Source organism: Sturnira hondurensis, unplaced genomic scaffold (assembly GCF_014824575.4).
Source record: "Sturnira hondurensis isolate 20B ecotype Veracruz unplaced genomic scaffold, ASM1482457v3 Scaffold0004257, whole genome shotgun sequence".
In the NCBI taxonomy this organism is placed as follows: Eukaryota; Metazoa; Chordata; class Mammalia; order Chiroptera; family Phyllostomidae; genus Sturnira; species Sturnira hondurensis.
In genome coordinates this window covers 5,361,304-5,571,324 of record NW_028076888.1, presented here as the reverse complement: position 1 = coordinate 5,571,324, position 210,021 = coordinate 5,361,304, and the positions used below count along the sequence as shown (strand labels likewise).

The 210,021-nt window shown below is 50.0% G+C and overlaps 5 protein-coding genes and 1 non-coding gene across 7 annotated transcripts; 5 read left to right on the top strand and 1 right to left on the bottom strand.

Annotated features, from left to right (window-relative positions):
* The first annotated feature begins 13,363 nt into the window (after positions 1–13,363).
* On the top strand, positions 13,364–29,190 carry PGD (phosphogluconate dehydrogenase). Its single transcript, XM_037045274.1, has 13 exons — positions 13,364–13,479; positions 14,126–14,201; positions 14,979–15,158; positions 18,098–18,163; positions 19,030–19,148; positions 20,736–20,805; positions 22,929–23,063; positions 24,690–24,879; positions 26,898–27,028; positions 27,268–27,401; positions 28,266–28,365; positions 28,489–28,611; positions 28,695–29,190. The coding sequence occupies exons 1-13, from the start codon at positions 13,472–13,474 to the stop codon at positions 28,812–28,814; spliced, it is 1,452 nt and encodes a 483-aa protein (XP_036901169.1). The 5' UTR covers positions 13,364–13,471; the 3' UTR covers positions 28,815–29,190.
* A 9,508-nt stretch (positions 29,191–38,698) lies between these two features.
* Positions 38,699–49,020, top strand: CENPS (centromere protein S). Its single transcript, XM_037045275.1, has 5 exons — positions 38,699–38,825; positions 41,510–41,633; positions 42,194–42,227; positions 46,804–46,870; positions 48,707–49,020. The coding sequence occupies exons 1-5, from the start codon at positions 38,781–38,783 to the stop codon at positions 48,842–48,844; spliced, it is 408 nt and encodes a 135-aa protein (XP_036901170.1). The 5' UTR covers positions 38,699–38,780; the 3' UTR covers positions 48,845–49,020.
* A 4,143-nt stretch (positions 49,021–53,163) lies between these two features.
* CORT (cortistatin) lies at positions 53,164–54,916 on the top strand. The gene is made up of 2 exons (XM_037045276.1): positions 53,164–53,665; positions 54,631–54,916. Exons 1-2 carry the CDS (start codon positions 53,516–53,518, stop codon positions 54,847–54,849), a joined length of 369 nt encoding a protein of 122 aa, XP_036901171.1. The 5' UTR covers positions 53,164–53,515; the 3' UTR covers positions 54,850–54,916.
* Positions 54,917–60,337: 5,421 nt separating this feature from the next.
* Positions 60,338–70,044, bottom strand: DFFA (DNA fragmentation factor subunit alpha). Its single transcript, XM_037045257.1, has 6 exons — positions 69,812–70,044; positions 68,077–68,238; positions 66,732–66,874; positions 62,771–62,960; positions 62,421–62,572; positions 60,338–61,649 (listed from the first exon to the last, which is right to left on the bottom strand). The coding sequence occupies exons 1-6, from the start codon at positions 69,945–69,947 to the stop codon at positions 61,437–61,439; spliced, it is 996 nt and encodes a 331-aa protein (XP_036901152.1). The 5' UTR covers positions 69,948–70,044; the 3' UTR covers positions 60,338–61,436.
* Positions 70,045–71,423: 1,379 nt separating this feature from the next.
* On the top strand, positions 71,424–204,735 carry PEX14 (peroxisomal biogenesis factor 14). Of its 2 annotated transcripts, none has more exons than XM_037045255.1 (10): positions 71,424–71,507; positions 89,754–89,801; positions 124,085–124,169; positions 180,217–180,345; positions 194,568–194,653; positions 197,375–197,477; positions 198,586–198,683; positions 201,913–202,004; positions 203,613–204,062; positions 204,101–204,735. In XM_037045255.1, exons 1-9 carry the CDS (start codon positions 71,472–71,474, stop codon positions 204,049–204,051), a joined length of 1,116 nt encoding a protein of 371 aa, XP_036901150.1. In that variant the 5' UTR covers positions 71,424–71,471; the 3' UTR covers positions 204,052–204,062; positions 204,101–204,735. The 2 variants fall into 2 exon arrangements, with proteins under 2 accessions (XP_036901150.1, XP_036901151.1); XM_037045256.1 differs by lacking the exon at positions 71,424–71,507 and adding an exon at positions 84,789–85,036.
* LOC118986397 (small nucleolar RNA U13) lies at positions 155,724–155,827 on the top strand. Its single transcript, XR_005066366.1, has one exon. It is a non-coding gene; the product is annotated as a small nucleolar RNA U13 (small nucleolar RNA).
* Positions 204,736–210,021: the final 5,286 nt, after the last annotated feature.

Sequence of the window (210,021 nt, the reverse complement as noted above, 5' to 3'; positions counted from 1 at the left end):
AGTCAGAGCGGTTTCAGGGTTGATTTGCCCTTTGCAGACAGGTTCATCCTCCTTTGAAGCTCTGACAGGTGGTTTAGGACAGGAATGATTTACGAGGCTTTAGCTGAAGCCACAGTAGCAGGGAAGTTTAGGAAGGAACTTAACGTTTTAAGAAAACCACCTTTTTGAAGGCTTTTAAATTTGCTTCCTAAAATACTTCTTTCAACAAGCAAAAAAGAAAAAAAGGCAAGTAAGAAAACTCTTATACAAATTAAGGAGAAATGAGTGCTAGTTAAAAGTAATCATCTGTTCCCCTCCCTCCCCATCCTCCTGTCTCCTGCCAAAGCAAAATACGGCCTCACAGCCTGCACCAGACCAGTGCTCACACCCCCCTCCTCCTGCGCCTGCCTGGGGGTCAGCCAGCTCTCAGGCCGGGCTCTGCGGGCCGGCCAGCCCCTGCACATAGCCAGGAGTTCGGGAAGGCTGCGCTGCGGCTGGGCGGGCACCTAAATTGCAGTACATTATTAAAACAAGATGATGGCAAGGGAAAACGATTTTTCCCAACCAGGAAACCACTCTGATTTTATCAATATATATATATTTTTTTTCTCCTTCAGCTCTGTAGAACTTAGAGAGTACTCGTATTTTTGATGGATTATTTTCAGCTCTTTTAAGATGAAGGAGATAAATTATTGTGAAAGGTCTTTTGGTATCTAAAAAGAAAATGACTTCACCTGGCACATATTTCAAAGCAAAGACTTTGTTTCCTGCTGCTTGTTCTCTAATTTACAGGGATATTTAATTTTGTAAGGTATTTGTATATTTATACAGCTGTAATTAATTGCACATTGGACCGGAAAAGAAAGGGTGGCCTGGCGTGCAGCACCGGTCCGTCCTCAGCACCCCTCGTGCCGTGTGTTCCACTCGGGGTCTGCGGGACGGTATCAGGCCTTGTTTGTCTGTCGACTTGGGTCCTTCATTTTCCCCGTTGGGTTCCCGTTTTAAAATGTGACTGTTAACCTGCTCCTCAAAAAGAATTCAAATTCTGCTGTTGCTCTCAGAAGGCATGCCGAGTGTGTTTGCAGTAGGACTCTGACTCGTGTGCTCCTCGTGTGGCTGTCCGCCGCAGCCAGCGATGATTCAGCCAAGCGTGTGGCCAGAGCATTACTGTAAGAGGTAGGAATGCATTGATACGTGTTTCCTTAGAATTGAAACATCAGCCGGGAGATTATCTGCTTTGGCTGTTCAAAAGGCCATTTATGGAATTTGTATCTGAGCCCCATAAAATCTTAGGAAAGCCTTAATCATCTGACAAAAGAAATTAGAGTTGATACAAATTTCGTGTTAAAAACTCACAGCCGAACGGCTGTGCTCAGATGGGAAGTCTGAGCTGAGGTCAGTCTCTTGCCAAACCCTGGCTGTCCTGTGTTGTTTTCGTGTCTTCGAGGTACTTGTTTTCAAGCTGCACGTTCTGGCGCCAGTTCACCTGAGGACTCATCAGCCTTCTCACCCCGGAGGCGGGGTCCTAGATTCTGTGGCTCTCACGTACTTGTTGTTGAGATTGCGGGTCTCGTGTCACCACCCTGTGCACCACAGCAAAACCCACGGACGTCAGTGGCCTTTTCGAACCAAGACTCTGCAAACTGATCTCTCCCCGGTGAAGGAGTTGAGCACATTAGCAACAATGTACATTATTAATTTCAGGTTTTCATTTCCATGTTTTATTATGTAAATATTATCTGATGTTTGGAGCTTGGGTATACAGAATGTAAATATAGTTCTCGTATTTGTACTAATTCCGGTTCTTTTCCTGTATAGCCTTAGATGTGCAATGCAGACATTATCTAACTGTGTATGGTAACCTTGCATCACGGAACTATTAGTGAACGAGGTCAAATAATAAAGGTACGACCAGTGCATCAGAAGGCTCTCGATGTGTATTCATTCTCCACCTTTTGAATGGTAATTGCACAGAGATTTTTCTTGACTCGCGGAGATGGTGTTACGACCTGCATGTCCCTTTCTGACCATTCAGGACACCAGTTGCTGTGTAACGAGGAAAGCTGATGAGGCGCTGGTTCTTTGAAAGTACCTTCCTCCCAAGTGTGTCAGTGGATATTTTAAGTAAAAGATTTGTTTCTGTACCCCCCCGACATCTCTCTTTATACACCTACCAATGAGTCTGTAGTGGTGGGTGGTGTGGGGGGTGGGGGGGAGTTGAAAATTACACCGTATCAGCTTAAGTTAACAAGTTCCCGTTGTAAGCAGAGTGTGCGCAGTGACCAGTGTCTGGGTGTTTGGTGTGGAATGAAGGAATGGGTGAGCCACGCAAATTTCCTGGCAAAGAGGTCTCCAAGCAGAGGGTTCAAGCCCTTCAGGCAACAGCGTTCGCTGGAGGTTTCAAAAATAGCAAGGAGCCTGGCTTAGATGGAGCACTGGAGTTGTGACCTCAGAAAAGGGCCAGGGCTCAGCTAATTCTCATTTCATTAGAGAGGAGTGGGAAGCCAGTGACGGGTTTTGAGAAGACGAGTCACGTGATCTTAAGTCACGTATTGCTAACCGCGGGTATAGGTCTGTGAAATGCATCTTTAGCAGTGTCAGCGCTGTGCGAACATCACAGGTGTCCTTCCACAAACCCGGATGGTGTAGCCTACGGCACACCTAGGCTGCGGGGCCCACTCCTGCTGCATATGCGGTTTGTCAGTGACCTGAACATTGTTAGGTGGTGTATGGCCGTGTGTATTTGCTTTTGTTTTTTATTGACTTTAGACTGAGCAAGGAGAGGAGAGAGAGAAAAAGAACATAGGTTTGTTTGTCCACTTATTTATGGTTGATCTTCTATGTGCCCTGACCGGAGATCAAACCCACATCCTTGGTGTGTCGGGACAACACTGTGACCCCCTGAGCTGCCCGACCAGGACACCCGCATGTGTGTTTTAAACAACCATTCTGACTGTAGAGTGGAAACTAGCGGGGGTGGGGGGGGCAAGTGGGAAGCAGGGAGACAAACTAGAACGTTGTTACCCTGAATCCCAGGGAAGAAGATGGCAGCCTGGCCTGAGTGGAAGCAGCAGAGGTGGTCGGATTCGGGAGGCGGGGTTACATCAAAGCTAACAGTGGGCTGAAGAACCACATGGGGCATCGGAGAGGAGGAAGGAGAAAGGTGACTCGCAGGACATGTGCCTGAGCAGAAGGGACAGCACAGCAGCGCTCTGCAGTGAAGAGGGAAGGGGAACCCTTCCAGACTAGTCCTGGGTTAGGACCAGCTTTTGGTCGTGTTCACTTCGAGATACCAACATGCCCACCGCAGTGTGGGGTCGGCGAGGCAGTTGGATAAACTAGTTGAATTCAGAGGGGGAGGTTGGGGCTGGAGGCGCACTTTTGGGATTTGTCGGCGTGGAGGTGGCAGGTGAGTAGACCCGGCAGGTGAGTGTAGCCGGAGAGAACCAGGGCCTGTGTCTAGCAGCACTGCAGCCAGTAGAGGTCGGGAAGGGGGCGGTCCTCCAGGATGAGTGGCCTGTGAAGAGGCAGTGAGACTGGGCAGCCCAGCCGGGGACGTGCGTCCAGTGCAGCTGGGAGGTCACAGTGAGTGCTGAGCAGTGGCCACGGCCGGGAGAACCGGGAGGTGCAGGAAGTGAGGGAGCCAGTGACCACCCTCACTTTCTCCCAAAGGCAGAGCCAACTGAGGAAAGAAAAGGCAAGAGGGCAGATCAAAACACCACCTGTATCTGTTGCTGAAGATGCGCTCGGCGAACGGGGCTGGTGTCGGCGACAAATGGACTTCCCGACACGGGACCTCACAACCAGAGGGTTAGGAGCAGCGCTCCCTGGACTCGCGTGTGCAGCAGACTCACGGGGGTTGCAGTGGAACATAGGTTCCGGCCGGGGAGGCCTGGGGTCGGGCCGAGAGTCTGCGTCTCTCATACGCTCCCTGGAGTGACGTCGCTGCTGCTGCTGCTGCTCCTGCTGTGGGGCCCTCGCCGAGCAGCAAAAGTACCGAGGAGCAGCCGAGTGCCACGTGGCCCCGAGGCAGCCAAGGTCCTCGGATAGGAGGGAGGTCGGGGAGGTGGCAGCTGTCCCTGCCCAGGGCCTCCTTCCACACTCACGGGACCACCCTTTCTCTCCTGGGGGATCTGTGGGGGGCTGACAAGTCAGGAATGTTCCAGTACGGGAGCTCGCTTTACGCGGGAGACGTCAGCCGTGCTGCTGCCCCAGCAGGGGCTTTGGTGAGCAGACGGATTTCGTGAGTGGTGCTAGAGAAATCCTACCAGGGCAGGTTCCAGGGAAAACAGGAGAGGAAGGCAAAAGAATAGGTACAGATAATTCTTCCAGGGGTTTTTGCTGTAAAGGGGAGAAGTGGAGGGGACATGGGGTCAAGGAGAGGTTTTTGTTGAAGAAGGAGCTGGCCCAGCGTGTGTGGATGCCGGTGGAGTGAATGAACTGCAGGGGAAGCGGAATCGGGGAAGGGAGTGATCCCCTTGAGTAGGCCAGTGGGGTGGAGCCGACACACCAGTGGTCCTCGGCCCTCCGGGAGCAGCTACGGTTCACCCAGAACACCAGGAGGCAGCGCCACGAGTGGGCAGACAGCCCCCACACCCACCCCGTGACGGGAATGCAGGCAAGGCATCTTCTGGGCACCATCTTCTCCAGGACTCCGACCCCCTGGTCTTGGAAGTTGGTCAGCTGTAGGGGTTCCATCAGGCCATGTCGTCCTGAACTCCTCTGGGCTTTCTGTTTGAACTACATTAGTTTTGATGAAGCTGGTTGTCAACCCCTATAACTAGACCCCATCCAGGGTCACAAAGGTTTGGTCCCTCACTTCGGGTCACTCTCTGTGAGTCGCCATGTCTCTCAAAGTTGACACTATGGAACGTCAGGAGGTCCCGGGGAACAGTGCGTGTTCCCTGCACTCCTTTTCTGTCTGATTTTCTCCAACATTCCACGTCTGGTTGGGTGAAGGGATTGTCCCACTTTCCCTTAGGCAGTCCTTGTCTCTGCACAGTCGTAAACTTTTAGTGTTTCTGAGCACCTGGCACACTTACCTGGCTTTAGAATATTTGCTCTCTGGGTTTTCACAAAATCGCTCTTTCTACCTAGCACGTGAACAAGTTGCTTGAGAACTTCCACCAAGATGGAGGCATAGGTGGAAAAACTGCCTTCTCCCACAACCAAGTTTGAATACAACAAAGGTTTGGAGAATAAAGACACAGCCACAAAACAGAAAATTGAATTATACGGAAGTCCAACAACCACTAACCATTCAATGGGGACGGTAAGAGGGGCGGAGCCAGCAGCGGAGCAGGGTCGGGCAGGACAGATCCCTGCCCCCCACCCCCCCGACCTAGGTGTGCAAGTGGCCGGGACCCAGTCAGGGTGCGGGGCAGACTGACCACGGTCGCACATTCGCGCACAGTGAGATGGACCACGTAGGCCCCAGGGGGCGAGGGCTGACGGCGGTGGCACACTCGCCTGCAGTGGGACGAAATGCGACAGTGGCAGCTGCTGCACCTGTGGCTGCGGCAGGAGACAGCAGATGGGACGCCATTGCCCCTCTTTGACCCCGCCCCCACATACAGCGTCACAACCCAGCCACTGAGTTGCCCTGCTCTGGTAAATGCCTAGGGCTCCGATCCTGCTACAGAACAGGCACGAACAGCCCAAAAGATGGCGCAAGAAGAACTCAAAGTCCCAGAGCCGATAACTCTAAGCAACCGACAAATTGCCAGCCTCTCAGAAGCACAATTCAGGACACTGTTTATCAGGATGCTCACAGAACTGGTTGATTATAGTCACAAATTAGAGGAACATATGAAGGCTAAACTAATTGAAATGAAGGGAGATGTCCAGGAATCCAATAGCGATGGAAAGGAAACTGGGACTCAAATCAATGGAATGGACCAGAAGGAAGAACCAAACATCCAACCAGAAAGGAATGAAGAAATGAGAATTCAAAAAAATGAGGAGAGGCTTAGGAACCTCCAGGACATCTTTAAACGTTCCAACATCCGGATTATAGGGGTACCAGAAGGGGGAAAGAAACAGCCACGAGTGAAAAACTTATTTGAACAAATAATAAAGGAGAGCTGCCCCAGTCTGGCAAAGGAAATAGACTTCCAGGAAATCCAGGAAGCTCAGAGAGTCCCAAAGAAGTTGGACCCGAGAAGGAACACACCAAGGCACATCATCATTACATTAGCCAAGACTAAAATGAAGGAGAGAATCCTAGAAGCAGCAAGAGATAAGGGGACAGTCACCTACAAAGGAGTACCCATCAGACTGTCAGCAGATTTCTCAAAAGAGACCTTACAGGCAAGAAGGGGCTGGAAAGAAGTATTCCAAGTCATGAAATCCAAAGACCTACAGCCAAGATTGTTTTATCCAGCAAAACTTTCATTTAGAATGGAAGGACAGATAAAGTGCTTCTCAGATAAGGTCAAGTTCAAGGAGTTCATCATCACCAAGCCCTTATTATATGAAATGCTAAAGGGACTTATATAAGAAAAAGAAGATGAAAAATATGAACAGTGAAAGGACAGCAAACTCACAGTTATTAATAACCACACCTAAAACAAAAGCAAACCTAGAGGACAGCTAGATCAGGAGTGGAACCATAGAAATGAAGAACACATGGAGGGTTAGCAAGAGGGGAGTGGGAGGAGGAGAAGGGGGGAGAAGGCACAGAAAATAGCATAGATGGTAGGTAGAAAATAGGGGGGAGGGCGAGAATACTGGGGGAAATATAGAATCTAAAGAACTTGAGACACATGGTTATAAACTAAGGGGGGAGAATGGTGGGGGAGGGAGTGTGTGGGTGGAGGGGAATGAAGGGGGGTAAAAGAACAATTGTAATGATGTAATCAATAAAATATATTTTTTAAAAAAAGCAAGTCGCTTGAGTTCAGCTGCAGGATTTATACACCAAAGTGAGTGGCTGAGTTGGGATTTTCAATTCTGCCCCAACTAGCATGTTACACACCCTCTTATGTAAGTCAAAGGACTCTGGGACGTTTGCACAGAAGGGCTGTTTTTGTAGCATTCCTACCCGTGCTTTGAGCTGGGACTGGGGAGTTAAGGCCAAAGGTTGTTAAGATAAACAGTAATGGGAGTTGACTTTCTTAAGTATTAGAGGCCAAGCATTTGAGGATTTTCTAAAAACTAAAGGTCAGCATGAAGCTCTAACTCAAGTAAGCCATGGCTTTGCTGTGTCCATCTCTGGGGGGGCGGTGGCACGGGGAGATTACTGACCTTTGTCCCAGACCTGCTCTCTCGAACCCAGGTTGCTGTAGTTTTCCAACAATCCTGGGACCTGGGAGGCAGTATTTTTTGCTGGTTGTTAGCACTTTAACAAAGAAATAAGAAGGCTGGTAGCATGTAACACTAGTAATAGAAGAAAAAGAAAACTGGCCGTTGATTAGATATTTACGTGCTTTCCTTAAAAGGAGCCTACTTCGCCATAACTTGAGTGCGTCCAGATGTTTAGTCACCTTGACTCAGCATAACTTCTCCCTTGACAAATCTCAGACTAGAGCAATCAATTTGTTCCTGCAACAAATCTGATAGCTGCTTCCTTGTAACCCAACCCACAGAAAGAGGAAGTAGTTGCAACAAAGCTGAAGAGTGTGGGAGGCCCTAAGCTCTCCTGAAGGGAGCTACTGTGTAAAGTTGGGTTTGTAAAAATGGCTTACAAGTGCCTTCCAAAACTAGTCTTTGAAAGTTAATTTCGGTTTAGATTGGCACTTAAAGTCAGCTGAACACGTGTAATGCACTCCTACCCCCAACTTCACTGGGAAGGTACCTCTGTGCATCTGTGTGACAATGGAGGGCTCCTGGGGGCAGGAGGGCGTGCAGGGCTAGCCCTCGTGGACCCGGGGGTAAGTTCACTTCCGCCACTCACTGGCCGAGGAAGTCAGCCTCAGCCTCCGTGCCCTGAGTTTCCTTTGTCTTATTAGGTAACATTAACAGTGACATCTTAGAGCTGTCACTATTTGAAGTGACAATTTGGAGTTTATATGCATTAGCTTGTGTTGACATGGGGAAGGAGGCGGCAGGACCGACAGGAGGTGGAATCCTTGCACCCGAGGGGCCTGCAGACTCAGCGCCTAGAGAACGGCAGGGGCTCGGGGCTGCTCCCTCTGCGTGTCTCTTCTGAAGCTTCTCCCTGCATTTTCTGCTTCTGGATTTCTGCTGCGAGGCTGTGCGGATCGGCCTGTGGAAGAGGAGTGCCAGGGGAGGCAGTGTGAGGCTCGGGCTCTGATTCAAGGCCCCACTATCAGTGCCTTCAGCAGGAGTTCCCAGCCCCCGACCACTCCCTGGGGACTTGAGGAAAGCCTTTGTCACAGATAGAGGGACTGGGCCATGGAGGGTGTACTGGCTACAGCAATATGAATCGATAAGAAAGCATTAAATTGCCCTGGCTGGTGTAGCTCAGTGGATTGAACACGAGCCTGAGAACCACACAATCGCAGTTCAATTCCCAGTTGAGGCACATGCCTGGGTTGCAGGCCAGTTCCCAGCAGGGGACTCCCGAGAGGCAACCATACATTGATATTTCTCTCCCTCTCTCTTTTCCCTTCCCCTCTGAAGATAAATAAATAAAACCTTTAAAAAAAGGTTGATTTTTTTAAAAAGCATAAAATTGGTAAAGATGACTAAAAACATTTTAAGGCTCTTTGAAATGAACCAAAAACAAATTCAAAGCCATTTATTCTTGGGAAAAAGTGACTAGAGCTTTAGGTAAGAGCAGTGAAAAAGCAGCCTTCTTGCTGGGACTGCTCCCTCTCCTCCCCATCCCACCGTCTCTCTGTTGGTAAGGAAAAGGTGTTCGACCAGCCCGGGACTTGGCCCCAAAGGGTGCAAACTTGACCATGTTTGTTTGGGGGAGCTGGGAGGGGAGGAGATCTGTACCTCTTCTGTCAGCTGAGACGAGCAACGTGGGTAAGAAGCGAATGGGGGAAAGTCGTGGCTCTCGAGCCTGAGGTCTCCATTAGGGAAGCGGCAGACTAGCCGGAAATTTGATGGGGAGGCTCTGGAAGTAAGTGCCACACAAGGACCAGAGGAACTCTCAACACATCCCTGGTGGACTGGGAAACTACCTGTGCAGCAGAGGTTCCAGAAAGCCCAGCCAGAAGTGAAAATCCAGGAAACTCAGGGAAATGGGTGAGCTGGGAGTGCAGTTCCCAACACGCACACAGACATGCCCGAGGGGTCTGCAACCCAGTGTCCACCCAAGTCACTGGCTGGCAGCTAAATTAAGGAGACGCAGGGCAACTCTCAGGCAGCCAAGCTAAAGACAAACATTAAAAAAATCTGAACAGCCCTGGCTGGTGTAGCTCAGTGGATTGAGCCCAGGCCTGCAAATCAAAGGATCACAGTTCGATTCCCAGTCAGGGCCCATGCCTGGGTTGCAGGCCAGTTCCCAGCAGAGGATGCACAGAGGCAACCATACATTGATATTTCTCTCCCTTTCTCCTTCCCTTCTCCTCTAAAGATAAGTAAATAAAATCTTTAAAAAAAAATCTGAACAGAGTACCAAGAGGTGAAATGGGAGTTCTAGAGGACAAGAAAGGGGGGCCAGAAAAAATGATTTGAGGAATTAATGGCTAGAAATTTATAAATGTGCTGGAGGACATTAATGTAGAGTTCTAACTCTGTGAACCCCAGAGTTACCCCAGGGTAATGACCAAGAGATACCTACACACATCATAAACTGCTGGAAACTACAGGGAAAGTTTTCGAAAGAGCAAGAGAGAAACAATACACCGTGTACCAGAGGACGGTGTGACTAGCAGCCGACGGCTCATCAGAAACGGTGAAAGCTATAGCCACTGAAACAAGCTACTCAAGGCACTGAAAGCAAAAAACTGTTAACCAAGAATTTTTTAAGCCTGCAAAACCGTACTTCAAAAATAAGTGCAAAATAGCCCTGGCTGGTGTTACTCAGTGGATTGAGTGCCCGCCTGCGAACCAAACAACCGCAGTTCGATTCCCAGTCAGGGCACATGCCTGGGTTGCAGGCCAGTTCCCAGCAGCGGATGCGCGAGAGGCAACCATACATTGATGTTTCTCTCCCTCTTTCCTTCCTTTCCCCTCTAAAGATAAATAAAACCTTTAAAAGAATAAGTGCAAAATAAAGACATTCTCAGATTTAAAACAAAAATATAACCATTGAGAGAAAGAGCTAGCAGACCTGCCCTATGAGAAATAGTACAAGTCACCCTGGTTGACCCCCAGGAACCCAAGCGCACATTGAAGTGCATGTTCCCAGGCATTGTGTTAGCATGTGCTCTCGGGGGAGGATTTCTAATAGGATGTGCTGGTGCCCACGACTTAGGGTGCCCAGAAGGGTACAGAAGAGAAGGTGGTGGCCATGGGGAAGAGGTTAAGACACCTGGGATGACACGTGTTTGGACTGGGAAGATATTGCAGAATTCATGGCTATGTCATTGTCAAGTGGGAATGCTGCCTAGAGCAAACAACCCAGTTAATTAACAGACCATTTTCTCACCCATCTTCGCCGGAACTAGGGGAAGCACCCCAGCTCTGCAGGAAGCTGCGGGCGGGTGCATCCACCTTTCTGGCCGCTGGCAAGGAAGCCTAGGAGCGGTTGTTTGCTTCAGTCCTGTTTCCCTCTAAGTCGGCGGCTCTTCCTTCTGAGTCCTCCCCACTAAAGGGACAGACGCTAGTATACGGGTGCTGCACACCAGACACAAGTATTCATTGGACCCCAGAGCTACTGTGTGAGGTGCCGTCATTCCTGTGTGACACCTGAGGGCACTCCGAGATTCAGTAACTTGGCCCACATTGCACAGCTGGCAAGGAATAAAACGGGAGCCAGCTAAGGGCAGCACGGCACCAAAACCCATTCCTTGCCGGCTCCACCAAGCAGCTTCCACGAGGGACATTCCAGACCATTTGTGAAGCCGTTCGATCTGACTGCGAATACCTGCCGTCCTGTCACTGAGGCGGTGTCTGAATCCGTGTTTTATTGAGGGGACTTTGGAGCGCGTGCCGCCTGTCTCCAGAGGGGTGGTTCTGGTGTCTCGAGTGATTCAGCACGTCTCAGCTCTACGCTGGGTCGGCCGCACTCAAACCGGTCCACTTCAGACCTTCACGGGCTTCAAAGTCACTGACGACCCAAAGAGCTTTGTGTGATTGTCTCTGTCTACATTTACCACTTAAAAAATTAAAACAGACACTCAAATGACAGTTGCCCAAAAGGAAAGGAAAATTCAGTGGGATAAGTGGTATTTTTGACAATTTTGCAAATCTAATGTCTGGCTTAAGGCAGCATCAGTAGGTTGGGCTCTCATACCTGTCCCCGCATGTAATCTCTCTGACGTCACATCACAGAGCCTGTGGAAAACACTAAGTTATGAGGAAATGAGAGTGAAAATGCAAAGACGAATGAAACCTGTGGAAACAGTTTTGTCCCCACTTCTCTTTGAAAGGGTCTCAGGGATCTCCAGGGGCCCCAGACCACCCTTGGAGAATTGTTTTGAAAGATGGTCCATAGCCCACCCACAACCAGAATCACCTGGGAGTTTTCATGAAGTGTACATTTCCCTGCCAACCCACGCCCGTGGTCTCGGAACTCGCATTTAAGTAGCTTCCTTACACACCAGAGTCTCGGGGCACTCGGTTGGGGGAGCTCTAAGGTTCCCATCAGCCATCCGAGCTGCATGACTTTATTATCCTAACGCCTGTCGCCTGTTGTGGCAGAGCTGGGATTAAGACCTAGGTCCCAGTGCAGGGCTTTTGCCTGACAGTGACACGGAAGCTGCTTCACTCCCTGCGGTTTGTCGGGCTTACCTGTTTGCCATCTTCGTACTCACACCTTTCACCATTCAGGGAAGCACCAAGGGCAGCCAGACAACCTTGCCTATAGCTTTAAAAATACATTCTGGGCTTGCTTACCTCTCTCTATTTCTGCAACCAGCAAAAGCAAGAAACGAAGAGAAGGACCGAAAAGACAGGCATCTTTCTTTCCTGCAGGAGGAACCTCTGTTCTAACCTCGGCGCCACCTGGGTGTGTGTGCCGTGAGTCAACCACAGTCCAGGATCCCCTTTCCTGGATATGGGCAAGTATACAAAGGAAAGAAGTGTAGACCTGGCCGGTACAAAATAGGCAATTATGGAAACAATGCAAGGAGAAAAAAGTTTATATAAAGAATTTATAGTGAAGAAAGTCTGACAGGAAGATATTTACATACAAGAAAAAAGTAGATTGTGATATCATTTAAAATGTCAGAGTAACATTCCATTATTGCATTAAAAATACTATTATTATGATTTAACACCTAACTTCCAATAGGACAAAACCACCGTAGTGAGACATTTGCTACCATCGAAGTATCTGTTAAAACCTGTATTACAAGGTAACCTGTGCATCGGGTGTGATGGAAATAGCACCAGTTGCACAGGTTACCTGAATCAGACACAACGGGGCCCCTAACTTCGCACGAACTGGCTTTGTGACTATTGTAATTAAACATCTGATGAACACTTTATGTGCAAGCAATTGTTAGGTGACATGAAGCAACAACAACAAATCCTAAAAAGTCCTGGTGGAGCTAAGCCTCCTCCCCAAGCATCTGTTGTAGGATGCGGCAGGGTTCAGTGCTGATATCAAGATGCCTGGGCACTGGGGAGAGTTTGAGAAGGCATGCGGGACGTGGCATTTATAATGCCCTGGCTTCACCATCTCCTGGCCTCTAGTTCCAGAGCTGATGGGGAACGGGTTCAATGACACGCCCTCGGAGCCCGGCTCATCACACCCCTACAAGTACATATCCCACCGCTGTCTCTGCGCCAGTTTCTGCACCGGCGATAAGGGGCTATGTTTCCCACACAGGATCGTGTGAGGGCCAGCATTTCCTGGCACCCACTACACTTGCCCAAGTACCGAAAGAGTAAACCTGGGCCCCTGCTCGGAGTTGACAGATACGACGCATAAGCCCCACGAGCACGGCAGCGATGGAAGGAGTAATGGACACTCGGACAACAGGCGTCCAAGCGCCTGGAACACTGGAAAGTGTGGCCCACTCTGACCCACCATCCCGCAGGGCCCTGCAAAGCAGAGCCCGGCCCTGGGTGTCCTCTGCCTTGGGCGGCTCCACTCAGCCCCCTCCATCTTTCCCGGGACGCCCTACCCCGACCCGCGACCGGCCCCTCCGTGGGTACGGACGCCCCTAACCCTCTTTGCATTCCGGGCGCACCCTGGGCGATGTCATCGATGTGCTCGGCGCTCTCCTGAGTCGGCTCCGGGGGGATGGGCGGGTCCGTTGCCTCAGGTGGTGTAACAGGCGCCAGGGAGAGCCAATGGCTTGTCGGAATAGCTCCACCCCTTCTCTCCGATTGGCCGGTTCCGGAAAGCCGCGGCTGTGGTCTCGGCAGGCGAGCTACATTGGAACTCTGCCTTGGTCGTCGGTGCTGTGCGTTCCGTGCTCTCCGCCTCTCCACTCCTGCCGGGTCCGCCGCTGCCCCTGCCACCGCCATGGCCCAGTGAGTGACCGCCCGCGGGAACTTTCCGAGAGTCGGCTCGAAGGGTCGAGACGTCCTGGACGTCGCCTCGGCTCCGGGGGTCGCCTGAGTCCGGCCTCGTGGTGCCCAGAGCCCCGGATCTCCGGGGTTTCAGCCCCCTCCGGCTCGGGCCCCAGAACACCCCGGATGCCGAGCCAGCCCCGCAGCCTCGCTTTTCCCTCGGACACAGCCCTCTGCCTCCCGCGGCTGCGCGAGAGGATGCCCATTGCTAGAAAGGGCGGGGGTGGGGGACAGGCTTGGCTGAGGGAACCAGGGCACGATCTGGGGGGAGGGCGGGCTGGACGGTCGGTAGCTCTGCCGGCTGGGGCTTCTTCCCTCTGTGGGAGACGGGGACCCCTGGGACAGTCCTTGCCAGATAGACTAGAGCTTCCGTGAATACTCTCCTGCGTGCGAGTTTAGTTCATCCCAAGAGAATCGGAGGTCCCCGAAGTGGCAGAGTGGGGGGCGGCCTGTCTGCAGTTTTACGGAAGGCTGTAGAATGTGGAAAAGGGAGTAGTGGGGCGAGAAGTTAAGACAAGTTATTACTCAGCCAAAGCCGGAAAACTCTGCTTCCCCGAGGTGGAATGGATTAAGTGGAACTTACACATTCCTTTTCCTGGTCTTTCAGAGCTGATATTGCACTGATTGGACTGGCTGTCATGGGCCAGAACTTAATTTTGAACATGAATGACCACGGCTTTGTGGTAAGTCACAAGGGACACGCTCTTCTCTTGCGGGTTCTTGGTGTGCAATAGCCTGAGTGCTGGTGACCGATCCCGAAGGGCCTGGAGCATATTTCTCTTTCTGTATGCCCTGCCTGTTGCCGCTTGTGACAACTTTGCAAAAGAAGCAGCAGCACCACTTTACACGTGGGTGTGGGAGGGCCAGTCCCGCAGTTCTCCGAGGAAGGAGAGTCCCGCTAAATGTCGGTCAGTTCTGTAAGGTTTGCAGTCGGAATAAGCCTATCCCTTCTAGAGGAGGAATCTTACTGGGTGTGCAGAGCTCTGAGTTTCTCGCCTCAGGAGATCTGGGGAGAAGGGAAAGTTTAGGTGTGAATATGAGACTGCCTCGGTTAGATACCCGGATTATCAGTGACAAAATTTGTCAGTCTGGAACCAGCTGATTCCAGATTTGCCTGCCACCCAGCAAGTGACAGACGCTAGGCTGATGCCCCATAGAGTAATTGACCTTCACTTACACAGACAGGGCGGGGCAAAAGTAGGTTTGTGAAGGGAAGGAGTGAAACAGGGTTTATGCTTGTGTCATTGTATTATTTTCCGTATGAACGACTGTGAACCTACTCCTGCCCCATCCTGTCTTCCATTCTCTGCCGTTTCGTCCCCTGAAAGTAACTTTGCAGTATCCGTCAGGGCAAGGCCAAGGCAGAGGCCAACCTCCCGAAACCCTCGGGCTGAGTAGAAATTTCACTGTCACTTGGTCCATGGTCTGAGGGTCTTGTGTGTCCTTTTTTGCCCTTTTAGGTCTGTGCTTTCAACAGGACAGTCTCCAAAGTTGATGATTTCTTGGCCAATGAGGCCAAAGGAACCAAAGTGGTCGGTGCTCACTCGCTGGAGGAGATGGTCTCCAAGCTGAAGAAGCCTCGGCGGATCATCCTGCTTGTGAAGGCCGGTCAAGCCGTCGATGACTTCATTGAAAAATTGGTGAGGCCAGCTCTGCTCCCGGCTGCCACCTGTGTGCCAGCTTGTCCCATTCTTTCCTTTAGCCATTTCATTTCTTTTTAAGACATTTCCCCCCCTTCAGTTTCTGGATATGAACTGCTCCATTCCAACAAAATAATTGCTTAAATGGCTCAGTGTTGGTTAGCTTGATTGGCACTAATTAAGTAACAACACATCCTCAGGTGGTAATAATTACATATATATAAAATTCTAAGGACATCAAGAAACATTTCCTTTTTTAAAAATTTTTAGAGAGAGAAAGAAAAACATCAATTTGTTTATTTGTACATACATTTGGTTGATTCTTGTATGGGCCCTGACCAGGGAGTGAACCTGCAACCTTGGTGTATTGGGACAATGCTCTAACCAACTGAGCTGTTTGGCCCAGGACTCAAGAGACATTTCACTAAGAATTCATGAACAAGCCTGGCTGGCGTAGCTCAGTGGATTGAGCACGGGCCTGTGAACCACACGATCGTGGTTTGATTCCCAGTCAGGGCACACGCCTGGGTTGCAGGCCAGTTCCCAGCAGGGGACTCACAAGAAGCAACCATACATTGATATTTCTCTCCTTCCTTCTTTCCCTTCCCCTCTAAAGATAAATAAATAAAATCTTAAAAAAAAAAGAATTCATTAACAGGAGTAGACACAACACAGTCATGGGCCACTGAGTGACCGGGCTGCGTCCTGAGAAATGCACTGTTAGGCAGCTTCATCACTGTGGGAATGCCACGGTGCACTTACGCGGACCTGGGTAGTTCGGTCTGACCTGTCACTCCGAGGCCGCCAGTCTGTACAGCACGTACCTCTGCAAAACAACGTGAGACCAAATTAAGCGCAGGAGAAAATGATACAATTGTGAGATGTGTGAGGTGTGAGGCTGCTGCTACAACACAGCGCGTTTTCACAGCAAGCATTTAATAAGTAGAGTGAACACACTAAAATAACAATAAAAAGTATAGTCTAGTGAATGCACAGACCAGTAACCTAGTCATTTGTCATTCAGGCATTATATACTGTGCACGATTGTATATGTTATACTTTTATACGACTGGCCGTGCAAATTTGTTTACACCAGCATCGGCACAAATGCGGGAGTACAAGTTGTGCTAAGATGGCTGTGACATTAAAAGGTGACAGGGATTTTTCACCTCCATTATTTTCTTTAAAAAATGTTTTACTTGTAATTTTAGAGAGGAAAGGAGAAGGAGAGAAATATTGACTCATTGTTCCCCCCATTTATACTCTCATCGGTTGATCCCTGCATGTGCCCTGACTAGGGATCGAACCTGCAGCCTTGGTGCATCGGGGCGATGCTCTGACCGACCAAACTAGGTGGCCAGGCCTCCATTATGATGTTGTGGGACTATTGTAGTACATGTGGTCCCTCATTATGCGATGCCTTAGTGGTCCATATCGTGGACATTCAGAAGAACTTCGTTCTGATTGTGTGTTGTGAATATTTAGTGCTGTCCACTAATCAACCTCTGTGTCCAAATTCTGAAACAGATTTTATTTTTCTCAGTGTTCCTATAAAGCAACAGTTCTCAAATCATTAGAAAACGTAGTACAAGTGACGAGATCCCCTTCAGCAATCCTAGGAACCACACCCTGGGTACTTACCTTTGCATCACACAATTTGTTGGCTTTAGGAAGTGTATCTTTTTTGGAGGAAGACAAATAGGAATCTGGGCTGTGGTGGCCGTGCTAGGGCAGGTGGGTGGGTACCTAGTGCTGAGTCCCCCAGAAGCCTGAGAGGCAGGCCTCACCTGTTGTCTGGTCCCTGGTCATCAGCCGTGGTGTTGTGGGCTTCACGGAGGTGCTGCGCCTGGCTCTTTAACCCGTGGTGGTCTGGCGCCTCACTGAGGCTTTCCTCCCCTGCAACCCCATTCCCAGGGCCAGGGGATAGTGGCCCATGCCCGTGGGTGGTCTTCACCACCTCTCTCTTGCATGTGGATTGTCCGTTCTTGTCCCAACTTGTTCCCACCAAAGCCCTGCTGGCCTCTTTCCCTGGGGTGGCTGTGGCAGAGGCACTACTGTTGGGGACAGCAGCGGCTCCTGGTCGAAGCACTGCCACCACTGTAAGCTGTTTCTGGGGTGCCTGTAAGGCCCTTCCTTCAGCATACCCCTGGGAAGAGAGCGCCCCACGTTAACTGGGAGGATTTTCCTCTCCCACGGTGAACAGGGACAACCTCCTTGCCAATGCCCTGCAGCCTCGAGTGCTTTTCCCTGGGGGGCGGGGGGAGCACATGGATGGAGGGGGAACTAGTGGAGATTCTTTTTTTAGATAGTGAAAGACCATTCTGCAGTAAGAGCCCTGGGAGAACCAAGGCACTGGCCACCTGGAAGGAATGTCTTGCGGGAAGTGCGGCGATAATAAACGGGCAGGGGCCGACCTTCCTTCCCTGGGAGAGCAGTGTTAACACTGTGTCGTTGCTGCAGGGGGAGGAATTTGTAGCCACTGTGTTACCACGTTTAAGAAAAGATGGTCTAGAAAGGGCAGCTTTGTGATAAGGACACAGTGAGCTCTTGTGTAGCAAGCTGCCGAGCTGCCCTTGATTAGCTATAGACGGGATGGACTGGAACATGCTAGATTGTTCTTCAGCAGAGCACGATGTTCCATGACATTAGCTGAGCCGTGAAGGGGGAGGCTGATAGCGAATCGGAACGCCAGGCTGGCAGGCGTGATCTAGGAAGGCGGACCTGTTGAGGCCCGGTGGGCGCAGGGTGCAGGCGGGTGGTGACGTGGGGTTGCAGAACTGTCCGAGTGGGTTCCGTTTGCTGTGGAATCTTAGGGTACTTCCAGAGAAATGCCTTAGCTGGGATGAGTTCTGACTGGGTTTGCTAGTCCGGTCTGGTGTGTTTTACCATTTTTCTCTTGCACATCCTTGAGCCACCTTAATGCTGGCGTCTGGTTACAGGTGCCATTGCTAGACACCGGTGACATCATCATTGACGGAGGAAATTCAGAATACAGGGATACCACGGTGAGTACCTTTCAGTCCAGTTCTCCCAGGCCCTGAGAACGTTCTAGCAAAGGGTCAGCATTGCGCCTGTGGCAGAAGAGTGGCCTAGCCTTCCATGGGGCCTGGTGCGGCCGTGCCCAGCCTTGGTTTCACACGTGACGGAGGAGCTTCTCCCCCGCCACTCACAGAACCCACGTGACTGCGGCGTAGCCACAGCAGGCTGAGCGTTGACGTGAGCCTCCTTCCCTCGCCCTCTCCCATCGAGGCGTGGCCGGGCAGCGTGCGGTGCGGTTGAGGCCAGTGTCAGCACACACGGCTGGGAGGGTCCCAGCAGGACCCCCAGGGCAGAGCACGGCACGTCGCCCTTGCCCTTAACCAACTCTTCGCCAAGTCTTAGCGAACAGAGTCTCTTCCAGGAAGATGAGAGTGTGTGTTTGGCCATATTACTGCCTTTGGGGACGGGGTAGCTCTCTTAAACTTCGTGGATTTTTCTTTTTCTTTTTTTTTAAAGATTTTATGTATTTATTTGTAGAGAAAGGGAAAGGAAGGGAGAAAGAGTGCGAGAAACATCAATGTTGTGTGGGAGAAACATTGATCAGTTGCCTCGCGTGCGTCTTGACTGGGGACCAGGCGTGTGACTGGGAATCGAACTGGCGACCTTTCACTTTGTGGGCGGACACCCAGCCATCTGAGCCACACCGGTCAGGGCGGGTATTTCTTTTACCTCCCAAACTGAGGGGGTCCCACTTGTTCAATGAGCGGCTGTTTTTGGATCCTCAGGTCACTCCCCGTCAGATAGTGGATCTCCACGCCTGTCACACCCCCTGTCATTCACTGGGGGCAACTTACTTTACGGAAGCGTAACGGGTTATTTTTCCCCCATTTAGAGACGATGTCGAGACCTGAAGGCCAAGGGAATCTTGTTTGTGGGGAGCGGCGTCAGTGGTGGAGAGGAAGGGGCCCGGTACGGCCCGTCCCTTATGCCCGGAGGGAACAAAGCCGCCTGGTGAGTGACGCAGATCAGCACAGGGGGGCTGACCTTTGACAGGGGGTGAGCCCTGGGCCCTTCTGCTGCTTGAAGGCCAGAGGTGGCTGCTGTGGTGGCTGCGCGTTGGAGGCAGGGGGTGCTGGAGACGCCTCGTCCGTCCGTATGTCCTGTTGCCGTGGCCTACACATGCTCATATCCCTCCTGTGCCTTTTCTCCCCGTTACTCCTGCCGAGACTGCTCCTGGGCGTTCTTACCAGGCCTAGAGGGGCGGAGGCCCAGAGGAGGCAGTTCCGAGGGTGTCCTGTGACCTGCCTGGCGTTAGGAGCGCGGTCTGCCTCTCTAACTGATGCGTGGTCCTGAACTAACTTGACTCAGTCATGGTGAGGGATGGAAAAACCGGGAGGGACCTCTGAGGCCTCTTTCGTCCCAAGGAATGAGGTGGAGGTTTTTTATTTGACTTGGGAAAAAACCGGTTTCCCGCTGTTCCCTGTGCGGTGGAGGAGAGGAAGGGTCGGCCGTAGGAGGGGAGGCGACCTGGGGGAGGAAGGGAAGGGCACGTGAGGCGTGGGGTGGGGCGGACAGCAGCGGGGTTCGGAGTCCAGGTGGAAGGGTGTGAGGAACCGACCCTGCAGGACTTGGCCTGGGGGTGCCCACCGCTGGGCCTGCAGGAAAAGAGAGAGCCAGACAGGGGCACGGGGCAGGAGCAGCTACCTTTCCACGGGAGACGTGGAAAGGTAGTATTCTTTTCTAGGTGAGTGTCATTTCCAAGCACCCTAGAATTATGTCAGGCTTTGAAGGAAGGAGCAATCTAATGATCGAAAAGGTGGAGGCCTTACTGGGGATCGCTGTTCTTGCCCTCTCTGATGAACTCGTCTGGGGGTTTGCTTCCGGGTGATGAATCTAGAAGCAGAGGCCTTCCCGCTTCTCAAAAGCTGGAAGGTGCTCATCTGGGGGTGCCTGCCCAGTGGGCAGTCAGAAGTGCGGACAGTGCACGTGAAAATATTTGACCGGCAGGGCGCTCCAGTTGCTAGTTACGCACTTTCTCTTGTGGCCTGGTGGATGTGGAAGTGGCACTTTGACCTGAAATGCTGGGCAGCAGATGAATGGGGTTCTGAGGTGTGGGGCTGTCGTAGCTCCCTCACCCTGGGCGCCAGCTTTAAAACCCTGGCAGGTTTTTGTGTCCTCACCAAAAACTGGGTGGAAGGCTGTGTGGGTCACAGTGAGGAGGGCAGGGAGGCAAGCGTATTGGGGGTGGTTACGTCCCTCCTGGGGGTGCTGTGGAAGGCGCTGTGGCAGCTGCCCTTGGCCACACCGTGTGGTTCCCTCTGCAGAACCGCACGGGGCCTGGTGACACACTGCCTGACTGATGAAAGGGGGTCTCGCAGAGCCGGCCCCCGCTTTTTGTCTGTCTTCTCAAATCGGACAGTGTGCAGCCTCCTCCTGGTTTCCCTTGAGGTTTGGGCGCTTTGTTACGTTTTCGTGGGCACGACCACCGCCCATGAGAAAGGGAGAAGATTGGCGCGGGGGCGGAGGCGTCCCGGAGCCACGCCTTCCGGTCCCGGCCCCCGCTCCTTGGCCACTAACCTGTGTGCTTTCCCTCCGCAGGCCCCACATCAAGACGATCTTCCAGGGCGTCGCCGCCAAAGTGGGGACCGGAGAGCCCTGCTGTGACTGGGCAAGTGCTGGGCTCCCCTTCCAGCCAGGCACGACATGGCGTGGCTGTGACCAAGTCAGGGCCACCTGGGTCCCAGCGGGTGGCCCTGTGGCATAAAGCTGCAGAATCTTTAAGTCGATAGCACAGCTGGGGCCTGAAACGTGTGCCTGTTACAGCCCGTGTCCGTGTATCTGAATGGGATATTCGCAGCCTCGGGGCTGGTTCTCAAAGCGGCCTTCTGCAAATCCCCTGCAAGACGGCTTCCTTAAAGGGGAATGGGGGCGGGGAGGGGGAATGGGGGAAGTAAGATTTTTTAGCCATATTTCTTCATGACTAAGGAAAGAATGTCAAAATCAAAAGCAGGGTTTACTCGCCTTGGCAGCATTCTGTGCTTGAACAGAGGAGGCTGCGGCCTTTGGCTCTGAACTTGCCACATGTACTTGTTCTTCCTGTGCTTTGTGTTGCTGCTAAAATAAGTTGTGTCCCTGTTGTAGCCCCACTGGGCTCAGGAGCCCCAGGTTGTGGTCCTGGCGCTCTGTGAACTAACCAGGGGGTGGGAAGCGAGTCACCTGCCCCACATGGACCCCCGTTTTCTCACCTGTAAACACGGGTGGGAGTGGACAGGTCCCCGATCTCTTTAACTCCCAGGCCCCAGGGGGCCTCCTGTCATTGTGGGTCGGCCCCGTGTGTGCCACCTTTGTCCTCTTACTTGTGATGGAAGGCAGAGATGGAACAAGGACTGAGGCGGCCGGGGAGCGAGGGAAGCCCTCCCTCTGGGCCTCGAGGGGCCTGGCGCCTTTGGCTGTAGCAGCGAATCAAGTCCTTGCCCCTAACCAGTGGCCACTGAACCGAATCATGTCCACTTGTGGGTGGAGGGGGCCAGGGCTGTGACTCGGAGCGTCGGTGCGTTTTCTCTGTGGCGTGGAGGGTTGGGAAGGGAGCTCTCATTCCCCGACAATAGAGAACTTACAGTAACTGCTTGTTAGGTACACACAGGACGAGATCGGGAAGAAAGAAACAGTTCTTGCCCTCACGTGTACCTTGATCAATTCAGGTTTCCACAGCCTTATGGCTTAGTGTCAGGGCCTTGAAAACTGGTGTCCACCCAGAAAGCAGGGCCTCCAGTTCCTTTTTTTATTTTTATCTTTTAGTTCATTTTTGAAGTTAGAGGAAGGATGAAGTGAAGTAAGATGTTATTAGCCAAGTTACTCCATGGCCACAAAGTGTCAAAACCAGAGGGGGATAGATGAGCAGTGGGGACAAAGGAAGTGTCTGAAGTTAACGTCCCTGGTGGCGATGCCGACAGCGACTGCCAGGACACGGGCCCAAACGGCCAGTCCGCCGGGCGGGTGTCCCCGTCGTGGAGGGGGGGGGCGCATCAGAAGTTTGACCCCTGTCACTCCCCTTGTTCTGGTTCCTCGCCCACTCAACAGTTTTCAGATAATGGGGCTTCCCACGTAGCTTGTCTGCGGGGACGGAATGTGTTGACCGGACTGACCCACTGAGACCCATGGTTAAGCGTCTCCTCAGATGTTCGTAAACTGCACTGCGGTTTTATACATCTTCACAGCTCTGTCACAGAGTCATTATCTTGACGACTCTGAGACCCCAGCAGGAACACAGTTCTGCATTTTTACGAGGTGGTGAACCAGACCTGCGGTCGACGGGCCTTTTTATATCTCAGTAGCCTTTAGAATCAACTATAATACATGTATATCTGTTTTAAAAGTACAAGTGGTTTAATTAGCCAACCTGTTGTCACCTCCAACGGCTAGAAGAGTGGGAACTTCGCCCTAGCAGGGAGTGGGGGCTGGAAGTAGGGAGTTGCTTTTAATAACAATGAGAAAAACCAGAAATGTAGGCTAAAGAACTATAGGTACTTGCAGTGAATTTGGGGATTTTGAAATCTCTTCAGAGGAATGAATTTGGAGTCAGTTTAAAATAACACTAGATTGGAAAAAGATAATAACACTGGATTGAAGCTTGCATTGCATTTTTATATATATATTGAGTCTTGCTTTTAAAATTCTGCAAGTATTTGCCTCACACTTGTTCTGTTTGGGGCCAGAGTCTCGCCGAAGAGCTTGGCGTGGGCTTTCCTGGCCTCTGCTCTGACGGCCTCTGGGTGCTTGTGTCTCCGACAGGTAGGGGAGGAGGGCGCAGGACACTTCGTGAAGATGGTGCACAACGGGATCGAGTACGGGGACATGCAGCTGATCTGCGAGGCCTACCACCTGATGAAGGACGTCCTGGGCATGGGCCACGGCGAGATGGCGCAGGTGGGTGCGGGCCCCGGCTCCCACAGTGATGGGGAAGCCTTCCTCATTCCTTCTCCTTTGGTCGCTCTGGTGGCCCAGCTGGACTCAGCCTGAGGTGAGGGAAGCAGGCCATCTGTTACGAGACTGTCAAGTACGAGCTAGTCACTAAGCCAGCAGTTCCCGCCACTGCGTGACCCTGCCTGTGTGCGGAGCGTCCTTCCTGGGCGTGTCTCGTTGGACCCCACCATGGCCCCGTGTGAGGGGTGGAGCTTCTCTGATCAGACTGGGGCACCTTGACAGCCTTTCCCCCAACATGTTGTGACGAAAATGTTCGCACACAGCGGAGGTGAGAGTCTGCACCCCTACGCAGACTCCGTGGATTCTGCCGCTGACATTGGACAGACTGCGCTTGCTGTGTCTCGCTCTGTCCCCTCCTCTCTCGGTTTAATCTCTGTTCAGTGTGTTTCGGAGAAAGCCGCAGGCCTCAGTGGTCTTTTCTCTAAAGACTTCAGCATCGATTAGGTGAACACTTAGTTTCATTGAAACCACAGGGAGGTAGCCGCCTTTGTTCGCCAGCGAAATCTTTTCCTCTGAGTTCCACTGATCAGCGTCTCGCTGTCTTCCTTTTCAGAGACGCAGTTTCCTCATTTCTACGTTGGTGTCATCCCCACTCACTTTGTTTCACTGGCGTGCCCTTACTGTTCTTTCTGGGACAATTTGACTTAGTTTTCTTATTTATTTATTTATTATTTAAGAATGTGTTTTAAAGAGAGAAACATGAATTTGTTATTCCACTTCTTTTTTTTTAAAGATTTTATTTATTTGTCTTTAGAGAGGAAGGGAAGGAGAGAAGGAGAGAAACATCAATGTATGGTTGCCTCTCGGGAGTCCCCTGCTGGGAACTGGCCTGCAACCCAGGCATGTGCCCTGACTGGGAATCGAACTGCGATCGTGTGGTTCGCAGGCCCGTGCTCAATCCACTGAGCTACACCAGCCAGGCCGTTATTCCACTTCTTTATGCGTTCCTATGCCCTGACCAGGGATCAAACCTGCAACCTTGGTGAATCGGGACAGCGCTCTAACCAACTGAGCTACCCGGCCAGGGCTAACCTAGTTTTGGTAGAAACAGTGCTCTTTTGGTGTACACGTTTATTTGGTTTCCGTACTATTTGGTGTATTCATTCAGTCTATGTGGGGGAGCGCTTTAATACATGCTGAGCACTGTTCTGAGTGCTGGAGAGATAATAGTTAAAAAACAAAAACGAAGTCCCTGCCCTCCTGGAGGCGGGGAGACCGTTGGTTCAGCACAGAACATGAAACGAGTTAGCGCTGTCATAAAGGAAAGGGCCCTGGCGGAAGAGGTCCATCTGGATCAGGCAGTCAAGGAAGGCGCCTGAGGAGGTGACAGGCACAGGCACCCACGAGAGGGGAGGGGAGAGCAGTGGGGTCAGAAGGGCGGCACAGCCGGGTCAGAAAGCGCAGGTGAGCCTTGGCCAGCAGCAGCCTCAGCAGGTGGGAGCCGGCTCATCGGCCACCCTGGTCAGAGAGGCGGCCTGTTGGCCTGGGGTGCGGAGCAGACCGAGCGTCGGCCGGCGCTGGCAGAGGAAAAGCCCTGCCTGACCCTTGTCTCTCGTGTCCTGCACGCAGGCATTTGAGGACTGGAATAAGACGGAGCTAGACTCGTTCCTGATTGAGATCACGGCCAATATCCTCAAGTTCCAGGACAGTGACGGCACTCCCCTGCTGCCCAAGATCAGGGACAGCGCGGGGCAGAAGGGCACGGGAAAATGGACCGCCATCTCGGCCTTGGAGTACGGCGTGCCCGTCACCCTCATCGGTAACGTGCGGCGACTTTCCGCGGGGCCTGCGCTGCTCCTTGGATAACTTGCTGTCCTGGGGAGGAGTGGTGCGGACGGCCCCGAGACCGGGCCTGTCCTGAGAGAGCGTTCTGCCCCAGGGGGCCTCCCGCGTGTGGCCTGTGAAGCCACTGTGTTCTCCTCTCTTCTTTGTGACCCTCTTCCCAGGCGTGGGGGCCTTGTGGCAACTTCAGACCTTCCTGTCTTACCCAGTTGGATCTTTGGGATAGTTTTAGTGGTTTAGCGGTAGGTTAGTGATTGAATCCTAGTCAGTGCCCTAAATCTTTTTAATGGGCAAAGGAACTAGTTTTTCATACAAGAGTTCACAAGATATCATCAGTTTATATACTTGGCATTTATTATTTTGGGCTGGGGTTTTCCTCCCCAAGATTTAAAAACTAAAATGTTACCTGTACATCTCAAGCCCCTTAATCTTCTTTTCCTAAGTTGCTTCCCTTCTTCTTTTAGGAGAAAACTCGAAGTGAGTGTGTGTCCTTGTTGTCCCTGCTTTTATCTCATATTCCCAGCAAAGCTCAGACTCAGAAAGACGCACTGAGAACGAAACAATGAAACATATAAATGACAACTAACGAGAGGGCTAACAAAGCCGCCGGTAAATTCTTTAAAGTAGCACGGCTACACTCCTGGCAGGTGGAGAGGGAGAGAGAGAGTGAAGAAAGGCGCCCAGTGTGTTTGATGAACCTCCGCTCCCGGCTGAATGGCTTCCCTGTGACAGAGAAGAATATCTTGTTCTCCCAGAGACGGTTGCCTTGCCTTCCCGAGCTGGGCTCCTGCCTCCTCTGATTTCCTGGTGGACCCGGTGGCCCGGGAGGTGGGAAGGCCCGGACGCAGTTTGGGAGGTTGCTTGGTCCCACTCTGTAGAAGGGGGTTGGCCGCTTAGCTAACTTGAGTGACACCATGGTGGGGACCAAGGAGATAGTAGCTCGGAGCAGTTCATTCATTGCTGACTCAAGTATGAGAATGTTAGTCTCAAAGAGGATTCTGCCCTTGTTAGCGACTGGGTCCTTTCCACCAGTTGAAGGCAGGCTCGGGCTGCTCCCTGGGTGGTTGCCCATTGTCTGCAGAACTAAGGGGAAGCCAGCCCTCCAGCCAACCTGGTTTCGCCACAGCCGCCTCCTTGCACCACTTCTACAAAGCCTCTGCCCACGAACGCTCAGTCATGGTGCGCGCGCCGCAGGAGCCACAGCAGAGGCACCAGTGCCGTCACCATCCCGATCGCAGTGCGAGTCGTCCCGTGGCAGGCAGCCTTCTCTGAGGGCTGGTGCAGGAGGACCCCGAGTCTCTGACACCGAAGTGCTAGTGTGAAGTGTTTCTCATTCCAGTGAAGTCACACTGTGAAACTGGGGTAGTGACCATGGACACACGGAACACTGAACGGGAGGCATGCCTCATCTCACCGCACCCCAGATGGGGCGCGTTTTACACATGGGGGGCAAGCCTTCCACGTGCAAAGAGGGGATGGCTCGCCTCGTCTTGGGGGTCTGGGACTGCACGCACCCCTGCAGCTGTGGCCTGGGCAGGGGTTGGGAGGCGGGGGGCTGCCTCCCCGTAGTCACTGCACATGGACAGGTGCTGCAGAGGAAAATAAACTGCATCTTCGGGGAGCGTTTAAAAATTAAAGTCCTTGCAACTGAAATAGAAATTTTACTCATGGGCCAACACTGAGTAACTCTGGATAATAGTGGTTTTACGAACTTTCTTTGTGTTTTTCCCTGAAAACTCTCCTTTGGGTTTCATGTTGATATTCGTGGTGGGAACCCTGTATTTCTGTTGGAGAATTGACTTGGAGGTTTAGTTCTCGAGTTAACTGTGTAGAGCTGTTATAAAACAACTTTCTGATCCGGGTGAAATTTTGTGGCCTGAGGCTGAGACTTGCAGGTCTCGGAACAGCTGGAGGTCTTGCTGCGTGTCCTCTGTGTCTCCTGCACTACTGTGCAAACTTGGGTCCTGTGTTGTCTCCCCGCCCGCCCTGGTGCAGGAGAAGCGGTCTTCGCCCGATGCCTGTCGTCTCTGAAGGATGAGAGGATTCAAGCCAGCAAAAAGCTCGGGGGGCCTCGGAAGACCCAGTTTAAAGGCGATAAGAAGTCGTTCCTGGAGGACATCCGCAAGGTGGGGCGCCGTCCCTGGCCGTCGCTGTCGTTTGGGGTGGGGCTGGGGCTGTTTCAGGAGAACAGACTGAGGCCACAGGGTGGAGGTCAAATCAAGGGCAGCTTCCTTGGTCTCGTGCACAGCCTTTCCCGCCCCCTTGTCCTCGCAGGGTCTGTGCTGCTGGGGTGGGGGGTGGTGCTTGTAGGCACAGGGTCGCTTTGCTGATCGCAGTGCTAACCTGTCTGCGCACCATCCTTCAGGCCCTGTATGCATCCAAGATCATCTCTTACGCCCAAGGCTTTATGCTCCTGCGACAGGCAGCCACTGAATTTGGCTGGACCCTCAACTACGGTGGCATTGCCTTGATGTGGAGAGGGGGCTGCATCATCAGAAGGTCCGTGACGGGGGCGGGGCCTGCCGGGCTGGAGAGTGGGGGTCTGAGGGCACTGCGGATGGTGTCCCTGTCCCTGTAGGTGGTGCCCCTCGTCCTCTCGCGGGTGCATGGCCACAAGACCCATGTTGATGGTCACGTCCCATTGGCCAGAAAGTCCGTTTAGTTTTTTCAGTAAAATAAGACATTTTTCATTTTCACCAATAACTTTATTGATCTGGCTATTTTGAGTATGTCGGCTATTGCGCACCGTTCGCTTGTACGGGGTGGAGGCCAGGCTGCTGCTAAATGTCTCCCAGCGCATCGGACAGCCCCACAGCAGGCCACTGTGGCCACGGTGATCAGTCACAGCACCTTCTCCATCACTGCACGAATCTCTTCTTGTGTTTCGGTTGCGTTTTTACCTTTGTTGAAATAATAGAGCTTAATGCGCCAAAAGTGTTACATATTTTCTTCCATCTTGAGTTTTAAAGTGGCTGCACAAAAATTTGCCCGTTTTGGTAGGTTTTTTTAAGTGCATAGCTGATAAAACAGCTGTCACAACACAATCTAACAAAATCATTTCTAATGGAGTTAAAGACTACCAAGCACGACTAGAGCCATCATACAGAAAAACTAAACGAACTGTTGCCCAGTGCAGTAGACTGTCCACACCACGCTTTCCAAAGCGCTTCTGTGAGCGTGCTCGTGCCCGCTGGCCTGCCTCCCGGACTTGGGCTCCCCACAGCTAGCTCTCAGGGCTGAGAGGTGTAACTCTGTTCCTCTCCGGGGCGTGTATCAGCTTCCGACTTCCTTCCCCTGCTTTCCACCCGGCAGCCAGCCTGCTGTAGTTGGGGTTCATTGACTTCTTCCCTCGGATTATTTCAGCGTATTCCTAGGAAAGATCAAAGATGCCTTTGACCGCAACCCAGGACTTCAGAACCTGCTGCTGGACGACTTCTTCAAGTCAGCTGTCGAAGACTGCCAGGTGGGTGGCCCAGACCTGGGTGCGGGACTCTCTCTGGGCTTCGACCGGGGCATCTGATGGGAGCAAGCCTGCGGCCCTCGGTGGAGACACTTACCTGGGCTGTGGGCTCGTGCTTCCACGCAGGACTCCTGGCGGCGGGCAGTCAGCACGGGCGTCCAGGCGGGCATCCCCATGCCCTGCTTCACCACGGCTCTCGCCTTCTACGACGGCTACAGGCACGACATGCTGCCAGCCAACCTGATCCAGGTGAGCTTCGGGAGGCGGCGGCAACCCGAGGGCGGCCGTGCGCCTGCCCGTCACCCTGACCAACCCCACTTCTCCTTTTCTAGGCTCAGCGGGATTACTTTGGGGCTCACACCTACGAACTCTTAGCCAAACCGGGCAAGTTCATCCACACTAACTGGACCGGCCACGGGGGCAGCGTGTCGTCGTCTTCCTACAATGCCTAGGCGGGCCGGGCCGCCCACCCACTCGTGCAGTTCCACACCTGGGGCATTCTGTCCACCACGCAGCACCGCTCACATGGCCCTTCGCCCTACTTTCTGCGCAGATCTTTCAAAATAGTCGTAAGAGACTCCTGAAAAGTCACCCCAAGCTCACCTGGGGGGCGGTTCTGTGAGAACCGCCAAGCCCCCTGCCCTTGCCGCCGGGACCAATGGGGCATCGCCAGGTGCTCCCTGAAGCAGCCACTGCCCGCGCATCCCTGTGGATCAGGGAGGCCCCGAGCTTGCCTTGATAGAGATGACGGAGGAGGGATTGGACCCTTTTTTTCATGCAGCTGAGTCCCCTTTTTCTCTACGTAATAAAAGCTACCTTGTACTCCAGCCCTTCTCAGACCCTCGAGTCCTCTCGCCTCCCCCACTCTGAGCCGAGGCCCCTGGCACGGGCCATTTCAATCAAGTTTGCTTCCTTCCAGCCAGTGTCTTTTCCTCTGTGTTAAAAAAAAAAAGATTCCAGAGTAAGGCAAGAACCAGCGAAGTTGGGATAATGATTAACTCTGCAGAAAGGGCGGCAGGCGGCAGGGAGTGACCAGACAGGGGACAGGGACGTGTTGGTAATTTCTTTCCTTTGGGTAGAAGGTATATGAATGCTCCTGGTGTCGTCTTTTTTTTTTTTTTTTTAGGATTTTATTTATTTATCTTTAGAGAGAAGGGAAGGGAGGGAGAAAGAGAGAGAAGCATCAGGGTGTGGTTGCCTCTTGCTTTCCCCCAACTGGGGACCTGGCCCGTAACCCAGGCATGTGCCCTGATTGGGAATCGAACTGGCGACCTTTTAGTTCTCAGTCCAGTGCTCAGCCCACTGAGTCACACCAATCGGGGCTATGGTGTCATTCTTTATGCCATTTTTTTAAGAGGGCTGTTTTATAAGAAACTGAGGAAATTACACATAAATTGTCTCGCCCGTGCCTGGCTCTTTCTGTGTGCTTCTCAACCAGGCCCATGGATCTGGTGCGGGATTTTTAGCAACCTGGGCCTGCTCCCGGAGTCGGGCCTTTTCCTTTCATGTTACTTAGAAGGCAGGCTGCACATGGACCTCTTGTGTGGCCTGGGTGCTCACGGTGGGGTTTTCTCTCGAGCAGCTTAATGCTGGGGGGCTTCCCTGCAGGGCTTCAGGAAGTCCTACAGGAGGCCTGAGAATACAGCCAACAGTGTCCGTGTTTCGAAGGCCAGTGTCTCTAGTCTGACCTCTGACCTCTCAGAAGAAGGCAGGGGCCGGGTCAGCCAGCCAGGGAGACAGTCATTCTCAGTAAGTGATCAGCTTTTTAAGCTCTTAACTTGGGTGAGAATACTTCGATCTGCCCCAGCTGCCTCCTACCACCCACACACCCACCTGCGGGGGGTGTAAGAGGCACTGAGTCATGGCTCATGACTCAGGATTCTTTGTCAGAATTGTGAGCTCCGAAGCACTTTCCAGAAGTTTTTCTCAAAGGTTAATCTGCCAGTTTATTCTGATCCAGTAGGTCTGGGGCTGTCCACACTCCCTGCACTTCCAACAGGCTCACAGCTGGCTCCAGGCTGCTGGCCGTGCTACCTCGGTGAGGGGAGGAGCCCGGGATGGTTATTCTAGTGTGGAGACAGCCAAGTTCGGATCCCAGCCCTCCTGTCCCCTGGCGCTGTCCCCTTGGGCCGGCAACTCCAGAGTTTCCGTTTCTGTCGGCAACACCGGGTTAGTCACGGCTTCCTCGGGTCACAGCGACGACACGTGAAGCTTTATGAAGTGCTCTGCGTGGTATCTGACACAGGACAGAGCATAATGAGCAGAAGCTAAGCCCTGGCCTGGCAGCTCAGTTGTGCAGAGCATCATTTTGATGTGCCAAGGTCGTGGGTTCTGCCCCCGGTCAGGGCACACACGAGAATCAACCAATGCATCAATGAGTGGAATGACAAACTGATGTTTCTCTTCCTGTCTCAAGTGGAAGCTATTTTTATTGTTAATGTGAGCCTGACTAGGTCCTTGGCAGGGCCCCCTTTTTTCCTACACGTGCCTGCGTGCTTTTGAACTTCACCTGCAGGACTTAACTCGGAAAACCCATCAAGAGGAAGCTCCTTGTTAGCTCTGTAACGGCGGTTAAACTAGTGCCTGGCGCACGGTGAGTCCCATTTAGGGTTTGCCGTGTCTCGCTACCTTCTGCCGACGGTGAGGCAGTCGAACGGCTCTGGAAGTGGATGGAGGTGGACGGAGAGGCCTCCTGCCCCTGCCCAGGCGGCCTTGCCCAGCCCGACTGCCCAGGGACAACCTGGGGCTCTTCCAGCAAAGGCTCCCTCAGCAGGAATCGTAGGCCTCGAGACTTCGGCCCCTTCTCTCTGCTCTTGCGGGACACAAAAGGGTTAGTTAGAAGACGTGCATCGGACCAGAGACCAGGCAGGATTTCTCAGCAGAGAGACTTTGGGCGGGGACTTGCAGGAGCCGGTAGGTGTTCTTCGAGGCAGGCGGGGAGTCCATCGTTTTAAGAGAAGTAGGGAGACTTGTGAATCTGTGCACACCACCCACGGCCGCCGTCTAGGTCGGTGGTGCGCCCCGCGCAGCCAGATGTGCAGCAGGCTGTGCTGTCCAGGTTTGTGGGCGTGCCTTCGGCGTTTGCACAACTGAATCGCCCTATGGCGCGTTCCTCAGAATGTGTCCCCGTCACTAAGTGGCACGTAGTTGCGTTCTATGTTCAGTGTATATGTACATACATGTGTTAGTACACACATGTTCACTGCCTGGTAATCTTATTTGCCGTTCCATTTCCTACAGTACAGCATATAACCAAACTCAGTGGTATGATCTAACCACCGTTTTATTCTCCCGATTTGTGGGTTAGGAATTTGGAATGGGGGGAGGGGGAGAGACAGCTCGTCTCCGTTTCCCAATGTCTGGGGCCTGGGCGAGGAAGACTTGAAAGCTGGGGGGCGACCCCGTGGCTTGCATCACTTGGGGGTGACTGCCGTCTTAATTCAGCCGGTGGGTCATGCTGGCTGTCGGCTGGGACCTCAGCTAGTACTATCGGCGGGAGGAGGTACAACCGGCCACACCATGTGGCACTGGGCTACCTCAGCGCACGGTGGCCTCAGGCTCAGCAAACTTCTTACGGGGTGGCTCAGGGCTCGGGAGGGGTGTTCCAGCCAACAACGCGGGCACAATGTCTCCTTCGACAGCCCAGCTGTGGGCTTCACTCTGCTCTGCTTCCGCTGCATTGTATCAGGGGAGGGTCGTAGCCCCCAAGTTTAAGGGGAGGAGGCTCGGACTCTGCCTCTGACGGTGGAAGGGGAAGGCTCTGGGTAGAAGAGTGAGCGGGTCAGGAGATACTGGTTTTGGTCTGTTTGTTTTTTGTTTTCGTTTTAAAGATGACCCGCCACATGTGCTTCCCTCAAAAAGGACAATTTGTCGCATGGGGAAGTTGGGGACCCTGGATCGGACCTGTTGAGGGGTTTGCCCGAGCGTCTCCAACAGTATAAACAGCATGTATAAGAATACAGTAGTCCTCAGCGTGTAGGCCAGACACGGTTTTCTTTTTAGATTTTATGTGTTTATTTATTTTTTTAATATATTTTATTGATTATACCATTACAGTTGTTCTATTCCCCCCCTTCATTCCCCTCCACCCCCACACTCCCTCCCCCACCATTCTCCCCCCCTTAGTTTATAACCATGTGTCTCAAGTTCTTTAGATTCTATATTTCCCCCACTATTCTCACCCTCCCCCCTATCTATTTTCTACCTACCATCTATGCTATTTTCTGCGCCTTCTCCCCCCTTCTCCTCCTCCCACCCCCCTGTTTCTAACCCTCCATGTGTTCTTCATTTCTATGGTTCCACTCCTGATCTAGCTGTCCTCTTGGTTTGCTTTTGTTTTAGGTGTGGTTGTTAATAACTGTGTGTTTGCTGTCCTTTCACTGTTCATATTTTTCATCTTCTTTTTCTTATATAAGTCCCTTTAGCATTTCATATAATAAGGGCTTGGTGATGATGAACTCCTTGAACTTGACCTTATCTGAGAAGCACTTTATCTGTCCTTCCATTCTAAATGAAAGTTTTGCTGGATAAAGCAATCTTGGCTGTAGGTCTTTGGATTTCATGACTTGGAATACTTCTTTCCAGCCCCTTCTTGCCTGTAAGGTCTCTTTTGAGAAATCCGCTGACAGTCTGATGGGTACTCCTTTGTAGGTGACTGTCCCCTTATCCCTTGATGCTTCTAGGATTCTCTCCTTCATTTTGGTCTTGGCTAATGTAATTATGATGTGCCTTGGTGTGTTCCTTCTTGGGTCCAACTTCTTTGGCACTCTCTGAGCTTCCTGGATTTCCTGGAAGTCTATTTCCTTTGCCAGACTGGGGAAGTTCTCCTTTATTATTTGTTCAAATACGTTTTCCACTCGTGGCTGTTTCTTTCCCCCTTCTGGTACCCCTATAATCCGGATGTTGGAACGTTTAAAGATGTCCTGGAGGTTCCTAAGCCTCTCCTCATTTTTTTGAATTCTCATTTCTTCATTCCTTTCTGGTTGGATGTTTGGTTCTTCCTTCTGGTCCATTCCATTGATTTGAGTCCCAGTTTCCTTTCCATCGCTATTGGATTCCTGGACATCTCCCTTCATTTCAATTAGTTTAGCCTTCATATGTTCCTCTAATTTGTGACTATAATCCACCAGTTCTGTGAGCATCCTGATAAACAGTGTCTTGAATTGTGCTTCTGAGAGGCTGGCAATTTGTCGGTTGCTTAGAGTTATCGGCTCTGGGACTTTGAGTTCTTCTTGCACCATCTTTTGGGCTGTTTGTGCCTGTTCCGTAGCAGGATCGGAGCCCTAAGGTGTTCACCAGAGCAGGGCAACTCAGTGGCTGGGTTGTGACGCTGTATGTGGGGGTGGGGTCAAAGAGGAGCAATGGCGTCCCGTCTGCCACCTGCTGCCGCGGCCCTCACCGGTGCCGCAGCTGCTGCCGTCATCGGGCCCATGCGTTTCGTCCCACTGCAGGCGAGTGTGCCACCGCTGTCAGCCCTCCACCACTGGGTTTGCCCCCTGGGGCCTGCGTGGTCCGTCTCACTGTGCGCGAATGTGCAACCACGGTCAGTCTACCCCGCACCTCAACTGGTTCCGGGCTGCCCGCGCGCCTAGGTCAGGGGAGCTGTCCTGCCTGACCCTGCTCACTGCTGGCTCCACCCCTCTTACCGTCCCGTTGAACGGTTAGATGTAGTCGGACTTCTGTATAATTCAATTTTCTGTCCTTTGGCTGTGTCTTTGTTTCTCCAAACCTTTGTTGTATTCAAACTTGGTTGTGGGAGAAGGCACAGTGTTTCCACCTATGCCTCCATCTTGGTGGAAGTCTCCATGTGTTTATTTTTAGCGAGAGGACGGGAGGGAGAAAGAGAGGGAGAGAAACATTGGTTGGATGCCTCTCCTGTGTGCCCCAACCAGGAACCGAGCCAGCAACCCAGGCATGTGCCCCAACCTGGAATCAAACCGGCGACCTTCCCTCTGCAGGGTGATGTCCAACCAATGGAGCCACACTGGTCAGGGGTGCCAGACGCTGTGCTAAGTTAACTCCTTTAATGCAACACCCTCTTAAGGAGGGACCGTCACTCTCCTGAGTTTACAGATGACGCGTACGGCTGTTCAGTAACTTGTCAGAGCTCCTTTTTGAAGAACTGGAATTTGAACCCTGGCGGTCTGGTGCCGGAGTCCATGCACTTCATGGTTAGACCATCTTACTGTGCAATGTGTACAGTTCATCAACTCGCCATCTTTATTGTGCACCTACTATGTGTCAAGCACTGGGTCAGATACCATTCATCCAGCGGTGAGAGAAGGCAGAAGCCCTCCTGCCCCCGGGAGCTTATAAAACGCATGTAACAGCTGAAGGAGACCGATTTCTGAATCGGCATTTTTACAGTGCAGTTTTAGGGGAAATAAATGATGACCACTATCGAACTAACTGTTGATGGTGCCTCACTGAATACGGTCGAAGAGGGTTCAGGAAACCTGTGAATGTCCTCATCTTATTTACAGCGAGAGCCAAGACTCAGAGGCGAGGCTGCGCAGGATCAAATCTGTGCTCTTCCACTTGGAGCAGTTTCACCGCGGGCAAAGCTCTTTCACCTCTGCGATCCTGCTTCGTCATCTATAAATGGGGCGATGGTACCTTCTTCTGAGAGCAGTCGAGATATAAAATGGGGCCCTAGAACAAAGTGAGAGCAAGTCATCACCAGCCAGGACCACCTTCTTTCACCGTGTGGTTCAGTGCTGACCTCTAGTGGTCACTGTGTATACCTCGCCCTTTAGGAAAAATATTTCCAATCAAATACACTCCTTTTCTGTAATGCAATACCTCAGCCCTGGGCCTTTTTCTTCAGACTCTAAAGTACCTGGATATTTCACAAGCCTCACTAGAATAATGTTCTGTTGCCCTGGGAAGAAACTACTTTAAAATGAGATAGTATGGCCTGGCTGGTGTAGCTCAGTGGATTGAGCTAGGGCCTGCGAACCAGAGGATCGCGGTTCGATTCCCAGTCAGGGCACATGCCTGGGTTGCAGGCCAGTTCCCGGCAGGGGACACATGATAGATACATTGTGTGTCCTCGGCAGAGGCAACCATACATTGATATTTCTCTCCCCCTCTCCTTCCCTTCCCCTCTAAAGATAAATAAATAAAATATTTAAAAAATGAGATAGTATGCAAGGCACGGAGCATAGAAACAGCCTGGGAAATAATTGCTACTATTTCTTGAGCACTTATGTGAGCAATTTAAACCTCACATTTATTAACTCTCACTGGAGAATATGTTTATTGATTTGAGATAGAGAGAAACATTGATCAGTTGCCTCATGCATACTCCCTGACTGGGGATTGAACCCTCAGCCTTGACATGCACTCTGACTGGGGATCGAACCCACAACTTTTTTTGGTGTATGGGACAACACTCCAATCAACTCAGCCACCTGGCCAGGGCTAAACCTCGCATTTAAACCTCACAGGTACCCTGTGAGGCTGGTACTGTGATCCCCACTGTATGAATGAGGGGACTGAGGCTTCGAGAGGTTCTGTGACTTGCTCAGGGTCACAAGGCTAGTGAGAGAGGCTGGGCTCGGAGGCCGAGGTCTGGCCCTAGGGCTGGAACTCCTCACCCTCTCACCACCCCACTCCACCGCTCCCAGTCCACCTTCTCCACCTGCCCCCCTGCCCCAAGTTAACCATCAGACAGCTGCCTGGGTTAGGGGGCAGGGCAACTACAGGAGGGCAGAGTGGCCCTGCCAAGGCAGGGGCAGCAGAGTAGGGCAATTCCACCAGAGGTCTGTCCTGCGTGGCACCGAGGACCATCCCAGGAGACCATCCCAGGGATTCACCCACTGCAGGCAGTGGGGACCGGAGGCGCCCGTCTCTCAGATGCAGTGGAAATTGGCTGGAAGACTGATTTCTCCAACAAGAGGTCCTCTGTCCCAGACCACTGCACGCTTTGGGGGTTTGGGGGGCTTAAGAGGATGAGGAGGATGAGGAGTAGCTTATGTGCTTATTTTTAATTCTAAAAGAAATTCGTGCTTGTGTAAAAATGCAGACTACAGAAATTTATAAGGTGAAAAATTTATGAGCCCTTATCTGCTTTTGCTGTGACCCAGTGCTCAGAAATCAACTGTCATGTATTCTTCCAGCGGTTTTTCTGGTCCTTTCAAACATCCCACACTGCCACAGGAGACACACATGGTTTTTAAATTTTTTAAAAGATTTTATTTATTTACTTTTAGAGGGGAAGGGGAGGAGGAGAGGGAGAGAAACATCAATATATGAGAGATACACCCACCGACCTGCCTCTGACGCACCCCCAACGGGGATTTGGCTCCCAGCCCAGGCATGTGCCCTGACTGGGAATCAAACCAGCAATCTTTTGGTTCATAGGCTGGTGCTCAGTCCTCTGAGCCACACCAGCCAGGGCCAAATGCTTTTTTTCCCCTTAAACAAAAGATCGTTTGGTTCATCCTGGTTTGCAGGTTGCTTTCTCTTACTCAGTGTCAAGGAGAACATCATTCTATGAACTGGGAATTTAAATACATTAGAGGTTTGTGTTTCCCCAAACCCTCATTTTGAAGAATAAAATCCTTATGTGGATAATCAACCCTGATACCTTTATGTAGTCAACCTCTGCCTCCTCAGCTGCCGCCGCTTGGGCTTCAGTCCAGAGTTGGGCGGCTGTCGGCTGAGGCATCAGAAGGAAACCCTGTATGATTCCTCACTCTTTCTCGTCTCGCCCCGACTTTCTCCATGGACTGAGTAAGAGAGAGGTTGGCTGTATATTCTTCCAATTAAGCACAAATAAACATAAATACTGACCCCTGGCCTGGTAGCTCAGTTGGTTGGAGTGTCATCCTACACACCAAAAGGCTGTGAGTTCGATCCCCAGTTGGGGTGAACATGAAATCATCTATACAGGAGGCAACAAATAGATGTTTCTCTCTCGTTTCCCCCCCACCTCTAAAAACCAATAAACAGCCCTGGCTGACGTAGCTCAGTGGAATGAGCGCTGGCTGTGAACCCAGGGGCTGCAGGTTCGATTCCCAGTCGGGGCGCATGCCTGGGTTGCAGGCCAGGTCCCCACGCTATGAGAGGCAACCACACATTGATGTTTCTCTCTAGCTCTTTCTCACTCCCTTCCCATCCCTAAAAATAAATAAATAAATGAAATCTTAAAAAAAAACCCAATAAACATATCTTTGGGTAAGGATTTAAACAAACAAACAGATGTGATGAAAAGCCAAAACTCATCACTTACGCTACCACGTTGCACGTTTTTCTTCTATGTGCTGGACCTTATGGACATCTGTCATATCTACATGGTGTGGCCAGCACCTCTTCCCAGTTCTGAGTTCCCTGACTCCACTGTGGTCATTTGAAACAGGCAGCAATGGGAATATTTACACCACGGAAATGGGCAAGCACTCCAAACCAGGGTTTGATTTGTTGTTGACTGTCTAGTTAAGTGATGGGGCAAATGTTAATTATGCAGATTAGCCTGGAATGTGTGCCTCTTCAGGCACCTTTATATTGCAGGTGCAAACACAGGCCCGAGGGCTGAATCCGGCCCTCCATCTTGCTTTATCTGGCTGGGCACCTTGTTTCTACCTGGTGGCAGCGCTGAGCTCTTGCTTACCTCTACATTCGGCCCTTTGAAGGCAACCACGAGGCTGATGGGGCCTCCGGTGAAGATGAGTTTGGCACCTCTGCCTTACATTGTGAATACCTCAAAACATCGAGGAAAGATGGTTTCCATACTTGAACACTGTTGTGTGGTTCAGCAAAGAAGTCCCTTGCAGATGCCATTGGGATAGGAGTGAAACTCCAAAAAGTGACACCGGGAAGGTGGGAAATAACCAAAGAAAGTTTGGAAGCAGTGAAAATCCAAGGTTGGCTTTCAGGAAAAGGAAAATCAGTCAACGTTTGTATCAAAACTGTACTACTTTGTCAATGGCAACGAGGTGAGCCGAGAGACGTATTCACCGAATGGGACAGTGACCAAGCATTTATTCATGGTCTGATTTTTTGACACTATTGCTGGTGGCAGATGTTGCAAGCACATGTAAGTTAGATCTGTAGAGCTATATGAAAGGTACACTAAGAAATGGTGCAGGACACTGCTGTCCCTACACACACACACGCATTATTTCCCAGCGCTGGGGAACCGCTGTGCCAGGCACTGAGCTGGGTCTTGGGTCTACAGGGAGCTTGGCCTGAGGGGTCCAGCTACCCGGCCCAGTGAGGCACAGGAGGGGCCGGAGTCCACGAACCGCGAAGGCCCTTTCCAGAGTGGCCGCCAGGAGGCGCGCTCGAGGCAGCGTGTAGCTTCGCCCTTTGTCCCTCCGCGCGGCCCGTCCTCTGGCGCCGCGGCGGGAAAATCTGACTGCGTCCTCCGGTCCGCTTCTGTACGCGCTCGCGCGTCCGCCTTGGTCTTCCCCGTGATGGAGGAGGAGGCCGAAGAGCAGCAGCGATTCTCTTATCAACAGGTACAGGAGACTCGCATCCCGGCTGGGCTGGGGACGGACGGCGTCGAGTTTTCGGACAGGAAAGGACCCGGGGGCCCTGTGCGTTCTTGCCTCGGGGTCCGCCTCCCTTGGCTAGGGGTGCGCCCCGGCCGGCTCGAGCTCCTGCGCACGCGCCGACTGAAATGCCGCGCGAGGGGCGGGGCGCGTAAGGGGCAGTTTCCACGGTAACGCGCTTGGGCGGTGGCTTTCCAGCAAAAGGCGGTGCGTCCCGCGTCTGCCGGCTGGGCTGGTTCTGTAGCTTTGCGACGGGCTCAGTCTCCTTTCTCTGCCAGGGTCATAGGGAGGATGGGACGTGAACATTACAGGAAAACCAGGCAAAGCACTTAGCGCGGTTCCCGGTGCGCGGCAGGAGCCCTAAGGTGGTGTTAGCTTGGCCACCGTAAGGGTGCCGTCTCCATCCTGCAGATATGCCTCGGAGCTGGGTGCACACCGCGCTGTGCGGTTCCGGCCCGGAGTCCCCTCTGCGGTTGTACGTTCGCCTCTCAGCCCCGCAACGTGAGGGTGGCGTTGACTTTTCTAAACTCAGTTTTCTTACAAGGAAAGTCGGAGTGGTAACAACGACCGTCGGGGTAGTTGCGCGTCTTCAGCCCTTCCTTTAATCAGCCTGGGCATGAGTGCGGCGTGGCCAGTGCGCAGTCAAGAGGTGGAAAGCAAGAACCCGGTGGCACCCTCAAAGAGGATTAACTGAAGGGACACGTGAATGACCTCGGTACCTGGGAGTTTCCTCTCCAGGAAGTGTCACGTTTCGGAAGCTGTTTACCCATCCCTTTTATTTTGAGAAGCCTTCAGAAAAAGTTGTGGGACTACTGTCCTCAACACCCATACACCCCTCACCTCCACTCACCAGTTGTTAACTTCTTGCAGTTTTTGCTCCTTTGCTCCTCCCCCCTCCGAATTACTTAGTATTTCATTGCAAATATCTTGACACTTCACCTTTACATTTTAATACTTTGGTATGCGTCTCCCAATCTCTGACATAATCTCAATTATGACACTCAGGGAGTTCAATATTGATGGAATTCTATTATTAGCTGTTGCTCAGTCCCAAATCACATTTCCCCGGTTGTCCCAAAGATGTTCCTGTTAGTGGTCTCCCTTCATCCAGGGGCAGTCGAGGACCATGCGTTGTGGTAGGAGTCCTGTCTCTGGTCCTCCCTGGAGCCATCCTGCAGCTCTGTGTCTTTCATGACGCTGGTGGATGGAAGAGTCTGCTCATGGCAGGGGTGCAGCGGGAGACAGACTCCTGGAGGTCAGGGCCTGGCCTCATTTCTGTGTTCTCTGCCCTGGCACTGAGCCTGGCCATCCGCAAACAGTGAATTCTTACTGATTGAATGAGTAAGCCTGCAAAAATGGGCTGAGAGCATTTTTTTAAATTGCCAATTAAATTTATGTAGGCTTCAAGTGTACACTTCTATGACACATCATCTGTCTATTGCTTTGTGTGCCCACCACCCAAAGTCAGGTCTGTCACCATGTATTTGACCCCCTTTACCAGCTTCTGGGGCAGAGAAATGTGAACCTCTTCCTCAGGGGCGAGCAGGCTGAGGGTCATTCACTGAGGTGGCCGTTCTTGGCACTAGGTGGACAGCCCCGAGCAAAGCCGGTGAGGTCCTGCCCTTGAGCTCCCGTGTCCGTGGCACCGAAGAAGGCTTCCAGCCCAGTCCAGGAGGCTCAGAAGGAGGGGGGCAGAGAAAACGGGCGGGAGAGCTTTCCCTTTCTCTCACTCCTGACCGCACTCCCACACATACCTAAAAAAGATGACCTTGGAGGTTTTCATCCCCCCAGGGTGATTGATGGTCCTTTTGTCTCCTCCGACAAAGCGTACCTAGTCTAAGGAAGGCGGGTGCCTCCTCGCCCGTCGCTTACTCCAGGGTCCTGGGCCTTTGTTCCTGCAGTTCCTCCTCATCTCGCCCCGACTGTGAACAGTGCGGGCTTGGGTTCAGCTGTCACCATGCCCCGCTCGGCTCTCTCTAGCACAGAGTCGGAACACACGAGTGTGTTGACATGAGAGGAAAACCTTAGCTTAGCTGCTTTGGCCTCTCTACTCCTCTGTGTGGTGAAGAGAGAGGTTTTCCAGGATCTTACCGGCTTACCAAGGAGCTGGGAGGGTCCTGCCGAGGCCGGCTTGCAAACCAGCACTCAAAGGAAGGCCAGAAGGGCCCTCGGAGCCTTCCCAGCGTCCTGGCCACCCAGCTGCTGTCTTGTGCAGGGGCTGCAGGGGGACGAGGTCTTTTTGCATCTACTTGATGAACCGCCGCCCAGGCAAACACCCCGCCCGGCATCTCACCGTGCTCCCCACACACCCAGCACGCGCCTTTCCTCGGGAACCTGGCGCGAGTTTGGGGACTGAGTCCGGTCACAGATACTTTGCAGGTGCCATTGGATTCTGTCCCCGCTGACCTGCCCCATAATTCTGTGCCCTCACTCCACCTAAATCCCAGCCAGTAACCAGGAAGTGGAGTTTCTACAGGTCCCACTCCAGAGGGCGTCGTTAATTTGTCAGTACACTGGGAGGGTCACCGAGCTGTCATGGGAAGGGCTGCAGGAGTTAGGCCGAGCAGCGCCTCCCCTTGGTCTTCGTTCTTTAAGACGTGAAAAGCTCTTGTTTGCATCCCTGCTCCGAGGTATTTTGGTTTTTGCTGCAGAGGCTGAAGGCCGCCGTGCACTACACTGTGGGCTCTCTCTGCGCAGAGGCCGCCTCGGACTCGGGGGTGCAGCTCAGCAAGCAGACCGTCGCGGCCATCGCCGAGGTGACCTTCCGGCAGTGCGGTAGGAGGCCCAAAGTGGTGGTGGTGGGGGGGTCCCCTCCCGAGGGAGCACTGGCACCTCACTGTTCACCAGACAGTCTTTTTCTTGGCTGTCGGGTTTGGAGAGTTTATGGAGAACAGTTTCTATTACACACTAACACTGGGGCACTAGCACCTTGATTTTATTGTTTTAAACTGCTTGGAACATTAGGCATTAAACTTTTTATTTCCTTTATAATGTTTTTATATCGCCCGTAGTTTATTTGACAGTGGAACCCGAGGCAGAGTGTTTGCTTGGCTTCACAGGAAATTAATGTCCTCCCCAGCCCTAGCTTGTCATGTAATGTAAAGTTCTGGAGTAGTTTCTAGAGTGAAAGGTGTTGCCCCCAATTACCAGGAAGCCCAGAGTGAAGGGTCGGGGGCCAGAGGAGAGGCAGTTGTGATGCTTTAAAGGGCCGCAGTCGCCTGACCCAGACGGGGCTGCGGGGAGGGCCTGCGCTGGCTGTGGGGTGGGGGCTTCGGGTCCCCTCCGATGTAAGGCTGTGACGAGGGAGCTGAAGCTCGTCTCTTTCTCTCTTCCAGAAAGTTTTGCCAGAGACCTTGAGATGTTTGCAAGGTGGGTGAAGAGCTCCATTGCGTGCTGCTGCGTTTGTTCACATCCTGTTGACTGACGCTCTCCGTCTGCTTGGGCGTTTCAGGAGAGCCTCAGCCTCAGCTGTTCGGGTTTTTTTTTTTTTTAAATCTTGTGGAGGCTCATCTCTAATCATGATTCCACAAGAATATAACATCTGCTGTAATCACGTCCATTCAGACTTGATTTGGCATTTTTTGAAGTTTTCCCAGTATTTTTTGTTAAGAGAACTGAAATCCTTCAGCTCCAGGTTAAAAAGGCCCTAGTGACGTCTCTAGGACTCTGAATGTGCGGGGCATGCGTGCTTTTCAGACCGATTCTGTGGGGTGGAGCCGAGTGGTGGGGGGGTGGTCTGGGCCCCTCGGGGGAGTGGGGTGCTGCAGGCGGCGATTGCCGGCAGGTGGCTGGTAGAGGCAGCACGGTCCTTGTCTGCATTTGTCACGCTTGTTCCCAGTGACACATTCACTCCATGCAAAGTGGGTGACTTGCTTTTTCAGCTGGTAGAGCTTTAGCTTTTACAGGTGATTTACACTCATCTCTTCAATTAGTGCCTCAGGTAATTGAAAACAATCGCTAGGAATTGCTTTTATGAAGCAATTTGAATGACTAAAGCGGGAAAGGGCTGGCGCTTTCTAGTTTGCTGCTACTTCCAACTTGGTGCCAGCCTCTCCCCACCGCACTCTTCCCCTGGCCCCCAGGAGCTGAGGGGGCGGGGGCTGAGTGAGTTAGGGCAGCGGGGGCTCCGAGGCCAGGTGCTAAATCTTCTTCCTGCTGTGAGCACGAGCCCCCCAAAACCATGCAGTGGCTTCGATGTGGCCAGAGGGTATTAGGTGGTATCGTGGGTTACCGATGGCTCACGTGGCTTATTCTCTGTTGGTTCAGCGGCTGCCCCTCACCCGTGGCCTCTTAGTCCCCACCCCTCGTCTCCTGTGAGATGCCTTGGTCGGTTTACTTGCCATTTATTTTCTTTTTTTCTTTATTGAAAATACAACTCTTTCATTACAAAGGGAGGCACGCAAGTGTGACTGCGTGGACAAATGATGACTTGGCTTGAACGTGAAGCTCTGTCGGGGCAGACCAGGGGCCCCCACCTGAGCAGGGCTGCCGCTGGAGGGTGGGCTCTGTCGTGGGGCCATCCTGTGCGTGGCGTAGGCGGTTGTCAGCATCTCTGGCCTCTGCCTGCTGGTAGTATGCCCCAGTTGTGACGTGTGTTTTTGCCATTTCTGTGTTAGCTATGGGAAAAGACTGAACATTTTTCTGGTTCGCAGGCCCGTGCTCAATCCACTGAGCTACACCAGCCAGGGCAAGAGAGTGAACATTTTTAAAGGCTTCTGCAAAATATTAGAAATAATGAAATTAGAACTATTTAGCATTGTGGTCATCAAGCTTCCAGTTCCCCTGCGTTTTTATAACATTTCCTGGGCACGGGTGGCAGAGTGGTGTGTGTGTCACTGAGGCTGGAAGTCCCCAAGGCAGGGCGGCGGCTTCTAAAGAAAGGGTCTGGGTAAAGGCTGTCACCTGCTGTCCCGGGAGGGTGGGGTGGGGAGGGGGTGCAACTGCGGCCTCCTTCCGAGGACCCCGAGGGAACGCAAGAGCAGGTTTTCTTTGAAGACCCATCCTTCGTCTTAGTTTTACATTGGTTTTCATGATATTCCAGTTCTCATGTTTTAAAAATTTGGTTTTAAAGTTTATCACTGAATAAAACCAACATTCCCAGAGAGTCAACTCCATTTATCCTGTGGCTCTGGGCTTCCCCTGCCATCCAGTCTCTACTTCTAGAACCATAGTCGCCGGGGGTGGGGGTGGGGTGGGGTGGGGGTGGGGAGGGGTGGGGTCCCAGATGCACGACGGTTGGGCTTCTCACAGTAATCACAGTTTTAGAAGTATTAAGTAGTCTTTGTGAGCGGCCTGTAACATTGTTCCTATGAGAAAATGCATTTCTTTTTTTATAAGATTTTATTTATTTATTTTTAGACAGAGGGGAAGGGAGGGAGAAGGAGGGGGAAAGAAATATCAGTGTGTGGTTGTCTCTCACATGGCCCGCACCAGGGAACTGGCCCACAACCCAGGCGTGTGCCCTGACTGGGAATCGAACCAGCAACCCTTTGGTTCATAGCCTATACTCAATCCATTTAGCTACACCAGCCAGGCCAAGAAAATACATTTAATTCTGAATTCTGAAAATACATTCAATTCACTTACAAGCTTTGGAGAAATCATCTCCGTTTAAGTTATGGGTTTCTTTTATTTAGCTTTGAAATCTCTTGTCACCTAGTATTGCTAATGTGGTAAAGATGGAGTGTTTTGAAGAAAATAGATATTCTACACTAAGTAAATTCTAGGAACATTTTGGGAATAACCTTTAAAACCAGTGTTGCTAAAAGCATTATGTAAAAAAGTCATTTTGGCCCTGGCTGGTGTGGCTCAGTGACTTGAGTGCCGGCCCGCAAACCAAAGGGTCACTGGTTCGATTCCCAGTCAGGGCATGTTCCTGGGTTGCAGGTCAGGTCCCCAGTGAGCAGGCACGAGAGGCAACCACACATTGATGTTTCTCTCCCTCTCTTCCCCCACCCTTCCCTCTCTCTAAAAATAAATTTTAAAAAAAGGTCGCTTTGTCGAGTTCCCTGAAGTGACGTTCTGGAGTCAGAGGTTTGCTTCAGGAGAGTCTGCAACAGGCAGCTGATTGGCAGTCATCTCCTGAAACGGGTGTCATCCCATGACAGGCAGATACTGTCGTCACCATAAGGTGGCAGGTGGTATTTGGACATTTAGCAGGATGTGAAGGAATAATTCAGCCAAATTGTGGAGTATAATTTTTGTGTGACTTTGTCTTTAATTCCGCCAGTATTCAGTGTTGACCTACTATGTGCTGGCTGCTGGCCACTTTGCTAGTTACTAAGGATACAAAGATTCCTACCTATTTCTACATACAAAGTTCCTACTTATTTTTGGAGGAAGTTAGAAATGGCAAGAAAAGGTGTAGTTAGAATAATAAATTATTGAATAGAGCTTATTATCTCAGATTACCTTTTAAAGCAAAGATGAAGGGATTGGAATGAAATTTGAGTCCAACTTGTGAGCAAGAAGCAGACTGCAGCGTAAAGGGTGTTCTCTGCTCCCATGAGGCCGGGGTCGGGGACTGCGTTGCCTCCATGCCGGGCGGCAGCGCGTCGGGGGCATCTGCGCAAGTGCGTCCTGCAGTCCGGCCCTCAGAGAGGAGCCTGGGGTCTNTCTACATACAAAGTTCCTACTTATTTTTGGAGGAAGTTAGAAATGGCAAGAAAAGGTGTAGTTAGAATAATAAATTATTGAATAGAGCTTATTATCTCAGATTACCTTTTAAAGCAAAGATGAAGGGATTGGAATGAAATTTGAGTCCAACTTGTGAGCAAGAAGCAGACTGCAGCGTAAAGGGTGTTCTCTGCTCCCACGAGGCCGGGGTCGGGGACTGCGTTGCCTCCATGCCGGGCGGCAGCGCGTCGGGGGCATCTGCGCAAGTGCGTCCTGCAGTCCGGCCCTCAGACAGGAGCCTGGGGTCTTGGTCTAAGTGAAGCCATGCCTCCCGGAAATTCTCCCTCTCTCTCTTTTTTAATCCTTACCCAGGGATATTTTTTCATTGCTTTTTAGAGAGACAGGAAAGGAGAGAGAGAGAAGCATCCGTGGGCTGCCCTCTCTCACGCATCCTGAATAGGGATGGAGTCTGCAGCCTGGGTATGTGCCCCGACCAGGAATTGAACCCACGGCCTCTTGGTCCACAGGACGATGCTCCAACCGACTAAGCTGTACCAGCCAGGCCTAATGTCTCTTTTAAAGCTTTATTTATTGCCCTGGCCAGTGTGGCACAGTGGATAGAGCACTGACCTGTGAACCAAAAGGTTGCTGGTTTGATTCCCAGTCAGGGCACGCACCTGGGCTGTGGGCAGGGTCCCCAGTTGGGGTGTGCAACAGGCAACCGATTGCTGTTTCTCCTGCACATCAATGTTTCTGTCCCTCTCTTTTTTCCCTCCTTCCCCTTTCTCTGAAAATAAATAAAATCTAAAAAAAATTATTTGAAAGAGAGAGAGAGAGAAACATCGATTTATTATTCACTCATGTTTGCATGCTGGTTGGTTCTTGCATGTGCCCTGACCGGGGATCGAGCCCACAGCATGGCGTATTGGGACAATGCTCTGACTGACCGAGCACCTGGCCGGCTTCAGTGTTTCTTTTACACGTTGTGTTTCTTTTACACGCCGTTTCCTCTTTTCCCTGAGGCTGTGCAGTCACCTTGCTGTTTCTGTTGTGTTTGCTGTGACCCAGCAAGGCCCTGGGGGAGGCTCAGTGCCTCGGTCGCCTTTCCCTGCTTGTGTCCTTCGGGCACCCTTGGCCCTCGGAGGAGGCAGACAGATGGGCTGGTCACTTTGTTCATTTCTGTGTCGCTGTTGCTTAACGACTGTGGTCTGAAAAGATGGGCTGCTTAGAGGTTGTTGCTAGGCTGACGTCTGACCATGAACTTTTGTGTTTCATCAAAACTTTAAATACTCCCAAACATTTTGGTGAATTGTTTCTGCCCTTTCTACAGACATGCAAAAAGAAGCACAATTAACACGGAAGATGTGAAGCTCTTAGCCAGGAGGAGTAATTCACTGGTGAGAGATGAGTTTCTTTCCTCACTCCCCTTTCCCATCAGAATCCATTATTCCCAATTAATCACTTTTAGCATGAAGCGATTCCCCCAGGGCACCTTGCATTAAAAAACGAGAGATGGTCGAACCATGCAGACCTGCCTGTAATTTATAGTCTTTCTTTCATTAAGATGGATCTTGCCAAGCCAATTTGAAATTTTCTAATCAGCACTCTCTGGATTTCATAGTCTGCCTTTTCATAACGTCTCCAAACTTGGGCCCCATGTTTCATTTGCAGGGTGATGTCAGAGACGGTCACAGGCAGGGGTGTGGGGGTAGTTCCCTGTGGCGCCCGGTCTCCCTGGGCAGGCGTGAGGAGTGTTTGCATAGCTCAGATGGGCAGACAGTTTTCTGTCTTGTCAGTGAAATCCGGAAGTCATCCTGACCAGGCCCTCATTTCGCAGGTGATGCCGTGACCTTCCCAGCCTAGTGGCTGGGCCGGCGGCAGATCAGGGACTCCCGTGAGGCCCAGCCATGGAAACACTTTGTGTTCCTCCCCATAATGTGAGCTGCACCTGGGGGAGGGGGGTATCTCTTTTTTCTCTGCTCCACCTGCTGTGCGTAGAATAGGGCCTGGCACACAGTAGGTTCTGAATGAGAAGTTGTTGAATCGATTCCTATAGCAGCTGACGGTTCACAGGGGCCTTCATGTGACTTAGTATGTGTTATCTAAGCCTCGTAGCCACGGTGAAGGTTTGTGACGACGTGACTTGTCAGCCCATTTTACAGGCCAGACCCCTGGAGTTGGTAACTTCCCAGAGTTAAACATGAAGCTCTCTGGTTGACCCCTGAACCTTAACCTTTTAACCCTGAATTAGTGCTGTTTCTACTAAGCCCTTTTTGGCCTTTGCTCTTCTAGCATCCTTTCCTCAAAGTTTAAGTCGAGGTTACGATGAGAGGTGAGTAACAGAGTAAGGTGCCAGCAGCGCTGTGTCTTGGTGGACAAGAGATTTTTCTCTTCGTAAACTCTGTGTCATCCTGTTGCTTGGTCAGCTGCAGTGTGCGGTTTCTGTCTGTGGCAAAGGAACAGACAATGCCAGTCCTCTTAGAGTATGAATTGCAATGTTGTCTGCTGATGCATATTTGTTTACTTCACTTTTTATTTTGGACTCAATTTTTTTCATCTGACAGAAGCTTGTATTAATGAAGACACACAGCGAAATCTGCACATTTGGTTAAATTCTCCCTTAAGGCAGGGACTTTGTCTTGTTTACCTTGTATCCCTAATATGTGGTACATAGTAGTTGCTCAGCAATTTCAGTTGGATAAATTTAGGCAGATATTAACCATATCTGTGCTTTGTAAAGTGTATCTGTGGTTGGCACGCCCTCTGCATGCCCCAGGTGTTAACTCACTGGTTCCGCTGGGAACTCCCTCCTGCTTGGTGTCGTCTGTCAGCAGCAGGGGGCTGACGTGCGCAGATGATACTGCTCTGAGCAAGAATCCGAAGCTGTACTTGACTGTGAGGAATGTGACCCAGGCTTGTCTGCCCAAATTTTTGGGGTGGGAGTGGTTGGGAGAGGGTGCAGTTTTTGACCCCTAGACTTATAAAATGGCTTTACAACCAGATAAAAGTATAATTAAAAATTCTTTTCTGTGCCCTGGCTGGTGTGGGTCAGTGGATTGAGTGCTGGCCTGCGAACCAAAGGGTCGCTGGTTCTATTCCCAGTCAGGGCTCATGCCTGGGTTGTAGGCCAGGTCCCCAGTAGGGAGTGCGGGAAAGGCAACCACACATTGATGTTTCTCTCTTTCCCTTTCTCCCTCTCTTCCCCTGTCTCTAAAAATAAATTTTTTTTGTAGCTAAAATACATCACAGAGAAAAATGAAGAGATTGCTCAGTTTAACACAGAACGAAAGACGAAGAAAAAGAAGTTAGAGACTGAAAACAAAAATTCGGTGGAGCCCGAAGAGGCTGAAGGAGTGGAAAGTGAGAATTAAACTCTGTCACCATTTGGGAAACGCAGCCCTCGGCAGGTAGAGCCACCAAAACGCGTGTTGCCATCGAGGGAATTTTGAAGGAATAGTGGAGATTAGAAAAAAAAGGTGAGGCTTTTTGTGCTGTCTTGTTCTCCAAGTGATCGACCGCAAAAGCCAGTGCAAAGGGGAACTGGGGACTCTGAAGCAAAATACTCCTGCCCCGTGTATTTACCGAGACTCGTAAGAGAGGGTTGTGTTGGCGTGTACGTTGGAAGTTGTATCTATTGCAATTAATAAAGCTGTGTTAGCAGTAAATGTGGTTGATGTGTTTTCAAACAAAAATCTGGGTTAGTTCTTTATTCTTTTATGTAAGTTTCCAGGCTGACAGTCCCTGAAAGATGATGAAGCTGTATTCATTTAGTTCTTTTGATCACCTTTGTTTTAAACTCGTGTCACTTGGGGTCCCAGGTGAAATGGCCGATGCTGGGAAATGGTGCTTTTGGCTGTGTAAAGGAGATTTTCTCCAGAAACACAGTTTGCGGGACTTTTCCTCAGGCTGTTTTGGGGGTCCCCCCAGGAGCTCCAGTCCTGCTGTCATCTTCTTGGGGTTTCTTAGAGGGCCAGGCCCGGCTGCTTCCCTGCTGGGGCCTCAGGGGCACAGAAGGGCCTGGCACTCACAGAGCCTGTTCTGCGTGCCAGGTCTGCCCCAGCGCCACCCACAGGGCCTCCCTGGATCTGCACGGCTCGTTTGGGGGTGAATGGCTGTCCCCACCGTCCTGATGAGCAAGCGGAAGCTCGAAGAGGGTAACCACCTGCCCAGGATCTGCCGACCAGTGGAGACTGTACACATTCGGGGTCCTGACTCGCGAGGGGGCAAGAGAGAAGAGGGTGTGCATTTTGGGTAGAATTTTTACCATTGGTGCCCAAATGTGGTTATCACACCTCAGTGTCCTCAGTGTCTCTTCCTCAGGAAGAGGTGCTGAGCTGTGGTCCTAGTAAAGCCTTTTTCGTCGGGAGGGCAGTGTCTTTAATTTTTTTTCATTGAGATTTTTTTAAAAAGTAGTTCATTTTTTATTGCATTTCCCCATTACCATTTATCCCCCACATACCCTCTTCCACCTCCACTATCACCCCATTAAGCTTTCAGTTGTAGCTTCTGCGGTACCTGATCACGTGATCTTGTGTTAGTTGTGACGTGGGTCACGTCAGTGAAGGAAAAGGGAGTGGTGAAGCCTCCACTCCTGCAGTGCCTTCCAGCCAGGGAGTTGTGCGTTGGTTTCTTTTTTTAAGTTTTATTATTTTAATTAAACGTATGGGGGTGATATCAGTTAATGGACCGTACGGCTTCAAGTGTGCATTCCTGTGGTTCTAGAGCTGGGTGTTGCCCCGTGTGCTCACCCCTGCATTCAGGCCACCCTCCGTCTCCGTGTTCGGCCCCCGCCATGCTCCCACCCTGTGTGTTACTTTTGTTTGCAGATAAGCTCTCCTTAAACTCCGAGTCGAGGGGAGCTCAGCCACTGGAGACTGGGCTTTGCAGAGGTTGACGTGACCAGGCTGCATTCTGGCTGTGCCGTGTCATAGCCGTATGGCTACGCGGAACGCCGTCTGGGGCCAGGCGTTCTTCTCAGTGGTGCGGGGTGAAGATGCCTTGCAGCGAGGTTACTCGGGACAGGAACCACCATAATGCATCTTACTCTTAGGGGTTTCTGTGGCCCTGAGACTTGGTGCGCGCGTGGCTCAAAGTGGGGAACCTGTGTGTGCCACGGGTGTTCCGTCTGCTTGGAGGGGTGTAGAGGGCCCCGCCCTGCTGGCGTAAGGGCTCTGACGTGAGGTTCCCAGGCCACGGGAGAAAGTTGGCTTGGTGTTCATGTAGTCTTTTGGTTTAATCAGCATGCTTATGTATGGCCTGTGTCTATTTCAGGTGCGTGACCTTACGGTTTTCCGGGGGTGTGACATGGGGTGGTTGGACGTTGTCAGAACGGCTGGCTTCACGCCCTGTGTTCTCGTGAGCTGTGCCTTCCCTGCCACATGCCCAGTCAGGGGCCATTTACTCTGGGCATCCACACCTGTGTCAATCAGCCTTTACACATTTGTCTTTGGTGACAGTGGCAGAAAGGAGCGCTGGAGGGCCCTTTTTCATGGGCTCGCTTCCTCCGAGATCTGGAAGCTCATCTCAGCTTTACCTAGACCTGCTGTCCGTATAACCAGACGATCAACTGTACAGAAGCAGAGGTCTTTGAAATAAATGTGGTAATGGAGGTGGGGGCAGTTTACGTTCTCAGTATTTGTCGTCTTCTGTGCAAACCAGTTCTCGAAGATCTTGAAATGAAGGCCTTGTGTTATTGTTTGTTACTGAGATCACGAGCCCGGCAAGCCTAGCGTCCCTCTCTGCCCATAGCTGCCACCGGGGTGTGCCAGGGAGGGTCTGCCCTGCGGAACACAGCCCACCCTGTGGGCTGTGGGGAGGGGTCATGGGACACCGTGCCCTGCGCTGAGCGGTAGAGTCTGGGAGGAGCCCCAGAGCCCGGGTGGCTGGCTTCCACCAGCTGGGAGCCCTGCCCGGCGTTCCCTGATGTGGTCCCCGGCCCTGCCGAGCTCCGCGGGACAGGCAGCCCCTCTGTTTCTGGACCCGAAAGATCGCAGGTTTCTTCTCTCCTCGGGGAAGAGTCTCTACCTTTTAACGTCTGTCGGGGTCCTGTTCTGCCCTTTGGAAAGAACGGTCTGTTTTTCAAAATAATCCCAAACTGGATTCCTTTTCCTCAAAGTTCCCATTGCACCTCTTTGCAGAGACACACACTCTCGCACTGAACATTAGACGGCGGGCTGTGAACCGTGGCCCCTCGGTGCCTGGGCAGCGCCCACCATGGTAGGCGCCCTGTGCAGGCTCGCACCCTGGACTCCACGGCGCGCCCGGGGCAGAAGCAGGAGCCCCCGCGGAGGTCGCTGGGTTCTCACCGGGATTTCCGTAGGGAGGAGACCTTTCCCCGGTGTGGGGTGCACAGTGAGCACGCCTCTCCACGACGGTTTCGACGTGAGTGCCTCCTGTGCGCTCCACTTGCACTAGGGGCTGTACATTACCCTGACTGGTCCTGGCAATTCTGTGAGGTAGGCAGTAGGCCCTGTTCTCTTGTCCTCATTTTGTAGGTGAGGAAACCAAGGCCATGGAGAGGTTAATTAAGTGGCAAAGCCAGGACCTTAGTCTAGAGCACTCTCCCTGAAAAACGGAGCTGTGGGCCGGAGCCCGAGGGCAGCTGGTCAGGAAAAGACAGGAAGCCCGCCCCGGGGGACGCTCCTTGGAGCGCAGGGCTCTGAGAAGCGCCGTCCTTCCTGTGTTCACTGTGTTCACTTCTGGAAAAAGCTGTCGGTTCCTCGGTTGCTTTACTTCCACCTGGAGCCTTGCTGTGGATATCGGTCATCTTCAGTGGGTTTGTGGTGGATGTTTCAGATTTAGGGGCGGTCTCAGTTGGGGACACAAGGGCTGCGTGTTTGTGTCTGTGCTGAGAGCAGGACCGGTGAGGAACAGCCAGGAGGGGGCACAGAGGGCGTCCCAGACTGCGCTTCTCTGCAGGGGCACCGTCCGAGGAAGAATCAGCCTGCGAGCATGTCAGTGCAGGTCCTTCAGGAGGACACACAAAACAAATTTGTTTTTACTCCTTGGGACGCACTCTTAATTTCTCTTTTATTAAAAAAAAGTGCTAGTGTACCCCTGCCTGGGGTGGCGCAATGGGTCGGACCATCGTCCTGTACAGGAGCAGGTTGCAGGTGTGATCCCTGGTCAAGGGCGCATGCCTGGGTTGCAGGTTCAAGCCCCAGTCGGGGTGCATACTGGAGGCAGCCGATCACTATTTCTCACATCGAGGTTTCTCCCTTTCCCTTCCTGTATCTCCAAAAGCAATGAAAGAAATGTCCTTGGGTGAGGATTAAAAATGAAGTGCTAGTTTATGATCCACCAGTGAGTGGTCAGTAGCACTTTGAAAAACACTGGACGTGAGTCTGGCTACCCAGGGTCAGCATCACCTGGGCGCCTGTTAAAATTGCAGGACTGTGGCTCCTCCTTGCACCAGATTGGCATCTTTGTCTGGATTTCAGTAAGGCAATTTGGGTTCATGGCTCAGTTTGAGACTGCCTGGGCCGGGGGACAGTGTCTGACCTGCTGGGCTGGGGAGCGGTCACTCGGGTCATCCTTGCCTGCGATCTGGTGAAACTGGGGGCCGCTTTAAGCGGCTGCCTGAGCCCTCATTGCGACCCTTTTCTTCTCCCTACAGCACATTCAGTCACGCTCTTCCATGAGCAAAGTTTCAGATGGTAAGCTCCGTACCCAAGGCTAAATTTAAACCACGTTAAATCACTCCGGCTTGTTCTCACGGCTTCCTGCTTGCTATAGGCATGATTGCGAGGAAGCGGAACTTCTTCAGAAGCAAGTGCACATGAATTGCAAAGGCAGAGCAAATCACAGGCAAAGACCTGTGGCTTTAATGAAGAGTTAAGCCCCATCCAAAAGCGCCTTTGTGGGCACTGATTGCTGCAGCGTATGCGTCATCACTTGAGTGTGGGGGAAAGGGGGGTGCGGGCCTCACACAGGTATGTATACAAAAAACCAGCTGCAGGTTGAGCTGAAAGTACCCCCCATCCCCAGTCTTCAAAGAAGGGACCCACATCCACAAAACCCTGATTTCGGGGCTGTCACGGAAGATGAGCCGCGGCAGAGCTGGAGAGGGGTGCCTGTCAGCCCGCAGAATGCCGCCCCTCTGCCTGCTGCTGCTGCTGCTGCCGCCCCTCTCAGGGGCCACCTCTGCCCTTCCCCTGGGGGACGGCCTCACAGGCCACGACAGCCGCAGCGGGGTGAGTAGTCCCTATCTCGGTCACACGCTAGCCCCCTTTCTGGCCGTCTTGCTGCCTGGCCTACCTGGCCACGCCTGTGGACTCCCAGCACCCACAAGGCCGAGTGTGCAGCACTGCCCCCGGGCCTGGGACGTGCACACAGACCACCGAGTCTCGCTTACCTTCCGTCAGAAGGCTCCGAGACTCCGCAGAGCGTCCTTGTGCACGTTAAGTGGTCGTACCAGTCTGTTACAGAGTGATGGTGGAGCTCACTGCAGGGTTAGCCACGCGCGGGCGCGCACACACACGCACATGTCTAGAATCTTAATTTATGTACCCAGCGCCTGTTCTCACCGGCTCAGATGAATTGACACCATTGCATTTTTCATTGTGAGAACTCGTAACTTCATGAGGTAATTGATTCTTCTTCCCATTTTGAAAGAGTTCCAAGAAGAGTACATAAAGTTGACCATTAAACATGGATTTTTCTCTGAAATTACCAGATGAGTTTCAGACAAGTCATTTGTCATCAGATTACTCCTAGAAGCTTTCTGCGGAGTTTGGAAGACCAGGGGATTGTGTCCCAGTCTGATCTGTCTGGAGGGGTGATTTGTGGATAGCCAGGGGTGAGGGCAGAGACCGGAAGGCCGTGCTCTGCCAGCCTGACCCACCTCAGGGCTTCTGGGTGGCCAGCCAGTCACCCCTCGGGGAGAACCGCAGGTCCCCAGACCTCTTTGAATGGAGGGCCTCAGCGCCGATGTGGGCCAGCTGAGCAGTCTTTTTCTTTTCTGATTGAAAAGCCTCAATTTCCCCTTTTCTCTGATTAGCGCAGTGCAGTTAAAGTGTTCTCTTAACTTTCTCATCCTTTGAACAGGTACATGATTTATTATTCTGGAGCATTTTTTTTTTTAAGGAAGGAATTACTTATCTTTCAATGCGGGCTGAGCCAGATGGTTGATTGGTCTTTGTCCTCTCCTTTTCAAAAGCTTCGGCAGGAAGCCGCAGAAATAAAGAAAAACAGCCTGCGGACTTTCCTTGCTCGGTGGTACGAGTGGACCTCCCAGGCCAGGGCGGCACCCCACGTGGGCGGGGAAGCCAGGGAGGCCTCCAAACGGCAGGACGGCCCGCGCCCCCCGCAGCCCCCTCGCCCGGACAAAGTGCCCTGCAGGAATTTCTTCTGGAAGACCTTCTCCTCCTGCAAGTGAAGCCACCCCACCCGTGTCACTCCTGCGAGGGAGTGTGACAATGGACCCAAATAAAACGTGTTGAGCAGCCGTGACCTTCCTTCTTTGTGCAGTTGTCTCCTCGTTTCTGTGTGATTTGAGAAGTGTTTGTAATTTCAGCCCCATGCTGAGTGTCCTGAATGACCCGGAACCCAGAGTGGGTGTTTCTGAAAGACCCTCGTGGGTTCGGCTGCACTGCGCCCAGTGCGGCCACGGGCTTCCCTCCACCTTCGCCATGTGCCCGGCAGTTGCCCGTCCTGCTCTTCCTTTTTCGACTCAGAGTAGCTGAAGACTACGTATTTCAAAGTCAGAATAACATCTTATTTCAGTTTTATTCATATAAACTAATTGAAAATATTTCCCTCATTTTAAAAGCACATTTTTAATACTGCTCAAAGAGCAAAGTGGTATATTCTTTTTTAAAAAATTTTATGTATTTTTAGAGAGAGGGGAAGGGAGGGAAAAGGAGAGGGAGAGAAATATCAATGTGTGGTTGCCTCTCATGTGGCCCCCACTGGGGATCTGGCCCGCAACCCAGGCATGTGCCCTGACTGGGAATTGAACCTGTGACCCTTTGGTTTGCAGCCCACACTCAACACTGAGGTACACCAGCCAGGGCAAAATGGTATATTCATGATTTAGCAAAGACTTTCATTTGAAAACAAAGCCATCCTATTAAACAGACATCGTGGTGACGTGTTTATAAAAGCTACATTCGAACCAGCCATTACACACAAGCTACTTTTAATTAGTGTATCAGTAATTCGTTAGAATTCTTTCCGTGGAGGAGTGCTGCACGTTTCTTTCAAACCAAAAGCCAAGCAGTGTGGCTGTCGGGCTGGGGGCCCACTCGCTTCAGGGTCCAGGGCAAGGACCTGCGGAGTCACGGGATCCGGGCCGGAGACAGGTGTCCAGAGACAGGTGCACACGGACAGGTATGGATTATGTGCATGATTGTTGTGTTTCCACAGTCCTCAGGGACTGTCACCGAAGTGACAGTGAATGACGGTCACGGGAGGGGTTTCTGTTTCTGTGATGTCCTGCAGAGCAGCTGCTGGGCCCTGTGTGGGCAGGGCTTCCCTCCTCCCAGAGGAGGCTAGGGGCAACGGAGTTGCTCCGTTCCAAAACCCTCATCAGACCTTTACTTCCCCCCACGGCACTGGAGCCCTTGGTCACACACTATTACAACTCGTGAACCACAGATTCCGGAGCAAACTTCCAGGGTGATGTTTTCAGATGCTGAACTTCAAAGCCTAGCTTCTTACCTGGACTCAGGCGCAGGCTGGGCGGGGGACACTGTGACGTCCTCTCTGACGCCAGGGGGACTGACTCACGGAGTCTGACGGCGGGCCACTCCATCCTGTTTCTGCAGAGCGAGCTCGTCTTCCTGATCACTAGCTGAGTAAGAGTGTAATGTGAGCCTGCAGAGCGTCTGCCTTTCCAAACACGGCGGCTCCCGGAGACCAGGAGCTGGGTCGGCGCACTGGGGGAGGTTGCCTGAAAGACCAGCTGACCTGCAGAACTCGGTCTCCCGGGGTTTTTCAGTTTCAGTGCAGGCCACGTACACACAGCCCTTCAGACTGGGACCTTAACCTTGAACTCAGGAATATCGGGAGGGTACTGAGGCTCAACTGAGGATACCGCCAGGTGACCCATCAAGTCTCAGCCTGCCGCAGTTCAGGGGGATTAGCGAACTGAGAGCTGGCTTCAACTGCATGTTAGATGAATACGCTCGTGATTAATAAATTAGTGTACAATGGGTCATTAGGGGAATTTCCCGCCATCAGGTTTTTGGTAGACTGTTTTCAGTCCACCTTTCCGTAGTTCAGTCTAGTCAAATGTGTCAATCTGGGACATCAGCCTCGGGACAGCTTCTGATTCGTTCTCTTTCACGTATTCCCAGCATTTATCACCAGAACAGATCCTTAACTGCTGAGGAAGAATCGTGACATAAGCTTGTGATAGACATCCCTTCCCACCGCTCACCTTTCAGGGCTGACAGCAAACTGACCGGGGCTTTCGGAAACTCAGGCCAGGAGGCTCGTGGGAGGTACTTGCTTACCCCACTTGGTGTGAAAACACCCGCAGAAGGGGTAGCCCACATCTTGTTAGTAGCTGCTGCCTCGGTGGTGACATGGATTCCAATGGGAACGCACGAGAAGAGGAAATGTCATTCTGGTGGTAAAAGCAAGGGGATTTTCTGTTTCTAGATTAGAAAGCAAGAGGCAAAGGGTAGCTGAGCAACCCACTATTTCGTTTCGCATAATCCTCATGTGAACACTCATTTACCCTTTCCTTTATAATTAAGTAGTTAAGTGGTCAAAAATACATGTGTTTGCCTTATTAAAATAATTATAGACTGAATAAAGCTCGAGTTGCTTGGTGATAGTTCTTGTAACACAGTGTTGGAGAACACTGAAGAGATTCCAGTGTCTGCACTAGCCCGTCGGTTTGCTTCCTTGGAATTGCGTGAGAGGCACCTGAGTTAGTTCAGGCGAATACCCAACATCGGGGTTCTGCAGTCGGAATGCTGAATGCCCCTCCTGAGGGGTGAGTCTAGTCCCCTCACGGGAGGCCTTCAAATAGAATGGGGGGACCCCCCCCCCGGTCGGCAGCGTGTTCAGACTAGATCATTTCAAGGTCCTTAAAAACCTCAAGTAATAAAAGGCACAACCAAGATAACTTAAGGCAAAACCCTACAAATAAAGTGTTGAAAAACCCTGAAAGCAAAAAATAAATAAATAGAAAAGGAGAATTAGGAAATTAAACAGCTAAATGCCACTCTGTTAGCAAAGTCACCTTAATAATTCTTGTATTAATGCAGGGCATTTTTCCGGGCAATTATTTTATCCCTTTCTCTCTGGAAAATGAAAAATCCATCAGTTTTTTCCTTTTGCTTTTACCCAGAAATTAAAGGTTGGTAAGTGGTAATTAGCACAGCTCCTGTCAAAGCCAATTGCCTAATGGGGACTGACATTTGACTTGTGGTGAAAGAATGGGACGTGGCTGACGTCGAGTTCATTAGTCCCAGCTGCTTTCTTTGACATTCCTTCTGCCGTAAAACGCTCCTGTTTTCAGACAGTTGCTGCGCTTCCACTCGTCTGTGTTAGGAGGACCGGAGGCACGGGTGGAGGGGGCACGGGTCACCAGGGGCAGGGCCATGTGTTTGCACCGGCTCTCACCACACCTTGGGGCTAGAGCTTGCACACGAGGGTCTTGCCCTAGACACCCACACACAGGCAGGCACCTCCTGAAGACATGTCCCTGCCTCTGCTCCCACCCCCGTCTCCTGTCCCCCTGGAAGTGAAAGGGAACCTTGTAGTCTACTAGGCTAGGCACGGTGTGCCTTCTCACACATCATTTAACCCTTCCCATCTTGGGGCCTCATGCTAACTTTACATTTTTGAAAACTAAGGTCTCAAAAGGCTGGAATCCACCTGGGTTTGTCTTACTGCAAAGCCACGGTACTTTTCCCATGACCCTATCCGGGCAGCCAAGATGCTTGGTGAGTTTGTTCCAAGTTCAGAATACCAACCACCAGGCCAGGCAAAGCTCCACTGTGTATTTGACAAAAACAATTCAAGAAAAGGTTTTTAGTTCAGTAGAGCAAAGCTGGAGATGCTGCTGGAACTGGTGAGTAGAAATTCTGTTCTGTAGCTTCCTTTGCTGTTGTGCTGACTGTACGGTATTCTCACAGCTTGCCTGCTTCTCGTGCCCCACCAGCACGCTGAATACAATTAGAGATCCTTGGAGCCCTGGCTGGTGTGGCTCAGTGGACTGAGTACAGGCCTGTGAACCAAAGGGTTGCTGGTTCGATTCCCAGTCAGGGCACATGCTTGGGTGGTAGGCCAGGTCCCTAGTAGGGGACACAGGAGAGGCAACCACACACTGATGTTTCTCTCCCTCTTTCTCCATCCCTTCCTCTCTCTTTAAATAAGTAAAATCGTTTTTTAAAAAAGAATTCTATGGGCAATTATGTTGTAGACAATGAGGCCTTTTCTGGCAGGAGTGGGCTCCAACTTATTACATCGGTGTAACAGAATCAGTGTTCAGGCTGTAGAAATGAAGAGTGTGTGGACCTAAAAGAAAATACAAATGGTAGGAGTGCTGGGATCAGAACCAGACTTGTCTTTGGATCCCAGCCCCGGCTGTGACATGGGGCAAGTCACCAAACTTCGCGGAGCGCTTCACTCAAGTATAAAGTGAGAGGCGAAAGGCTGCACACGCCCTGCCCAGCTCTCTCAGCTTTGGGAGGCCCAGATGTGACAGGTGCCAGCGCGGGGCAGACTGCAAACCAGTGCAGAAATCGTCTGCTGGCGTTACTGCCCCGCCGGGCACTTTGGAAACGTGAGAAGCAGCTTTCGGCTGTCTCGGCACCTGAAGGTTGCGGCCGGCGTTGAGTGAGTGAAGGAGGCGGATGCGTGTCTTCCAGCGACTCATAGGCCAATTCCTCACTGTGAAGGACTGTCCTATGTCCCACCTGACTTTTTAAGATTTTATTTATTATTAGAGAGGGGAAGGGAGGGAGAAAGAAAGGGAGAGAAACATGGATGTGAGAGAAACATTGATCAGTTGCCTCTCCTGTGCACCCCCTTCCAGAGACCAAACCTGCAAGCCAGGCATGTGCCCCAACCGGAAAGTTTCAGCCACCTTTGGCTTTTCAGAACAATGCCTGACCGAGTCATGCTGGTCAGGGTGTGGCTTTGGAACGTCCCGATGAGTGATGAGTATTCGTATAGATAAAAACCTGTTCCAAGTTAGCCCAGCCTGAAACTGACTTCCGTTTGACACAGAGGTATTTTTTCCAGTTTTTAAAAAAGATTTTATTTATTTATCTTTGAAGGGGAAGGGAAGGAGAGAAGGAAACATCAATGTATGGTTGCCTCTCGTGAGTCCCCTGCTGGGAACTGGCCTGCAACCCAGGCATGTGCCCTGACTGGGAATCGAACCTTGATCGTGTAGTTCACAGGCCTGCGCTCAATCTACTGAGCTACCCAAGCCAGGGCTCCAGTTTTGTTTTTTTTTAAAGATTTTATTTATCTTAGAGGAGAAGGGAAGGAGAGAAGGAGAGAAATATCAATGTATGGTTGCCTCCTGTGCGTCCCCTGCTGGGAACAGGGAACTGGCCCGAAACCCAGGCATGTGCCCTGACTGGGAATCGAACCTTGATCGTGTAGTTCGCAGGCCCGTGCTCAATCCACTGAGCTACCCCAGCCAGGGCTCTATTTTTTCCAGTTTTAATGTTCCCTGGATTTTTCAAGAATGCAGCTACCTTGTAAAAAAAAGTTATTTTGTTCAGAATGTCAGTGTTAGGGAAACCCCAGTACAAAGGGCAGTGTGGCTTGTGGAATCTGAGTGACAGTCACCACGCACCTGTGCCCGCCGCCTGTCACTCACGGTAGTTCCACATCCTGGTCCGAGCCTCCCACAGCTCCCTGTGCCGTCAGCACAGTCATACACAGAGACGCACTGAGGACACGTGCCATTTTATTGGAAGCCATTTTCCTGGTGTTTCTTCTGAAAAAACACCGCATTCAGGATGTTCTGTCAGTGCTTCGCAGAGCACGTGTTGCAGGTAAGTCATCAGCCCTGGCTCTCACTTCAGGATAATTAAGGAGGCAGATCCTCGGCTGGAGGGCGCTAGTGAACGGGTGATGAGTACAGCGGAGCCCCCCTGGAGGATCCCAGGAGGGGGAAAGGGTTCCTTCTGCTCCGTTTGGCTTCTGTGCCCGTCCTGGCCTCAGGACTTAGCTTTCTTTCTTTATTTGATAACTAGCCCATGTATCTCTTAATAGCATTCTATTTTCCCCTAAGCATGCTTAAAAAAATAAATCCCTGATACCCCATGACCTTTTCCCTGCAAGGAGACTGCGTTGTGGATTACGAAGCCTGAACCAGACGTCTGCGCAGAAACAGGAGATGCATGAACCAGAAGTCGCTGCTTTGCACCCTGAGACTTAGAGTCGCAACCCGTGGAAATTGATTTACTGGCCTTTTATGCCCCTTGCTGATAAAACATATTAGAAAGTGGAAAGGGTTTCAGATCTGATTTCATAATACTGAGTTAGTACTAGAAATGGCCAGACTCTCCGTATGTCCCTATGGTCTGCCAACTTAGCATGTGCCTTCAGACGGACGAAAAGGTCCATGACCTTGAGAAACAAGTGTGTGTGAGGCCGTACACAATACTGTTACGTCACCTTCTCTGCCATAATGTGTCTGAGTTCGCATTTCCATCCTCAGAGCACAGCGGTGAGTCCGATATACGACAGCTTCTTTCTCTGCCCTTCACGTTCGCTTTAAAATGGAACGTGAGAACACGTAATGACTAGAGGAGGTGGGATACTGCCGGCGCAGCCGCATGGTCCACAGGGGCAGGGGGGCAGATGCTGAGATCTGGAACAGCTTTTCTGGAGGCAGCACGGAGCCCGTCTTCCAGCCAGTTCCAGGAGAACGCACTCAAAGTCAGGGGGTGGAGCAGTTACACGGGTGGCTGAAACGGCCGAAGGGATTTAAGGACGACAAGAACCAAGGCCACAGGGTTCTCTTTGGCATATTTGCAGCTCCAGCTACGTGGGGTCCAGTCTGGCCCGTTTGGGAGCCTGCAGTTCTCCGGGCGGCGAATTCCTCCCGGCTGAAACACTCCTCAGAGACTGCAAACTCTGGATCTGCTGGAGGCGCAGGCTCAGCTCCTCGTGACAGGCCTGTTGGACAGCTTCCGTCTTCTTTGTGTCCCAGTTCAAAGCTACGGCCAGTGCTTTGGGGTCTTCCTTGGTAACCAACTGCGGCAAGAATAAGAACCACTGAGAACCACGGCCTCTGCCCGCCTTGCCTGCTGCTCCCACGGTTTCTTTAGAGCCATGAGGTTAGGTGACACTGTTCTGTCCCCGCCGAAATGCCAGGTCGCCTTCACGTTCAACTGCCACGGGCCTTTGGGCCTTACCAAAACAGGAAAGCCTCCTCGGAAGGAAGTGTATTTGGAGTAACTACACGTCCTTCACTTACAGGAAACGTAGCCAAGTGAGGTCCGTACAGTTTCCTTCCCTTCCAGCTACACTGGGGAGGCGGCTGGGACAGGGCCAGGGGCAGGGAAGGAGGGGGAGCACCTGCTGCGACGGCTTTTCTTCGCCAAGCTCCCAGCCCCCGGTGTGAGAGCCGGCAGGGGCGGGCCCCTCCAGACACCTGCCCTGTGCCAGTGTGCGTGCCTCGACTGCCTACGACTCTCCCTCAGCCACTGCCAGAACCCAAGCCATGTCACAGGCTGGAGCCCTGCTGCTCCTCCCTGTCCAGGTCGGTCATCGCACCGCTGCCCACTGCCATCAGAAAGTCACGTTTGGTGATCTGCGGGGGCACCTCCACTTTGTTCCGGCCACTCTGACTTAGAGCACATGAGATGTTTGCAAAGGCTTAGGCGCATAATAATAATAGGCAGACAGGCAGCTAATATTTGGGGTCTGCAGCAGCGAAAGAAATCCCACGCAAGCCTCCCCAGGGCTCTCCTACACCTCGGGGAAGCTGTGCTCTGTGCTCCAGGGCCCCTGGCTCTCGCCCACCTCCAGATCCTGACTAGACAGACTCAGCTCTGGGGCAGGCTTCTCCTTTAGTGCAGTAAGGGTCTGGCTCGAGAGGGCAGTTTCCGAGGAGCTCGCTCTGCTCACACCCGCGTCAACGGCGTCCCTCTCGTCACTGAGGCCAGTTTCGGGCTCTGCAAAGCAGACGTGACATGGACATCAGCCACACCAACCAGCCAGAGCAATCAGGAGGCCAAGACAGAAACCTGGCGTTTCAAGGCGCCAGGCAACTGTGGCCTCACTGTTGTTGACCACATTACCAAGCTCGTTCCTCATGGTTTGTTACCACGTCACTGACTGCTCGGCGGCAGTGCCCAGCCAACGAACCCTACCTTGCTGCTTTGACAGGATGCTGCCCTCCTTCTCCAAAGCTTGGAGGTAGAGTTCCAAGAGCTGCCTCGACTGGCGGGCTTCCTCCCTCTGGTCAAGCACCTGCTGCAGGGTGTTCTGCAGCCCCTGGACTGTGACGCGGCTTTGGCCAAGTTCCCCAGCCAGGTCTGAGCAGGGCACGTCGATGAGCACCTGCCAAACAGCACGGACTCTAAGAAACCGAAAGTGCTTCCCGAGCACGGTGCCCTCTCTCTCCAACTTATCAGTTTCCGAGGCACATTTAATCTATTTTCCTACATTACTTAATATGGCTGCCTAAGAATCATGAGAGAGAGGCACACAGTTTTTTCAGTTTTGCTCTGGTGAAAAAACTGGGAAAATGATGCCCTAGTGCCTCATTAAAAACTAAACAAAATACTGATATTAAAAAACCCAGTTGTGCCCGGGCTGGTGTAGCTGAGTAGATTGAGTGCTGGCCTGCGAACCAAAGGGTTGACGGTTCAGTTCTCAGTTGGGGCACATGCCTGGGTTGTGGGTTGGGCCCCCAGTTAGGGGCACGTGCAAGACAACCACGCATTGATGTAGCTATCCCTCTTCTTCCCTCTCTCTAAAAATAAACAAAATCTTTAAAAAAACCCAGTTGTAAGGAATATAAAGGAAGTGTATGATTATTTGTAAAATGAATTGATATAAGGTGGTTTCAAGCAAAAAATTTTCTAATAATTTTAACTTCAAACATTTTTATTATACAGGTTCCTAGCTTTAAAAGACTCTTTATTTGGGGAGGTTTTTGTTGTTGTTTCTGAAGACTTTATTTATTTATTTCTCGAGAGAGAGGGAAGGAGAGAAACATCAATGTGTGGTTGCCTCTCACATGTGCCCCTAACTGGGGACCCAGACCGCAACTCACCACGTGTCTTGGCTGGGAATCAAACCGGCAACCCCTTGGTTCACAGGCGAGCGCTGAATCCACTGAGCCATACCAGCCAGGACTAAAAAAGATTCTTTTAAAAATAAAAACTATACTAAGATTTCTTTTTAAAAAAGATTTTGGCCCTGGCTGGTGTAGTTCAGTGGACTGAGCACGGGCCTATGAAGCCAAGGGTTGCTGGTTCGATTCCCAGTCAGGGCACATGCCTGGGTTGCAGACCAGGTCCCAAGTAGGGTAAACATGAGAGGCGACCACACACTGATGTTTCTGTCCCACTCTTTCTCCTTCCCTCCCCCTCTCTCTAAAAATAAATAAATAAAATATTTAAAAAATAAATATTTTATGTGTTTATTTATTTATAGAGAGGGGAAGGGAAGGAAATAGAGAAATGATTGGTTGCCTCTTGTATGCGCCCCACCGAATTGTCGACCCTTCGCTTTGCGGGATGATGACAAGCTGCTGAGTCACAACGGTCAGGACTAACGTACACCAAGCTGTTAAATAACATGTTCAGTCTGAAATAAGAGAGAACTCACTTACTATACCCTGAATCTGCTATACGAATCATTTTGAAGGTGGTTCATTCTTTCGGCACATACTAAATTAAAAATAGTCTTCATAAAGATCTGATTGTTGAAACTCTGAAGTCACTAAAGTCTCTTGACTGATTTTTGTCATCTGTAAAATGGGGCAATACTGGCACCTACGTCATAAAGCGTGTTCCTCCCAAGTGTCTTCCCTTCCCTCCCACCTGTTCTCACTGCCCACAGTCCCGCTATGGTGGCGCCTTTTCTCCATCCCCTGGGCCAGCTCCCTAAGTCCCCGTCACACGCCCTCAGCATCCCTGCAGAGCCCAGTGTCAGGGCGAGGCGACTGCTCACTCGCGTCCCGACGTCCCTGTTTTGTAGGGCCCACAGTGCTCCTTACTCTGAGGGGTACCGGAGTACTCAAGTCTGTTGGGCTGGGGGGACTTCACAACCCCTTTCCCTTTCTTAAAAACAAAACAAAACAAAAAAAAACAAGCTTGCTCCTGCCTTCCCCCTGCCTGCAGCACTCTGGCCCCAGCCTTTCCCAGGCAGGCTCCACCTTGTCCTGTGGCTCTCAATCTACTGGTCACCTCTTGGAAACCTGGTGGCATTTATCAACTCGACCTCTACTTACTTATCCTGTGCGCAAACACGTGCCCACAGTGGGCGCTGTCTGGAATAGCAAGACTGGGGCTGGCCCAGCCTCCCCAAACAGGGAAGCCTTGATAAATGAAGCGTGGACACAGCACGCACAGAATAACACTGGGCAGAAGTAAGAAAGGCCCGGCGCGTCTTTCATGCACTGGTCCGGACACTCTCCGATACTTCTTTAAACACGGAGTGGGTGTGCTTCCATGTGTGTGACACAGGGGACGGGGGACGTGTATGTACCGTGCACAGGATAGCTCTGAACAGAAGGGAGCCTGAGGGCTGGGGGCCAGACCTCCCGGCACAGCCTTCCCCGCCCCGATCTCGCTGCGGTGGAATTCCCACCCCCACACTCCCCCCACGTGCAGTGTGCGGTTCGGTGGGTTGGGCACATTCACAGACCCGCCGCACAGTCATTCTAGAACATTTCCTGTCGCTGCAGGACTGTGTGCTCCGGCCTTTCCACTCCAAAGGCAGTTGGGAAATGGGTGGCCTTTCGGGTCTGGCTTCTTCCCCTACGCTTTTCAAAGCTCGCCCACACTGCAGTGCGCATCAATGCGTCACTCCTTTTACAGCTGAGCATTGCATTAGATGGCTATGGCACATTTTATTTATTCACCAGTCGACGGGCATCTGGGCTATTTTTACTTTTTGGCTACAGGGTATTCTTCTATACCTCTTGGATTTTCAAACATGTGGCTGTATCTGTATTATTTATTCACAATCAGTATGTAAGTTTACAAAATAAGCTAAAGGTCACCTCCTCGGAGGGGGCCTTCCTCTCTTTGTTGTTGAAACGGGACTTCCCTGAGCTCCCGGATCTGAAGCGGCCCCGTCACTGTCGGCACGCCGCCCTGCGCCGCATGCTTCTTGGTTTTACTGCCTCCCCTCATCAGAATCCGAGTTCTGCTACAGCAGGGATGGGCCACCTCGTTCACCACTGGACCCCCGGTGAGCGGAGGCACGCCAGACACAGAGCAGGGCTCCACAGATAGTTTTTTGAATTAACACATTATTTTATTCCAACTTCACTAGGGGTAACACTGGCAGAGGCGCAAAGTTACTGGCTCAGAGTCATAGCGGCGGATCTGAAATTTGGCTGAGCTACGCCTACTCCACACTCTCCGGTAAGAACGTCCTCCACTCCAGAGTGGGCCTATGTAGGTCTAGGTGGGTCCTGGGAATCTGTGTTTTTAAAAAGGTTTTTATTCATTTATCTTTAGAGGAAAATGAAGGAGAGAGGGAGAGAAATATTAGTGCATGGTTGCCTCTTGTGCGTCCCCCACTCGGAACTGGCCTGCAACCCAGGCGTGTGCCCTGACTCAGAATCGAATTGCGATCCCTTAGTTTCCAGGCCGGAGCTCAATCCACTGAGCTACATCAGCCAGGACTGAATCTGTATTTTTAAAAAGATTTTATTTACTTTTTTTTTCCTAGAGAGAGAAAGAGAAGGAGAGACGCATCAATGCTCGAGAGATACGTCTATGGGTTGCCTCTCACATGTGCCCTGCCCCTGCAGCTGGGGACCTGCCCCGAGACCCAGGTATGTGCTCTGACTGGGAATCGAACCACGACCTCTTGCTTTACTGGCCAGTGTTCAATCCACTGAGCCATACCAGCCAGGGCTAGGCATCTGCATTTTGTAAAAGCTCCACAGGTGATTCTGATCCAAGCTGAGGGTTGAAAAAATTCCTACTCCAGGTGAGGGAATTAGAAAATGAAGAATCTTGGTTATCATCTAAGAAATATCTGAAAATTAATAAATAATAAAAATGTCACGGCAAGATGTATGGAGACTCAGACGACGTTGGGGCAGCAGAGGCCAGACGCATGGCCGTGGGCCGGGCGGAGGCTTACCTGGAGGTCCGCCTCTGAGAGGAGGACGATGCTGGACAGGTCCTCTTTCAGCTGCCTGGCCACGTTCTTCCACCTCAGCCCTGCTCCGCTGTCTGTTTCATCTACATCCATGGACTCCTGGGAAACCCACGCGGTGCCTCCGTCTGGTAAGTGGGGGGAGGCCAGTCAGTCGCATGCACAGAAGCGCGGTTTCCTCTCCCCCCTCACGCCCACGCCCCCCAGGGAGTCTGAACGTCCTTCTGATGGGCCGTGGGGGGAATCTCAACAGAGAAACTCCTTTTCTCAAGGGTTTACGTGAAAGCCAGTCCACAAGTAGGACCTTAATTTCCCCTCTTCTTCCATCTTCACCTTATTTCTGCGGGTAACTATTCTTTATTCTTTTAGGGAAAGGAGCTATCTAACCCCCTGGGTGGTCACACATAGCTGGGCTCCTCCCAGACTTCCCTCTAGGTTAGTTCTCGTCCCCGGGCGTGTGCTGATTTTGTACACAAAATGGGATTCTCGGGAGCTCGCCTGTGCTTGAGGGTTGGTCTCATACTGGACCAGAGGAGCGGTAGCCACGGCTGTGCGTGGGGCCGAGGGAAAGGGGGTGGCAGAGCCATTGCTGGAGGCTCATTCCCCCGTTGGGTGGCACGAGGACTTCCCTTAGACACTTCCTTAGTGTTGTGATCCTGGCCCATCAATACTGGTTCCCTTTCTATCTCCAGGGACGATGGTGACACACAACATTTCTTGGGCCCTTACTGAGTGACAGGTAAGATCCAAATGCTTTCTATCAGTGGTTCTCAACTGATAATGAGTCAGCCTGCCAGGGGACATGTGACAATGTCCGGAGGCACGTCTGGCTGTCTCGGTTGGGGTGAGGAGAGGTACTGATGTCTAGAAGGCCAAGGCCGCAGGTGCTGCTAAACTTCCCGCACAGGACAGCCCGCAACAAAATTCTCTGGCCCAAAAATGTCAGGAGCGTTGTCGAGAAACCCTGGTCTGATGGGCACTTTGTCCAGTGTCCTCACAGCACCCCTGGGAGACAGGTACCATGATTATTCTCTCAAGACAGTGCTGAGAAGTCAGGTCATCTGGCCAAGGTCGCATGGCCAGCAAATGGCAGAGCCAGGGTGGAGCAGGCAGCCCGCCCCTTCCTGGCTGCATTTTAGTTGCTGACGGTCTGTGAGTCACACTTGAGAACCAGACCTTCGTCTCACCCCAAGACTCAGCGCATACCTGGCCTACCGAAGGCGCTCAGTAAACCTGTGTCACGTAAGTGCTCAGCCAGCCAGATAAACAGTAGCTGTCATGATGGCTGTCGGGTTGCACAGGCCCCTTCGCACGCGGCCGCCCTCCTTACCTGAGTTGCTGTATGCCCACTTTTCGTTACCGGCCAACGCCACGAACTTCGTATTAGAAGGCAGACACAGGAAGTAATCGTCATCGTCCACTATGGTGCCGTCCTCTGCCAGGACCAGGGTAATTGGTGCCAGGGACTTATCGATGGCCAGGATGTCATAGGCTAAGAGAAGTAAAATATTTGGCAATGGACAAGTATCCATACAGAAACTACATCTACCCTTTCACTCTTAGTTTGTATGCCCCGAGCCTAGCAGCATTCCTGTAGGTAAGAACTACAATAACAGCCACAACTTTTAGTAGCACTGATACAACACTGTCGCATGTCCGGTCCCATTCTCCGTGCTCTTCCTATGGAGTGTTAATCTCATAACAGCCCTATACGGTAGGTACTATTGTCATTCCCATTTCACAGATATCACACCCAAGGCTCAGAGAAGTTAAGTAACTTTCCCAAGATGACACAGTAAGCTATAGAACTGGGATTTACAGACTCATCCCAGAGTCTGGCTTGTAAACAAGTAGTCTTTCTTTCACTCATTTACTCAATGGTTATCTTCAGTTCTTGTGTCAGATGCAAAAAAAAAAAAAAAGAGAAGGAAAAAAGGTAATGCTTTTTATTCTTTGTAGTATCTTTCTTTATAGGCTTTACGAACCTGGGAAAGTACAAAGAAGCAGAAGCTTGTATCAATAGCTTTTCATCTCGTCACGGGGCAAGAGACCTTGCCCAGGGCAGGTCAGTACCATCCCATTTAGTGATGGCAAAGCCTATAAATATCCTCAGGCAGTGTCATCTGCCACCCAAATCTGTAGAGTACACCAGGCAGAACACTGAAGGGAACTAAAACTACCCCGATGCCAAGAAAAAAATACATAACTGCTTATGTGGCAAATGCCATGTCACTAAAGCATTTATATTATTTCGGCTGCTCCTGGGTCTCTGAAAGACGTCTGTCCCCTGGGGCTTGATGACTCTGAGGGGAAGCACTGAACATGGGCACACACTGTGACTACATGTCTGGGGACCACTCACTTGTTTAGCAGGTAGAACTTTGGTTAGACAACTTACTGCTATGGACCAATAACACTTGTAAATTACTTGTATGTATCACCTCCTCTGACAATTCCAACAATCCTGGGAAGCAGGGCTGTAAATAGCTTTATACCCACCTCCTCTGCCAATGAGAAAACTGAGGGTAGAGAGACAGTTAAGTGCAAGGTCAAGCAGCTATACAGTAACAATATGGGGCTGGGACTCATAACTTCTGTCACCTCCGTCGCTCACAACACCGATTCCTGTCTGGACCCCCAGCATGCTCCGTAGCAGCTCCCTCTTCACTGAGCAGGTAGATCACTGTCAGAGCTGACGAGGGAAACCCGCCCCACCCAGCCTGGGCTCAGCTCCAGGCGCCAGTCCGACACCACGGTGGACTGATCCCAAATCTCCAGTCAAGGTACCCAAGTCGAGTCTTAATTTTCACAGTGCTTCCCGTCTACCTTTCTACCACGACGAGTCTTACACGAGCTAAGTTAAAGCGCTTGTAAACGCTTTGAAAACTCTAAACAGCTATGCCCACGTTGAGTCATTTCTCACCCAAGGCTACAGGAGCTTCAAGAATCCCAAATCGCCTCTCCTCGCCGCCCCCTTGCCCGTCCGAAATCCTTGCCCGGTCCCGGATCCCCTCAGCCCGCGACCCGGCCCCCCAAGCCCTCGCCCGGGTCCCGTGCCAACCAACCCTTGCTCTTCAGATCCTCGAGGCAGGAGGCCGCCACGCCGTGCTGTTCCCGGCTGTGGTTGCGGCGCAGCAGACACGGCTTTAGAGTCTGATTCGTTCCGGGTTCCGGAGCCCCGGCGTCCCAGGCCCTCTCCATCCTCTTCAGAGGGCCACCTGATTGACCCTGGGAAGTCGAGGAAGAGAGCTGCCAGCGTCCTCCGCAGCCCGACCCGGGACCTGCCGGGAGGCGGAGTTCTCTCCGTAGCAAATCGCGCGTGGGACCAAGGCACGCCGGGAAATGTAGTTCTAATGGGTACTAATCACGTGCGTCCCTCGGGCCATGCTGGGAGCTGTAGTTTCTGGATGCAAAGCCCACCTGGTTACGCCACGCAATTCTACCTAGGAGTTGTAGGGATTTATTTAGTTTGTAGGGATTCATGGACACACGTGTGTACTCCGTTGAATTTTTAGAGAATGCCTATCAGCCTATATAAATGCTGTTTTTCATTGTCCTGTGTTAATTTGCTTTTGTTTCTAATCTGAAAAGATCTGCCAGATATCCCGTCTTTCGGGCTGATCTGAAGGAAGTCAATTTAAAAAATTGATGAGTGTAGTTTTCGATCTTGCTGAAAAAACGTAACAGAGAAGGATACGATACTCGCACATATCCCTGCTTCCCCGGGCGAGCTGGGTTGGACTCAACAGAATGCTCAAACAAACAGATTAAGGGCTGTGGTCTAAAAGAAATCAGAGAGGAAAGTGGAAATGCGAACCTCATCACTGAGCTTATCCAGATGCTGCTTAACAATATATTCGTTCTCGTTCTAATACTGCCATTATGGAAAAGTCTGTCCTCCCCCACGAAAACCTAATATTTAAGGTTAAAATAATAATACTAAAGTATTTCCTCGCTTAAAAGAGGTCCTTTTGTGTAAACAAGAAATAATTGTCAGCCCACCTTCATCCAGGGTCAGTCTCATATTTTGTGAAAAGAAACGAGCTCTCGTAAGAAAAAGGTAGCCGCTACACCTTTGGAGCACCCCACAACCGATCAAAACGCAACCACGACATGAACTGGGGTTCCAGTGTGTGCCACCCTTCCGCGTAAAGTTCACGTTTACACTCTCCTCGCCCAGAAGCACCTCCCCGCGCATTCTGTGTTCTAACTGACTTGCACACTCTTATCAGACTCGCCTCCAACGGGCTTGTGTGTGTCTTTGGCCTGAACTTGGGAGCAGGGGTTGTCTTGGATCTTTTCACTTCTGGCGCCTACCAAAGTGCCTGGAAAATGGTAGGCACTCAACAAGCGGTACTGAACTGAACCATTAATTAATTAATTTTTATTCATTCATTCATTCATTCATTCAATCAACACGTAGCGAGTCCCGTACAAATGCCCAATGCAGTATGGGCATGTGGGCATGGGCAGAGATTTAATTCAATAATAATAATAATGTACATATAACAATACAAAAAGGACAGACCTCGGATCTTTTTGGAGAGCAGAGACCTAATGTAAACTGTGCGAGGGGACTGGGGACATGGGAGTTCCTCCCACCTCCCCGATGCCCCCCATCGACAGGCTCGGTTCCGGCTACTTTAGTCTGGGCGGGAGGGCGCGAGCCGGGGCGTTCGGGAGAAGCCTCGCCCCGCGGAGATAGATTAGTCAGGCCTCAGAAAGATGGCGTCCTCGGAGCAGGCAGAGCAGCCGAGCCAGGTGAGGGGAGTGGAACTGCTCTGCCCGGGTGGCGGAGACCCCGGCTGGAGGGGGCGCTCGGGGTGCGACTGGAAGTCGGATGGGGACCCTGCCCCTCCGAAACCGAGGCCCGGACCTCTTGCCCCTTCCCGTGCCCCGCCCCTCTCCAGGTCCGCGCCGCCCGGCCCCTCCCCGGTGACCCCTCTTTGACCACATTCCCAAGCCCGGGCTCGGGGCGCCCGCAGGTCCCACGACCCGCCATCCGGACCCTGGGCTCTCACTTGAGCTTGGCCGGGTCGGTGGCGGGACCCTTGAGAAGCCCCCAGCCTTGCGCTGCGAGGGCTTCTGCTTGAGGCGAGGAGAGAGGCTCGGTGCTTCTGGGCTGTTCTTCCGGGGAGGTGCCTGACTCCATCAGGCTTCCCCTGACCCCGCCGCCGGCCTCTTTGTCGTTTGTCACCTTCGCGCTTCCTTTGCCCAGTTGGAGGGTCGTCCCCTCTAGTGCGTCGGTAGGAAGGGGACTCACTGTAAACAACAGATGCCACCAGGCTTTCGGCCGAGGAGCCGTCCTTGCTTCCCAGAGTTGGGCTTTCTCGGGCGATTTGTCCGCTGTAGCGTTTCAGCCACAGGTTCTGCCAAACCTCACTCCGTGAAGGGGACCTTGAGGACCAGAGCTCGCGCCTGTCGGCTGCCGTCGGGGAGCGGTGGATGGGGAGGCCTCTGCGGGGGCTGGGGCGGGATGGGGGTAAGCGGATACGTTTACTGAGTATGTGCCGTCATGTCAGGGCGAATTACGTTTATTGTCTCGTTTAATGCTCACTGGAACCTTTAGGAAGCCCAGGCGATCAGTAAGCCCCATTTTGCAGAAGTGGAGCCTAAGGGCCTGCAACCTGCCCGTAATCGTGTGCCTGATTGAGCCTGGATTTAAAGCGAGGCGTGTGCGACTCCACTGGTCAGCCACACGCCTCGTTTAGTTGGAATCAGAGGAAGGAGAAAATGGTTCAGCCTGGACCTCATCACTCATCTCGCTTCCTCCTTGAAACACCTGTGGACTTTTCCGCCGCCGGCGGGCATTTCACTTCCTTCCCAAGCCGAAGAACACCACTCAGAGGTTCCTACCGTTTCTCTTTTCGTGATGAGTTTATTAGAGGGAGGGCACTTAAAGAGGAGTTGCGTGTTTCCCAGAGCAGCTTCCGTTAGCAGAGTGGACGATTGGGAAGGATGATGTCTGGATTGTGAAGCATGGGAAATAGTGAGGGCTGGTTCTGGCCGCCTCACTATCAGGGATTCTGGGGTGTGAGGCGTGTCCGGAGGGAAGACCCCCTCTTTTTTCGCCTTGCCCCATGCAGGTTGCTGAGATGCTGAGGCTTCTCTGCACTGCTCTGTGTTGGGAGGGCCCACAGGACGGATTAAAGGTTGCCTTCAGTCCCTGATTCTTCTAGAACATCTCTTTGCCAGTGCTGTGAACATTACTATAAACCTTGCCCCTTGGAGCCATTGTGGGGTCCACGAATTTCTTTGGTTCTGGAAATTGCCCTCTCTGTATGTGTGGAAAAGATCCAAGTTCCTTTAAGAAGCTTGGCCAGTACTTAACTTGGTTTTCAGCTCTGCTTCTCCTTTGCCCTCCTTTCCAAGCCTGGGAGGAATGGGATTGCATCAGAATACGCCAGCAGCCAGGAGAAGAACTTGAACTCTTCATGCCAAATTCTCTCACTTTCTAACAATAACCTGCAAAAGCACACTTTTGAGTCCTCACCTGAGGATATGTTTTCACCGATTTTTTAAAGAGAGAGGAAGGGAGGTGGGAAGAGAGGGAGAGAAGGGAACATCAGTGGGTTGTCTCCTGTACACACCCCGACTGACTGGGGCTGGAAGGCGCAACCTAGGTATGTGCCCTGACCGGGAATCAAACCTGCAACCTTTTGGTGTAGGGACAACTGCTCTAACCGGTCGAGCCGCCAGCCAGGACCAAAAGCCCACTTTTTCAATGAACCAGCTCCTTTTACCAGTTCCTTGCTGTTTGATATTTAAGTCCTGATCCACCTGGTTCCCCATTTCTCTAGTCAGAGTGGAGTAGAACTGGAAGGACTGTTTGGAGAACCCCCCAAACCTGGTTTGTATGTGAGTGGAGCTGCATCCCCCTGTGGGGCTGAGCCAGTGTCTTGTCAGAGTTCGTTGGCTGGCCACGTGGCACCAGTACCTTGTTTCGAAAGGTTAAGGGTGAATAGCCAACCCTTTCTCCCTTTAACAGGTGATGCAGACTGGTGGTTAAGAGTACGGGCTCTGACATCATCTCCCCTGGCTTGGACCCCAGCCCCTCTACTGCCAGCTGAGTGATCTAGGGTAACTTAACTCCTCTGGCCTTAGGTCCTCTATGTGCAAAACAGGAATGAAACTAGTGCCCATCTCGTGGGGTTGCCCTTGAGGATGAAACGAGTTAACTTCTCTTAGAACAGTGCCCGCCATAGTGTCTCTTACCTATTATTACTCCATTCAGTAAACTCTGTGTTTTCATTCACAGGGGATCTCAGCCTTCCTTCAAGCCCTATTACAATGTCTTTTGGGGTATGATTTCTCATGTTGTCCACTGAAGTTCTTTTGTTTGTTCTAAAGTCATTTCCTTTAAATTTAAAGGAACACCCTGAATGCTGGTGTTCCTCTTACCTATTGTTCGTGACGGTCAGATTTCAGCGACAGAGCTGTGTTTTCACAGTGGTAAGTCGTTTTAGTCTGTGTTCAAGGGAGTCCGCTGGAATCGCCCTCGTTGCTTCGTGTACTTGCTCTCTTTCCCCCACATTACTGGCTGATCTCTAATCAGAGTCCCATCCGGGCTGTACCTGTTGTGGCCCACAGGAAGAGGAAATGTTAGCCCTAGTTCCACGCTTCCCCACCCGATAGTTTGTCTCCAGTGGAGAGTAGAGGCATAGACCAACCTGATTGTCTGATGCTTGTGGAATATTGAGTATTATTACAGAACATAGATTTCACGTCTGCCGAGGCTTACTGGACGTAGTAAATTTTGGATTGAGGAAACACGGAAGCAGAGAAAGGAGATGTGCCCAGGGACTATGTACGGAGCAGAATAGTGGGCCTCATGCTTGACAGACTTCAGTTTGAACCCCAGCACTCTCTACTGGGCTTGTCCCTGCAGCTCTTTGAGCATCAGTTTTCTCCTCTATAAAATGGGAGTGATAATTGTTATCCTGAAGGCTCACTCTGAGGGTCAGCTGGAATCACGGTGTGAAGAGTATGTCGTGCAAACTAAGTGCTCAGTAAGAGTTAGTTTTCTTCTCCATGTCTCCCAGTGAAGTTTTGGAAGGCCAAGGATTCTTTTAAAAATTAAAGAAAATACTGATTTTTAGAGAGAGGAAGGGAGAGATAAAAAAAAGAAAACATGGAGATGTTCACCCATTTTTGCATTCACTGGTTGACTCCTGTCTGTGCCCCCGGGGGGATTGAACCTGCCACCTTTCCATATTGGGATGACGCTTCCACCCAGGGCTGGAAGGCTAAGAACTCTTGAACGGCAGCAGTGCAAATGAGCTTTTCCTCTCAACCTTTTATTTTGAAAGTTTTCCAGCTTATAGAAAAGTTGAAAGAATAATACAGAGAGTTCCTGTAGAACTCCCATAAAAGCTTCACCAAGATACAGTTTATATTTTGCTAAATTTGTTTTATCTCAGTCTCCTTATGTCTTTCTTAAAGAATTTGATAGTAAGTTTCAGACATCACAATATTTCATCCTGTAATACTTCACCTTGTTTTTCGTAAGAGTAAGGTTATTCTCTTACATAACCACAATATCATCATCACCTAAGAAATTTAGTGTTGCTCTGGCCAGTGTGGCTTAGTTGGTTGGGTATTGTTCCACAAAATGAAAGGTTGTGGGTTCAATCCCTAGTCAGGTCACGTCTGAGGTTGTGAATTCGGTTCTCAGTTGGGGCACATGGGAGAGGCCAGTCAGTGTTTCTCTCTCCTTCCCTTCTGTCTCTTAAAAGAACTAATTAGCATGCCCTGGCTGGTGTGGTTCAGTGGATTGAATGCCGGCCTGCAAACCAAAGGGTCACTGGTTCGATTCCCAGTCAGGGCACATGCCTGGGTTGTGGGCCAGGTCAGAGGCAACCACACAGTGATGTTTCCCTCTCTCCCTTCCTCTCTGTCTAAAAAAACATATAAACAAAATCTTAAACATGTCCTCGGGTGAGCATAAATAATAATAGCAATAATAATAATAATAATAAAGAAGTTTGGTATTGATAAAATATTAATACAGTCCACATTCAAATTTTCCCAGTTAAAAAAAAAAAACAAGATCCAGTCAAGAAACAGATTGTATTGATTTATCGCTTTAGTCTGCTTTAGTGTAGTAGAATCATTCACTAGACTTTCAAGTTACAAAGAACTTTCACTGAAGTTTAACACATACCCAGAAAACACATCAGTACCCAGATCGGTAAGTCAGACGTTACCGGGACCCCAGAAGAGGCCCTAGCATGCTTCCCATCACTGTCCAGCCCCCAGGCTTGCCCCATGTTGACTTAAAATCCATAGATTAATTTGGCCCGTTTTTGAGCTTTATATAAACAGAATCATAAAATGTATCTGGCTTCTTTCACTCATCTTTGTATTTATGAGATTGTCCATGGTGTGAACAGCAACGGTTCATTATCGCTGCTGCCTGTCGTTACCCTGTGTGAACGTAGTTGGCCATTCATTTGTCGTTACCCGTCCGCCCTCGGTGGGCGTTTAGCGCTTTCACCTTTTGGGGTTATTACAATCAGCGCTGCTGTGAAAACACTTTGCCCTTTTGTGAACTTAAATATGTGCATTTCTGGTGAGCTTGCCTGCCTCGTTTTGTTTTTTATTGATTGATTCGTTGATTTTCAGAGAGAGAGGAAGAAAGAAGGAAGGAGGGGGAGAGAGAAATGGGGGGCGGAGAGAGAGAGAAACATTGATGTGCTGTTCCACTTATTTATGCGTTCATTGGTTGATGCTTGCATGTGCCCTGACGGGGGATCAAACCTGCAACCTCCGCACATCAGGACGACGCTCCAACCAACGGAGCTGCCTGGCCTGGGTTGCTTTTTTGCTTTTCACGATGTTGACATGTAGGAGAGTCCAGACTACTTGTTCTGCAGCGCCCCACTGTTTGGGTTTGTCTGGTCTCGTTTAGATCTGGGTGGAACATTCTTCGTGAGAGTGTTGTAAAGGTGTCCTTGTGTCCTTCTAGGCGAACCACATCAGGGCCTGTGACCTGAGCGTGTCCCGTTGTTGAGGATAATGGGATTGCTTGGTGAAGGTGATATCTATCAGATTTCTCCACTGTGAAGATCACTTTTTCTAAACTAGTTGCTTGCTTTTTGCAGCTTTGCAAATATTTGTAATGTCCTAGATTTAATATCTCACTGAGGCACAAAGGTCTTGTGGCCATAAGTTTTACTGTGGGGTTACAGTAGGTGGGCTGTGGTCAGTTTAATGACTGTTGACCACTGTATTGTGTGCCCTGTGTAGCCGCCACCACAATTAAACCAGAACAGTTCCAGGATTCCTGAATGCTCCCTGAATGCTTCCTGGCCTTTGGCCTTGGGAGATCGGCCAAAGAGAAAGACTGTCGCACCTTCTCTCACTGTAGATTGTAATGTCTTCCCTAGAACTCCATAAGAGTGAGTTTGTGATGTATGTGCTCTTTCCTGGCTCACTTTGGCTCAGAGTGACGTTTGTGAGATTTATGTCACTGTGTGCTGGTAATTCATTGCGTCTTATTAGTGAGTTCTATTCCATTGTGCAGATAGATCAACATTTGTTGATTTATTCACCAGTTGGTGGGTATTTGGAGTATATTAATTATCCATTGCTGCATAACAGTGTTAGCACAAACTTAGCAGCTGAAAACAACCTGCATTTATTGTCTCAGTTCCCCCCGGGTCAGGGTCAGGACGCAGGGTAGCTGACTGCATCTCCTGGCAGCAGCCGGGGTGTGCGCTGGGGCAGTGACCTGAGCCTGGCGGGGCGGGGGGGGGGGGGCAGTGATCTGTTTCCAGCCCCTGTGCCACGGACAGCGTTCAGCTCCGAACGGCCTGCGGACTGGGGGCTCGGGGGGCTCAGTTTGCAGCTCTTCTCAGCACAGCTGCTTGCTGCCTCGCACCCAGCGAGGGAGAGGGTCTCTTAGCAAGTTGGACATCACAGTCTTAGGTGTTGTAACCATGTGTGTGTAATGACGTGCGCCCTGTCACCTTTGCCAGAAGAAGTAGTCAGTGCCACCCACACTTAAAGGGACAAAACCAGGGCACGAGTACCAGGAGGTGGGGGTCATCAGAGTCATGTGAGATTGCTCCCACATGGTGTTTCTAGTTTGGGACTACTGTACATGGTCGCGTATGAGTGTGATGACATAAGTTTTAATGTTTCTTTAAAAAATTCTTTTTGAGCGAAGGGAAGGGAGAGAGACAGTGAGGGAGGGAAACATCTGTCGGTTGCCGCTCACACGTGTCCCCACTGGGACTGAACCTGCAACCCAGGCATGTGATCTGACTGGGAACTGAGCTACGACCTTTCAGTTTATGGGATAACACTCGACCAACTGAGCTACCCAGCCAAGGCTTGTTTTTTATTTTCGTATTTTTTTTAAAGATTTTATTTATTTATCTTTTAGAGGGGAAGGAGAGAGGGGGAGAAATATCAATGTATGGTTGCCTCTCATGCATCCCCTACTGGGAACTGGCCTGCAACCCAGGCATGTGCCCTGACTGGGAATCGAACCGGCAACCTTTTGGTCTACAGGCTGGCACTCAATCCACTGAGCCACCTCAGCCAGGGCTCATTTTTCTCAGTAAATACCTATGAGTGTAATTGCTGGGTCCTGTAGTTGTATGTCTAGCTTTATAACAAATTGCCTCAGTGCGAAGTTGTGCTAGTTTTTGGTCCCACCTGCAGCGTGTGAGAGTTCCAGTTGCCCTGTGCTCACAATGATGCCTGGCGTCATCTGTCTCCTTAATGGTAGCCGTTCTGGTGAGTGTGGAGTGGTTGGTGGCCTACTGTGGTTTGAGGTTGCATTTCTGTGGTGACTGCAATGGGGAGCATCTTTCCCTACGTGTTATTGGTAAAGGCTGAGGTCCATTTTTTCAACATGTAGATATCAATTCCATCATCGCTTGTGGGACAGATTACCTTTTCTGCGTTGAATTATCTTGCCACCTTTGTCAAATATTTCAGTGGATTAAGTACATAAATCAATATTTGGACTCCATTTTGTTCTATTTGTCTGTACACGTGTCTGTCCTAATGCAAATTAAATCATCTTGAAATGAGATAAAGTCTTCTTACTATATCCATTTTCCAAATTGTTTTAGCTTTAGTCTATTACATCTGTATATAAATCTTAAAATCAGTTTATCAATTCCTGCAAAAAAGCTTTGTGGAATTTTTATTGGGATTCTGTGGAATCTATAGATCAATATGTGGGAGAATTGACATCTTAACAATATTGGATCTTCTAATTCATTATCATGGTAAATGTCTCCATTTAGGCCTTCTTTCAATTTCCTACTAGTGTTTTTTAGTTTCAAGTGTGTAGGTCATGTACACATCCTGTTATATTTCTGTATAAATATTTCATATTTGTGTAGGTTATTGTATTTGTGGATTTTACCTCTTAAGTCTCGTTTTTAATTGTTCAGTACTAGTATATAAAAATACAATTGAATTCTGTATGTTGGCTTTATTTCTGCAGTCTTGTTGAACTCATCATTCTAATAGCTTTTTTGTAGATTCCTTATGATTTCTCTGTAGATAATAGTGTTATCTGCAGATGAAGACAGCTTTACTTCTTGCTTTCAGATTTATATGTCCTTTATTTTTCTTGCAATTTTGTGTAGTCCGGGACTTCTAGTACAACGTTGAAAGGAATGATGAGAGTAGACGGTCCTGCCTTGTTGCTCATCTTGGGGTAAATTCATACTCTTTCACATTTAAATATGATGTTAGCCTTTTTGTAGGTGCCCTCTGTCAAGTGGAGGAAATTCAACTTTTATTTATTTATTTCTGTAAATTTCTCTTTATTTTTTATCCTTACCTGAGAGCATGCGTACTGTTTCTGCAGAGAGGGGAGGGGCGGGGTGGAGAGGGAGAGAAAAAATTGATGGGAGGGAGAAACACTGATGGTTGAGCCCCCAGCCTGTGCATATGCCCTGACTGAGAATCGAACTTGTGATCTCTTGGTCTGTGGGACGATGCTTTACCAACTGAGCCGCACCCGCCAGGGCTCAACTCCTATTTTTAATTTGCTGAGTGTTGTCAGGTTTTCTTTTTGCTTTTTGTTGAGTTGATCTTACTGTTTTCCTCCTCTATTCTGTTAATCTGGTGATTTATGTTGATTGATTTTTCAAATGTTAAACCAATCTTGTGTTTATTGGAAAAGTTCCACTTGGTCATAATGTATTATCCTTTTTATATATTGCTGGATTTGGTTTGTCGATATTTTGTTAAGGATTTTTATATTTATGTTTATGAGGGATATTGATTTATAGTCTTTATTTTAAATTATTTAATTATGTATTTTTTAAAAAGACTTTATTTATTTACTTTTACAGAGAGGGGAAAGGAGGGAGAAAGAGAGTGGGAGAAACATCAATGTGTGGTTGCCTCTCATGTGTCTCCTACTGGGGACCTGGTCTGCAACCCAGGTATGTGCCTTGACTGGGAATCGAACCGGCAATCCTTTGGTTTGTAGGCTGGTGCTCAATTCACTGAACCACACCAGCCAGGGCTAATTATATGTTTTAAAGTAGATACAAGGCTATTAAATTTCTGTTTTCTAATACCAGTTTGATATATTGTGTCTCACAGAATTTGTTCATATTATTTTAGTTGTCAAGTTTGTTTTAAAGGTTTAGTAATAGCCATTTACTAATCTTTTAAATCTGTAGAACTATAGTGATTTCCACTTTTTTAAAAAAAATTTATTTATTTATCTTTTAGAGAGGAAAGGAAGGAGAGGAGAGAAATATCAATGTATGGTTGCCTCTCATGGGTCTCCTGCTGGGAACTGGCTTGCAACCCAGGCATGTGCCCTGACTGGGAATCGAACCGTGATCCTCTAGTTTGCAGGCCCACACTCAATCCACTGAGCTACACCAGGCAGGGCTCCCCTCTTTTGTTTCTAATGTCAGAAATTAGTGTCTTTAAAAAACCACCTCTTGCCCTGGCTGATGTAGCTCAGTGGATTGAGCGCGGGCCTGCGAACCACACGATCGCAGTTCGATTCCCAGTCAGGGCACATGACTGGGTTGCAGGCCAGTTCCCGGCAGGGGACTCATGAGAGGCAACCATACATTGATATTTCTCTCCTTCTCTTCTCTTCTTCCTCTCAAAAGATAAATAAATAAAATCTTTAAAAAAACCCACCTCTTATTTGATTTTTCTCTATTTGTAATTTTTATATTATTTATTTCTTTCCTTCTATTTACTTTGGATTTCTTTTGCTCTTATTTTTCTATCCTGGTCTCTAAAATTAGCACTGAGCCCTGGCTGGTGTGGCTCACTGGATTGAGTGCTGGCCTGAGAACCAAAGGGGTCACGGGTTCAATTCCCAGTCAGTGCACATGCCTGGGTTGCAGGCCAGGTCCCCAATCTCTGTTACATGGATGCTTATCTCCTACTCTTTCTCCCTCCTTTCCCCTTTCTAAAAATAAATACGTAAAATCTTTAAAAATAAATAAATTTGAAAAAAAAAAGTTAGTACAGAAAACAGTAAAGTTTCCTCTAAGTACTGCTTTAGTTGCAATCTGCCATTTAGATATGGTTTTCATTTTCATTTAGTTCAGAATATTTTCTCAGTTCCCCAGTATTTTCTTCTTTGGCCCATAGCTTGTTCAGAAGTCTGTTGTTTAATTACCAAATATTTGGGAGTTTTCCAGGTTTTTTTGTTGTTACTGATTTCTAGTTCAATTCCGTTGTGGTCAGAGATCATACTCTGACTTTTTTTCAATTTTTTCCATTTGGAATTTGTTCTGTGGTCTGTCTCGGTGAGTTTTCCTTATGAACTTGAACATAAAGTATATTCTGCTGTCGTCAGAGTGCTCTGGAAATGTCAGGCTATGTTGGGAGATGGTGTTACCTAACCCTTCCGGATACTTCCTGACTTTTTCACTAAGGAGAGAGGGTCATTAATGTCTCCGACTGTGATTGTGGATTTGTCTATTTATCTTTTTAATTCTTTCTGGTTGACTCCATGTATTTTGAAACTCTGTTACCGTGTGCATACTTCTAAGGGTTATTCTGTCTTCCTGATTGCCTCCTTTGGTTTTGCGATGTCCCTGTTTAGTGTCGGCACTGTCTGTTACTTTGAAGTAGGCTGAGATTAATACTGCCACTCCCGCTGTCTTGCCATTCGTGTTTGCATGGGATGACATTTCCCGTGCTTTGGCTTTTTACCTGTGTGTCTTTTTCTTTAAAGTAGGTTTTTCCCAGACAGCATGCAGCTAGGTCTTGCTCCCCCTCCCCCATCCAATCTGGTAATCTCTGTCTTCTAATTAGAGTGTTTCATTTATGGATGGAGTTAAGTCCGCCATCTTGCAGGGTTTTTTTTTAAGATTTTATTTATATATTTATCTTTAGAGGGGAAGGAAAAGAGAGAAGCATAGAAATATCAATGTATGGTTACCTCTCGTGTGTCCCCTGCTGGGAACTGGCCTGCAACCCAGGCATGTGCCCTGACTGGGAATCGAACCGCGGTTGTTTGGTTTGCAGGCCTGTGCTCAATCCACTGAGCTATCAGCCAGGGCATCTTGCAGTTTTTTAAATTTGATTTGTTCCCTATTTTTGACTTTTGGATGGAATGTTTTTAGGATTTTATTTTATCTCTGCTGTTGGTTTAGCTGTACCTCTACTTTTTTGGTTGTTTTTTGTTTATTAGTGACAGTAATTGCTGTACGGTTTATAATATGTTATTTTGAGTTACCACAGACTATTTTCAAATGACACTCTACCAATAACATGTAAGAACCCAATAACAGTACGCTTCTAGTCCCCCTTCCCCCCACTACACTATTAGCGTTACTGATTTTACTTCCACACACGTCATAAACCTAACAGTACATTGTAAAATTATCTTTTTAAGATAAAAATATATATCTAAAGTATTTTTCATATTTACCAGCATGTTCATAATCTGTGACATCGTTCTTTTGTGTAGACCAATTTTCCATCTGGTATTTTCCGTTCTCCTTCTGCTTTAAGAATTTGTTTTCACATTTTTTGTGGTATAAGTGTACTGTTGACAAATTCTTCCACTTTTTTTTCTTTCTTTTAAAAACATTTATTTATTGTAGAGAGGGCAAGGGAGGGAGAGAGGGAGAGGAACATCAATGTACGTGAGAGACATTGATCAGTTTCTTCTTGCACACCCCGCACTGGGGACCCGGCCTGCAACTCACGCATGTGCCCTGACAGGGACTCGAACTGGTGACCTTTTGTTTCACAGGCTGGTGCCCAACCCACTGAGTCACACCAGTCAGACCTTTTTTTCTTTCTGAAAACATATTAATTTGTATTTATCTTTGAAAGACATTGTCACTGGATATAGAATTCTAAGTTGACATTTTTTTTCCTGTGGGCATTTTAATGATACTATTCCATTGTATTTTTTGGCTTGCATAGTTTCTGATCAGAAGTGTGAAGTAACTTTTAATCTTGATATCTGTAGGTAGTGCTTTTCTTTTTTTCCCTGGCTGTCATAATATTTGTTTCCTGTTTTTCATGGGTTTTTAGCTGTTTGATTATGATGTGCTTTAGCTTTTGTTTGCCCTGCTGGGAGTTTGTCGAACTTCTTGGATCTGTGAATTTGTCATTTTCATCAAACTTGGAAAATGTTCAGTTATTATTATTATTTCTTCCAAAAAATTCTTTTTAGTCTTTTTTTCCTCCACTCTTCTTCACTTTGGTCTGTTGTTGCTGCCACAGCTTCAGATGCACTTAACGTTTTCTAATGCGGTATCTAGTCTGTTGTCCTTCATCAGTGAGATTTTTATTTCAGGTATTATGTTTTTTATCTCTAGAAGTTCCAATTTTTTTTGGTTTGAAAACTTTTTATTTACCTATTAAAAATCGAGCACTCCAATTTATTAAAATAACTTGATCAAAAAGAAAACAGCGCTCTGGTTAAACTGCATTTTCCAGCCTGTGCCCCCCCCCCGGGGACCAGCCTGGCTTCTACTCCAGGTTTCACTGCTGGCCCTCCCAGCTTCTTCCCTCACCAGCAGGGGTGTTCTCTTCCCTCCTGGCCAGCCAGGCCGGACGGCAGAGGGGAGAGGCAGGGGCGGCCTCCACTGTCAGCTCTCCGATGTGAGAAGGGGCAGCACAGTCGTTTAAACTCATCCAGCCTCCCTGCCTCCCTTTGGAAGCCTCCCTTCCAAAGTTGAACAGCCAAATGGAGCAAAGTGAGAAGGCAAGGCTCCTGGCAGGTACAGTGCGTGTTGGCGTGCGCCCGCTTGCTTCTCCAGGATGGGCATTTCTTTGGAAGGCAGTGGATTTTTCTCTGTGTTTCTGTCTTCTTCCGTCTGTCTCACCGAATTTCTGAGGCCCGGCCACGGCAGGTTTGTCGGATGTGGGTGCAGAGGAAGCGGACGCTGTGTGCCTCAGCGAGGAGTCACTGCGCCGGGGCTGCTGCCAAGTGTGTTCTTTCTTCCTGTACCGTACGTGTTTTTCCTTACTGTGACCACGTTTGCTTGTGAGTTCTTTTTGTTTTAAACAAGTGTTTATTTTATTTTATTTTTACCTTCACCCAAGGATATGTTTAGTACTTTTTAGAGAGGAAGGGGTTGGGGGGTAGAGACAGACAGACAGACAGACACATGTCCACCAGTTGCCTCCCGCAGCCCAGGCCGGTGCCCTGATGGGGGGGTCACACCCACAGCCGGCTGAAGCATGGGCCGGCGGCTCTAACCCACACTGTTGACTTCTGGTTCATTTCCATTCTTTCACGTCCTGTTCAAGCTCTAGCCTGTTTTCTCAACTCAGTGAGGCTGCTGTGCTCTGCTGGGACTACCCCCCACCCCCCACCTGAAATGCGCCCCCTGGTAGATGCCAGGTCACCTTAGGGTTCACGTTATTTGTTTACGTCCTGCCAGGAATCACAGTCCTGTGCTGCCCGCTGCCGGGGTCTGCAGACAGTGGTGCCAATCACTTTATTGGGTCCTCTGGTTGCAGCAGGAGGGGAGATCTGGTCCCTGTCACTCCACCACGGAGCAGCAGTCTAGTCTTTGGTGGGTTTGGAGTGGAGCAGTGACACTGTGAATGCTCTCGCCGCATCTCATCCTGAATGGCGGGGACTGGCGTTGTTCCTGTTTTGCCCATGGATGAGAAGCTGAGGCTCCGAGGGGTGGGACAGCGTAGCCATGTCACTTGGTTGTTAATGCCGGAGTCCACGCACTTGCCGCTCTGCCAGTGCTTCTTAAAAAAGTACTTGCTGAATTGAATCATATTCTTCCCAGCAAAGGACATAGGCCAGTCCGGCTTAGGACATTCCTGCAGTTACGCAGTCACTTGGCTGATGCTGTGTGAGTACACCTAGGCCTCGGACCTGGATGTGCTGCTGGTTGCTCCAACCTGAGCTATGTGGACCTGGCGGGCCCTTGCTGTGCAGCAGGGCAGCACGTGGGCACACCTTCTGGCTGGAGACAGAGAGCATTTTTGTTTCTCACACTGAAAGCATTTCTCTCTCTGCCACTGTCTTTTTGTCTGTCCATCCCTTTTTAAAAGCAGGCTCTTTCTTTTGCCCTTTTCCCCTTCCTGCTCTCTGCAGTCTGGCCCCCGAGGACCCCGACTGCGGTTCCCTAGAGCCTGTTTCTTAGCCTGCCCAGTAGATCTCAGCAATAGGCCTCAGCTGGAGTTTTTAAGCCTTAGTATTGTTATTGCTGTTTTTGACATCATAGACCACTCTGTCAAGATTTCCAGGGCCAGGCTGGAATTTCATTTGCAGGGCTTTGTCTCAAGCCAGAAAATAGACGACCACTCAGAGGGGGTCGATGTAGGGGCAGCTGCGTGAGAAGTGCTGGGCTTCGTAAAAGCTGGGCTGGTGAGACTGATGGGCCTGAGTGAGTTGGGGACTCGGCGCTGACAAACAGGTGGCTGCCCAGACCTGGGCCTCCTTTGCAGTGGCACACAGAGGAACTGCGTGGGGCAGGCGGGGTCTGAACTCCCCAACAGCATCAGGAGGCAGGAGGGTCAGGGCTCCCTGATGGGGCCTGTGGGTGGTTTGGGTGGGCAGTTCTTCCTTGGTTTGCCGGATATTTAGCCTCCCAGGCCCCTCTCCTCTAAATGGGGACTCCCTGGTCATTGTGACAACCAGAAACACCGCCACACGTTTCAAATGCCCCTCAGGGGCAATTCTGCCCGGGGCTGAGCACCATCAGGCCACAGCATTGCGTGGAGAGGAGGCTGGGTCTGTTAGGTTGGAGGTGGAATGCCCCAGGGACAGACAAGACTCGGTCGGTTGTTGTCCTCTGCTTGCTTCACTTGGGATTGTGTGTACAGAGTGGTTTCTTTGTGTTTTTAAGACTTTATTTATTTTTAGAGAAGAGAAAGGGGAAGAGGATGAAAGAGGGAGAGAAACATCGGTGTGTGAGAGGAATGTTAGTTGGTTGCTTCTCACACCCCCCAACCAGGGACCTGTCCCACAACCCGGGTGTGTGCCCTGACCGGGAATCAAACTGGCAACGTTTCAGTTTGCAGGCCAGTGCTCAAGCCACTGAGCCACACCAGTCAGGGCTCCTTTGTTGTTTCTTTTTTTAATATTAAAAAAAATAGGCACATGTTTATTAAGCACCAGTGATATTGTACTTGCTAAAGATCAGCCTTCAGTAAAGTGAAGTGCCTGCCTTCAAGGAGCTTAAAATCTCGTGGGGAGAGATAGATAATAAGCTAGTTATTCGGTGAAGAATTTCAGATGGTATTACCAAGGAAATCAGTATAGTGGGTAGTGAGGATGAAGGTTATTTTGGTCATCAAGAAAAATTCCTACAGGACAATGAGTCAGGAAATGGGGGATGGACCATTTTAGATTGCAGACATTTCAACACATGGGAGAGAATGATCTAGAATATAATCAGTATTGGGCAAGCCCCAGCTGGCGAGTCCTCTGTGCATTCACTGAGCAGGGCCGACTGACCTCAGGCAGCACTGTGAGTTTGCTCCTCTCTTAGTGGCCTTGAGATGGAGTTCAAAGGTCTGGCCTTGGTGTGCTGTTCCCCTGAAGGCTCAGGGAAGCCAGACTGAGGAATTTGGAGAGTGTTGCTGTTTGAAGTTCCTTGGTGGGGACATGTACACATATATATGTGTGTGCTTCTTACACCTTCTGACTGTCCTTGGAAGAATATATAAGGAGCTGGCATTGGTGGGGGGGATTGCCCGAGGATGTGCTGATTGATTTTAAAGAGAGGTCAAGGGAGCGAGAGAGAGGGAAACATTGATCGGTTGCCTCCTGTGTGTGCCCTGACCTGGGACTGAACCCGAAACCTATAGGCATGTGCCCTGAGAATGGAACCCACTACCTTTCGGTTTATGGGATGACATTCCAACCAACTGAGCCACACCAGCCAGGGCTAAAGAAATTTTAATATTTAAGTTTATTTTATATTGTTTTTAATAATTAAATTTTTAAAAATAAGCAGAATACACCTACATGGCTCACAATTTAAAAAGTTGCAAAAATGTATATGATGGAAGAGACTCACTTGGTACTGCATACTATTTGAAATTTTTCCTCTGGCAAATATTAGCAATTCAAGAGATAAATTAATTTAAGGTAGGTTCTTTGGTGATCTCTCAGACAGAAAGTTTTGGGTTAAGTCAGAATGAGGCTGAATATTAAAGCCGTTTGCATTAGATTGTTTCATGTGGTCAAAAACATACATTATTATTTGTGGGGCACTATTAAGGTTGTTGCTTAATGAAATATGGTCTAAACAAAACTTGATTATTTTTATTAATTAGAAAGGTTCAGATCTTGCCTTGATTTCCTCCTTAGCAACCATTTCATGAATTTGTTACCAGAATTAAGTGAAGGAAGAGCTGAGTAAATGTTAGCACTTAGTATTTACCACGCGGAGTGAAGGAAGCCTCAGAAAGATGGTCAGCTTTAGTGTGTGGTCCCTTCAGTTGAGCTGGACCGTTGCTGTCCCCTTCACTGCCCCCCCACCCCGGTCCTTCTCCAGGTGTCCCTGGAAGGCCTCGTGTGGGCCTGCTGCTGTCCTTGCCCGGGGGTGCAGTGAAGAGCAAGCACGGTTCTCAAGTTTATAGTCTGGTGAGGTGCCCTGGTGGTCACACCTGTGAAACTGCAGTTCTCAGCCCTCGAAGGAGAGGTCTAGGCTGTCAGTGTAAGTAGGGAGCCCGTCATGGAGGAAGTGACCGAGTTGAGATCTGAAGGACGAGTTAGATTGTGAGAGGGAAAGGAAGGAACAGCATGTGCAAAGGCCCAGTTGATAGGAGGCCAAGGCCAGCGTGTCTGCTGCGGGCAGAGCTGGGGAGTGCAGCCCACGCAGGTGCAGGTGCAGGGCCGTGCAGGCCCGGCCGAGGAGTTTTTCCGTGAGAGAGTTGTTCATTTGAAACGGTAGTCCTGCAGTGCGGAGAATGAGCCGGGAGAGCCAGCCTGGGCGTGGGCGACCTGAGGAGGAAGCTCCTGCAGAGTGGCCCAGGCAGGAGATTTGGAAGCATGGACCGTGCTGTTGGCACTGGCCATGGAGAGAAGTGGGTGGGCTGATTGCGTGGGTATTGAGGAGGGAACGCTGGTGGGACTTGATAGTGTCAGCTCTGGCGATGAGGCAGAAGGGACTGTCAGGCATGGCCTGTGAGCTCTCGTTCAAACATTTCGGTGGGAAGTGGTCCCGTTCCCTCAGTGGGAGAGGATTGTGAATCTGCGTGGACTGAAGTCCCAGAAGGGCAGGCAGGTGGCTGGACGTGAAACTCGGGAGGTCTGGGCTGGAGATCTGGGTGCAGGAGCTTCTGGGGGCCTGTGCCTGGGGAGGGAGGGCGAGCAGGCACATGTTCCCCGAGACTTGCCAGCGAGTTCCGTGCTGGCCGCCCTGTTCCAGGACAGGAAGGGGCTCTTGAGACGGGACTTTGGATGAGGAGATGGAGTCCGTATTCTAGAAGAGTCCTTGCCACTGTGCTGTGTGCCAGCTGTGTGGTGACAATTGGGCATAAGGAAACCTTGGGGACCCTCTGTGTTCTGGACTCTTCCCTTCCCTGCTTTCTGTTCATTTTCCTAGGAGGCCTGGCCATCTGAACTGGCTGGAAGGAGTGTGGAGGAGGGGCTGGCTCCCAAGGCCCACATGTGAGCTGCACTTGTCTGGATATTATCTGTAGATAATTGGAAATTGGCTTGAACATCAGTAACAGTAAACTAGACATAACTCTCAAACTGCTTGTCTTATCCTTTTGGAGATTTGTAAATTTCCTCCACGCCTTTCTGTCACTGTCTGTCTTTGTCTGTCTCTCCCTTTCTCTGAATTTTGGGAAGGGCAGCCAGGCCTTGAAAGCAGATGTGGGGGTGAAGGAGGGATCCAGATGAGAAGGAAGCAGACCAGGTTAGAGCCAGGTGAGGCTCCCAATGTGGCCTGCCTGCCGGTGGGTCTGTTTGTCTGTCTGCCTGTCACTAGCTTGTTTTTCAAAAAAGGATTTAAGCTGGGCTTTCTTTTCCCTGCGGGTCAGTGTCCCCAGGGACCAGTGTAGGAGCCAGGGTAGACAGTTCTTGCTTCTTGGCTGGGGGTAGTTCGTTGCCGGGAGAAAATCCTGAGTGTGAGCAAGTGGGGCCCTCTTGTGGCTGGATCTGGTTCTCCGCTTTAGTGCTGCCTTTCCTGGGCAACACTGGGAGGTGGCAAAAAGGAGGTTTTGCTCTTGCTTCAAGCCTTTCCTCTGGACGTTGCTATTTCCATGGATTTTGTGACGGCCCTCAGCCCCTGCTTGCTGCTCAGCGGCTGGTGTTGGGCGCTGTGAAGCCCAGCCCAGCCTTCCTGAGGGGCTGACAGTGAATTGAACCCAGGCGTCTCTTTGTGTTTACCTGCAGCTTCAGACTCTCCGGGCTTCTTACAGGTAGCCGCCCCCCNGGCTTCTTACAGGTGCCCCCCCCCCCCCCCGCCCCCCCTGCAGTGAGGAAAAAAATGGCGAGAAACATGCAAATGAGCTTTGTGTGTGTTGCTCCAGAGTAGGATGTCTTCGGTTGTTGATGTCCATCGGGTGGCACTGTGATCTTATTTTTGTTTCTGTTTTTCTTCGCAGCCCAGCTCTCCTCCGGGAAGTGAGAATGTGATGCCCCGAGAGCCACTGGTAAGCTCCTAGGTTACATGTGGATCACTTTCTAATTCAAATGCAGTGTAAGTTCCAGGAAACCCACAGTTTTACATCAGTCATGTCCCTTTGAAAGTAGGGGTTGTGTGGAGGCTAACCACATCAGTGACCTCTGCCTTCCAACTTTCTGGCTTCAAGGACCAGAGTGGACCAGTGAGGTCTCTTTGGGAAAGCCCGGGCTCTCCTGGAACTGAACGCCCCACCGTGGGTGGTGATGTACCACTTGGTTTATTGTTGATTAGTATTAATCAGTGAGGTGCCCGAAACCTTCGGGGGCTGAGTTGGGGTGAGATTGCTTGGTCTCACCAAGTTGCTGCTCGGTGGTCTGGAATGGCCATCCTCCTCCCCAAAGGGTGAGAGCACCTCAGGTGGCCTTTGAGGGACAGGTAAGGGAGGGGGCCCTGTTTCACCTGGTCTGTGATTTGGTTTGTGATGGTTGTTTCCAACAGTACCTGTACACTGTTGGTGGGGAGAGGCCTCCTGAGTGCCGCCAGGAGTTTTGCTGACAAAGTGCTCTTGCTCTGGGCGTCTGAGCCGGAGGGCCTGCCTGCCCCATTTGTATCCTATTTTGCATTTCTGGGCCTATGGTCAGTCCTGTTCGCTGGGTAGAGGGACCTGTTCTGTACAAACCAGACGCATTTTGTGGAGGAGGCAGCTTTCAGAGATTTTTCTCTCTTTGAATATTGACAGCAAGCTCAGGATGTGCCACCGAGCTCTTGTTTCCAAGGAGCCTCCCTTGGGCCTGTTTTCTCCCCTCTCTCTCTGGCAGCAGTAGTGGGAGGGGGTGATGTGAGGCCGGGAGCTGGTGTGAACAAGTCTGAAGTCTCGCCTGTTCCAAGGCTCTCGGGGCGGAAGGGGAGGTGGGTGTGTCTGAGCTGCAGTGAGATCAGGGCGTCGGGAGCCCTGCCAGAACTGTCTCAGGAGAGTGCTGCCGTGTCCATGTCACCTGTTGGCACACATGGCTCACTCCCCCACCCCCTGCAGTGGCTTTGGGTCACTCTTGGTTTTGCCTGAGTTCTCCCTGGAGGTGGCGGCGGCATGAAAGCTGGAGGAGACTGCGCTCTGCCAGTCTCACAGACAGGCAGCTCGGGTGTTCCCCATGGGCTGGCCCCAGTGCCCCTTGGGCTGAGGCCGTGGTTGGTTTTGGACTGATGTCCAAACTGAACATGACAGTCCTCTCCAGTCCTTTACGTCCTTGGTCTCCTTTAAATTTTGATCTCCTGATTCAACTGTTGGTCACCAGAAGAGTGGCTGGTCCATTTTGGGGGCATGACTGGACGAACTCCGGAAGTTCTTTCTAGCAGAGCCTCCTCCATGGGCAGCCTTGCCGATGTCTGGTGTTTGGAGCCCTGCAGCCTGTTAGCTCAGCTGCTGTTTCTCTGCGCTGCTCTCTTCCTGCTGCATTTGCTTGTCGGCGGCTGCATTTTTATTTCTTTCTTTTCTGGGAGGCCCTGAGCGGTCTTCAAGCCCTAGTAGCCTGCGATTGTCCAGAGTTCAGACTCATTCTCTCCAGGCCAACTCTACAATTACCTTATATTTAATTAATATTTTTTCCCTCTTTACGTACTTGCTGCATAATTGCTCAGAGGAAAGAAAACACATAGCAGCAATTTATATATATATAAAAAAACAATAATTAAAAAAATCCTGAAATAAACTCCCATCTCATTTGGGCTGATCCTATGAGTTGGGTAATTAGGGCCCTATTAAAAGGTAGACCCCTTTTTTTATTAATTTTTTTATATTAAACTCCCACAGTCTCTCAGTCATGCCCTTATTGCTTTTGGCCAGCCATTCGCAGCAGCCTGATTAAATGAGGGCACCAGCTGAGCTGTATGGTCTTGTGTGAGCTGCTTCTGCCCCTTGGGAATGGTGGTGGGAGGGTGCCAGGCAGAGGAGCCGCCAAGGGGCTAGCAGGGGCTCGTGGGGCAGGTTGTGGGTGCAGGACAAGCCTCTCTGAACTGGCAGCAGGCCTGTGGGAGTCACCGGGTGCTGGAGAAGCAGTGGGTGGTAGGCCCCTCTCCCCACACCCGCAGGAGCCTTGCGGCACTCAGCCCTCGTCACCCTTTCAGAGGGTCTCTCCTGCAGAGTGTGTTGGCTGTTTCCTGATGGGACAGACGATTGAAGAATAAAACTGTAAGCCTTCTTCTCAAGTAATTGATGTATTTTATTTGGGGGAGAAAGGCATTTGTATACCTGAAACAATTAGCAAACAGCACAAGGCTGTATATAATTTTAGCAAACAGTACAAAATCGTATTGCTTGGCTTGGAGCCTGACGCAACCTTTGGTATTCAGAGAAGGAAGAGTGGGGTGAGCAGTATTTAGGGGTGGAGCTCGGAGCCAGGCCTTGAGGAATGGGATATTTCAACGCCGAGGGAACACCCTGCTAGGCTGTTTCTGTTTTTGTGTTTAGCTGAGTGCAAAATTCCTTAATGGGAGCTGCCCGTTCCCTACAGTAAAGGGCTAAGCATGGGATGCTAGAGGCAAAGGCGCTTACTCTCCGTGCCCAGAACTGGACGATCACTTTGGAATGCTTTCTCCCTGTTAAACAACGAATTGCGGCAGAAGAGCCTCTGTGGACGTTGGCAGGAGGCGGGTGTGCTCGGCCTCCTGGGTCCCCATGTGGCTTTACTTGACTGGGAAGGAGGGCCCCATTTTCCTTCCTGTCCTCTCCGGGCCACAAAAACAGCCTCGTGATTTTGTGTGGAGAAGAATGGTCTTGTCGTTTCTAAGTGATGTTGGCATCCATATCCATCCATCCCCTTGTCTTGATTCTACCCAGGTGGTGACGCTGCTGGGTGTTCTCTGCCCCTTCGGTCCGCCTGTCCCTCCCAGAAACCAACCCAGCAGCTCTGACCGTAGTAGTGGGGTCATTGCTCTATAGTGTCGTAATGTTCTCTGGCTGGAGAGCGCTGAACAGACCAGTCGTGATAAATTCTGTAAACTCCCAGTTGAAATTCTGATGGTTAATGATGGAACTCTTTAAAGTTAAAATGGCTGATTGTTTTTCTTCTTTCGACTTTCTTCACTGAACTCTTCCTCCTTGGGCAAAGAGTTTTGACAGCCCCCAGAGTACTGACCTCCAGCCTCTCCCAGACCTGTTCAAGTCCTTCTGTAAATTTCCTGTAGCTCTGGCTGGTGTGGCTCAGTGGACTGAGCACCAGCCTGGGAACCTAAAGGTTGCCAGTTCAATTCCTGATCAGGACACATGCCTAGGTTGTGGACCAGGTCCCCACTTGGGGCCATGTGAGGGGTAACCACACAATGATGTTTCTCTCCTTCTCTTTCTCCCTTCCTTCCCCTCTCTCTAAGAGTCAGTGAATAAAATCTTTTAAAAAAGTTCCCTGTAGACCTGAGTTTTCTTGGCACCTGTGTGGACACACGCTCAGGCTCATGCAGAGGCTTTGGGTTGGGTTTACGCGGCAGGATCAAGTCCCGCCTAGCCTATAGGTCTTTCAGGATGGGTGGACGTCGTCTGCATGAAGTGACTCAGTTCCGGTCTTGCTTGGATACAGGAGAGTCCTTTTAGTCATATGATTTTAGGTTATTTGAAGTAAGCCATAAATAAGTTTCGTTTGCGTATCTGCTTGCCCCTCAGCCCTCCGTGGCACATAGCCCTCACAGGGCGCGGCTGCGCCTGGGTGTCGGCTTCTGCCCTTCGACACCAAGTGCTTTCTGATGGGTGGGTCTTCTGCTATTTGTCTTCCTCTAACTGGGAGGTACGCGGGTTTCCGTTAGTTTGGGTTTGGTTTTTGTTTCTAGCCTTTACCTGCATCCATCCACCAAAAGAAGGCCAAAGTGTGTGAATGGGTCTTTATAAATGATGAAGGTATTTTCTTCTTTATCACCTTCCCTAGGAATAATATTTTTTTGGTACACCCAGTTCCTAAAAATAAGGGTGCCCTATACTTGCAGGCCCAGGCTGTGTGTGGGCAGTTCCGCCCTCTAAGTTCAGAAGTGTCCCGGGTCCTCAGGCTGCTCCGTGCCCAGGGTTCTGCGGCTCACGTTTGATCAATCTCAGGCCTTCCCGGGGAGCTCGCTCACCTTACACCTGGACACCCACGGGCTTTCCGTTCGCTTTTTAATCCAAACGACCTGGTAGTTGAAGGGCCATTAATATCCTGATGAAATCAGGGAGCTAGTCTGTGAGCTTCTCGTGAGGAATGGCTATGGCTGGTTGCCTGTCTTCTCAAGACCTCTCGCACGTTCCTGGCAGGAACCTCCCTGTGTTTGCATCTTTTGTGGTTGGACTCCTTCAGTGAACTTGCTGGCGGCTCACCGCGGCTAGGTGGTCCCCCGTTTCTCCCGCCAGGACGTTTTTGAAGGATGACATTCACACGCTCGCTGCGTTTCTGTGTACACTCGTGCATTATGGATGTGTGTATATATGCCTATGTAGACCATGTAACACATTTATTTTATAAAAGTCAAAGCACTGGTGGGGAAATAAAGTTGATTTTAATATTGTATTCATGAAGTGTTTTACAGGCACAGGGGCAAGGAAGCTAGCCCTTTAGAGATTTCAGGAATTGTCATTTTTTCCCAGGAAAACAACTATGGTCAATGTGAAGTATTAAGCATGATTATTTTGTAGTGGCTGATTTCTGTGGGCTGCAGCAGAGTTAGGTTTGCTCACAGGAGCTGTAGTTCCCACCTGTTTTCCACTCAGGGATGTCTCTCTGGGTGCAGGGTGACAGGGGACGACATTATGGAGATAACCCTAACTCTGCTCTAGCTACTCATTTTTTTTAAAGATTTTATTTATTTATCTTTAGAGGGGAAGGGAAGGAGAGAGGGAGAGAAACATCAATGTATGGTTGCCTTTCCTATGTCCCCTGCTGGGAGTTGGCCTGCAGGGAACTGGCCTGCAACCCAGGCATGTGCCCTGACTGGGAATCGAACCTCCATCCTCTGATTCGCAGGCCCGAGCTCAATCCACTGAGCTACACCAGCCAGGGCTAGCTACTCATTTTTAAAAAGTGAATTCTGTGTGGGCTTTGGTACTTACACTGTTACCAGCAATGCATGCTGGGGGCGCCCCAGCCACAGCGAGAAACTGGGAACCCGGGTACAGTGTGAGCAGCCAGAGGGTGGGGCTCCTGGTATAGCTCCTGGCCAGTGACCCCTCAGGGGCCAGTGATGCTGCTGTGCGCCCTGGGCCGGGCCGGGCCGGGGTGGGGCCGGGGCGGGGCCGGGGTGCCTTTCAGATGGAAAATGTTCACTTTCTCCCTTCTCCACCCCCCTTATCAACAGTGCCAAACCTCTAGGGAAGCAAAGGTTGCCTTTTTAGCACTGACACCCCTTGTTGGGGGGGTGGGGGGGTGCCTGAGATTGCACCTGGCTCTGCCTGGGGGAGGAGGGCTGCTGGGAACTAAACGCTGAGAAGGATGAACTCGAGAAAACCTCCTCTGTCTCTGGGTGGCTTCCCTGTAATCTCCAGGCCACTTACAGATTTTGAAACGACTGCCTCTTCCTACTTGTCCTTCCTATTATGGACTGGGAGGGTTTATTGAATAGACTAGGCGGTGCCTTTCAAGTTCTTTCCCCTTTCAGGTAAATGAAGAGGTTGTTTTTTCAGTTTTCAGGTATCCTTTTACAAATAATTATTAGATGAATTGAAACTCTTAGGAGTAATAATTAGAGAAGTGGAATTTGAAGTAGTTACTCAGCTTTGTTTATGCCTTGGGTCCTGGCTTTCCTGGGAACGCTTGCTGTTTGCAGTGGTCCCTGTAATCAGAGGCCCATCTGTTGGATGACCACACAGCGCCCTCATTTGGGAGAGGTGGGCCCCGAGGAACTGAGCGCTCCAGGGCCTTTCTTCAGAGCCACTGGGTTCTGGGGAGGGGGTCTTTAATCTTGTCACCAGCATGCTCTTTCGGAAGAAGTGGATTTGTCGCCTCTCTTTGCTCCTGGTGATCTGGGCCTAGAGCTCCTCCTGGAGCCCCGCCCCACCACTGCCTAAGAGGGGCTGGATGAAGCTCTTCCTCGGGTGGAGGGGCATTCTGAAAGGCCCTTCTTCTGTTTAAAATCAATTATTAATCTCATTGGAAATAAGTTTCACTTAAAAGTGTCTTTTTATAGATTTTATTTATTTTACTTTTTAGAGAGAGAGGGTGGGAGGGAGAAAGAGAGGGAGAGACACATCAGTGTTTGAGAGAGAAACATTGATCGGTTGCCTCTCACTCTCCCCCAACTGGGGGCCTGGCCTGCAACTCAGGCATGTGCCCTTACTGGGAATCAAACCAATGACCTTCTGGTTTGCAGGCCAGTTCTCAATCCACTGAGCCACACCAGCTAGGGCTTGCGTCTTTTTAATTGTGACCTAAAGAACAGGTGCTCCCTGTGGCAAACTCAGTAAATCCCGATGAGCGCCCAGTTGGAGGACCACTGAATGTCATGTACTTTGGACGACCACATGCTCTGGGATTTGCAGGGTAATTTCACTTTAAAACATTTAAGCCCATTGTCAAACCACGTAGGCCAATTTGGGCTTGAAAATACAGTTTTGTAGTCAATCCCACGCCTGTGCCACAAGAAGCCTCAGGATGATGAAGGATGCCTTTGCCGCCCACCCTCCCGCCTTTCCTCCTGTCTTTTATGGTTTGTAGTTATAGCCCAGATTTATGCTTGCTGCTCCACAGATCTCTCTGCCACCGTTAGCGTGTCCGCACAGTCTAGAGCTGGGCTGGCAGCTGGTGACCCTTGAGGTGAACCTGCCTGGACACTCCCCACACTCACAGCCCCGTGGACTGGGGGTCTGGGGGTGTCACCCTTGTCAAGAAGAAGACACGTGGTCACCTTGGTGATCTTGCCCTAGCAGTGACCCTGGTGGCACAGCTCCCCTGTGGGTGCTGCTTACTGAGTCTGTGGGGTGACGCTCTGGGTCAGTTGTCACCCCTTTCACCCAGCAGTGTCCACCAAGGGGCCTTTTCCTCTCTCTGTGTCCCCTGTGACCCAGACAGGTCACAGCAAGAGGGTCTTTATTAGGACAGGGCCGCTTTTTCAGCCGGGTGGGGAGGAGCTGCTAGTAGAGTCAGGCACCTTAGTTGGTCATTGGTATGAATGGGCTTGTTTTTCCACAGTTCACCAAAAATGGATTTTGATGGAGAGGGAGAAAATTAATGTTTGTTAAACATCTTTTCCCCCTTCCTTTTGCATATCCTTTTGTCTTTTTTATACTTTTGAGAGTCATTTCAAATCTCTTATTCAATGAAGTGGTGACATCAATAAAACATACTTTTAATTTTTTAAAAAAGATTTTATTTTTTTTTTAGAGAGAGGGAAGGGAGGGAGAACAAGAGGGAGAGAAGCATCAGTGTGTGGTTGCCTTTTTGGTGCCCCCTACTGGGGACCTGGCCCACAACCCAGGCACGTGCCCTGACTGGGAATTGAACCAGCCAGTTTTTGGGTCACAGGCCAGTACTCAGTCCACGGAGCCACACCAGCCAGGGCTCAGTGGATACATATTTTTAAGAAAGCATTAAGAGCTTGTGTTAGATACACTTCTCAAAGCAACCGACTAGCTGTTGTGGCACCAGGAACCTGCTTGCTCAGGCCAGGGGAGCCCTGCGTGGGCCGCTCTCTGGCCAGTCATGCCTGGTCTGCGGACCAGGAGGTGGTTAGCTCTTCCCGAACCTGTGTGTGCTGATTGTGCTTGTTAACAGTTTAGGCAGTTGTACCGAATGTGCTGTAAACAGGTAGAACAGAAATGAATGTGAGCAGAGGGATCTGCAAAGACTGGGCTTGGTGAACATAAACGTGAGCCCCTGAAAGGTTGCTGTTTTCTGAGGTGTGAGCAAGATGGCAGTTAAGCTGGGGACCATCATAAAAATCTAGAAGTGTTTGGTCTTTTGATTTGCTTTACTAATTTGTTTCAGATCTTGCTTCGCTGTGGAAATGGTGCAGGGTGTGTCATGGGTGGGGTTCGTTCAAGAGAGACATCTGGGAACTTCGTCTGTGGGCCCACACTCAAAGAAAAGGTCTTGGCTGTACATCAAAAGATTAGCAAATGACTGTTCGTTTAAAGGTTTTAAGTTAATGTAAAATGTTTATGGTATGCAGAGGAGGCTCCATCTTTAATGATTGCCCATTCTAACTGATTTTTCCATTAAGTGGCCAGTTTCGAGCTCTGATCGCAAAGGCCAGGAGGGCCTGTGCTGTGCGACGCCCCGGCCTGGTACCGCTCTCTGTATTTTTGTCATCTGGTTTTGTTTGAGCAAGGTGATGGGAACCCCTCTTCCTCTCAGTTTACAGTGATAAGCAGGCCCGGGCCGGCAGGTTCCTAGGCTGAGGAGGGGCCTGCACTGCCCGGCTCTTCCCGGGACCTCGCGGTGTGCCGGGGAGGAGCTTCAGCCTCGGTGCTGCCTGGTGATCCGGGCTTCCTCTGAAGCTGCTGCCTGCGTGGAGTCCTTTGTACGCGTCTTAGCTGTTGAAAAGACACCTCTTAATTTTTCACAGGTGATGTGGGCCTCCTCATTCTTGGAGGAGGCGTCTGCACCCCTGTACCTCACTAATGACAGGTTACGGTATGGAGGTGAGATAATAGGATCTTTTCATCTTCTGTCTGTAGAGCAAGGTGTGATGTCCCTGGTCGCTTCTAGGGGGCAGCAGCCACTCGTGTTTCGTCTCCTGCTGGCCCGGGGAGTGTTCCACAGCTGAGCTGCTGAGCCGTTTGCTTTTGACTTTCGTTCCTGAAGGGGTGCAGGTCTTCAGGGAGTCCCCTGGGGCCCCATAAAAACCTTCCAGCTGTGGTTTCTGGGCCCCTTGGCTGGACCCTTCATCTGCGTCGCCGTCTGCACCCACAGACCCCCACCGTCCGAGTGGAGGCGGCAGAGTCACTTGCTTTGGAATTAAGAGAATAGAGATGTCTTCCAGGGAGGAAAATCTTTATGTCAGGTCTTGTTGCCATCGATAACCACGGTAACAGAGTTCAGATGTTTTGAGACTTTCCCCTGTGGGTGCGTGTCTTTATCCTGTTGGGAGCACCACTAGCACATGGTTGGTTACCCGTTTTTCCTGTCTGCACTCCCCTCTACCCCACCCCCAGCCCACTCCCAGCCCCAGCCAGGCTTACGGAGCTTTATCTTCGGTTCTCAGTGACTCATTTCATAAGCACATAAGGGGGGGGACTTCAGATTTGTCATTTTTTAGACTTTGGGCTCACAGCTGACACGTGGCCAACTTGTGCCTTGTCGAAGTGGGTGGCCAGGTCCCAGTCCCCTGGAAGCACTGACATTGCTCTGGTCCTGACTCAGGTCTTCTCTCTAGTGGCTGGAGCAAGTGATGAAAAGTAGGGTTGGTTGCCGTTCACCCTGAGAAGCAAATTGGCTGCAACATGTCAGCCCTGTGAGGTTTGTTTGGGATTAGCTAAGAATTCTCAGGCCTGACGCCACTGGGGGGGAACTGGCGACTGATGGGCCCTCTGGGCCTCGCATTCTCTCGAGCGCTTATCTGAGGACCCCAGAGCACTGGGGCAGGGTCGCAGTTTCCCTCTGGCTCCAAGAGTGGCTTTTCTCAAGGTCAAAGGCGTGTCTCTCAGCCCCACCTCTCCATGCTCCCCTCTGTTGTCTTGTTGAGTAATGGCAGCTAATAGATTTGCCAATGAACAGAAGAAGTAACTGGAAATAGTGGCAGATCATTTGACAGTGAAGTGGTTTATAACTTCTGTTTATCAGATGATTACTATCATTATTATTCTTTCTGTTGGAGTTTTGAAGAATTCAGCCTGGTCTCCAGAGCCCCATTTATAAGACATTTTATTTCTTCCTTTGTGATGCCTTAGAAATACCTTTATTTCAGAGAAGTTCAGGTCTGCCTTCCTCCCCGCCCCCCACCCCCCAGCTCCGTCTCCCCTTCCTTCCTGCTCCTCTCCTGGCACCCCAGCGGTTCCGTCAGGTGGGGCATCCTCTACTGCCTGGGCTGCAGGACTCGTACAGCGGGAGGGATGCTGTGGCGTTCGTTTTTGCAGTTCCTGGATTTGGTTTAATGTACAATTGATTTTTTAAATGTATTTAATCATTTTTTTCTTACCTCATAAGGATTAACCTGCACAAACCTCATTTTATCCTAAGTGTGGCTTTGGGAGGAAGGGAGAATAAAATTGAGTTTCTCTAGCTTATTTTATTCTTTCACTTTTTATTTTCCGAATGGCTTTTCCTGCCGAAGCAGCTCTGTAAAATACAATGTATTTTAGTGGCCATTACTTACTCATTACCAACTGGTCTCTCCTGCTTCCCTTTGTCTGTAAACTAAGTACAGGGGCCTGAGGATAATTGGTAGCTCTCACAGACTTGCCAGCTATAGATCAACAGGGAAGCAGCCCGCGGATGGTTTGTGGTTGGCACTGGCTGCCCACCTGGCAAGTGCGAGTTACTCGGTGTCTGTCACCAGCTTGGGTCCTTTCCTATTTTGTGCCTTGGTGTCGCTAATTGAGCCCCACTGATTCACAAACCCCAACCTTATTTTATCTTTAGTGTGGTTCTCACGGCCCCAGCGCCCGTCCCTCCCTAGTTCTGCCTCTGCACGGCGTCCATTGAGCATTGGCGTGCGGAGGTCCTGTTTTGGTTTTTCCTGCGGGTGGCAGGCTCCAGGCACAAGGTCGTCTTGCACCCAGGGGTTTTCTGTGCAGTTTTGTCTGCTGCGGCCAAGTGAAGGCAAGTCTCTGTGGGTGTCAGTTTTGCCTCTTTTTGAGCATTTATCTGATTTGTGTTCCAGCTTATCTCCTTTGCCCTGGCTTGGGGGGTGGGGGGAGGTGGGGTGGAAAGTCGCACCCCTCTGTTGGGCTGCCAGACTCTTGTGTAAGGCTGTTAGGTGCTGAAGGAGCAAAGCGGTTCCTATGTTGTGTGGTCATATTTCCAAGCAGAGTACAGTTTTTGTTTGTTTGTTTCCTAGGTATTTGGCACCTGGGCACTTGGTTAAAGCCTCTGTGGAATGGGCACGCGTCCTTATTGCTCAGCTCCTGGCAGGAAGTGGGCCCTCAGTACATATTTGTAGACCGTGTGTGTGTGTCTGTCTGTCTGTCCGTGTCCTCACTCATGTAGACGGTGGTGATGAGCCAAGGGGCTGGAGCGCACAGTTGTTGCCCAGCTGCCCCCTGGGAACTCAGGCTGCCACGTCCCCACTGCCGTGCCCCTTCTCTGGGTGTGTAGTGTATCTCCGGCATGGAGGCCACACAAAGCGGACACATTATGAAAGGGAACATCAGAGGAAACATTACAGCGGAGACCTTTATAGCCTTTCCGTTATTATGGTTTCAATCTTGACAGTCTTTGTGTGCACTGACACAGGGACCAGCAAGACCGTGCTCATTCCCAGCTTCTGTCCCCTCTCCACATCCTGTTGCGCAGCTGTGCCCGGCGATGGTAAGCGTGAGGTAGCAGAGCGGCTGCGCACTTTGTCTAGAAACAGCCCCTTTTGACTCAGAAGTTGGAAACTAGATGACTCACCGTTCTATTTGTTTTATTGCAACTGTCATTTCATAAAGTGCCCTGAGAGCTTTGAACTGTAAATGCCAAAGTGGGGTTTTCGTCTTTCTTTTCTATTTTACCTTTTCTTTCATGTTTCTCTTTGCTCCTTCCCTTTTGTAATTATTTTCGCTTTTATTAGTCTTTCTCTTTCCCTTCCTGCCTGTGCCTCCACACCCCACTTTGGGTGGCTGTCATAACGTCTGTAGTCAAAGCAGTCCCTGCGGACACCATGGTACGTTCTTCCCAGCGGCACCGCTGTCTGACCGAGCGTGCGCGCCCCAGCGTGGTGTGTGGGTGGGAGCGGCATGCTCCACAGCATTTAGGGAGTGTCCATGGCTTCAGCTCTGGCAGGAAGTGCATGTGGGGTCATCAGTGTCTCGCCCCTTGTGCTGCTGCGTTTTGTGAAGTCGTGAGTATGTCTCAGCGCCCCCTCCCACATCCGTCTACTTCCTTGAGTGGCTACCCTGGTCACAGTGGGATCAAGATCACTAGGGTTGTGGGGTGGCCCCGAGGATGCCCGCGAATATGTATCCCTCATCAGAACGTCGTTTGCCAGGAGAGGGCCTGGGTCCTGTTTTCTTTTTCTCTGCTAAGATGTTTTTTCACGGGACTTCCGGAAGTAAAGGGTGCCTGCTCAGTCTTCTACCTCAGGTGGGGTGCCGGGATCCAACATTTCTAGGACCTGAGCTCCCAAAGTTTCAGGATCATTTTTCCTGCCATTTCTGACACTGTGGCACTTGCCTGAGTCACCTGATTGATGACATGAGCATCACTGGGTGTTAAACACCTGGCCGGGGAAGCAGGGACCCTCTGTGGGCTCACCCACAGGACGGCAGACAGATTGTGGAATCGTAATGAAGGGGGCGCGTCCCTGATGCTCATCTGCTGTGGAGCATAACAGTCCCAGCATGCACCTCGGGAGTGCCGGTGGGAAGCTGGCACGGTGTTGGGGTTGTATTCCACATTCGTCAAGTTCGTAATCCCACGGAACTAATTTTAGAAGTAGCTAGTTATAACGAAAAAGAATAGTGACTTTAAACGCATAGCAGCTTCTTTTACACAAATGCTCCTTGTTTCCCTTTTCTCCTTTTTTAAGGCCTTTGGGTATTTGTTGGGGTCCAGAGTGAGCCATCCTCTGGGTTCTCTTATAATACAACTTCTTTCCTGTGTGTGTCCAAGGAAGGAGAGTATTTCCATGTTGTGGGGAGGGAGAAACATGGTGTCATCGCGGAGTTTAATAGAGTCGCAGCTTGAGTTTTAAAATGGGCTCCGTCTGCGAACCAGAGGATCATGGTTCGATTCCCAGTCAGGGCACATGCCTGGGTTGCAGGCTGGTTCCTTGCAGGCCAACTACCAGCAGGGGACGCACGAAAGGCAACCATACATTGATGTTTCTCTCCCTCTCTCCTTCCCCTCTAAATATAAATAAATAAATAAAATATTTAAATAAAATAAAATAAAATAAAATAAAATAAAATAAAATGGGCTCCGTGTATCGGCTGGGTAGCATTCAACACGGAATGCCACGTTTTCACCCACCTGGCCAGACGTTTGATTCAGACACGGCCGCCATCCCTGCTGCTGGAAAACAGAGAACCACAGGCAGTTAACTCAGTACTCTTCCCTCTGGGGCTGGGCGGGGGTCGGAGGGTGCACATCAAGAGACTGTCACTCCCCACCCACAGGAGACAGATGTTCCCTGTGTGCTGGCAGTCTGAACAAGATTCTAGAGTCTTGGGCCATTCTAATGAAACCTCAGTGAGGGTGCCCTCTGGCCTGCTTGTCTCCTGGACGTTCAATCCTTGGGACCCAGAGCAGCCTGCCAGGTGTCCCCCGCAGTCTTCCTGCACAGGACCTGTTTGAGCATAAGACTGGCTAGTGCCTGCGGCCTGCTCACTCCCTGGCCTCTCTGCTGAGCTATCCAGCAGGGGTGCCAATTCTTCCATTTAGCTGACTATTATATAGCCCTTAAAAGGGAAGGGTTTATTTTAGCTGGCTGCTATATTGATTGCTATAGGGACGTTTCTATTTTCACTGGCTGCTGTATTGACTGGGAAAGGGAAAGGGGCCGTATTGCCGGGAGCTGTCATACTGACTGTTACAGAAAAGATCTGTATTTAAGCAGTACCAGTGCCCTGGGATCTCCCAGGCAGGATATTAATGCTAATTCATCCGCTCGCCCCCTGCTGTGAGTGTTATTTGTTTAAATCTGTAGATTCCCACAGCGCGTTTATATTCTCACTAGAGTGAGCTCTGCTCCCTGTAATTATTTAACGTTATATGCTGATATAAATTGTAACAGTTAAAGAATGGTAATGAGTAGCCGAAAAAGAAAATAGAGAAGAAAGAAACAGAAAAAAAATTTTTTAAAAAGGGAGAAAATAGGTAAAAGCACATAAAAAGTACACATACTGTGTTCATAAACGTGTGCATATGTGTGCATATGTGACATGAGAAATGGTAGAGTCTGGTTCTGAAACGGCAGTGAACATCTTCCTCTCACCCACTCCACGTGGATCTGTGCAGTGTTGCCTGGTCCGTGTAGCGTGCATCTGCAAGTGCACACGTGCCCACGTCACCTTCCAGAAAGACCGTACTGCGTGTGCTCTGCGGAGTAGTCTGCACATGTGTGTGCGGTTCTATACAGTGTGTGTGTGTGTATGTTCCATGTAGCGACAGGAAATTTATCCACTAGCGACTCAGCTTCTTGATGAGTAGTTGATGCCTGATTTTTCTTCGAGCTTCCGTGTTCCCACACGGAAGCCTGGGCCTGAGACCCATCTCCGGGGAACGCCAGGGGCCATCCTCAGTTGGGATTGAACCAATAGGCCATTGGGTGTCACTGTCGCTCTGTTGGCTATAGTTGAAGGAGGGCTTTTCTGCTGGGAGACTGGATTTCAAAGGAAAGTTTTTCTGCTTAAGTTGGAAGTGCAGTTGTTTAGAGATGTTTGTCTGCATTTTGAGATCCCCTTTTAAAAATGGTTGTGTTGTTTGCTCTTTGCTATCCTGAGCCTGTCATTTTAATTGTTCTGGGAAATTGTGTCCTTATTTTGAGCTCTACTTCGGAATCACCTGGAGCACAGCAGATGAGCACCATGAGCAGAAAGCTCCACCCTCAGCAGCATTCTGGAAACACACTTAACAGAGACAGAGGGTTTGGGCACGAACTTTAAAGAGGAAGAGGAGAATCTCCTTGCACAGCCTAAACCTGGTGAGCGCCTGCAGCCTCTCTGCAGCCCCTCTGCAGCCCGCCCTGCCTCGCGGAGGTGGGCTGAGGGCTGAGGGCTGAGCCAGGCGCCGCCCTTCTCGGAGGTGCGGGCCTGCTCCTCCAGCTGGCTGCTCAGGCAGCGTGGAGCCGTGCCAGGCTTCACCACAATTCATACTGTGTCAGTTTAATAAATGCACTACTTAAATTATGAAATTACAAAAGAAAAAAGAGAATGCACTTATTCAGACTCTTAATACATTAAAAATAAGGCATTAAAACTCTGAGTTTTTTTTCTTCTTCCAGAATCAATACTGAACAGGAAGGGTTGTAGACATTAACAGTCATGGACATTCAAACTCTTATACATAAATTATCTTAGAAAAATGCACATAAGACTTGAATAATGTAAATACATTAATGCATTTAATAATTTAAACATTAAAGCGCAAGCAGGAATTTGAGGCAGAGGCTTTTCTGAGGTGAGGGTTGGCCCTAGAAGGCGTGTGCCCTAGGATCGGTGGTGGGTGGCTTCCCCTCGAGGTGCCCTGGAAAGAGGGAGCCTGGCTGGTGGCAGCTCCTGCACCAAGCATCCCTGGACATTCTGGGTCACAGCTGCCTCCCAGCCCGTTTTCATACATCCTGACCTTCGTCCTCAATTCCATGTTCTCTCCAGGCCTATGCTTCTAATTATTTGTTTGTTAGAGAATTAAATGCTTCCACTTCAAAGGACAGTGAACTTTGGGAATGTCTTGGTTGGAAAACCAAACCAAATTAAGAAATCCTTCACCCGACTCTGGCTGTCATGGACTGCAGGCCACGGCAGTGGTGGGTCCTTGTATCAGTCTATTGGGCTCTCAGCCTGGACCTCTGTGGCTCTGTGGCCAGTGGGTCCAGGTGCAGTGTGCTGATGGACTTGGAGACGGAGGTGGCGGGAGAGCAGAATGATGGGCTGTGTTAGCCTCTGAGTGCTGTGCGTAGAGATGGCAGGTCACAGGCCAGGAAATGGCCTGCTGGGGAGTTAGACTCACTGGTCATGGATCGCGCCTTGCTTTTGTCTGAGCGTTTAGCCATTGGATAGACTGATGTTACTGTTTTTCCCCTTTCTTTCAAAATCATATTTACAACAGCAGAAATTCACTGGAATGTTAAAGCCCCCCTTTCTGGCAGAATAGGAATGACCGTTCAATTTTTTCCTTCGCCCAAGGACATTTTTTTTCATTGCTTTTTTAGAGAGAGAGGAGGGAAGAGAGAAACAACAATGGGTTGCCTCCTGTACGCACTCACACTGTGGATCACAGACACCTGGACCGGGGATTGTGTGCACCCGGCCTGGGGATCGGACCTGCAACCTAGGCATGTGCCTTGACTGGGAATTGAACCTGCAGCCCTTTGGTTACAGGATGGCGCTCCACCAACTGGGCCACACTGCCAGGGCTGAGTTCCATTTTTGACATCGCCCTGTTAAGTGCCCTGGGCAGAACTATGAAGCCAGGACAGTGGGCCTCAAGTTTTCATTCATTAACCCCAGTGCTTTTCTCTGGTGCTTCTGCAGCCTCATTTTATAGCCTGAATGACAGCGCGGAGCTGGGGAAATCACAGAGAGTTTGGTCCTGGGGACAGAGTCTGGGAACTTGTTCTGTCTATGTGGAGGACTCGTATTTGTTTGGTCAGCAATGCGAATGTCGCGCCATTGGATTTGCTGTGGGGCTGAGGATTGGGTTTGCTGTGAGAAAGGATTGTCAGTTGCTAGTGACTGAACAAAACCCATTCTCATCGTTGCCAGATCCGTTGGAGTCTTTTACTGGATCTCAGATTGCCTACCTGGAACTGTATGTGGGGTCGTTTCGACTTGGCCCAGGCCTTGTCTGTTCTGGCATCTGCGGCTTTGTTCGCAACCATTCCCAGCCTTTGCTGCCACCACAGGCAGCCTGCTTTCCAGCAAACATGGTCACGAGCCAGCCCAGAGCCACCTGTAGGAGAGAGTGGCTATAGGCCGTCCTGGCGTGTGCAGTAGCTACAGACAGTGCTAGGCTGTGCTGCCCAGAGTGGCCAAAAGGAAAACTGCTCTTTAAAAACTGGTGATCAGGTATTGGTTTAGGGAGAGGTCATATCAAGAACGGGCATGGACTGCCTGGGAGTAGACCCCAGGGTTAGTTGATCATCTGTGGGGCATGCTTGCGTTTTTTAGCAGACCTGTGAACAAGGTCAAGATGCAGGGCCTTTCCTACCAGTTTTGTTTCAGCACTGGGATGAGTGTTAGTCCCAAGTCCGCTGTGCTCATTTCTTCTCCAGAGTTTTCCAAGGCCCAGCCCGTGTCTCTCCTGTCCTTGCTCCCTGCTTCATCCCCGCGGTGGGGGGACAGTGAAACTGGGGAGCCCTGGAACCGGGGAGAACCGGATTCTCTTTGGGTTTTGCTGGTCATACCCAGGACAGCTTCCTTCTCTTCCCATCGATTCTGAGAAATGTCTTATGGCCTGACTGGGTAACAGGCTTGTTCCCGACGGGGACGTGAGTGGAGGCGGGGCGTGGGGTGCTGGGGCAGCCGCACTGTCCAGTGGAGGGCGGAGTGAGCAGAGAGCACCAATCAGGGGTCAGTTCACCCCTGTGGTCTCTCCCTGTGCAGATTCCCTTTGAAGACAGAGGAGTCAGGTTCATTAATTAAAGGGGCCTGGCTCAAGCACCCTGTAATTATAGGTGCTAGAAATCTGAATTTTAAGAGGTCTGTGCAGCTGCATTTTGAAAAATGTAGGGAGGCACCAAGAAGTACAGGCTGTGGGCAAGAATGTGGCTGAACCGGATTTGGGAGGTTTAGGTTTTGGCAGAATTCCTCTTCAAATTCATATTTATTCATTCTGTTTTTCTTTTTTTCGTGGGGAAGCTGAAGCTTTGAATTAATTTGTTCTGTTGTTGTTGAAGGTCACACCCCGTGGCGGGGAGACCGGTTCGGAGGGCGGAAAGGAGCAGCTGTAAAGCAGATGCTTAGTTTTGGGGAAAGCCAGGGGTAGCTGTGGGCCCTCAGGATGCAGTTTTGAAAAAAATTAAACAACTTATTTCTTGAAACAGGAAGCAGAAAGTAAATTTGAATGTCACGTAGGAAGATTAGTCCTGGGCGTGCGCGGATCTTGCTCCTCACCTCTCTTCCCCAGCAGTGTCTGCTCCCCCACGAATCACTATTTGGTGTAAACCCAGAGTGCAAACAGCCTTCCAGGCTTTCATGAGAAGTCCTGACCTGTCCCTTTTCTCTCTCATTTCTTCAATTATTTGTATATTGACCTTTCACTTTGGGTGACTCCTCTCTCTCCTTTTTAAAAATTTCCCGTTCAATTTATAAGATTTCTTTTTACTCCTTGTCAAAAATGTTAACTCAGTCTGTGACTCTCTGCATCTCTGTTATTAATCAACCTCAGTTGATTTGGGGTGTGGGTGGGGAAGTTAAGATGAGTAGGGGCCTTTCCTTGCATCCCCCAAGAAGGAAAGAGGAGGTTAGTGGTGAGTGGGGTCACCGAGGCTGGTGTGACCGAACACAGGGCCGAACATGGCCGAGTGCGAAGCAGAGGCCGCCGCCGTGAGCCTCCTCTCTCCTCGTTGGCTTTGTCTTGTCAGGGCATCACAAGCTTTATCCCATTGCGCAGCCTGGACCCCCTGCCCTTCCCTTGGGGACTGCAAGGGGCTGAGAAACAATGGTATGTAAACAGAAATATGTCTGTATTTTAGGATAGCTCTCCGTGCTCTTTCCTTACATTCTTCCGTTATGCATGTGTATTGGGAACTTACCATAAGCTGGAGGAAGACTGTCACTGCGTGCATTTACAATATGCAGATTGCAGTTCCAATTAGATTGAAACCTCTATTTAGCAGAGTGGTTTTGTGAAATAAATAACTTTTGAAGAAGGCCTACTGTATGTAATAAATATACACTTTCCCTTCGGCTGCCGGCCCGGAGTGTCCTGCCTTCCAGACACTTGCCCCGAAGTGCTGATTCAGAAGCAGGCGGCACCTCTGGGCTCTTCACAGAAGCAGCGCTTTTCCTTCGCTCTCCTGGCGCAGGGGCTTCATCCTTGATTTACAGGGCTCGTCTTGTTAGCGCCGTGGAGGGGAGGCGCTGTGAAGGTTACAATGTCCGTCCTGTCCTCTCAGAGAGCGTGAGGCTGTGTCTGTGTTTCCCCCTGTGTGCTGCTCGTCTTGGTGGGGTCCAGGCACCCCCCCATCTGAATGAGTCAGTCAGACGCTCAAATCTCTTTTCCACCCTCTGCCCTAGTGTCCTCCAAAAGGGCGGACGGCTTGAGAGCCTGGCTCGGGGTACCCCCTTTCTTGTAGCCCCCCTTCTCAGCCCAGCCGTGGCAAGCGTGACAAACCGACAGATAATGAACAGGTCCTCCTGGGGGGGGGTCCAGAGTCCCAAGTCCCCGATGCTGGAGGCCACTCTTGCTTATGCCTTCCGCAGCTCTGCACGGGGGGTGGAGGTGTTCTAAGTGGTCCTAGCAGAAGGCAGAGTGCTTTGGGGAAAGGGAGCGGAATGCTCTTTGGAGGAGAGTGCTTAAAAGGGAGAGGGGGGCCATAAGGTGCCCCGGTTGAAAGCGCCTGGTGGAAAATACCTGGGCTTCCAGGGTTGCGGTCCTGAACACCCCGCCTGTCTCTGCGATCGGTGATCTGAGTTATAACAGGATGCCTGATTACCAAGAACATTTTGAAGGCCACTTAGTCTCAGTTCGGGCTGTGCATTAGGCTAATCCTCTGCTGTACCAGAGGACTGGGATTGCGCAATTGGAAGTACAGGGTCTGTTCTGGTCCAGCCTTGGCATTAAACATTTCTGTACCGGTGCCGCCCTGTGTGGCTTCTGCTCAGCTTCCCACCTTTTCTTTCCCCAGTGGAAAGAGAAGCTCATTGTGAGAGCGTTCTCCTCTACTGACCAGTGACTTTTAAAAACTACTTTTGTACTTCTCTCATGTGGTCACTTTTCTCATCTTCATGATTTGAAATATTAACGTGCAGACAAATATAGCAACACGCAGGGGCTACACGTAGGCTCAGGTCCTTGGGCCTGGCATGTTGGAGCAAAAATACCTAATTGCATCAAAACCACTCTAAGTTCATGTATGTGGAGCCCATCAAGCTGAAAGCATCCAGACAGCATCTGCTGTTATCAAATCACTCGTGAATCCAGCTAATTAAAATAGAGCTTCATTTTTCTGAACCATTGTTTGGCAGGAATTCGAAACGGGCCTAACCCAATTTCTGCGTGTTTATGAGTCTTTATTACATCAGAGGTACTTTTCTGTAAATGTACAGGGCAGCGCTAAATGAATTGATCCACGCAGTAGCACTGGAGACGCACTGCGGACTTGCTAATGATTCCTCTTCCAGCTTTCTGGTTTCCAGACACATTCTTGAAAGCTTTATGTTCTCTTTTTCCATTCTCTACTCTTTGTCCTGCTCTTTTTTTCCTTTTACCTTTGCCCTTTTATCTTTGGAAACAGGATGCACTTTTTATTTGTTTCCTCCCTCGATGAAGACTTCTTTCCCCTTTTTTTTTGTTTTTCTTTTTTCCTCTCTTGCTGTTTCTATTTTTGCTCTTCTTCTGAGGATAGGATTTGCCTTTCCCTTTCTTTATTGCTGTTTTCTATTCCCTTCTGTCCCCATATTTCTCTCTCTCCTGATCTCTCCTCCCTTTTACATTTTCTTCAGTGCTTTTCCTCTGACCTCCTCCTTCCTCTCTCTTTTCCCCATCCTCCCACTTTGCTATAATATGTTCTTACACCTGTGTCTCCTCGTGTAAATGCAGGACTAGGGCAGCCGGTGGGTGCCCGGGCGGTGCAGGGATCTGGCTGTTGGGAGGTGACATCAGCCTGCTTGCTCCTCTGAATTTGCTTGCGTGCTTTATTTTAGATGTTTAAGAGATTTTTCAAACCACATCTACTCCACTTTATAGCCTAATAACCCTACTTTGAAGATCAAAAGTGTTACATAAATGCTAACTAATTACTCCTTGTAGCAGTTTGGCGAGTCTCTGGGCAGTAGTCGTTCCATTTCACAGATGAGGGAGCAGCAACAGGGCAGGGGAGCAACTTGCTCTAGAAGCCGCTGGAGAAGTGGGCGGCTGAGTGAGACTAAGAACAGGTCATCTTTGGCTTAGAATCTTTGACCACCACCTCCTGGCAGTTCACTCTCCTCCCTGCAGGAATCGTGCATCTTTAAGATGATGTTCATGTACTTCTCTTCATGTACTTTTAGCTTTCTGGACTGCCATTTGTAGTCTTGAGATATTAAATGAATTTCTAGGTAATTCCTGGGAAAGAAGGATGCCAAACCACTTATGGGCTGGTGAACCCCTGTCCATTACAGTCTCAGAGCAGAGCGCTCACTCTGACTCCAGCAGCTTCCAGTAAGTGGGCCCACGTCACACGCGCTGGCCCCGGTGGTCACAGCACTGTAGGAAGTGCTGCCATGTTTGATTGAATTGAGCCATTCTGCAGTGACGTGTGTATGAAGTCGTCTCTTGCATTACTGTGGCCTTTATTACTGCTAATGCATCCTGACATTACAGGTGTAGCCTTGGCTCTCCCAGAAAGGGCAGGGCTGCTCTTACCAGGCTTAAGAGCAGGATTCATGGAACTGGTCTACAGTGAAGCTGGTGTGCACATTTAGTTAATAAGCAGAGTAAGGGAAATGCTTTTATGGAAAAGACAGCCCAGTGACCGAAGCCTGCAGCAGTTCCTCACCCAGCACTGTTTCAGAAAGTGGATCAGTTAGTCCTGTTGTTTTGCAGAGAACCGGGGCTGTGGGTAGAAGGTTCAGGAGAGCAGATTTCAGCTCAGTTTAAAGAAGGACTCCTGAAGGTGAACTGATAGTCTCTTCAGAGAATGTTTCTCTGTTCATTATCAGAGTTCAGCTGGAGGCTCATGGATCCTTTGTCAAGGTTGTTGAAGGGTGGGGGGGCCTAGATCATCTGGGGACCCGAGGGCCCACGATCTCTTTGGCTTCTTTCCTTGTCTTAGATTGTAACGCAAAAGCAGCATCTTCGCTTGTTCTTGACTTTGTTAAGGGCCAGGTATACTGTGCCGCCCCAGTGAGTGCTTAGTAACTATTCATTATTTAATTGCTGGCTTCCTGCTTCTTAATCTAACTTGGATAAAAACTATTCTTGTTTGGTTTAGGAAAACCACCATCTCTGGCCCCTTGTCGAAGGAATCATTCTGGATAGCCACATTTTCAAGATGGCCATTGAGATTCATATGAAAAGAAGGCAAAATACTTTAAAACTGTTGGCTGGGAATTGCGTGGAAATGGTTTATATACTTTCTTGCCTCATTAGGCAGACTATCTGGAACATAGTTTGGTCCTGATGACTCAGTACTGCCCTGTTACATCTAAATGTTTGTGTTGTGTTGTAAGCGTAGCTCTGTTTTCAAAACCTGTTCTCTCCTCCTCCCACACTCCAGACCACTCCACCTATGCTAAATGGCCCCACATGAGTGAGGTTTTTGAGGTTTTTGTTTGCTTTTCATAGACGCTTCTTTTGACATTTGTTGCTTGGCTCATTTTTTCCCTCTGTGGTGTTGGTTCTGCGAGGGCCTCTTTAGAAGCTGGTGTGCTTCTCCTTTCTCATTCGCAGTTTCTGATCTTCTCCTGTTGGGACACCAGCTACTAAACTTACATTCACAATAAACAGGAAGTAGTGTGAGTAAAGCGTTGCTGTGTGTGTAAAGTGTGGAATTCGTAATATCCTTTCCAGCAGCAGTGATTTCTTCTCCCGCTCTCCCTCCTCCTCTGTGTTGGTTTTCTCCTTTTTTAATTGGATGAGATGGGAGAGCTCCGGGACGGTTGGGTCTTGTTCTTGACCCAGCCCATACCCCTGGCCCAGGAATCCCAGGCTGCCTCGTGGAGTTAACTTAGAAATTATAAAATGACATGGCTGGATGGAGCATCCAGGAGATCATCTGTTTAAGCTCTTATTTTGCAGAAGGGAACTGAGGCCTAGCAGGGATCTGAGAGGCTGGGGTTCAGAACCCGTTAGTGGCAGGGTGGGACTTGGTGTGTGGGTTTCCTGAGACCCAGCCGCTGTCTTTCTGCCTGTCCACTCTGCTGAGTTCCTTTCCCTGCCAGCTTTGAGCAAAACCTGTGTGAATGAGGAAATAAAGGGTTTGTTTAGGTAGAGTCATGGAGAAAACTCTGCTGGCTATGAGCAGGTTCGGAACTAAAGCAAGGTAAACCAAGAAGCCTGTTTGTTGCAGTGTTCGGCTCTGTCTGCACTTAAGGACGGTATCGCTATTGTAGGAGAAGCTTTAATCCTTTCATTCAAATTGACAAGAAATGCTGTTTCCTTTTAGTTAAAAAAAAAAAAAAAAGTCCAAGAGTGCATTTGATTTGAGGAACCAAAAGTCTAGAAAATGTATCCGGGAGTCTTCGTCAATTTGGGGCATAATGAAATATAAAAAATACTCAATAAAAGCTCCTTTATTACTTTAACTGTTTAAATGTGGAGTTTTTAGCCATCAGGTTAATGTTTTGGTATCATTTTTTTATTTGATTGTGAGCACTTTTCCAGGTAGCTCTGCCACTCGGACGCTAATCAGATTCCCCCAGATGAATGGTGCGAGCTGCAGCCTGACGTCACCGCAGTTTTGCTTCGACATTATTTTATTTGGTTTTCCTGTAAAAGTTAATAACTCTGTGTCCATGTGTTTAAACAGGCAAGAAGAGGGGGAGAAAGGACAAGGAGCGGAAAACGATGAGTGATGTCTCAGGAGGCTTTTGCCAAATTGAGGAAACGTGGGGGTTTTTGTAATTTCCAAGTAGCTCACCCTATGAGGCGGGTGTGGAGAATCAAGGTTGCAGAGCAAATGGTAAAAAAGTGAACTTCTCTGTGTCCCAGACAGAGCTGGAAGGAATTAGTTGAGAGGAAGGAATTGGTTTAAGAGGAGGAGGAGGCAGGTGCTCATAGAACTGATTTGCTTAATGGTGAGAATTTTTAAAATTTTGCGTTAACTCTTAAGTAAATGACATGCTCACGCTCGATTACCATGAGTGGTAAGAACAGCAGATGTGGGGTGTGTGAAGACCCTCTCTTTTAACTTCTGGTTTGAAGTAGTGGACCTGTCCTGAGAGCCTCGTGGCCAAGATGGCTCTGGTGCCTCTAGGCGTTTGTTGAATCATTTATTTTTAAAAGTGTGTTAGCTGTGGTTGTGAATAGGGATGCTTATGATGTTTAGTGAAAGGTTCCCGAATGGTTTAAAGCCATGATGGTTACCATTTGATTCTTCCTGCATGCAGTGGATTTCCTTGCTGAGCTAAAAAATGTCTAACATGGGGTTTACTAGAGAAGGCAGCTGGAGCAATAGCTCTTGATTCAGTCTCTCTTCCGAATTTACACTTTGGTGTTGGAGGTACAGATCTGACCGTGGGTGTGAGGGTCAGTCCCACAGTCGTCAGAGAGTGACGGCTCTCGCATTGCCTGTGTCAGGCAGAGCCCCATCCGCCACAGCCCTGTGTGGGTAAGTTACTTCTGAAGTCACGTGCAGCGGGGCGGCCTGTGCTAGGTAATGCTTTCTCAGAACGTAGAACCTGGCACCGACCTGTTTCATGGGCTGTGGGGTGCACCTGATGCCTGGAAGCCCATTTATTGCCAGAGGTAGTTCCCTGACTCGACAGCCTTGGGAGATGAGCTCTTGTGTCCGCTCCTGGGGATGTGTGTGCTCGGCGAGGAGAGTGACTTTCCTGCCAGAGGGGCTGATTTCATCCAAGCGTTTGAATAGAAGCGGTTTGCAATCCCTGTCATCTTACTGTAAATTCGAAAATTTTTGAGCCTGCCAGCTTGCTGTACTATGAATCATACTTTTGCAACTCATTCTGCTAGTTTTTTGTCTTAGGCTAGGGAAGGATCTAAAATAGTAGCAGGAACTAGGACTTGGGGGTCTTCTGTTCGTAGCAGATCTTAATTGTTTACTTTCCTTTGCTTTCCAGTGAATCTAAAAGTGATTTCTAAGCTACCCACATTTGCCATTTTATTTTTAAAGTTTTTGTATGCAGCCCTGGCTGGCCTAGCTCGGTGGATTGAGCGCGGGCTTCGAACCAAAGGGTCACCAGTTCTGTTCCCAGTCAGAGCACATACCTGGGTTGCGGACTAGGTCCCCAGTGGGGGCCACGTGAGAGGCAACCATACACTGATGTTTCTCTCCCTCTCTTTCTTCCTTCCTTCCCCTCTCTAAAAATAAAAAAGTCTTTAAAAAATTTGTATGTACAATATTTTACAAATGTACATTTGTATGTACAATATTTTAAATAATGTAAATTTGTATGTATAATATTGTAAATAATGTACGGTTAAGCAATATCCAGCCTAGAGGTCAAAGCAGTGTCAGGTTAACGGCATAGGAGTCCAGGTGGGGCTGGCTGAAAATCCCTCTTTTTAATGGGGAGGGAGGAATACAAATTAAACTAGTACATTAAGTAGGGGGGACTCCATGAGAGAGGGAAGATCAAGTATAGAAGCAAAAAGTAAGCAGAACGTGACCCTATGGAAAGAGCTGGGCCTTGCTTCCTCATTTGTCTTTGGCACAGTACAAAGGAAAGGCTCAAGGTATCCTTATTTCTATTTTAAAAAGTGTGTCTCTTCTTTTACACCACTACCCGTCGTCATCTGTTTGCTCGGTCCGGTGCACAGGTAGAGTGGCGTCGGAATGGCTGACCTGCACTCCCGTGGGAGATGGCTTTGCTGACTCGGCACGGGGCTCACGTGGCGTTGCTTTCGTCATCAGTCTTGCGGTCCCTACTCATTTCCTAAGCTACTTAGGGAAAGCCCCCCTAGTTNGGAAAGGCTCAAGGTATCCTTATTTCTATTTTAAAAAGTGTGTCTCTTCTTTTACACCACTACCCGTCGTCATCTGTTTGCTCGGTCCGGTGCACAGGTAGAGTGGCGTCGGAATGGCTGACCTGCACTCCCGTGGGAGATGGCTTTGCTGACTCGGCACGGGGCTCACGTGGCGTTGCTTTCGTCATCAGTCTTGCGGTCCCTAGTTCACGGAGGTTGTGTCATACGGCTGTAACACAGATTCTTTAAAGGAAAGTAATTTTATGCCCCCTTTATCCATCCTGCCCCCGCCTCTGGCAGCTACCGTTCTGTTCCCTGTGTCTACGAGCTTGGTTTTCGTTTCCGTTGTTTGTTCATTTCATAGTCAACGTGTGAGAAATCCTACAGTATTTGTCTTTATCCAATTTATTTCACTTAGACGGCCCTTGAGAGCCGTCCATGTTGTAGCAAATAGGAAGATTTCATTCTTTTTTGTGGCTGAGTATGATTCCATCGTATACATGCCACAGTTTCTTTATCGGTCCATCCATCGAAGAACACGTAGGTGGTTTTCATATCTTGGCTATTGTAAATAATGGCACTTGTGTCTTTTTAAATTCTTTTATTGCTGTCTTTTGGATTTATACTATTCCCAGTCCATGACTACTACTTATTTTTTGTAATAAAATCTATTTTAATCTGTTTTTTAGTCCTCCATTTTTTTTGGTAGGTTGTTTAGTAGGAGCACCATTTATTGACTGCTCCAAGGTTTTAGTTCTGTGCTGTATGTGGGGTGATGGCAGCCGGAATTTCCTGGCCCAGAATTTATCTTCCCTGGACCCTGGGGCCCATCTCATCGCCCTAAGAGCAGAAGGTGCCGCGCTGCTGTGAAGGGCCCCTGACCTGTCTGGTGGTCATCTGGTCAGTGTCTAGCCCCTAGTGACGATCTCATGCTTGGAGGTTCACTATCTGTGACGTAGCCTTTCTTCATCCCCTCCCTGTCACCTCTCCTCTGTTGTCACCCCCCACCCCCAATAGTGCATGCTGGAGTTGACAGCCCAGTCTTCAAAAGAAAGGGGAACTGAAGCAGCGTTTCATCTGCTGAGCATCTGAAGGATCTGGAGGGTAACAGAAGTAACCTTCAGAAACCTCCTGTGGTGGAGAGAAAGGGACTCGAAAGTAGGGGCCTCGATATCGCTTGGACAGTCCTGGGGACTGTGTGCTACATAATTTGAGCCACCGTCACCGAGTGAGCTCACAGTTCTCTCAGGGAGCCTCTTGGACACTGAGTCATCACATTCCGTGGGAGTGATTCACCCTAACAGCTTGACACCTTCGTTAATTTTACACTACCAAGCCTGGGTGCTCTCTGCTGCTTCTTTAACAGTGCAGGGGAATTGGAGGGACAGAGAGAATATGAAACCAGGGGCAACTGGAAGAAGTCAAGGAGCTGTTGAAAGACATTGTGTTAAGAAATTAAACTCCTCGCCTTTCCTTGGTATCTCCTGGGGCTGAGCACCCAGCTCTTGCCACATGGCGCTGGCACATAAATGCTTTGTTCCTGCTCCTGGCACACTGGCTGAACCGCCGACGCAGCCAGCTTGTTTACCTTCTCTGCTGAGGTCACTGCCACTGTGATCCGTGTATAATGGCATTTTCCTCCTCTTTTCAGAATGGAGGCTTTTACAGTTTCTTATCTAAACAGGACTTCAAACAATTTGCTGCCAGTTGGATTTCAAAGCCAGGGAGAGGCAAATGTCATCCCTTTTTTCTCCCCTCTTTGGGTTACTGCTTTGTTGGTTGCATCAAGAATTAGAGGGGCTGCTATCCAAATTCAGGTGGGGGTGCGTGGGGACAGGGCATTGAAATTTGCTTTACTCTCTCTGTGAAGGGGAAAATGCTTTTCCTTCTCAACCTTTCCTAAAAAGGAGCTTTGATCTTCTCAACCCAGAAGCAAGGGTTTTCATTTCCTCTGCGGGGCCGGTGTGAGCCCTGCAGCTCCTCCTGGGGCGTGGTGCCTGCCAGCCCCCAGCAGAGTGCTGCCTTCCGGGCTCTGCCGCGCAGCCGCACCGCCAGCTCCCTTGGGGCGCGGGATGGCACCCAGCGTCTTCTCCAGAGTCACCCTTACATCCCTAACATCACGTCACTTGATGTTAGTACATGCTGGTTTAAATGCTTTTTATTCCCACGTACACTTCTGGAAAAGCTGGTTTAATAAAATAACCAAACAATGAAATTCTGTGTGACAAGCAGTTCATGCAATATTTTTAACTGGGGCCAAGAAAAATTTAAATGCTGAGACATTTGACTTGGAAAGGCAGTTTTTATACATGCGATGTTGCCATTTTCATAAATGCTTTTACGACACATACCGATGTGTTTTAAGAGAGACTGGGGTCAATAATGTGTGCTTTGGGATTCCCTAAATACAGATTTACACAATAGACCTTAAAAATACTGCGTTCTGTTATGTCAACTCCTGTGCACTTCTACCAAAGATATATTATTTCTTTAATTCAAAAAACAAAAGGACGGAGGAAAGTAAAACAAAGGAAATTAGGGCCCACAGCTTAATTAGGATAGGGTTGCGACCCAGACCAACAATGGGAAGGACACAATGACAAAAACCAGGAAATTCCAAGTTGAAAGAGAGGCTCTTTAACTCCCTGAGTGCTGGGGCTCTGGCTGGCAGGCCCCTGGTCCGGCGCGGGAGGCTGCCTCAAGTACAACTCACCGCCTTTATTTTCGAACTTCCTAGCTTTTGTTGACTTCCACCCCCTCCTTCGATGCAAATAAAACATATCTTCCTGTGTGTGAATTGTAGATAACCAGTCTAAAAGTACCTCTTGATTTTGTGACCCTCAGAGGAGGAGAAAGAGAAAAAAAAATTCTGTCACTGTCATCTGTTCATTTTTAATGAGCCATTTTAAAAATTGAAAATAAAAGAGGAAAATGAATAGGTGTTGAACCAGCCCGTGATATGTAAATGCCAACTAGTAATTACCTAAAACCTCAATTTTTATTCTGTTTCATCTTGCAAAACATTTCATTTTCCCTGAGTGAAAACACTTCATTTGGGTTGTGCGACTTAGCGGAGCGGCCACCCCGGTTGCGCGGCCGACGCCTCCGGCTAGGGGGCGCTTTGGCTCCGCGCGTCCGCCTCAAGGTTATTCCCCTCTTGCCATTCCAGTGGTTTTGCTCTGAGCGGTCGGTGCCGCCCCTCCCCCACTCCCACTCATCTGGTTTCGGGGAGCCTCGTTCCTCCTTGTCCTTGCGGAGGATTGTATTGAATTTTGGCTGACCGAGGCTGCTTCTGCATATTAACTTTCCCCTCTCACCTGCCTGCTAGACCCGCGGCTTCCCCGAGTCGCATTTCACACCCTGAGAGCAGCCGTCTGCCAGTCTCCCTTCTTCCCTCTGGTGTGGCTGCCTAACACCGTGGTCTCTATTTTCTGTTTATTGCCTCTTCTTTTTCTTCTTTCTTTTCATTTTGGTGGGTCGGGGCAGCTGTCCTCAACTGAAGCTCACACCCACTTGCTCCACTGCCACACTTACAGTGATAATTCCCGCATTTCCTTTGCACTCCCGTACATTTTCTTTCACTTGGGTTTGGGGTCTGACACCTTTTGGATGTGTTTGGGGAGCATCTTGGGATGCGGCCTTGGGTGGCCCTGCTTCCAGGGTGGCTACTCTCCTCTCCTCAGCCCAACTAGCAGGAGAGCCTGGGGTCCTGAGTCGCAGATCAGGGAGGACTGATACAGAAAACCAGAGTTATGTTGTCCTAGGTACCCTGGCGCGGAGAGCGCATTGCTGGAATCTCAGGGAACACGGCCTCTTTAGTGAGATCTATGGCTTCATAATTAGCCCGCTGCCTTTTCGTCGTGAGTGCTGGCATCAGCGTTCTGCGGCGTGTTTCTCTGATTAACAGCTGCTTTGCAACTATTTCCTTGTGCCACCGATGACCATATTTGTCAAGGAACTCCTGACAGAGTACTGATTTCTTACTAAAGTGCAGCTTTTCTCTTTGAAGAGCTTCTCATTCTCCGCAATGCCCAGCTTGTAAAAAGTCAGTCCTTGTTAAAACTCACGTGGCCTTGGTTTACGGCTTGTTAGCAGGGTTCTTGAGCACCTCTCTCTCTCCGAGTGTGAGTGGAGGAGTTTCTCACGGGCGAGTTAACATCCTGAGTGGTGCAGGCGTGGCGGGGCCGTGGTGGGTGGGGTTTCACCTGCACACCGGTCCTTTTCTTTTGCCCTCTAGTTGTGATCTCTCTGGGTCAGAAGGGACTGGCTTTGGTTTTTCGTGTCATTAATTTTTGAATACTTTTAATATTTTAAAATGGTTAATGAATGCTCACATTTTGGGAGATAGATGTGTATGTAGCATGCAGGCGTGCTGGAGTTGGTGACATTCCAAGTAAGTGTCACTGGAGACAATGCATCAGGTTTACATGTCAGGTGCAAAGTGTGAAGGCTCCCTCAAACCCCAGGTTCGTTATTAGGCGAGCTCTGTTCTCCCGTCCCCCTGGTGCGGGAAATAAAGTGTGCACTCTGGAGATGACAGCGAGCAGGTCTTTGTAGGGGAGCGGAGAACACACAGGAAGCTGCTCTTCTGTGAGGACTGGCAGGAACCTGGATTCGTCTCACTGGGGATTACTTATCCCACACAGTGCATTTAACAGCACATAGTTCATCGTAGCTAGCCCCTGAGTACACTGTATGCCATTGATTTATACAGTTACAAATCCTGGTTTCGCAAACACAAATCTCTCTCAGTTGGCCGATCATCTTGGAGGCAAAGGTGCTTTCAACCCCAAGTCCCTTGTTTTCCCCCAGGTTGCTGACAGTCACTCCAATGGAGACACTGCAGAGGCAAGAATCTACTCCTCTTTGTACTTCATCTCCCCTCTAGCTTTAAGTGATAAACAGTGAAAATCACCCGATTTCTATAAATCATGGAGTTGATGGTAGCAGGGTTGTCTCACTTTGCTTTTTGGGAGAGGGAGGCAGAAGATAGGGTCACAGCCATGGGGCAGCGAGAAACTTTGCTTCTGTTTTCCTCGGAGTTTGTCCTGCCTGTTTTTTGCAGTGGCTCCTGCTAACTGGAGGTGCGCTCACTGCGAGAAGGGGAGCCAGCGCCTTGGTGTCGTGGTCGCAGCAGCAAGTGGCTGCAACTGCTCACCAGGTGCTCTGGGCCACGGTTTTCCCTGGCTCGCTGCACCCCCGCAACCTGTGTGGTGACGTTCTGGTCTCCGTTTTACATCGTTGACATTGAGGCGGAAGAGTTGGCCTGAATTCGTGTGATTTTGTTAGGCGCAAATATAACTCATGAAGGGTCACATTCATCTCCTAATTGGAAAATCAGATGATGATACAAGGCGGGCTACACGCACCCCGTCGTTTCCTCCAGCAAAAGCGTGCTGTGCGTGCTGGCCTCTGCAGGGGACAAAGCCAGCGGGACTGCTTCACGAAGTTCATGAAAAGTGGCCAGCAACAGGGCGATGCGAGTTGCAGACCAACTGCGCTGTCAGTGCGTCTCCTGGGCTAAAGTCTTTGTCTGCCCTAAAATCTTTGAGGGTAGAGGTTTTGGGGAAATCTGTGTATATGTGTAGGGCTGATAAAAGTCTAGATTGGACAGGCCCTTGTCCCCGTACTGCGGCTCCAGTTCCTTGGGTGGAGGGAGGAGAGTAGAAAGTAGCCGAAGAAATTAGTGGCAGGAGGAGAGAGGTTTTCATATGTTCACACTTACATGTAGCTGCTTAGCTGGGTCTCTTTCTTATTCAACACATTATGTTGAGGCTCTTAGTTGGATGCTTTATATTTTTGCATCTGGTGTAGTGATATCGATGCTGTTAAATATGTGATTTGCCTGTCGCCTGCATTTTCAGACAAAGATCAAGAGGAACATAAACAAGCCCCAAATATACTTTATGTAGGTGTTTGGCAATATTATTTTATATGGCTTGAAATTAGTGAATGGAAACTTTAAAAGAAATTGTTCATATTTTTGCAAGTTTGAAGTGTGCCGGGACTTTGTCAAATTCCCGTTAAAATAAATACATCAATTTCATCTCCCTTCCAAATTCATTTATCTTGCTTTTTTAAAAGGTGTTTTCTACTTTACCTGATGTTTAAATTGGATTCGCTCGTTTATGCTGTTCTTTGCTATATCCCCTACGTTTTTCTTAAATGAATTACTAATGACAGAGCACTCCATCATCCCCTCTCTACAGCCACTTTAAGGAAAGCATGGTGATCTAAACCTTTTAACCTATTAAAGATGATTTTTCCCAATTGAATCAGACCCACCACAGGTGTAATAACTAATCATTTAAACTACACCTGCTATTATGTATTTTTAAGCCATTATGCGTGTTGGATAGATGATAATTCATGTTTATTGCATTGTCCGATGGATCCGTTTTGCCTACACTAGGCTGATTAATGTATTTAAAGAAATAAGAGATGCAATTTTTAAAAAAAAATTGATGGAATGCGCCAAGCACTGCATTGAGTGCACCATTAAACCCATCAGAACTTTGCTCTCTGACCAGAAATGCATATACCAAGGACTATATTAAAAAAGCGAGGTGAAACCCATGCGTTTCAGTGGTGGGGTCCTGTTTTCTTTCTCTGTCATGGGAAATCTGGGAAGGATGAGGGAAAGGTGTGTGCTTGTGGGTAAATGAGCCAAGCTGTGCTCTCAGCATCTCCTGCCCGGGCAGTGCTCGGCCCAGTTTCTGCCGACACCGGCATCCCTGCCCCAGTGCGTGGAGACTGCCACGTGATGCGGACGTTCCAGTTGTCTTGTGTGTCGAGGTGTGTTTTTTTTCTCAGGTGAAGAACAATTATCCTCAAGCCCTCTGAGCTGTGCACATTGGCATTGACCCCGTGGGCCGGTGACCATGTGACTAACTGTCCATCCTCTGCACAGGGCACGGGCCTCTCTCCCTTTTGTTTCCTCCTTCCTCCTCGGCCGCCCACCCCGCACTTCTCCCCTCGTCTGGTCTTCTGCCTCCCCTCCAGCTTCTCTGCCTCCTCCTCTTGTCCACTTGCCGCCTTCTTCTTCTCCCCTTCTTTCTCTCCTTCTCCCCTTTCCTTTGGCTTTTTTTCCTGTTGTTTCCTTCCCCTCTCCTATCTCTTTATTAAAATGTACTCATTTGGGGGATGTTTGCCTGATTTTTTTTGATTTTGGTGCAACCTGAGGTGATGAGGTTGAGGGCCCAGGCTGGGGGTGGGTACTTAGTTTTGGGGTTCCAGGCTCTCGAGCACCCGTCTTTTCTAGCCCAGAACTGGTGGGTGGCCACTGCAGTTCACAGTGATAGGTGATACGTCTGCAGCTTCTAGCCGGTCTCAGGGAGCACCAGCTTTCCTGTCACCCACGGGCCCAAATCTTAAAAACCGGGATTCCTGAGGTTGTCCCGAGGGAGACTGTGTTAGGCACACTTCCCACAGAAGGACCGAGAGGAAAACACGTAAGGCATTGCCCTGGCTTTTTGTTTTCCTTTTCGATTTATCTTCACAGCTTTTGTTATCAGAGAAGTTGATCTCAAGAAGTGAATTCTTCCTCATTATATTAAATTCATATAAAAGACTAAGAAAATATTTTAAATTTCTATTTCACTTGTAGTCACAGTGTTTTCTGTCTGAATCTCTGTGTAACTGCTGCCCTTAGTTTGAAGGGTCTTAGAGAACTTCCTTATATTTAGCTCCTTAGAAAATTTTTTCTTCCACCAGCTTATGAGGGAACTGCAGGGCCTGTTGACTTTTCTCATAACATGAGACTATATTACTCTTTTGGTCATGATGAGCTGAGTGGTGGCAGGCATTTAAAACGGCCCCTTTTCTACCTGGGGCAGGTTCCCATTGTGCTAGTGTCTGGGGTGGAGAGCAGACAGGCAGCGTGCAAACACGCTCAGCGTGTGCTGAGTGATGAGAAGGGGACACCTTCAACACTTCTCCTTTCGTCCTCTCCCTGGCTTATTCATAGATGCAAAGGGTTCCTTAACTGTCATGCCAGGGCAGATGGATAACCTGTCAGCCTGTCGGCTTTTAGCCACAAGACCCCAAACTTTGTCCTTTGAAGGCTCTTCAGAAACGAGTGCCGCTGTGCGAGAGGGACCATCTTGAACGGCGGCCCCGCAGTGGGTGCTCTGCTGGGCCAGCCTCTGCAGGGGCGGCATGGTCTCTTCCCTTCGGGTGCGTGCAGTGTGCTTGGGGAGGCAGCTGGAACGTTAGGAGGCAGTGTAATTATGTCTTCAGTTACACGGGACACACTACAGGCATTGAGGAAGTTGAGAGAACAGGAGATCAGTGATGGCTTGCTTGTTTAGGGAGGGCTTCGAGGAGTTAGAACAGGCTGTAAAAGGGTGGTGCTGGGGGATGCGTGTGCATGAAATGTTTAGACAGGTAGAGGCAAGATAGGGAGGCGGCCTTCTAGAAAAAGGGCATAGCATGGACACATGTGTTGTGCCATGGAAGAGCGTGGCCAGGAGAGGGCTGCCTCCCCGGGCGTGTGGAGGGTCGGCTTGAACAGGGAGGGCAGGGGAAGATTGCTGCAGGCCTCAAAAGCTGGGCTGGGGGATTCGGTTCGACAGAATCAGACACGGAGACTGGCAAAGGGAGGGAACCGAGACACAGTCTTCTGTTCAGGTAGATGGTAAGTGTGAGAAACAACTGGTAGTAAATGTGACGACAGTGGTGTGTTATTTCTGTGGACATGGGATAAACTTACAGGATTTTTAATCTTGAAATTCATGCCGTTGAAGTTTATTCTTCTTTCCTGTTTTATCCTCCCCACCAGGTTGCCACAGCGGTGAAGTTTCTACAGAATTCCCGTGTCCGCCAGAGCCCACTTGCGACCAGGAGAGCGTTCCTTAAGAAGAAAGGTACAGGTTCCCGTGGCCATGCATGGTGTCCTCCATAAAGCGACTGGAGACTGGGGCCGGGGAAGGTAGAAGCCACGGTGCTGGTGGAAGGGTCTCCTCCAACTGTCCCACTCGTGTGGGGTGGGTGTGAGGGGGCCCCCAGTGGGAGTGTGGGCTCTTTCCTCTAATGTGGGTAATCGAGCTCCAGATGTAAGGCCCACAGCTCAGCCCAGGACAGGTGGGCACAAGCAGCTTCAGCAGAAGAAGAGGCTTGTCGGAAAAGACTTCTGCCTTCTGCTCTTTTCTTCTGGTAATGACCCTGACTGCTGGATGACTGGCTTTAGGTCAGCTGCCTTAGTAAAGCATGAGGAAGAAAGAAATGAAGGAAAAGGGAAATGAGATGACTAGACTAGGTCAGGTTAAGGTCAAGCCTGGGGTCAGTCTGATTTACGGATTGCAGTGGTAAATTACGGGTTTCATGGTATTTCTGTAGGCACGGATTAAATGGATCTTTACAAGTTTAGCACTGTCTGAAGCAGACAGAATCTATTCCAGCTCTGCTGAAATTGAGGATATTTTTCTTTTTGTAAAAAGTAAATGAAGAAAAGAAATCCAACTTTTCATTTTTTTCTGGAAAGCTCATACGCCGAGAGGGAAGGAAGGGTTTCTTTTCCCCCCAAAATGGAACTCTCTTTCCTCTGAGGCTGGAATGCCAGCCTCAAAATTCTGGGTTTTGAGCTCTAAGTTGTTTGCGGCTGGAAAAGCAGAGGGAGTGGTAGGGTGGCGTGTCCTAGGTTTGTTCCCGCTATCCTGTGGGAGTCACCCTGCAGGCCCACGTTCCAGGCTGTGCTCGCAGTCTTGGTGGAACGAGCCCAGGCCTTTCCTCCTCAGGCAGCTCCCTGGGACCGAGCTGGGGAGGGGTACTGTGCGGGTGCTGGTGGCATCCTGCTCACCCCCATCAGCAGGAGATTATTAAAATTTGGAGTGTGTGGGCTGGCCTCTCCACTCAGCAACCATCATGCCATAAAAGAGTTTTTCTTTGAAATATGTGTACCTACGGGGAGTAATTAATCATAAAAGCTTGGGGATTTCAGCTCTCTCATCAAAGCATGGAGGCCGGGGAAAGCTGAGCCTAAAAGCTGTGTTGATTACCCGGAGTAACCTGAGACAAAATCTATGGTTGCCGAGAGATCCTTCGCCCCGTACATTGTGCAATATTATAACTGCCTGATCTTCTCTTCCACTGACAATGACCAGTTATTCCTCATTTTCTCTCAAACGCAGCTGGGTTAGAATTTCATTTGCAGAAGGTATTTAGAGCAATTTAGAGACAAATGTCTCTGGTGTTTGCCTGGCACTTCCCCACCGCAGGCTTTGCTGAGCAGTTTTGGTATCAGGAGCTCCATCTAATCTGTTTAATTTTAATAAATCCCTGACTGGGAGAGAGAGAGGAAAGAGAGAGAGAGAGAGAAACTCTGGACCAAATAATGCTTCTTTGGAGTTAGTTGGCTAATAATTACTGTAGAGAGGAAACTGTTTGTGCGGTTATTATTTGTTGCCCCCTTTTAAAGGAAACACAACTGACGGGTTAAGTCACCAGAGCGTGAGTGCTTACCCTGAGCAACACCCAGTTTGGGGACGCACGCCTGCCCTTCCAAGTTCTTCAGTTCGCTCAGGGAAGGCAGATGAGGAAAGGACGGGACAGACCAGCCGCCTGCGCATGGGGGGAGTGCCCTGGCAGGGGGGGTCGCAGTGCTGGGGGGTGGGCGGCGAGGACCGCACCTCTGAGCCAGGCGACTGGGGGGCGCATCGCCCCACGGGTGGCCTGTGAGTGTTCGTTGGCAGAGTGGGCTTAGTCCCTTCTTGGCCCCGCATGGGGGTTGGCGTTAGAATCTGAGGCAGCTGGGACCTTGCGAGGCCTCCCGCCCTTCTTCCTGCCCCTCTTGCTCGGGAGTTAGCTGATGTTGAAACCCAGAATCGCTGGACTGAGTCCCCCATTTCCCTTCTCTTCAAAAACTCTCCTTTGGTCAGAAATTGTTTCTGGGGTGAATCCCGTTAGGGCTGGTTCTGGCAGACCTTTTCTGGGCAGAGAATTCTGAGGTTTGGTTGGCGTCCGGGAAGGAAGAGCCCCTCTGTGGATCTGAACTTCGCTCTTATATTTCCGTGTGTCCCCGGGGTCAGGCAGATGTGATCAGCATAGCTTGGCACCGTCGCTGGTGGGAGCAGGAGGAGAAGCTTTTGCAAAGGTGCACGCACGTCCCAGGTCCCTAACAGAAGCTGGGAAGGCAAGAGACTTGTCTTCGGGGACAGAGAGGGTGTCCTGGGGCGGGGACCGGGGCTCGGGTGCCCTGACCGCGGGTCCCCTGAGGGGCTCCTCGCAGCAGTGGGTAGGACGCTCGCGCTGCTGTCCTCTTGGCTTTTCCCGGCAAGTGTCCCTTTGGGGGATTGCACGGAGCACTGCCTTGAATTATAATCTTGACTTTCTTTTTTTTAATAAACATCTCTTTCCTGAAAAGGCAAATCCAATTTTGTTTTTCTTTTAATATTATTTAATATTTAATATAGAAATTGAGGTCCCTGTAGTGCATGTCAGTTCAGTGGCAAATGAGGGTGACTTGAGGAGCGGCAGCTGAGTTTGTTTTATTGTGGAGCCGCAGCTGGGAGCAGGGCCTCTCTCCCTCTGTTGCTGACAGGTCGGAGGTGTGCTCTCTGATTTGGGGGTGGGGAGGCAGGGGGGGCGCAGTGGAGAGTGACACAGGGACAGAAGAACGTTGGTTTGCAGAGGTCTTTGTGTTTGTGGTTTTTTAAATTTTATTTTTGTTTTTCAGAGATCTCTTTTGGATGCTTTAAAGTCTGAATATGGAGTCATTAATGAGAAACATGAAGTTATTAGAATCATTTATCATTTTCTTTGAAGTTTGTACTGCCATTTTGTGTAATTTACAACATTTCTTTTATTGGGATTTTTTGGGGGAGAAGGGAATGGCAGCTGCTCACCTTCAGAGGACTGGAATTGATGTTTTTGTCCCCCCCCCCCCCGCCACTCGACTCGGCAGATGGCACATCAGTGGCAGAGGCAGCCTGACGTGGAGGGGCGTGGGCCGTGTGTGGGGTTCAGGCTCACACAGAACTGGTCTCTGTGTAGCAGCACTCCTTGCCAGGCAGGCATCATATCTGGGCTTTAAGCAGGCTGCACTCCAGGCAGTTAGAGTAGCTTACAGGCAGCAATTGAATCAGCCCAGAAAGTCAGAGGCTTGGTCATGATTGTCAATAGGCTTATGTTGATCTGACACCCTGTCCAACCACAAAATGTAGGAGGCAGTCCGCTTCCAAACATACTTGGCAGGCTGCGTGCAAGGTGGGGAGACGGCATGCCTGTTCCGGGGGGCCGCAGGGGTGGGTGAGGCTGGAGGGACCCAGAGCTGTCTGTCAGCTCACTTGGGTAGGTCTGTCACAGAGCAGGCTTCTAGGGGCAAGACGGGCACCGCCCGCTTTCCTGTCTCACCTTGCGCAGCGGGGCCCGGTGGCAGTGGCTGACACTCCTGCTTGCTGTGCCCTCTGAGGTGCGCAAGTTGAGGGCTGTGTTCTCCCTCGTCTGGTAAATAGTCTGGGGTGGGGAGGACAACTGGGCAAAGACGACACACTGCTGTGCTCTCTCATTTGGAAAGGCAAAACAGGATCTCATCTTTCTTCTGTTCCTGGAAGCGGAACCCCCAGTAGCAGAACTGCCTCCTTGCTGGAAGTGAACTTGAGGAAGAGACCTGATGGTCTCAACCTTGGGAGTGGGGGAGAAGTGAGGGCCTCTTTCGCTGGAGTATTTTAAGGGGGAGTAAATTCTTACACAGATTTCAATTTAACTCTCTTTTATTACTTTTCTTTTTTATCATTTACGTCCTTTTCATGAGGTAGTTTGCATGTCCTTGAGTGGAATCTCGTTACCATGAAAGCTTTTTTAGCATTGATTTCATAACAGTCTTAATTTAATAGCGCCGTCATTACTGAGAAGCTCCGGGAGTGGGGCCCCAGCTTTCCAGGTCACTGACCTTTTAATTACAAACCTTGTTCTGAAGGCCAGGTTATCGACTGGACAGCTCCCAGCTTGTGCCCCCAGGACGAAAACGAAAATAACTGCATTTCCTCCCCCACCTCGAGGAAAAAAATTGTAACCTCATGTGTTTCTAAAATTAATTTTCTCCTTCAGCAATTAATTTTTTAATGTATCTTAGAGAAACCAGAAGTCTTGTTGTAACACTGTTTTTTCTAGAGCCGGGGTCCAGCAGATAGTGCAGGGGGTGCGGAGGAGGGCGGAGATCGTGCCAGCTCCCACCCTGCGCTCCATCGCAGCCGCTTCCTTGTCCTTGGAAACCCCTGTGGCTGAGCTGGAAGGAACAGCACTGGCCCTGCGAGGGGTGGCCGTGGCCTTCTGATGCTTTGTTTACGAGACCTGGATCGAGGCATCGAGACTTAAATTCCTTCCCACGCTGCTGGAGTAATTGAACCTTTTTATCATGGACATTTAAAAAAGATGTTCTCGTTCTAAGAAAAGACGAGGCTGGGTGATTTTTCTTGTTGTGTCTTACTTCTCTGTTAGTCTCTGGTGCCTGGAAGAAATAAGTGCCCTCCACGGGGACTTCTATGCGGCTGCGAGCTTGAACTGAATACGCCACATGCTCTCACTGACCAGGAGGAAGGAGAAAACGAGGAGAGGACGGTGGCCCATAAGTAGGGTAACCACTGGTTCCAGTTTGCCCAGGACTGTCCCTGTTTTGACACTGGAATTCTTATGTCCTGGGCAGCCCCTCAGGCCCGGGCAGACAGGTCTCCCCAGCAGAAGCCTTACTCAGCAGTGAGAGCTATTGGAGGGACAAAATGGGCATGTTTGGGAAGCTGGAGGAAAACCAATAGCCATCAGTCCCTGGGAGCCCAGCTTGCAGTTGAGTGGCATCTGCCTCGTGCACACACTGCCTGCTGCTGCTCCCCCGGCCCTGCCCTGTGGGGGTCCAGTGCAGAGAGCTCCTGAGGCAGGAGGCCATGCCCTGCAGGTGAGTGGGGAGCCGCTGATGCCTCGCAGGCAGAGCTGTGTGTGGCAGCCACGTGCGAGTTCCGGAGATGATTGAGCATCTCCATCCATCTGTTGTGAACGGACCGTCTTCCTTCCCTGCCAGTCTTGCATCTGCATATCCTCACCTGCTGTTCTGGACCAGCCCATTCATCACGCTGACTCGTGTTTCCCCCATCAATTTTCCTGCTCCCCTTCTTATCCAAACTTGTGAACTCCACAGATTTTTCTCGGCCTCTAGGATGGAGAGCTGTAGCAGCTAGCCCAGCTGAATGCTGGGGAAATAGGGGCGCCGTGGCTTCCCCATTCAGAGGGGGCGCTGATAACACTTGTCCCCCAAGCAGGCTGAGTCAAGTAGGTTCCTCCACTTCACTTTATGGTGGGGGTGGGGGAAGATAGTGGCATAGCTTGGGGGGAAAATACCAATGCTCTCTGGAATTACCCAGTTGCCTTGAGATTTTCCCCTGAAAATGAAGAATGAGTCTTTTTTAACTTGTGTCTGCAGCAGTATTACAAAGAAAAGCAGAATGATATTGTCATGTACAGTATCCCCTTCTCCGCGGTGGATACACCTCAAGATCCCCACTGGATGCCGGAAACTTTGGATAGTACAGACCTTATATACGAGGGGAGACCCAAAACAAATTGGAATTATCTTCTGGAGGGCAGGCCCCTTGTAGGACAGGCTTCTTCCACTAGGTGAGTGTTCTAGGAACCCATCTGTATCAGTGCACCAGCTGGCGTTGTTGTGAGAGGCTGTGTTTGTCTTCAGTGAACTTTTTTTTCTGAAGACCATTTCAGCGCATTTGCCCATTTCACGATGAGTATTTATGAACGCACCTGCCCACACCGCTCTGAGTGTTGAACAGTTTTTGACCAAAAACGACATGACCCTGGTGCCTCCCTTTTCACCTGCTCTCACCCCAAGCGACTTGTTTTGTTTCCCTGCATGAAAAAAGTCCTTAAAGGGAAACGTTGCCAATGTGGAAGAGGTGAAACAAATAACGGCAGAAGCACTAAAAAGCATCAAAATAGACAAACACTGTTCAAACACCGTTTGAACAGTTCAAACACCAGACAGTTTGAAATAGACAGTCCAAACACTATCTTGAATGGTAGAAACATCTTGATAGGGGAGTTGCATCCAATGGAGAGTACGTTGAAGGTGACTGAAGTTTAAACATGTAAGGATAAATACACAATATTTTATAAATAAATTCCCTTTTGGGGGGACTCCCCCCGGTATACTATGTTTTTCCTGTACAGACATACCTTTTCACTACAGGAAGCACTTCACGGCCTCCCTCTTGTGTGTCTGAGTTGCCAGCTTCACTGGTCCTGTGCCTCTGCTATGAGGCATGGTAGGGGCTGCTGGAACACCAGCCGGGAGATCCGGAGACAGGCAGGCTGACGGTGAGAGGCTCCTTGGTGGCTGAGGGGCGAGTGCACACAGTGCAGCGCGGTGGGCAGGAGGGTGACCGTGTCCCAGGCCAGCTGCAGTGTGCGGGCTCGGGATCTCACCTTGCTGCTCAGACGAGTGTGTAATTCAAAACTTATGAAGTGTTTATTTCTGGAGTTTTCTATCTGATATTTTCAGGCTGTGGTTAACTGAAGCTGCAGAAATCAAAACTGTGGATGTGGTAGGGGACTACTGTATTAAAGTATTCTTATAAAACTTTTTGAAAGAGTAAGGAGATATATATATGGTTTCAAAAATTCAAAACGGTGAAGAAGGACGTATCGTAAAAACTAAGTTTTTCTCCTATCTCTGTTCCTGTCCCCCCTCCCATTCTTTTTCCCCCTGGACGATGCTATTACCGCCAAAGATAATGCATCCATATAAAAGCATGTTAATATTTATTACTTCCTCCCATGGAAACACTTTTTAAATACAGTGGTAGCGAAATTTACACTTTACCTTTACTCCTGACTCTGTATCTTGGCAGTCGTTCTGTCTGTATCAGTACAGACAGGTTTGCCTCTTTCTTTTCAAAGTGGCTGCGTAGTATTCCATTACACACATGTCTCAGAAATTTTATTTTATCTTCACCTGAGGACATGCTTATTGATTTGAGAGAGAAAGAGAGAGAGAAACACTGATGTGAGAGAAACATTGATCAATTGCCTCTCATATGTGCCCCAACTAGGGATCGAACCTGCAACCTAGACATGTGCCCGGATCCGGGATCAAACCCACAACCTTTTGGTGCATGGGGTGATGTTCAGTCAACTGAGCCACCTGGCCAGGACTCATATATCCGTGTAACCAGTCTTGAACGAGTGAGCACAGGCTGGCTCTTGTGGTCTGCTCTGTCACGCAATGCTGCAGCGAGGGTTCTCGTGTGGACACTGTCGGACATGTGTCAGTTGGGCACTGTGCTAACATAAAGGTTTTTGTACACAGTGAGTAGGCTAGGGTATATTTTTCTTGCTTAAAATTTCATGAGATACATTCCCTCAAAGAGAATGTAAAACTCTTCTAATGTAAACATGACAATAGGTAGAAATAAATTAATAAGATAAAAAGACAGCATTGCAAATTGTTTATATCACAGGTTTGGATTCTGGGAGGACATTCTGGACATTAGTTACATGAAAAATGTGTTCTTTCTAAAAGAATCCTTTTACTATTTTTTTTTTACAGGATGTGGGCTTATAAATTTAATTTTTGATTCAAAACAAGCATTTAAATTAGAAAGCTTCAGAAACTTGAGGCTATCTTTTTCCAGATGTTTAGTTTTCTTTTGTCATTGTTGGACGTTGGATGGGTCCTAGGCCACTGGTCAGGTGGTCAGTCTTTATTTAGTGCCTGTCATGTGCAGAGAGCATCCTCGCACATGGCCCTTCATGAAAGGACACGAAGTACCCGTCGTTTAGAAGAGGCTCGTCAGAAGGAGGTGGAATGAGTGCTCAGCGGCCAGGTGCGCGCGTTTCCCTGAAAATAGCGCTGTCTCCATCAGCAGTCAGCACAGTCAGACTCGGGAGAGGCCAGAGTCTGACGCTTGCTCACCGTGAGCTCCTCAAGGGCAGCGAGCGTGCCTCATGCCTTCCAGCATCCTTAGTGCCCGGCTCAGCCAACCTCAGCCAGAGACTGATGAAGGGGGTGTGAATGAGCCTGGAGTTAGAGGACACTGGGAACAGCTTCCGAAAGGAGCTCAGCTGTTCTCGGTTCATGGGTTCGTTCAGCTCTAGTGTGTGCGTGTCAAGCAGTTTCAGGACTGCTCGCCTCTGTGCCTTTACCAACTAGAGTACAGTGTTTACATGCAGTCCTTTCTGTCTTTAGTCTTTAGTATCCAGTGAAAGCACTCTTTCCCAAAGTTGCCTGCATCAGCACAGCTCAGTGTTGACCTAGACCTTGAGGGTGGCCGTGGGTGTAGCTGGTCAGAGAAGAGTGGGAAGGGTGCTGTCAGTGTGGGAGGCCCGCACACGGGTGCCTGTGCAGGTCCCGGGGCTGGTGGGTCTGCACACCCAGAGATGGTTGAGGTCGGGGAGCCAAGCGGGCAGTGGGGGAGGAGCCACTGGTGGGACTCAACATTATTGAACCAGTCAATGCTGCAAAAACTCCACCTGAGGAAGCTCACTCTGGGCCGTGTATTTAGTCTTAATTCGCTTGGCAATAATACATGTGGCTACAGGGAAGGCCCTGCCTAGTCCATTGTCAGGTGCGGAGGAGCTAAGCCGGGAAAGTGGCTGTAGAACTGGAAGTAGAAACGATAGCTATTTATGTAGAGACTTTCATGGTTTATAAAACATATTTAGTTAAAGTTTTCTCCACTATAATCTTTGCAGTAGTCAGGTTATTAAGTATGTGTTGAATGAGTATGTGATTTGGTGGATCTCCTGTTCTACAGATGGGGATACAGGCGCAGGAGGGTCAAGTAGTGCCAGTGAATGGCAGAATCAGAAAACTAGGACCCCGTCTTCTGACTGGAGTCCTTTGAACTATAGCGCACACTTCTGCGAGAGAAGGACAGAGCCCCAGACGCTGAGGAAGGGAGGGGAAGGCGCACTCAATGGTGGACTGGATGCGGAGGGAGGAGACCCGGCTGATGACGGCTCTCAGGTGTTCCACCGGGGTCAGCAGCTTTATTGAGGTGTTATGTGATTGGCACACAGTAAACTGTACGTATTTATCTGTGCAAAGTAGAAAATTTTGGCCCTGGCTGGTGTGGCTCAGTGGATCGAGCACGGGCCTGCGAACCACACGATTGCGGTTCGGTTCCCAGTCAGGGCACATGCCTGGGTTGTAGGCCAGTTCCCAGCAGGGGACCCACGAGAGGCAACCACACATTGATATTTCTCTCCTTCTCTCCTTCCTTTTCCCTCTAAAGATAAATGAATAAAATCTTTAAAAAAAAAGAAAATTTTGTGAATTTTAGAAAATACCCATGAGAATGAACTCACTGACCACCCCCAGGTGTTTGCTCCTGCCCATGGGATTCCCTCCTCCTGACTCTGCCCAGCACACCCCGGGGCCCAGAAGAGCACTGACCTGCTTGCTTTTGCTGTGGATTAGTTGGCACTTTCTAGAATTCTACATAAAGGGAATTGTACAGTGTGCATTCTTTTTTTGTTCTGGTGTTTTGCGCTCAACATAATTATTTTGAGATTCATCCCCATTGTTACATGTATCAGTGGTTCCTTCCTTGTTACTGCTGCACAGTATTCTGTTATTTGGATACAGTAGTTATTTACCCATTCACCTGTGAGAGTCATTTCAGGTGTTTCCAGTTTTTAGCTATTAAAAATAAAGCTGCTCTGAATATTTGTAAGTAAATCTTTGCAAGGACAGATAATTCCTGTTCTCTTGGGCAGATACAGGGGGTGGAGTGTCTGGTCGACCACATACATGTGGTCGGTGTATGTGTAACTGCCTTTGAGAGTGGGTGTACTCGTTCATGTTTTCCACAGCAGTGTGTGCGTGGACCGGGGTGCTGAGCCTGGAGAATATTGTTTCCAATAGTAACACCACGTGGCTTCAGAAGTGTTCTTAAGAGTGACTGAACGATTGGCCGTATTTGGAATACTTCAGCTGGGGAGGGAATAGCCCGTCCACTGCCTGGTTCAGGTCCCGGCTTTCCCCTTGACACCTGTGTGGCTCTGGGTAAAGTACTTACCCTCGCTGTGCCGTGGTTTCTTTATCTGTAAAACAGGCTTAATGGTAGTATTGACCGCAAAAGGTTCTTGTAAGAAGTAAATGAAAATAAGGTGACAGGCGCGTAGCAGAGTGCCTGGCATTAAAATAAGGGCTTCATTGACAGTGACGGCAACCACAGTATATTTCTTCTCTGAAGGTATATTCTCAATGGGCTTTACTCAGTTTGCTGTAATGTATTAGAAACGTACACTTGTTGGTCAGAAATTCATGAGACAGGAGTCTCTCAGTCAGTGTTTCGGGCAGAGAGGGATTTAATGTAGGCAGTTAGGAGCTTACTCACTATTGAAGGTGGACTCATGGTCAGCCCTGCAGGAATGACCTCAGGACATTGAAGGAGTAACTTCCCTGGAACTGCTGCCTCTCTTTACCCCATCTAGGAAAGTGGGGGGTCAGGAGGCTCCCGCCGGAACTGCTGAGTTCAAGAGCACACCCTTGTGGCTGGGATCCCGGGATCTGGGATCCCAGATCCACTGCTACCACTGCTACCACTGCTACCAGATCCACTGTCACCACTGCTACCACTGCAGTGCGTTCTGTCATGGGAAAGAACGGTGACAGGACGTGGGGGATGGGACCTTGGCTTCTCCCTCTGTCGGGAGCCAGAGGCTGGAGACTGTGCACGGTGGGAAACCAGGGTGTTTCCCTCTCGCTCTGGCGAGCGATGTCTGCTGATGTTTGCAGTCAGCGGCTCCAGGTCTTCTACCTCCTTCCACTTTCCAGGTCCCCTGTGAGTGCACCAATTCCATCCAGGGCTCCAGCTGCCAGGGAGTCTGGGAAGTGCAGCCTTTAGCGCTGCAGGCTCTGGGATACAGGAAGGCATGCTGGGGAGGGGGCGGGGTGCTGAGAGCCGGCAGAGGGGTTGCCCCCAAACGGGACAGGTCTGTCTGTGTCACAAGCCTCTTTCTTACTGAAGGCTTAACTTGGGAATTTTCAATCCTTTTAAATAAACAGCCCACAAGCTGAGGGGAGCATTTGTTTCATTCCAAAGCGTGCTAATAAGAAAAAATGTCAGCCAGACGAGAGTTCGTGTTTTCAGTCTGCGAAATTTGTAAATTGAAAGTATTTCATTCAACACAGCAAATTGTGTGTGTACAAATATGAGGGAAGGAGACCTTCTTATCCTCCTGTTTCTGTTGCTTTTAAGGAGAGCTGGGCCTTAAATTGTTAACAAAAGCTGTAGTGATGTATCCTCGGTTTGTCCAAGAGATAAATATTGATGTGTTCTCTATCGCCAGGAGCTTTCTGAGATGATTTTCAGAGTAACTGTCACTCCTTTCTGACCTCACTAGGCCTGGGAGCTCTTTGAAGGCGATTTACCTGTGAAGGGCAGGCAGGAGGCTTTCACCACAGGACCTGCACATGGGTGGGTTTGCCGGAACTGTCGGAACACGTGGGAGTAGTGACTTCTGAAACTTAACATACGGTACAGCATAAGGCAGCCTCCACTGAACAATGTTTTTTGTTGATTGGACTATAATTAGAAAGACTCTAAAATACTGGATAGTATTCATTTACCAATCCATTGTCACATTAACGTTTTTTGAGCTTGTGCTTTATAAAAATGAATTTATCTGCTGCTACTGTGTATGTGTATTGGGATATCTATTTATAAAACCTCGTTTAGTGTGCTTTTATTTTAAATTTACTTTTCACTGTAGGCTTGCGAGGTCGGTCTGTCCGTTTGATCCCTTCTGTGCTTCGGAGGCAGGTAGAGGCGACTCACCAAATGTCCCTGGTGGGTAGAGTGACAGGGTATGCAGGCTGTGTTTAAGTTGTACCGAGAGTGGACCAGCACTGCTAATTTCCCCTTTCCGACTTTAAACGGACCTGTGTTTGGTTTCTAAAGCATTCTGGTAGGAGCTAATCTTCTCAGATCTCACCCCCTTCATCAGACAGGGGCCTGGGGGGTGCAGGAGTCTCTCACTGTTAATCACTCTCTTCAGTTTCAAAGCCCTTTCCAGTGATCTTTCGGTAACTAGACTGTTGGGGGCATTGTCTGTAGTGAGTAGTATGGTGGTCTTTATGTTTCGTGTAGATTTCTGTGTGTCAGATGATTGCAAAGGCCTCATTCGTAAAGTTAAGTTTCCTATCATGGCATTTCAGGGGGAAGAATCATGACTCTGTGATAAATTAAATATCACAACCACAGAAATGTCACCTTTTCAGTGGGACCTGAAATGCATAGGAGTGGGATGCGCTCCACTTCCCTTCGGGCGTCGTGCTGGGTCTGCGCCCTGGACCGACAGGAGGAGTGTTCTCACCACTGACAGTGGTGAGCCTGTGACGCTGAGGAGCAAAGCCACACCCCCTCCTGCTTTGTGAGGCACAGACAGAATTGTCAATTAAATTATTCTAATTGCAAAATTGGGGGTCTTGGCGCAAAGTACACAGGTTGAGTTTGAAGAAGAGGCAGTTAGAAAAATCAGTTTAACTTAACAAACGGAGCTAATTTGTACAGGGTGTAATTGGAAGAGAATAAATACAGAGTTTCATGATGACCTCTTGTGAGTGCATTTCTGATATTTACTTACTTTTTTTTTTCAAAGATTCTCCTTTAAGCAGTCCTGAAAAGAGGAGATGAGGTACTAAGTTAGAAATAATAGAAAATAGTAGTGTCGTTTGGAAGACCTTAGTATACTTAGTTTTGAAAGATTTCCACTATTCCTTCATCAAGCCCTAAGTATTTATTACGTGCATGTTGTTTACAAGGCACTGCGGTGGCCCTGGGCCTGGGAATATGTGTAATGGCAGCTAAGATAGATGGCGTTCAGGAGTGGGTACAGACTCCCCCAGAAACGTGGAGTGTGCAGAAGCATTACAGTTAAGCAAAGTGCTCTGATGGAGAATACTGGGAGGGCAAGGGGCCTGGAGGTTGGGGGCCAGAGGGTGGGGAGGGTCTGCCTTGGGAGGGTTGCGAAGCTGGGATGTGACGACCCGGAGCGGGGGCAGAGGGGCCGCCAGCGCAGACACTCTGAGGCGGGGGAGGAGCTGGACTCGGTCCAGGGTCCCATGCTGGGACGGTAGTTGTCGGTGAAAATGAGAGTGACATCTCACCAGCTTCCATCCGGAGACCCTGTTGAAAATAAAAGTTCTATTGGGCTTTATATCCCCTGATTTAGAACTTTTCTATCACTGGTGGCCGAGTTCAGCTCTATTCACGAAGCACTCCTTGCCTGCTGTCCGCTGAGAGCTGTGCTAAGTGCGGTGGGCACGCAGATGTCCATGCCCCCTGAGAACTTGGCAATGACGCGGTGGAAACTACAGGAATACAGTTACTGTATTTTATAAGCAGGGCCAAGATGATTCGATACAGGCGTGATAACCACTGGCGCGTGTATTTTGCTTTATAGTTTAAAAGCATTCTATATACATTTGCTTAATCTTTGTGGTAACCCCAGTTATTTCCTCAAAGAATGTGCGTGTGAGCGTGGAGAATTGCAGCAGGCCCCTGAAGTCGAGGATCAGGTCCTTGTCGTTGCTGAGTTGTTGAATCTCAACACATTGCCTGCTCCCGTGAGCCAGGGCCCTGTCCTTGGAGAAGCGTGTTCTTCAAGGAATGAAGTGTGGCGTGGCCGTGGAGGGCGTTTCCCCCAGGCCTCTCCCCGTGCACTTCTGTGGTCAGAAGTACGGGGTGAACTTAATTTGAGTTCTCTTTAGTTCTAGAGATTTTCTAGCCGCCTTCTGCGAGGACGGTAGCCTGGAGAGGCTGTTCCTAGGTGGAGGAAGAGGAAGGCGTGGACGTGCAGAGGGCAGCTCTGCTGGGAGACGCTGTGGACTTTGTTGTTCTGCACGGAGGGTTTTATCAGGACGAGAAAGGGTACACAGGGTGACCTCTGCTCCAGTGGAGAGGTCGAATGGTTACATTACACAGTCTTCAAGAGCATCTTGCAGCAAATACATGGGTTATATTAAAAATTGCAATCATATCATTTTTATAGTAAATTGCTGACCTTATACAGTAGAATCAGCTTTATTGAATTTCGCCAAAAATGCGTTTATAATTCTGCCATACACACATGATATTCATGTCCTTGCTGTCCATGTGGAAACGTCCCTTTTTATGATGTTAAACAAATTAAATCGACATTCTCCTGAGCTGCGGTGCTTCACCTTTAAGATCCACTCCCAGGAGTTGAACCCCCACGGAGCAGAGCGCACCCCCATTGGCCAAGGCGCCATCGCAGGGAGCACAGGGTCTGGCGAGGCAGGAAGTGTGCCCCCGCCCCGCAGATCTGCTCTGAGATTATTTCACGGTGGGTCCAGGGCCCGACGTGCGGCGTGCACTGCTGAACAACAGCGTGGCCTCTGTCGTTGCTATTTGTTCTGAGGCCACGGCGGGCGTTTGTCTAAAAGGGTTCGGAGAAGTTCGTTCTCAGCTGTGGGCTTGTGAATGTTCACCACTGAGGTGGAACGCAGACTTGTTCTCCTTCGATCTTTTGCAGCTCCACTCCCTTTCCAACTGGTGTAGGCTCAGGGGTAGGAAATAAAGTTCAGTGTCAGGCGGACAAAAACATAGTCAGGAAGTTACATGCGTATTTAAGTGAAACAAAAGTTTTAAAGTTACCTGCTTTTGGAGTGTTGCCCCCTTTCATGCGTCTGTGTTCTGTGTACCTGCGCACGTGTCGGTGTAGACTGCTGGTTCCCCGACAGTCTCGAGTCCAGAGGCAGCAGGGCACGGTGGAAAGCCATCTGTCTGTCCGTCCACCCACTGATCAGTTATTAATCATGTCCTTCACATCCCAGTGTTTGTGCCGAGCACTAACGGCACAGAGGTGAGATCCGATGGCTGTGACCCAGTGAGAGTCACACGCAGGCAGAGTGGGCAGCGGTGCTGAGAGGGGCAGGTGCTCTGAGGCTGTGGGGGTGGAGCCTGGAGGAGGGAAGGACCCCGGGCAAGGTGCGTGCGGAGGACTCGTGGGGAAGAGCCGTTGTAAAGGAGTCTTTGTAGAGGAGGTGACTGTTCTAGGAGTCCCCATGAGGGTTAGCTGTGTTTGGGGTTTGGGAAGCGGTGGTGACTTTATTCCATGCAGGGACGGAGTGGGAACAGCGTGTCCAAGGCAAGGAGTGGCCCAGAGAGAGTCCAGGGAGACAGGCTGACAAGTTGGAGGGGTAGGCGGGCCACGGGTAGGGTCGTGCTGTGTGGGCAGTGGGGAGGCCCCTGGAGACATTTGTGAGGGGCCGGAAGGCACTGTCCTTGTGTTCCAGAAAGCTCTCTCTTAAGGCAGGGGCCCAGTTAGGGGCAGTGGTGGGGATGGATGAGAGAGAGCAAGGCCGTGGAGTCGGGAGTGACGGCTGCAAGGATGCGGGAGAAGAGGGAGGAGCCTGCAGACATGGTGGGGGTGGGGGTGGGGTGGGGGGCAGAGCAGGCCTGGAAGGGAGTCCCCACCAGGCCACCTCTCAGACCCCAACACTGGGGAACACGATGTGGGTCTCCGGGCTCTTGGAGCCCTCCCCAGGCCGAATGCTTGGCCTGCTCTTCACGCAGACCCTGGCAGGTGGCCCACTGGGATTGGGGCTCCCTGAGGAAAGGGAAGGTGGCATTTGTGAAGCGCATGCTGTTTTGTCTAGAAATGGCTTCTCGCTGGTCATGGATTCCTGGTGAAGCTGGCCTCTCCTGCCAGGAAGAGGGTCCCCCTGACCCCAAACTGGGCCGTGATCACAGGGCTGCCACTCTTGCTGCCTCTGAAAGCTCGTCCTCCAGGAAGCTCCCCGGCCCTGGCCCCGGCCTGGACCTGCACTTGCGCTTCCCTCCAGTTGAGTGTGTAAGTTGAGTGTGTGCATGCATGTGTCCATCCGTCTGTCCACCACCTTCTGATGGACGGCTGTGCTGTGGGAGCCTCACTGGCCCCAGAGTGCCCTGCACTCGGCCTGACCCTTCCAGGCCTTGCTCCTCTGGTGGCGGAGGGCTGTCTCCCACAAATCCGGGAGCCAGAGGGGTCCTGACCGTCATGGAGCCTCAGCCTGGGCCCGAAGCTCCCACAGCTGGGAGGGGCAGCACCGGGACCTCTCAGGAGGGCTTCCTGGGAGGTCCCAGCGCTGTCTGGAGTGGGGACCGTCCTGATGCGGGTTTCTGGGTCCCTGTGCACCCTGAGAAGAGCCCTGCCCTTCTTAGACCCCTCCCTCGGCTCCGCACTAGCTCAGGGCCTCGATGTGGCCTCGGCCAGCCTTTCCCCTGACTGCAGCCGCTGATACCCGGTCCCCTCCCGTGCCCCAGCCAGGAGTGGACTTGTTTAGTGAATTATGATCTGCAGGTTTGAAAAAGCATAGAGAGTGTGTAGCTTTTTAAATTATACCTGCAAGCAAATTTCTCCTCTGTGAGTATCTTGCTCAGTCGGCTTTTGTCCAGCCTTTCCATAGAACACAGCTTTCCACTGTGGCTCGTGTAGCTCAGTGGATTGAGCGCGGGTCTGCGAACCAAAGGATCGAGGTTCGATTCCCAGTCAGGGCACATGCCTGGGTTGCAGGCCAGTTCCCAGTAGGGGAAGCACGAGAGGCAACCATTCATTGATGTTTCTCTCCCTCTCTCCTTCCCGTTAAAGATAAATAAATAAAGATAAATAAATAAAATCTTTAAAAAGGGAAAGAAAACAGCTTCCCAGTTTGACTGTAGTGGCTTTGAAGTACATTCGGGGCCCCTCTGGAACTCGCCCCCTGTCCCCTCAGCAAAACCACCGACCTTCCACGTGACTCACACCAGGGCCACCCAGTGCACCTGGCGTACCTGCGTAGTCTCATTCTCCACTTCTGTCCCAGACTGGCACTGTTGTAGGTGGCTTTCACCTCTTCCTTCTGGCTTGTTTGATTGTTTTATTTACTTTACTTTATTTTTAGATTTTATTTATTTTTAGAGAGGGGACAGGAGGGAGAAAGAGAGGAAAAGAAACATCAGTGTATGGTTGCCTCTCACACGCCCCCTACTGGGAACCCGGCTGCAACCCAGGCATGTGCCCTAACTGGGAATTGAACTGGCCACCCTTTGGTTTGCAGCCCACACTCAACCCACTGAGCCACACCAGCCAGGCCTGTTTGTTTTTTAGTTAAAATTTTTAAATATTAAATGAAAAAAATTTTGATGAGTGGTTTGGGTGTTTGGTATTGTTATCCATTTACTTCTGTACTAACTGCTTAAGACACTGACTTAAGGAGCCTTTTTTCTTCTCTGTGTAAGTAGCAGCGGGGAGGATGGGGAAAATTGTAGAGAAAAACATGTCAAAAATGGCTTTCAGTGTAAAACAAGAAGGGAAGAAAATCAGTGTTTAAGGAAACCCAAAAAAAGCACCTCTCATTACAGCAATTAAATGGCTGCATTTAACCTATCAGGATGTTCTGCATGTGTGAGAGACAAGCCAGGGAGCCGTGTGTTTGAAATTAGAGCTCTAATCCTCAGGGAAGAGAACAGTTAAATAATCTGTCTTTGGGGTGGAAGAGCAGAGTGGCAAAGTGTACGTGTGTGTGTGTGTTCGCACGCACGCATCGGTGAAGGCAAGGCCGAGGGGCCGTGTTTATGGAGAACACCCTGGAGGTGAACGTTTACCAGCACCTGTGTGCTGTCAAGAAGCGCACAAGCTGCTGTTGCCCGTTCATTAGGTTCCAGAAGAGACTCACCTGTGGCCAGGAGTTGCATCATGATAGAACTTGCTTCATCCTGGCCCCTGAGACACACAGGAATAGATTTGAGGGACAGGGTGACATAAGCAGGGAAAGAGAGACACAGGCATTAGGGGAAGGAAGAAAGTAGAATAATTTGGAGGAAAGTGCATGGCCCAGGCTCTCCAGGACAAAGTGCTCCAACTTCCGGGGCTGGTATTCACAAGCCAGGGTGGACATTCCACAGAGCACTGTTCGGAGGGACAGCTTACAGGCAGCCTTCCCCATACAGGTGTCCCCTGCCAGTATTCAGTGCTATTGGCAGGGCTCCTCTGTGCCGTGACATGGTGTTGGGGTTTATGGGAGTGGCTGGGGATTTGCAGTTGTGTCCTATCTGCCCTATAGTGGCACAGCCTTTGTTTGTCTGTCCCCTTGGCTGTGGCGGGTGGTACTGTCAGTGTTCTGGCTATCTGGAAGCTGCTCCGTGTCTCCCTAGATATTCCTGGAGCTTGGCAGCTGCCACCAGAATTCCATAGGACTGGCTGGCACGTGGCAGAAGGGAGCCATCCATGCACACCTGTCCCCGTACCCCTCGTTAGAGGATGGGCTCTTTAGTGACTGGGGAGGGTGGTGCTGATACATGAGTCTTCCTTTTAGGCTCAGTCTCGGTCAGTGTCTGTGTGAGCGTGAAGGGTTTCTATTATACTAATAAGTGGCCCCGGGGATGTGGGTTGCGGTGTCATAATCGTCCCCGAGGAGGCCAGATGCAGTTGGAGTGTGCTGACTTCATCCTGGGGGAGCGCTGATGAAACCCGGGCCCTGCCTCACCCCCGATGGGGCAGAGGGGGAGGTTGCTGGTGCTCTTCTCCTGCTTCATTATACCAGGCTTGCTTGCCTTTGGGGCATTTCATCAAAACTTCTTCAGTTTTTCTGAAGAACTTTAAACAGCTGATGAGCCCGATGGAAAATTTCCTGCAATAACTCAGTGTAGCAACACACGTCACAAATACTGGCTAATTAATCCTCAGGGCACCTTGGGGACAGCAGAGGGGATGATAGTGGCACTTGCATTTTTTATCCCCCTTTTACAGACTGGGAGACTGAGGCACCCAGAAGAGTCTGTGATTTGGCTGGGGGGTTGGGGGCCAGAGGGGACCCAAATCTGGAAGCTGAGGTTCGAACTCTCTCGGCTTCTGTTGGAACAGCTGGATACTACCTTTAAGTTGTTTAGAGCATCACCCTGGGTTTTGCTTCTCTTCCCATCCTTTTTTTCTCCCTTTCCACTGATACTGTGTCTTGGGCATAGGTCACGTCCAGAAATACAGATCCCTGTCATCAGTTTTAATTACTGCCTGGTGTTCTGCTGAGGGTATATACAATAATTTCCTTTAACTGGTCCCCTTGACGGACGTCTAGATTAGGTTCATGTTTTACCATTATAACAACTCCTCTTTAATATCCTTGATATAGGTATTTTCTTTTGTGATTACCTTTTTAGGGTAAGAATCTTAGAGTTGGGTTAAGAAAATGGGGTTGTTTTCGTTTTAGGATTTCTGATCAAGATGGAGGTGTAGGTAGACATACTTCGCCTCCTTGTTCAAGCAGAGAAAGAATTGCTACTAAATCTCAAAATAGATAACACCCAGAAAATCAGACTGTATGGAAGTCCAACAACCAGGGATTTAAAGAAGCCACGTTCATCTAGATGTGTAGAAAGGTCAGAGATGTGGAGATGGGAGGAGATGCCATGTGGCGCAGGGAGTCAGTGGTGGCGGAACAGGCGGTCCCACATTCACGTCGGGTGGATAAAAATCGGGATGGATATCTTGGGAGTGAGTGGTGCCAGATCGCACAGTCCAGGGTTCCGGTGCGGGGAAGAGAAATCCTCATAACTTCTGGCTGTAACCAGTGGGGGTTGGGCAGTGGAAGAAACTGCTGGATATTCAGGAGACTCTGCTTAGAGGGCCCACACTATCTCAGAACGTATGCAAACCACCCACTCTGGGGTTCAGCACCACGGCAACAGCTGGAAGGGCATCAGTCACATGAGGGGTGGTGAAGTTACTGGGAACGGGGCAGGTGCTGGGCATATCCCCAGAAGCCAGGCAGTGGCACTGTTCCTTCTCCAAGCCCTCCCCCCACTCGGCCACAAAGCTGTGAAAAGGTTGTCCCACCCTGGCTAAGTTTCCCCCACCCCCACCCACACACACAATTTACAGGTGGCTTTTCTACAACAGGCCAGGGCAGGGGGTCAAAGCAGCTCTACCCAGTACACAAAAGCAAATATAGGGAGGCCGCCAAATTGAGGAGACAAAGAAATGTGGCCCAAATAAAGGAACAGAACAAATCTCCAGAAAAAGGACTAAATGAAATGGAGATAACCAGCCTGTCAGATGCAAAGGTTAAAACGCTGGTGATCAGGTTGCTCAAAGAACTCACTGTGTGCGGCAGCAACATAAAGGAAGAAATGAAAATTAGGCCCTGGCTGGTGTAGCTCAGTGGATTGAGCGCGAGCCTGCGAACCACACGATTGCGCTTAGATTTCCAGTCAGGGCACGTGCCTGGGTTGCGGGCCAGTTCCCAGCAGGGGACCCATGAGAGGCAACCACACATTGATATTTCTCTCCCTCTCTTCTTCCCTTCCCCTCTGAAGATAAATAAATTTAAAAAAAGAAATGAAAATTATACCAAGTGAAATAAAAATCTACAGGGAACCAACAGTGAGGGGGAGGAAGCCAGGATTCAAATCAATGATTCAGAACATAAGGAAGAAATAAACATTCAACCAGAACAGCAAGAAGAAACAATTAAAAAAAAACAAGGGTAGTGTAAGAATCCTCTGGGACATCTTCTCCAAACATACCAACATCTAAATCATAAGAATGCCAGAAGGAGAAGAGAAAGAGCAAGAAATTGAAAACCTCTTTGAAAAAATAATGAAAGAAAACTACCCTAGTTTAGTGAAGGAAATAGACATGCAAGTCCAGGAAGCACAGAAAGTCCCAAACAAGTTAGAGCCAAAGAGGACCACACCAAGACACCTCATAATTAAAATGCCAAAGGTTAAAGATAAAGAGAGAATCTTAAAAGCAGTGAGAGAAAAGCAGAGTTACTTACAAAGGCGTGCCCATAAGACTGTGAGCTGATTTCTCAAAAGAAACTTTGCAGGCTAGAAGGGGCTGGCAAGAAGTATTCAAAGTGATGAAAGGCAGGGATCTACATCCAAGATTGCTCTATCCAGCAAAGCTGTCAATGAGAATGGAAGGGCAGATAAAGTGCTTCCCAGACAAGGTAAAGCTAAAGGAGCTCATTGTCACCAAATCATTAATACATGAAATGTTAAAGGGACTTATTTAAGAAAAAGGTGAAGATCAAAACTATGAACATTAAAAGCATAACAAATTCACAACTATCAACAACTGAATCTCAGGAAACAACCAGAACAGGAACAGAATCACAGAAATGGAGATCACTTGGAGGGGGAGAGGAGAGTAGGGGGAAAAGGTTCAGGGAATAAGAAGCATAAATGGTAGGAACAAAACAGTTGGAGAGGTTAAGAACAGTATGAGAAATGGAAAAGCCAAAGAGCATATATGCACCATCCATGGACATGAACTAAGGGGGGGATTGCTGCAGGTGGAGCAATCTTGGGGGAAATTGGGACAACTGTAATAGCATAATCAGTAAAATATATTTCAAAAGAAAATGGGATTGTTTTCGTTGTAATCAGCACTGCTAACCTGCCCCGGAAGCAGGCCCTGCCAGCTGCCAGTCTCAGCAGCAGGGGTCAGTGCTCTTGACCCCAAGTTTCAAGCCCAGGTCATTCAGTCTGTCGTCTTTTATGATTTCCTCATTTTAAGCATAGAAATCCCCCCAACTCAAGAGCATAGAAATATTTACCTACTTTTTTTCTTTCATGGTTTTAGTTTTCTTTTATGGAATTTGTTTTGTTGGTAGTAGAGCAACCGGGGATATACATAACTTAATTTTTTCCTTGTGCCCACCCTTACTGTATCAGTGCCATTTATCGAGCAGCTTATTCTCCCCCCTCGTTCCACGCACAACGTGAGCACATGTGATGCTCCCCCACACACTGCTCTGTGGTCTGGATGTCTGTTCTCATTCTTCATATACTTACTGGTGCTTAGCCAGTGCCGTCTTTATTGTCGCAGACTTGTCACACATTTTACCTGTTAGTGTAAGTTGTACTCTTCTGCTTTTCTTTTAGGATGTTCCTGGCTTTTCTGGCCCTTGTATACTTCTAAACACAGTTTAGAATCACTTTATGTCTTCTCCTTGATCCCACCTCACCTCTGCCTGTGGCCAATCAAAAATAAAATCCTTCCCTGACTGGTGTGGCTCAGTGGGTTGAGCATCGTCCCCCAAACTGGAAGGTTGCCAGTTCAATTCCCAGTCGGGGCACATGCCTGGGTTGCGGGCCAGGTTCCTGGTGGTGGGCTTGCGAGAGGCAACCCATCCATATTTCTCTTGCACATGGATGTTGCTCTCCCTCTCTTTCTCTCTTGCTTCCCTGTCTCTAAAAATAAATAATATCTTTTAAAAATACAAAAATAATATCCTTTTGGAGTTTTGATTATCATTACATTCAACATAGAAATTACTTTGGAAAGAATCGGCATCTTTGCAATATGTAGTCTTCCATCCATGAATGGGTGTGTCTTTCAGGCAAAATATATTTTTCATTGACGAAGTTTTACACAGTTCTTACGTAGTTCCTACACATTTCCTTAAATTCTAAGTATTTTTTATTTATTGTATTGCTCTAGGGCCTTTATAATATTTTCTAATTGATCTTTGCTAATCTTTAGGAAAGTTGATTTTGGTGTGTTTAAAATTATCTTACTGTATTCTTTTTAATTGTTGTAATTGGTTCTCTTAGGTTTTCTTGCTAGCATATCATGTGAAAACAACATTTTCCCCTTCCAGTGTTCTGTGACTGGATTATTGTTGGCCTGGGCCTTCCAGAACAGGATTAATTAAATCCAAGTGCTCAAGGAGTTAGAATGCTCATGATCTCACTATGTCCTTTTCTTCAAAGCATTAATTTAGCAGCGAAGGGCATAGGAATATGAAAGAAATCATCGTAATGATCCCTAGACTCTTGCTAAGAGACTCCGTTTTCACCTCTTTGGGCTATTATTTATCCTGTGGCCAAAGTTCTTTGACTTGCTCATAACAGCCTTGTGTTAGAAGAGAAAGTCAACATTATTTCTGCTTTTTCAGACAGAAAAGCTGAAAGGCAGTGGACATGACTTCCAGAGTCACTTGGCTAGTAGATGGGTGATCAGACCACAGTTGTCGCAGCCCATGTGAAGCAGTTTGGGGAGGCACGGGGTCGGGCTGGCGGGAGGTAATCATCAGAGCTGCCACAGCCTGCCTGCCCCACTGCCGCCCTCCTTACGGACGGGACCTCGGATAGAAAGGGCACGTTTTGGGCTGAACGCGTCCATAAAAACGCGAACACTGCGGGCCAGCAGAAGTGACTCTTTATTCTACCCAAGCAGAGAGACCTTTCTCGTTTCAAGGACGAGTGTACTAATGCAGACTCTGTGTCATCGGGCTGCTGCTGCTCTCACCCTGGGACAGATTATGGTAATGGATGGAGCAGCAGGTCATTTTATTCACTCGGGGCCGGAGCTTAGGGCGGGCGCTGTGCCTCGTGCTGCTGTGCCTCGTGCCGCACCGCTTCTGGTCCCCTCCGAGCACTGCCCCCGGATGGGCCAACTCAGACTCCACTTCCAGCGGCCTCTAACCTACACGGACACTTTGGGTAGTTCTTCATTTCTTCCAGGATCAAATCCTGTTTGCTTGTACTCTTTCCATCCTGACTTTTTCAGTTTTTAAATTTAGAACAATTTAAAATTTACAGAAAACTTGAATGGGGCAGTAAACACCAGACACCTTTTATCCAGTTTTCTTTTCTGTTTTTAAAATACTTTTTATTTATTTATCTTTAGAGGGGAAGAGAAGGAGAGAAATATCAGTGTATGGTTGCCTCTCGTGCATCCCCCACTGGGAACTGGCCTGCAACCCAGGCATGTGCCCTGACTGGGAATGGAACCGCGATCGTGTAGTTTGCAGGCCCGCGCTCAATCCACTGAGCTACACCAGCAGCCAGGGCCTATCCGGTTTTCTTAGTTAACACTTTGCCACATTTGTTTAATCTCTCTTTGTGTCTCTCACTTTCTACACACACACAAACACACTTTTTTATTATTGTTTGTACACACACCCTTTTTTCTGACTATTTAAAAGTAAGTTGCAGATATCACGGCCCTTCAACCTCACGACTTCAGCATGCACCTCCTAAAATAGGGCACTCTCCTGTGTAACAGCGCATCATCACACCTAAGAAAATCTGCTGATTCTTAGCCCTGGCTGGTGTAGCTCAGTGGATTGAGCGTGAGCCTGTGAACCAGACAATCCCGGTTCAATTCCCAGTCAGGGCACATGCCTGGGTTGCAGGACAGTTCCTGGCAGGGGCCAGTTCCCAGCAGGGGATGTACAAGAAGCAGCCATACATTGATGTTTCTCTTCCTCTTTCCTTCCCTTCCCCTCTAAAGATAAATAAATAAAATATTTTTTAAAAAAAGAAAATCCGCTGATTCCATAAAATTATCCAGCATCAGTTCCATATTTAAACTTTCCAGTTGCCCCTAAATTTCTTTTGTCGTCTCTAACCAGGGCATTTCACTGCCATCTCCCCTTGTCAAGAACTTACCCTCTTGCCTTTTCTCGTTTTACTTGTCATTGACTTTTTCGAAGTGGCCAGGTCAGTTCATGGGCTGTCACAATGAATTTGTCTCATTGCTTCCTCTTTGTAAGAGTAAGTTAGAACGTTTTTGGCAAGAATACTTCATAAGCAGTATTGTGCACCTGTTATTGCGTAAGTTAGAACGTTTTTGGCAAGAATACTTCATAAGCAGTATTGTGCACCTGTTATTGCATCAGAAGGCAACATCAGATTCTTTCTGCCAGTAAGGCTAAGTTGATCCTTTGGGTAATGAGGTGACTGACCACCAGATCTCGCCACTGTAAAGGTGCATTTTCCCCTTTGTAATTAAGTAATCTGAGAGGTGCTTATTTCAGATCATGTTATCTTGTTGCTCAACAACCTTTCATTCAGTAGTTTTAGCATTTATTGAAGATCCTTGTTTGAACCAACTATTTCTTCAAGATTTAAAAAATTATAATTTTCTAATTTTATTTTTTTATAAATTACCTAGTATTTTGTGAAGACGAACTTCCTCACCTGCCCACCCCCCACCCCCCGTGGCCTTTTGCTCTCATTTGCTTTTGAGTGTCACCATACACTGTTTAGTTCTGAGTGTTACCAACTGTCACCATCACATTTCTTTTCAGTGCTCACGCTGTTCCAAGTTTGGTCAGCTGGCGCCTATTTGGGTGGGCTCCTGGGCCTCTTGCTTTTTGCCACAAATGTCTCAGGCACACCTTGCACTGTCTGTGCCCCAAGCCTGGGGTCGCACATTTTCCCGAGATTTCCTGCAGTGAGAGTGATACTCCTTAGAAGCCAGGGTCTGGACACTAGTTACACGCATTGCTCCTGGACTGTCACTGCTTCCGCGTCTTCAGTAGTGCACAGAATCACACACACGGGCAGTCTTGCACACAGGCGCACACATGGTTTTGTTTGTATTTATATGCAACATTTGTGGACACATAGACACAGTGTAAACTGAATTACAGGATTTTTCTTACATCTCTTATTTACATTTACATTTCTCTCACAGTGAAAAACTGGGTGCCAGACCGGTAAGAGGCGTGGAGTTAGCGGCAGAGTGGGGTCGGGCTGGAAAGATCGTTCCATCCGACGACCCAGGAGCAGAGGCAGTTGGTGGATCCCAAGTGTGGGGGGGGCAACAGGCAGACCCAGTGAGGGTGCAGGGCGGCTGGCTGACTGCGGTCACACATTCGTGCGCAGATAAACCAGGCCAAGGAGCGAGCAGTGGGACAGACTGTGCAGGCTAGGGCCCCAGCGACAGGAATTAGAGCCTGAAAGCACCAACTGGAAAGACTTTCTTGGGGTTCAGGCATTGGGAGAGGCTCCCAGGCCCACAGAGAGTTCGTTGGAGAGACCCACAGGGTACTGGAGAGGACATGGGCCCACACACCCAGGAACCAGCACCAGAGGGGTCCAATTTGCTTGTGGGTAGCTGCAGAGGAGACAGAAATCTGAGAGAGAGCGGAGCAAAGCACTATTTTTTTCCCTCTCTGACCCCACCCCCACGTACAGCATCACAATCCAGCGACTGGGTCGCCCCGCCCGGGTGAACACCTAAGGCTCCACCCCTCATACATAACAGGTGCAAACAGACCAAACATTATGACTCAAGAACAGCTCAAAGCCCCAGAGCCTATAATTCTAAGTGACCAAGAAATAGCCAACCTTTCAGACGCACAGTTCAAAATACTGGTGATCAGGATGCTCACAGAACTGGTTGATTATAGTCACAAATTAGAGGAACACATGAAGGCTAAACTGATTGAAATGAAGGGAAATGCAGAGGAAACCAATAGTGATGGAAAGGAAACGGGGACTCAAATCAAGGGAGTGGACCAGAAGGAAGAAAGAAACAACCAAACAGAAAAGAAGGAAGAAACAAGAATTCAACAAAGTGAGGAGAGGCTTAGGAACCTCCAGGACATCTTTAAACGTTCCAACATCTGAATTACAGGGGTACCAGAAGGGGAAGAGGAACAGCCACGAGTGGAAAACTTATTTGAACAAATAATAAAGGAGAACTTCCCCAGTCTGACAAAGGAAATAGACTTCCAGGAGATCCAGGAAGCTCAGAGAGTCCCAAAGAAGTTGGACCCAAGAAGGAACACACCAAGGCACATCATAATTACACTAGACAAGATTAAAATGAAGGAGAGAATCCTAGAAGCAGCAAGAGATAAGGGGACAGTCACCTACAAAGGAGTACCCATCAGACTGTCAGCGGATTTCTCAAAAGAGACCTTCCAGGCAAGAAGGGGCTGGAAAGAAGTATTCCAAGTCATGAAATCCAAAGACCTACAGCCAAGATTGCTCTATCCAGCAAAGCTTTCATTTAGAATGGAAAGTCAGCTAAGGTCAAGTTCAAGGAGTTCATCATCACCAAGCCCTTATTATATGAAATGCTAAAGGGACTTATCTAAGAAAAAGAAGATAAAAATATGAACAGTGAAAGGACAGCAAACTCACAGTCATTAACAACCACACCTAAAACAAAAGCAAACTAAGAGGACAGCTAGATCAGGAGTGGAACCATAGAAATGGAGATCACATGGAGGGTTAGCAACAGGGGAATGGGAGGAGGAGAAGGGGGGAGAAGGTGCAGAGAATAAGTAGCATAGAGGGTAGGTAGAAAATAGATAGGGGGGAGGGCAAGAATAGTGGGGGAAATATAGAATCTAAAGAACTTGTGACAAATGAACATGAACTAAAGGGGGGAGGGGGGAGGGGCTGTGCAGGGGGGAGGGGTGTGAAGGGGTAAATGGGACAACTGTAATAGCATAATCAATAAAATATATTTTTAAAAAGTTTGATAGATTATCATTTACTGTGTCCCATAATATAAATAAAGTGGTTTTTAAATTTCGAGCTAATTATTACCATCAACATTTCTTTGTAAAGTTGAAAATTCCTCTGCATTCTCTTTGTCCCTAGATTAGATCAGTAGTGCCCAGTGTGGTCTGGGGCTCTGGGGCTCCCTGAAACCCTTCCAGGGAGAGCAGCACAGTTTTCACAGCCCGGGGGAAGATGTCATTCGCCTTTTTCACCCTGTGGACATTTGCAGTGATAGTACAGAAGCCTTTGTAGTTAGAACTGCTGGCCTCTCACTGTGTTTTAACTGTGTGCACTTGCAGTTTTCAGAAAGCCTGTTTCACTGAAGAGTGTCCTTGTAACAGTGACGCCACCTGAGGATGCATCTTTGTAAGGGCTGTGAGACGCAGCGGGGAATGTGCGTGGAGTGCCTCTGCTCCCTACTGAGGTGGTGGGCGTCCGGGGACCAGTTCTTGCGAGCCTGCCCAAGGTCCGGGCTACCCTCACTGCTGTCTTTTTGGGTGTCGTGTTTGCTTGAATGAATGACGGAGAAGCTGTGATAAGTCAGACTTCAGAATTGGGAAGGCATTTTCTAAAAAAAACAGGCAAAGTGAGCCTCTTGTATCAAGGAAAACTTATAGTATTTGTTGTCATTAACTTTCAAATGAAGTCAGAATTTTGGAAAACATGAATCCACTTTTGTGAGCTAGGCAGTTTCCTGATACTTAAAAGAGTTCTGATGAGATGGGGTTGATACTGAGTGTGCTGTTTTTGATTGTGTATAAGAGTCCGTCAACATTTGAAGCTCTGTATCCCTTACTGAACTGATATTTTCTAAATTATCAGTGCGTGATTTTACAAAATTATACATGAATAAACTGTCCATTCAAAGTGCAGCCTAGACCAATGGATTTTAATGGAACAAGATATGAAAGTTTCTCGGTTTCACATTTGTATACATTGTCACTGATTCTTAGGAGGTGCCATTGCCCAGTTTGGGTGTAGTGTCAGAGAACAGTGTCCACAATCGTGTGGGAAAGGCGTTCAAAGGCTCCTTCCTTTTCCCACTATATGTTTGTGTCAGGCTGTGTTTTCTCCGTTTGTTTTAACCAAACCAGCTCCGCACAACAGATTGGATACAGAGCGGATATGAGAGTCCAGCTGTCTTCTATTAGACAGAAAACGAGATTTTCAGGAAAGTTAAATCATGCTCTTCTCACTGATTATTTTTTTCTTTTGGAAGCTAGTTTTTATAAACATGTTATTCATATTAACAGGTAATATATTACTTTTAATGAATCAGTGTTTTAAAATTTTCTCAGTTTTGATTTTAATTTAAGTATCAGTGTATACGATCTTCACCAACAAAAGTTCTTTAGGATCCTTCATACTTTGTAAGAGTGTGAAGGGGCCTGGGAACCAAAATGACTGAGAACTACAGTCCTGCACGGGCAGGGCTCTTCGCCGCGCCCCACGTGCCAGCACCCAGCGCGCTCCGCTCCGGTGCCGCCGCTCCCTTCCTGCCTTTGTGTTACTGTGGGGTTTTTGTTTGTTTTCCAGTTTAGTGCTATGTAGATTTCAGACCCTATAAGACATCATGATTTTTTTTACAGTCAATATGGATTTACACTTGTTCTTTCCTTTGCTCCTTGTACCTTCCTGCCTTCCTGTGCTTCTGTCCAGGACCGTTTCCCTTCTGTCTGCCAGACCTGTTAGTATTTCATGTAGGGTGATGTGCCAGTGACGAGCCCTCTGGTTTTGTTCATTGGAAAACGACTTCATTTTTCTTCACTTCTTCTAAGGCTTTTTAAAATTTTGAAGTTACTCTTTTTCATAATAATGTTGTATAATAAATGAATTTTAAAATCCATTGCAGTAGTCCCTTACGCCTTTCACCCAGACTCCTGAAGTGTGAACATTTACTTCATCATATGTATTCTCTTTCTTCCCAGCTTTTTCTCCCTCCCCCACTTTTTCCCTTTCTCCTCCTCCTCCCTCCCTCTTTTGCCCTTTTTCTCCCTTCCTCCCATACATACACGGGTACACACAGGTGTGTGTAGGTGTGTATACAAACCAAGAAAATAATTTCTTTCTAATACATCATCTATATGTTGTGTGTTCACCACCCCAAGTCAAGTCTCCTTCCATCACCTTTTATCTCCCCCATCCCCTTTTCTACCTCCCCCATCCCTGTCCCTCTGTCAAGAAAGTAATTTGACAGAATCCTATTATGTAATCTGTAGACCTTGCTCAGATTTAGTCAGTTAATTTTTTTCTCATCTCCAATTCAGTCCATGACCACGAATTTTGACTGTATCACTTTGGAACAGTGTTCCCCAGGCTTTCTTTGTCTTTTGTGCCCTTGATATGTAGGCAGTGTTGTACCCTGCACCTGAACTTGGGTTTGTCTCTCTTCCCCTCAGGGTCAGATTTGTTCCCTGCATTTCTGGTAGGAACACCACAAAGGCGGTTTTGTGTCTTTCTCAGCACCTCGTGTCAGCAGGCGCACGCCACAGACTTGCTGCACAGCCTGTGACTTCACCGGTTCTGTTGGTTGAGGCGGTGTCTCCCGTGTCTCCACTGTAAAGTCGTATTTTCTCTTAGCAATTAATAAATGTCTTTTGAGGAGATGCTTTGAGACTGTGTAAGTACCTTATTTTCATCAACTTTTACCCTCGGTATTTAGCATCCATCAATGACTCTTAATCAGTTATTATGAGGATAGCTGAATCCTCACTAATGGTTGCCTTGTATCAGTTACTATGAGCATTTCTGAATGGTGATTTTCTGAACCTCTTACTTTGGAAACACAGCCATGAGCTACGACGTAGCTCTGCTTCAGCCTGTGCCGGACCATGCGTGTGATGGGGGTCCTGGAGGGTTGTAACGGAGCTGAAGAATTCCTGTCGCCTAGTCTCGTGGCCCGGGACTTGGCCCAGGGAGAGGTGGTGGCAGAACCGGCAAGGCTGTGGTTGGGAAGGCGGACGACTTCCACCCGGACCAGGGCGCCAGTGAGGGGCTCCCGGAGGAGGTTCCGGAGGAACCGGCCGAGTCGTTGAAACTGGGACAGAAGAAATAAATGTGCAGCTGAAAAAGTGGAAGAGAAAAGGAAACTGCAGGAGAAGAAAAAGAAGGAGCGCCCCCAGGAAAATCCGCAGGCAAGGGGTGGGGAGAAGCTTTCGCAGACGTCAGCGAGCTCCCTAAAGGTTTGAACACACCCCCCCAACGCTGAAAGGTGTTCGCAAACCGAGAGGAATGTTCGAGGGGCAGCGCCTGCGCACAGGAGACCTGCGGTGGGAGGCGGCTCTCCTCGGGGAGAGCCCTCTGCGGGTCCTGGGAAAGCGGGGGGCGGGGGGGGGGTTCCAGAGGAAGGTGCCGCTCAAGGGGGTGGCAGCTGCATGCATGTTGCTCTTGAAAAGTTTTTTCTGTCCAGATCGTTAATTTACAATAAATAGTTATTTTTTCCTGAGTATTCTTTTCTTTCCCCCTAACAGTCTGTTCTTGTTTCTTGGATAAAACATCTCTTTGTTTTCTGAGATATTATTTCCATTCTTCCCTAAATAGTTTGTTTTCTCTTAGGGTTTTTTTTTTTTTAAGTTTTGGGACTCTGATTTTCATTTTTGAGGTTTCCCAAACATCTGGTGAGCCATGGCTGTCTGTTATTCAAGAAAGTGGCCTCAAAAACCAATCGCAAGGTCTCTGGGCTTCTTTGTAACATGTTAGTCAATGTAGGGTGAGTTAGAATCAGAATCAGAGCTGTGTGTTCAGGCTGCCACATCCAGCTGGAAGTCGCCTCAGAAGGGACTTTCAAGAGCAATTTTGCCTCTACAAAATCTTCTCTGTATACATTGCTTTAGAATCTTTGGCTAAGATGAAGCTCCCTTTCGTGTGAGAGATATTAACAGTATTGCTTCTGGGTGGAGGGCCTGCAAGTTGTCCTGCTCATCTGGCTCCTTCTGCTTTCCTCTATTAAAACAGTTGTTTTTGAATTTGGAATATTGCTTTCATAAATCAGAAAAACATCAAAAGGGGTGAGTTTTCTTCATTGTCCTTTCTTCAGTGACCATCAGGGTATGGGAGAGATTGAAGCAGAACCTGGAGTTTTCAATTAATTTAGTGCAATCAGGTGGCTAGATACTAGACACAAGTTAAAGAGATTTTACTTAGCTGTTTCCTCAGATCAAGAATTTTCTGAAGTTGGTCCTTTTGCTGTTCATAAGTGTGATGATTGGGTGTTCACGCTCTTGTGTGACTTGGGCCTCCCATAAACCTTGTTAAGACATCGGCACATGACCCATCTGACATGAAAAAAGAGAATTTTCAGAAGTTAAGGGCTGACAAACCCAACTTGTTAATAAACTGCTCACTAAATTTCATGAGGGTGAGAATACCTTTTTTTGTTTGCTGCTTTATCTATAACTCCAGCACAATGTCTGACTTAGTAGGCTCTCTATAAGTGTATGTTGATGAGTAAATAAATTTAATGGAATTGGCTACTGCTGGGAAAAAAATGGTGTGGGGGAGGTAATCAGATACTCATGAGAGAAAATCATCTTTGACCCTTAGCTCACAACGTACATAAACCAGAGTGGTAAATCTACAGAGCTTTCAGAAAAACATAGACTATCTTCTTGGCTGTGGGGTAGGAAAGTATCTCTTAATTAGGCTATAAAACCCACTATCATAAAAGAAAAGAGACTATATCAAAACTAAAAACTTCTGTTCATGGCAAGTTAACAGTAAGAAAGGACAAGCCATTCACCGGAAGAAAATGTTCATGATATATGTGTACCTGACAGGGGTCTTGTATCTAGAATACATAAAGAACTACAAATTAATAAGAAAAAAGTCAAATAACCTCATTTTTAAAAAGTGTATGAAAGGCTTGAACAGGTATTTTAATAAAAAGCATTTCCAAATGGTTATTGAGCGTATGAAAAGATGCCTAGGATTGCTACTCATTAGGGTAATATAATGTGAGATCACAGTAAGTCATGATTACATACCCAGCAGAATGGCTAAAATTAAGGGCTGAGAATACTAAGTGTTTGCAAAATTGTGGAACAGCTGTAGTGCCCATACATTGCTGATGGGAGTGAAGCCAGTTTGAAAAAACTGTTATTTTCCACTCAAGTTAAATATACTTATTTTGTGATGCAGTAATTCCATCACTAGGTACAGACCCTAAAGAAATGAGTGCATATATCGATGAAAAGACATGTACAAGAATGTATGTAGCAGGTTTATTTAAAATAGCCAAAACCTGGGAGAGGGGGCAGGTGTCATCAGCAGAAGAATGAGCAATTCATGGAATAGACATATAAGGAATATTACATAGAAAGAAAACAGGATAAATTACTGGTCTCTGCAGTTTCATGTGTGAATTTAAATAATTCTTTCAAAGAATCCAGATGTGAAAGAATACATACAATTTTATAAAGTTCAAGAATAGATGACGCTAGTATTGATGACCAGAGTCGTGGTGGTTGCCTGGAGGAGGGTCTAGATGGGAAGGGCTGCCGTGTGCAGTGCTGGGCCGCGCCCTGGGTCTCAGTCCGAGTGCTGATGGCAGCGTGTGCACATGCGCACATTCTCCAGGCTGTGTACTTAGAATGCGCTATGTATATTATGTCTCAATTTAAATAGTTGTGGCTCATCTTTATCAGACTAGAAGAATATAAGGTTTAGAACTTTTAAGTCACAATCAAAGGGAAGAAAAAAGAATCGGATCAGCAAAGGTTAGGAATGGTGGGGGCAGAAACCCTATAAAACTAAGGGTAATAAGCAACAACAAATATTCACAAAATTTTTTTGAAATCCTGTGTTAAAGTTGGACCCCAGACTCAGTACGATCTGAGGAAAAAGCAAAGGCCAGGTCTGTGCTGATCGCAGGAGACACATCTAGAACAGAACAACGTTGACAACTTGAAGGCACGGGATGGGCGAGATGTCGAGAGCACACGCAAACCAAAAGAAACGGAATTGGCAGCACTCACATTAGGCAGATTAGAAAATAATTAAAGGAACGGTCGGTTCATGCCATTACAAAGTTCACTCCACATAGGAGGCAAAAATTATGAAACTTTACACAGTTAAAAATATTTTGTCAAAGTATGCAAAGAAAAAGCTATTAAAATAAATTTAAAACCATTTAGTTGAAGCTATTAACATGCTTCAGAATTTAATAAACCAAAAGGCAAAAAATAAATAAAATGAAATAACTGGGTAACATAATTAGTAAAATGGTTTGGTATATAAATATATAGAATTTTGTGCACATAAAAGAGGGAATATTAAGGTTTTTTTAGTACTTACGATACATTTGTGAAACATTGTATAAATTGGCCATCAAGAAATATCTCAAAGTCCAAAAAGCAGAGACCATGAGGAAGCCCCCTTTCTCTCTCCATAAAGCAATCAAATTAAAGTTTGCAATAAACCCTGTAAGAAAAATTTGGGCATTTGAAAAATTTTGAACACTGTTCCTCACAACTCCTTTCATATAGATTGTTTGGCTGTTTATGCTGTTCTTTGACCTTCTTGAATTTACTTTTCTTATTTTTTACATATAGGAATTACAGTTAAAAAATGGCAAATAGCAAGCACTGTTTGATACTCTCTCAAAATTGATTCCTGAAACGAGGAAGCGTTGAATCACAGGGCACGATCTTTTTATACAGAGCAGTAGTTTTCCAGATAGTCACACCAGCTTCTCTCCCAGGGGTTGTGGGCACCCGCCGCAGTGTGCCTCGTGTGCCTGGTCACATAAAACACCCAGACAGTGGCAGGACCACTCTCGGAGGTTGTAATCTGCATTTATTTGATTAATAACACAGTCAGACTTTTAAAATATGTTTATTTCTTCTCAGAAATGTTTATTCAATTCTTTATTTCCTACTGGGGTATTAGTGCTTCACTTATTGATCTGTAAATGCCCTTTATATATTAAGAATATTAATTCTTTGTCATGTTTGCAAACATTTTCCCCTTTATTCCTTGCCTTTATGTTTTTTAATATATAAAAGTGATTATTTTCTCATAATCAAATCTATCGATCTTATGATATTTTCTCTATTATTTTTATGAAAGAGATTTCTTTCTCATAATTTTTAAGTAATAATAATTTGAGTAACAACAATAGCAACAGCAAACATTTATTGAGAGCTGATTATGTGTCAGGCAATGAGCTGAGTGCCCTTCTTTTAATTAATCACAAACCCCTATGAGGTAGGTGTGTCTTTGTTATCCTTTTGCCTTTGAGAAAAAAATGAGGGAAAGAGGTTCCATAGTTTGTCCACAAACACCAAACCAGTGTGATAAATATTCATCCATATTTTATTTCCATTTTTTTAAATTTAATCTTTATTGTATTTTTTCCATTTTATTCAGTCCCATTATACTCCCTCCCCTCAGCAGTCGCCGCACTGCTGTTCGAGTCCGTGAGTCCTTTTTCTTTTTTGTTCAGCCCCTCCACCCTCACCTCCCCCGTACGGGGTCGTCTGCTCTCTGAGTCTGTCTCTGTTTTGCTTGTTCAGTTCGTTCATCAGATTCCACATATGAGTAAAATCACATGGTACTTGTTTTTCTTCGGCTTATTTCTCTTAGCATAATGTTCTTCAGGCCCATCCATACTGTTGCAAAGAGTAAAATTTTCTTATTTTTTATGGCCAAGTAGAATTCCACTGTGTAAATGTTCCATAGTTGTTTTATCCACTCATCTGTTAATGGACACTCGGGCGGCTTCCATGTCTTGGCGAGTGTAAATAATGCTTCAGTGAACATAGGTGCTTATGTTCTTTCCAATTAGTGTTTTGGGTTCCTTCAAATATATTCCCAGAAGTGGGATCGCTGGTGAAAGGGTAGTTCCATTTTTAATTTTTTGAGGTAGCTCCCTCCACACTGCTTTCCACAGCGGCTGCCCCAGTCTGCATCCCCACCAACAGTGCAGAAGGGTCCCCTTCCTCCACATCCTCACCCGCACTTGTTGGTTGTGATTTATTGATGACAGCCATTCTGACAGGTGTGAGATGGTGTCTCATCGTGGTTTTAATTTGCATTTCTCTGACGATTAGTGACAGCGAGCATCTTTTCATATGTCTATCGGCCACCTGTATGTCCTTTTGGATAAGGGTCTGTTCAGGTCCTCTGCCCATTTTTTANGACAGCCATTCTGACAGGTGTGAGATGGTGTCTCATCGTGGTTTGAATTTGCATTTCTCTGACGATTAGTGACAGCGAGCATCTTTTCATATGTCTATCGGCCACCTGTATGTCCTTTTGGATAAGGGTCTATTCAGGTCCTTTGCCCATTTTTTACTTGGGTTGTTGTTGTTGGTGGTGGTGGTGGTGGTGGTGGTGTGTGTGTGTGTGTGTGTGTGTGTGTTGCGTTTGGTCAGTTCTTTATAAATTTTGAATATTAACCCCTTACCAGATGTATTGACTGATATGGTCTCCCATTCTATGGGTTGTCTGTTTATTTTGTGGATGATTTCTTTTGCTATGCCAAACCTTTTTAGTTTGATGTAGGCCCACTTGTTTATTTTTTATTTTGTTTCCCTTGCCTGGGGAGATATATCTGATAAAAACTTTCTAGGAGCAGTGTCCGAGATGTTGCTGCCTGCATTTGCTTCCAGGATTTCAGTGGTTTCAAGTCAAACATTGAAATCTTTGATCCGTTTTGAATTTTTTCTTGTGTGTGGTGTAAGAAGGTGGTCTAATTCCATTTTTCTGCATGTGCCTGTCCAATTTTTCCCAGTGCCATTTACTAAATAAACAGCTTTTAGCAGGTTGTATGTGCCTGCTTCCCCTGTCGAATATTAATCGACTGAATTGTGCTGGCGTGTTTTCTTCTGTCTGTCCACGGTTGTAAGTCTTCCTCTCTGGCTCGTGGGCAGCTGGTCATTCTGGGTGGTTTCTCTACGGTTTGGGTGTAATTTCAGATTGGTCTTGGGAGGAGACTAGTGTAGTTTTCATTCACTCTTCTGCCATCTTGGGTCCTCTGTCCATATTTTATTTCAGTTTTTATGGTTTGTTTTGATATATATCCCTTTAATGTGAAATTAATAAAGTAAAATGAAATGAAACTTTCAAACATCACTTTTTCTGAAACTTCCCTTCAAACAGACAAGTAATTTTCCCCATGTGTGTGTTGTACTTCATTATGTGTTAAATGTCAGTGTATAAGTCTTTTCCAAGAATATCTATTGACCTATACACTTAGAGAAGTGCCTTAGTGTTTTAATGCTGTATCTTTTTTTAAAAGATTTTATTTATTTACTTTTAGAGAGAGGTGAAGGGAGGGAGAGAGAGAGAGAGAAACATCAGTGTGTGGTTGCTCCTCACGTGCCCCGCACTGCATCCCAGGCTTGTGCCCTGACTGGAATAGAACCTGTGACCCTTTGGTTCCCAGACTGGCACTCAATCCACTGAGCCACACCAGCCAGGGCTAATTGCTATATCTTTATTATCAGTTTTAATATGTGCAATAACAAGGCTTACTTCTTCATTCTTTTAAAAACATTTTGAGTTAGAGTCTGGCTTTAGTAGTGACTGAGTATCCTCTACCAGCATAATATTCCCACCAATAACAATAGAAGTTCTGGGCAAAGTATTTTAGAAACAGTGTTTGAAGACACAAGAGAGTGACCAGAAGCAAGCAGAAACTGGGTGGATTTGATTCTTGAGAGAAGGAACCACTCTGGCTGAGAGCCAGCTAATGGTACGTACTCCATTTTGCTTGAGACCTTCTCCAGTTCGTCAGGTTCTAGCAAATAGAACTCAAGCTAAAGCTGCTAGCATATTGGTTTCAGGAATTAGGGGATAGATTTTGAGGATGCCAGAGTGACTGGGACTTGAAGATGGGTATTCCAGGAGGATAACCTTGAAGGGTAACCTTAAACTTTGCACATAAACGCCTCCCTCAAATTCTAGGCTAACCCCTGAACTGCTCACACACACAGCTGGTGCCACTGAGTCCAGCAGAGATTGGCAGCTACTTTCTGTAGAAAAGGCAGAGTTCAGTTTGAGTCTTACCAAGTCAGAGGGATTTTGGTAAACACTTTGGACTTTCCTTTGACACCCCAGAAGGAACACCCCTCAAAAGCAAGCAAACATCATATCCCAGGACTGTGGCATTTTTCCCTCGGACTAAGCACACAAAAAAGAAATAAGTAAAGCGTGAAACTGAGCCTGCCATAGATCAAGGTGATATGCTAGTAATTTAATGAAACTCAATTCTTTGGGAGGAGAAAGCATAACCCAGAACTTCCCTAGCCTATCCACAATTTCCAATATAAAATAAGAACTTACTGGACATGTGAAAATGAAGAAACAGGGACCTGTGACCCATAGTGAAGTGAAAAGTCAGTCAATAGAAATAGACTCACTGACAAAATAAGAACTTTAAAATAATATGAAAAATTATGTGAGAAGAATGTATAGTTAAAAAAAATGGCTGAACCTTGGCTGGGTAGCTCAGTTGGTCTGAGTGTTGTCCCATACACCGAAAGGTTGCAGGTTTGCTTTCTTTTTTTNCAGAACTTCCCTAGCCTATCCACAATTTCCAATATAAAATAAGAACTTACTGGACATGTGAAAATGAAGAAACAGGGACCTGTGACCCATAGTGAAGTGAAAAGTCAGTCAATAGAAATAGACTCACTGACAAAATAAGAACTTTAAAATAATATGAAAAATTATGTGAGAAGAATGTATAGTTAAAAAAATGGCTGAACCTTGGCTGGGTAGCTCAGTTGGTCTGAGTGTTGTCCCATACACCGAAAGGTTGCAGGTTTGATTTCTTTTTTTTTTTTTTGTTTATTTATTTATTTATTTGCAGGTTTGATTTCTGGTCAGGACACACACCTAGGTTGTGGGTTCAATCCCCGGCTGAGGTGCATACAGGAGGCAACCTATAAATGTTTCTCTTTCTCTTTCTCTGTCTTTCTCTTCCTTTTCTCCCTCCCTCCCCCTTCCTCCCTGCCTCTCTCTCCTTCTCTTTCTCCCTTCCTCCCTCCTTTCCTTTCTCTAAATATCAGTAAAAACATATCCTGGGTGAGGGTTTTAAAAACCATGGCTAAGGGGATGAATGGGCAGTTGCAGTAGAGATGGGGAAGTTGTCAAAAAGAACCACATGAAAGTTGAAAAATACAAATCTGTCACTGAAATTTCACTAGATGGGAATAATAGCCGATTGGGCACAAGAGAAGAAAGGATCAGTGATCTTGAATGCAAGTTGATAGAAATCCAAATTGCAGATCATAGAAGAAAAAAGATTTAAAAATAGGACCCGAACCCCAGTGACGTGTGATACAAATCAAGTTGCTTAACAACTTGTAGTCCCAACAGTCAAGAAGAGTGGGGTAGAAAACAAATACTCCAAGGAAGGCTAGCTGAAATTTTTTGATTAAAACACCCCTGCCCCTTGCAACCCAGGAACCACAGCCAGCCCTGAGCAGGATAAATTCAAAGAAAAGTACATCTCGCCCAGGCTGGTGTAGCTCAGTGGATTGAGCACGGGCCTGTGAAGCAAAGGGTCGCCGGTTCCATTCCCAGTCAGGGCACATGCCTGGGTTGCAGGCCAGGTCCCCAGTGGGGGACACATGAGAGGCAACCACACATTGATGTTTCTCTCCCACTCTTTCTCCTTCCCTCTCTAAAAATAAATAAATAAGATACTTTTTAAAAGAAGAAAAAAAAAGTACATCTTGTTATATTGTAGTAAAACTGCTGGATTCTGAAGACAAAGAAAGGAGTGATGATTAGAAGGTTACCTGACTTACTGTCAAAAGCCACGTAGCCCACCAGGCAGTGGAATGATGTCCTCAAAATGCTGAACGAAAAGACCGTCAACCTAGAAGTCTGTACACAGTGAAAATATTCATCAGTCATCAACAAGAAGAGGTGTTTTTACATAAAAGCTCAGAGAAGTTGCTGTCAGCAGACATGCGTTGTAATAAATATCAATGGAAGATCTTGACATTGAAGAGAAATAATATCAAGTAGAAGTTTGAATCCCCAGAAAAAACAGAGAGCACAGGGAATGTTAAATATGTGGGTAAATGTAAAATATATGGGTAAATGTAAAATACTATTTTAATTTTTAGTGTTAAATTTTGTAAAAGTCAATTGTCTATAGCAGCAGTAAGATTTTGTTAGATTTATAACACATACATACATACATACATACATATGTATGTGATGAACATTAGAACATAGACAAAGATCAGAAGGGGTATAAATGAAATTATTATTGCTTCTTACTAAAATACATTAATATATACAATATGGCACATGTAATAATATGCATCATGTAAAGTGCTATAATATTAATTTAGAGTAGGATCTGATAAATTGAAGATACATATGAGATCTGTCTGGAAAAGCCCAACTGTTATTAATACAACGAGAATGATTTGTACAACATCAATGTAACCAGAAAGCCAAAGAGAGTGGACTGGAATGTGCATGCGTGAACAATGACAACTTCACTGTACTAGTCAGTGGGGGTGGTAGATACTGTTGAGTGAGCACGTGTACTCTGTGGCCATCGCATTCAACGTGACTGAGCGAGTGGAGCAATGAATCTGTATCAGATTTTGCATGAAGCCTGTACACTCCTCCACGGAAACCGCTGGGATGATTCAGAAGGCCGCAGCTCTGGGCAACTGGTGATGGGCAGCTGCATCACAACAATGCGCCTGCTCATGCAACACATTTTGTGCAGTTTTTTGGCAAAACATCAAATCACCCAGGTGACTCAGCTCCCCAACAGCTCAGATTTGGTGCCCTGAGACTTCAGGCTTTTCCCAAAACTAATACCACCTTTGAAAGGGGAGAGATTTCAGACCATCCATGAGATTCAGGAAAATACGATAGGGCAGCTGATGGTGATTGGGAGAACTGTGTGATCCCAAGGTGCCTACTTTGAAGGGAACGGAGGTGTCATTGTACAGTGTATCTTGTATTGTGTATCTTCTTCAATAAATGTCTCTATTTTCCGTATTATGTAGCTGGATACTTTCTGGACAGACCTTGTATTATAATCCCTAGAGGAACCAGTTTCTAAAAAATACAAGGAAGTATATCTAAATGTCTAGTAGAGGAGACAATGAACTACCAGACATTCCTTATTCTTCTTACTTGTGTAGTCTCTGTTGTTATGCAAGATAAGCTTTCAGAACTTTTGAGAAAATAATTGCGATCTTTATTGGAGTTGTGTCAGACCTTTTAAATTAGTTTGAGAAGTCTTTTCCTTTTATTTCATTACCCTTTTGTTCCTTTTCTGTAAGGTTTTCTTTATATAGCTCTAACATACTTTAAGATTATTCATTACTAATTTTGTTTGTTTTTTAAATTTTTTAAATTACAGTTCAGTATTATCCTGTATTAGTTTCAGATGCACAACAAAGTGGTTAGACAACCATGTACTTTACAGAGTGGTTCCCTGGCTGCTTCAAGTCCCTACCTGGCCCCATGCACAGTTACTATGCTATTATTGACTGTATTCCCAATGCTGTACTTTACATTCCCTTGACTGTTTTGTAACTACCTGTGCTTTTTAGTCCCTTGTCAATCCTTTTATACCCAGCCCTCCAAACCCCCCTCCTGTCTGACAGCTGTCAGTCTGCTCTCTGTATCTATGAGTCTGTTTCTGGTTTGTTTATTTTGTGTTCTTTAGATTCCACATATAAGTGAAATCATATAGTATTTTTCTTTCTCTGTGTGAAGTCAGACACAGTAATTTTGTATTCTTGTGGCTACTATGAAAGGAATTTCTCTTCATTATATTTTAATTGCTTATTGCTAGTGCATAAGAGTGCTACTGAATTTTAAAATATATGTGTGTGTGTGTGTGTAATATATCTAGCCACGTCATTAAACTTTCTTATGATTATGCTGATTTTTCTAAATATATAATATTGTTGACAGTCAATTATTTTGTGACCTTTCCAGTTCTTAGACATTTTAATTTTATTTCCTGCTTTATTGCTTGGGATGGAACTTCAAAAATCATGTCAGATTTCTAAACATTCAGTGAATGTCCACTATAAGTCGGTCAGTGTTTTAGGTTCTGGGGAAACAGCAGTGAATAAGGCAACAGTATTGTTCAACAACAGCATATTTGTAACATTAGAAAGGTTACAAAGGTGTGTGTATTTGACAGCTAGAGCAGTATTATATAGCTAGTAATTGCAAGGAGCAGGAACGTGCTCCCAGCCAGGTGAGCAGAGGAAGCTGTGTTGCTGGGGGAAGTGACCTGGTGCAAATGGCAGGCTCTGAATTGGACTGGGAGAAACCCTCGGTGGTGGGTGGAGTATCAGGGGTGGAAGACTGGAGGATGAAGGTGTGTCAGGGGCTGAGGGACAGATGAGTTTGCCTTAGTGCAGGGTGAATGCATGGGAATGGCTTGTACAATTATATCAAGGCTCCTTGGAGGTTCCAGAGCGATGTTTCAGGGGCAAAGAGGGGACAAGCAGGTGGGACTCTGGGTTTTTCCATGCTCCAGCTGACTCTAAAAACCTGGGCAACATTACTTGTATGTTTTGCATGTTGGGTTCCCATTTTTTTTCTTTTTTTTAAAGACCTTTACTTTTTTTTTTTTTTTTAATTTAGAGGGGAAGGAGAGGGAGAGAAACATCAATGTATGGCTGCCTTTCATGCGTCCCCTGCTGGGAGTTGGCCTGCAGGGAACTGGCCTGCAACCCAGGTATGTGCCCTGACTGGGAATCGAACTGCGATCGTCTGGTTTGCAGGCCCACGCTCAATCCACTGAGCTACACCAGCCAGGGCTCCCATTTTTTTTTCTGCACAGATTTGTTGAACATCTACCAGGTATCAGTAGAAACCAAGTAGTGTTCTAGGTACTGTGAATGCGGCCATGAATACGGCCGCATCTACCTTCATGGAGCTTGCCTTCTAGTGGTGGGGAGAAAGGGAGGCAGCAGGACCAGGAACAAGATGTAAGCATCCTGTAAGCAGAATACCAGCAATAAAGAGTTCTTGGAAGGTTGTAATTTTAATGGAATGATCTGGAAAGACCATTGTTAACCCCAGTAGGTGACATTTTAAGCAAAAACTTGAAGAAAATGAGTAAGCAAGCCATGCAGTTTTCTGGGGAGAAGGAGTTCCAGGAAAAGGGAACCACCCGTGCCCAAGCCTGAAGAGGGGCCCTGTCTGGCAAATTCTAGGAACAGAAAGGAGGCCAGTGAGTGGTCAGGGTGGACTGCAGAAACGCTAGTGGAGTTTTCAGGCAGAAGGAAAGCAATCCCGCGTGAACACACAGAAATGCAGGAGGGAGTGAGGAGCCCAGGAAAGGGCAAGTAGCAGTGACTGCCAGCTGTATGTGATAATGCAGTACCTTTGTTGTGGGGTGAAAACTTTGTGACAGTAAGGTGGAAGGATGGAGTGAAGGTGTTCTAAGTGCTAGAACTGAGGGTAAAGTGGTAACATTTCCCAGTTGTATAAAACTAGAACGGCAGGGATGTGTTGTGACTGAGATATTGGCTCTCAGATATTTTAGTCTCAGGGCTTCCCTCTCAGAAGTTGGAGATCCCCCACTGGGCAAACACCGCAGGGTCGCTGGGAACAGGATCCTTTGGTGGGTGCTGAACTTAGAGGTGGGATAGCCAAGTGTTCCTTCCAGCTCTTTCCTAACTGCAGAAGGAGAGTTCGTGACTTGACAGTGGAGAAGTCCATCAGAAACCACCTGACTACAGGCTAACAGAGGGAAGCCCTGAATAAAAACGTCTGCGAGAAGAGATAGTAAAAGAGGTCAACAGGAAAACAGATGGTCAGATGACAGCTGTTAAGACCAAAATTTCAGTATTTACAATAAGTGTAAATAGACAACTTCATCAAAAGCAAAGTTTGTTAAGATTAAATAAAGCCCTGGCTCGTGTGGTTCAGTGGATTGAGTGTGGGCCTGCGAACCAAAGGATCGTGGTTTGATTCTCAGTCAGGGCACGTGCCTGGGTTACAGGCCAGTTCCCAGCGGGGGACTGAAGAGAGGCAACCATACATTGATATTTCTCTCCTTCTCCTCTAAAGATAAATAAATAAAATCTAAAAAAATATTTTTAAAAAACAGATTAAATAAAAAGCAAAAACAAGAAACTAAACCCGATTCAGTACTGCTTACACCAAGCACACCTTTAATGAAAAGACACAGGACTAACAGTGAAGTGATGGGAAAGGTACCTACCATGCAAACATTAGCCGAAGGAAAATAAACCTCAGAGTGGTCAGCCATGAGGAAGGTTTGGACCTTCCATATGCACAAAGCAAAATTGGACAGAACTGAAAGGAGAACTAGAGAAATCTATCATAATGGAAAGTTTTAAAATACCTTTCTCGATAATTGGAGGTACAAATAACATTCTAGCAACGGAGTTAACAAACTGAACCTATTTTTAGATGGACATAGATGTCATATAGGGTGATCATAAGGTGGTCACTTTGTCGCACACAGCAAACTAGTCTAATACTGTATGCCAACTGTAATTGAAAAATTACTTCAAATTTTAAAAGTTAGTGCACTGTATACACACATACATAGATATGACAGTGTACCCAGTAGAGATAGCAAGTGTACAAAAGGGGTGTTCAGCCTCATCAGTTGTCGGGGAAATGCCCGTTCAGAGCAGAATGAGCCATCACTCCACGCCATCGGAGTGGCTGAGACTGAAAAGCAGGGCCCCCGTGTTGGACGGGGAGCAGCTGGAGCGCTCGTTCTCGCTGGTGTGAGTGTAAGCTGGTGTTAACACTGGAAACTGTTGACAGTGTCTGTTAAAGCTGAGAATACACACACTCCAGATGATCCAGCAGCTCCCCTCCAGCCAGATCTGTGAGCATGTCGATAGCAGCAGCGCCATTCGTAGCGTGTCCCAAACTGGAAGCAGATCAGCTGTGGTCGGGTCTTGTCGTCTGTCAGGGTCTCGTGCAGCAGTTGGAGCACGTGACCCGTGGCCACAGCACACTCCCGAGCCACGGAAGCCTTTGCAAAAGAATGCTCTCGGTATTATTCCATTTACATAAAGACAGAAACTCAGCAAAATTCTTGTGGTGCTGGGAGTTAAACGGTGACTGGAGGAGACACGAGGGATGCCCCCGGAGGCTGTCCGTCCATTTTTTTATTATCTGGGTGGTAGTTACATGGATGTTTTCACTGTGTGAAAATTCATTAGGCCGTACGTGGAAGATGTGTGTGCTTCTCGGTATATTGAGCACCAACACAAGTTTACTGAAAACTACTGTGACACTTCTTTACCTTTCAGATACACAAGGCTGGATAGCATCACAGCATTGTGTAGTCACGGCTGTGGGAAGGAGGCACGCACACTGGTGGGAAAGAGCTGGAGACCACCTCCCGAAGAGTGTGGTTTGTCCGTGCTTACGGACATGAGAACCGCCTCTCTCTGAGCCCAAATGCAGGGATGTGCTGCTGCGTGTGCAGACGGCACAGACGAGGACTTGTAGCTTAAGATTTGTTTGTGCTGAGCAGCAAATGTTCAGTAGCGGATGAGTGGAATAAGTGATGGTACATCCATTTAAATGGCGTGCCCTATAGCCATTAAATACAGCGCAAGACCTCTATAGACACTAATATGGAATGCCAAGTTGTGTTAATTAAAAGTAGCAAGGTGTAGAATAGTGTTCACACTGTGCTATTGTTTGTATAAAATGCACGTACACATACCCACATATATAATACACGGACACATATTATATGGGTATGTAAAAGCACTTTCACATCCCACAGTCTGTCTCTAGAAGGTATGTGAGAGACTAGTAGCCTTGCTTGCCTCTAGAAGGTATAACTGGCAGTCAGGTGGCAAGAGTGGGAAGGACCTTAATGTTTCACTATATGCCCTTTTGTATCTTTACAATGCAGCATGTAATATGGGGCTATATCTGTTAAATACTGATTTTTGAAATAATTGCTAAAAATCCCTTAGAAAGGTGTTATGCCGGAGACTGGTGTCTTGCCCCTCAAATAAGTCCAGTACGGCCACATTTCCTTTGCACAAAAACAGATCTTTGCTTTAAATACTTTATTTACTTGTTTTTATACAGAAAGGAAAGGAGGGAGAAAGAGAGGAAGAAAAACATCGGTGTGCAAGAGAAAGATTGGTTGCCTCTTTTGCACCCCCAACTGGGGACCTGGCCGGCAACGCAGGAGTTGCCCCAACCAAGAATCAGACCATCAACCTTTCAGTCTGCTGGCCAGAGCTCAGTCCACTGAGTCACACCAGCCAGGGCCAGATCTTTGGTTTAACATGAGATGGTGTGGTTGGCTTTACATATGGGTGCCAAGATGTGGGGGGGAAGATGCCCTGTGACAGGGTGCTCATACTGCAAGGCTGTGTGGGAATGAACGCGTGATGAGCAGGCAGCGAATCCAGCCGCCCTCCTGGGGCTCACCCGAAGACACCGCACTCCTTGAATGAGATGGCGGGCCCTCCCCAACTGCTCCCTTCTCTCTTTCCTTCCGAGTGTTCTAAGTGGAATCCAGATTAAGTTAAAAGTGATGCAACCCTACTGCCTCCTTTTGTTCTTTTTAAAAATGTAATTGAGATCATGCTATGAATATAACATCTGCCTTTTATGTCTTAATATATCAAAAGCATTTCCCGTGTCATCAGAAATTGTTCATTATGAATGTGAATGTTTGAGTGTTATTACATTATTGAAATATGTCGTAACTTGCCTAATCATACCTCTTTGGACATTTATGTTACTTAAATTTTTGCTATTGTTTAAAATACAGAGATGAACCATCTCTGTACATTACAGTACATTATTATTTCTTCGAAGTAGAATTGTTGAGTCAAAGGGCTGAACATTTTTAAATACTCTTGAGGTGGAGTGGTGCGTTGTCTTCCAGAAGTTTCTCCGTGTGCACTCTCTCGGCACCTCTGCGCACCTCTGCGGCTGTTGGTTTTAACTTGAAAACCTTCAGTCTCAGTAACTTCACAGCACGACTGAATGCGGAGGTAGAAGTCCCTGTCCGGTGGAACAGGGTCTGCTTCCTCTTGTGTTGTGTGGTGTCGTGGGGAAGGGCCTGGGCTCCACAGCCCGCCTGGCTGGAGTCATGCCTCTCTCCGCGCCCCCCACCCCATCCCACAGACACTGGGGCCTTAGAGAGGCTGCTGCTTCCTTCCCTTTGGACTTCCGCCCCGCTGCGGGCTCCAGCCACGCGCGTTAGGCACTGCGCAGCCGCACAGGGCACCGCGGATGCAGCGCCTCAGCGGGCTGCGCAGGTGCGTGCTGGGATCCAGAGGATCAAATCTGGGAAAAGCTCCTCAGCCTTCGGTGACACTGGGTTCCCGCACTTTGGCTGCTGTTTCCAGGTGGAGAGTGGAAATACGAAGTTTTTATTTCCTCTGTGCTTTTCTTTACATTCCATGTTCTTTGCTGTTGTGCTGTTTTTCTTATCAGTAATGTCATCTCTTATATTAAAGGTCATATATCTGCATATTATATGAGATTACAAGCGCTAGTAGAAAATAGACAAAATACTCAGCCAGCCTCAGAAACTGGGGAGGAGGTCTTAGGGAAGCTGCCATTTAACGGGTAGGGAAGGCCCTAGCTCCTCCCCGCGGCCTGGCAGAAGCAGCAGGGGGTGTCTCTGCCCTTGGTTGAACCTGAATGTGTGTCTCTCCATTCACACGGCTGACAGTAGCGACCGATACCACGTTCCTTTGGGCTTCACAAACAGGTGACAAAATACTGTGTGTGTCGACCTTTTAGAACATAGCACATTTTAATGAGTTAATATCAGATTAATATGAGGCACTTTAGAACATGGTACTTTAAACCTTTAGGAAGGAAGTTGAACACCAAATAGTAAACCTTCTGATAGCATATTTAAGATTCAAGACGTAAAAGAAAACCTAAGACGCATCTCAAACATTCATAGCATTTGGCTAAGTGACCAGAGTGTGCCTTGGTGCACTGCACACTGGGGACAGGGTTTTCTTTCTTTCTTTTTTAAAAAAATATTTTATTTTTATTTTTAGAGAGAGAGAGAGGCATTGATCGGCTGCCTCTTGTGTGCCCCCACCCGGGGAACTGGCCGGCAACCCAGGCATGTGCCCCAACTGGGAGTCGAACTGGCAACCTCTCACTTTGCGGGAGGACACAACCCACTGAGCCACGTCATGCCAGTCAGGGCCTGGTGACAGGGTTTTCTTTAAGGAACAAAATCTCCACCTTGATTTGTGTCTGAGAGTCGTCATTTCCTGAATCTGACTGTTTTGAATAACACGTGAGCCGGCGTGCAGCCGACCCACTGTTCCCAGGGCAAGTGTTTGCTCCGTTGCAGTGATGAAAACATTTCCACTGGTGAAGCAAATATTTAGAGCCAGAGGAAACATTTGGGCAGCCAGGATGTGTCAAAATAGAGCAGATACCTGCCTTTCAAACCACATTTTTAAAAAGCCACCCTGTCCTTGGCTGCCATGGTTCCAGCCACAGTGGGCTAAGTGAGAAATTAGGAATTGTGTGTGTGTTCTGATCCCAGCTCCCGGGCACGTCCCCGCACCTTTTTCTGCCTTGGTTTTTCTCTTCCAGAAAATGAGGTAACCATGCTAAGTGATTTTGTGTAGGATTGAGGATTCTTTTCCCTCCAAATGTTGTTTTTGTTCTTAAAAGTAAATTTCACTTATCTTTTTGCATTAGAAATATATTTCCATGGAATGCAGTTTATCAGAATATACACTGAAAATCTGCCTTTGGTCTCTCTCCCTGGCCACCAGTCCCCTCTTTATCCATAACCAGTTCACCGTTTTCTTATCTACATTTTATGATGCACACTGCTAAATAGATGTGATTCTGTGTGTGTGTACATATACTTTTTCTTATCATAAATGTCCCATGTACCCTTCACCTAGTTTCCCCCATGTTCCATGTATTCTTTTTTTTTTTATCTTTACCCAAAGACATAGTTGTTGATTTTAGAGAGAGAGAGAGAGAAACATCAATTGGTTGCTTCTTGCACACGCCCCGACCAGGACCGAACTGCATCCCAGGCTTGTGCCCGACCGGTAATCAAACCAGCAACCCTTTGGTTTACAGGACGATGCTCCAACCAACTGAGCCACACCAGCCAGGGCTGTGTTTTTGTTTGTCTGTCTGTATTNATCTTTACCCAAAGACATAGTTGTTGATTTTAGAGAGAGAGAGAGAGAAACATCAATTGGTTGCTTCTTGCACACGCCCCGACCAGGACCGAACTGCATCCCAGGCTTGTGCCCAACCGGTAATCAAACCAGCAACCCTTTGGTTTACAGGACGATGCTCCAACCAACTGAGCCACACCAGCCAGGGCTGTGTTTTTGTTTGTCTGTCTGTATTTGAAGTGATTGATTCTAAGACTTTGCCTATTTAAACATGTGTTGCCTGTCAGAGAGCAGAGGGGTGTGGCATGACAGGCTGCTTATGTTGAACCCCCGTCCCCCCAAATATACACACACAGGACAAAGAGCACAATGTTGGGGATCGGTGTCTGCCTCTGGGTCACTGTGGGGCTCTGTGATCTGTGAAACGGAAGGAAAAGAGAAGGAGAAGAACAGAAGAGAAACCAGGTGAGCTCCAGCTTTCCGTCCAGATCTGCATTTCTTTGTTTGGTTGTCAGAGGCGATTTTTTAAAAAGCAAACTTCACTGCCTCCTCTGAAACAGGAGGAAGATTCAAGTGTGGTTGAAAGCGTTCATTGATTTGGCTCTCTACATACGCACAACACACCTCTGGCTTTCCTGGCCTTTGGCCTTCGGGTGGCAGTGATCCCTGGTTATGGTTCCCCTTGGTCTTTAAAGACGGTCCCTTCCGCAACATTCACAGTGCAGGGGGCCAGGGCCAACTTCCCAACCTGTGCCAAAGACCTGCAGGTTCCTCACGGCCTTCCGTGACTGCGGCACCGGTGTTTGCCGTGCTGTTAATCCTTTGGAATCGATGATCAGATATCAAAGTTACTCCCCTTTATTTTTGTTTTTAATTTAGCAGAGAGGGATTAAAAGAAAAAACCTCTTTAGACTATAGATCTAAAAATAGACATCATGATGCTGGTTGGAAACCCTCCCAGCCTTTCATACGAGAGATCTCAATTTGCGCTGCACAGAGGGGCAGCTCACTTCTGTCTCGTCCACCAGTTATACTACTCCCCAGAGAAGCTCAATAAATTTGATAGGGAAATTTCCTCCTTGTGCGGAAGAAGCGAAGCTCAGTGGCTGGTGTGGCTAAAAATAATTTAGGGCTCCAAGGGAGTATGTCTGTCTCATGGAATAATGTATCAAAAAGTAAATGTCCAAAAAGTTTCGATCTTGGTTGAGCTGGGCACATCATCGATACCACTGGGCCCTGGATCCTCGGACCCCAGCCTGTCTGATTTGGGATTAAACTGCTCCCCCAAACTTGCATTTAGTTTCCTGCACGGTGGTCCTTCTGCATGCTTCCACTGGCAGTGGCTGCAGAGCTCCTTTGTGAAAACTCCGAACTGGGATGTGGCCACATGTGTGCGTCTCTCTTCTGCGTCCGAGAGTCAGAGGGGTCACCTCCCACCGGCTCCTGTTTAGTCTACGGGGATGCGTGAGCCCGCCCGGCTCCCTGTCTTCAGGCGAGCAGTGCGGTGCGTTTGGCGCTGGCTTTTTACTCGGTGATTTATACCAGGAGACGTGGCTGGGTGATATCCAGTGTCCTTTTGTCTTTGTGTTTGTTTTTCTTGCACGTTTAATGTATTTAAAGGATATATTGTCTTCATGGTTCACTGGGATAAGGAGGGGATTGGTGCAAGTTGTCATGAGAGGCCCCGGCTCCCCGTGATGAGATGAGAGTTATTTTCCTGGTTAGGTATTTTTCTTTCTTTCCTTAGATGGCAGGAGGCAGTGTTTTGCTTCTTTTTGAAACAGCCGTTTTACCTAACGATTTTGGGAAGGGTACTGAGAGGACATTCACTTTCAGGGTGTCATCAGCAACTTTTCCTCCTGTTTGCACTTTCTCACCGAGGAGAGGGGACAGGGACGGTCTCACCTCTTGTTCTTGAATTTACATGTCAGTATTGGGGTGGTGGGAGCCAGCCTGGTGCTCAGGTCGATTTTTACAAAAATGCTTTCATTTAGGCTGATGATATTTGGGACTAGCTTTCTCAAAACCTGTTTCTGCTGCTTGGGAATAGTTAATCCGCAGAAAAGAAAGCATTTGGCTTATTTGCTTAATATTTTAATCAAGCGAATTAGACGGGTTGGGGGGCTGGGGGAGGGGATTAGAAAGTGGGTGGGGGAGGCCCCATAAACAAGGTGATATATAATATTTTTTTTGTTCTCCTTTTAAATAAATACCGATCAGCTTTATGTTCAGAGACAATAGGAGCCGTTGGCTTAAATTTGCAGTTTACTGTATTTATGGCTGTAATATCAAGGTGCTGCCGTCGTAATTTCATGCCCCAATGAGAAGAGCAAGGTCGAAGCAAATGCTTCCATCGGCATCTGCTAACACACTGACTCATAAACAAGGCCCGGCTGGATCAGGTGGCACGGAATAATACAGGCTAATGAAATACAGCATAGCTTTCCATTACTGTTAGTTTTTACAGTGTCGTCATTACGTGTAATTTATGTTTAAAAAATTCAATTTTATACAAGGCACTGGGAAATAGGGGTCTACAGGTCATCCGACGACTTTTAGAGGCTCTGAGAGTCCTCATTGTACTCCACTGTTCCAACAAAATGTTAATAAAATAAAATAAAAATACTTTTTCCCTTTCCCCTCCCCTAACCTTTTCTGGGAGAGTTGATTTTTCTTTTAATTTGGGGAATCTTTTTAGCCAGCTGTCGTCTCTGCCTCATCTCCTTCCACGTGTGCGTGGGGAGATAACTCGTCGTTCCTGGAGAGGTGACCCCGCTCCATCTCTATGGTCCTGGATGAATCGCCTGAGTCCTGTGAGCAGAGGGACTGTGATGGGGAGGGTGCCCCGCAGGGCCAGCCCAGGGCTGCTGCCCTTTGCCGCTGGCCCTCTGGCCCTGTTCTCTAATAAACCTCAGGCTGGGCCAGGGGTTCATTATCTTGCTTATTTCCCAGCCATTTCTGACCCTGCTGCCCTGGTTGTTGTGTGACCTGAAAGATGCGCAGAACATTGCTGTCCGCTGTTATCTGCCTTTCTGCTTCACCCGTGTGGGGCCAGGCCCCGTGGTGGTGCCGTGCGGTCACTGGGGACAGTGTTGAGGTTGCTTATTCTCGGAAGCCCTCGTACGGCCAGCCCCACAGAAGAGAGCCTGTCCTCTCCAGTGCCTCCTGCGGTCTGAGTCCTGGGAAAGGGCCCTGCAGTGCTGCAGCTCACCAGGTCACCGGCTTGGGTTTGTTTGCATTTCAACAAAACCTTTAGAAAATGAAAGCAAGTTTATTTGTCTTCTAATGGATAAAAATAAGCAGGTGTGGCAGCCTTGAGGCCGTTCACTTCAGTGGTCAGTATAAGTAGCTCACTTGTCTGCCCTTTTGAAAGGACCTCACCCCATAGAAAGTGTAGGAAAAGAAGTCTGTTGGCTTCTGCACAGGGGCAGTGAAAGGCTCCCGGTAAAGGGAGCTGGTGTTGGAAGGGAATTCCAGAGAAGGGAGAGGTCAGAGGTCTGCACCGGTTTGGGGCTGGGACGTCATTTGCAGCGGAGTCTGGAGAGAGCTGCAATTGAGAGCTCTCAGCTCTGCAGATCGGGCAGCGGTGGCCTTAGACGCAGAATGACTCTGCCTCCCAGAGTGGAGGGAATGGCTGGGCAGGACCTCCTTAGCTGTGTTCTGTCTCAGTCACAAATTTGAGTTGTCAGTGTCACCGACGGGGGGATGGTGGCTCTTGGAATTGTCAGGCAGCAGCGGGGAGGTTACTGAACAAGACCCTGGTTGCCCAGTGCTAGTGACACCAGATAATGCGGTGGCGCCCCGACTGAAAATGGTTTAGGTTTTATTAAAATCGGCTAATTCTCGCAAAGGCAGCAGCCGAAGGAAGACTTGAGGCCGGTGGGGGAGGAGTTCTGTCTGCCAGACTGCGACACCCTCTGCTCCTGTCTCCGCTAGGCTCAGCCCTTGCTCAGTCCCTGGGCGGTTAGATGATTCCTCGCAGATAGCAATCAACTGGAAGGAAGTGTGTGTGTCTAATTTGCATGAGATTATTTAAAACAAAAAAAAAAGGTCTGCATTAGTCAGGGTGATGGTAAACAACGTGCAGAGATGCCTTTTATAATATAGCCTGTGCCTCAGCTTTCAGAGCCAAATATAATTCACTTCCAATTGGCAGTTGCCTGTATTATTCCTTTTAACCTTTTGGATTCTGCAAGATCTCCGTCTGAGCTCTCCAGGGTTTCTCTCAGCTGGGCGGGGCAGGACCTGGATGTGTGGTTCTGTGGCAGGACCTCATCCCCAAAGGTCAGGACATTTTGGCACCAGGAGCCTAGGACTGCATAGGTGACGTTTGTGTTCTGAGAGAGAGGACCCCCCTCCCCCTAGGTCTCCAAAAGTCCCAGCTGGATCACCGAAGAGACTCACCTATAGAGTCCTGGACCCAGCCAGGACAGGCTCAGGTTCTTCCCTAAGCTGGGGACAGGCCGGAGTGAAGCCCTGTGGACAGTCTGCGAGTGGCCTTTGGGTTGGGGGCGGGAGGCGTAGGATCTTAGCATGAGATCTGGTCACTCTATCCTTGTCACTTTGGTGGTGTTAAAAAAGTTGTCCAGGTGTCATTTGCAGGTGGGAGCCGGTGTCAAGCTCCTGTGCTATTTAGATATAGCCCCAAACAGCACCCACAGGCTCTTACCTGTGGTTGGGGTGCCCGCGTGGGGATGGGGGAAAGAGGTTTAGTCTGTTTCTAAGCCTCCCTCATAAGATTGAAGACGTAAGCCTTGGTTTTGCGACCTGCCCTTTGATGTTTTGCGACTGTGCAGTGGAGGGAGGTCCGCAGGCTGGAGACACAGAGCTGCGGGTTGTCTTTGGCAGTGTCGTGCCCTTAACCAGTGTGCTCTTGAGGGTATTTTTCACCCTCCTTGGGCCTCAGTTTTTTTAATCTGTTAAATGAAGGCAATGACTGGGATAATGGTCCGGCTCTGAAATTATATTATTCAGTGAGATCATTAAAGGGTTTATTTTTTTAAAAGAAGAAAAATGATTCACTTTATGTAACTAAATCAAACTCCCGAGTCTCCGGAGGACTAGGGACATCAAAATGCCAGCCAATGTGAATTCAGAGCATCAAGTGATAAGGTCTCTGAGAAACACGAGCCTGGAAGGATGTGCTGATGCCCCTTACACCATGGACTTGCTCATGGGCCTGGTTGCAATAATGCAAGGAACATGTTTTATTGGGAAAGTAGGCTTTGTTGAAGCTCAGGGCCAGAGGGCAGAGCAGTGGGCAGGGAGTCCTGTCCCTTTAACCAGCTCCCGCTCTCAGGGCTGCAGCCCAGCCGGCAACTTACTGCATATTTCCCCAGCGTTAAACATTATCGTACTTGTTTATATTTGAAAGAGCCAAAAGGGAAAATGAGAATGCAACTGAATGCTCCTTTTGGGAAAATTATCCTCATTTGCAGCCAGCGGCTGACAAGGCACACGAACCACGGGGTTTATAAAATTCCGCACTGTACTAGTGACCATCCGTTGTGCTGACGTCGCACGTGCCGCTTTCTTCGCTGATGGCCGGCGGAGGTCTGGGAAAGCAGGGTTTTTCTACTGGACCCTGAAAGGGGTTCCCCTTCTTGCTTAGGAGGAGGCCTGTGTTCTCCCTTTCTGTGGCTCCCCTGGCTGTTTGGCCCCTGTTCTTGGGAGGTGAGATGACAAAGTAACCCTCTGCAGCAAACTGGGCAATTTCAGAGCAGGGATGTCCCCCATCTCGTCCCATATACTCAGATCTAGCCTTTGTATTTGGAAGGGGCTAAGTGCCAGTACATGACCCTCTTTGTGCCCTGGCAGCCTTTCCACCTGCCCATCAGTTGGTGGAGGGACCCATGTACCCAGGGCCGACCCTGCAGCACTCAGACCTCACAGAGGTGTGGCCTGACCTGCCCCCCCCCCCCCCCCCCCCCCCCCCCCCGCTAGCACCGCTGTGTGCAGAGACGGGGCCAGATCTCAACTGCCTGGCACAGAGGAGAAGGGGTTCAGAACACTGTTTGTTTGTTTGTTTATTTGTTTATTTGTTTGTTTAAATTGATTTGAGAGAGAGAGGAAATGAGAGAGATAGACATCAATTTATTGTTTTACTCATTCACGCATTTGGTGGCTGATTCCTGAATGGGGATCAAACCCACAACCCTGGTATATCAGGACCACGCTCTAACCAACTGAGCTGGCTGACCAGGGCCCAGGGCCATTTAGAACAGTTCAGGCATTTTCCTAGAAAAGTTTGCAGGACAGCTGCAGCTTACTCACGCTGGTGCGATGCAGGGCCACACTGTGCTTTACAGTAGTGATGTGCTCCATGTAGTAGTCCCTGGGCACAGAGCATGGAACACCAGGCTTGGGAAGATGCTGATCCTCAGAACCTCCTGTACTTACTTCATCTGCCCCCAGGGGCAGACATACTGTGCTGTGGGCCTCTAATGGAGAGCTGCTGACCAGATGTGGGAAAGCGCCTGGCTCTAGTTTAAAAGCTCTGTGTTGCGGCTGGACTGGATATTGGGATTCCCGGAAGAGCACGGGCTGGCCAGAGTGGTCTTTTGCAGACCAGCAGCAACCTCCCACCTGCCTTTCCCACTCTCAGGGGCTAGAGCACGCTTATGTGCACACTGTTACTTCCGAGTGGGCCCTGTGGGGAAGTTTTTCTGGCACCTGTGCCGTGCCGTTGGCGCCCTCAGCCTCTTCCCACAGAGCCCACGGCCCCGGGCTGCCTCAGAAAGCCTTCCAGCTGTGTGTCCACCGGAGATGGGGTCTTCACAGGTCCTTCACGTGCCGCATATTCCTCCGTGGGCAAATCCTCTCCATGCGTCATAGCCACTGCAGATGGCGCCCTCCTATTTCAGGATGTGCCGTGTGCATTGTGGTTCGGAGTGTCGGGAAGATTGAAAAAGAGAAGAAGAAAAACTAGCCAAAGGCCATTTAGGCAGCCTGTGATAGGCTAGAGTAATAATCATCTGAAAGTTTGGGCCTGGCCTTGTTTTGATCTGTTTTCTTGTTTTATTTTCTTCTTTACATTCCATATCCCATTCATACTAATCACAGTCAGTCCTGATTTTTCTTTTTATTTCTGCATTTGTCATAAAATAAAGCAAATTATTCCCGTCTTTGGAAACGATCTAGACTAATTAGTCGTCTCACCCAATAATTAGTTTTTTGTTTCCCTGTCTGTTTTCATGCATTATTGTTAGTTTTTTCCCCTCTTTTTTTAACACCATTACAGATTAAAATGAGCCACATTTGCAGTTGATGGTATCTGTTTTCGGGGGAAGAATGGGGAATTGCAGTACGGAGCGACTTCGAAAGCAGCAATAAACTCAAGGATAAATTAAGGAAATTGAATGAGCCACATTTGGAAGCCGTGTGGCGGCTAATATTCTGTCGCTTAAGGTTAAATTGCAGCTGAGAGAGGTTCCAGAGAATCCGAAATCGGGAGGCAGCTTCCCAGGATGCTAGGCCTTCTGTGGCTCTGTGGGCTTCTCTCTGTGAAGCTTTCATGGCGGCTCAGTGGACAGTGGCGAAGGCACTCACCTGCGCCCGTGTGCTCCTCCCCCCAGGGCTGACGGACGAAGAGATCGACGTGGCGTTCCAGCAGTCAGGCACAGCCGCCGTGGAGCCTCCGTCCTTGGGCCCAGCCACACACGTGGTGCCTGTCCAGCCCCCTCACCTCACTTCTCAGCCATACAGTAAGTTGCCCACTCCACCTCCGGCTTTCACCTTATCGGGGTGTAGGACAGTGGCCAAGAGCAGTCCTCCCACGTCCCAGACTCAGCCATCAGGGAGGCTCTGGGAGGAGTAGCTCTGGGGATTTTCCGGGAAAATGTGACACACCCAGATTCTCTTCTCGACAGACTTTGAAGTGTGTGGCAAAGGTTTTAGAAGAGTTGAGGCACCAGAATGAGTGAGTTTATTAATGTGTTGCATCAAGTGTTGTAGTGACGAGCGAGAATCTGTGAAAGTGCCCGTTTCCCTTTCTTTCAGTGGTGCTTTTGCGTGTCACTGCAGCTGCACTACGAGGAATGACCATGAACTTTGGGTTCATGAGGGCACTCTCGTTTGCTCGCTTAAATAACTTGCCTCCTAGTTTTATTTTTTTAAGATTTTATTTATTTGTCTTTAGAGAGGAAGGGAAGGAGAGGAGGAGAGAAATATCAATGTATGGTTGCCTCTCGTGGATTCCCGACTGGGAACTGGCCTGCAACCCAGGCATGTGCCCTGACTGGGAATCGAACCGTGATCCTTTGTTTGGCAGGCCTGTGCTCAATCCACTGAGCTACACCAGCCAGGGCTCCTAGTTTTATTTTTTAAAGTTAATGTCAGGAGATTTAGACCGCCCCCGCCTCCTTCCCTGCCCTTGCTGTACCATGTGATATAGGTAGGGTGGTCTGCGAGGGCATTGCAGACCACCTGTGAGGGCCTCTCTGAGTGCAGTGGGTCTCGTGATTCGACACGAGACCACGGCCCTCAGGAAGTTAACAGAATCTGTTTTAGGCCTCAAGGTTCTTCACACTAGTAATAAATGTATACCTCCAAAATACAGCCAGAGCCCCTTCTTTAAATCACTTTTACAGACTCTAAAAAGGTTGCAGAGGACTCCAAAGCAGTGGAAAATAGCCCCGTTTTGTGTCTCTAAAGTAGCTCAACCTTGGATCTGTTGTCTTTTGAAGTGCCGTTTCTTTCATTGTCTGTCTCAGTTTTATTTCTTCAAAACATGATTTAAAGCCATGTTAGATACCAGATTTTAAAGGGGGCGGTTTAAAACACCACGCTAGTTTTGACCCTACCCCACAGTCCGGAGCTCCCTCCAGCTCCCGTGTCGTCCTCCTCCCTGGCTCGGCCACAGCGGGGAGGCGAGGTCGCTGTGCCTGGCAGTTGCTGGCCCGGGGCTCCGACCCACACTGTGCGCCCGGGTCTCACTTAGACGAGGCCCGCTTTCTGGACAAGTGCTCTCTGGGCGAGGCCGGGTGGGCGGCGAGGCCCAGCTGCACCCACTCCTGTTGCTCTCCTCCGTGGTCACCTTGTCTAACAAGCCACTGGCGTGGCATGACCCCTGAGACCAGAGGAACAGTGCTTCGTGGTGACCGCTGTGTGGAGGCTGCTGAGTCAACCCCAGCTGCTTGTCAGCCCTGAACTCTTTCTCCCCAGCCACCGGGCATTCCCGCCCCTCCATTGAGCTTGCTTTGGGTCACTAACCATGTGTTTTTAACCCAAGGCCATGTCTCCACACTTTTTCTTTAGTTGTGTCCCTGGCCCAGTCGTTGCATGGGATTTGTGGAGGATGGGCAGTGGCAGCTGGGGTGCAGAAGTTTCTAAGACACACATCTGTTCTGTTCCAGCTGTTTCTGCTATAGCTTAGTACCAAACAGGCCCCTCGGCGACTCGAAAACTTCTTGCTCAGCACAGAGTGTTCTGGCTGGTCCCAGCGTTGGCCTAAAACGTCACGCGCTTGCCTCCTCTGAGCAGGTGTGGAGAGCGAGACTGTTAGTCTGTCCCAAAGAGGCAGGCGCTTGTGGCGGGCGGGGCTGCCCGGTCCTTTAAATCATCCTGCGTCCAGATCTCCCTGAGAAAAAGCGTCACCCACTTAGGGGTTTAGGTGGGAGTATTTTTAAGAGTCTCCCAGCCCTAAAAATAAAAATACATCTTCTGAGAGACAGACTCCTCCCTGCTCTGACGCTGGTGCACAGAGAGCGGTGATGGCAGTTTTGAACACCTGCCGTTTGTGGTTGTCGCCAGGGCGTGCCGTTCCTCTTGTGTGGCTGCCTGCTCCCTGCAGCTCCGGGCCGACTGCACCTCTTCACTTCTGTACTTTTGCCAAGAGGTGTCAAAACTGCTCCAAAAAAAAAAAAAGGCTTGATTTTGATTAATACAGAGAAAGAAGACTTTGCCTGACTGATAATAAAACTGATAAATGACATTTGAATTACTTGTAGCAGTAATTTATTACATAAAATATCTTTTATTTGACATGCGATTAGTTGCTGGAAGCATCACTCAACCTGACGAGTTTAAACACGCTCTGCTGCGAACCCCAGTAAAACCAGGGCTGTCGGCGCCGGCGTTACGAAACACACTAATCCTGGAGTGAGGGGGAATCTGACTTTAAATATTTAAATGATTAATTGGGTTTATATTTTTTTTTACCTTTCTAACCCCCTTAATTACAAGCAAACTCAGGGGAGTTTCTGAACTAGGTGCTCAGTCTGTATGCTTATCGTGGAGGCACTGCACGCGTCCCAGGCGGATTTACGGCCTCTGCGTGTGGGTGCTCCTGCCCGTCTCACATCTGGAGCTCAGGCAGCCCGTCCCTTCCCGTTTCTTGACTTTTTAAGGACATCCTCTCTCTGAGCCCAAGTCCAGAAAGCGAGCTGCTCTGGGCCCACCCCCGAATGCTCCTGTCTCAGGGAAGGGTCACTTTTCTGGGACCACTGCAGGGAGTCCAGTGCTCCTGGATTGTCACCTCTGGACCCTGCCTGGTGACAGATGTCCCACTCGGTGCTTCTTTTGATATCTCTGCTCCTTGGAGACGTGGTTGGACTTGAGATGTTAGTAAGTGCCAATGTCAGCAAAGATAGCATGGACACCTACAGGGATGTTCAGCTCATTCATGTTAAGCACTGACTGTATGCTCAGGACAGTGTGGTAGGATTCGAAACATGGTCTTTAAGAATCTTAACAGGCTCTTGGGGAGAGAGAAGATAAACTCTTAAGAAAAGGATAATAATACACGACACTGTGACTTAATGCTAAAATTAATTATATAGACAAGAAAATCCCACAAGAATACAAAAAAGGGAAAAATTAATGTGGGCGAGAGAAGTTGGAGCAGGCTTCATGAAAGTGACAGGGGATTGCAGGGGTAGTATGGCGTCCCCCGATGTAAGGATAAACCACTGTAATTGGGGCTCAAAGGAAAGTCTGGCCGAGCTTGGGAGAGGCCCGGCCGGAGTCCAAGAGGAAAGCTGATGTTCTGTGTTTCTTGTCCTGGTTTCTTCTTGCTCAACTTTGAAGCAGGAACCCGCGCACTCGTGTGTGTGCGGTGCCCAGCACAGCCCTGAACGGAAAGCCTGGCAAATGCTTTTGATTGATTCGTTCCAAGTGGCTTTTCTTCTTCCCTCCCGGAGAGACAAGAAGCAAGGCAGTTTTGAGATGCAGGCCGGGCCAGGGTGAATTTTGTAGGATGATAATTCTTTCTTGGCCTTCCAAAGACTGACCTGCAGCTTTGGTTGCCTCTTAAAATAGGACATAAATGTCTGAGGTTGGGAAAAAGGTTTTGACATGCCGTAAGAAAACGTGAGTGAGAAAGTGTGTTCTTTCTCAGTGTGTTTCTCGTATGGCCCATGTAGCCTTATGGCACACACTTACCCTAGGTTTTCGTGATTCACTGAGCAGGCACGTGCTGTTGAAGGCCTGCTGGGTGCCCGGCACTGTGCCAGACCCCTGGGGTGGAAGGGTTAATAAGACCTAGCTGGTTGCTCTCTGGCTGCTCCTGTCCGTCCATCAGGAAAGTCAGTTAAGCAGACGCAGCAGGTGAGGTGAACTCGGCCCAGGTGAGAACAAGGGCACAAGCGAGGTGGAGGACAGCAGGAGATGTTCACTGGACCTGGGGGGAGATTGGTTCAGTGACCAGACAGGGTGGGCGAGGCCTCCAGGCAGAGGCATGCGGAGGACAGGGAGCCAGGCGATGTTTAGAGCAGCTAGGGCACGGGGCGGGGGCGTCAGAGACAACCCGAGGGGGAGGGGCAGCCAGGTCATCCTCCTGCTGGAGCCCAAAGTACGTTTTTTCCTTTGAAATGCATCATCTGACTATTTTTGAGCAGTATTATCTGTGTGACTGCATTGTTCTTAGGCCAATAGTAAAATTATTTTTACCAACGGAGCAGATGCTGCAGGGGAGTAGGGAAGGCATCCTGGGAGTGTGTTGATGGGCCAGACGATCTGCCTGTCCAGCTCCAGGCTGTTCCCGGAGGGGCAGCTGCGGCTCACGCAGGGGGTCTCTCAGAGGCCTCTGTGGGGCAGGCTGGACGTCCATCCCCAGTGGCTTGGTCAGCCCCCACACTCACCACGGGACTCTCCAATGTTTAGTCACTGGCTTCCCTGTGAAATAAACTGGGAGTTCCTTGAGCTCAGAGGCTTTTTCCTTTTTTTTAATCTGACAGAGGCTCTGTCTCAGCAGGTATTCTAGAGCTACTTGTTGAATGGATAAATAGTGGCGGAAAAGTGCTTCAGGAGTGAAAGGCTGCGTGGAGAAACCATCCGCTCAGCAGCCTGGAGCCGGTTGGTGAGGCTAGCTGTGGCGGTGCTTGGGAAGTTTTGCCTGGAAAACAGATGGGTCTAGGATTGCTAATTTTGTTACCATGCTTCATGACTTATAGAACGTTATATTCTTTGTGTGTTTCCAGTATTATAGGATGAATGTTTATAAGTTGAATTAGAACTCATAGATCTTGCTTTTTTCCCTTTCTTTTTTAAAATCTTCACCTGAGGATATGTTTATTGATTTTTAGAGAGAAAGGGAAGGTGGAGAGAGAGAGAGACATTGATGTGAGAACGAAACATCCATTGGTTGCCTCCCGCATGTGCCCTGATGGGGATCGAACCTGTGGCTGTTTGGTGCGTGGTGAGCCGCGCCAGCCAACGGAGCCACCGGGCAGGGCGTTGTTGTTTCCTGGTCTCAGCTGCTAACGGAGCAGAGAGAGAATGTACAATCTCTCCTGCTGCTGCTGTTCTCAGTCATTGCTGTCTTCCTTTAGCCTCCTTTAAAAAAATTCTGAACATATATATTTTTAAGATCTGCTTTATTGCGGTATGATTTACATAAAGTAAAGTGCAACAATTTTAATTCTACAGTTCGAGGTTTGACAAGTGTGCACTCCTGTGTAGCTGTCACCACACCGTAAAACGTTGCCGGTTCCCCAAACGGCCCCTCGTGCCCTGTTCCCAGCCAGTCCCAGCGGCGGCGCGCCCCTCCCCCGCTCCGCCGCACTCTGGGGCGGCCACGGGGCTGCTTTCTGTTGCTTCCTGATTAGACTTCTCTTTCCTAGAGTTTGATACAAATGGAATCCTACAGTATGTACTCGTTCGCGTCTGGCTTCTTTCGCTCAGCATATTGTTTCTGAGATGCATCCAAGCTGTGGTGTGGATCAGAAGTTCCTTCCTGTTTGTTGCTGAGTGGATCGGGCACACCACAGTTGGTTTATCCATTCACCAGCTGATGGGCTCTGGGCTGTTTCCAGCTTGGAGCTATTACGAGTAAAACTCTTGTGAATATTCGCATACAAATCTTTGTGTGTTTTTTTTCTCTTCAGTAAATGCCTAGGACTAGAATTGCAGGGTCATATGTTAAGTGTAAGGTTTAACTTTTTAAAAAATTTTATTGATCTGAGAGACAGAAACGTAGATTTGTTTTTCACTCGTTTTTGTATTCATTGGTTGAGTCTTGTATGTGGCCTGAACTGGGATCGAACCCGCAACCTTGGTGTCTCATGACAACACTCCAACCAACTGAGCTACCTCCATGGCAATCTTTTGCCCATTTTTAATTTTCTCCTCATTATCTCATTGGAAGAGTTCTTTAAGTGTTCTGGATTCAAGTTCTTGTGAAATATATGTGTTGTTAGTATTTCCTCCAGTCTGCGGCTTTTGTCCCCCTTAGAAAAAAGCAAAAGATTCTAAATTTGAAGACATCTTTTTACCTTTTTTTGCTTTTATATTTTATGGTTTCTGTGTCCTAAGAAGCCTTTGCTTCCACCAAGGTTGGAAAGATTTTTCTCCTGTTTTCTCCTAGAAGTTTTATAGAGTTCACTTTATAGCGATGAGATCTGTGCTTCCATCTCAGTCTTGTGTGTGTGTGGTGTAAAGGGAAAGTCAGGGTTACTTCCCTGTGTGGGTGCCCACTCGTGCCTGCACTGTGTACTCAGAGGATGACTGTAGTCTCATCTGGTCCCTGTCTCTTCAGTGGGAACCATTTGTGTATGTCTGCACGGATCTGGGTCTGGGCTCTTCTTTTTAAAACACCTATCTTTTTTTTTTTAAGATTTTATTTATTTATCTTTAGAGGGGAAGGGAAGGAGAGGAGAGAAACATCAATGTATGGTTGCCTCTCGTGCATCCCCTGCTGGGAACTGGCCTGCAACCCAGGCATGTGCCCTGACTGGGAATTGAACCGCGATTGTGTGGTTCGCAGGCCCGCACTCAATCCACTGAGCTACACCAGCCAGGACTAAAACACCTATCTTTTTAAATAAAGCTGTTGAAGTGTAGTTTACAAATCTCAGAACTCACCCGTTTCCAACGTGCAGCGCAGTGTGTGGTTTTCGGTAACTCTGCCAGGTGGTGTGACCTTAAGTCAGTCTCAGAGCGTTTTTGCCCACCACACCCCCCACCCCCGACGAGGCCCTCGGTGCCCGTTCTACTGCCCCTCTCGCCAGCAACCCCAGACAGCCACCAGCCCGTTACTGGCACACCGCCTTTTTGGGACATGGCACGTAGATGGCATTGAGTGCTGCGTGACCCCAGTGGCCTGTGCCTTTCACGGAGCGTGATGTTCTTCAGTTTCCTTCCTGTTGCGCCTGCAGCAGCACCCCGTCCCGCGGTGGGGACAGACCACGCTCTGTCTCCCTGTTCCCCAGCAGGGGGCGTTGAGGCTGTCTGCACTCAGCCCCGGGAACCGGAACCGTGAACAGTGACCTGTGAACCGTGCCGCTGAGGATGCCCCTGTGCAGGTCTTGTGTGGGTGTGAGTTTTTCTGTCTCTTGAGTTGCCGGGCCCTGGGGCAGTTTCATGTTTCTGGATTCCTCTCAGTCCTATCTAATCAACTTTTTGGAAGTAAAATGTACACACGATAAAACCAATTATTTTTAACTGTACAGTTTGATGAGTTGTATTTTTAGCACCTCAAAAACTTCCTTTCTGCCCTTCATGTCAGCCCTCTCCCCAACCCCCACTTCCTGTCACCCAGCAGTGTCCTCCCTGTCACCCAGTCTTGCCTCTTAGAAGAACCCCTGTGCGTGGGGTCCCATGGCGTGGAGTCTTTGTGTCTGTTTCTGTATCTCTCTCTCTCACACTCACACACATGCACACGCACATGTACACACACAGGACCAGGCAGTAAGTATTCTAGACTTTGCGAGCTATACACATTCCTGTCACACACGCCCGCCCCACCCCCCATCCCTCGTGTGGATGCCCCATGGTTTGTTCATTGGCCGGTCCCATTTCAGGGCCACCGCGAACACCACCGCTGTGCACACACGTACAGTCTTTACCTGCAGACGCGCTCTCCTGTCCTTGGGTAAACACCCAGAGGTGAAGCGCTTTCATCACGCCTTAGCTGTGTGTTTAACCTCATAATAAATTGTCCTGCCATTTTTCCAAAATGGCTGCACCATCCAACCTTTCCCGAGGCCGCGTACGAGCGTTTCATTGGCTCCGAGTCCTCGCCAACACTTGCCGTCTCAGGTCTTACCCTCCAGTGTGCATGCTCTAGAATCACATTGCACTTTTAATCTGTGCTCCCCTAACGGCCGATGGCGTCAAACATACTCTCTTGAGCTGTTGGCCATTCGTATAGCTTTTATGAAGCGTCTCTTCCCGTCTTTTGCCCATTTTTAAAATCACCTTGTCTTTTAATTAGTGAACTGTAACAACTATTTATAAGATCTCTCCAGAAGGTACGCAGCCATGTAATATGAGAAATAGAGACACTTACTGAAGAAGATACAAGATACAAGAGATACTATAGGTAGGACAGTGATGCCTCAGTCCCCTTGAAAGCAGGCCCCCTGGGACCTCACACAGTTCTTTCTCCCAATCACCATCAGCTGCCCTGTTGTATTTTCCTGAATCTCATCGGTGGTCTGAAATCTCTTATCTTTCAAAGGTGATTTTAGTTTTGGGAAAACTAGAAGTCATAGGGCACCAAATCTGGGCTGTAGAGCGGCTGAGTCACCTGGGTGACCTGATGTTTCACCAAGAAACTCGGCATGAGACATGATGCCTGAGTGGGTACAGTTGTCATGAATCTGCCGGTCACCAACTGCCCATAGCTGCGGTCTTCTGAAACATTTGACAGTTTCCACAGAGGAATGGTGAAGCTTAATGCAAAATTTGGTGCAGATTCATTGCTGTCCTCACTCAGTCATTTTCAATGTGACAGCCACACAGTACATACACTCACTCAACGGCCTGTGTCACCCCCACTGACTAGTACAGTGAGGGCTTCATTGTTCACGCATGCACATTCCAGTCCACTTGCCTTGGCTGCCAGGTTACGTGGACGTCACACAAACCATTCTTGATATATTAACAATGGCTGGACTTTTTCCGGACAGACCTTTAGGTATTATGGTTACAAGTCCTTTATCAAATACGTTTTGCAGATATTTTCTTCTGGCCTATGGCTTCCCTTTTCATTTTCTGGATGGTGCCTTTGGAAAGCAAAAGTTTAAACTTTTGACGATGTCCATTTTATCAGTATTTTTCCTTTTGTGGTTTATGCTTTTTTGTATCTTAAGATGTCTTTGCTTACACGAAGCTTGCAAAGATCTTTTCTGCTTTCTTAAAGAAACTGTATAGATTTTGCTTTTTTGTGTAGATGTGAGATCCGTTTTGAGTTCATTTTTGTGTGTATGGTGATGGTTGAAGTGCACCTTCCTCCGCATTGATCTCCAGCTGTCTCGGCACCTTGGTTGCAAAGATCTTCCCTAGTCCATAGAATTGCCTTGGCTTCTTGGTCAGAAATCAGTTGACCTTATAAGCAAGGGTCTATTTCTGGGCTCATTTTTTTAAATCCGAGAGTGAGGACACGGATACTCCTCAGCGTCCTTCCTGCCTAGTGCGGGCACCACTGGCAGTGTCGCGGCTCGCGGGGCGTGGGAGGTCGTCTTTCCCAGGGTGGGCCCATGTGAGGCCTCGGCCGCAGATGTGGCTGCGGGGACTGCTGCTGCTTGGAGCCCAGCTGCTCGGGTCTCGCCCTGCGCTCTGGGCTGGGTCGCCTTTCCGACTGTTGCCAGCCTTGCACAGCTCAGCCCATGGTGCCCTTCAGCTGGTCACCATCTCGCAGTGCATTTTGCTGTAACAAGCACCGACCTGGCGGCTTGGCACTCTTCCAGGGCCTCGCTGTATGCGAGCCTGTCTTACCAGCTAGTGCTCAGGGTGGCTTTCGAGTGGAGCCGACAGGGTGATTTGCGAAGCCAGGCTCCCTGCCATGAGGTGTTGGGGCCCGGTTCTCGTGGCCACTTTGCCCTCTTCGTCTCCCCTGTCATCAGCGGGCACTGGGCTGTCTCAGGTGTCTCGGCGGGATGGCTCGGTGGCAGCGCTCAGCTCTGTATGACAACTCCTGACTGGGTCGCGGTGTCAGTGTGTCCTGACTTGGTGGTTTCCAGCCCCACTCCCGTGCCTCTGCTTGATGGTGCTTGTCCTCACCCGTCAGGTGAGGGTTTCTCAAGAGACGCGGGGAAAGGAGTTCAGTGACGTTGGTTTTGTTGGTGTTCGGTGAGGGTGAGGAGCCCCGGGGGCAGCGCTCCCCCTGGCGTGGCTGCCGCCCCGCGGACTCACCTGGGAACCTCTGCGGCTGTCCGAACTCCAGCTGGTTGATGGGTGCTGTGGAGCGTCAAGGAAGGCGATGCATTTCAGAGAGCCTGTGTACCCCTCTCCCGAGGCAGCTTGTCCCCTGACCCCACTGCAGCCTGAGGCAGAGGGCAGCCCCAGGGTTCAGGGCGAGATTGCTGCCACCGTCGCCTGTCTCTCTGTCCTTCCTGAGACACCAGTGGCCTGTGTGGCAAAGTGCTGTGCCCTTCATCGAGTTGATTAGTTCTGCGTATTGGGAAGTGCTCTGGAAGTGCTTCCCGACTTTTCGGCTGAGGTCCCGTGTGGCAGTGCCGTGGAGAGTTTGGATCTGGGTGACAGGCGTCCCTGTTTCTGGGCTCTTTAAATCTAGCAGAACTCTGCCGCCACCCGTTGGGCGGCCTGCACTCCATGAGAAGAGGACAGGGATAACCATGGGCGGAGTCTGGTTGTGGGCTCCGGCCCCGTCCGCCTGGTCCACCGGCATCCACGTCCAGACTGGTGGCGTGGAGTGTCCCAGCAGCGCATCTCACATCCCTCACTCCTGAGCCCAAGCAGGAGCCTGGCCCCAGTTTCTGCCCTGGACTGTGCGACTCAGGACCGTTGGGGAGTGTGGTGGCAGGAGAGGTGCTTACAGCTGCAGGTTGTTCCCGGGCGCTCTGCCTGTTCCCTCGTGGGGGTGCACTGGGGGTAGGTAGGGTTGGCCCAGGGGGTCAGGATCCAGGCAGCTGTAGCTGGAGGGCCAGGCCAGTCCGGGGTCACGCCTGTTGGTTCCTCAGCAGCTCTGTGGACACGCGTGCAGTGGGTCGGAGTTGGCTCCAGCTTAGTTTTTCCCCTTTTTCATTTTGCCACAAGACAGAGTTGTATCACACATCTCCAAAACGAGTAAAATGGCATTTCAGCTTCTTGTCTTTATAGACTCTCTGAACTTTAGGAAAGATCATCCCGGTCCCTTTTCATTAATAATGAAAACCAGGGGGCAATAAAATGTTCTTACTGCGAGCATGGCAGGAATGTGGCGCCGTGCAGGGTGAAGGGTGCGGCTGGCAGGGGCCACAGGTGTTTCTTGGTGTTTGAGGAGGTCGGAGCCCCAGAAAGGTTGGGTCAGCTTCAGGCGAGGTTCTGGTCCTCAGACCTGGAGCTGCCGGCCTCTGTTCAGCTGTGGCCACTCCGGTTCTGAGTGAGAGAGGCTGTGCTTCTCAAGGCGAGGTGTGTTTGCAGGAAAGGAGGGCCCAGCACACTCTGGGTTTTGGTCCAGTTCGTTGCAGCTGTTCTTTGGTAAGGTATTTCCCAGGTGTTTGAGCTGTTGGGCGGTGGTGGATGTGGTACTCTGGACATGGGCCAGTTTTGACGATGCTTTCTCTGAGGATTTTGGCTACATAGACAGATGCTCTGAGGGGGGCGAAAGCCCTCATGAACGTGGGCTGTCTGGAAGAGCACAAAGGTTGCCCAGTAAAAAGGTTTCACTTTTCCTCATAAAAATGAACTTGCACTCGATTTTGGAATTTGCAACAAGGCAGTCCCAGCAGAGGAAGTCAAGAATGAGCGGAAGGAGAGGCAGGCCAGGGACTCAGAGCCTCCGGGCTCCACCAGACAAGCGGTTGTCGGCGCTGGTCTGCGGAGACTCCTGTCAGGTGGGATGTCACTGCCAGGCAGAGCAGCAGAGAGCCCTCCCGGAGACGGCTCCTGAGATGGGACACTGAGTGTCACCGCACAGCCTGGGGAGGGAGTGGGGAAGTCCCGGCTTGCTGCAAACCAAACCCGGCTCCATGCAAAGATAGATTGATACATTTATGTAAAAGTGAAAAACAAGCCACAGATACCATAAAGCAGAGTCAGAAGAAAAATAAACGGAAGGAATGTTGTCACTCCTGTCATGGACAGAAGGTTCATTTCCCTGCTGTATGAAAAGTTTCTACAGATGGGTAAAGAAATGGCGTAGAACTACAGTACACTGGAAAGGAAACACAGAAGAAAAGATGCTCTGTCCTCACTCCTAATAAGATAATGCAGATGAAAACTGGAGTGAAGAAGCGCTGTTCTCCCTCTCCTGTGCTGGCTGCAGTCTGGAGTGGAGTGAACCCTCTGTGCCCAGTGCCGGCAGGGAGACGGGGCTTGTGGGCATGACCCAGCCCGGCCCCGTGGGGCACAGCGCTGCACCGCTCCACATCGCGGTGCACACACCCCTGACCCAGCCTCCTGGGCACTCATGGTGCAAATGTGCCTGTACATATGTGCAGGGCGAAGTATGTGCGCAGTCCCGGGTGGCAGGAGGCAGTGTGTGACACAGTGAAAGGCTGGAATCCTCAAACGTCCATCAGAAGGGAATTGACGAAGTGGGATATTGAGCAGCTGTAGGAGAAGAGGAAGAGGAATGAGAGATGGGGGGAAGAGAGAAGGAAATCAGCGCGTCCCTGTGTTGCCTCATGTGTATAAACACTCCTCCACTGAATGGACAAGTAGCTACCGACTGCGGTTGTGGGGGGAGCCTGTCAGCAGTGGACGGGCTGTGGCCTCTTGGTCACACCCATGCCTGTGCCACCTCGTCAACCACTGTGAAACCAAAAAGGGAAGTTCAGGGCTGTAGGTGAGGCCACCTGTTGATTGCATTTTTTGCGGGAGCGGCAAGGTTGGGTCACCTTGGGAGACTCACATGGAGCCCACAGACCGGGTAGGCAGAGCGGGAAGGGGTATGGTGGCCAAAAAGAGACTGTTCCAGACTCCTGTCATCCCGAGGCTCAGGGAGGAGGACACATCTCCCTCGCCCCCTTGGGGGTCTGTGCCACTTGGATCCTCTGGGGTCAGCTGGTCGGCTGCATGCCAGCAGCCCCTCCTCCCCAGTGCCACACCCTGCTGCTGAGCTTTAAGAACCAGCCCTACCTGCTCTCTTGGGGTCAGGAAATGCCAGGAAGTGGCAGGTGCCTGAGGAGCTTATAGGCCGAGGGGTGGGGTGGGGGGTGGTGCTGAATTGCACGGGAATCTGTCCTAAAGGAGCCGATACGCCGCCGTGCTCAGCTGAGTGCAGTGGGTGCTGAGACTCAAGTGCCGCCACTCCTTCCCCTCCATCCCGGCTCCTTGTTGCAGCAGCCTTTCTCGGCGGTGCCTTCTGGGTCACACTCCCTACAGGCACTGTGGTCTGCTCCCACACACTGATTGGTGTCCCGCTAGCAGTTCAGGGGACAGCGGCCCACGTGCCCCCAGCGGCAGAGCCTGTGGAGGAGTCTGGGTCGCTGGGGCACTGTACAAGGTTATGGACATAGAAGCACCTTGAGATTGGTGCGTGGGACCGGACGTGCAGTAGGGAACCCTCAGGAACCTGTCTTCTTGTGAAGCTGGAGTTGTAGGGAGCTTTCAGATGGGCTGTTCTGAAGGGCACTGGCCAGGAGCCTGTTCCTTCATGGAGGCTGGCTGCCCATTTTCGTGATTCCCCCACGACAGCCGCCTGGGGCCCTTTTGGCACTGGTGCATCCTGGCCCGGTCCCTCTTGCCCTTTGCGGCCCCCAACAGTAGCCCCCTCTCACTTCCTGCCTGCCTGCAGCCTGCCCTCGGGGCCGTCCCATGCTTGTGAGTAACCCTGGGGTCCCTGGGGAATGCTCTCGGTCAGCTCTGTCTTTGCTGCCCCTCTCCCTGCCTGGTCAGGGCCAGGTGCTCTCTGTCTGCACTGGCCGCCTTCTGTCCTTTGAGCACAAAGGACAGGGGTCAGCTGCCTTTGCAGTTGCCGTGCCCTGGGCTGCTTTCCCCTGGGACTTGAAGGTCTCACATGTGCCTCCTCCCAGGCCCTGCCAGAGACTCCCGGCCCTTCCCTGCCATCCCCACTCTCCTGTCGCCCTGCTTGGCCTCTGCATCACTCTGAAGTTAGCCCGTTCCATCACCTGTAGGTTGTCTCCTCTTCACTGGTCAGAGGATGATGGTAGAGCAGAGAGGGCAGGGGGCCTTCGACACTGTCGGGCACAGTCTCCATCCCCTCATCCCGCTCTGGAGTGACTCTTAGTGCAGCCCTGTCTGTAGCAGGGCAAGTGGGCATTTGTGTGCATCCGGGTGTGTTCATGTCAGCCTAGCGGATCCCTTCCGCCCCTCGAGGGGACCCCGTCTGCCACCTGACTCCGCAGCCAGGGCTTAGCTCACTGTAGACACCACACAGCAGGTGCATGTGGAGGCAGTAGTTCCGAGAGCCTGGAGAGAGCAAGGAGATGCGTCTGGCCTGTGTCCCTGATGGTCACACTGTGTCCTGCAGTTGGAGCTGTCGGTCCTCAGAGATGAGCACACTGAGTGCATGTGCTGGCCCTAGCCCTGGGCAAGGGTGTGCAGGCCTCTCCTCCTGAGGTGCCTTTTCTCCCACCCTCAGGCCCCGTGGGTTCCCGATGGAGAGATTACAGTGCCTTGGCCATCATCATGGCGGGAATTGCTTTTGGCTTCCACCAGCTCTACAAGGTAAGTCTGCCTTCCCCACGGCCCCCAGGCGTTCAGCGCCAGCTTCCCCTCTCCGGAGCCCCACCCCCGGCACCATGGCAGGGGTGGGACTGTCCTGCTGAACACTCACTGCGGGCTCCAATCCAGGCCCTGCGCACCCCCCCACCCGGCGGGGGCACATGGCAGGTGCAGACCCCACCTTGCCCACTGGACTTCAAGTTCCCACAGGGCAACTCTGAGCCCATCGACCTGTAAGCCATGTCAAGTTCTTGGAATAGTGCCCGGCACGTGCTGAGCAGCCATGCCCTTCAGGGACACGGCGACAAGGTGGTGACGAGCATGGGCAATGGAGCCCGGCTGCCCGTGTTGCTCCTGGCTCTGCCTTGTGATGGACATGTGACCACAGGCTCAGGGGCCTCATCTGTGAAACGGGGACAGTAGCACCTTCCCTGTGAGGCTGTTGTGAAGCTCAGAGGCACGGCCTTGGGCCACGCTGTGCCCTGGCACGTAGGACGTGCTCACCGGCACCGGTTTTCCTCCTTGGTATTTGCAACCAGCTTAGGGCGACCCCGTAGAGCCCTATGTGTGGGTCAGCTTTCTGGTCTCCTGCACACTGTGCCGGCTGCTGGTGACTCCCGGGTTCCCCCAGACTCCAGTCGGCCCCCGGGACCTGGAGGTCATGGCACAGTAGAGCCACAGGCCTGAGAGAGTCCTCACTCACTCCCTGCCGGACACTGACTACTAGGCACCACTGTGATGGAAGCAGATGAACCTTTGTAGAAGGTGCGGAGCCAGGTGGGGCCCCAGAGGACTTCCTCGCCCCTGGTCTGAGAGAGAAGCCCTTTTCCGTGCAAGGCTACCTGCTACCCCACCTGTTGTGCGGAGGGTTTTTTTTTTTAAGAATCTTTGTGATTACCCATGCTCACAGTTGTCACCTTCAGCACGTGAAACGTGTTTCAACATTGCACTGTCTGGGATTCTCAATTTTTTACTTAGTACGAGAGCTAATGACCAAATGGTAGAGATATTTTTTCCAAGGTAACATCTTTCTTGGAGTTGGAAATTCCCGAGTCAGTAGTCCAGAAGCAAAATGCTCTGTGTCCTGGGCCATCCCCCCCCGACTGGTGCCCCCCCTTCCCTTGTGTGCGGAAGACCTCTTCCCCATCACTGACCCACGCTGCCACCAGGAAGAACCAGACACAGAAACAAGTGTCCAGGCCACACTCCGCACACCGAGCCGTTGCATGGCTGCCCGTGGGTGGCCTGGGGTCCACTGCCTCCATGAAGCTGCGATCCCTTCTCTCTGCTTAAAAGAGAGGCATTGAGAGATCAGGCAGAATGGTGTCAAGAGACTTTCTGAAGCATCTGCTGGTAGTTTCTCTAAATTCAAGAAAAGGGAGAGGTGTGCTGTCATCTGTATTTTATAAATATGTGAAAATTTAGGCTGGGCATTGTGTGTCCCTTCCCTGGGCATTTCTGGTCTCAGAAATGGAATTCTTTGTTACAAGTGTAGGAATTTCTTGACTTTTATACTTAGGCAGTTTTCAACCTGGAGCGTAAGGCTACATGTGATGAATTTCAGCTCAGTTGCAGTAATAACTCACTCAGTGGTGGAAAAACACTTTGCAAAACAGAAAATGCTTCTGTGCTGTGCGTATGCTAGGTAACGAGTACCACTGAGGAGTGCCACAGCTCTTGGAATGTGCCGTCCCACAAACACTGAGAAACCTCCTTCCCCTCCCCCACTCAGAGCCCTTAATGGGGAAGTTGCTGTCTGTTGTCCTGTCTGGCGCCCAAGTGGAAAAAGAACCCAAGTTCTCCTTGGTCACGTCAGGTCCCGAACTCTGGATATCAGAGTGCACGTCCTTCCATCCTGCGCCCCTTTTGGCCACCCCCAACCACCTGCTACCGCTTCACACCTCAGAACAGGCAGCAGTGTCCAGCCTTGCCCACGCCTGCCTTCTTGTCCTCGCAGTCTGGCTTCCCACACTCAGGGGCTCTAGCTCTGTTGCCCACCCCCCCCCCGTCAGTTTCTTTAGATTCTGCCCCCTCCCCTCCCTTCTGCTCCTGGGTCTCAGCCCTGGGGGCATCTGGTTGTGTCCGGGTTGGAGCTGAAGAACGTTAGTTCTGAGGATGCCAAGCTCAGTCTAGAAAAAGCCAAGGAGGGCTCATCTGACGGCCTCAGAACGTCCACCCGTCCAGTAGAAGAGGTGGAGACCCTAGAGAGCTGTTGTGGGTGCTCATTTAGCTTCTCAAGTCACTCCTTATTTATTTAACTTTACTCACGTGTTTCTGAATGGATGACACTCACACGGTTCCCAGTGTGACGGCTTCAGAAAAGTGTACAAAGCGGCTCCCCTCACCCTCCCGGAGCTGCCACCAACAGTGTCCCTTTCCCGCGTGACCTTTTACATTGGTGTCTTACAGACTTTTATATATTTTTGTTACAGAAATAGTACACATAACACCACTAAGAAAACTAAATGAAAGAACCAAAAAGTTTTTCATAAGAATAAATCAAACAATTTACTCATCCCTGTTCCCTGGTCCTCGTCCTTATTCAGACAGCTTTTACGTGGTTGGACTCAGCCTCATAACTGTTGAATATCTTGCTCATTTATGGTGTTTGCTTAGAAAGTTTCCAAAACCTGGGGGTGACAGAGAGTCGGTCTGCAGAATGAGAGGTTGCCGGACAGTAACCCGAACATGCACCCATCCGCCCTGCCCCCCTTCTTCTTGCAGAAGTACCTGCTCCCCCTCATCGTGGGCAGCCGGGAGGACAGGAAGCAACTGGAGAGGATGGAGGCGAGTCTCTCGGAGCTGAGTGGCAGCGTGGCCCAGACAGGTAAAGATTAATGACTCCATCAAGCCACCCCTCAAAGCCTTCCTGGAGCATCCCCTTCTCTGCCCCCCCCACCCCCTCCGTCTCCACTTTATGTGGTGACTTCATTTATCTGCTCGGAGAATCTGTTCACATTTGCAAATGAAGCCGCCGTCATTTCGGTTTAATTTGAAATTGCTTGTTTACTGTCGGCGCGGCCTCAATTAATTATGTTTTTACGGAAAGGCTCCCAACCTCAGAATATTAATAAGGGGAATAAAATGACAGCCTTTCTAAGGGCTGTAAAGTTCATTTTTAATTTCTGCTTCTATGAGGTTTTCAGGGGGGTTTTCAGTTACTTTCCCCCTTCCCTCGAAGAATCCAACACGGGGTCAAGAGAGGCTGTAATTACTGTGGCTCCCAGGACCCTGGCCACCTCCTCTGTCATCGACTCCATGGGGCTCACATTCATTACCCAGAGCCCCAGTGATGGCCTAGATTAGCTGGGACCTGTCGCGCCAGAGGTGGCTCTTCTCCTTGATAAACTTGTTTACTAGAGGGAGGCTCCGAATCTAAAAACTCAGGCAAGTAAGAGAGCTTCCATCCCAGGCAGCCCTACGCCTTCAGAGTGGGGGCCTGAGGCCGTCCGACACGGCCCTGTGGCTGCCGGAGCCCCAGCACCTCGGGCTTGGGTGGGGAGGGCAGGCAGGAGCAACGGGCCCCTGGGTGGGCAGTTCCTAGCCACTCCCAAAGGGTGTGGGACTGGAGGTATGTCTGTCCCAGGACTGGAGACTTTGAACTCACTCTGTAAGGACTCAGGGAGGCCTGGGAGAGGAGGGGCATGGACATTCTGGAAGCCGGAGAGCCCAGTGAGTCGCCAGCAGGCGTGATTAGAGGGGAGAGGTTCACGGTGGACGTGCTGTTGACCATAGACAGCAGCAACACAGTGGAAAGATGAGGGAGAGAAACGGGAGGGTAGACGCCACCCAGGTCCATGGCCCCTCGAGCAAACGGACAATCGTGGCCACGGCTGCAGGTGCTGCAGAGATTAGGTGCTGCAGCTTGAGGTGTGTGGGCACTGTGAGAAGGAGAATCTGCGTGTTTAACAGATGCCTCTGCTCTTCTCTCCCAGTGACTCAGTTACAGGTGACGCTAGCCTCCGTCCAGGAGCTGCTGGTTCAGCAGCAGCAGAAAGTCCAGGAGCTCACCCACGAGCTGGCTACTGCCAAGGTATCAGTCCCAACCCCAGCTCCCCTGGCCCAGCCTGGTGTGACTTTTACTCTGGTCCTTCTGGTCCAGTTTTCCGCATTCCATGGGTCTGGCCGGTGTTTCTTGCACATTAGTTATGGGACCGGCTCGCACTGCTGTTGCAGAGAAAGGAGGCATCAGCGACAGAGGCCACCCTCTCTGTCTTCCCTCCCTGTCACCTGCCTGTGGGAGGAAGGAGAAGCAGCTCTCTGCTGGGCCCTCCGCTGGGAGCGCGTGCCCTAGCTCTGGGGGTGGGCCTTGTGGACGCACAAGGGCCTCCACTTGCAAGTTGGGTCACAGGTCACAGTTGCCAAGAGTGCCTGGGGGAGGGGTGGAGGGAGTGCCAGGCACTGGGCCGGACTCAGCAGTGAGGCCCTAAGCCCAGGGTGAGTGGCCCCAGCAGAGTCTGGTGCCAGCTGGGGTTGGTGGGGCGGCTGCCATGGCTCTCTTCTGAAACCTAAAGCTGTCTTAGTCATGTCAGACCCTGGGGTCAGACTACCCAGATGAAAATCCTCCTCTGCCATAGGCCAGCTGTGTGACAGCAGGCAAGTTATTCAGCCTCTCTGGGCCCTAGTTTCCTCATCTGTAAAATGGAGCTGTAATGGTACTTCCTTCATGGTCTTCACACGCTTAGAGCAGTGCACAGCTGCAGTCGGCTGCAGTCAGCTCCCAGGACTACAGGCTCTGGCCTGGCTTCTGCGGGTATGGGACAAGGCTGTTCCTGAGGCCTGGTCTCGGGCAGACGGGCCCAGGGGACGTCTGCTGTCCTCCCTGCTTCATCCCCCTCCCCGGTTTGCTTTGGGCTGCCCCCCAAATCTGATACAGTAAAGGACCCGCTCTGCTGGCTCTCCCAGGGGTAGAGACCCCAGTGCACAGCAGTCACATCTTTTGTGTTTGCAAAACCCCAGCAAAATGGGAGTCTTTCCGTTTCCCATGGAATCTGGGGGGCCTCCTATGAAGAGGTCCTTGAGCATCCCCTCCTCAGATACCCCCACACGGGGGGCTGCCTGCACTTCCTCCTCAGATGGTGCAGTTGCCGGGTGGCCCCCTCCAGCCACTGCCTGCACTCCTGGGGCGGGTGGCCCAGAAAGCATCCAGAGGCCCGCGGCCCCGCCCTGCACTCCTCTATTATCTTTTGGAGCAGTGGCTGCTAATGGCCAGAAGCCATTCCGGAAATTAGAAAACTGTTCTCAGACCTTCACCATTAAGATTAAGACCACATGTTGCATTTTAAGAAGGGAGGGGGGCCGGGATTGTGCCTGGTGGTTGAGAGCGCCCCCCCACCCCAGTGTCTCATGTGTGTTTTTCGGAGGGTCCCCCACCCAGCCCGGCCCCTTTCATCCATGTCTCCTACACTGGAGCGAGGCTCGCGGGTTTGGTGCCTAAACCCACACGTGTGAGGCTGGTTACCCCATAAACCAAAGACACGGAGCTGTGTTTTCTCAGCCGTAATGTAAGTTTTTATATCTGGCTTCCAAGCTCCTACTGCAGCACTGTAAAAAATTAAAAAGAAGAGCATTAAGTAATTAAAAAAACCTACATAAAACTGAAGGCTGGGAGTTTTCTACAACTGTTTTTTAAAGAGACTGGCTAAAAAGCCCCAGATGTCGGATTTTATTTCTAAATCCTGGCATCTGGCACCGTATGCGTTTGGAAATTTGAGCCCTTTGTAGGCTGGTGAGTGGAAATTGCTCCCTTGTTAATGGGCTGCTATGGCTCTCAAGGTTTCGGAGCAGCCAGAACAGCGGCTCCTGGGCCTGTGCCGCCTGGTGGTCTGGCACAGGGGCCCTGGGGGGCTGCCTGTGGGCAGTGGGTGTCAGCGTGTGAGCTCTGACACTGCTGGGCTACTCCTTCCCAAGCCCTGAGGACCCTCCTGCAAAAGTGTGGGGCTCCACACGGTCGGCAGGAAGCAGGGGGCCCCCTCCACCTGTCAGCCCAGGCCTCCCACATTCTCCTGAACTTACTGCGGTGTTTCATCTGGCCAGGGCAGCATTGTCAGGGAAGCGGGGACCCTGTACGGTTACTGTGTGCACTTGAAGCCACCCCAGAGTGGCCTCCAGCCCAGAAGATGCAGGCCTGCCCACTTGTGGCCACCCCACCTGGAACTGGCGCGTGAACACTTCATACTGCATAGGCAGCTTGGCCACTGCCCGCTGCCCCTGGGAGGGACCACTGACGTCCTGTCCTCCATCTATCCCAGCTGGGTCTGCCAGAGAAAGGCAGTTCTCTGCAGTTTCCTCGGGGGCCGTCCCACTCAGAGGGGAGGGTGTGTGTGGTGGGGTCACTGGGCTCTTTCTTCCACAGGCCCTCCTCGGGGGAGGAATTGGGAGTCCCGGGGTGGCTTCCTCACTGAGCCTGCCAGTCGTGCCAAAAGCATAGCTGTGGGCCTGTGGCCTGGTGTAGCAGACAGCAGGGTGCAGTTCATGGCCCGGCCTCATGGAGCCAGGGCCACAGGCCTCCGAACAGCAGAAGACGTGCCCCTGGTTGAAGCCCGTCTGCTGGGCCTGCTGGTGACAGTGGAGCAGCGGGTGGGTGGGCAGGGCTTGGATGCGGTTGGCTCCCTGCCCCTCTCAGGCGGCTCTGGGACTGTCTTTGGGACCGCCTCTGGCACCAGTGCAGCCGCCCATCCCCGCCCCGAGCTCTCTTCTGAGTGGGGCGTGATCGGCTCTGCAGGGAGAGGGGCTAAGCTGGAGGTGACCATTTATTTACGTGTTGTGCTGGAGCACTTCAGACACGCACAGCAGAGGGCTGTGCGGCCAGCCCCGGCCCTCATAGCACCACTGCCCCTCCAGCTGGCCCTCCGCGCCCCTGCCCACACCCCTCCCCACATGGACACACTCCGCATGCTCTTGGGTTTGTACCCCTGAATGATTTGGATGCTCTTGTCATTGGGTCCTTTTGTTTCACGGGACCAGAATGCCGTCATCTCACTAAATACACGTCAGAGTCCTTAGTCTGTCCAGGAAGCCAACCAGTCAGAGTTGTGGGAACGTTTGTCATTTAAACAGAGTCCGTGCAGGCAGACCCCTGTGTGGGCAGTGGCAGTCTTCCCAAGGTGTCACCAGGCTGGTGCCCAGGACATGGAGTGACCCTGGCTGCACCCAGGGTCCCTGAAGCCCAGCCTGCCTACTGCCCCAGCCCCCTGGGCTCCTTGGGCAGGAACGGGGGACAAGCCACCCTGATCCCTGTTCCCCTGTGCTTCTGCTTTCAGGCCACCACATCCACCAACTGGATCCTGGAGTCCCAGAACATCAGTGAGCTCAAGTCGGAAATCAACTCCTTGAAAGGGCTGCTGTTGAATCGGTAGGAGCTGGGAGGGCGGGGCTTCTGCTCCTCTGGCAGCCTGGGACTGAGCTGAGCCTGTGGCCGGTCCAGCCTGGGGTGTGGGGAGGGGTGGGGTGTAGGCATTGCATTTGGAAATCTTTCAAGCTTCTCCTTTCCCTCCCCAGTGGGTCCCTCCCTTCCTTGTCCCAGGTGGCCCTCTGCAGCGCCCACAGCAGTTTCAGAAATTCACACCATGCCCCGGCCCTATCAAGATCTGGTCAAGGAAGGCCCTGAGCAGAGAACAGCCCATCTCCAGCAGACAGGGCTACCTCCTTTCCACCCTGAGTCCCAGCTAGACCACTCAGCGACAGCTCGGTCCCAGAGACTTCCTGGCGTGAACTGAGACAGGGGCAGAAGCACGCCCCTCCCCCAGCCCCAGGTGTGCCATCAGCAGCCCTGCAGGGCTTGCCTGGGACGGGCCTGCTTTAAAAGAGGGAGGTCCCTGCGTCCAGGACGCAGCATTGGTTGGTCATCCAACCTACAGGGCTCCTGTGTCGGCCTTCATGCGGCTCAGCTTGGGCTGCAGGTCTGGGGTTTGGTGGGGCTGTGCGAGATGGGGCAAAGGGTGGCTCGGAGTCAAGGGTGGGGGCTCCAGCCAGAGGGCCCCTTTCCAGGCTGCCTCCTTCCAGGCCCTCTGTGACAGAAAGCACCTGACCTTGAGAAAGGCGGGGCTGTGCTTAGGGGTGGTCGTAAGGAGACCCCCGTGTCTCCCAGCCAAGGAGGCAGGAGGTGTGAGCCAGGGGACAGCAGGTGCTGACTGGTGATGCTGGTGGACGCCTAGGCCTTGACCATGCACTCGCTGCACTGTGGGTCTGAGAAGGGAGAGCTGCCCCGGACCCTGCTGGCGGACCCTGCCCCCACTGGGCAGCCAGGGTAGGCAGGGAGTGGGCCTTTGCCCACTTGGCTCAGGCAGAGAGACGGCCCCCTGTCCCAGAGCTGGATTTCTAAGCCGTTACCAAGAAGACCTAACCTCTCAGGTCCCTCCTGGGCTTGGCTTTGGTCGAGCTGGCTGCTGGCCTGGTGCCCAGGGCCAGGAAACGGGGGTGGGGAACAGACTCCCCTGTAGGTGTTGAGTGTAGAGGCTTTCTAAGAAAGTGCCCCAGTGCCGCCCTCTGGGGCTGAGGTCTCAGAGCAGGAGCAGCAGCGTGCCCGCTTTGCAGAGCCGTAGACAAGTTAGAGTCGGAGGCCCAGGTCTTCGGGGACCCCAGTTCTCTGGCTTCCCACCCTTGCCTGCCCTACTCCCGAGCTGTAGGTGAATGGCATGAGGATGGGGGGAGGGGCTCCTGCATGTGGCAGGCCCCCAGCGGGGCTGTCCAGGCTGTCCAACAGCTGTGAGGGGTCGGGGCGCCCACAGAGGGTGGGGCACTCTGCAGGCGGCCCAGGGTGCTTCTGGCCTGCGTCTCAGCTGCTCTAACCTCCCAGAGGCCTCGCTTCTGTGAGGGCAGGGTGGGAGGGAGCGGAGGGGGGCTGACGGAGCTCATTGCTGTCCCCTGCTTAGGGGGTGCTGTCCAGAGCACTTGGGATCGGGAATCCTCATCCCAGGGATCAAGATGCTGTCACGACCCTCTCTCTTCTCCCTCCTTGCAGGAGGCAGTTCCCACCCTCCCCGTCGGCCCCAAAGATCCCCTCCTGGCAGATCCCGGTCAAGTCACCGTCACCCTCCAGCCCTGCCACTGGGAACCCCCACAGCAGCAGCGACATCTCGCCGGTCAGCAACGAGTCCACAGCATCCTCGCCCGTGAAGGAGGGGCACAGCCCCGAGGGCTCTGCGGCCACCTGCCACCTGCTGGGGCCCCAGGAGGAGGGTGAGGGAGTGGTGGATGTCAAGGGCCAGGTGAGGATGGAGGTGCAGGGAGAGGAGGAGAAGAGGGAGGACGAGGAGGACGAGGATGTGAGCCGCGTGGACGAAGAGGACTGCTTGGGGGTGCAGAGGGAGGACCGCCGGGGCGGAGACGGGCAGATCAACGAGCAGGTGGAGAAGCTGCGGCGGCCAGAGGGCGCCAGCAACGAGCACGAGCGGGACTAGGCCCTGTGGCTCTGGGCGGCAGCTGGGGCTGGTGGGGGGGTCCGGACTGCCCGGCCCCTGTGCCTGGGGCTGTGTTTCTGCTCACCCAGCCACTCTCACATGCTCCTTCCTGAGCTCGGCCCCGGGCAGACAGCCTTGACCTTGATCTCAGGCTGAGGGCCCAGTCTCCTGGACTGATGTCCTGTCCAAGTGTGTCTGCTGAGCGTCTTAGCTAACCCAGCAGCCGGCAGGGTGAGAGGTAGCTCTGACCTGACTCCCAACCCTCTGAGGAGGAGCTCCGACGACCGGGTCTGCTGCCCCATCTCCTCCCCTGCCCCATGGCTCCCAGTTCGCTTCTCTCCAGGGGCCTCCGGCTCTGGTTGTGCCCCCACAGCGCCTTTCTCTGGGGGAGGGCCTCCCGGGCCCCGCAGCCAGGTCCTGCCCGAATCGCCCTCTGCCTGTCCCAGCCCCACCAGGCCCCGTCATCGTCCTGCACCAATGAAGTCGCACTGCACTTGTGATTGTCACCTGCCGTCTCCCTCGGCGAAATGTGGCCGTCACTCCCACATGGGAGCCAGGCCTCAGGGCCTTCCTGTCTGTCCTTCCCAACCAGGGACATATGTTCCTCTGTGTGATCAGGCATAGGTTCAGAACGTGAGAAGCAGCTGTACATAATTGTAATAAAGATGAGTTGTCACTATTTAACCCCTGCCTGTGCTCCCTGTCTGCTCATGGCGCCCAGTGCCTGGGAGGTGGGTCTGGGCGGAGGCCGGGCCAGGTGAGCTCTGGGGAGGCCCCAGAGGGGCGGGGGGTTGGGCTGGGGCGGGTTCTCCGTCTGTTCCCGGAGCCTAGAGGCTTCATCCCCAGCCCCGCGTGCCTGTCGAAGGGCGACACCGCTCCAGGAGGAGAAGGGACCACATGTTACTGTATATAGACCTGCTGCGAAGTGTGATGAGCTCCCCTTCCTTAAATGGATGAATGTGCTCCCAGGAGAGTGTCTCGCTCGCTCTTCCTCCCCCGTCTCCTCTCCCTCTCACCCTCCCTGTCTCCCTTTAACCTTCACACGGCATCTGGCTCGCCCGGAGAGACAGCATGACGCCCCTTCCAGGGAGCCTCCGCACCCCGCCGCCCACAGGCCGAGTGTGGGGACACCCGGTCAGGTCTGGGTGTCTTGTGTAGAGGGGGGAGGCTTTGCAAACAGTGCAGAGACCCGCTGGCTGCCGTGGGGGCAGAGCCCTGCAGGGGCGCGCACCCTCCTCCTGCTCGCCTCGCTGGCCTTCTGAGCCTCTGGCCACCAGCACCCAGCCCCGGGGATGTGGCATTGGGGCTGTTTTGTCCCAGAAACAGTTCACCTCCTGGGGGCTCTGGGCCCAATCCCCACCCCCTGTGCTCCCCCCCCCCCCCCCCCCCCCCGGGCAGCAGACCCCTTCCTGACTGTGGCCCCAGGCTTCCACAGACATGCCAGGTCATGGTGACCAGGGCCACTCCCTGACCTCAGTGTCATCATTCCTCCACCCCTGGCCTGGTCCATCAGGCTTTGTCTTTGATGCCCACAACCTCCCAAGACATCCCTACACTCTGCTCTCCCACCACGTGCTTCCCAGGGACAAGCAGAGCCCACGTTGAGTCACTGCTGCCTCCCTGCTGTCCCCAGAGATGCCGGGGTTCTCGATGCCCAGGGCCCTGGGCTAGTAGCCTATGGTGGACAAGGACCCCCCCGCCCAGGGCCCAGGAGCCAGGGGAGCGGACCTGAGACGGACGGGCATAGGGCTGGAGGCTGGTCTGAAACACCCTCGCCTCCACGAGGACAGGCTTCAGGGTGACAGGGTTCCACCCTCTGACCCCTAGTCCTGAGTGGACGGTCGTGGGGTCTCCCCCTTGGGTTTGATGACCATTTATCATCATCTCTAATTTTCCAGAGCTTCGTCCTGTGGGGGGACCAGACAGGGTGACCGGGAGGCAGGTGGCTTGGTATGGAAACGTCAGCCAGGAGTGCCCCCCAAGGCCAGAGGCTGCCCTGGGGCCTCGCCTTCGGGGGGGCAGGGCTGCAGCTGGGGCTCAGCAGGCTTGTGGGGCCCTGGGGTGGGCTGGAGAAACCTGGGCCCAGGGCCTTTGGCCCTGCAGGTCCTGAGCGCGAGGGTTGGCTTCTGAGGACAGAGCGCCTGGCCCGCTGTCAGAGAGGAAACACCCCTCCCCAAAACAGCGTGAGCGCTGCCTAATAAAGGCAGCGCTGGACGGAGGGAAACAGCCCTTTGAAAAAAAGCCTTTCATTAGAAAAATAATGCATTTCATCCTAATAAGGTAAAAATATTTGGAAAGGGGCAGAAGTGAGCAGCAGGCAGCGCCTGTCAGGCCCTTTCTGGAAGGGGGAGATTATTAGACTCAATCACAATGCAGTTTTGTGGAGCGTCTCTCAGGAACGCACTCGCCCAGCACCCGGAGCTGGAGGCCACAGGGCACCCTCCTGGCCCGGTCCCGTCACCAGCCCCATGCTCCTGGGTGTGTGGTACCTCCAGCAGGTGGGGCACCAGGGAGCATCTCTGCTGCCCTGGGGTGGGCCTCCATCCACATGGGGGTCCTGGGACCCAGAGCTGGGAAGGGGAGCCCCAGCCTGGAGGTGGGTGCTGTTCTGCCATGTTTGAAGGGAACAGAGTAAAGCCCCCCTTGCACCGCCTGTGTGGTGCCTGGGGCACAGGTGTGCCCATGGGCGAGCTCACTCACTGTCCCCTGCCTCTGTTTAAATAAAGACAGGAAACTCCTCTTCAGTGTCCTGTGACCTGCTCATCCCCACGGAAGTGAGTCCTGTGTCCTTGGGGGCCGACATAAGGTGGGGGTGGTGGGTTCCCTAGAGGCTCCTCCTGGCCCTCGGTGCCCAGTCAGGACACTTGGGGGCTGGCCCTGCGGCCTCTGTGCCAGTGACTGCCCCGCCCCAGCCCCGCCCCTGCCCCTCCCCAGCCCCAGCCCTGCAATAGAGCCCAAGGAGGAAGGGCAGGCAGGAGACGTTTTCTGCACGCCTGACAATCAGCCTCAGGAGTTTACTTAATCCTTAGTGCTTCTTGGTCTGTTTGTTTAAAATCGTTTCTGCCAAGGCACCCAGAGCAGGTCTGGAGGCCCAGACAGAGCAAGTGCACAGGTGCCAGTGAGACCCTGCAGGTCGGGCAACTCCAGCCTGTGGTGTCCTGCTCACCTGGGGGTCAGCCGAGTCCTGGCTGACCCCTGCTCTTCCTCCTGCTAGGGGCAGAGAGCAGACAGGTGGCACTGAGGTGTGACTGCCGCCCCCACGCACGTGCCGCCCCCGCCCCCGGCTCTGTCACAGGGCAGGCAGGTTTGAAGTCTCCAGCACCGTGGGGCACCGTCCACCTGAACCATGAACGGTTCACTTTCAGCGAGCACTTAGAAGTGTGATCCTTCTAGGAGGAGAGAGATTGTATAATTTGATACGGAGAACACCCGAAGCCTCTCCCTGGCAAGCTCTGAAAGCTCTTCTCTGCAGTTCTCAATGCACCTTGGAAGCCCAGGCGCCCCTCCCCCTTCCCACAGGCCCGGGAGAGCAGTTCCCAGGCGTCAGCAGTGCTGTGGCGCCTGGGAGACCCCAGCGCAGCCGCTGAGCCTTGGAGGCTATGGACAGAGCCAAAGACTCCCCAGGCTGGGGGGTCCCCCCTCCAGTGGCTGGGGTTTGGGGTGCACAGCAGGAGAAGCAGGTGGGTGAGGCTGCCTGCTCCAGTGCCCTCTGCCCTCTGTGCCAGCTGCGGGCCTGTCCCAGAGCGGGTGGTGCCTCCTCTCTTGCAGGGTGGCACAGGCCTGGCCCATAGTCGTCCCCAGCAAGGTCCCCAGGACTGCCGCCCACTCTGCTCCCTAAAGATGTAACACTGACTTTGGGGCAGCGGTGCCCTGTAGCCTGGTCTTGGGCCAAGGCACCTGTGGGCCAGGGCCGCCCCTCATGCAGGGGGACGGACGATCTCCCTTTGCCCAGGTGGGCCCAGGTGTGCCGGCTCCCCAGCCACTGGTCCAGGTGGGCGGGATGGAGTGAGGCTCCAGTGGGTGTCTCAGCTTGAGCCTGTGCAGCTGGGCCTGGCTCTTGCCAAGAGGTTTCCAAAGTCTTGAATTGGCCCCAGTTTGGGTGTAGAAGCATCACAGCTACTTAAATTCCAGAATGCAAGCAAGCTCTACTGCATCTCCCACTGAGTCCAGCAAGCCCCGGGGAGTGCTGTGGGGCGCCCCTGGGCGGGGGACACCATCCCAGCCTCAGGCCCCTCCCTCCTGCTGGTGGGTGACACAGGTTCTGGGCAGGAGCCCCTGGTGGGTGTGGTGGGCACTTTTCATCTGGGGCAGTGCCTAAGAGTCGAGATGGTGGGCCCTGTCCATGTACCGTGTGTGGGTCTGTTGAGGTCCACCGGGGCCCAGAAGACCTGGAGGCAGCTGAAGAGAGGGCGGTTTTGGGGAGTCTGTCTGGAGTGTGCACTTCCCCTCCCCTGACAGGCCCCTAGGAGTGCCTGGGAGGTAACTGAAGTTGGAGCCCCGGGGAGCTTCCCCCAAAGCCTCTGGGCCCTGCCCCGCTGCTCCCCGCTGGCCCCTCCCCACTGCAGCCCCCAGGGCCAGCCCTGCGGTCCCACCACCCACCCAGCTGAGGCTGGGCTTGGCTCCCTGCCTCCCCGCAGGCCCCACGGGAGGGCTGCTTGGCCCACCAGGGCCCGAGAAGCTCCAATAATGGTTTTAAGTTGTTGAACTTGTGTTTTATCCCATAAATTAGTCACTGTTTTATTTAACAGAATCGAGATATCCACAAACAATAGGCGAGTTCCAACTTGAACATTTTAATAAGACAGAAAAAAGTATATATTTTCGCGTCTGTTACAAACATATTTATGTAAATAGCTTGTGGGCTAAGTTCCAGGAGGAGAGAAGAAAGGGGAGGGCCGTGTGTGTGTGTGTGTGTGTGTGTGTGTGCGTGCGCACGCGCGGCTGGCGAGGATGAGCGTCATGGTGGGAAAGACACCGGGCTGGGTGGGTGTGGGCCCATGGCGTCCAGCCCTGGTCCCCTCCTCGGGACAGTGGTGTGGCCATGGCAGGGGTGCCACATCCAGTGAGATGTCCTCAAAGTGCAGGAATGCGCCGCCCCCACACACGTCCCCCCTCCGAGGCCCTTGGACGTCTGGCCACCTGGAAGGGGGTCAGCTCAGGGCAAGGCTGGCAAGGTGGTGCAGCTGACAAGGTGTGATGAGAAGCAGGTCACCGTTCAGAAGTGTCAGGGTCAACAAGGCATGAGCCCCAGGGGTGCCCCCCACCACCCAGGCCTCTGGGGGAGCCCTAGCCACAGCGCCCCTCTGGCTCTGCCCACCATGCGCTCCAGGCAGGAGCCGAGCCAGCATCCGGATCGGATCCGGGTACACGCCGTTCCCGGCCCGGGCAGGTCCCTGCAGGAAGGAGGAAGGAGCCAGGGGAGGAGGCATCTGCAGGACCCTGCCAAGTGCCTGCCCAGTCGCCCTGACTGACAGAGGAGGGGGCTGGTGGGGAGCGGGGGAGAGGGCCCAGGGAGCTCGGGGAACCTTTGCCGGAGGCATGAGACTTCCATGACAATTGCCTCTGCCCGAAGGCGGCTCCTAAGTCTCAGGTGGGGCCTGCAGGCAGGTCTGAAGGAGGTGGCTACCCTTCAGCTGCGCACAGCCGGAGCCCCCCACTATCTGCCCCCAGCCAGCTAGGAGAACTTGGCCTGGTTCCAGGGGTAAGCGTGGCCTTTCCCCTTCCTGGCCAGGGTCGAAGGTCACCGACACCCTCTCCCCAGCCTCCCAGCTCCTGCCCTGAACAGCTGGGTCACCACCAGCTGCGTGGGGCTGGTTTTAAAAATAAAAGGTAACTTGAAAGGTTTTTTTCCAGTTTTTATTGAGTGAAAATGTCAAACCTTGCATCAGTCATGCAAAAAAAAATCAAATAAATAAAACACATATATTAAATTTCTAATAGCACTAAATTCAAGTGGAAAAATATTCAGTT

Coding starts and splice junctions, on each gene's coding strand:
- CENPS (XM_037045275.1), top strand. CDS start 38,781: ATGGAGGAGGAGGCCGAAGAGCAGCAGCGATTCTCTTATCAACAG. Junction 41,634..42,193: donor GGTGACCTTCCGGCAGTGCG/GTAGGAGGCCCA, acceptor TCTCTCTTCCAG/AAAGTTTTGCCAGAGACCTT. Junction 46,871..48,706: donor CCAGGAGGAGTAATTCACTG/GTGAGAGATGAG, acceptor TTTTTTTTGTAG/CTAAAATACATCACAGAGAA.
- PGD (XM_037045274.1), top strand. Junction 14,202..14,978: donor TGAATGACCACGGCTTTGTG/GTAAGTCACAAG, acceptor TTGCCCTTTTAG/GTCTGTGCTTTCAACAGGAC. Junction 15,159..18,097: donor ATGACTTCATTGAAAAATTG/GTGAGGCCAGCT, acceptor GTCTGGTTACAG/GTGCCATTGCTAGACACCGG.
- PEX14 (XM_037045255.1), top strand. CDS start 71,472: ATGGCGTCCTCGGAGCAGGCAGAGCAGCCGAGCCAG. Junction 198,684..201,912: donor ACGAGCTGGCTACTGCCAAG/GTATCAGTCCCA, acceptor TTCTGCTTTCAG/GCCACCACATCCACCAACTG. Junction 202,005..203,612: donor AAAGGGCTGCTGTTGAATCG/GTAGGAGCTGGG, acceptor CCCTCCTTGCAG/GAGGCAGTTCCCACCCTCCC.
- DFFA (XM_037045257.1), bottom strand. CDS start 69,947: ATGGAGAGGGCCTGGGACGCCGGGGCTCCGGAACCCGGAACGAATCAG. Junction 68,239..69,811: donor CGAGGATCTGAAGAGCAAGG/GTTGGTTGGCAC, acceptor TACTTCTCTTAG/CCTATGACATCCTGGCCATC. Junction 61,650..62,420: donor TGTCTAGTCAGGATCTGGAG/GTGGGCGAGAGC, acceptor TTCTTGCCGCAG/TTGGTTACCAAGGAAGACCC.
- CORT (XM_037045276.1), top strand. CDS start 53,516: ATGAGCCGCGGCAGAGCTGGAGAGGGGTGCCTGTCAGCCCGCAGAATG. Junction 53,666..54,630: donor GCCACGACAGCCGCAGCGGG/GTGAGTAGTCCC, acceptor CCTTTTCAAAAG/CTTCGGCAGGAAGCCGCAGA.